The sequence below is a fragment of the Aulonocara sp. 'chitande type north' Nkhata Bay genome, linkage group LG3, assembly GCF_057382095.1.
Source record: "Aulonocara sp. 'chitande type north' Nkhata Bay isolate Kocher_YH1m ecotype deep benthic linkage group LG3, A_spYH_male_GT1.1, whole genome shotgun sequence".
In the NCBI taxonomy this organism is placed as follows: domain Eukaryota; kingdom Metazoa; phylum Chordata; class Actinopteri; order Cichliformes; family Cichlidae; genus Aulonocara; species Aulonocara sp. 'chitande type north' Nkhata Bay.
In genome coordinates this window covers 8,337,373-8,605,506 of record NC_141346.1, presented here as the reverse complement: position 1 = coordinate 8,605,506, position 268,134 = coordinate 8,337,373, and the positions used below count along the sequence as shown (strand labels likewise).

The window sequence follows — 268,134 nt, the reverse complement described above, 5'->3', positions numbered from 1 at the left end:
GAGCAAATAATAGAAGCAATAGTGTTATATAGTAGTGTAACAATATTATTGTTGTTGTTGTTGTAAGTGTGACAAAAAGTACTAAATCTGGATTAAAGAAATTTTCTTCAAGAAAAAAATATGGGGGAAACAATCCACAGTTCATGTTGTATTGGTGCAGTTCTTGTTAAATCTTGTTTTTGGTGTAGTCTGTGCAAGTCTGATGATTTCTTCTTATGGACTTTTTTTCTCTCTCCTTGTGACTGTCACTGTCACTTTGTAAATAATATGAAAACATTTTAATCCAGAAACTCAATTTTCTTCCTCCTTTTATAGCATCCAACATCCACCCAGAATATTTGAGAGTATGTGCACTGATAAAACTTGTGACAGGTGGGTAAAGACCAACAGCACAGTCTTCTGCATGAGCTGTTATCGTGACCTGAAAGCCACTGACTTCATCTTAATGCACTTAGACCTACTACTCCTCAGTCACCGGATGTGAATCAAGCTAAAAGCCATTTGAGAACTTTGACCATAAAGTTCTTAATTCAAAAAGGTTGTTTTGTTTCCCTGCAGTGTGACAGAGGTGGGAGTGTGTCTTTAGACATCTTGAAAATAATAGATATTAGGTCTAGACCAGTATTTTTTCCTTCAGCAACATACAGCTGACTGATCGTTTCTCAGACGATGCTCCACACATCCCTGAGTCACCTGGACACTGGCAGAGGGAATTATGCTTGGATGCTGTCCATGGACTACAGTTCAGCATTTAACACAATAATTCCCTCAAAGCTTTTCACCAGGTTGAAGGTTTTAGGTCTCATTGACTCATTCACTGTGTCAGTGGATCCTCAACTTCCTCACAGACAGACTCCAGTCAGGGAGGGTGAAAAAAAAACATGTCTCCTTACATCTCACTCAGCACTGGAGTGCCTCAGGGCTGTGTTTAAAGCCCCCTGCTGCACTCACTGTACACTTATGACTGTGTAACCAATCAGATACCACCTCCATTGTCAAGTTTGCTGACGACACTGTTATTGTGGCCTGATCTCTAACAACATCAGAAGAGATTAGAAACCTGGAGAAATGGTGCCAGAAAAACAACCTCCTCCTAAACATCAGCAAGACTAAGGAGGCTGATTATAGACTTCAGTACAAAGCAGGCATAGAATTATGAGACCCTGATCATCAGGGGCATATAAACTCCACCACCCTAAGTGGGTGAATCTTTCAAATCATCCTGTTCGTCTTGATTGTGATGGGAAATTAAAACTTACTATTACGAACGTGATGTCTGTCTGTCTGTTTGGGTGCAAAGCACTCCCCCACCCCCAAAAAAGTCTTGATTTCAGGATTGATTTTTTGTGGAAAAGCAAAAATAAAAAGGCTTTACCTTTCTCTTTCAGGATAACTCTAGTATCCCTCACTCTGAACCTCTCACCATGGGCATTCTGGATAAAGACACAATCCAGACCAGACCCAGGAGATTGGTTCTGAAACCAATATGCTGGGTGATATTACAAGGGTCAATTGCTCTGCTTAGTCCAGCTCCCAGACAACAAACTCTACCACCTTAAGTGGTAGTAGACCATCAGCTTCCTGGACCATCAGCAGCCAGTGTGTGTCGTCTGCTGTGGCTCAGAAAAACACACCAATCACAGATTCAGACCCATCGATGAAGCTGCACAACAACACAAGAAGAAACTTCAGGAAACTCTGGAGCCCTTAAAGAAGAAGTTAAAGGTTTGTGAAGAAGTTCAAGTGAAGTTTGATCAAACAGCAGAACACATTAAGGTCCAGGCCCGACACACAGAGAGGCAGATTAAGGAGCAGTTTAAGAAGCTTCACCAGTTTCTAGCAGAGGAAGAGGAGGCCAGGCTGGCTGCACTGAGGGAGGAAGAGGAGCAGAAGAGTGGGATGATGAAGGAGAAGATGGAGGCTCTGAGCAGAGAGATAGCAGCTCTTTCAGACACAGTCAGAGCCACAGAGGAGGAGCTGAGAGCTGAAGACGTCTCATTCCTGCACAACTACAAGGCTGCAGTGGAAAGAGTCCAGCGCTGCCCCCTGCTGGATGATCCACAGCTGCCCTCAGGAGCTCTGATAGACCAGGCCAAACACCTGGGCAACCTGACCTTCAACATCTGGAACAACATGAAGGACATGGTCTCCTACACTCCTCTCATTCTGGACCCAAACACTGCTCATCCAAACCTCATCCTGTCTGAAGATCTGACCAGTGTGAGAGAAGGAGGAGAGAGGCAGCAGCTTCCTGATAATCCAGAGAGGATTGAGTGTTCCTGCTCTGTCCTGGGCTCTGAGGGCTTTAAGTTTTGGTAAATACTCAGCATGTTTATCATCAGCTCCAGACGCTCTCCTAATAAAGAAGAAGCTCCAGAGGATCAGAGTGAATCTGGACTGGAACAGAGGAAAGCTGTCGTTCTCTGATCCTGATACTAACACACACATACACACCTTCACACACACTTTCACTCACAGGATGTTTCCATACATTAACACTATGAATAAAGTGAAGATACTACTAGTGAAGGTGTCAGTATTGTCTTAGCAGTGCCATTTAGGATAATTATATTTATAATGCCTTCAGTCATTAAATGTGGTTCATGTTTATGTACATATATCAAATGTTTTATTTAATCTATGATATTCTGTATTTGCTAAATTTCTGTTCATTCTAATGAAGCTGAAATGATTGAATGATTCTGTCTCTTTCATTTACAACTATTTCCCAGACCGGTCGCAGCAGATGGCCCCTCCCTGAGCCTGGTTCTGCTGGAGGTTTCTTCCTGTTAAAAGGGAGTTTTTCCTTCCCACTGTCGCCAAAGTACTTGCTCACAGGGAATCCTATGATGGTTGGGTTTCTCTCTGTATTAGGATCTACTTTACAACATAAAGTGCCTTGGGGCAACTGTTGTTGTGATTTGGCACTATATGAATAAAATTGAATTGAAATCTTAACTGTTATGAAAAACCTAAAAAAAAAAAACCAAACAAACCCAAACCACTAAAAACTGGAGAAAAAAAAAACTAAAGCATTTTCTGATGACATTGTTTATTGATCAGTATCATCAGTGTAGATAATAGAAGGATAAATTCAACAACCGCAGATACCACAATGGACCAGCTCCACAGTGAAACATGGCAGAGGAAACATTGAGGTCCACTCCACCAATGATGACTTTAGACTTTTTGTTAATCATAATATTTTATTACAGAGATTAGATCATGGAAGCAGACCCCACAGAGTGTAACAAAAAAACAGATCAAAACAAGTTTACAATCGGGACAGACTATCAGCTAAAACATTTTCAGAACCATTTTTATGATGAATACTTAAATTGTATTCCTGCAATAACACAGCCCAGCGCACGAGATGCTGGTTGTGATTAAACATGCGAGCAAGGAATATGAGTGGGTTGTGATGAGTGTACAGAACAAGTGACATGCTGCACCCCAAGAACAAAGGCAGGGTCTCCTTTTTGTGGAGTAGTTTACCTGTTTTTTATTAAACTTGCAGGAATAATAACAAACGGGGCGGTCTAAACCCTGCAAGTCTTGCAACAGCACTGCCCCAACCCCGACAGCACCGGCATCAACTTCATGTTTGAAGGGTCGCGTCAACCTATCCACATGCCACCTGAAAGGTTCTTTTAACAAAACCCTTATTATACTGGCATTTCATTTTTTCCTGGGAAACAGCAAGGTGCTGCTTAGCCAGAGCTTTGGCTTAACTCAAATGCTCAAGGAAGTTTTTCACATACCTCCTTACTTTTGTTTTGGAACTCCCCTCCTGAATCAAAAGTGTCTCATTCAGAACTTTGAGGGGTCGGCGTGGTCCCTCATCCCAACTTCTCTCAGCTTTTAGGCAGTACTCACGTACCACGGCGTGGCGTATGGCCAAATACTGTTTCAGAAGGACTAAACCCCAGTGATTCCTGAACAACATCACGGGCAGCAAATAACACAAATGGGACTCCCTTATCCCAACTTCTTTCAACTTTTAGGCAGTACTTACGTGGCATCTTTAAAGTCTGATGCCGCCGCTCTATTGGACCTTGCAATTCAGGATGATAAGCAGAGGACACAACATGTTTAACACCTAGGTTTCACTTCTGCAAAGGGCACACTCTGCAAACCTGCAATTTCCTGTCAGCCTGCAACTTAGTCTTTCTGAAAGACACACACTGTTTAAACATCTGAATGCAATATCAATGCTGTAGATTATATTATTAATCTGGACAATAGCAGAAAAATAATTTCCCTGATCTCCACAAGTGCTAGCAACTTGTTTAGATAACATAGACTGAAAGTTTGAACCCTGGTCAGTCTATATGACCTTGGGCAAGTGATTTTCTTATGTAATGGGACAGCCTCAGGGAAACGGGTAGCTGCACACATGATTGTGAGATGACATTGCTTTCCTGATTTTGTTCTTGATAGTGGACCCACACAGTCTACTATGACACGGTCAAATGGGTGATCCACTACAGGAATGGGACACAAGGCGGCATGGGGTATGATCTGGTTAGGCTTACCCGCAATCTGGCACACATGACGACTACGACAAAATTGTGAAACATCACACTTCATACTAAGATATCAACAAAGAATCAGAGAGGGTAATGTCAGCACCTTTATTTGCTTGTGCATGGGTAACCGCCAGTATTGGGCAAGTTACTTTGAAAAAGTAATTAATTATAGTTACTAGTTACTTCTTCAAAAAAAGTAACTGAGTTAGTAACTGAGTTACAATATTCTAAAAGTAATTAATTACTCGAAAAGCAACTATTGCGTTACTTTAAAAAACGTTTAACCCTCTGGGGTCCAGGGTATAATTGGCCATTTTAACTACTTTTGATTTTCCCTCCACATTTTACCTTTAAAAAATATTTATTTTGCCTTGTTCGGTGTCATCCTTTTCAGCACAACCTCACGTGTCTGAAGTTACAGTTATGTTTTCATTTTGACATACTGTATAAACACAATTGATCTAAAATCAGACAAAAAACATAAAATCAGAGCAGAAAAAGTTATATATATAAACAGGGGTCTGGCACCTTACCACCACAACCATGGACCTCATTACGGGCTTCAGCTTTTACAAAACCAACCCCTTTGGCTTGCTGAGAATCTGACATTTTCCAGCAATACATTCAAATGCTGCAAAGTATGTATCAACCTCAGCTTCTCTAAAAGCAGGTAATTAGTGATAGTGAAAGCAGAAGCAGACGATGAGGTGGAACCGGGATTTTCAGCAGAGGCAGATAAGGCTGCGACTCCAGCTCAAGCTTTGTCTGCCTCTATCTCCAGCCTTCTGGTTTCGAGGAGTACAAGTATATCATTTTATGTATTTAAGTTTTTCAAGGTCTTAACTGTTCATTAATAGCATGTATTTGTAATATAACGTTACTTTTTATTAACTATTTTATCAGTTACATATTTTATTATATTCTTGAAAAACTTTACTTGATGAGTTCTTTATTTTATTGTATTCACTTTTTACATTTTATTTATTTATTTTTCACATAACGACCAAAAAAACGCCTTTATTTGATTTCTTCTATCACTTTGTGGTTCTGGAAACACCAGAGTTTTTACTGCCATCCCCTCTTAATTTAACTGTGATTATTATGTTATGAAGCTTAACTTTAATCTGGCCCAAACCAATTTACTCAGGAACACATAAAACACTAAAATAAACCAAACATTAACATTTGGAAGTGATCTAAGTGACTTATATATCGTGTTTAACCTGAGTAGCGAAAGATTGTGGGGGGGTTGAAAACAGTGTGCTGGGAGTTTGCTGTTCTCGCCGGCTCTAGTGAGCGTTGAAACCCTGGCTAGCTATCGAGCTGGTGGGTAACAGAGGCCTCCGAAAACGTGGGAGCATTTTTAGAAATATGTGATGTCTTGTTAAATTGAGCAGACATTTGAAGTTTACACAGCTACATTCTCGCCTGAAAAAAAGTAAACGTTTATTTTGTGACCCAGAAAGAGTCATTTTTTAGCTGCGCTTCTCCGCTACTGTATTGCCGCGTTTGAGTTGTGGAAGAAAGGCATTCTGGGATATTTAGCTGTACCAAGTCCACACAAGTCACCACCGATGCATGCTCGATAAAACACGTCCAGGAATGTTTTGCGTTCTTGTCTTGATGCGTACTTTGAATTGAAACAGTAGTTGGTCTCCGACTGATGACGTATGAGGAGTACACGAGAACGCAACTACGCACAAGTACGCATATTTAGACTCGCTAGGTCACTGCAATACGCAAGCAATATGTTCACATGCTGCAAAGTATGTATCAACTTCAGCTTCACTAAAAGCAGGCACTAAAGAAATGCAATTATTGTTATCGAAAGCAGAAGCAGACGATGAGGTGGAACTGAGATTTTCAGCAGAGGCAGATGAGGCTTGTGGCTGAGACTCCAGCTCAAGCCTTCACAGCCTTACAGCTTTGTCTGCCTCTATCTCCAGCCTTCTGGTTTCGAGCTCTAGCTCAGCCGCCTGTTCTGGGCCTTCTCTTCAGCCTTCAAATGGAGACGTGCCAGCCGCACCTTTAACAGAGATCCATCCCTGCTTTCTGAACTCCCAGAGGAGAGCGGATCGTAGCGAGGAAGCGTGTGCGGCGTTTTCAGAATTTTGAGAAAAAAAGTCAGAATTCTGGAAAAGAAGAAAACAGACGTGTCCACTTTTCTTTTCTTTTTTTTTACGGTGGCCCTAATCCCCTTCCGTATGGGAGGAAGGAGTACAAGTATATAATTTTATGTATTCAAGTTGAAGTTTTTCAAGGTCTTAACTGTTCATAAATAGCATGTATTCTTAATATTATTTTACTTTTTGTTAATTATTTTATTAGTTACATATTTTATTATATTCTTGAAAATCTTTACTTAACGAGTTCTTTATTTTATTATATTCACTTTTACATTTTATTTATTTATTTTTTACATAACGACCAATAAAACTTCTTTATTTGATTTCTTCTATCACTTTGTGGTTCTGGAAACATATATATACGTACAATGTATTATTGTTGTTAAATATCAACACTTCACCGAGTTCTTTTGATTCCTCAATCTGATAGAAGACAAAACACTGCTCAGTGGACCATTTCACACTTTATTCTCTTACACAATTACTTCTAGGAGGGAGATGCGTCCTGCATGACCCGTTGCAGTGCATCTCAAAATGGTGGTGGACCCCCAACAGTTTTATTACAGAAGCTCTCTCCAGTCTAAACAACAGTGTCTCAGTAACTTTCTACTAGAAGATGCTCCCCTGTTATCTACTTTTTCCCGGGCAAGCATGGGCAAGAGCCTACAGCATTCTGCCCCCCAAGGACACGTAGTCTAATACCTTTATTTTTCAGGGCCGTGTCCACTTAATACTACACTATATGGTTATATGGCATTTTAGTTAATATAAAGCATAGAACTGAGGCACTTCAAATAATTTCCTCTCAACACTGTATAAATATCTATTATATATTCTTAAATGCTCAACAAACAAATTCTATTTAAAAATTTTGGTCCCTATAATTAGAAAGAGCTAAAAAAAAAAAAAAAAAGAAGGAAAAGAAAAACAGTATGAAGATGAATTTGATTTTATTATTTGATTTTATTATTTATCTGGTATTACTCTTCAACAGGTTGTTCTTACTTTGTGTCCATAATGTTATAATGTGTAATATTTTTGTGTAGCTTATGCATAAAATGACAAAAGCATAACATTATTATTAATATTAGTATTATTATTTTTTTATTAACTGTTGCAAAAGTACCAAATCTGGTTCCTCTTTTTTCTGCTTTTATAGCTCTCAACATTCACCAAGTATGTATCAGTGTATGTACACCAACAAAACACATTACAGACATTACAGGGCATCATAGTCCTTGCTTTTAAGGCAATGCACCACTTATCAAAGAGGGTCCCCTTTTTCCAGCAATACGTTCACATGCTGCAAAGTATGTATCAACTTCAGCTTCACTAAAAGCAGGCACTAAAGAAATGCAATTATTGTTATCGAAAGCAGAAGCAGACGATGAGGTGGAACTGAGATTTTCAGCAGAGGCAGATGAGGCTTGTGGCTGAGACTCCAGCTCAAGCCTTCACAGCCTTACAGCTTTGTCTGCCTCTATCCCCAGCCTTCTGGTTTCGAACTCTAGCTCAGCCGCCTGTTCTGGGCCTTCTCTTCAGCCTTCAAATGGAGACGTGCCAGCCGCACCTTTAACAGAGATCCATCCCTGCTTTCTGAACTCCCAGAGGAGAGCGGATCGTAGCGAGGAAGCGTGTGCGGCGTTTTCAGAATTCTTAGATTAAAGTTGGAATTCTGAGAAAAACGAAAGAAAATTGTGACCTTAATCTAAGAATTCTTACTTTTATCTCTGAATTCTGTAAAAGAAGAGGAAAAAGATGTGCCCACTTTTTTCTCCCGGTGGCCCTAATCCTACAAGTACATGATTTTATGTATTCAAGTTACATATTTTATTTATTTATTTATTTTACATAACGACCAATCAAAAGCCTTTATTCGATTTCAACTATCTCTTTGTGATTTGGGAAATATAAATATACGTACAATGTATTACTGTATAAATATCTATTATGTATTCTTAAATGTTCAACAAAGAAATTCTATTTAAAAGTTTTAATTAGAAGGAGCTAAAAAAGAAAGAAAGAAAGGAAAAACACTATGAAGTTGAATTTGACTTTATTATTTATCTGGTATTACTCTTCAACAGGTTGCTCTTAATATTGTAATATTTTGTGTAGCTAATAGCAGAAAATGATAAAAGCATTACATTATTATTATTTTGTCTTGATGTTTGCTCAATCATCCAGGTAAGTAAATCTCCAAAAGTTGATTCTTCTGGACGTCACAGCTCACCTGGCAATCCTCCTGGCACTTAACAGCGTCATAATTATGATGAAGGAGCTGACCTCCCAGCCCATTGTTCATTCAGTGCTGCTAGTTTTAGTGCAAATATACTGTTTATAAGACTGGGGAAACCTGCAGTCAGCTGAGGCTGAAGAAGTCACTTGGATGAGCGACAAAACGTTTCTCCCACTGAAAATTTCCAGATGAACAGAATCAACTTTTAGAAATTATTATTATTATTATTATTATTATTAACTGTAGAAAAAGTACCAAATCTTGTTCCACTTTTTTTCTTCTTTTATAGCACTCAACATTCACCAAGCATCAGTGTATGTCCACCAATAAAACACATTACAGATGGGTAAAGGGCAACAGCACAGGTAATCTAGGTATTTGCTGTTATCATGACTTTGGAGCCATTAACTTCCTGTTACTCTCATTCTGTTTAAATTGTCAAACCGCACACTTGCAACATTAGTCCTAATTCAGTGGCCATGTGTGAATGGACCTAAACAGCTTCTTGACAAAAAGACAGATTTTCTGCTTCCCTTGTTGTCAGTCAGTCTGGTAAATGGTATTTTTCTTCCTCTGACTCAGGATATGTTTTATTCCAAAGTTCAGACGATGAACTGCCAAAAGCTGTAAATGTTAATGATAAACAGATCTTATGTGTCCGGAGATCCGTGATGCAGTCCTTGGACAACTTTCGCCATACTATACCTTCTGAATTCATGCCAGCATGTTAATAGCTCGGCCTTTGTCAGCTTCAGCCCCACAGTGCTGTGCATACACTTGTGTTCTGAGACAGCTTGCTTGAGAATGCAAAAAACTGAGCCAGTTCTAAGGTATACAACAGGGTTCATTTGTGTTGAATAAACAAAGTTTTGTCCCACCACTGGCACTAAAACTATTGAACTATAACCGAAGACTACTCTCAGAACATGTCTGAGAGTAGTTACACTTACAATTACTTAAACTTATATAAAAATCTTTTTAAAAGTAGCAAATATAAAGCGTCTTGAGGCAAATGTTGCTGTAAACTAACAATATCTAAATCATCACAACCCCAGGTATTTAAGCTGATCCACCTTCTATCTCCCTCTCATTCAAATATATGTAATCTTTCTTGCTTCCACTGATTCTAATTCCTCTTCTCTTCAGTACTTCCATCTCTTTGGGCTTTTTTATCATTACTCCTCTCCTCGTCTGCGACGCTCGCACAGAGAACATATGCACTTTAAATACTCGCCCAGACGCTGAGGGCTAATCAGGGGAATGAGACACAACTAGGAAACAAGACCGGTGAAATGAATGAATACAATCACAGACAGGAACTAAACTAAATTAAAGAGACAAAAACTAATCAATGAAAAGAGGAAGTAATGAACAGAGAAACTTGACACAGGAGAACACAGGGGAAAGCTGGAAAAAAAACCCATGGTGGACTAATTGAATTCAGGGAACTCAGAAACTACAAAACTGTATTACAGGGGTCCTGGGTCCAAGACCCAGTACAATTACACATCTCTTTGTTGACATACTTTTGCTCATTAACTTTTACCTTTATTCTCACGGCTAAATTCACAGTTTTGGAAAAATTATTAACTTTCAGAAATACATCTACTATAATGAAATGTATTCCCAATTGCTGTGTAAGCCATTATTATAAATGTGAAATATTTATACATTTATTAAACACAGACACATCTAGTTCATTTTATTACCAACATTCTACTAATAGCAATTTAAAATACAGGAGCAAGTAGTACACTAACAAAATAATTTTTAGAGCACATTTTAAGATCTGGGTACAATGACCTATGTTTTAATCAGGATGTTGAATCAGGAAGGTCATCCGGGTCTTTATATGTTTAAGATATTCCAGCAGTTCAGGATCACAGACCATGGATAGATAACGTTGGGTATTATCTGTACAGCATTGAAAATATATGCTGTGCCTTCTATTGATACTCCCAAAGGGAAGGATGTGCAAACCTCATGTCATGGCTGTGTGAAGGTAGGCAGGAATGGTGGACCCAAGAGCTGGAAGCGCAGAGGCAAAGTGAACTCAAAACATACGGCTTTATTGTGGGATTGCAGACAGAACAGAAAACTAGCTAAACTGGGAAAGCAAAACTAACAGGCAGGCAAGTTGGCAAACAGAACACACAGTGAAGAATGAGGGATGACGCAATAACGAGCAGGGAAAGACGCTGACACTAAAAAGCAAAAGGACAATGAAAAGGTTAGAATATTTTCTCCAACGAACTTAATTTCATTTCCTAAACATAAATACATTTAAACATTGACGACAGCAACACACTCTAAAAATAAAAAAATGAGACAGAGGCAGATAAGCCTGTAAATGTAGCAACAAGTAACCAGAGGTAGTAAAAGTGCTGATTTTCTTTACTTAAGTAGAAGTACAGATAACTTTGTTTAAAAATACTCCAGTGAAAGTACTGAAGCAACTTTTTTACTCAAGTAAAATTAAAAAGGTACCTGCTCTGAAATATACTCAAAGTGAAAAAGTAGCTCTTTGAAGAATAATTCTACTAACAAGGAAACAGAACCTTGTGCTATATTAACAGGATAATAATGATAAAAATAATGTGATATTAGTAAATCCTTAACTTTAAATTCTAATTCCAATGAATGTCCTTACTTTGAATCTGTTATGTATGAATCTGCAGTTCAAGTACTATTTCCTGTTGCCTATCGGGTGTAGGCAACCTTTTTGATGACGAGTGCCATCTAAAATTTCCTCAGAAGTCAATGTGCCATATAATTGCATTAGCAATAAATTTAATAACGCTCTATATTACTGAAGCATTTGAAGTGTCAGAACGTGGAAATGTCAACATCGCTTGAAAAAACTGACAGCTAGCAACGTCCCTCTCACCAGTAGGTTAAGTGATTTTTAGCCAGTTACAAGTTGAATCTGGTAGTTGGGGTTGTTAGCTGAGAGACCGTCATTAAGAAGAGGCACAACTAATGTGTCTATGTGAGCTAATTTGCGATGTGCACCGCTGGCCATTTACTTTTTAATGCACCCTCTCAGATTAATTCACTGCGTGTCGTGCCCAGGGCTGAACTGGGACAAAAAATTGGTCCGGGCTAGAGACGTGGCCCACCAGGTATTACAGGAAAATCCATAAAGCCTTTGAATGAAAAGAAACGCTGCTGTGACAGTGATGTACAGTCTTGTTGGTATATGTATGATTTCTATACATTTTACATCAGATAAAAACTTTGGTTGTAAGATTTGGAGAGTATTTATTAAAAGCTAGACATTTTAAATGAGAATAAGAAAGTATTTCTTTGTGCCCACCTTTCCCTGTTAATGCCCTACCTGGCCCCCTGGCAAAACTTTGCTAGACCCGCCCCTGCACAGTTAGCAGCTGTCAGTGTAAAAAAGGATGCTGGTGTTATTTGTCTCTCAGAAACAGTTCATAACTTCACTTCAACTCATTCATGTCACCTAAAAGGTAAACCTGTTTCTCCATCACCTGTTCAGCTCTGATGATTCAGTAAGGACATCTCCTGGTTTCATCTTCATGTTTCCCTCTCACCAGATATACAAACCGATATCATGACCAGCAGCTTTACAGCTGTGGCTCCAGCAAACATCAACTGATACTAGAAATTAATATTAAATAAATTCTAACAACAGCTAATCAAGCTTAAATGCGCAGCTGTTGTTTAGTGCGACATCTGCTGGTTTCTTCTTTCTGGCGCAAAGTGGGTGATAAACAAATGAGAGACAGGGCTTGCGCCAGAAATACCGATCAGCTGATCATTGATCAGTTTCATGATTGAATGAGAGAAGAAGAGGCAGCTGACAGCGTAAAGATGCAGAATAACTCCAGCTTTGTGTCTTTTTTCATCCTAGCTGAAGTCCAGGACAAACTGCGTTCCTTTTCAGCTCAATACCAAACGTGTAATATTTTCTCTGAATGAGGGACGATTCCGTTTTTTACGGGACGGTTGACAACTCTACTAACTAACCTTATGAATTAAATAAAGTTTAACATCAGTAACATCCTAGCACCCACCCAGCTGTATAGAAACTCCGTCATGCTAGCTAGCACGCAGTACGAGTTATTGTAACTGACTGTAAAAACTCAGCATAACGAAAATAAACTGCACCTAAACTTGGTTTATATCTGACCCAGAGAGACTGCAGGTCATAACTTCTTACCTGATGTTCAGTTCACCTGACACTCGGACCGGCGGCCGCCTTGGGTCTCTCCTCCTCCTGCCTCCCCTTTCCCTCATCCACCTGGCCTCTTGTGGCAGCTCCGCCAAAGCCACCACCAAACAACTGAGTTATTTTTACACATCTGCCACCATCTTTCATTGTTTATAGTTCACAGTGGAGAACAGCTGCTGACATAATGTGGATCCGAAGATCCATAATTGGCCTATCTGGGGTTGAAAGTCTTGATAAATGCACGGCGTTTTGGCGGGTATAACGGCTTCCGCGAGTGTGACGCTTATTTTGAGCGATGAAAAAATAATAGAATATAATTTTATTTTTATATTTCAATATCACAATAATCTTCCAATTTAGAACTACAAGTTAAAAAAAACTAACATAAATAAAATACACTTCAGCTAAATACTTCTAATTTATTTTCCCAAACCACGCGGAGCCGCACTATAAGGACTAAAGAGCAACATGCGGCTCCGGACCCCTAAACAGTAAAATGAGAACATTCAGGGTTTAAAGTGAGATTCAGCAAGTGGGGGAACCCTAAGATCTGTGTAGAGTCTCAGCACAGGGAAATGAATCACAGCTCACAATAATTTATAATGTGAGCTTCAGTAGATTTTCTGTTTAGACTGTGATCAGCTGACCTGCTGCTCCTTGTGGAATTACACAACTGAATTCAACAAGACATCAGCAGTTTCACAAGCTATCATGGCTGCTATCTATCCCCTACACTGAAACAATATACTATATACTTGTCTTTATACCAGTATATATGAAAAATTCAGTTAATTAATCCAAACATCATTATCTTAAATGCAAATTAATCTCTGTTATACTTGATGTAAACCTTAATCTGACCATGAGCACCACAGACACTCTGAATTCACCACATTAATGCAGACTAACCTGTTTATCCTTCACAAAACTACACAAAGTCAGTCTACTCAGTTTATTTGGTATAAATCAAAATACATAATTTATCAAATCACATCATATACAAATCCAATATGTGAGTAAAATGATGACGTCACGTGTAAGCTTTAAATTTGCAGTTTATCAAGTGTTACTGAGCAGTCCTTCCCTTTAAATCTAAGCTCTCTTTTTCCTCTTCTGCCCTTTCTTTCTTATATTTCTGAAGTACCACAAACACAACAGGACACCTGCACTCCCTCCGTCCCACTTTAACACCCCCAAGTATAAATGCTACAGATGATACCACTGAACCTAAAGTAAGGAGTCTTTTTGAAAGTGCAGATTGTACAGATTGTATAGATATTTGTTTAAAAATGTAGGGAGCAAAAATATAAATACTCAAGTAAAGTACAGATATCTGACAATTCTACTTAAGAACAGTAACAAAGTAATTGTACTTATTCCCAATTTTGCATCTACTAATCGTCTCAATTAGCAGGTTAAGAGATAACTCGTGTGCATGTCAAGCTTTGGTATAAAGGAAGCATCCACCAAAGGTTCAGTCTTTGCCAGCAGAGAGGAAAGAGGAAGCAAATATCAATTTCGTGCAGAAATGCGAACGAGTTTTTTCAGCTTAAGATCATCTGACATGGAACGCATGACTATGGAAATGAGTTCTGTGGTAAGACGAGTGCACATTTCAGCTTGTTTTGGGGGATAACTGGACCTCATATACATTGCAAAGACGAGAAAAAACCCCTGCTCCAGATTGTTACCAAAGAAAGGTGCAAAAACAAACCTTTGTGATAAATGGGCGTGCATCAGTGTCCATGTAATGGGGGATTTGTGAAGGCACTATTGATGCGAAGGCTTACACAGGAACTTTGGAGCGACATATGCTCTTTTCCTAGCAACTCCATGTGTATTTCAACAGGCCTCATTCTGCATAAATTACAACAGGCTGGCTTCACAGACATAAAGTCTGTAAAAAAAACAGGGGATGTGACCCAATGGTAAACTTGCATGTCCCAACTTTTTTTGGAATGTGTTGCAGGCATCAATGTTTAAATGTGTTTCTTGAAATATTTTGTTTACCCCTTTGCCCGCTAACTAAATGTTTAAATGCCGTACCAAATCATAGATTTTAGTGTTTATTGCAGTTTTAGAAATAGTGCCAAGTTTTCTGGAAATGGGTTTTGTATAATATAAATAGAATCAGTGTCACATACAGGACCCTTGGCCATGTTGCTTTAACGACCACACAAACATTAGGTTTGTAATTGACTGTACTGGAAAATGACCAAAACCCAGTCAAGTAGAGACGAGCTGTGAGTCAAGCCAAGTAAGTACCAATGAAAAAGGGACATTAGTGTTAAAAAACAAAAAAAACCCCAAAAGATCTCAGAATATGACTTTAATATGCATATTCAATAATGTGCAAGACTGCTTTTCTTGCATTTACGCAATCTCTAAGATGAGAAATATTCTATCTCAAAGCGATGCTGATAAAACCCCAACGAACTGGCGCCAGGCCGTGGGCATACAAGATTACCCATGCCTGACCACTGCCTCTTACTGAGTGCAGCTCCAGACTGAAACAATCCAGTTCCTCTCTAGGAGACTGGTTCCAGAGCCCAAGCCATGCTTAGAATTGGACACCTCATGAAATAGCTCAGGCTCCTTCCACATCAGAGAGGTAACATTCCATCTCAATTCCATCTTAATATTTTCTGAGCTGCAGGCAGAGTTCAGAAGTCTGAACCTTAGAATGAAACAGACCTATGCTGTGGGCAAAGCTACAGGATTTACAAGAGGAAGGTGAATAAAGCTCTGACTCTTACATCACCCAACTGCGCCAAAGCAGGAAACAGGAAGTTCTTCATCCTCAGTACAGAGAGACGCACAGACGATCAGACTGAGCTCAGACCAAACTAGCAGCTTCCTCTGAGTGAGTCCAGCTACAGGAGAGAAAAGTGGAAAACTCCAACACTGCTGCTTCAAGCTGCTGACGCTCCACACACTGAATGTGAGTTTGAGCAAAAACACGACTCAAAGGAAGTTTCAGTGAAGGTGGTAGAGGAGGGAGGGGAGCCAGGACTGACTGTACTTCCTGTCTGCTGTTTTCAGTTTCACTCACAGACTCAATGGCTTCCAGATCAGAGGAGGATCTCTGCTGTCAGGTAAGTCACGGGGTCTTCAGTATTCACTGTCATAGTCCTGGGTCAGTGACCCAGTGTTTTGAGTTTTTGTATCATTATTGAACTTTGATTTTGTCATTGTTTATTTTTTCTAGTCTTTTGGTTTCTGTTTCTGTGTTCCATGGTTGCTGGTCAATTCTGTGTTTTCTCTCCGTGTCTCCCTGCATTTCTGTTCTTGGTTTCAGGTTTGTTTTGTTAGTTTTTTCCAGTTGAAGTTTTATCCTGGCCTTGCTGTTTCTGTTTGTTTCCACCCATCTTACAAAATAAAGCTCACTCGCATCAAAAGTTGCATCCTATTCTCTTTATCTCTCTTTATCACCCTAATTTACGAATAAATTCTTTACAAATCCTACCATGTGAATTCATGGATTTTTTTTTCACATTCTGTCTCTCACAGTTGAAGTGTACCTCTGGTGCAAATTACTGACCTCTGTCATCATTTTAAGTGGGGGAACTTGCACAATCGGTGGCTGACTAAATACTTTTTCGCCCCACTGTAAGAGGTGACGCTTTTCTCTTTAAGCTCCTTAGACTACGATGACCTGGATGACTTAAAATCTTCAAAGACACTAGGCTTGCACTTATTTTCTTCAATCAGTGATGAGTAGTAAGATGTTTTGGCTTTGCGGAGGGCTTCCTTATAAATTAGCAAACTATTTCTCCAGGCTAAATGATGATCCTCTAAATTTGTGACACGCCATTCCCTCTCCAGCTTACAAGTTATCTGCTTTAGGGTACGTGTTTGAGAATTATACCACGGAGTCAGGTACTTCTTATTTGAGTCTCTATTTTCACAGGAGCTACAGTATCCAGTGTTGTACATAGTGAGGAGGTAAAACCATTAACAAAAGAATCGACCTCTGTTGGAGTAGAGTTCAGGTAGCTGCTCTGCTCATTGTTGGTACAGGGGATTGAAGATGATAACAGCGCTTGGATTATATTCTTAAACTTAGTTACAGCACTTTCAGAAAGACATCTACTTTGATAAAGTCTACTCTCCACTGCTGTGTAATCAATTATTGTAAAAGTAAATGTTATCAGGAAATGATCAGACACGAGAGGGGTTTCAGGAAATACTGTTAAATGTTCAGTTTCTATGCCATATGCAGTGTTGGGAAGGTTACTTTTAAAATGTATTCCATTACAGATTACAGAATACATGCCCCAAAATGTATTCTGTAACGTATTCCGTTACATTACTCAATGACAGTAACGTATTCTGAATACTTTGGATTACTTAATATATTATCATGCTTTTTACAACAACGTGAATGTACTATTGCTGTGTGATTTATTACTATTACTGAAGGTCCGCGACTCCAAACTGTAGTAAAGGGACCTCTGACTAATACGGCGGGGTCCCTGTCAGCTCGTAGCCGAAAAATAGCTTTACTTTGTTGTGTGGGTCAACTTTTCTTGCGAAAGACAGAGAGAGGCATTGAAAGGCTGCTCCAACGGAACTTATTGTTTTCAGAGTAAAACACGAACACGGTGTACAGTCGAGTCTTAATAGCTTACTTACAGCTGGGCTCGTCAGGCACTCTTCTTGGCTGAAGTGGTTATTATTATATTTACATGGTTCCAGCTCCCCTTTTTGCTCGATGACAACTCCTTCCCATTTAAACGGTAACTGTAACGGAATACAGTTACTCATGTTTTGTATTTTAAATACGTAACGGCGGTACATGTATTCCGTTACTCCCCAACACTGGCCATATGTTAACTGTGATGGACCGAGCAGTGAAGGAAACTTAGGCACAGGTTAAAGTCCAAAAAAATGATTTTTTATTTAACCCAAAAAACATAATTGGTTAACTCATACAAAAAGAATTAAAATCTTGGGCCCATAAAAGAGGTCAAAATAACAAAACTCTACTCAAAGTTGACAACACAACTGATAACTCAAACAAACTGACCTAACTTAATGAGACAAAGGGGAAACTTAAATAATGGCTGATCAGCCCACAAAAAGGGGTAAAACACACAAAACCTAACTGAACCAAACATAATGAACTCCAATTCCCCCCATGGTCCTGAGTTATGGCGTGAACCAATTTGTAGTCTTCCTTTAAAGCTCGCTCCGCCCCTTTTCCACCTCTTGGCTCCTTAATCAAGGGACTGGAACAGCTGCAACTAAGGTAACTCAGAAAACAAAAAATTAATCATACATAACAGTGTAAACTAAAATGTGTGCACTTATTTTAGAATGCAGTGTTATGTGGATATGTGAATTAACTCTAAACCAAAACCAGTTATTTATTGTCCTGTAAATAAATTCCTATATTTAAAGAAAGAAATGTGAATGCAATGTTACTTATAAGCCTCTACACTAACATGGTGATATTACCACTGTGTGGCTGTAAGTGCAGCCATCACACACTCCCCCTCTTCAGAGCTCTCCCTGGGACAGCGAGAGAGACAGTCTGCAGTACAGTTATCTTTGCCGGGGATGTGGTTGATAGTGAACCAGAATGGCTGGATTGCAAGATACCATCGCGTGATCCTTCCATTTGTGTCCTTCATTCTCTCTATCCATTGAAGAGCCTTGTGGTCTGTTTCCAATATGAACTCCCGTCCGAGAAGATAATACCTAAAGGAGTCCAGGGCCCATTTGATGGCAAGTCCCTCCTTCTCGATGGTTGAGTATCGCACTTCCCTCGGAAACAGCTTGCGGCTGATGAAGGCCACTGGATGACGCTCTCCAGGCGGTCCCTGTAACAGAACAGCTCCCAATCCTCTCTCTGAGGCATCAGTCTGAAGAATGAAATTTCTCTCAAAATCAGGGCTGTGCAAGACTGGGCTCTTACTCAGAGATTGTCGTAGGTCCTGAAAAGCCATCTTAGCCTCCTCTGTCCAGGTGATCTTATTGGGACTTCGGGCACCAGTCAGATCCATCAGAAGAGCTGCTCTGGCAGAGAAATGAGGAATAAACCGATGATAGAATCCTGCCATACCTAAAAATGATCTCAGCGGTTTTCTGGTCTCTGGCAAGGGATAGGATTCTATGGCGGTGACCTTATTGACTTGAGGTTTTATTACTCCATTTCCAATCACAAACCCAAGGTACTCAGTTTCAGCCTTGGCAATGGCACACTTAGCTGGATTAACAGTCAACCCTGCAGACTGAAGACGCCCCAATACCTTCTCCAGGTGTTTCAGGTGTTCTTCCCAGGTAGAACTGAAAATCACTATGTCATCAAGGTAGGCTGCAGCAAAATCAGACATGTCAGACAGTATCTGGTCCATCAGTCTCTGGAATGTTGCTGGGGCACCATGCAGTCCAAAGGGCATGACTTTAAACTGGAACAAGCCCCACGGGGTCCGGAAAGCAGTCAGCTCTTTTGAGCGCTTAGTCAGTGGTACCTGCCAATAACCCTTGCAGAGGTCTATTGTTGTCAGGTATCTGGCCTTCCCAAGGCGCTCAACCATGTCATCAATGCGGGGAGTTGGATATGAATCAAATTGTGATATTGCATTCAGGTACCTGAAGTCTATGCAGAAACGGATACTGCCATCCTTCTTTGGCACCAGGACCACCGGGTGGCACCACTCGCTCTTCGAGGCTTCAATGATTCCTAGTGACAACATCAGGTCGATCTCCTCTTTCAACAGGATCAGTAGACGCTGAGGTATCCTGTAACTCATTCTCCTCACAGAAGCTCCATCTTTCAACACAATGTCATGTTCCACAATGTCAGTTCTACCAGGATTTTCACTGACCACCTGAGCCCGTCTTTCCTCAGGAAGATGGTTGAGATCCGAGGAGTGGGTTTTGGCAGATACTGATCATCTACTTCCTCCTCCTCCGAAACCTCCCGGATCAGAAAGACATCTGCCTTTGGCCTCTCCACCCATTCCTTAAGCAGGTTAATGTGCAGTACTCTGCTGGAGCGGGGCTGATCTGGAATAGCGACCTTATAGGTTTTTTGTCCAAGTTTCTTTTGGATCTCATATGGCCCTTGCCACTTTGCTAACAGCTTACTGTCATCACTTGGAAGAAGCACTAGCACCTTCTCACCAGGACTGAAGGATCTTTGCCGAGCTGACTGGTCGTACCAGGCCTTCTGGTGCTGCTGTGCTTCTGCTTTGTGGGCTTGGACCAGCTCCGTCATCTTCCCCAACCGTTCCCGCATCTGGACAACATAAGAGACAACATTGACAGCCTGTGATCTTTCTTGGTCACCCTCCCAAGTCTCCCTTAGAAGAGACAAGGGGCCTCGTACCTCATGGCCATACAATAGTTCGAAAGGTGAAAAACCTGTAGAAGCCTGGGGTACTTCTCTATATGTAAAGAGTAGGTAGGGCAGCCACTGATCCCAGTCTGTACCAGTTTCATTGACAAATTTGCGTAACATTTGTTTCAGGGTCTGATTGAAGCGCTCTGTTAGGCCATCTGTCTGAGGGTGGTATGGCGTTGTCCTCAGGCTCTTAATCCCAAGGAGCTGTTACACCTGCTTCAACAAAGTGGACATAAAGTTAGTGCCACGGTCAGTAAGAATCTCACGAGGAAAACCAACCCTTGAGAAGAACTGTATGAGACAGAGAGCGACTGCTTTGGCTTTTATTGATCTCAAAGGAAAGACCTCTGGATACTTTGTAGCGTAATCTGTCACAACCAGCATGTAACGGTTGCCTGCCTTGCTTCTTTCTAGAGGACCAACAATGTCCATTCCTAGCAGTTCAAATGGAGTGCTGATAATTGGTAGAGACTGGAGAGGAGCTCTGGAGGGGATTTTAAGAGAAGACTTCTGGCACTGAGGGCAGCTTTTACAGAACAGTGTCACATCCGAGCGCACTCCAGGCCAATGAAAATATTTTCTAATGCGGGCCATGGTTTTGTGCTTTCCCAAGTGGCCAGCCCATGGAATGGAGTGTCCCAAGGAGAGCACCACCTTCTGGACTGCTCTAGGAACCACCAACTGCAATGCTGATTCGTTCTTCTCATACTCTGGATGTTGATCTTGCAGCTTTGACTTCCCAACTAAAGAGTTCGATCACAAATCTCGGAGTTAAAATTGATTCTGCACTCACCTTTGATGACCACATAAACGGGGTGATAAAATCAGCATTTTATCACCTCAGACGTTTATCAAAAGTTAAGCCCTTTCTTTCCAAGCGTGACTTGGAAAGTGTTATTCATGCCTTTATTACCTCACGTTTAGATTATTGTAATTCTCTTTTAACAGGGGTTGGGCAGGGCACTTTGTCACGCTTGCAATTAGTGCAAAATGCTGCGGCACGATTTTTAACTAGCAGAAGAAAATTTGATCACATCACTCCGATTTTGGCCTCTTTACACTGGCTTCCAATTGAATTCAGGATCCGTTTTAAAGTCCTTTTATTGGCTTTTAAATCTCTAAATGGTCTGGCACCTGTTTATTTGTCTGACTTGTTGAAGCCCCACGTCCCCACTCGTTCCCTTCGGTCAGCTGAGCAGTTGCTGCTTTCGGTCCCAAAGTCACGGTTGAAACTTAGAGGAGACCGAGCGTTCTCTGTTGCCGCGCCGATGCTTTGGAATAACCTTCCTCTCCATATTAGACAGGCTACATCAGTGCCCGTTTTTAAGTCTTTATTAAAAACCTATTTTTATTCCCTGGCTTTTAACTCTGTGGGTAACTGACATTTTTTATTGTTTTTTAACTTGATTGCTATGTCTGGTTTTATTACTATGTGCATATTAGTATTGTACAGCACTTTGGTCTACCAGGTGTGTTTTTAAAGTGCTATATAAATAAATAAATGATGATGATGATGATGCTGAACCCTGCTGACGATACAGAATGCCATCTTTCAGCAGAAACTCCCCCCTGCTGTTCAAATCTTGCTTAGTTCCTTGGTTCCTCTCTGCAGCTTTCTTCTCTGTCCACGTGACTTACGAGACTTCCCGGGTGCAGTCTCTATGTCCGCATCATAGAAGGGCAAGGCATGGAGTGGGTGTAGGGACTCCTCTTTCTTCTTAGCTTGAGCTCTTGTTACCCTGCTTTCTGGTAGTGAGGGACAGATTTTGAACTATCTCTCATTTTCCATGCTGTGTGGCTCCATGGCTGTCCTTTTCTCCATGCCGCCACAAACACATCAGCCAGCTCTGCAGCTGCCACTGCAGAGTTTGGATTGTGTTCTTTAATCCATATATAACTCAGGAGACAGCATTCTCAAGTATTGTTCTAAAATTAATATTTCACTAACCTCATGCACCGTTTTTCCTTTTGGCTTTACCCACTTCTCATATAACTCTTTCAATCTTGCATATAGTTCTTTTGGATTCTCATCAGGTTTTACCTCCAGTGAATGGAATCTCAGTCTATATGTCTCAGGATTAATGTCATATTTTTGAAGAATAGCTGCTTTAACTTTGTCATAGTCAGAGTCAGAGTCATCCATATCCATATGGACATACGCACCTCTTGCTTTGCCAGTGAGTAAAGGAATCAGATGAAAAACCCAGTCCATGTTTTGCCACTGGCAAACTACAGCCATGCGTTCAAATGTTGTTAAAAAATGTTCAATATCATCCTCCTCTGTCAATTTTTCCAGCCTGGGTTCATAAAAGCGAGACTGACCTGATTGAGGATGTATTTGCTCATTACTGGAGCCAGCACAGGGAGGATCCTCCTCTTCAAAGGACTCTACCTCTGGTTGTTTAGGTTCCTCCATTTGCGGCTCAGGGACCGGGGAGGTACGAGCTTGCACTTCTACCTGCAACAGCTGAAACTGATGTTGTAGTGCTCTAAAGAGCTGTTCCTGGCGGGTAAACTCCTCCCTTCTTCTTGCTTCCTGGGCCTCCTGCTGACCCATATGAGAATGAAGGATGGAAATCAGTTCTGACATTGTCGGCTCCTTACCTTGGCTCTCAGTAATATCCACCCCTCCAGTGGCTCCATTTTCCTCTCCTCCTTCTACTTGCTCTACCACTCCAACTGGCTGGTTTTGACAATCTCCTTTTGCTCCTCTGCCACTCCTTCCCAGTCTGTGCATGGCTTGATAAGTGAAGAGGGGAAAAAAATAGAAAAAAAATCCTGTGCCTTCAACTGCTGATCCCACTTCTGACACCACTTGTGATGGACCGAGCAGTGAAGGAAACTTAGGCACAGGTTAAAGTCCAAAAAAATGATTTTTTATTTAACCCAAAAAACATAATTGGTTAACTCATACAAAAAGAGTCAAAATCTTGGGCCCATAAAAGAGGTCAAAATAACAAAACTCTACTCAAAGTTGACAACACAACTGATAACTCAAACAAACTGACCTAACTTAATGAGACAAAGAGGAAACTTAAATAGTGGCTGATCAGCCCACAAAAAGGGGTAAAACACACAAAACCTAACTAAACCAAGAATAATGAAGCCTACCAGCCATTTGGCTGCTCTCCGGGTTTTAAAGGTAGAAAGGTAGAAGCCTGGGACTCCTAGTGTTAAAACCCGCCTTCCAGCCAAATGGCTGGTAGGCTTTTAGCTAAGCTTTAGCTTCAGCCAAGTGGAAGCTAAATTGGCTAGTCATTCATATGTAAATTAGGTTGTTACCTGGGAATTCTGGAGGGAGGGGAGTGGGGGTGTGTGATTGAGGGGGTGGGGGAGCTGCTAAAAGCTGTGAACTTCCTTTTGTGTTCGTCTTGATGCATTCTCAATCATCCAGGGAAATAAATCTCCAAAAGTCACCAACTTGGAGTGTTTCAGTTTGCCATCTTAGGGAGAAATCAACACACATGGGTGTATGTCCTTTGTTGCTGAAATTTATTGATAAAAACAGTACAAAAAACCAACCATTTGTACACATATTTACAAATAATAATAAAAAGTGAGTGAGTACATTTCAACATTTTCAACATTATACCAGTGGTCTGATTGATGCCACAATGGAGCAAATCGAGCAAAGACTGATAAGTTCGCTGCAATTTCCAGTGTGTGGGGATCATTTGTCACCAACTGCATCACGTGCTACAACCCTGGTCTACATATCACCGTTGATGAACAGCTTTTCCCATCAAAGACTCGGTGCTGTTTCCTGCAGAATATTGCAAGTAAACCTGACAAGTTTGGGATCAAGTTTTGGGTGGCTTGCGACCTAAAATCCAAGTACATTTGCAATGTCTTCCTATATCTTGGCAAGGACCCCAATCGTCCCACTGGGGAGAGACTTTCTGAAAATGTAGTAATGAGGCTGATGGAACCATTCCTAGACAAGGGCAGAAATGTTACCACGGATAATTTTTTCACATCGCTTTCACTTGCGCAAAAACTTCTTAGACGGAAAACCACCATCCTCGGCACAGTCAACAAGATTCGCAGGAAAATTCGTCAATCCACTAGACAGACAGATCGCAATGAATTCACCACTCAGGTATGTTGCAGGTCTTTTGTGGTTCTATGTTTATGTGTTTCATTGTGTGTAAAAGGGCTATGGAAATAACAATTTATCTTATTTCTTAGGTGTTTTCAACCTCTGCTGCCACGCTGACGGCGTATGCGGCCAAACGGAAGAAGACAGTCTATATTCTTAGCAGCATGCACAGCGTGGTTCAGACTGATAACACTACCAAAAGGAAGCCAAACACTGTCACCCTTTACAACAAAACAAAGTGTGGCGTGGATGTGATGGACCAGATGGTTCGGGAGTACACTGTCCGCAGAGGAACACGGCGCTGGCCAGTTGCCGTGTTCCTGAACACAGCATGCCTTTTATCCTGTCTTCCTCCCTTCACCCCAACCGGTCGTCGCAGACGGCCGCCCTTCCCTGAGCCTCTTTTTGCTGGAGCTTTCTTCCTGTTAAAAGGGAGTCAAAGTGCATTTGCTCATATGTGGTCATATGACTGTTGAGTTTTTCTCTGTTGTTTTATTGCAGGATCTACCTTGTAATGTAAGGTACACCCTACAATGTATATGAATAAAGCAATTCAGCAAAAAAAAGAAAGAAAAAGTGGAAAAAGATTATGTACTCATATTACTATGTGTTCCTTGTTCTTACAGGAGAGAGATCAGAGAGCTTCAGAGGCTCTCTGCAGTCTGCACTCTGAGAAACTCAAACTCTTCTGTCTGGACCATCAGCAGCCAGTGTGTCTCGTCTGCTGTGTCTCAGAAAGACACACCAATCACAGATTCAGACCCATCGATGAAGCTGCACAACAACACAAGAAGGAACTTCAGGAAACTCTGGAGCCCTTAAAGGAGAAGTTAAAGGTTTGTGAAGAAGTTCAAGTGAAGTTTGATCAAACAGCAGAACACATTAAGGTCCAGGCCCGACACACAGAGAGGCAGATTAAGGAGCAGTTTAAGAAGCTTCAGCAGTTTCTAGCAGAGGAAGAGGAGGCCAGGCTGGCTGCACTGAGGGAGGAAGAGGAGCAGAAGAGTGGGATGATGAAGGAGAAGATGGAGGCTCTGAGCAGAGAGATAGCAGCTCTTTCAGACACAGTCAGAGCCACAGAGGAGGAGCTGAGAGCTGAAGACGTCTCATTCCTGCACAACTACAAGGCTGCAGTGGAAAGAGTCCAGCGCTGCCCCCTGCTGGATGATCCACAGCTGCCCTCAGGAGCTCTGATAGACCAGGCCAAACACCTGGGCAACCTGACCTTCAACATCTGGAACAACATGAAGTACATGGTCTCCTACACTCCTCTCATTCTGGACCCAAACACTGCTCATCCAAACCTCATCCTGTCTGAAGATCTGACCAGTGTGAGAGGAGGAGAGAGGCAGCAGCTTCCTGATAATCCAGGGAGAACTAATTGGTTCTACTCTGTCCTGGGCTCTGAGGGCTTTAACTCAGGGACTCACAGCTGGGATGTTGAAGTTGGAGACAGTACATATTGGGACCTGGGTGTGTTGGCAGAGTCTGTGCAGAGGAAGGGAGAGTTATGGTGTAGATTATGGAGAATAGAGTTATTTGAAGGTAAATACTCAGCATGTTCACCATCAGCTCCTCTCACTGTTCTCTCAGTAAAGAAGAAGCTCCAGAGGATCAGAGTGAATCTGAACTGGAACAGAAGAAAGCTGTCGTTCTCTGATCCTGATACTAACACACACATACACACCTTCAGAAACACTTTTACTGAGAAGATGTTTCCATACATTCGCAGTCGTGAAGAAGTGAATGTGTTGCCATTGACAGTGTCAGTGTCAGTAGAGTAGATGAGCTGAGGATGATGGTATTTCTAACGTTGTTTCCTGTCAGTGAATTCCCCATGTACTTATACTCTCACTGACAAAATGCAATAATACACCCAGTCTAAAAGAACGTTCAGATTTGAATGTATTTATGAATGATTTAGAAAGTGAAAACTCAGCACATGGTTAGAAACCAGCTTGTGTTGTAACTCAGACAGTGAGTACAAACCTCAGACTAACAAATTAAAACTGGTTAATGTAAACGAATGGAACTCCTACCACATTAAATGATTTGAAAAAAATATATAGCAGGCATATGTAACAAACAACAAGAATTTTATGACATTATATATCTGGTAGTAAGATTAAATTTCAATTTTCAATTTCAAATTTGTTGATACATAATAAAAGTGTTTGGTGGACCCATTTTGAACCCTTTGTAACACATTTGGCTTGAACAGAAAACCAATCCGAACAATTTATTGTATTTGTATATGTATATATGTATATGTAATTAATTATTCCGATTAGTTTTTTTATCATTTGGAAAAAAGAGACATTTTATTATAAATGTAAATATTCAATTTGAGGTTATATGGATATGAACAAACAAATTACTCTATTTGTATTATAAGTTAGTATTTTTAAGTGGTCAGCAACTTTAGAGTATTTTTTACCAAAAAAGGGACATAATGTTGTGTAGGTAATTTTAAGAAGTGATTTCATGATATTTTCCCTTCTTACCATAATCTTACCTTATAAATATACATCAGTTTTGATTATTCACTGTTCATTTGTCCTTGTACTTTACTAAAAAAAAAAAAGGAATTACAGGAAAAACATGATTCTTTTTGTAATTGTATGTGGAAAAATAATCAGTATGAAACATTACATGTATAGACATATGCGACTTTATAATACTGTAATCAAAACAGTCTGCTTTTTGTTACCAATAATTAAATTGTTAATTTTATGTGTTTATTGTGCTGTGTTATGTTGTGTTGGATGGTATACATGCATGCATTTGAGAGAGAGTGTATAAATCTATCAACATGCACTGATCATTTAGGAGGTGAACAAAGACCATCTTGGAGGGATGTGTTTGATGTACCTTTGACGAGGCCCTCAAGCAGGGGCGGATCTAGAGAAATTTTCTTAGGGTGGTATGAGGGTGGCAAAAAAATCAAATGGGGTGGCAAATCAAAGCCTTTTTTTCAAACACATATGCAGGTGGTTACATATGGTTAAAATGAATCAAATGCAGTACGTACATGTTTTTCATATAAATATAGTCTATAACTTAATTATTTTCTGTAGCCCACATAATTAAACACTTTAGTTACATAAAACGTGAGTTTTGATCTTATGTACTGTATAATAAATAAATATGTAGCCCAATAAATATAAAATCCAGAAAGGTACACAACATGGGGCGGTTCATTTACAAACACAAGTCTAACTTAAGTTTCACTGTTTCTTGTTAGAAAAAACAGTAAAATTGTTACATGCTTAAATCACACGAAATGTCAGAAATCTGCACTGACATGAACACAAATTTAAACCTAATCTTTCGTGATTTGTTGGATTAACCCTCCAAAATATAACCGGTCATTTTTGACTCCTTTTGAGTTAACGTTTGTATTTCATCCTCAGGTTGTTTCATTTTATTTTTTCCCCTTGCCTTGTTTGGTATCATTTTTTTCAGCTCAACCTCACGTGTCTGAATTTAGTTGTTTTTTCATTGACACACACATAAAACTTAAAATCCTAGTAGTAGTAGTTTTTTTTACTGTAAAAAAACCCCCCACAGACATGTTGAGTAAAGTATTTTTATAACTTGAAATGCAAATATAAATTGTACATGTTGTAAACATATACAACTATTTGTCTAAAAATGCAGCCAATACACCTGCCGTTTTTTTTTTCATTTTCTACAACCATTTAAAATATTACTAAAACTAAAATGAGAGAACAATCAGGTGTCACAATAAGACGCCCCACAAATGATGTGTGCCAGTAAAAAAAAAATTGTCAGACAGAGGAGAACAGCACAGGGATAAACCTGCAGGCATGACAACAGGTGGTGTATCACTCCGCTGGTTTTCCACCTGGTGACAACATTCATTTGTGCCCTCACTGACACACAAAACAACGACTACACAACAGACTAACTACACTCTCCATGCTAAACGTCACAAATCACCCACATCTAAAAACTCTCTCTCTCTCACTCTCATCTCGCAGTCGTTGCCGTCACCCCCAAAACTTTCGGCTCTTTTAAAACAACCAAATCTCACGTGTTGACTTTTTTTTTTTTTAAACTGGTCGACATGGTACATTTTTCCACCGATAGGAAAGAGGTGGCTTTTTTTCTTTCTTTACTGTCTTTAGAAAACGCTATAAAAAACACACACAAAAACACTGTGACGACAGTATTTAGAAAAAAGCATGGCTTATATATAATTAGATTTTTATCATAACTCTGGATCTACTGGCCTGTAATTAAAAGTTAAAGATCGGTGTATTCTTTGAAGTCCGAACTTTCAACACGGGCTGAAATAGACACTCAGCCTGGCTGCAGCTTGTTGCTATGTCAGCTTAAATTCGGCATGTGATTTTGAAGTGCAGCATGTCCGTGGATCACAGAGGGTTAGTAACACTCACCTTCATTCCATTTTCAGAGTGTAACAACCTGTGTGAAATCCGAAATTCCCATGGTGTTGTTCAAAATGTGCTTTGGCACAATCATAAGCATCGCTTGCTACTGAAAACAAGAAAATGGTGGAGGGGGGTAACACTATGCAATATATTCAGTTTTAGCATTTATATTCACTGTTAACTGTAACTACACTCAAAGTGTTAATGCTATCTTATTTTAAAAAGCAGGGGGTGTCCAGGGTACACACTCTGCAGAGCAACATCAATAATTAGGGGTGGGTTTTTATAATCGATTCATCGATTAAAATCGATTCTGGCTTGGATAACGTAAAATCGATTCATTAAAATCCTGAATCGATTTTTTAATATAAATTTATTTTGCCCGAAATGCCAGAATCTCTGGTGACATCTCACAAAATTTCAAGAACCACCAAACAGTAAATGAGAGCAGGTACAGGGATTCTGCACATAGACTTAAACACACAGCGTGACCCGCGGATCAGAATCAGTTAGATGTCGCCTTTCTCACAGTCGGGGCTGAAAGCTGACAGCTCGCTGATTCTGATCTGTCGGCGGGTCCGCGCTTTGTGTTCACGCCCTTTATGAGCCGATTCTAAAGCTGTTAGTTTGATCTCTCTCCAAACAATATTGACCGAACCAGCAGCAAAAGAAGATCCAAACGCTTCACATAAACATCGTCATGAATTCACTCTGACTTTTACTGTTTTGCTTCCACCGCGATGCACAGCTCTCTCTCTCTCTCTGTACTTTAAGAACAGTTTCCCTTTCTTCATTATTCGCTTGCTTGTTACGCACAAGTCTACTGTTGTTTACAGCGCTGTCGGCCGCTGTTTTTTTCCCTTTTACATTCTTCCGAAAAGAAAACCTCATTTCTGCTGTTCAATACTGAACAAATTTAAACTTTTTAAAATTAGTCAAAATGCAAAACGCTTAGCCGTGTCTCTAATAAAACCGCTGTAACGTCAGAGGTAATGTTCATATGTTGATTAATGGTTTTCTTTCGTTTTTGATGTACTGCAGAATATTTTTATAAAATCCCAGGCCAGGAAAATCACCTTCATGTTTTTCTGTTTTATCCTCAGCTACTTTGACACAAAGGCATCTGCTGTGACGCTCACACCTGTGATAAAGTCTTGCGTGTGTCAGTTTCCTTTTTATTGATACAAAAATATGTAAATGTACTGATCTGAATCATAATATTTCTGACTGTCAAAATTTCCCAGATTTAAATCGAATCGAATCTAATTAAATCGAATCGTGGATCGAATCGATTCGGGACCTTGTGAATTGGAATTGAATCGATTCTAGAAATCAGTGACGATACCCAGCCCTATCAATAATGTACTGTGGCCATAAGATGGCAGTAAACTGCAGTATGGCAGCAACTTTTCAAAATTGTTAACATGCTTGAAGAAAATGTTAAAGATGTTCAAAATTATAGAGTTGTCATAGCTGTAGTGTTTCATCATGTTCACTAGCTTAAGTATCTTATTTATTGTCACCATCAACTTTGATCTTCAAAGTGTGAGGCTTTGCATGGACCAATAATAATAATATTCTTATGATTTTGTTATAATTTATTAAGCAATTAATACATTAATATTCACTTAAAATTGAAATTATTAAATTGCAATAAAAACATAATTATGTAAGACATTGACAGTATTTACAAAAGTGCTCTGACATTTTTGCACATGTCTGAGCTTGACATGACCCGGTGAGAAACCCCCTCTGGGCTTCACCACTCAGTGGAAGTGAAACATGACATAATTCACCTAGATGATTTCTAACTTGTTTTTATTTTTCTTTCATTCAGTCTTTTACTTGTTCCTGAGTAAATCCTTTTGGCTGAGACTGAAGTTAATCTTCATAACTGGACCGTTTTATTTAACTATGACGTCTCACTGCTGTCAGTAAGAAAGACTCTTTCAGCCACCATTATTCTCGATGTTAAATTGTAATATACGTATTGTAACACTTTTTCTAAACTGAAGTGTGTTTTCACTTGGAGCAGACATATCTGGACCAGCATATTCATCCTGATGACTACTGCAGAAATGATCAGATTTCTGGGGGGTTAATTTTGGTTATTTATTCAACTCTGTTCTAAACACCAGCTGACCATTGAAAGTCTTGGGTTTCTGCTAAAATAGAAATAAAATTCTAACATATGATCTGTCTGGAGAACACCTGTCCTCTATGCATTTTACACTTCAGAGTTGTGCTCTTGTCCTTTTGTCGAATAAAAACAAGAACCTTTGTACCTTTGTTTCGACGTAATTGTAACTAACTACTGAATTTAGTACAATCACATGTTACATTAAAGCAACGCTGAAAAAAGTAATGTACTTTGTGTAATCTGTTATTTTGTGACACCCAACACCAGTGATGGGAATAATGGTGTTGCTAACGGCATTACTTTTTTCAGTGACTAGTAATCTAACAAATTACTATTTCTATTGTTGCCATGCCATTACTAACAAGTGCAGACGCGTTACTATTTTTCAACACATAGACAGCTGAACCTGTCTTCAGCATACCGGGAGCTACGCAGGCAGTGCTGCTCATTGGCTGAGGAAGAATAAAGTAGTTAGGGTAAACCAATCACATGACCGATTTAAGATGGCATAGCATCAAGATACTATGGCAATCTCTGTGAGGAAACTGTTGAATGTCACAGGTGCTGCTAAGAAGCCACCAAAGCCAGAAAACAGGAGGAGCGATACACCTGATGTCAGGTCTGCAGGTATCAGGCACAAATAATTTTTGTGGGATCTTATTTGATGAAGAACACCTGATCGTTCTGTAAATAGTTTGGAATGGTTCTTAAAAAAAAAGTTTTTTAGGTAAATAGTTGCATATAACTTTGCAAAAGTTTTGTAAACCACAAGTTTTAAACTTGTAGATTTTTTTAAATGTACAATTTATATTTGCATTTGAACTTTTGGAAATGATTCGTTAAACATGTTTGTGAAATTTTGTCTGAACATAGATGGATTAATCAGTTGTGTTAATAGAGTATATTAAAATGAAAAAAATAACTATAAAACTAGATGTGAGGTTGTGCTGAAAAGAATGATACCAAACAAGACATGATAAACAGCTTTTAAACCTGAAATGTAGAGGTCAATGTAGTCAGAAAACGGCCAATTATACCCTGGACCCCAGAGGGTTAAACTTTTTTATAAAGTAATGCAATTGTTACTTTCCCTAGTAAATGTTTACTTTCATAATATTGTAACTTAGTTACTAACTCAGTTACCCCCCTCCCGCTTCACTCACCATCCGTCTCTTTCTTCTGCTCTTAATCAGTACTGTAGTGCAGAACAAAAACGAGTCCAGACAGATGCCTGCACCCACACACACACACAGACACATAAAAATGAGACAGCTTCTAGAGGCAGTTGTCAGGCCTATGGCTGACTCAGAGAAAAAGGACTCAAATGTAGGATTCAGACGGAGGCACTGGTAAACGTTTAGTAACCAAATTTATTTAGAGAAACAAGTGAATGTACAAGACAAGTAAACCGTGAACTGTGGGAATGAACATAAACTATGAATAATGCAAAACTGTGAAGTACATATGCAACCTGAGCTATGAAAGCAATCAGAGAAACTTGGACAGTGAAAATGACACTTCTATGACTTTGTGGCCAAAAAGGGTGTAGACATACTGGATGGCTGGTTCATGGGGATTCCCTGATATGGAAATAACATAAGTTCAGGTATTGTTCCAGGAAAATGCTGGCTGACTGTGGTGTAGAGTGTTCCTTTGATGCTTACTTGCTGCAGGTGGAGGAGTAGCATGGAGGGGAGAATTGTCCGAGTGAGTGGGGAGGAATCCAGAACTCCAGAAGCTGAGGCAGGGAGGCAGGCAGGTGCATAGGGCGAGCAAAGCCATGGCTGAGAAAACTGTCTAGAAGTCCTGCCTCTGAATGAAGCTTTTCTGGGGAAGGTTTGCATCAGGAGAGTTATTATAAATGAGTATCACAAGGAAAGATAATGCAATTCACTTAAGCGGTTCACAAATACTATTGTGGCCTACATTAACTTTGGTTAGCTGAGACTCTGTTGAAGAGGAGTGGAGAGTGTTGGTGTTATATGTCAACAGATGAAATGAATGGCCCCTCCCAGAGGTGGAACTGCTGACTCTGTGGAAAACACCGAAACTCACCCGGATCATGACGGTAACAAGACAACAAGCATCAGCGCCATGTTACGCTAACTGTTAGCAGTTCAACGATCCAGTGAAGATCCACCACTCTGGTTAGTAGTGGCTTCATTAAAGCATAAGGAACAAGTAAGTGATCATCAGCTGGTGCATAGAGACAAAAAAAGGTGGGGAAACAAAAATATCTTAGAGAAAAGAAAAGGTTTGCCTGTTTTAAACTTTGTTCTGTTATTAAAAGGATTCACAGCATCATGATTAAATATTTTTGATTAAATTAGCAAAAAAGAAAATCATCAAGGGTCCTAAAGGCTGAACGACAGCTTGAGATACAAAGAGAGTCCACCTTTGTGTGTTAATGCGTGACAGATCCCAATAGAACAAACTCATAGTTGTGCCTGTGGCTGCTGTGGAATATACACTACACCACTGAAGGGCACTCTGTCTTCTTAGCTTCTTAAAAGTTTACATGTTTTGACCTGTCTTAAGAAGACAAACAGCTACGCTCTGGAATGAAACACACACGTGGGTGTAGTTGAATGAGTCTCTACCCTGTTTTTCGTCCTCATTAAAGAGAGACGCACAGACGATCAGACTGAGCTCAGACCAAACTAGCAGCTTCCTCTGAGTGAGTCCAGCTACAGGAGAGAAAAGTGGAAAACTCCAACACTGCTGCTTCAAGCTGCTGACGCTCCACACACTGAATGTGAGTTTGAGCAAAAACATGACTCAAAGGAAGTTTCAGTGAAGGTGGTAGAGGAGGGAGGGGAGCCAGGACTGACTGTACTTCCTGTCTGCTGTTTTCAGCTTCACTCACAGACTCAATGGCTTCCAGATCAGAGGAGGATCTCTGCTGTCAGGTAAGTCAGGAGATCTTCAGTATTCCCATTGTTCTTTTATGTAGCTACAGCTTCTATAAAGACTGTCTGAAGGGATAGTGGAAAGAGAAAAGTTAGTACATAAATGAGCCACTTGTAAACCTGGCTTTAAAGAACTACTCATATTTTAATATTAGATAAAATTAACTTGAGAAAATGCACATTGCAGTTTTTTAATCAATGCATTTATTAAGGTTTTTTTTAAAAAAAAAAAGCTATTCAAACCTGCCTGGCCCTATTTTAAAAGGTATTTTATAAAGTAAGTGACTCCCTTCACCCGGTTAGGCAAAAGTCAACAATCTTCGGTCGACGTGGGTGGCCTTGAATGAGGAGAGAGAGAGTCACAACAAATAGTCTGATTATCTAGGGGAGAATTTTGTCATTCCCGTCAGCTTTTACCTTGAGCATCCAGCTGGTGCCGGGGGGGCGCATGAGACGAAGATGGTAGTTGTTTTGGTTAGTGTGAACAAACTGCATCCAATTTTACAGTAGGTCTAATGTCTGTCACTGGTCACCAGGTCTCATCGTTCAATGTCCTCCATCGAGTGTTGCCAGACACACGACACAACCGACCATAGAGTATCCGGCAGGGAATGCCTCCACAGGACAATCGGGATAATTCTTCTTTTGTCTTTTAGCGAACAAGTCTGGGAGAGTCTCTAAGGGTTAGAGAATAAGCAAGACTATACAAGACATGAGAAGCTAAGCAGGAAAGATAAGGAAGAGGGAGAAAGTGTGACAGCCAAGAGAAGAGAAGTGTTTCGGGACCTGGATAACTTGTCATGATTAATGGAACCTTGAATTCTGATTACTGCTGGCAACCTTTACTGAGGTTCTTTAGCATGATCTTGAACTACCCGTAAATGGCAGGTTAGCCATGCATGTCACCTATTAATAGAGATAGATTGATAATATTTAAACTATTTAAATTTTAATATTTTAAATTGAAATTAATTAATGGTGGGACTTCTTTGACCAGTCTTGTTGGAACGGGGTCTAAAATACATATTGATGGTTTGGAAGAAGTAATTACTAGAGAGTTGAAGAAAAAGAATAAATAAATATCAATGTATTTGAAAACAGCTACACAACAGACAGTCGGTGTCATACACCACCGCCTCTGTTCAAACATGGTCATTAACAGTGGACATAGAAGGCTTCTTTCACTAGTCTTTTAAACCATCTGTCTTCTCTGTCCAAAATGATTCCAGCATTCAGCTGTCTGCCATCTATAATCCAGTTTTGAGATCCCTTCCCAGACACCTTAATGCCATTCACATCCTTGGCCATTTGACTAAAGTATCACATGATAGGGTGGGGCTAGCTTTCACAATGGATTCACCCAAAACCTTGGCTGATTGTGACCTACACCTGTTTTAACACATTGACTCATGTGATTATGTAGAGAATCAGTAGCGGAGTGTGGGAGTATCCCTTTGGGGAAAATCCCAAAGGGCTTAAAATCTGGGACTGCACACCAAGAAACTTTGATGAGAGATTAAATGCCCTAAATCGTCCATTAGTTATGGTGCAATAGGTGTAGGCTGCTGGGGGATTCCCATCATGTACGGAGTATTACTGTCAGAGGGGCCCGGAGGCAAGAAACTTGAAAGGAACCTAAGAGCAGTAACCCAGATTGAAGGCGGAAGGAATGTTTTAACAAGGTTTATATAACTAATACAATGGTAACATTTGGCAGCCTGTGCTTTGTGCTGGGCAGAGGGGGGAGGGGCGGTAGTTACACTCTCAGTAACACAGGAAGAGAGCCAGAGGGAGAGAGAGAGAAAGAGAGCCAGGGACAACAACATCACATTAGAAAGGTATCCGGTTGTTCAGTGATGACGCGACGAATCCTACTTCCGGGTCTAAAGTAGTCTGCGTTTAATATGGCTTTTGTGTTGTTAACTTGTTTAATGTTATGTATTTTCTTCTATTTGATCTCAAAAAGCTCCTAAAACAGTCAGTGATCCCTGTTGACCTCCCTCGGCTTTTATTAAATAATCATTTATTTAAGCTCAGTTTTTAAAACCTTAGGATGTAACTACAGCCCAGCCCATGCAGCAGTATATGAATGACTAACCTCGTATTGTGGATGGATTATCTCAGTTGTTCTCCTGGCTGAAGTTTGGTCCTTTTACAGCATCCTGCCATGCGATTACATTTGTTCCTGACCACCGAGAACACTCACGTTAACTTTTATCGAGTGGAAAAAAAGTTAGCTTGTTTATATTATGCTAACATAGCTGTATATATATGAGTGCTTGTGTATTAATACACAAACAATACACATGTGCTTTCAGTTGTGTAATTTAAGTGATCTAGGTAGCTCTGTTTTCAGTTAACGCTAGAAATGTGTTTTGGAGTTTGTACGTGTTTTGTCTCTAGGGGCCACCGTATATATTTATATATAAACAAATATAAATAAAACCACCTTTTTTACATTAGTAATTCTTTTTTTTGCATAATTTTGTATTATTGTTAATAATAAATTAATTAAAACAACAAAACAACCTGAAGAGCCGGTTCGGAGCCGAAAGAGGCTCTTTTTAGTGAGGGGGTTTGAAGAGCCGTTTCTCAAAAAGAGACGGAAATCCCATCACTAGCAACATCATCAAGCAAGTAACAAAAGGGTCTGCTAGTTGGGGTGCACTGAGGATAAATCTACTTGGTCATCCGTGGCAGTGTCAAATACGTCTTCTCCAGGGGATGTACCAAGCCGCATGTGCCGTCCTCTAGATCCACCAGTGACAAAAAGGCACCTGCACACTTAGATTTACGTATTAATGCATGCTCAGTCATCCAGGTAAGTAAATCCTCAAAAGTTGACGCTTCACCTCTCATTTGATAAGCTTCTTCACTTCTAAGAGCGACTGGTAGAGAGTCCTGGATTTTTAGCCCTATCGTAGTGTTCTCCCAAGAGGGTCACAAACCCCCTATTGATCTTCTACCTGATCACACAAGCCAAGGGTGAAAAAAGGTGGGGTCACAATCAGCCAAAGTTTTGGGTGAACCCATTGTGAAACCTAGCCCCCTTGTATTAGGTGATTTACTGTAGTCAAATGGCCCAGGGTGCGTTCACTATGTGTTTATACACTTGAATACTGAGTATTGAATTATTACTTGTGATTATTCTCTGGGTGTCTTACACAGCATGCCTTTAACCCTGTCTTAACCCTCCCCTCAGACCAATCAGTCACATCATATAAACACCCTTCCCTGAGCCTGGTTCTGCTGGAGGTTTCTTCCTGTTAAAATAGATTTTTAACTTCCCACTTTTGCCAAAGCGCTTGCTCATAAGGGGTCTATGACTGTTGTTTTTTTTCTCTGTTGTTTTATTGCAGGGTCTACCTTATAATAAAAGGTAGACCCTGCAATGTGTCTGAACAAAACAATTTAGCAAACAATTAAAAATAATTCTACAAAAAAATTAGCAAAAATTAAGAATGTACATTACTATGTTCTTACAGGAGAGAGATCAGAAAACTTCAGGGACTCTCTGCAGTCTGCACTCTGAGGAGCTCAAAATCTTCTGTCTGGACCATCAGCAGACTCTATGTCTCGTTTGCTGTGTTTTAGCACAACACACCAAGCACAGATTCACACCCATCAATGAAGCTGCACAACAACACAAGAAGGAACTTCAGGAAACTCTGGAGCCCTTAAAGGAGAAGTTAAATGTTTGTGAAGAAGCTAAAGTGAAGTTTGATCAAACAGCAGAACACATTAAGGTCCAGGCCCGACACACAGAGAGGCAAATTAAGGAGCAGTTTAAGAAGCTTTACCAGTTTCTAGCAGAGGAAGAGGAGGCCAGGCTGGCTGCACTGAGGGAGGAAGAGGAGCAGAAGAGTGGGATGATGAAGGAGAAGATGGAGGCTCTGAGCAGAGAGATAGCAGCTCTTTCAGACACAGTCAGAGCCACAGAGGAGGAGCTGAGAGCTGAAGACGTCTCATTCCTGCACAACTACAAGGCTGCAGTGGAAAGAGTCCAGCGCTGCCCCCTGCTGGATGATCCACAGCTGCCCTCAGGAGCTCTGATAGACCAGGCCAAACACCTGGGCAACCTGACCTTCAACATCTGGAACAACATGAAGGACATGGTCTCCTACAGTCCTGTCATTCTGGACCCAAACACTGCTGATCCAAACCTCATCCTGTCTGAAGATCTGACCAGTGTGAGAGGAGGAGAGAGGCAGCAGCTTCCTGATAATCCAGAGAGGATTCATTGGTTCTACTCTGTCCTGGGCTCTGAGGGCTTTAACTCAGGGACTCACAGCTGGGATGTTGAAGTTGGAAACAGTACATATTGGGACCTAGGTGTGTTGACAAAGTCTATGGGGAGGAAGAAAGAGTTATGGTCTGAATTATGGAGAATAGAGTTATTTGAAGGTAAATACTCAGCATGGTCACCATCAGCTGCTCTCACTGCTCTCTCAGTAGAGAAGAAGCTCCAGAGGATCAGAGTGAATCTGAACTGGAACAGAGGAAAGCTGTCGTTCTCTGATCCTAATACTAACACACACATACACACCTTCAGAAACACTTTCACTGAGAAAATGTTTCCATATATTCGCACTCGTGAAGAAGTGAAAGTGTTGCCGTTAAAAGTGTCAGTGTCATGGAGCAGATGAGTTAGGGATGATTATATTTCTAATGTCGTTTCCTGTCAGTGAAATGTACATTGGGTCCAGATGTAATAATACACCCAGTCTAACAGAAGGTTCACATTTGAATGTATTTAAGAATGATTTAAAAAGTTAAAAATCAGCTTGAGTTGTTACTCAGAGTGAATACAAACGTCAGATGAAAAAATTATAACTGGTTATAATATATCATGCTAATGAATGGAACTCCTGCCACATTAAATGATATTAACCCTTTAGAACCGGTAGGAGCGGACACGCTCCATTTTGCGTAACTATTTTTATATCCCGGTAGCACTGCAACCACGTGAGCTAGCGCAATAATTTTTTTTGCATATGAAACCGGAGGAATTGTACTTATATCTTATGCCATCAGCTTGTCCTAGGTCAGTTTCCTTCCACATATAGCTTTGCAAAAACTGCATAAAAAGTGCTTGTAGCAACAAAAACATAATATTCCAGAAACACGCTTTGCCGATCCGATCAGCTGTTTGTAACACTTCCTACGTCCATCAGCGCGAACTATCACATGACCGCATGACCTGCCCGAAACTGTAAGTGACGTCATTTTACGGAAATGTAGTTTTTTTTTTTTACCATCGTGGCCTCATGAGCTTATACTTGTGTTTTTAAAAGTTATGTTTTAACTTCATGACTTTCTGTGTCGTTTCTGGGATGCTTAGGACTCATATTGCACTGCTGGAAATAGTTTATTTTGATGCATATGCTGTTATTTTGCAAATTTGCACTATAATATATTTTTTCGTTTTTCCTGTAGTATATGAAAATTGGTGTATCTCAAAAATAAAACTATGAAAACACTCAAAATAAATTTCCTTTGGTGGGAAACTAGTTTGTGGAACTTTTTTGTATTTACAGTTTTGAGGGATAAGCCTCTTAAATTTCTCTAACTAGAAATATATGTTAAAAAAACAAAAACGATTTTCAATTTTTTTGTAGTTTATTGCACTTTCTTGCAATTTATGTAATTACTATGCACTTAATGCAGACATATTATTAAAATTTGGGCTATAATGGTTGTATTGATGTATAGCAACTTGAAATGCTCCAAAAAATGGCTCCACAGCATGTAAAAATATAATATAAGCTCTGGTGGACTTGGTTCTATGGTAGGTCTTAAAGGGTTAATAAAATATATAGCAAGGATAAGTAGTAGACAATCAGGATTCAATTAAACTTTATATTTATTGTTTTATAATGTGAAAGAAAAAGGCTTTTTAATCAAAATATAAATATTCAGTTTATTTCTCTTGTGGTTTTAAAAAAAAAAGGTAATGGAAAACATGTGCCGCCATTACGTATTTAAAATACAAAATCTGAGTAACTGTATTCCGTTACAGTTACCATTTAAAAAGGTTGTATTTAGAATAGAGTTACTTTGTTGAAATAAATGGATTACTCGATTATTTTCCTGTTTCATATTGTGGTGTTACGGTTGCCATGATTACAGGGTGCCGCTCTCTCTCTGTGCGACTGTGTGTTTCCTGGGTGAGAGCGCCTTTTTGTTGTTGTTGTTCTAAGCTAATAGGCAGAATGCTACAGGCATAGCCCTAAAGAATGTAGCCTCATGGGCAGTGTAGTCGGTGCTGCAGGCAGAATAGAGTGCCATACATGTTATCTGTCTGTGAGCGAGGGAGGGAGAAAAAGGATAGTCGAAAAGTACGAGCTGTCATCGAGCAGAAACGGGAGCTGGAAGCATGTAAATATAATAACAACCACTGCAGCCAAGAAGAGTGCCTGACGAGCCCAGTTGTAAGTAAGCTAGCCCAGTTGTAAGTAAGCTATTAAGACTCGACTGTACACCGTGTTCGTGTTTTCCTCCGAAACAATAAGTTCCGTTGGAGCAGCCTTTCAACGCCTCTCTCTGTCTCTCACTAGCAAAGTTAACCCACACAACAAAGTAAAGGTAGTTTTTGGCTATGAGCCCGACACAAACCCGACGTATTAGCCAGACGTCCCTTTACTACGGTTCGCAGCCGCGGACCTTCAGTAACAGTAATAAATCACACAGCAATAGTATATTCACGTAGATGTAGTTGTAAAAAGCATGATAATATACTAAGTAATCCAAAGTATTCAGAATACGTTACAAAATACATTTTGGGGCATGTAATCTGTAATCTGTATTGGAATATGTTTTAAAAGTAACCTTCCCAACACTGCATATAAGGATTACAGTATATTTAAAAAAGTGTTTTTCTTTTTGTTTAATTGTAAATAATTTTTTAATAAAAATATGTATTTACATAATGTAAAATGAAAGACAATGAAAATATTTTGCTAACAGATCAACTGAAAAATGCCTCTCCTCTCCCCGGGACCTGTACATGCCAGCGAGCACGAGCAGCCCCACGTAGGCTCGGAACTCGACGCGGCCCATGGGCTTCCATCCGTCGATGGCGGGCCTGCGCCTGTCCGCTTCCAGGTTGGTCATGGCGATCACCGAGTCCTCTATCTCCGGCGGGAAGTAGGCCATGAACGCGGAGGCCTCGTCTCGCGCCGCCGCCACGGCCTCTTCGGTGGGGCCTCGTCCTGGCGGGTCGAGGTCGTCGTTGTCGTCTTCTTCTTCTAATTCTTCTTCTTCTTCATAGTCTTTGTCTTCTTCTTCATCGTCATCGTTATAATCATCGGCGAGGACGTCTTCTTCTTTTTCTTCTTCTTCATCATCATCATCGGCGAGGACGTCTTCTTCTTCTTCATAGTCTTTGTCTTCTTCGTCATCGTCATCGTAGTCATAATCGTCGGCTACATCTGCGTCGCAAGTTTCACTGACAGCGCCGCGGCCGCGATCGCGTCCAAGATCATGAACGCCAACTGCAGCACGGCCGGCGTCGTCCTCTCGCCAAACCTCCCGAGTCCGCCGCCTGCTTCTTCCTCTCCCCCTCGGCGGTTCGACTCGCCTTGCGAGCCGCCGTCCTGGCAGAGTTGCGATGCCATTTCGTAACCGTGATCCTCTTCCGCGAAATACCTATGGTCCGCCACCCCATCGTTTTCGTCCTCCTGATCCTCCGAGTAGCGCTCCTCCTCGTCTGCGAGCGTTCGGGCCGTCGGGTCGTCGTTGTCGTCCCCCTCGGCCTCTTGCTCCTCTTCCTCGCTCTCGTCCTCCTCCAAGTTCTCCTGTAGCTGCTGCCGATCTCCGACTCATCCCAGAGATCTCCAGAACACCGGAGGCTGCCCACTCTCCCCGGCCGGGCGGAAGTGCACGCAGACGGCGCCGAGATCGTAAACAAAGGCGAGGTAGGCGCGGAGGGCTACGGGCTAAGCTAAAGCTAACACCACACCGGCTGCCTTTACCCAGTATTTTCCTCGCCAATGTCCGTTCTCTGGCAAACAAAATGGATGAGATACGGCTCTCCATCACTAACAACAGACGGATTATGGACTCAAATGTCATGTTTTTCACCGAAACATGGTTGAACAACAGCTGCCCGGACAATGCTATCGAGTTAGCAGGACGCCACACACACCGAGCCGACAGGCTAGCAGATGACTCCGGCAAGACCAGAGGTGGAGGTTTGTGCATTTATATTAACAATGCTTGGTGCATGAACTCCACTACTACTGAGAGTCACTGCTCACCTAATGCGGAGTTTTTAATGGTCAAATGCAGACCTTATTATCTCCCCAGAGAACTCACTTCGATCATACTCACTGCCGTGTATATCCCCCCAGACGCTAATGCTAGGTTGGCCATGAAAGAACTTTCTGCAGCCATTAACAAACACCAGAATAAACACCCCGAGGCTGCTTTTATTGTTGCTGGCGACTTCAACCACACCAACTTAAAGACAGTCCTCCCCAGATTCCACCAACATGTCTCCTGCCACACCAGAGGAGACAAGACTTTAGACCATGTGTATTCCAACCTGGCTGGAGCCTACAAAGCCACACCCCTCCCATTGGACAATCGGACCATCTCTCCCTGTTCCTCACACCTAGGTATTCACCACTCATCCCAACGTGTGAAACCTGCTGTGAGGACAATTAAAGTGTGGCCAGAGGGGACAGAGGCAGTGCTCCAGGACAGATTTAAAAACACAGACTGGAATATGTTCACCCACACAGACCTGGACCAGTACGCCTCATCTGTACTGGATTACATCTCCGAAACCACAGACAGTGTCACCACCCAGAAACGGATCACCATGTACCCCAACCAGAAGCCTTGGATGAACCGGGATGTTCGTCTCCTCCTGAAGGCCCGCAACACCGCCTTTAGGTCAGGAGATGCACACGCCTACAGCACAGCCAGGGCTAATCTAAAGAAGGGCATCAAAAAAGCCAAACACCATTACAAAAAGAAGGTAGAAGAACACTTCTCCAACTCCAACCCCCGACGCATGTGGCAAGGACTCCAGACCATTACAGACTACAGGACCACCAAACCCTCCCCCGCATCCTCTGATGTCTCCTTCCTAAACGAGCTCAACAACTTTTATGCTCGTTTTGAGCGAGGGAACCCCACAACCACAACCAAAGCAGACGTGACGCCAGACCACCAACCTCTGACTCTCTCCCCCACCGATGTAGGAGCGGTGCTGAGCAGGATCAATGTCCACAAGGCTGCAGGTCCCGATGGCATCCCCGGGCGTGTTCTCAGAGCGTGTTCTGGGGAGCTTGCAGGAGTGCTCACAGACATATTCAATCTGTCCTTGGCCCACGCTGTGGTACCGGCCTGCTTCAAATCCACCTCCATCGTCCCGATACCCAAAAACTCCAACCCATCTTGCCTCAATGACTACCGCCCAGTAGCACTCACCCCCATCATCACTAAGTGCTTAGAGCAGCTGGTCCTAGCACACTTCAAATCCTGTCTCCCCCCCACCCTGGACCCCCACCAATTCGCATACCGCCAGAACAGGAGCACAGAGGATGCAGTCTCCATCGCACTGCACTCTGTCCTCTCACACCTGGACAACAACAACACCTACGCCAGAATGCTGTTTATAGACTTCAGTTCAGCATTCAATACAATCCACCCCTCACAACTCATCAGGAAACTGACAGACCTGGGCATCAGTTCCCTCATCTGCAAATGGTTACTGGACTTCCTGACCAACCGCTCCCAACATGTCTGGCTGGATAACCACTGCTCATCTACCATCACAATGAACACCGGTGTACCACAAGGCTGTGTGATGAGCCCTTTCCTCTACTCCCTCTTCACCCACGACTGCAGACCTGCTGATGGTTCCAACACCATCATTAAGTTTGCAGATGACACCACGGTGATTGGCCTCATCAGTGACAACGATGAGGCCGCCTACAGGGAGGAGGTGGATCGTCTGGCTGAGTGGTGCGACACAAACAACCTGCTGCTTAACACCGAGAAGACCAAGGAGCTCATCGTGGACTACAGGAGGAATGCTGACCCACATCCACCCATCCACATTAAGGGGACGGCTGTGGAGCGTGTGAGCAGCTTCAAGTTCCTGGGAGTCCACATCTCCGAGGATCTCACCTGGACGACCAACTGCTCCAAGCTGGTCAAGAAGGCTCACCAGCGCCTCTTCTTCTTGAGGACTCTGAGGAAGAACCACCTGTCCTCAGACATCCTGGTGAACTTCTATCGTTGCACCATCGAGAGCATCCTGACCAACTGTATAACAGTCTGGTACGGGAACTGCTCTGCCTCGGACCGGAAGGCGTTGCAGAGGGTTGTGAAAACTGCCCAGCGCATCGCCGGAGCACCACTTCCTGCCATAAAAGACATCTACAGGAAGCGGTGTCTGAAAAGGGCTGGGAAAATCATCAAAGACCCCAGTCACCCATCACATGGACTCTTCACCCTCCTGCCCTCTGGGAGGCGCCACAGGAGCCTCCGGACTAAGACCACCAGGTACCAGAACAGCTTCTTCCCCACAGCTGTCAGACTCCTGAACTCTGCCTCCTGACATCTGACCCAAGTTAAACTCATGGACTGAACATACACACCCCCACAATGGACAACTGTACCCTCAAACACACAATAATAACATGGAGTGAACCATCACTCAAAACCACTAGCACTTTATATAGCCTCTGTAGAAACTATCTACACCCTCACTTATCTTAACTGCACTACTGTATAGCTCTGTGTAAATAATCATTCTGTACATTCGATAATCTTTAATCCTACAACTGTTTACAACTTGCATAGTTCCCATTTCTGTATAGCTGTATATCTCAGATTTCTGTAAAGTTATTTATTTCATATTCTGTATAGTTTTTCATATTTATATCCTGTTCATAGCCTGTACATAGCTTGTACTCACATACTGTACATACTTAGTTATAGAATATTCACAACATACTTCATACCGTGTACATTATAACATACCATAATAGACCCATTTCTGTAATATACTTACATATCTATACTATTGCTAATATATATTGTAATATACCTATATCACTAAAGCACTTCTGGATGGATGCAAACTGCATTTCGTTGCCCTGTACCTGTGCATGTGCAATGACAATAAAGTTGAATTCTATTCTATTCTATTCTATTGTTGTTGTACGGCACGCGCCCGGACACCGCCTCTGTAACCTGTAACCCCGACGCGCTTAGTACCCGCCATCCGCGCTCTTATCATCTCGCCGCGCGACGCGCTGTGCTTTCTCCGGGGTGTTTCTCGGCCACCTTTTACAAGACTTTATCGTCCGCGCGTGCACGTGTGCTCTCTGTCAAACTCACGTCTCTCTCTCTCTCTCTCTGTCTCTCTCTCTCTTATCCCGTCCCATCCCCTCGGGGGGATCTCGCGACCCCGACCTCCTACCTCCCTCCCTCGGCGGGGGACCCGCATCCCCCGGCCCCGCCCTCCCATCCCATCCCATCCCCTCGGGGGGGGGGGGGGGGGGGATCTCGTGCCAATGATGGACAGTTTCCAATTTTGTTGTAGTATTTAGAATACTTTATTAATCCCGAAGGAAATTACGGTTTCAGCAGGCAGCACGCTAATGGCGCATGTGCACTTACAAAGGAACCTTCTGACCAACTTTACGCAAACATCACATTGGGGAGACATGTCAGAAAGGTAGGCTGGTAGGAAAAAAAACGCCACCTCTCTGGGGACATCTCAGGCCCTCCAAGGTTTGGAGGCCTATCTCCCCCCACCACCACTTCCCCTGCCAGTGGCAGACACTCTCAGACATCGGTGCGTTGGTGGTTCTTTGTGTCTGGGGATGGGCGTCCAGGTACACACCGGCTCACTCCTTGGCGGCCGCTAATCGGAGCCTGGGGCTCGCTCGGGCCACTTCGGAGGTGGGGTGCCCCCGGCCTCGGGCTTGGTCACTCAGGCACAGCTGGCTGCCGGCGGAGCTCACGGGCGTGTCACTGCAACCCCCCCTGGCTTCTGCTCCGCGGCTGCTGAGTGAGCCCTCATCTGGGACTCTCCTCAGCTCTTTCTGGGACAGTGGCGCGGCTGCCCCTCTGTTGGTCTTCCTTGGTCTCTTGTGTTCTCTTCTGCTTGTTTTCTTTTTTCTTTCTCAACAGGTGATCCAGGTGATCGATAGATGCATTTTTCTTTCTTTTTCCCATTCTGTTGGTTTTTGTTTTTTGCCCTTCTCCCCTGTCCCTCTTCTCAGCTCTTTCTCTTTCTTTCTCCCCTTCTTTCCCCCAGTCAAGTCTGTCCCGTATTCAGCAAGTGAAAATAAAATAAACAATAAAAGGTGAATCAAATGGACCATTATGGCAAGGCTGGGATGGTCAATTTGGTAAAGTAAATCATCTTGGCCATCTTTCTTCGCCTTTAGACAATAATTCTGATGGCAAAAGAGCCAAACGGGACAGGCAAAAAAAAAAAAAAGTTTTTCCAGGTTAAGACAACTCAAATAAATTGAGTTTATCAGCATTTTGCATAAAAAGTACTGGTAACTTATTTAAATCGAGTTCTAATAACAAATTGATAAAAAATTGAGTTCAGCCTATTTAATATTTTTAATTAAACACAATATTACATTTTACAGTGCATTAGAACCCGTGAGAAATGCAAGAAATGCATTATTGCTCAGTCTCCAATATCTTTCCCAGAACAAACACCAATTGCAAGTAACATACTAAAAATAAACCTGAAAAAATCCGTTTAGAACAGTGTACTATGTTGCAAAGAGTGAACTACCACTGGCACAATTTAGCAGTCTTTGCAAACTTCAAAAAGCAAATGGCCTAGATCCTGGTTCCACTTGCCTCTTACCCGTGACTTCAGCGGAAATTTCAAATTCAGGATCTGACACAGACTGATTCATGTCCTAGACAGTTCTTACAAGTTCATAGAAATTTCTGTTCAATTAGAACCAAATATTTGAGTTGATGATTGTAATTTTTATACAAAGTTGTAATTTGTGTTTCAAAAATTTTTTGATTAATGTTTTGTTCTATTGTAACGGAAACAAAACAGGAAACAAAACAAAATTGCTCTTTTTTATTCGGGCTACTTAAATTTATTTTGGGCTACCAAAAACTGAAGAGTCCCTGCCCAAAGGACTACCAGGGATTTTGAAATTTTGCGAGCCCTGTAGCATATAGTTTTATTGTTATATTTCAAGATCACAATAGTCTTAGAATTTAGAACTACAAGTTTTAAAAGAACTAACACAAATACACTTCAGTTAAATACTTATAATTTTTTTCCCCAAACCACGTGGCGCCGCAGTATAAGGACTAAAGAACCGCATGGAGCTCCGGAGCTGCAGGTAGCCAGTCCCTGATATCCGGTTGTTCAGTCTGACGTCACTAGCCGTGTCTGGGTCTAAACTCCGCTGCAGGTCCATATATCAAACAATCACTATGGCATTACTGAGAGTTGAAAAACTGTCTAAAGTCTTTCATCTTCAATTTTGCCACACACGCTGAGAAAACGAACTTCAAAACGTTTAACTATGCAGAGCACAACATGCATGACCCTTAAAGTAACATTGACCCAGATACCCACTTCTACAATAACACCAATAATACTTGTGAGTACTATACAGATGACCAATTCAATGTGAATATTAAAATGGCAAATGCATTGTCGGTCATACATTTCAATAGTAGGAGCCTGTATAAAAAAATTTCTAAAATTACAGAATGTTTAAGTAAGTTAAAAAAGTTTAATATAATTGCAATATCAGAAACATGGCTCGATAATGAGAAAGTTAGTGAAATAGGACTGGAAGGATACGAATTGTTTACAATGAACAGGGTGAATAAAAAAGGAGGCGGTGTTGCTTTATATGTAGATAAAGTTTTGAAATGTAGTCTGATTGAATGTATGTCATGCACCATAGATAATGTATTGGAATGTGTCACTATTGAAATTAATGTTGAAAAAGCTAACAATATAATTATAAGTTGCATCTATAGGACACCAGGTTCATGCCTTGAGATATTCAATGAAAAACTTGCTGCTATGTTTAGCAACCTAAGTGATAAAAAAGTGCAAATAATTTGTGGTGATTTTAATATAGATTTGCTAAACCCAAATGGACATCAGAAAACAACAGATTTCGTAAATACAATGTATAGTAACTCCCTTTTCCCTGTAATTATAAAACCAAGTAGAATAACAATTGATACAGCTACATTGATAGATAATATTTTCACAAATAAAATTGACCATGAAATAGTAGGTGGACTTCTTATAACTGATATAAGCGATCATCTTCCTGTTTTTGCAATTTTTCAAAATTATTTTGGGATTAAAACTAAAGAATCAAATATTTGATATGATACGACATAGAACAACAAGAGCCATTGCTGCCCTCCAGGTGGACTTAAAGGAACACAGTTGGAATGAGGTTTTTGCAAATGAAGATTCAAATAGTGCATATGATGCATTCTTATCAACTGTAATTTCACTATATGAAAAACATTGTCCTTTAATGAAGATCACTAGAAAGCATCACAGATCAAATAAGCCATGGATCACAAAGGGGATAGAAGATGCATGTAAAAAGAAAAATAATCTATATAAGAGATTCATAAAACAGAGGACAAAAGATGCTGAAATAAAGTACAAGTTATATAAAAATAGATTAGTAAATATTACAAGAACAAGTAAGAAAGAATATTACCACAAATTATTGGAGCAAAGTAGAAGTAACACACAAGAAACATGGAGGATATTAAACAGTATAATCAAAAAGGGCTCAAAAAATAAGAATTATCCAGATTATTTTAAAAAAGATAAATATATTGTGCTTGATAAAACTAAAGACATTGCAAATGAATTTAATGATTTCTTTGTAAATGTTGGCTTTAATTTAGCAAAAGAAGTTCCAGAGTCAAGAAATAATAACGACCTAAATAAACATATTACTCAGAATGTGTCCTCCATGTTTATTGGTGCTGTAACTCATAGAGAAATAATTAACATTGTGAAGACATTTAAAAATAAAAAGTCCACTGACTGTTTTGGTATTGACATGATATTAGTTAAAAGTATTATAGAATATATAGTGCAACCTTTCGCTTACATTTGTAATCTGTCCTTTCAAACTGGTGTGTTTCCCTCACAAATGAAAATAGCAAAAGTTATTCCAATCCATAAAAACGGAGAGAGATGTCAGTTTACCAATTATAGGCCAATATCACTACTCCCACAGTTCTCAAAAATTTTAGAAAAGTTATTTGTTAATAGACTTGATAAATATATTGAGAAGCATAATCTCCTAAGTGATAAACAATATGGCTTTAGAGTGAAAAGGTCCACTTCGATGGCAGTGATGGAACTTGTTGAAGCGATATCTAATGCAATAGATAATAAGGAATATACTGTTGGTGTTTTTATAGACTTAAAAAAGGCGTTTGATACAATTGATCATTCTATATTAATGAATAAACTAGAGAGATATGGCATAAGAGGGTTAGCATACAAGTGGATGAAAAGTTACCTGGATGAAAGATATCAATATGTCGAATTCAATAATGTAAAATCTAAGCAGTTGAAGGTAACTTGTGGTGTTCCTCAGGGCTCTGTGCTGGGCCCTAAATTATTTATATTATATATAAATGACATATGTAGCATTTCCAAACTGTTAAAATCTGTATTGTTTGCTGATGATACCACTCTGTACTGCTCAGGTAAAAACCTAGAACAGCTTCTGACTACAGCGGAAAATGAGTTAAATATATTAAAAAACTGGTTTGATGTAAATAAGTTATCATTAAATATAAAGAAAACAAAATTTATTATTTTTGGCACTAGACAAATGAAAAATGTATCTAAAATAAGGGTTAATGGAATTGAAATTGAAAGAGTGTACGAAAATAAATTTCTTGGAGTGATAATTGATGAGAAGCTGAGTTGGAAGTCTCATATAAACCATGTGAAAACAAAAATGTCAAAAACCATTGCTATTCTCTATAAAACAAAGCATGTCCTGAACAAAAAATCATTATACACACTTTATTGTACTCTGTTGCTTCCATATATGACTTACTGTCTGGAGATATGGGGTAATGCATATAAAACGAACACTTTTCCTATTTTCAAGTTACAAAAAAGAGCTATAAGAATTATAAACCAATCAAACTATATAGAACCAACTAACATTTTGTTTATTAATCTGAATACCCTGAAATTTTATGATTTAGTTGAATATAAAATGGCACAGATAATGTATAAAGCACAAAATAACATGCTTTGCCCCAGTACTCAGAAGCTGTTCAAAGTCAGAGAGAGTCAATATGACTTAAGGGGAACAGATTTCTTTAAAAAAAAACAATATAAGGACAAATATAAAGCAGAGATGTGTTTCTGTTAGAGGAGTTAACCTGTGGAATAGTTATGACAGTGATTTAAAAAGGTGTAGTTCATTTTCCTTGTTTAAAAACATGTTTAAAAATAAAGTATTAGAAAAATATATAAATCAAGAATGAAAAGAGCAAAAGAAAAAAAAAAGAAAAAAAACCCCCTCTTGATTCTTTTGCTTTGATGTAGTTACTTATCTAAGGTGGAAAGTTTTTTTTTTTGTTTGTTTGTTTGTTTGGTTTTTGCTTTGTTTTATTATTTCCTTCAAGCCCTGTGTACAGGAGCTGCATGCAAAAAGATATTTTGTGAAAAGGGTTGGCATAATAAGCAAATGCTTCAGCCAATACCTTTTGATTAGCCTTGTCTCATGCTTTCTTGCTTTGTGGTAGATCTTTGTTCTGTTTTCACTGAGATATTTGAATGCTAATCAATAAAAAAAAAAATCAAATCAAAAATCAAATTAATAAAATGATCAGCATTCTGCTCTACCAGGTGTAACAATTGAGTTTAACATCCAGGCATCCATGAAAACGGAATTTATGACATTTAATGGAGTTAGAAGTTAGCAGGGAGTTAGCTCGCTAGCTTCTATCTAAATACAATATAGCATGTCCTGACTGCGGGGTTTTGGAAACAAATTAAAACGTACAGCTCTGCTATCACTTCCAGCATAAATGAAGACAGAAAACTAAACAGCAGTGACGTTTGTTGGGTTACTGAAGTTGGACTAGCTGGTATATCATGATGTGCTACGTGACCGCTAGCGACACAGCTATGTTAGCATAATATAAACAAGCTAACTTTTTTTCCACTCGCTAAAAGTTAATGTGAGTGTTCTCGGTGGTCAGGAACAAATGTAATCGCATGGCAGGATGCTGTAAAAGGACCAAACTTCAGCCAGGAGAACAACTGAGATAATCCATCCACAATACGAGGTTAGTCGTTCATATACTGCTGCATGGGCTGGGCTGTAGTTACATCCTAAGGTTTTAAAAACTGAGCTTAAATAAATGATTAGCGGTAATAAAAGCCGAGGGAGGTCAACAGTGATCAAAGAGAAGGAAATAAAATATTTTAGTGCTGACAGGGGATTTCTTTAAATCACCCCATAGTTCTTCAGCTAAGACACCTGAGTTAGAAAAACACAAACACTGCAGTTGTCTTTTACTCGCGAGGGCAGTCATAGACACACGAACTGCGTCTTATCACTGTCTGCGTTCTTTATTTATACTTTATTTATACTTGTCTGTATGTGTGTGTGTGTACAAATAGCTTCTTATTCTAAGAACTCTGAGCTTTTTCTAAATCTGTATGTTCTTACAGAAAGAGAAAGCTATTAGTTGTTTATCACACAAAAGTACATGTCAAAAGTAACGTAGACATTTGCTTAGTGTTCAATAAAAGAATACATTTCATGAAGCTGATCACATTATATAAAAACAATATTCCTTTGACATTCCCCCCTGTTGAACAGAAAAATGAAATGTACAAGTCATCAGTAACTACTTGTCTTTCACATTTTCAGTTACTACATCATTAGTTGCACTTCATCTTCATCTTACAAATAGGAAAAGAAGTCTTCATGATCTTCATCGGTTTGTGGTACATCTGCATATGCTGTGAGTAATAAACTTATCATCTGTGGGATTACAGCCTTTAAACAAGGTATAACACAAGTAAAGAAGAGCAAAATAAAATAAAACCAGGAAAACTCCAATGCCGATCAACAGTCTCTATAGCATCTGAAGTTTAAAGAATGTACATTATCTGGTATATAGGGTGCAGCACGTGGTGTTGAATAAGACACACAATCCTCCTTTCTCAGCCAGGATCATATCCAGTGCTACACGATGTTGCATTACAGCAATTCTGAGAGCGTCTATTTCTTGGTTTTGTCCCTCGTTGACCTTGCAGGATGCATTGAAGAGCAAGCCGAATCTATAGTCCAGTGTCTCACTTCCGAGAGCATGTTTTCCGACTCCTGTCCACGGGGAAGAGAGAGTTGAGTACCTATTGTCCAGTTGTCCAGAGTTTGAATTCTTCAGGTACATTGGTTCCCCAGATTGAGTCATGTGGTCTGACTGTTGAAGTTGAGCGTTTCTTCCTGGATGAGGATGTTGATGTGCAGTTTACACAAGTCACTCTGTAGGTGTGATCAGGGTTCAGAATTGGTGCACATGTTCCAGTGTGTTTCCCATATATGGTTGGGTGTACTGATGTGCTCGGCATGTGCGAGCAGATGTAGCAGTCTTTCTCTGTGGTCCTGTTAAGCATGTATCTGTATCAGGCATTTTTCATCCAAGGATAGATGTGGTCTTGTGTCATGTCCATTAGGTGGAAGTTGTTGTGCGTTCATCTTCTCAGTCTGCCTCGTAGCTCAGCTGCTGTTGGCATCAGCTGGGGTCCTGTAAGGGTGAGCTTTGCAGTTAAGGTAACCAGGAGGGTTCCCCCTTCCCATGGTTGCACATAGGTCCACCACACCCACACCTGGCCGCCCTAAAGTTGATCGGATGGAAGGTGGAAGTGCGAGCTTATCCTACGGGGGCCCAATCTTCACTTCCCCCCTCACCCCCGGAGCAACCAAAACGCGGGTGAGACTTCCCTAATGTGCTTCGTCCTTGGTGTCAGGGCTTCCCGGGACCTCAACCTTTTTGCAGTGGCTCTGATGTATCCAGGAGGGTCTCTCTGCTATTTTACAGGCTGTCAGTGTGGTCAATTACACTTGATAGGGACCCTCCCAGCGAGGCAAGCTCCAATTTCTCCTCTGGAGCACCCGTATTAGGACCCAATCGCCTGGTTTCAACCTGCAAGAGACTGGAGAAGAGTCGTACGGCAGTTTATTGTTCAAAACAATATCCTTATTTTCTAGTAGTTTTGCCATCCATTCTGCCAGAGTTGTTTCTCTGACAGATTTGTCTAGAGGTTCACTTGTCACTGGTAGTGGAAAAGGCCTACCATGAACAACCTCAAATGGTGTAGGTTTTTGAGAGCCTTGTGTTAAGCTCATCCACATTTTTACTAGGCCTATGCATTCAGGCCAAGGTCTTCCTGTTTCTTCCATGCATTTTCTGAGTCTCTGTTTTATGGTGCCGTTAGTTCTCTCCACTAACCCTGCACTTTGTGGGTGTTAAGCAGAATGGTTTCTTATGCTGAATCCTAGTGCTTCAGAAACTTTGCTGATCACATCATTGACAAAATGTATCTGATCTTATCAGAGAAGGGATGCCATATGTTGGGATGAAATGATTACATAGACATTTTGCAACTGAGATTGCATCTGCTTTTTTCACTGTGTGACAAAGTGGGTGAGAAGACCATTTGTCTATATTCTTAGCTAACATTCTTGTTTTGATTTAACCATATTTCACATGTAATCTGCAATAGGCAAACATCTACTATCCCGAGTTTGTTTATGTTTTGCACTTTTACAGATTATATAATATAACATCTTGATTTAAATCAATTCCTACAAGTTTGTTAAGTTAACATGTTATTTATTTCAACTGTTAATTTGCATTGTTTAGAACTTACCTTACCTACCTGTCTTCCAGAAACAAAAGGAGGAAATATAGTTTTACTTGTTGCTTTATAGCTTCTGGGTTCATCTGAGGTCACAGGAAGAGACCAAGTGCAGAAGGGGAAGAACTCTTATAATTTAAAAAAGTCGATTTTAGAGTTGATTTTAGCTTGTGGGGATAGGTTAATTGGATAATCCAAATTGTCACAAGGTGTGAATGTGCGAATGAATGTGAGTGCGAATGGTTGTCTGTCCTTGTGTGTTGGCCCTGCGACAGACTGGCGACCTGTCCAGGGTATACCCTGCCACTCGCCCTATGACAGCTGGGATAGGCTCCAGCGCCCCCCACGACCCTGAAAAGGATAAGCGGAAGCGAATGGATGGATGGATGGATGATTTTAGAGGGTTTATGAAGAAATAGATTTATTGTTGTAATATGTATTTATTACACCACAGAGTTTATGTTGCCAGTAAAGAGGAGTAGTAGAGGTTTGAATATAATCATGTTCATCTTACCTACCTACTGAATGGAATAGTCCAGAGGAGAAATTATTTGGTTAAGTGGACTATTTAGGCAGAAGAACTAAGGTGTTTCGAGAGAAAAAGGTTCAGGTCAGTGTAGCTGTGCGCAGTTTGACCTTAATTTCCGTTGATTTAAGTTCAGTTATGTTTATTTGAACTGAGTTAATATGGAGTTGAGCTTCTTATTTGTTTCCTTGAAAATATTGTTTGGGTCACAAAATGGTGAATAAATCACTTGCTACACTGGACAGCATCAGTCTCCTGCACTTCTTTGACCGCTTAAGTCAAGTCCTACCACACACTGGATATATCTCTGGCCATTTTGAGAATACGTCTATAATCACTAGAGCATATTTTGAGCCTTGACTTTCACTTAATTCAATGAAGTCCATATGAATGGTGTGAAATGGATGAGGTGGTGTGGGGAAATGTCCTCTTTTTGGCGTTAGATTTCCCTGTGAGTTGTGTTTTTGACAGATCATACACGTCCTCACAAATTCTTTTTCTGAAGTTTCAAAATTTAGAGTGTAAAAGTGTGTATTAATGATCTGTATCATCCCTGCCGATGACACATGGGTAACCCTATGTGTCACTAATGCTGCTGTTCTGTGTAGGGATTTGGGAAGTATTGGTTTTGCTTCACAAGTCATCAGATCATCTTTTAGTTGTGCTCCACACTTTAACTATTTCTTCTGTTCTGCGATTGGTGCTGCTTTTTGTTCGTCTTTAAGGACGTCAAGTGGTATTTGCATGGTGGATGCACACATTAATGTGCCTACAATTTGTTGTGCAGCTAACTTAGCTGCTTGATCTGCAAAGTTATTGCTTTTCGTTATTTCTGATTTATCTTTCTGATGTGCAGCACATTTGCATAATGTGAACTGTTTTGGCAATATGATTACATCTAATAGTGTCTTCAGAAGACTTCCATTTTGTACTGGGTGTCCAGTGGATGTAATCACTCCTCTGTTCTGCCAAATTTTTGCAAAGTGGTGCACTGCTGAAGAAACATACTGGCTGTCAGTGTATATATTTATATCTTGGCCTGCGTGCAATTCACATGCACGTATGACTGCTTTGAGTTCTGCACTCTGAGCGGAGTGTGAGGATGTTAGCGGTTTTGCTTCTATCACTCTGTCTGCTGTAGTCACTGCATAGCCTACACAGTTTTGTCCTAGGCTATTCTAAGACGCTGAGCCGTCTACAAAAATGTCACTAAAACCGGGTTGTGGTGTGCTGTGAATGTCAGCACGCGGCTTTGTCTCTTCATCTAATTTTTTCATACAGCAGTGTGGATCACCTTCTTCGGGTGAGGCCAAAAGTGTGCTCGGGTTCAAGAACTATATGTGTGGGTCAGTACTGTGTGGTGGTGTGATTGTGATTGAGAGACTGTATCGCCTGCGGGAAGAAGCTCCTCCTCAGTCTCTCTGTGTTGGTCTTCAGGGAGCGGAATCGCTTTCCTGACCTCAACAGAGAGAACAGTCTGTTGTTGGGATGGCTGAGGTCCTTCACGATCTTCCTGGCCTTGGTCCAGCACCGCCTGCTGTAGATTGAGTGCAGGTCAGGGAGCTCGGAGCGGATGGTGCGCTCAGCTGACCGCACAACCCTCTGTAGAGCTCGTCTGTCCTGCATGGTTCTGTTCCCGAACCAGGTTAAGATGTTTCCCGTCAGGATGCTCTCTATGGTGCACGAGTAAAAGTTCCTGAGCACCTTGGAGGGCAGTTGGAAGTCTCTCAAGCGTCTGAGGTGGTAGAGACACTGACGGGCCTTTTTCACCACGGTGTTGATGTGACAGGACCATGACAGGTCCTGCGTGATGTGAACTCCGAGGTATTTGAAGCTGTCCACTCTCTCCACTGGGCACTCATTGATGACGGGGGTATGGTAGTTCCTCTCCTGCTTAGTGCTGAAGTCCACTATCAGCTCCTTTGTCTTACTGGCGTTTAGAAGGAGGTTGTTCCTCTGGCACCAGTTCTCCAGATTCCTAATCTCCTTCAGGTAGGCCGTCTCGTTGTTATCAGAGATCAGGCCCACCACAACGGTGTCGTCAGCAAACTTGATGATGGTGGTGGAGCTGGTAGTGGCCACACAGTCATATGTGTACAGAGAGTACAGCAGGGGACTCAGAACACACCCCTGGGGGGCTCCAGTGCTGAGAGTGGAGGAGGCTGAGACATGTTCGCCCATCCTTACTGCCTGTGGTCTGCCAGTTAGGAAGTTGGAGATCCACTGACATCTGAGTCCCAGATGCTCCAGCTTGGTGGTGAGTGTGGAGGGAATTATGGTATTAAATGCAGAGCTGTAGTCTATGAAGAGCATTTTAACATAATTCCCCCTTCTAGTGTCCAAGTGAGTAAGTGATGTGTGGAGGAGATGAGAGATGGCAACGTCTGTGGAACGATTTGGACGGTAAGCGAACTGTAGTGGGTCCAGTGTGTCTGGTAGTGAAGAAATGATGAAGTCTCTGACCAGGCGTTCAAAGCACTTCATCACTACTGAGGTGAGGGCTACAGGGCGATAGTCATTGAGAGAAGCAGGGTGGGGTTTCTTCGGGACAGGAACAATGATGGACTCTTTGAAGCATGTGGGGATCACCGACTGAGATAAAGAGATGTTGAATATCTCAGTGAACACAGGAGCTAGCTGGTACGCACAGTCTCTGAGGATACGACCTGGGATGCCGTCTGGTCCTGCTGCTTTCCTGGTGTTCATTCTCTTGAAGGCTCTCCTTACTTCATGCTCGGAGATGACGAGCACGTTTCCGGTGCTGGCAGTATCTTCCTGTCTGCAGCTGTTAGCGCCGCTAGCACTAGCATCGTTGGAGTCATTAGCTGCAGCCTGAAAGCGAGCATAGAAAGTGTTCAGCTCGTCTGCCAGAGTCATGGCCGCGTTCATCATACCGGTTGTTGGTGCTTTATAGTCCGTTATTGTCCTTAGTCCCCGCCACAGGCTCCTAGAGTCACTCTGTGAGTTGTGACTCTAGTTTCCTCCCGTAGCGCTGCTTCGCCTCTTTCACCGCCCTCCGCATGTTATATGACGCGGCTTTGTACGGGTCCATGTCCACCGTCGTGAGTCCTGTGTTGTAGGCAGCGGTGCGGGATCTCAGAGCGTTGCGGATGGTTTTATCCACCCACGGCTTCTGGTTGGGAAACGTTGTGATAGTCTTTGTCTCCACGGTATCATCCGCTAGTTTCCCGATGAATCCCACAACCGCTTCCGTAAACACGTTGACACCATCATCGGAGCTGTTTCTGAACATGTCCCAGTCTGCGTCATCGAGTGCGTCCTGTAATGCGGCCACCAATTGATCCGTCCAGCGCGCGACCTTCCTCTGAACCGGAACTTCCTGTTTCAGCCTTTGTTTGTATTTTGGCATGAGGAAGATGGCGGCGTGATCGGATTTGCCAAACGGAGGGCGAGATTGTGCCTTGTAGCCATCCTTGACCGTAGTGCAGCAGTGGTCCAGTGTCCTTTCACCTTTGGTGGGGCAGGTGATGTGTTGATAAAAGTTCGGCGCTGCGCGTTTGAGGTTGGCACTATTAAAGTCCCCCGTCACAATAAGCGCAGCGTCCCGGTGTTGTGTCTGGTGCTGTGTGAGTGCCTCATGCAGCTCGCATAAGGCGGTGACCGTGTCCGCTTGTGGTGGAATATAAACGGCACTTATAATGACCGATGTAAATTCCCGAGGTAGATAAAAAGGACGACACATGATGGACAGTAGTTCCAGATTTGGTGTGCAGGAGCGTGTGAGAGGAATAACGTTCGCACTGTTGCACCAATTGTTGTTCACCACCATTTATTGTATTTTATTCTATTATATATAGCATCTTATTCTTATTATTGTTATCCTATTCCACTGTTGTTGTTTTTTGTTTGTTTGTTTGTTCTATACATTTTGCTACTGTAACTTTGCACTGTCAGCTTTCTGCTGTGACACAAATTTCCCACGTGTGGGACTAATAAAGGTGATCTTATCTTTTTTTTTATCTCTCTTAACCACAGGATGTTTCTCAATAAGTGTACTTGTGTTTACTTCTCTCAAAGATTTATTTATTGCTTTTCCAACAACATTTTAACCAACAGGAAGAGAGAGTTCAAATAAAATAGAGGAGGAAATTAAAAAAAAAAATTGAGTGTATAATAGTAATATATGTACATCGTGTATGAACAGTGTTGGGGAAACACAGATATAGTTATACATACTCTCACATGTAGATCATTCAGATATTATTACAGAAAAAAAATTATATACAGATAAGTAAAATACCCCCCCCCCCCCACACACACACAAAAAAAAACAAAAAACAAAAACAGAAAAAAAACAAGGGGAACAGACAGTGCTCCAAAAAAAACAAACAGGTATAACACAGCGAGTCAATAGGTTGAAGTGCATTATTCCAGGCCTTCGGGCTGAAGTTTAGTCCAAGGGTGTCAAGTTAGTTAGAGAGGCATCTGACCTAACGGCTGCAACAATAAGCTGTGTCTTCTTCAGTTCCAGTCCATTTAATTTCACATCTCATCTCCTGTACTTCGATTGAACAGTCCAGCACTCGCAGGCCCCCCAGGTTCTCTTTGACAGCTGCAACACTACTTCTCCCATACAGGTTAAATGGATATAGTCATTTCTGTTCACTATCGATCATCTCCTCACTTTCCAAAAATAACAAAAAATTTCCCCACATTTTTTTAAAGGAAGCATGTTTACCCTTTATCATAGACGTAAGTTTCTCCAAAGCGAGGGATTTTGACAGTGTCGACAACCAAGTTCTCAAGTGTGGTCTACTAATGGATCTCCATGATTTGGCTATGCTATATTTCGCCTGTAACAGGCAGAAGATTGTGGTTTTTTGGAGAACTTTGCTCAGCTGGATTTCAGCGGGGAAAATTCCTAGGATGCATAGTTTCAGACATAGATTCAGCTTGACACTTGTAATATGCGCAAATACATCTAAAACTTCTTTCCAAAACTTTCTGATTTCTGAGCATCCCCACAGGCAATGCATCAGTGTGCCTTTTTCCACACATTTAACACATATGTCCGGAGTTTTGGGGTCAAATTTGTTTAATAATGTTGGGGTTATATGTGTTCTCATTAGCCATTTATACTGGATTAGTTTAAATTGAGTGTTTATAGATTGTGTTTGGGCTTTCAAGCTGTTTTTTTGCCATTCCTCTGTAGTTATTCTACACTCTAAGTCTTGACACCAGGCGAGTCTTTCTTTTTCTGAGGATGTTTGAGAGCCATCTCTGAGGTTGCTATAAAAACGGGATATTAAACCCTTCTTCAGCTGATGGTTTATTGCTATGTCCTCTAATGAGTTTAGAGTGGGCAATGTTAGGGATTTTTGAGTTTTTGAAATGAAGCTTCTGATTTGAAGAAATTTGAAGAAATGTTTAGTTGGAATGCCAAATTTCTGTGTCAAGCCATTAAAACATAGTAGGGTGTCCTTGTCAAATAGGTCTGCAACTTTGCACAGGCCTCTGACGGCCCACATTTTAAAACCCAAATCTTTCAAACCGGGTTTAAAGGCCCTATTGCCCCAGATAGGTGAGAATTGGGATAGTGCTGGCGTTTCATTTTTAAACTTGAGTGCATCGAACCAGACACGGATGGTATTTTTAACAAAGAGGTTCGATGTATCTTTCATCGGATCTTTATACTTTGCGGAGTACAGGTAAGTGCTGAGCGGTAAGGGGGTATGCTTGTCCTTTCTAAATTTACCCAGGGTAAGGTTGTCGTTGAAAACCACCAAGAGGCCGCAGAAAACTGGGCAGCCCAGTAGTACCATATGAGGTTTGGAACACACAGACCTCCCCTGTCATACGGGAGATATAGTAGTGAAAGGCGCAGTCTGGCTCGTCTATTATTCCAAATGAATTTAATGAATATTGTTTTTGCCTTTGTGAAGAAGTCATCTGGAGGGCTGAGAGGAATGACTTGGAAGAGATATAGAAATTTTGGGAGAACGTTCATCTTGAGAATATTTACATGTCCAATCAGAGAGATTGGCAGCATAGACCATCTATTGATTAAGTCAATAACAGAGTTGATTGTAGGAGAGTAATTTGCATGTACCAAATTGTTAATTTTTGGAGTGATTTTTATACCTAGATAGGTAAGACTGTCTCTGGCAACTTGAAACATTGTTTGAATAGGTGGTTTAATTCTTTCAGAATGGTTAAAGAAGAGGATGGCCGACTTGGATTCATTAATTTTTTAACTGGAGATATTGCCAAAGGAGTTAATTGTCTTGAGTAGCTGGGGAATTGAGCTCTTTAATTTGGACAGCATTAAGATAATGTCGTCCGCGAATAATCCAATTTTGGACTCAATATTATTTGTTCTAATGCCAGAGATATTTTGATTGTTCCTTATCGCAATAGCCAATGGTTCAATTGCTAGGACAAAGAGAAGAGGCGAAAGGGGGCAGCCTTGGCATGTACCTCTACCCTAGATAGAATGGTCTAGATATGATGTTGTTAGTTCTAACTGAGGCTATAGGTTTATTATATAATATTTTTGACCCTTGTGTTTACTTCTGAAACGTCAGTCACTTGTACTGTTACAATTGAAAGTATGCATTGTATATTAAAGTATGCCCAGAATGCCTACATGTTTTGTTCTTCCCATTCAATCAAGCAAGGATTGGTCATGACTTGTGTGTATAGTATTTGTATTCTGCTGTAAGTAGTATTTTATTCACTTCTACTGTTGCAACTGAAACTATGTATTGTATATCAAAGCATGCTCAGAATGCCTACATGTGTTTTTGTTCGACCCATTCAATCAAGCAAGCATTGACCATCATGACTTCTGGGTGTGCTTGGTTCAGCAAACCACATCAGTTTCGATCAAAACTAATTTTTCTATATCTCTGAGCCTGACATTAGAAACCCCCTCTAGGCTTTGTCACTCAGTGGAAGTGAAACATCAGATATATTTCACTGATATGTATGTATGTATAAATAATGTATAAATAATGCACACAGTACAATACTACTACACCCTTGAAAACGGTGAATAACAGCTTGAGATAGAAAAAGAGTCCACCTTTGTGTGTTAATATGCGACAATCCCACTAGAGCAAACTCCACATTGTAGCTGGTGCAGAATAAACACTACACCAAACAATGGCATGCTATTTTTGAGCTTTCTACAAGTTTGCATGTTCTAACTTGTCTTACAGCAGATATCAGTTAAACGTCTAAGCTCTGGAATTAAGCACACCCACATTGTGGGTGAAGCAACCGCAGCTGTGAGAGACAGTCGAGTGAAACTCCACCCTGTTGTTGTTCCACAGTAAAGAGAGATGCACAGACGATCAGACTGAGCTCAGACCAAACTAGCAGCTTCCTCTGAGTGAGTCCAGCTACAGGAGAGAAAAGTGGAAAACTCCAACACTGCTGCTTCAAGCTGCTGACGCTCCACACACTGAATGTGAGTTTGAGCAAAAACACGACTCAAAGGAAGTTTCAGTGAAGGTGGTAGAGGAGGGAGGGGAGCCAGGACTGACTGTACTGCCTCTCTCCTGTTTTCAGCTTCACTCACAGACTCAATGGCTTCCAGATCAGAGGAGGATCTCTGCTGTCAGGTAAGTCAGGAGATCTTCAGTATTCCCATTGTTGTTTCATGTAATGAAAGATGTTCAGAGAAATGAGTACTGTTAATAAATCAAAAGCACCACGACTGCAGTTTTTGTGTTGGATGTAAAAAGCGCACATGACGCTGTAAAGTAGGCTAGAATCATGGCGGCGGTCAACGACGGTCCAGACGTGGGATTTCTCTCATGGAAATATGCATATTATTTTTTCCTTTGGTAGGTGGCATAGTGCACTTGTGGCAAGTAAGCAAGCTAGAAGACTGGCACTCTTGCTGGGTATCCATTTAGCAACACATTAACAAGAAAAGTCTGAGTAAAACCAAAGTTACTTTCCCTAGTAACTAGTTACTTTGAAAGTAACAAGTAACTTGAAGTAACTGAGTTACTTTTGATGGAAGTAACTAGTAATGTAACTAAGTTACTAATTTAAACTAACTTACCCAACACTGACTACCACACACCAAATCAGGTTGTTGGTACTTGCTGGCTTGTGTAGCCTCAAAAGCTCAACACTGCGCCCAGCATCCTGGAGCAGTTCTGTTGTCTTTTGTACGTGTTTTGAGTTTTTATGTGCTTCGGCGTTTTTACGTGTTTTGGAGTTTTTACGTGTTTTGGAGTTTGTACATGTTTTTACGTGTTTTGGAGTTTGTACATGCTTCAGAGTTCGTACGTGATTTGAAGTTTGTACGTGCTTTGTCTCTAGGGGCCACCGTAAATATACTTTTATTTATTCACTCCACATAAAATGTAATAATGAAATCATAAAATACAAAAATCAACTATTCACATTTCAACTTTTAACTATTTAAATTTTCAGCTTTTTCCTTTTAAACAAATTTAAAGTGAAAACAACACAAAACACTGCAAACCACTATTTATACTATACCTTTCTAATGTGACGTTGTTGCCCCTGGCTCTCTTTCTCTCTCTCTCTCCCTCTGGCTCTGTTCCTGTGCTACTGAGTATAACTACCGCCCCTCCCCCCTCTGCCCAGCGTAAAGCACAAGGCTCACGTGCAGAGTGAAGCGGAAAAAAAGTGCGAGAAAGAGAGAGAGAGAGAGAGAGGGTGAGAGAAAGGAAAAAAAAAAACACGTGATAAGGATAAGGAGCCAGCTCGCGTCGTTCACATCAAAGAGCCGGCAGAACGACTCATCACTACTGCCTCTTGCTCGCGAGGCAGCAGGGAGACAGTACAATAGCAGGGCAGCAATCTAAATACAATGAACAAAGAACACCAGACTCTTTCAAAGTAAAACAGGAAACATGGAGAAATAGACATGACACGAACTTGACAACAAGTACAACACAGACATGACAGGTAGACAGTACAGGGCGAGATGACAGAAACAACTAAGAAACAAAGGACTAAACTGCAACCTAGAAATTAACTAGATGAGCTAAACTAGAACACAAATGAATACAAAAGACACATAAAAACTCAAACACTGGGTCACACGACCCAGTATCATGACAATTGTGCTGCAATAGGTGTAGGCTGCTGGGGCATTCTCATGATGTTGTGAGTCTCTCATCTTTGAGGTGTATACACACCTCACACTGTGTAAATACACCTTTCTTCCTTTATATATTTCTCTGCACTGAATTATGATTATTCATCTCTGGCTCTCTTCCACAGCATGTCTTTTGTCCTGTTTATGAGGGTTCATATAATTGTTTTTATCTGTATTATATGATTTAAATTACAATATAAAGTGCCCTGTGACAACTTCTGTTGTGATTTCGTGCTATATGAATAAAATTGAATTGGACCCTTCCCTGAGCCTGGTTTTGCTGACTTTTTTTTTTTTTCAATTAAAAGGGAGTTTTCCCATCCCAATGTTGCACATGAGCACTTGCACATAAGGGGTCATATGACTGTTGGATTTTTCTCTGTTGTTTTATTGCAGGATCTACCTTGTAATATATGGTAGACCCTGCAATGTCTTTGAATATAACAATTCAATAAACAATTAAAAGAAATTCTACATGTGCACAAAGTTAAGAACTTACATTACTATGTGTTCCTCATTCTTCCAGGAGAGAGATCAGAGAGCTTCAGAGGCTCACTGCAGTCTGCACTCTGAGAAACTCAAACTCTTCTGTCTGGACCATCAGCAGACAGTGTGTCACATCTGCTGCGCCTCAGAAAAACACACCAATCACAGATTCAGACCCATCGATGAACCTGCACGACAATACAAGAAGAAACTTCAGGAAACTCTGGAGCCCTTAAAGGAGAAGTTAAAGGTTTATGAAGAAGCTAAAATGAAGTTTGATCAAACAGCAGAACACATTAAGGTCCAGGCCCGACACACAGAGAGGCAGATTAAGGAGCAGTTTAAGAAACTTCACCAGTTTCTTGCAGAGGAAGAGGAGGACAGGCTGGCTGCAGTAAGGGAGGAAGAGGAGCAGAAGAGTGGGATGATGAAGGAGAAGATGGAGGCTCTGAGCAGAGAGATAGCAGCTCTTTCAGACACAGTCAGAGCCACAGAGGAGGAGCTGAGAGCTGAAGACGTCTCATTCCTGCACAACTACAAGGCTGCAGTGGAAAGAGTCCAGCGCTGCCCCCTGCTGGATGATCCACAGCTGCCCTCAGGAGCTCTGATAGACCAGGCCAAACACCTGGGCAACCTAACCTTCAACATCTGGAAGAACATGAAATACATGGTCTCCTACACTCCTCTCATCCTGGACCCAAACACTGTTCATCCAAACCTCATCCTGTCTGAAGATCTGACCAGTGTGAGAGGAGGAGAGAGGCAGCAGCTTCCTGATAATCCAGAGAGGATTCATTTGTTCTACTCTGTCCTGGGCTCTGAGGGCTTTAACTCAGGGACTCACAGCTGGGATGTCGAAGTTGGAGACAGTACAGGGTGGGAACTGGGTGTGTTGGCAAAGTCTGTGGAGAAGAAGAAAGAGTTATGTGCTGGATTATGGAAGATAAAATTATGTGAAGATAAATACTACGCACACTCACCATCAGCTCCTCTCACTGCTCTCGTAGTACAAAAGAAGCTCCAGAGGATCAGAGTGAATCTGAACTGGAACAGTGGAAAATTGTCGTTCTCTGGTCCTGATATTAACAAACACATTCACACCTTCAGAGACACTTTTACTGAGAAGTTGTTTCCATACATTCGCAGTCGTGAAGAAGTGAAGGTGTTGCCATTGACGGTGTCAGTGTCAGTGGAGCAGGTGAAATGAGGATGATTACATTTCTAATGTTGTTTCCTCTTATTAAGTTGTATTTGTACTCTCAATGACAAATTGTAATAATACAATTGTGATGAATTGTAAGACTGCACAGCTTTCGAGCGGGATTGCTTTTAAGATCCAATTAAAATCAATGCACTCAGAAAGATTCTCTGGAGAAGATTAGAATTCTTGAAACAGAGTTTATTCACTGCATCATATGAACAGCAAGAACATACATACAGCAGAAAGCGAACAAAGCAAAACCACCTGGGGCGTACAGCCTTTAGCACAAGCAGCAAAGGAACACAGAGACAGACAGAAACCCTTTGCTTTGGCTTATCATAATAGGTCAAGACACGGTCAAACATCGCACATAAATACTAAATATTAAATCTTACAACAGGCAGTCAGCATAATCTTTTATTATACATATATTATGGTGATCCTCATATAGAGCTGGGCGATATAAGATTTTTTCTTATCACGATATGTTTTTTTTTCATTTCAGGTGATAACGATATATATCACGATATAAGCCAAATAACTATATTTGTAAGATTTAAATGTGCCGTTGCTCACAAGTAAAATGTGAAATAATCAGCAGCTTGTTTTTCTTTAAATATTTATTTCCCATAATAAGTTCAACAGGGTAGATGTACTTAAGGAACATGAGACTTTTTCAGATAAAGGCAAATATTGCAAACTACACAAAAGGCAGCCGCTAAAGCGTTTAAGTTTCAAAATAGAACAAACGAAACAGACTACTAAATTGTCAATTCCACTTAGAAACAAAATATTAATTCTAAAAATAAATCTTAGTTTGTTTTACAGAAGAACAGACAAAACTGACTAACTTTTGTCAATATCAAATAAACTGAGAACTAAAAGGAAATTCTCAATCTCTCCTTGTTGTATAGCTGAGCTTTTCAAACAGTTTTAACAGTTACTTTAGTCTGACAAAAGCCGAATGACGAATTAGCGCTTCCAGTCAGAGACTATTTCCAGACTTGCTTTCGGCACAATTTACAGTGAACGCTACTCTTTTTTTTTTTGTCAGACTTGAAATAGCCGAAATACCTTCACACTACGGAACTTCTGTGGCTCTTCCGTTCGACAATCTCTCCGGCATTGGAACCATCATCTGTTTTCTCTTCGGTAACCTTCGGTCACGCTCGGTTGATTTTTCTAGTCGGCACACTCATTTCCTCCTTACCCGGGCGGTATGGTGGCTGGCTGCTTCCCAAACAAATACACATGTGCGGCTTGGCACTTGTGCTGTACGTAACAAGTCACGTGACGTGACGCTGCGGCTGTGATTGGTTCGGCTCTGCGCTACTTAATTTGGATTGGCTGTGTAGTATCAGGTAAATGTTAAGTGGTAGGAACGTTTCTGCTGGGTTGTTGTTGTAGGGGGGGATGGAAAATAATAAAGGACACTCATGGAGTAATGGCGCGTCTCGTGTGTCTGTGAGTTATGCCTCCAGTCAAATAACATCCATAACCTCAAATAACGGAACATGGTGTCAGAAGTGGGATTGGAAACGTTAGTTGGGCATAAGTGAAAGGTTTCGGCGTCGGTGCCAGGTTAAAGGTCGGCCATAGAGGAGCTGCGCGAAAAGAGACGTGGCGTCATGAGTCAGTTTCAAGTCACCCCGCCGGAGAAGTTCACTTTTAGGTCCGACGACTGGACCAAATGGATAAAGCGTTTTGACAGATTTCGCATCGCGTCTGGATTGGAGACGCAAGCGGACGAAAATCAAGTGAACGCCCTTATCTACACTATGGGCGAGGAGGCAGAGGACATATTGGTATCCCTGCACCTGACTCCCGAAGAGGCGAGCGATTATGAGACCGTTAAAAGGAGGTTGGATGCTCACTTCGTAGCCCGAAGAAACATCATATTTGAGCGAGCGAAGTTTAACCAGCGCCAACAAGAGACGGGTGAGTCAGTTGACAACTTCCATACTGCACTGCATTGTCTGGCAGAACATTGTGGATACGGGACTTTGCATGACGAAATGGTGCGAGACAGATTTGTCGTGGGTCTGAAAGACAAACGATTGTCAGAACAGCTACAAATGGATCCAGAACTAACGCTAGAGAAAGCGCTTAACAGAGCCCGACAAAGTGAGCTTGTAAAGAAGCAACAAGAGATGCTAAGCACTAACTTTAAAATGGATATTACCAACTCACAACTGAACCGCGTCCATGCTAAACGGCAAGAAGGGGCACGTCCCAAGCAGCTGACACCGCTACATAAACAAACCGCCAAAACACAGAAAGAAAAAAAGACACAATGCAGAAGATGTGGAGACATAAAAGGTCACAATCTTCAACAATGCCCTGCGAGGGAAGCCGCATGTAATTACTGTAAGAAAAAAGGACATTTTGCCAGGATGTGCAGAAACAAAAAACTGTGTGAAGTCAATGCTGCAACAGTTTCAGAGAACAGCGATACAGATGATGAGGTCGCTTTCTTGGGTTCCCTCTCTGCGGACACCAAAGAGAGTCCATGGGTAACAGAGATACATGTGGACAAATGCAACACATTCTTTAAAATCGACACCGGAGCGGATGTCACAGCAGTCCCAGAGACTTTCTACACACAGCATCAGTTGGGGAGATTGGATAAGCCCAAAAGGGTTCTGCAGGGCCCAGGAGGAACACGTCTGAAGGTAAAAGGCATGTTCACAGCCACTCTCAGCAAGAACAACCACAAAACCAAGGAAGACATTTATGTCGTAAAGGGTTTATGCACACCGCTGCTGAGCGGGCATGCTGCAGTGGCACTACAGCTGGTTGCTAGAGTTAATCATATTAGCTTAGACTCTATTGACGCTGTCAAACAAGAATTCTCCAAGCTTTTCAACGGCTTAGGCAAAATGGAGGGGGAGTACAATATTGTTCTGAAACCAGAGGCACAGCCGTTTTCCCTCTCGACCCCTAGGCGAATCTCTCTTCCACTCTTACCAAAGGTTAAAGAAGAGCTGAACAGGATGGAGCAGCAGGGTGTCATTTCCAAGGTGGAGGAGCCCACTGATTGGTGCGCGCCTATGGTGGTGGTTCCTAAGCGCACAGGCAAAGTGAGAATATGCAGCGATCTCACTGAACTAAACAAATATGTCATGAGAGAGAAGCATCCACTCCCTTCAGTAGAACACACACTAGGACAGCTTGCAGGAGCAAAAGTGTTTTCAAAGCTGGATGCCAATGCAGGATTTTGGCAGATTCCCTTATCCAGGGACTCTTCTTTGCTCACGACCTTTATTACACCTTTTGGTCGGTATTGTTACAATCGTCTGTGCTTTGGAATCTCATCAGCCCCAGAACACTTCCAGAAACGGATGGCACGCATTCTTGAGGGTTTAGAAGGAGTCCTCTGCCAGATGGATGATGTGCTCATCTGGGGGACGTCACAAGCAGAGCATGATGAGAGACTTCGAAAAGCACTGGTTCGACTGCAGGAGGCTGGAGTAACATTGAACGACAAGTGTGAGTTCTCCAAGAACAGGATAAAGTTCCTGGGGCAGGTCATTGAGGCATCGGGGGTTAGCGCAGATCCTGACAAGACGCATGCCGTGAGTTCCATGGATGAGCCCAGCAACATAAGTGAGGTGAGACGCTTCCTGGGCATGGTGAATCACCTAGGAAAGTTTCTTCCTCACCTGGCGGAAAAAACGCGCCCCCTAAGAGATCTACTGAAGAAGTCCAACCTGTGGTCATGGGGGCCACAGCAGCAGCAGGCTTTCGACGGCATCAAAAAAGAACTGACAACACCCCCAGGGCTTGCTCTGTATGATCCAAATGCTGAAACGTGCGTATCAGCTGATTCATCTTCGTATGGCTTGGGAGCAGTGCTTCTCCAGCGGCACGCCGATCTAGGGTGGAAACCAGTAGCATACGCTTCAAAAGCTCTCAGCGCGACAGAGCAGCGATATGCTCAAATTGAGAAGGAGGCCCTCGCTTCAACATGGGCCTGTGAGAGGTTTGCAGAGTTCCTAATTGGGAAAACATTCCACATTGAAACAGACCACAAACCTCTGGTCTCGTTGCTTGGCTCCAAGGGCCTGGACGAGCTTCCACCTCGTATACAACGTCTACGCATGCGATTGATGAGGTTCTCTTATACCATATCTCATGTTCCTGGTAGAGACATTGCAACAGCAGATGTACTGTCCAGAGCTCCTGTATGTGACACAACTGAGGGTTTGCCGGAGGAAGAAATCAACTTGTATGTGGAGTCCGTCATAGCAAGCCTGCCAGCCACAGAGCCACGACTCAGAGAAATCCAGACACATCAGGACAATGACAGCATTCTAAGCCAGCTGAAGAAGTTCTGTGTGGAAGGATGGCCAGATAAGTACTCCATCGGAAGGGTTTTCCAGCCTTATCTGCCATTTTCAGGTGACCTCACAGTCCACAATGGTTTGCTTCTTTATGGGAGCAGAATAGTGATTCCCACATCGCTCAGAGCAGACATTCTGTCTAAACTACATGAGGGACACCTAGGAATAACGAAATGCAGAGAGAGAGCTAAACAATCTGTTTGGTGGCCAGGCCTGAGCAGTGAGCTGATAAAAGTGATTGGGACCTGTGACACTTGCTGCCGTGAGCGGACTAACCACAAAGAAACCATGCTACCTACCGAGTTCCCACAAAGACCGTGGGCCATGGTGGGAACTGATCTGTTCCAGATAGAGAATAAACAGTACCTGGTCATTGTGGATTACTTTTCCAGATTCTTCGAAGTTGCCAAACTGACATCTACAACATCAGAGGCAGTGATCGTGCACTGTAAATCAATCTTTGCACGTCATGGCATACCAGAGCGGGTTCGCTCTGATAATGGACCTCAGTTTTCGTCTGATTCCTTCAAAAGATTTGCACAAGAATGGGGTTTTAGCCATGAGACATCCAGTCCCCACTTCCCTCAGAGCAATGGGGAGGCCGAGAGGGCAGTCAGGACCATCAAAAGTCTTCTTAAAAAGTCTGGCGATCCCTATCTCGCCCTTATGGCATACCGGGCCACTCCATTGGCAAATGGCTACAGCCCAACGGAGCTTCTCATGGGTAGACGGATAAGGACAACTATTCCTGTCATCCCATCACAGCTACATCCAAGAGGTACGGACACAGACAAGCTCAAAGCTATAGAACAATCGTACAGACAAAAGCAAAGACAAAACTACAACCGCAGACACAGAGCACATGATATGCTACAGCTCAATCCTGGAGACAAAGTGTGGGTCTCAGACATGGATACTAGAGGGACAGTCGTGTCCATGGCAGGCTCACCGAGGTCCTACATCATCGAGACAGCAAAGGGCACGCTGAGAAGAAACCGTTACCATCTTACATGGACACCTGGGGCACCAGAGATTTCTGGCGATCCACCAGAGGCTTCACCTGAGAACTCTGTTCCAGCTGCACAGATTGTGTCGGTTCCAGACACTATCTCACAGGAGGCCAGCCAGCAGACTCCTGAAGCTGGGAGCCAAATCCAACCCAGGTCTAGGAGGCCTCCAGCATACCTAAAAGACTATGTTTGCTCATAGGGCTTGGAACTGAGTGAGCACTGGGGCAGAATAATCCCCACACTCAGGCTGAGGGCTGGGTAGTCTACCCCATCCCTCATAGAGACAATGAGAAATAAAGCAAATGGTTGCACTGTTTAAACATGTTGTTTGTAGCTGCACTGAATAGTTCAGAAATGTGCACTTATGCTTAGTGTTCAGAGTTGTATACTTTGAGAGTTTATTTTTGGACATTCTGAGTAGTCTGGTTTGAAACCAAGCGAGTTCAGTAAACAAGCTGTTACCAGATAAAGCACAAGGACATAGTAATAGTATACTTTAAAGCGTGCGGGTCTAATCTGTTTTCTTGGTTATATTCCAGCATCACATCCTATTTAGTAGGGGGGATGTAGTATCAGGTAAATGTTAAGTGGTAGGAACGTTTCTGCTGGGTTGTTGTTGTAGGGGGGGATGGAAAATAATAAAGGACACTCATGGAGTAATGGCGCGTCTCGTGTGTCTGTGAGTTATGCCTCCAGTCAAATAACATCCATAACCTCAAATAACGGAACAGGCTGTTCTTTTTTTTTTTTTTTTTTTAAGAGGACAAGAGCGGCGAGGTCTATCGCAATAGTTTAATTTTTCTATTGAGAAAAAGTTATATCGCAATACATATCGTTATTGTTCTATCGCCCAGCTCTATCCTCATATATAAAATACCCCAGTGTGGGTTTATAGTGTTTTTGTGTATGATTGTAAAGCATTAAAATTATCCTTAAGGTGATTTTATCGTGATGGGTTCAGTATTTCTGTTATAATGTTACTGTTTTGGTTGTGGTGCATGAAAGAGACTGAGTGAGTATTGAGAGATGGAGAGCGAGTTATTCAGGAGAACTTTCAGTGGCATTAACGGCCCTGTTACTGTACCACCTAAATAAACAATGGTGAAGAAGGGTCTACGAGTAAGTTACAGTATATATTTTCAATGCAGATAAATATGTAGTGTATATAGTTATATGGGTATACATATTATCCAATAATCCTCCATGCCTGAACAGATAACCAATAAGAATAATTCATTTTTGTTAATTATTCAGATTAATTTGTTTTACCATCTGAAAAAGGGACATTTTGTTTTTGTAAATGTAAATATTCAGTTTGCTTCTGTTGCGCTTTTTAAAAACATGTAAGGATTACGATATATAGATAAAAAGTGTTTTTTCTTTTAATTGTGGTATATATTTCATTTTACAAATTTTTAAATAAAAAAATACTTATATATTATGAACAGAAAGACTTTCTTTTGTTGTTGGTCCGGTGTGGTTCTGTAACCATTACAATTGCTGTCTGAAGGCACCCACTGGATTTGCTCTACCAAGTGGATTATTATGGCCTTGCCATATTGACACACAGCTCAGGATCAGCTGTTGAGAGAGGAAAAAACAATAAGAGAAAACAAGCAAAAGAAAACAACATAATTACAATAGTCTAGCTAAGTGTAAATAACAGTAAATACTAAATATTAAATGTTATTGTGCATCACACAAGATCGACAGCACACAATGTGCCTTGAGGTAGCATCCATGAAAGGTGTAGTTTGTGTCTGTGAACACCCGTTTGTACACCTGTGTGCATACTTGAACGCTCACCACCAAGAACCACCAACACACCGACGTCTCACGGCATCACCGGGAGTGTGGTGGGGGGAGATAGGCATCCATACTTTGGACTTTTCAAAGATTCTTGAAAAGCTATTTACAAACAAACTAGATTCTTTTATTGATAAATATGATTTATTGAATGATCATTCATTCATCGTTCAGAAGAAATCGCTCAACATCTCTAGCTGTGATGGAATCTATTGAAAATATTGCAACGGCTGTGGATGAAACCAAAAACAAGGGGCACAAGAGTCCAAAAACACAAGAAAACAGTCCATGAACACAGGAAAACAGATCAAAAACAAAACTAGAGCTCAACAAGAGTCCAAGAAAAGTTCAGGGGGTCGACCCGGGGGTCGACAACACAAGGACCAAGACAGTTCTGGGGGCCGGCCGTGCACACAGCAACGGCGGCGACGGGCAAACAGTTCTGGGGGCTGACCGTGCACACGGCGGCGGCGCAGGCAAAACCAATCAGGAGGCCGACCACTCGGAAGGCAGTGGCGGCCACTAAGCAAGTCCGGAGGTCGGCCGCGATGCCAGCGGTGGCGTCGAACTCTTTCCGGAGGCCGTCCCCTAAGGCCATGATGCCAACTTAGAGGCCTGGAAAACGGCCGGCAGAGGCGAAGCGGAACAGGTCGAGCTGGCTCTGACGGCGGTGTGGCAACCACAGGACCAGACGAGGCAGGACCAGACGAAGGCACGGAGGCTGGACCCGACGAGGCAGGACCAGACGAAGGCACGGAGGCTGGACCAGGCGTGGATGAAGGCACAGGTGTAGAAATCACAGGGGCTGATTCAGCAGGTGGTGGCTGAACAAACTTCCCCGGACCGTCAGCAGATGTGAGGATGTGCTTGCTGGGTCCTTCAGGACCCCCAGCAGACGAGGCGTGGTGCTGGGTGGGCTCCTCGGACCCACCAGCTGACTTGGCTTGAAGCTGGACGGGCGGCTCGGGCCCACCAGCAGACGACACTTGAGGCTGGACGGGCGGCTCGGGCCCTCCAGCAGACGTGGCTTGAAGCTTGACGGGCGGCTCGGACCTTCCAGCAGACGTGGCTTGAAGCTGGACGGGCGGCTCGGGCCCTCCAGCAGACGTGGCTTGAAGCTGGACGGGCGACTCAGGCCCTCCAGCAGACGTGGCTTGAAGCTGGACGGGCTCCTCAGGCCCTCCAGCCGATGAGGCAGGATGCTGGCTGGGTTCACCTGAACCCCCAGCTAACGTGGCTTGAGACTGGACGGGCTCCTCGGGCCCTCCAGTGGAGATAGACACTGAAGCAGCAGGTACGGAGACCCCTGGCAGTGTGGACACTGGCTGGGGCTGAGCAGCACAGTGGCTTGACTCAGGCAGCAACAGTGGGATGCAGTCCTCAGAGGGCTGCAAGTGTTCCCCAATACACTCAGCAGAGGACGGAGGCGGACGGGTGAACTCACTTGATCTCTCAGGGGGTGCTGAGAGCCGAGACCGTTCTGGTGAGTTCTCCGGGTGAGCTGCTGGCGCTGGCGTCTTGACCTCTAGGGGTCCAGAGTTGGCTGGTGACTGACTGCCTCTGGGGAGGCAACTGTCTCTGAGATGGCCAGCTTAAAATAACCAGCAGATATTGTGTTGAAGTGTGTTTCCTGCTTTGAATGAGAAGGTGAGGATGGTGGCTGGGCAAATGAGTGGGCAGACAGCTGAACTGGTGGCAACAGAGCTATAGGCAGCGAAGTGGCTACAGACTGACCTACCAGTAGCGGAGACTGTTGTAGTGGAGGTGTAATAAATTGTGGAGTGTCTGACTGAACTGAGGGCAGCTGGGCTGCTGACTGAACTGAGGGCAGCTGGGCTGCTGACTGAACTGAGGGCGACTGGGGTGAAAGTGAGGATGGGACAATATGGCCAGAAAAAACAGTTTCAGAAAGGTTTATTGCTTTCCCTGAAGGGACTGACGGAGACAAGAAAGCTTCCCTGACACTTAAATTCCCTATGTTCGTAGTGCTAGGCTCAGCTACTCCGGGCATGGGAACAACAGCGTGAACATAGTCATTAACACGAAAAGTCGGCTCAACAAAGGCAGTCTTAGGAGCAATGGTCATAGGTGAGACAGAGAAATCCTTATTATTTTTAGAGGAGACACAAAAAATAGCTCCAGAAGAAATAGACCTAGTATCTGGGTCAGAAGGAACAGAAAGAGTGTCTGTTTCACCCACCACAGCCGGCTGTTTTGACATCCTGAAGTCCGGCTGTGGTGTGCCGCGCCGGTGCCGCGCACGTCGCTTCTTCCTTGGAGTCGGCATTCAAAAATAAACTAATCAATCAAAACTCAAGATACTGGGTCGAAACTGACCCAGAACCGTGCCACATACAAAACATATTTGGATTCAATATTTAAACTGCAAAAAAGAGCTATTAGAATAATAAATTCTTCTTCCTGTACCATTGCTTGAAGAAGGTGTCTTCCAGAAACTGGCAGTAGGACTGGGAGCTGAGCTTGACTCCATCCTCAACCCGAAAAGGCCCCACAAGCTCATCTTTGATGATACCAGCCCAATCCAGTACTCCACCTCCACCTTGCTGGTGTCTGAGTCGGACTGGAGCTCTCTGCCCTTTACCATCTGGCCCATCAAGACTCACTCTCATTTCATCAGTCCATAAAACCTTAGAAAAACCAGTCTTGAGATATTTCTTGGCCCAGTCTTGACGTTTCAGCTTGTGTGTCTTGTTCAGTGGTGGTCGTCTTTCAGCCTTTCTTACCTTGGCCATGTCTCTGAGTATTGCACACCTTCTGTTTTTGGGCACTCCAGTGATGTTGCAGCTCTGAAATATGGCCAAACTGGTGGCAAGTGGCATCTTGGCAGCTGCATGCTTGACTTTTCTCAGTTCATGGGCAGTTATTTTGCGCTTCTTGCGACCCTGTTGACTATTTTGAATGAAACACTTGATTGTTCGATGATCACACTTCAGAAGCTTTGCAATTTTGAGACTGCTGCATCCCTCTGCAAGATATCTAACTATTTTTGACTTTTCTGAGCCTGTCAAGTCCTTCTTTTGACCCATTTTGCCAAAGGAAAGTACGTTGCCTAATAATTATGCACACCTGATATAGGGTGTTAATGTCATTAGACCACACCCCTTCTCATTACAGAGAGGCACATCACCTAATATGCTTAATTGGTAGTAGGCTTTCGAGCCTATACAGCTTGGAGTAAGACAACATGCATGAAGAGGATGGTGTGGACAAAATACTCATTTGCCTAATAATTCTGCACTCCCTGTAATCTTCTAGACAAAAAAGTCTAAATATTGAACATTCCTTTTTTAACCTTTTATGAAACATCATATATATGAATATGAATATTAATCTATATTAATCCAAATAGGTTGCTTTAGTGTTTCCAAGTAATATCTATCTTTGGGGCCTGCTGTCCAGCCTCTGAAACCAAGTCAGATAAAAAACCAAGTGCCATGATCAACAGGGGAGCTGCCATAGTAGGTGTGACTGATACGATTTGACCCGCGAGACTACTCAGATTTCTTCGTATCAGGGTGAGCAGGGAAGACACCTGGACAACTTGCCTAATTCACCCATTCACACACGCACTTTTTCTAAGCTTTTATTTCTATATAAATGCTGGTTATCTAACATTCACTCGCATTCATATTCCAATAGCTACAAGACTGCCCCCTGCTGGATGATCCACAGCTGCCCTCAGGAGCTCTGATAGACCAGGCCAAACACCTGGGCAACCTGACCTCTGTTAGTGTTCTTTGTTTTTTCTTTCTCTTGGGAAGTACAGGACAATGACTACCTTTTAAAAGATTTAATTCATTTCAGCAGTTGAAATTAGAAGTTCCAGCATGCGAGAGGTCCCGGGTTCAAATCCCGGACGAGCCCCCCACTTATGTTACAACCCAGCTCAAAAGCCGCAACATAGAAACAGAGATGAATAACAGAGTGTGGGTGAGAACTTACCCTCTGTGAACTTTGGTTTTTCTTTCTTTTATTGTGAGCGAAGGTGTGCCCTTATTGTGATAATTAGTTTGTCATTGTGGAAGCAGGTAGGGGTTCTCTGCCATTTTTGTTTCACCTGTTTTCTCCTGGTTTGGTTAGACAGGGAGCTCAGCCATTGTATTTTGTTTTTGGTTAGTGAGTACTTGGTTTTGATTTCTAGCTAAAAGGGGGTGTTTTGTTTATTGTTTTGGCCTTGGAGACCCTGAAGAAAAGAGCTTCCCTGTGTTTTTGTACTGTAGTAGTTTTAGGCAATAAATCTTGTATACTGACATCTCTTTCTCCAGTAGTTCATGTGTTCCCTTTCACTTTGTGTTACCCCTCACTCCAGTCGACACTCCGTTCATTAAGTGGGGCGTAACATAAGTGGTGGCACGTCCGGGATATTTGGACATTTTAGTGGAGACTGAATGTCAGTTTGTTTTGCTTTTAAGTGGGTGAGTGATGGTGTTCAGTGTAATTGTGCAAACTCCCTTTAGTAAGTGTGTTTCAGCTGGGTGGCTGTGCTGCCCTTCCATCGAAGCACTTGTTTGTTGTTTTGCTTTATTGTTTTAGTTTATTGTGTTTGGTGGCTATCCTGGGTGGGGGTACGCTTCAGAGTTTGGTAGGAGACTATATCTCTGGTCTGCTGCCTGCTCTCGAGTTCGCGTTTAAAGTTGCCTCGAGCCTGGTACACCACTGAAGACTAGGGTAGGAAAAGTAAGGGTTTTGTTGTTTTTAGTGTTTTAGGCTGGGAGTTGCACATAGTAAATCAGTGGCACCAAACTTGGTAGGAGGTTTGAGACCATTCATGATTATGGTCTGTAGCTGAGGCAGGTAGGCTGTTTTTAAGTTGGCATTGTGTGCACACCCTGTGTGTGCATATGTCAGTGTGGATGGATGCTAATGAGATCCTTGTGAGGTGAGTGTTTTGTGCTGTGACCTTTAGTGTTGTGGGGAATATGGCTATTTTGTTGGATCACTTGTGAGTGTTGTTGGCCAGGTGATGGCAATAACACTGTGGGGTGCTGAGCCACCCTTGATGTGATCATTGTGTGGCCATAGCTCTCCATTTTGTGGTTGGTCACTAGTACGCTTGATTTACTGAACTTTTTGGATTAAAGTAACTTGTTGTGGTATAGGGCCACTTGTATGTGACTGTTTGTGTGGTGGAGACAACAGGGCCCTGTTTCAGGAAGCCGGTTTGGAAAACTCAGAGTGAAAAACGACACTCACGGTTGAGTAACCCCGAACTGTCCAACTCGGAATATTCCGTTTCAGAAAGGCTGATAACAATTAGTTCAGTCAACGCGGAGTTGCTTTAACCCCAAGTGAAGCGCGCGGACGAGGATACATAAAGCCCTGATAAGCGGAGCACAGATTAAGCGAGTCACCATGGAGACGGAGGGAAAGAAGGCGCGGTCAATGTATTTCACAGCGCTTGAGGCCGAAATTCTGATGGCAGCATATGCCGATAACATGCAAATTCCGCGGAAAAAAGTAACACAGCCACAGCTGCAAAAGCATGCATGGCAAAACATAGCCGACAGAGTCAATGCGTGAGTGTTAATTTAAACATTGATCGAGGGATTTCCACCCATTTAACACGTTATTTTATCATATGTTATTTTATTTGTTATTTTATACATTTTATTTTGTGATGTGATGTGAGCGCAGGTGCAACCCAACAGGCCCCAAACGTGCCTGGCAGCAAGTAAAAATGAAATATAAAAATATAGTCCAAACAGGTGAGGTGTAATTGTATTATGAGCCATAGTGCTTGGTCTGTTTGTCCGATGTACATCAATTGCAGTTAGAGGCTACATTAATTTTCCTTCTGTAAGCACTTATTGAAATTATCTGAGCACATTACAAGTACATATTTGCTTACTCTGTATGCTCAAATGTGGCCCGTTATAGCCGACAGAAAAAAAGCGGAGGCCCGAAAAACAGGTGGGGGTCCTCCACCACCACCACTCACAGAGGCTGAGCAGTTGGCCCTCAGCCAAAACAGTGGGCGCCCTGTGGCCGAAGGCATCTCTGCGGGGACATCCTCTGAGTCAATAACCCCGCAAGACACAAGTGCCTACATAAGAGGTAAATTCAAAATAATACATGATGTGCATACATCCTTTCTTCACAGTCACCTTTGCAGTGCGACACATTCATTTGATAAACTCTTTACCATAATGAATTATTTTGTAGTGAAGTTATTTTCCTACTGATTTTGCCTTCCCTCAGTCTTGGTTGTCTTTGAGAGCATAATGACAATGAAGTGTAAGGTGATTGGTATGTTTGTTAATTGCCATTTGGTCCCTTGTAAGTTATAAGTGACCTGTATAAACCTCATATTCTATCAGTTGATGGTGTACTGCATCTGGTGCAGCCTCCTGTTGAGCCAGACCAACATGCAGTTGTGAGTACTCTTAATACTCCACAGATTATATGAGTTTACAGTAGAACAGCAATGTTGTTTATTTCTTTACTACAGGAAAATAATGAAGAAACATTGACAGCTGTTACAGAGGAGGAAGCAACAGAGACACTTTATGAGGTTTACATCTTTTAATACTTTGTGTACAGGAAATACAGGCGACCAATAAAGCCAGTTGAACAAAAAATCTGTTTATTCTTCTTTCAACATGTTGAGGTGATGGGTCAAAAGAAATGATTGTGACATATGGTGTCTCTGACTGCTCTTCCATCTTGTATGTCCGTGGGAGGGTCAGGATGTTCATGGTTTGGATCACTGCTGATGTTTGGTTCAGAAGGACAGTGTTCTCCTCTAATTGTGGCAATGTTGTGAAGAATCACACATGCCACAATAATGTCACATGCCCTTTCTGGGGTGACCCTGAGTCTTTGCAGGCACTGGAACCGGGCCTTAAGCATTCCGATAGTCATTTCAATTCTGGCTCTTGTCCTGCAATTAGCCAGATTATATCACTGCTGTGGGCCCGGTTCAGGGTCAGGGTAAGGGGTAAGCAAATAGGGTAAACATGGATACCCCCTATCACCAAGCAAGTAGCCAGTGAACTCTCCTAAGACAGAAGGGTACACTTCAGTTCAAATGTCCCTGAAGCAATTGGTCTTTATATATTTTAAAGTATTCTCAACTCACCATGTCCAAATTTTGTGCTCAGTGTACATTCACGGAATATTTGTGAGTCATGGACAGAGCCTGGCCACTTGGCTTCCACATTTGTGATAATGTTGGCAGCATCACATATGATCTTCACAGTGCAGAGAACACAAATTAGCATCCATTACTATAATGAAATAATTTGTTAGTTTGACATGCTACAGGGAACTATGTACCTGTACATTAATGCTGTGGAAAGACTTCCTGTTCACATAGTCTCCTTCATTTACTGAAGGAGCAATGATTGGAATGTGAGTGCCATCTGTACAGCCAATCACGCCTGGGAACCCTGAAAATAAATGTGCAATTTAAGTAGTAGTTCAAGTATCACCACATCATAAATTAAGTTTTGGTCATCCTGATACCTGCAATTTTGTGGCATCCCTCTTTGATAAATCTTGTGGGTCTGTGACCGGGGAACACCACAAACGAGTACAGGAGACGTTTCAGTGCAACTGTAACATTCCTGACTGCCCGACAGACGGTAGCCTTGGAAACGTGCTCAGCGTCACCAATATTATACAGAAAGCTCCCGTTTGCAAGAAACCGAAGTGCAATACAAATAATATGTACAGAACTGAGAGAATGTCCGCGATGTGTCACATGCGTAATATATGGCCTGAGGATGTTATTCAAATAACTTATAGATTGTGCTGAGACACGGTAACGTTCGCACAGAAAATCATCAGGAAATGATAAAATGTCCAAACGCGCTCTGATCACTCTCTCCCGGCGGAGAGCTCTGCGGAGAATTTGGGCTTCACGATCTACTGGCTCTTCAAGGAAGTGGCACGCCATGTCCGACACTTCCTACTGTCAGGTTTCCGACAAAGGGGCGGAGACAGTCAGGGTTAGTTGTAGTAAACCTGCTAGGGGGCAGGTTAGCTTCACGGAGTGTGTCGTCATAGTGACTCACTCAGGCTGCAGCTGAACTCGCTTTGTGAAACCGAAAACCCAGAGTTTTCGTTAACTCAGGGTATACTTACTCAGTTTTTCCACTAAACCGGCTTCCTGAAACAGGGCCCTGATCACTTGGTTGTGATTATTTGTTGCTACTTTTGGTTTTGTGTTGTAGCAGATCAGGTAATCATTTTGGATTTGTGACTGTTGTGCTCCTTTGTGTTGGTCACATGTTACTTTTTGTCTGTTCAGTGTGGCAACTTCAAATCCTCATGCCCATCCATGCTTAGAGATGCCAACTATAACGTGAACACTGTGCTTCTGTTAGCTTTAACTTTTATTCCAGGTTTGTGGGTCAAGGAACTGAAGGCTTCAGAGGGGCTTTTAATAAATTTAAGGGTCCTAGAGGAACCCTTTTAAGGGAGGAGGTGTTACGTCCCTCTGCAGCTTTTAATCGTCTCAGTGTTTTCAGCTGGTGCTAATTGGCCACACCTAGTCAGGTGTGGATAAAAGCATACCTGAGGCAAGCTTTCCGGCAGTGCACTAGTCTTTGCCTTGGTGGTACCAGCCATTTTAGCCAACCTGGTTTTCCATTTTCGGATGAAACCTCTCCTCACCCACACTCTGTTGTTCGTCTCCTTTTTTTGTGTTGCGGCTTTTGAGCCGGGTCGTAACACACACCTTCTGCTTTTGGGCACTCCAGTGATGTTGCAGCTCTGAAATATGGCCAAACTGGTGGCAAGTGGTATCTTGGCAGCTGCATGCTTGACTTTTCTCAGTTCATGGGCAGTTATTTTGCGCTTCTTGCGACCCTGTTGACTATTTTGAATGAAACACTTGATTGTTCGATGATCACACTTCAGAAGCTTTGCAATTTTGAGACTGCTGCATCCCTCTGCAAGATATCTAACTATTTTTGACTTTTCTGAGCCTGTCAAGTCCTTCTTTTGACCCATTTTGCCAAAGGAAAGTACGTTGCCTAATAATTATGCACACCTGATATAGGGTGTTAATGTCATTAGACCACACCCCTTCTCATTACAGAGAGGCACATCACCTAATATGCTTAATTGGTAGTAGGCTTTCGAGCCTATACAGCTTGGAGTAAGACAACATGCATGAAGAGGATGGTGTGGACAAAATACTCATTTGCCTAATAATTCTGCACTCCCTGTAATCTTCTAGACAAAAAAGTCTAAATATTGAACATTCCTTTTTTAACCTTTTATGAAACATCATATATATGAATATGAATATTAATCTATATTAATCCAAATAGGTTGCTTTAGTGTTTCCAAGTAATATCTATCTTTGGGGCCTGCTGTCCAGCCTCTGAAACCAAGTCAGATAAAAAACCAAGTGCCATGATCAACAGGGGAGCTGCCATAGTAGGTGTGACTGATACGATTTGACCCGCGAGACTACTCAGATTTCTTCGTATCAGGGTGAGCAGGGAAGACACCTGGACAACTTGCCTAATTCACCCATTCACACACGCACTTTTTCTAAGCTTTTATTTCTATATAAATGCTGGTTATCTAACATTCACTCGCATTCATATTCCAATAGCTACAAGACTGCCCCCTGCTGGATGATCCACAGCTGCCCTCAGGAGCTCTGATAGACCAGGCCAAACACCTGGGCAACCTGACCTCTGTTAGTGTTCTTTGTTTTTTCTTTCTCTTGGGAAGTACAGGACAATGACTACCTTTTAAAAGATTTAATTCATTTCAGCAGTTGAAATTAGAAGTTCCAGCATGCGAGAGGTCCCGGGTTCAAATCCCGGACGAGCCCCCCACTTATGTTACAACCCAGCTCAAAAGCCGCAACATAGAAACAGAGATGAATAACAGAGTGTGGGTGAGAACTTACCCTCTGTGAACTTTGGTTTTTCTTTCTTTTATTGTGAGCGAAGGTGTGCCCTTATTGTGATAATTAGTTTGTCATTGTGGAAGCAGGTAGGGGTTCTCTGCCATTTTTGTTTCACCTGTTTTCTCCTGGTTTGGTTAGACAGGGAGCTCAGCCATTGTATTTTGTTTTTGGTTAGTGAGTACTTGGTTTTGATTTCTAGCTAAAAGGGGGTGTTTTGTTTATTGTTTTGGCCTTGGAGACCCTGAAGAAAAGAGCTTCCCTGTGTTTTTGTACTGTAGTAGTTTTAGGCAATAAATCTTGTATACTGACATCTCTTTCTCCAGTAGTTCATGTGTTCCCTTTCACTTTGTGTTACCCCTCACTCCAGTCGACACTCCGTTCATTAAGTGGGGCGTAACATAAGTGGTGGCACGTCCGGGATATTTGGACATTTTAGTGGAGACTGAATGTCAGTTTGTTTTGCTTTTAAGTGGGTGAGTGATGGTGTTCAGTGTAATTGTGCAAACTCCCTTTAGTAAGTGTGTTTCAGCTGGGTGGCTGTGCTGCCCTTCCATCGAAGCACTTGTTTGTTGTTTTGCTTTATTGTTTTAGTTTATTGTGTTTGGTGGCTATCCTGGGTGGGGGTACGCTTCAGAGTTTGGTAGGAGACTATATCTCTGGTCTGCTGCCTGCTCTCGAGTTCGCGTTTAAAGTTGCCTCGAGCCTGGTACACCACTGAAGACTAGGGTAGGAAAAGTAAGGGTTTTGTTGTTTTTAGTGTTTTAGGCTGGGAGTTGCACATAGTAAATCAGTGGCACCAAACTTGGTAGGAGGTTTGAGACCATTCATGATTATGGTCTGTAGCTGAGGCAGGTAGGCTGTTTTTAAGTTGGCATTGTGTGCACACCCTGTGTGTGCATATGTCAGTGTGGATGGATGCTAATGAGATCCTTGTGAGGTGAGTGTTTTGTGCTGTGACCTTTAGTGTTGTGGGGAATATGGCTATTTTGTTGGATCACTTGTGAGTGTTGTTGGCCAGGTGATGGCAATAACACTGTGGGGTGCTGAGCCACCCTTGATGTGATCATTGTGTGGCCATAGCTCTCCATTTTGTGGTTGGTCACTAGTACGCTTGATTTACTGAACTTTTTGGATTAAAGTAACTTGTTGTGGTATAGGGCCACTTGTATGTGACTGTTTGTGTGGTGGAGACAACAGGGCCCTGTTTCAGGAAGCCGGTTTGGAAAACTCAGAGTGAAAAACGACACTCACGGTTGAGTAACCCCGAACTGTCCAACTCGGAATATTCCGTTTCAGAAAGGCTGATAACAATTAGTTCAGTCAACGCGGAGTTGCTTTAACCCCAAGTGAAGCGCGCGGACGAGGATACATAAAGCCCTGATAAGCGGAGCACAGATTAAGCGAGTCACCATGGAGACGGAGGGAAAGAAGGCGCGGTCAATGTATTTCACAGCGCTTGAGGCCGAAATTCTGATGGCAGCATATGCCGATAACATGCAAATTCCGCGGAAAAAAGTAACACAGCCACAGCTGCAAAAGCATGCATGGCAAAACATAGCCGACAGAGTCAATGCGTGAGTGTTAATTTAAACATTGATCGAGGGATTTCCACCCATTTAACACGTTATTTTATCATATGTTATTTTATTTGTTATTTTATACATTTTATTTTGTGATGTGATGTGAGCGCAGGTGCAACCCAACAGGCCCCAAACGTGCCTGGCAGCAAGTAAAAATGAAATATAAAAATATAGTCCAAACAGGTGAGGTGTAATTGTATTATGAGCCATAGTGCTTGGTCTGTTTGTCCGATGTACATCAATTGCAGTTAGAGGCTACATTAATTTTCCTTCTGTAAGCACTTATTGAAATTATCTGAGCACATTACAAGTACATATTTGCTTACTCTGTATGCTCAAATGTGGCCCGTTATAGCCGACAGAAAAAAAGCGGAGGCCCGAAAAACAGGTGGGGGTCCTCCACCACCACCACTCACAGAGGCTGAGCAGTTGGCCCTCAGCCAAAACAGTGGGCGCCCTGTGGCCGAAGGCATCTCTGCGGGGACATCCTCTGAGTCAATAACCCCGCAAGACACAAGTGCCTACATAAGAGGTAAATTCAAAATAATACATGATGTGCATACATCCTTTCTTCACAGTCACCTTTGCAGTGCGACACATTCATTTGATAAACTCTTTACCATAATGAATTATTTTGTAGTGAAGTTATTTTCCTACTGATTTTGCCTTCCCTCAGTCTTGGTTGTCTTTGAGAGCATAATGACAATGAAGTGTAAGGTGATTGGTATGTTTGTTAATTGCCATTTGGTCCCTTGTAAGTTATAAGTGACCTGTATAAACCTCATATTCTATCAGTTGATGGTGTACTGCATCTGGTGCAGCCTCCTGTTGAGCCAGACCAACATGCAGTTGTGAGTACTCTTAATACTCCACAGATTATATGAGTTTACAGTAGAACAGCAATGTTGTTTATTTCTTTACTACAGGAAAATAATGAAGAAACATTGACAGCTGTTACAGAGGAGGAAGCAACAGAGACACTTTATGAGGTTTACATCTTTTAATACTTTGTGTACAGGAAATACAGGCGACCAATAAAGCCAGTTGAACAAAAAATCTGTTTATTCTTCTTTCAACATGTTGAGGTGATGGGTCAAAAGAAATGATTGTGACATATGGTGTCTCTGACTGCTCTTCCATCTTGTATGTCCGTGGGAGGGTCAGGATGTTCATGGTTTGGATCACTGCTGATGTTTGGTTCAGAAGGACAGTGTTCTCCTCTAATTGTGGCAATGTTGTGAAGAATCACACATGCCACAATAATGTCACATGCCCTTTCTGGGGTGACCCTGAGTCTTTGCAGGCACTGGAACCGGGCCTTAAGCATTCCGATAGTCATTTCAATTCTGGCTCTTGTCCTGCAATTAGCCAGATTATATCACTGCTGTGGGCCCGGTTCAGGGTCAGGGTAAGGGGTAAGCAAATAGGGTAAACATGGATACCCCCTATCACCAAGCAAGTAGCCAGTGAACTCTCCTAAGACAGAAGGGTACACTTCAGTTCAAATGTCCCTGAAGCAATTGGTCTTTATATATTTTAAAGTATTCTCAACTCACCATGTCCAAATTTTGTGCTCAGTGTACATTCACGGAATATTTGTGAGTCATGGACAGAGCCTGGCCACTTGGCTTCCACATTTGTGATAATGTTGGCAGCATCACATATGATCTTCACAGTGCAGAGAACACAAATTAGCATCCATTACTATAATGAAATAATTTGTTAGTTTGACATGCTACAGGGAACTATGTACCTGTACATTAATGCTGTGGAAAGACTTCCTGTTCACATAGTCTCCTTCATTTACTGAAGGAGCAATGATTGGAATGTGAGTGCCATCTGTACAGCCAATCACGCCTGGGAACCCTGAAAATAAATGTGCAATTTAAGTAGTAGTTCAAGTATCACCACATCATAAATTAAGTTTTGGTCATCCTGATACCTGCAATTTTGTGGCATCCCTCTTTGATAAATCTTGTGGGTCTGTGACCGGGGAACACCACAAACGAGTACAGGAGACGTTTCAGTGCAACTGTAACATTCCTGACTGCCCGACAGACGGTAGCCTTGGAAACGTGCTCAGCGTCACCAATATTATACAGAAAGCTCCCGTTTGCAAGAAACCGAAGTGCAATACAAATAATATGTACAGAACTGAGAGAATGTCCGCGATGTGTCACATGCGTAATATATGGCCTGAGGATGTTATTCAAATAACTTATAGATTGTGCTGAGACACGGTAACGTTCGCACAGAAAATCATCAGGAAATGATAAAATGTCCAAACGCGCTCTGATCACTCTCTCCCGGCGGAGAGCTCTGCGGAGAATTTGGGCTTCACGATCTACTGGCTCTTCAAGGAAGTGGCACGCCATGTCCGACACTTCCTACTGTCAGGTTTCCGACAAAGGGGCGGAGACAGTCAGGGTTAGTTGTAGTAAACCTGCTAGGGGGCAGGTTAGCTTCACGGAGTGTGTCGTCATAGTGACTCACTCAGGCTGCAGCTGAACTCGCTTTGTGAAACCGAAAACCCAGAGTTTTCGTTAACTCAGGGTATACTTACTCAGTTTTTCCACTAAACCGGCTTCCTGAAACAGGGCCCTGATCACTTGGTTGTGATTATTTGTTGCTACTTTTGGTTTTGTGTTGTAGCAGATCAGGTAATCATTTTGGATTTGTGACTGTTGTGCTCCTTTGTGTTGGTCACATGTTACTTTTTGTCTGTTCAGTGTGGCAACTTCAAATCCTCATGCCCATCCATGCTTAGAGATGCCAACTATAACGTGAACACTGTGCTTCTGTTAGCTTTAACTTTTATTCCAGGTTTGTGGGTCAAGGAACTGAAGGCTTCAGAGGGGCTTTTAATAAATTTAAGGGTCCTAGAGGAACCCTTTTAAGGGAGGAGGTGTTACGTCCCTCTGCAGCTTTTAATCGTCTCAGTGTTTTCAGCTGGTGCTAATTGGCCACACCTAGTCAGGTGTGGATAAAAGCATACCTGAGGCAAGCTTTCCGGCAGTGCACTAGTCTTTGCCTTGGTGGTACCAGCCATTTTAGCCAACCTGGTTTTCCATTTTCGGATGAAACCTCTCCTCACCCACACTCTGTTGTTCGTCTCCTTTTTTTGTGTTGCGGCTTTTGAGCCGGGTCGTAACACACACCTTCTGCTTTTGGGCACTCCAGTGATGTTGCAGCTCTGAAATATGGCCAAACTGGTGGCAAGTGGCATCTTGGCAGCTGCATGCTTGACTTTTCTCAGTTCATGGGCAGTTATTTTGCGCTTCTTGCGACCCTGTTGACTATTTTGAATGAAACACTTGATTGTTCGATGATCACACTTCAGAAGCTTTGCAATTTTGAGACTGCTGCATCCCTCTGCAAGATATCTAACTATTTTTGACTTTTCTGAGCCTGTCAAGTCCTTCTTTTGACCCATTTTGCCAAAGGAAAGTACGTTGCCTAATAATTATGCACACCTGATATAGGGTGTTAATGTCATTAGACCACACCCCTTCTCATTACAGAGAGGCACATCACCTAATATGCTTAATTGGTAGTAGGCTTTCGAGCCTATACAGCTTGGAGTAAGACAACATGCATGAAGAGGATGGTGTGGACAAAATACTCATTTGCCTAATAATTCTGCACTCCCTGTAATCTTCTAGACAAAAAAGTCTAAATATTGAACATTCCTTTTTTAACCTTTTATGAAACATCATATATATGAATATGAATATTAATCTATATTAATCCAAATAGGTTGCTTTAGTGTTTCCAAGTAATATCTATCTTTGGGGCCTGCTGTCCAGCCTCTGAAACCAAGTCAGATAAAAAACCAAGTGCCATGATCAACAGGGGAGCTGCCATAGTAGGTGTGACTGATACGATTTGACCCGCGAGACTACTCAGATTTCTTCGTATCAGGGTGAGCAGGGAAGACACCTGGACAACTTGCCTAATTCACCCATTCACACACGCACTTTTTCTAAGCTTTTATTTCTATATAAATGCTGGTTATCTAACATTCACTCGCATTCATATTCCAATAGCTACAAGACTGCCCCCTGCTGGATGATCCACAGCTGCCCTCAGGAGCTCTGATAGACCAGGCCAAACACCTGGGCAACCTGACCTCTGTTAGTGTTCTTTGTTTTTTCTTTCTCTTGGGAAGTACAGGACAATGACTACCTTTTAAAAGATTTAATTCATTTCAGCAGTTGAAATTAGAAGTTCCAGCATGCTGGACCTCAATGTGAATCAGCGATCTGCTTCACAAACAGGATGACCCTGTAAGTGGGCAATACAGTATAATACCACAACAAAAACAAATACTATTATGACTCTTTTCTGGGAAACATGCAACCGGTCCTGCCATCTCCTGACTGGATCTTCTTCTGCACTTCATCCATGTCTGACCTCGTCTGCATCTTCTCCTTCCCCTTGAAAGAGATTTTCTTTTCTAACCTTGCTACATTAATATTATCTAGCAATTCTCAGTCTGTTGTTTTCTACTTATTATACAAGTTTTTGTAACCATCTGCTTCACCCTGCTGTAACAGTTCGTCCCAAACAGGCTCCTTTGCGCTGCATTGTGTTGTGTTTTTAAGAAGACTAGGAGACTCAGGTTGATTGTTGCTAATTCATTTCCTGAATCAAATCAAATCACTTTTATTGTCACATCTCATGTGCAGGTACATTGGTACAGTACATGTGAGTGAAATTCTTGTGTGTGAGCTTCACAAGCAACAGAGTTGTGCAAAACACAATAACGTAAAAAAAGCAAAATATAAGAATGGCTAAATCTGAGACAAATAAATATATGTACAATATATAATAGTATATGCATTTCATATACTATTTGGAAACATAATGGTGTTCGATCAGTGCAAATGGCTCATGACACACAATTTCACACAGCACAATACGGCAACATATCCCATTCTGCTTCAGCATACAGTTTTACACGATATTAAACAAATGAAAAATATATAAAACTGGTGTTGGACGTGTCCACTGAGCACTTATTACAATCTGTGCCCGTCAGTTGCTCAAACAAGTTTTATGTATCTATAATGCTTAACTATGTTATGTGTGGAACAACACAACTAACCTCTGGTATGGCTACAGGAGACTGGCAGCGATTACTGCAGCCAGCCTCACCTAATCGGCCACACCAAGAGGAAGCCGCTGTTTCCCAATTACACTGAGATTTGTTGGAAAGTGGAATAATACCATATAAACACTGTTACATCCGCGACAAATATCTCTGTAGCTCAGCATGTTAGTCTCAATAATTCAATCCAATCATAGCACTGTATTGATGCTTTTGAACTTTGTTAACCCTTTAAAGCCGGTGATAGCGGGCAGTCACAAGCTTTTGCAAACTATTATTTGAACTCTTACCTAAACATGAATCTAACTACTGTTTGTGTGTGTGTGTGTCTCAACCTCCAACGCACTCAGCCTCACTCCGCCCGTCGGCGCTTCTAACCTTTTACCAGACAGAAGCTCTCTGTGATAGGTGTAACAATCTTAACTAAGAACATGTGTGATCTATTAAATAAATGCTTTGATGAAATGATATTTAATGTAATGGTAATGATGATGTTATTAATAGTAGCAGTAAAATATTTCCCTGATCTCCACAGTTCACATGTAAAGCATCATTATCGCACTGACTAACAGTAGTGGTGAAACGCTGCAGTGAATGTGTCCTAATGTCAATATTATCTTATGTGGAGAGTTGTAGTTACTGACAGTGACCACTCTCTTAGTTACTCAGCGACATAACTTCAGGTATAACTGTGTGGGTTTCTTTTTCGTTGTTATGATGGTGCTTCGTCACCATGGAAATGTTATAGTCACATTTAGTAAATCATCCTTATACAAGTTAGACACTCGTTATAGTTACACATACTTATTTTAATACTAGACACATTGAGACATTTTCCCCAATACAATCAAATGTTTTTACAGTTTTTCTGTTTCTTATCGAGGCTTTTATTGTGAAACATTAGCAGCAGGAAGTGTGTTTTTCTTTGTGAAGACAAACCAAGTGTAAATGTGTGTGTTGGTGAGCTCACAGTGTTTGTGCTCCTCTTTTCTCTCTGTGGCCTCAGAAATGCTCACTCTGTTTGTACATCACTTATTTTCAAATGATAATGCTTTTAAACAACTTTTGTTAAAAATATTAATTCAACTGTAAATTGTAAATTCAGAACTGTTATTGATCCTTTTTACCTTAAAGTGTATATTTATTTACTCCCTTTACCTTACCCTAGTCTTAAAGTGCATATTTATTTCTTACTCTTCTTATATTATATATTATATTTATTGATTTTTGGGGTTTTTTTTGCACTGAATGGAACTGGTGCCTTGTTGTCTCATCTCTCTATATACTGTAATACACATAGCAGAGATGGCAATAAAGTTGACTTTGACTTTGAAATGGAGATAAAATTACATCATGAGGGAATTTTTCCGACCCTGTCCATCAAAAAGACGATAAGGAGAAAGTGTGAGGCGACCTCTGGGTTGAAGTGAGTGCAGAAGTGAAAACAAGAAAAGATGAAGTGAAAGCAGCTGAAATATTACAGACTGCTCCCAACAGCTTCACATGTAGGATCACACAGAGATCATCACCTGGGACACCAAGATCAAAAGAGAGGAACTTTGAGAAGGAAGGAAACACGAGAAAGGGATGGGACGCTGTTTCACGGTGTGGAACTTATGAGGCGCACATGTAACCATGGATAAAACTGTTACAATAATACAACAGGAAATGATACAATACAAAAAATAAGAATAAATATGATTAAACAGAAAGTCATCGTGAGTCACATTCATGCTGTAAACAATTGAACAAACGTGTGTAAAAATTCTTGTTAAAACTAGAAAACAGGTTCTGATTGAACGAGTGTTTTGTGTTTGCTATGTTTGCTCCTTTAATGGAACCTTTTCCACTTCTTCCTGTAAGAGAGAGTTAGCTTTGTGAAAAAATAAATAAATAAATAAATCTAGTGACTCCAGAGAGAAAAATCCGGGATTTGGAAAACACAAAGGTCTTCTTACTCAAAGAAAAACTGTGGATTTGATCTGATCACGGTGACAAAGAACTAAACTGTGTAAAAGTGTGATAATTTGGACTGTTGACTCATGTTATATGATGACGATATTTTCTTGTTTTGAGCTGAAATAGATTTTTCTATAGGAACTCTGTGTTTAAGCACCAATGCACCAAACTGGGATTGAGAACAATTTAGAGCTCATGCAAAGAAAGACAGAACCTGCTCATCGTGACTAGTAGTGGGCATAAATTCCATGAACTCATAGCACCAAGTGGCTTTATTAGCCCTACAGAACAGACTGGTCTGAGACCCTCATATTGTCTTAAATAAGTTCATTGTGAAGCTAAAGTTTTAGTTTAAATCTTATTCGTGAATCAAGAAATAAAGCTTAAAGAACAACCTCGGTGTGTCATTTAGAACAAAGCTGGAATAACTAAAATGATCTTATCTATGGAAGGTTAAGTGTGACTTACTCAACTGTCACTGATTTGTTTTGTTTCTCTGTTTGTGTTTTATTAAAGATGCCGGCTTTTCATTTAAAGTTTTCCAGTTCCGATCTTTTCACTGTGCTTTGCTCCAAAACTCCTGCCAACCTAGAACTGGTCCAGTAGCTTTCATATTTGTCTTACAGTACAGCAGTTCCAGGAAACACACAGACAAACACAGACACACACATTACAGTGTTGCCTTCAGTTCAATTTTATTCATATAGCACAGCTGTCAGCTAAAGGTGCTTTATATTTACATCTTATATTATAAGTTAAGACAATAATACAGTAACTCATAATTAAAGGCAGAGAGTTGTATACAAACATGGTGAATGAAGAAGAAACACTCAGTCACCAGCAGTGATATGGTACTACAAGGTCATTAAGATAAGATGGGGCCTGATTATTTAAGACCTTGTATGTGAGGAGCAGGATTTTGAATCATGGGTTTAACATTAAACCCAATTGCCCCTGGTGAGAGGCGGCGGGCTGGGGTGGGTATTCTAATATCCCCTCGGCTTGCTGCCTGTACGTTGGGGTTTTTCCCGGTGGACGAGAGGGTTTGTTCCCTGCGCCTTAGGGTCGGGGAACGGGTCCTGACTGTCATCTGCGCTTATGTGCCGAGTGGCAGTTCAGAGTACCCAGCCTTCTTAGAGTCCCTGGGGGGGGGGGGGGGGGGGGGTGCTGGAAGGTGCTCCACCTGGAGACTCTGTTGTCCTGCTGGGAGACTTCAATGCTCACGTGGGTAACGACAGCGAGACCTGGAGGGGCGTGATTGGGAGGAACGGCCTCCCTGATCTGAACCCGAGCGGTGCTTTGTTATTGGACTTCTGTGCTAATCACAGTTTGGCCATAACGAACACCCTGTTCGAACATAAGAGTGTCCATAAGTGCACATGGCACCAGGACGCTCTAGGCCGTAGGTCGATGATCGATTTTGTAATCGTATCAGCAGACCTGCGACCATATGTTCTGGACACTCGGGTAAAGAGAGGGGCTGAGCTGTCAACTGATCACCACCTGGTGGTGAGTTGGATCAGGTGGCGGGGGAGGACACTGGACAGACCTGGTACGCCTAAACGCGTAGTGAGGGTGTGCTGGGAACGTCTAGCAGAGGCCCCAGTCCGCGAGATCTTCAACGCACACCTCCGGCAGAGCTTCAACAGCATTCCGAGGGAGACTGGGGACATTGAGTCCGAATGGACCATGTTCAGCGTCTCCATTGCCGAAGCTGCTGCATTGAGCTGCGGCCGCAGGGTGGTTGGTGCCTGCCGTGGTGGTAATCCCCGAACCAAATGGTGGACACCAGAGGTGAAGGGAGCCACCAGGCTGAAGAAGGAGTCCTATCTGGCTTGGTTAGCCTGTGGGACTCCGGAGGCAGCTGACAGGTATCGACAGGCCAAGCGGAATGCGGCTCGGGCAGTGGCTGAAGCAAAAACTCGGGTGTGGGAGGAGTTCAGAGAGGCCATGGAAAAAGACTTTCGGACTGCCTCGAAGAGATTCTGGCAAACCGTCAGGCGTCTCAGGAGGGGAAAGCGGTGCTCTACCTGCACTGTGTATAGTGCTGGTGGAGCGCTGTTGACGTCGACTGAGAAAATTGTCAGGCGGTGGAAGGAATACTTCAAGGACCTCCTTAATCCCACTGACACGTCTTCCGAGGAGGAAGCAGAGTCTGGGGATGAGGGGAATGACCCGCCAATTTCCGGGGGCGAGGTCACTGAGGCAGTTAAACAACTCCTTGGTGGCAGAGCCCCTGGTGTTGATGAGGTCCGCCCCGAGTTCCTGAAGGCTCTGGACGTTGTAGGGCTGTCCTGGTTGACACGCCTTTGCAATGTTGCGTGGAGATCAGGGGCAGTACCTGTGGACTGGCAGACCGGGGTGGTGGTCCCCATCTTTAAGAAGGGGGACCGGAGGGTGTGTTCCAACTACAGGGGGATCACACTCCTCAGCCTCCCTGGGAAAGTCTATGCCAGGGTGCTGGAAAGGAGAGTTCGTCCGCTAGTCGAACCTCGGATACAGGAGGAACAATGCGGTTTTCGTCCTGGTCGCGGAACACTGGACCAGCTCTTTATCCTCTTGAGGGTACTTGAGGGTGCATGGGAGTTTGCCCAACCAGTCTACATGTGTTTTGTGGACTTGGAGAAGGCATTCGACCGTGTCCCTCGGGGTGTCCTGTGGGAGGTGCTGCGGGAGTATGGGGTGTCTGGCCCATTGCTACGGGCCATTCGATCCCTATACAACCGTTGCAGGAGCTTGGTTCGCATTGCCGGCAATAAGTCGGACTCGTTCCCGGTGGGTGATGGGCTCCGCCAGGGCTGCCCTTTGTCTCCGGTTCTGTTCATAATTTTTATGGACAGGATTTCTAGGCGCAGCCAAGTGGCGGAGGACTTTCGCTTTGGTGGCCTCAGAATCTCATCTCTGATTTTTGCGGATGATGTGGTTCTGTTGGCTTCATCAGGTGAGGGCCTCCAGCTCGCACTGGAACGGTTCGCAGCCGAGTGTGAAGCAGCGGGAATGAGGATCAGCACCTCCAAATCTGAGGCCATGGTTCTCAGCCGGAAAAGGGTGGAGTGCCCTCTCCGGGTCGGGGATGAGTTCCTGCCCCAAGTGGAGGAGTTCAAGTATCTCGGGGTCTTGTTCGCGAGTGATGGGAGAAGGGAACCGGAGATCGACAGACGGATTGGGGCTGCAGCTGCAGTAATGCGGACGCTGCACCGGTCCGTCATGGTGAAGAGGGAGCTGAGTGTAAAAGCGAAGCTCTCAATTTATCGGTCGATCTACGTCCCTACCCTCACCTATGGCCACGAGCTGTGGGTAGTGACCGAAAGAACGAGATCGCGGATACAAGCGGCGGAAATGAGCTTCCTCCGAAGGGTGGCTGGCCTCTCCCTTAGAGATAGGGTGAGAAGTTCGGCCATCCGGGAGGGGCTCAGAGTAGAGCCGCTGCTGCTCCACATCGAAAGGAGTCAGCTGAGGTGGTTCGGGCATCTGACAAGTATGACCCCTGGGCGCCTCCTGGGTGAGGTGTTCCAGGCATGTCCCACCGGGAGGAGGTCCCGGGGCAGACCCAGGACACGCTGGAGAGATTATATCTCTCGGCTGGCCTGGGAACGCCTTGGTATTCCCCCGGCTGCTGCCCCCGCGACCCGGCCTCGGATAAGCGGTTGAAGATGGATGGATGGATGGATGGGTTTAACATTAATATTAAAGTACATATAGAGCTTAATGCACTCCACTCAGTTTTCCTGAAATGCACATCTTACAGTTGACTTTTTACAACCTGGAACAAAGATTTCAAGAATTTCATTGTAGAATACACCAGGCACAGACACACGCACACATAGGTAGGTACAGCCAACTTCCACATTTATTCAAGTGTTTGTTGTTTTGACAGCTGACTCAGTCACACAGTCTGACAGCTCACGAGCCCAGCTGATCTCTCTCCTGGCCGCTCCTCCTCGTCTCACTATAAACACAGCGGAGGGAGACCATCATCAGTCCATAAACAACATCAGCTGTTCTTACCGGCCTCGCAGCGCCGCCCTGTTGAGCCTTCCGCTCCACTCCTCCCCTGCAGCTGCGCCCAGGGCCACGCCTCCGCCACACACCCCCACCGCCCGTTCGAGGCCGGGGAGCCGTCCGGCCGAGCCAACTCCCCCCCCCCCCGCGAGCGAGAGAGGAAATCGGCCACTGCCATCTGCGCCCCCGGCCTATGGATCACCTTGAACTTAAAGGGCTGCAACGCCAGATACCACCGGGTGATCCGGGCGTTGGCATCCTTCATGCGGTGGAGCCACTGCAGCGGGGCGTGGTCCGAACAGAGGGTGAATGAGCGTCCCAGGAGGTAATAGCGCAGGGAGCCGACCGCCCACCGGATGGCCAGGCACTCCTTCTCCACGGTGCTGTACCGGCGCTCGCGCTCTGCTAGCTTCCGGCTGATGTATAGGACAGGGCGGTCGGCCCCCCTCACCTGCTGGGACAAAACGGCTCCCAGCCCTCTGTCCGAGGCGTCAGTCTGCAGAACAAAAGGGAGGGAAAAGTTAGGAGTGTGAAGCAGCGGCTCCCCACAGAGAGCCTTTTTCACCTGCACAAACGCCGCCTGGCACGGCCCCGTCCACTGGACCAGATCCGGGGCACCCTTTCGAGTGAGATCGGTCAGGGGGCTGGTTAGCTGCGCAAACCCCGGCACAAAGCGACGATAGTAACCCGCCAACCCCAAGAACCGTCTCACCTCCTTTTTCGTCCTGGGGCGCGGGCAGGATGCGATAGCCGCCGTCTTCTCCACCTGTGGACGCACCTGCCCGCCCCCTAGGTGGTACCCCAGATACTGCACCTCCCTCCGTCCAACCGCGCACTTCTTCGGATTGGCCGTGAGCCCCGCCCCCCTCAGGGACTCCAGGACCGCGGCCACCCGCAGCACATGCTCCGCCCAGGTGTCTCTGTGGATGATCACGTCATCCAGGTAGGCGGCAGCATACGCTGCGTGCGGACGCAGTACCCGGTCCATGAGACGCTGGAAAGTGGCCGGGGCCCCGAACAGGCCAAACGGAAGTGTCACGAACTGGTACAAACCGTACGGAGTGGAGAAGGCCGTTTTCTCCCTGACCTCGGCAGACAAGGGAATCTGCCAATAGCCCTTGGTTAAGTCCAGTGTCGTGAAAAAGCGGGCCGTGCCTAACCGGTCCAGGAGCTCGTCGACCCGAGGCATGGGGTAGGCATCAAAGCGTGGCACTTCGTTCACCCTGCGATAGTCGACACAGAACCGTATAGACCCATCCTTCTTCGCCACCAGAACGATGGGGCTACACCAGGCGCTGTGCGACTCTTCTATTACTCCCATCCTCAGCATTTCCGCCAATTCCCTCTGCACGATTTTTCGCTTATGCTCCGGGAGCCTGTAGGGCCGTGAACGCACCGTCACGCCGGGCTGCGTCACGAAATGGTGCTCGATGAGGGACGTCCGGCCGGGCAGGGGGGAGAACACGTCCGCAAAACGCTGTTGCAACGCGACAACATCCGCTCTCTGGGCCTGTGTGAGATGGTCATCACAAGGGAGGGAGGTGGGAATGATAGAATTTGGCACCTCAGGCCCCAACTCATCTCTCTCCTTCACCAAGCTCACCAGAGAAGCAGTTTCAACCTCTCGCCACAGTTTGAGGAGATTGAGGTGATAAATCTGCGTGGCTCCTCCCCTGTCCGACCGAGCGACCTCATAGTCCACGTCCCCGACTCGCCGTGTGACCACAAAGGGTCCTTGCCACTTGGCGAGCAACTTTGAGCTGGAAGAAGGGAGTAACACAAGCACTTTATCTCCCGGTGAAAATTGCCTGAGCCTAGCCCCTCTGTCATACAGGCGTTGCTGACGCTGCTGAGCCTGGAGCAAATTCTCCCGTGACAACCTCCCCAAAGTGTGGAGTTTTGCTCTCAGGTCCAACACGTACTGAATCTCATTTTTGGCGGGGCTCGGACCGTCCTCCCAGCTTTCTTTAATCAGGTCGAGCACCCCACGTGGCCTCCTGCCGAACAGCAGCTCAAAGGGAGAAAATCCCGTGGAGGCCTGCGGCACCTCCCGCACTGCGAATAACAGAGGGTCTAGCCAGTGATCCCAATTGCGTTCATCCTCGTTAATGAACTTCCGAATCATGGACTTTAAAGTCTTATTCAGCCGCTCCACCAGCCCGTCAGTCTGAGGGTGGTAGACGCTGGTCCGAATAGATTTAATGCCCAGTAATTCTTACAGTTCCCGCAGTGTACGAGACATAAACGACGTGCCCTGGTCAGTCAGTATCTCTTTCGGGATTCCGACTCGGGAGATGACCTGAAACAGTGCCTGCGCCACACTCTTTGCAGAGATGGTGCGCAGCGGAACTGCTTCCGGGTACCGCGTTGCGTAATCCACCAGGACTAACACAAAGCGGTAGCCGCGTGCACTCCGGTGAAACGGCCCGATGAGGTCCATGCCGATGCGCTCAAACGGGACCTCAATGAGGGGGAGAGGGCGCAGCGGCGCCTTCGGTATGGCCGGCTGGTTAACAAGTTGGCAGTCCGGGCAGGACGCGCACCAGCGGCGCACATCCGCTCGGATGCCCGGCCAATAAAATCGGGCCGTTATTCGCTCCAGAGTTTTCTCATAGCCCATATGCCCTGCCATGGGGTTATAGTGGGCCGCCTGGAAAAGCGTTTCCCGGCGGCCCTGCGGCACCAACAACTGGGTGTGTGTTTCCTCTGTCTGAGTGTCACGACTCACTCGATATAATCGGTCGTTTAATACGACGAAACGCGGGTAGGTCTGCGCGGCCTCAGGGCGCACCACGTGACCATCAATAGCCATCACTTGGTCAAAGGCTGAGCGTAGGGTGCCGTCACGAGACTGCTCCAGTGGGAAATCGCCCATGGGGGACACTTCCGGGGCCGGCGGGACGTCCCGTGAGGGACCCGCCGGCTCCTCCCCCCCGGAGTCAGTGTCGGACGACCCCGCGTCACCGCTGAACGCCGCGCACACGCTACACCCCGCTTCCGGTCGTGATCGCACCCCCGCGTACTGCCCCAGTAGCTGATGAAACCCCGGCCAATTGGTACCCAGAATCAGGGGGTGCGACAGGCGCGGGCTAACCGCCGCCGTTACTCTATGCGTTTTGCCCTTATACTTTAATAACAGCGGCACTATGGGATACCTGTGAACGTCACCATGCACACACCTCACCTCCACCCATTCTGCCTCCAGCAATGCCCTGGGGCGAACCAAGCTTTGGTGTACGAGGGTCTGCGTGCAGCCCGTGTCCACCAACGCCTGGCGTATACCCCCTCGAGTCCTTACCGGAATACTGCATGTCCCTCCTGGACCGGGGGAGGGTGCTGGGGCGCCAGCAACACGAAACACCTGCCCCACTTCCATAAGCGGACAATCCCTCCTCAGGTGCCCCGGCTGCCCGCACTTCCAACACTCCGGCCCCGGCGTTTGTGCTGCTCTCCGTGGCTTGGGGGCGGCTCCACTTGGCTCGGCTCCCCTGGACGGCACCAACGCCGCGAAAGGGTTAGTGGGGCTCAGCGCCGGCAGCCGCTCTGCCTGCCCTGGTGCCGGCACACGGCGCCTCGGGGCCGGCACTGGGGCCTGTTTGTTCGGCCTCCGTCCGGCGTCCCCGGGTTCCCCTGCTCCAGCGGCAAGGTGGTCCTCCGCCAGCGTCACCGCTACCTCCAAGCTTGCGGGCCGGTGGCACCGGACCCATCTCGCCGTCTCCGCTGGCAATCCCTCCGTGAACTGCTCCAGCATCACCTTGTCCACCAGCTTCGTCTCCCCCTCCGATGTTCCCGGTTGCAGCCAGCGTACCGCCGCGTCGCGCAGCTGCCGGGCCCAGGCGAATGGTCGGTCCGTTGTAGCCAGCCGACAGGCCCGGAACCGCCGGCGGTGGTCTTCGGCGGTGAGCCCTAGCCTGTCCACCACCGCCCGGCTCACGTCCGCGAAGCTGCTCCTCGACGCCGGAGGCAGACTCGGGGCCGCTGTTTGTGCCTCCCCGGACAGCAGGGGGAGCAGCCTCGGAGCCCACTCCTCCCGCAGCCATTGGCAAGCCTCCGCCGTGGCACGGAAGGTCTCCAAAAAAACCTGTGGGTCGTCCCCGTCCCCCATCCGGGGCACCGCCACCGACAGTGGCGAGGGCTTCGGCGTGGCAGCGGCCCCGACCAGCCGCTCCAGAACTTGCGTCTGCCGGTCCGTCTGCTCCCGCAGCGCGGCCAGGTGGGCCCGCTGGTCGGCCGCCTGATCCCGGCTCATCGTCGCCATCTCCGCCAGCATCTGCGCCAAGAATTGCAGAGGCTGGGCGGGCGGCGCGGCCTGTGGGTCGGACATTTCCCCACCGGCACTTTCCTGGGTTTCGGCACCACTTGTAGAATACACCAGGCACAGACACACGCACACACAGGTAGGTACAGCCAACTTCCACATTTATTCAAGTGTTTGTTGTTTTGACAGCTGACTCAGTCACACAGTCTGACAGCTCACGAGCCCAGCTGATCTCTCTCCTGGCCGCTCCTCCTCGTCTCACTATAAACACAGCGGAGGGAGACCATCATCAGTCCATAAACAACATCAGCTGTTCTTACCGGCCTCGCAGCGCCTCCCTGTTGAGCCTTCCGCTCCACTCCTCCCCTGCAGCTGCGCCCGGGGCCACGCCTCCGCCACATTCATTTTATATCTGACATTTCAATTACACTTGATTGATTTGAAATATTCAAATTTTGTAAAATGACGGTTGGAAAAAAGTTCATTTCCTAAAAATCTATGTTCACATTCACTGAATTCAGATGGAATGATTCATCTTAGTACCTACATGTTAACATTTGTTTGCTAAAGGACTGAAGAGGAAGAAGTTCACAAGGAATCATTTAGAACAGTTTAAAACATCAACTGATTGAATCCATGAATCTGAAAACCTGTTTCTGAGTGAAACAGACAGACATGTACAGACTGAACTGTTCAACAGTCAGAGTGTTTCTCTAACAGAAGGACACTCTTTACACCCAACTCAGCACAGACGCACCGAGCAACCAGGATTGAACCCAAACCCAGGATAAAGAGTTTCAGTGAATGTTGTGTTGAAGGTGTGGAGGTGAATCAGAGTGTCAGAGGAGACTCTGTAGAAGGACAGAGTGCTAGCAGGACAGTCCACATACACTGCTACTCTGTTAGAGACAGAGGAGGAGGAGGAGATGGGTGTCACTTTGTTATTGTACATGACATAATGAGGATCATCTTCAGAGCAGATCAGACTCCAGGAATGATCGTTCCATCCATACACGCAGTCATAACTGTCTCCTTTTCTTCTGATTCTTCTGTAACTCACTGATATCTCAACCGTTTCTTTCCACTCGACCTCCCAGTAACAGCAACCAGTCAGACCAGTACTACACATCAGCTGATAAAAATAATCAAATCTGTCTGGATGATCAGGATATGACTGAACCTCCTCCACATGTGTCATCTTCCTGTTGTTGTCAGACAGTTTAATGTGTCTGTTTACTGTGTTTGTGTCGATTATGAGTTGACAGGAATCTGATGGAGAGAACAAACACAATCCAGCTGCAGTTATTGATCCATCATCTGTTCATTGATTGACACTTTGATGATAACTCCTGACATCAGAGATGTGACTGAGTGATGTGACCGTGTTAAGATGGTTGAATGAGTGCTGCTTTGTTTTCATGAATCACATTAAAAACACACTTACACTTCCTCAGACCTGGTCTCAACCATCAGACTGCAGCAGGCTCCACCCTGAAAGGAGGAGGAGGGTCAGACCAGCACAGTAAGCATGCACACATGGACATTACATGGCTCTCACACACATACTGTTAGACACTGATAAAGGAACAGTCCAACATTTTTACAAATACACTTCAATCCATACGTGGATCAAACTGATGATGATTTCTACTGATCTTGGATCTGTCAGTACACCACTGTGTTGAATGAAATATGAAAACTATTCATGTTCTGATCCTATTTCTCTCACAGAAAAATGTCTGCCTGTGTCACACAAACAGTGAGCCATGTATTTGTTTGTGAATAGTTTATGTCCTGCCATATTCAATTGTAGAAGAGCAGCAGAATATTCAGTACCTCACCCTCAAAACGCTTCATCATGATGTAGCATCATGATCGTTCCCACAGGAAATAATTGTCATGGATTTAAGAGCTGCTTTGAACCATCTTCTTCTCCAGGATATTTCAGATTTAACATTTCAATGTGATGATCTTTGTTATATTGTACTTCCTTTAAGATCTCTTAATACTGTCTCTGTCCTTTACTGCTGTGTTACATTCTTGATCCCACCATGCTTCACTTTTTCACTTCCTTCCTGCCTCTATAGCTTTCACTGGGCTCTTCTCCAAATTAGCTTTTCTACTGGGTTGTTTTCATGAGGATGTACACATCCTGGACAAGCAGGAACGCTGGTTTGAGCACAGAGTCAAGGAGGCCATTTACGTGAAAAGGGAAGGACCATCTCTGAATCAAGGAGGGGGCCTAATCTGTCACCATCTTACAATGCTGTGATTGCAGCCATCCCAACTCTTTGTGAATGCTACTCATGGCCATTGATCAGTGGAATCATATTTTGGAGATTTACTTACCTGGACGATTCACTTTGTGTCAAGACATTGGACTGTTTCCAGTTCCATTATTGTATATCGTGTATTGGCTTTTAAAATCCCATTGTGACCTTTGTCCATCTCCCTGTAGTTGTCAGTTTCTACCACAGCTCAAAAATAGAAGAATGATTTCAATCTAACAGTTCCAGTAGTTGTTTTGTTCTGGGATAAATATTTCTGTAATCTGAACTGTTAATAATACTGAATACATGTAGGTCTCCTACATTTCTATCCTTTATGGATCGTTTCATGTGATCCGTGTATGAAACAAACAGGAAGTGATTGAAGGACACAGGAAATGTTTCCAGCTGTTCCTCCTCTATCAGACATTCCCTCCATACCTGAGATTTTCCAGTGTCCAGCCTGGATCCTTCAATCAAGCCATTCCTGAGTCACCCGGATGATTGTAGCTCAGGTCCAGCTCTCTCAGATGGGAGGGGTTGGAGCTCAGAGCTGAGGCCAGAGAAGTACAGTCTTCCTCTGTGATCAGACAGCCTGACATACTGCAGACACACAAAACAACCATCCATCTGTGAACAACAAATTTCTGTTTTTCAGACACAATAACATTATTCAGTATTTACTTCTTTGTGTAGTATTTAATTTTTCTTTATTTATACACAAATATATTTCCAATGAAAACAGTCTTCAAAAGGACCATCTCCCATGACTGGTGGCAGAGTGAGGGCAAAAAGAAGAGATGAGAGAGAGAGAAAACCCAAAAAAACAAAACACAAACTAAAGAAAGAGATAAGCACATGCACCAGTGGCACATAAAAGCATCAGGGGTGAAAATAAGGGAATGGAGAAGAAAAGAGAGCACCATGGGAACTCTACTAAAAGCCTGACACTAAAGCAGCATAACTAAGGGATGATTCAGTGTCAACGAATCCATTCACGCTCACATTTTTTAAATCCACGTTCAAGGGCATTGTGAATCTTATCTGCTGAAAAAAAGATGACAATCTACATCCAAATTAAAACAAATTCATAACCAACATTCTCCAATGTTTTTTTTAAAGCCATATTTAAGAGTTTATGCTGCTCATCAGATTTCTGTTAGAATTCTGTTAGAATTTTATTATAATCATGGGGAATAAAGCGTTAAGATGTCTAGTTTCTTAATGTTTTACATCTAAATGTGCAGATGTGGCATTAATAAATAAATTTTTCCGCATTAAGAAAAAATAATAGACCCCTAAACATCCGGTTTGGATATTTTCTTAATAAAAATATAATATGGACAAATGACCCTAAATGTCTAACTTTACCAGTGTTAAGTAATTTTCTTTGAATACATCACTAAAGAAATGTGACTCTGAAAAATCTCAAACAATAATTCAAAGTCTAATAAAATTCTTTACGTGTTCACTTTTTTATAGAACAATTGAATATAGATTTTAAATGATAATCAGTGGAAAAGTTTGAAACCTGACCTGAGAGTTTCCAGTTTAAAGTTTGCACTCTTTAATCCAACAGACAGAAGCTTCACCCCTGAGTCCTGCAGGTCAGAGTTACTCAGGTCCAGCTCTTTCAGACTGCAGAACTGGGAGCTGAGAACTGAGGAGAAGAACTTCACAATCTTATTAATTACCTCCTCTTTGACTCCCATCACCCTCTGGAACACAAACTTGGAGTAATTAGGACCCTACACCACCGGGCAGAACATGTTCCCTCTAAGCCTGAAGGAAAAAAGAAGGAACACACACATGTAAAGGAAGCACTCAAAACGTGCGGCTATCCTAAATGGGCGTTTTTAAAGTCAGCAAAGAGGCACAGAAAAGAAGACCAGACACCAGCGAGGGAGGATAAGAAGGACAGACGCAACAACATTGTCATCCCCTATGTAGCCGGTGTATCAGAGAAACTCAGGAGAGTTTTCTCCAAGCATGACATCCCGGTGCATTTCAGACCCAGCAACACACTCAGACAGAAACTGGTTCACCCGAAAGACAAAACGCCAAAACACAGACTTAACAATGTGGTGTATGCTGTACAGTGCAGTGAGGAATGCTCAGACCTCTACATTGGAGAGACCAAACAGCCACTTCACAAGCGCATGTCACAACACAGAAGAGCCACCTCCACAGGACAAGACTCAGCAGTCCATCTGCATCTTAAGGATAAAGGACACTCTTTCGAGGATGCCAATGTTCACATTTTGGACAGAGAGGACAGATGGTTTGGAAGAGGAGTGAAAGAAGCCATCTATGTCCACTGTGAGCGACCATCTTTGAACAGAGGCGGGGTTTACGACACCAACTGTCTGCCATCTATAATCCAGTTTTGAGATCCCTTCCCAGACGCCTTAACGCCCACTCACATCCTGGGCCATCTGATCTCAGGAATTCGCATGATAAGGTGGGGCCAGGTTTCACACAATGAACTCACCCGAAACTCTGGCTGATTGGAGCCCACACCCAGTTTCACACCTTGGCTCAGGCGATTAGAGGATCATCAGGGGGTCCTTTTGTCCCTCTTTGGGGGTTACTCCCACTAGGCTTATATCTGGGACTCTCCACCATTTGACCTTAGAACTGAAGAAGCTTCTCGGATGAGAGGTGAAACGTCTTCAAGTAACTTAAAGAAGTCCAGACGCTTTTCTTTGCAAGCTCCTTTGACTACGATGACCTGGATGACTGAGAACCTTCACAGACGTAGTTCAGATTAGAGATTGTAGTTAAGGAAACGCTGTAAACTTTTAACTAGTATTACAAGTATTATACTTGTATTGTATGTTCTGAGGTTTGATCAAAGGCAAAATCAGTTTAATGATTATTCACCTTACCTTCTGTAATTTAAGATTAAGATCTCTTATTCGAGATCTCCCAAAATTAAATGTAGCGCCATTTTTCTCTCATGTAACCATACCTATGCTACTTTAAACCCATAAATTCTGTAAGTGACGTGTCTTGATGCTTTAAGAAGCATAAGCAAGGTTACATAAAGGTGAATCTACTTCACCAGCATTCAAATCACTAGGAATATCAAGCTGTTAAAGTAGGTTTTAAAAGAAAGGCAAATGAGGTTAGATGTGGTTCTAGGAACAAACAACATGTTTAGTAGGAAGATGTCGGGAAGGATTATAGAGTGTGTGCTCATAAATTGTCTTCATGATTCAGGGAATTGAAGTTTTTATTAGCAAGCAATTTGTTTTTACATACTACTTTCTGTTGTCAGGTAAAGAAATATCATTATTAAAGCAGAGGGACTGATTGAATGGAATTAGATATTGTACAAGTATTGTCTAAATTTTAGGAATACTACTGTGTCAACATTGTGGAAAAAGCACAATGTACAAAGCACAATAGAGATTGACAGATGTAGGAATGTTTAGCTGTTTTAGAGTTGAGAAATGTGTTAATGTGTGTATTTAGTATTATTGTAGAGACACTGACACTGCCCTCAATGTAATAAAGGCCTGATTGTGTCATGAACTTAGGAGTAGATTTTAGGAGACCCTCCCCAGTTGGACTGTGAAACTAAGACAAAGATGGCCCAGGATGTGAATGAGCGACCATCTTTGAACAGAGGATCATCAGGGGGTCCTTTTTGTCCCTCTGTGGGGGTCACTCCCACTAGGCTTATATCTGGGACTCTCCACCATTTGACCTTAGAACTGAAGAAGCTTCTCGGATGAGAGGTGAAACGTCTTCAAGTAACTTAAAGAAGTCCAGACGCTTTTCTTTGCAAACTCCTTCGACTAATCTGAACTACCATTAACTTCACATGTCTCGATTTTCTAGAGGATATTCACTCTGTTTTTGTGTCCTCATTTGACAGTAAAATCTGTTAGAAGATTAAATAAAAACCTTGTTTAAAGCTTCAGGCATGTTAGAATTTATTCTTTTATAGGACATAAGTAGACAGAGACTAGACTAGAGATGGCACCAGAAGTATGGCTGACTCTCTGAGAGAAAAAAACAGAGCAACCAATCAGTTATTAGGGAATGGCCACCGCTCGCATTACAGGCCTGACAAGAGATGGTTGCCATGGTGATGTTAGAAGCAATGTCTCCTTATAGGGAGATGTCTGAAAGGTGCAGGAGATGAAACATGAACTTTTGAGCTTTTTGACCAATCACGTTAACATTCTGTTTTTATGACATGTAATAAAAGTGTTTACTGTCTGGGTGAGGCAGCACTCTGTGTCAGAGCCAGAGAGACGCAGGTCCATGGTACCGCTCAAAACTAATTTAAAATTCTAAATCTTTGATAATAAATTATAAAAAAGTATAATTTAAAACATATTTGTCTTCTTCTCTGAGAGAAGAGTCAACAGATGAAAAAATAAACTGCCAGGTAAGTTATACATCATTACTTTATTAATGATAAAACTTATAAATGATTATTTAAAAATTTTTAAGACATGATAGATACATGTAAACATTGAAAAACTATTGCATATGATTATTTTGCAAATATACATATTAAACACATACCAAGCAGCTATTAGAATGGAGATAAGAAATTTTAAATGATAAAAATCTTATATCATAAATAAATATGGCACAGTAATCGTAATGACTGTATCTATTATATAGATGCAAAGAATGGAAGAAACCTGTTTACTGCTCATCCTACTGCTCTCAGGTCAGTAATAATTATCTTAAGCATTCAAATTATAGCATATGAACACACAGTGACAGACTGAAACCATTTGGGTAATTTCATTACATGTAAGGGTTTTAAAATGTAATTTATTAAAACATCCGCCACAAGTACAAAGACAAAACCTTTTTCTCCTTTTACCAAAATACCTGCATTCACTTTTTTGAAACATTATATAAACATTCTAAAAGGAATTTATGACAAAAAATCCCTCCTAAGACCTGAACTCTTCCACGGCATGCATTTTTAATTTCTCTTTGATATCTGGGCATATTGGGGCCTGATGAATGCAAAAACAAAGAATTACCAAATCTTTTTTTTTTTTACCTGATTTTTGTTTCTAAGAAAAATGAGAGCCACATATCAGGATATTCGTTTAAAAGATCGATAGAACAGTAGCAGTATGATGTCCTCGTAAGTGGATATTAGGCCATTGTTGAGCAAAATTTATTATTTTGGTCTAAATAACCCAATATTCAATTCAATTTTATTTATATAGCGCCAAATCACAACAAAAGTCACCTCAAGGTGCTTCATAGATACAGAGAAAAACCCAAAAATCATATGACCCCCTATGAGCAAGCACTTTGGCGACAGTGGGAAGGAAAAACTCCCTTTTAACAGGAAGAAACCTCCGGCAGAACCAGGCTCAGGGAGGGGCGGGGCCATCTGCTGCGACCGGTTGGGGTGAGAGAAGGAAAACAGGATAAAGACATGCTGTGGAAGAGAGACAGAGATTAATAACAGATATGATTCAATGCAGAGAGGTCTGTTAATACATAGTGAGTGAGAAAGGTGACTGGAAAGGAAAAACTCAATGCATCATGGGAATCCCCTGGCAGCCTACGTCTATTGCAGCATAACTAAGGGAGGATTCAGGGTCACCTGGTCCAGCCCTAACTATATGCTTTAGCAAAAAGGAAAGTTTTAAGCCTAATCTTGAAAGTAGAGATAGTGTCTGTCTCCCGAATCCAAACTGGAAGCTGGTTCCACAGAAGAGGGGCCTGAAAACTGAAGGCTCTCCCTCCCATTCTACTTTTAAATACTCTAGGAACAACAAGTAGGACTGCAGAGCGAGAGCGAAGTGCTCTAATAGGGTGATATGGTACTACAAGGTCATTAAGATAAGATGGGGCCTGATTATTTAAGACCTTGTATGTGAGGAGCAGGATTTTGAATTCAATTCTGGACTTAACAGGAAGCCAATGAAGGGAACCCAAAACAGGAGAAATATGCTCTCTCTTTCTAGTCCCTGTCAGGACTCTTGCTGCAGCATTTTGGATAAGCTGAAGGCTTTTCAGCAAGTTTTTTGGACATCCTGAATGCAGCTTCTCCGTGTCTGGTTCTGACTCTGGGAACTGATAAAAGACCGGATCCAGATGACCTGAGGGATCTGGAAGGTTCATACTGGGTCAGGAGGTCACTGATGTATTTTGGTCCTAAACCATTCAGAGCTTTATAGACCAGCATCAGAACTTTAAAGTCTATCCTCTGACAGACAGGCAGCCAGTGTAAAGACCTCAGAGCTGGACTGATGTGGTCCACTTTTTTGGTCTTAGTGAGGACTCGAGCAGCAGAGTTCTGAATGAGCTGTAGTTGTCTGACTGATTTATTTAGGTAGACCTGCAAAGATGCTGTTACAGTAATCAAGCCTACTAAAGATGAATGCATGGACTAGTTTTTCCAGGTCCTGTTGAGACATCAGATCTTTTATCCTTGAAATATTCTTGAGGTGATAGTAAGCTGACTTTGTTATTGTCTTAATGTGTTTTTCTAAGTTTAGGTCTGCATCCATCACTACACCCAAATTTCTCGCCTGGTTTGTGGTTTTTAGATGTATAGATTGAAGTTCTCTGGTGACCTGTAATTGTTTTTCTTTGGCACCAAAGACTATTCCTTTAGTTTTGTTTTTGTTTAGCTTGTTTTTGTTTTGTTTTAGAAAATTGTGGCACAACCAGTCATTAATTTCCTCAATGCATTTACCAAGAGCCTGTACAGGGCCTCGGTCTCCTGGTGACATTGTGATATATATTTGTGTGTCATCTGCATAGCTATGATAGTTTATTTTGTTGTTCTTTATAATCTGTGCCAGTGGGAGCATGTAAATGTTAAACAGAAGGGGTCCCAAGATGGAACCTTGGGGAACTCCACATGTGATACATGTCTGCTCAGATGTGAAGTTACCTATTGATACAAAGTATTTCCTGTTTTCTAAGTATGTTTTGAACCAGTTTAGTACAGTTCCTGAAAGACCTGTCCAGTTCTCCAGTCATTTGAGTAATATGTTGTGGTCAACTGTATCAAATGCTGCACTGAGATCCAGTAAAACTAAGACTGACATTTTTCCACTGTCTGTATTCAGACATATTTCTCATTAAACACTTTGGTCAGAGCGGTTTCAGTGCTGTGGTTCTGTCTAAAACCTGACTGGAAGGCATCATAGCAGTTATTCTGTTTTAAGAAGTAACTGAGCTGTTGAGAAACTGCTTTTTCAATGCTCTTACTTAAAAATGGGAGATTTGAGATCGGCCTGTAGTTGTTCATTTGTGTCTTGTCAAGATTGTCCTTTTTCAGTATAGGTTTTATTACAGCAGTTTTTAGTGATTCTGGAAACACACCTGATAATAAAGAAAAGTTGACGATCTGTAACAGGTCTGACTCTAAAGTCTTTGAGACCTTTTTGAAAAAACTGGCTGCAGACCCTGAATTGGGATACAGCCTATAAATACACAGAAGGGAACGCGGAAACTACACACAGGAGGGAGGCACAGCTGATTGTGATCGACAAGAGGAGACAGGGGAAACGCAAACTGAACACACTGGCATAAGACACAGACAGACCTTCACAATAAAACAGGAAACTCAAAACACACGCAAAGACACAGACTTAGAGATGCGGGCTTTATGTGGAGACTTGACTACACTAGAGGGGATACAAAGGTAGGGATGACACAGAACAGAGGGAGCACAGAATTAACAAAACCTACGAATCAGGACTCAGGAAGTACCACGAAACTTGAGAGCTAGAAACACTATCACAGAAACCCAAAACACAAACAGTCACAAACCATGATGAAATCAAAAGTAAAAGTACAAAAACCAAAAACTCTGGGTCACCGACCCAGGACCATAACATTTTATCAATCCCTCGGGTGGGTTCCTCCTTGGTTTTCACACCACTGAATAAACGTCAAACAAAAAACTGATTTAGAAGCGTGAGATGGTTGAGAATTTACACCAGTGTCGTTTTATATTTGATATACGAGCAGATGGCTGAGTTTATTAAACTCCACCGAGACGGCGGTGAAAGCTAGACCGTCCAGTTTCACAGTTGTTTACTTCCGGCTTACCCAACCTTCTGAGGACCCGGCCCACGTAGACCGCAAAGACCGGGTCCTCAGGAGGATGCAGCCTACGAATTTGGACCTTGTGGGTTGGAACGGGAACAGCAAGTGATACTCTACCACAGCGAGAGTGAACACCAAGTGACAGTGCCACCCGAAGGTACCAACAGGAACCATCACTTGCCCTGGCTTCAGAGGGTTGAAAACTAGTTGTACATTGTTGCATTACATGTAGTTGTTGCAGTTTAACAACAGAGAAGAGAAAAATAAATAGCATAAAAACTATAGTTCTATTTTCTGTTGTCTTAAACATATGCAACATGTGTTTAAACAAAAAAACTGTATGTTTTTGCCTCTTTCATCTCATTGCATGGTTAAAAGTCCAGGTGGTGGAATCTCTAGCTGGACATTCTTTTCTGTTTTTGTTCCATTCATTTAGATTAAATATGTTTGTGTTTGACAACACACAGTGATGTGAAATACAGACTTTCCAAAATGTGTTAAAACACAAATGACACAAACACAAATAACACAAATGTAAAAAAAAAGAAAAAAAGAAAACAAACAGAAATCTGTATCTGTAAATATGTAAAAGTAAAAGTAAAACACCTGGAAATTCTATTTCTACATCATTCTACATTCTACAAACTTCAAATATCACATATTTGCAAAAGTGCTCCGATGTTTAAATTAGTTTAAATTGGTTTAATTTTTAAAACCTTTTTAGTGATTCGTCTGACAGTCCAGTTTCACCAATAAAAACTTTGGCCCTTTCTCAATTGTCAAGTACGCAAGTACATACTCGCCGAGAACACCAGCATACTTGATGATGTCACAGGTCCGGAATTTTTACTGCCGTCCACTCTTAATTTAACTGTGAGTAATATGTTATGAAGCTTAACTTTAATCACAGCCAAATCGGTTTACTCAGGAACAAATAAAACACTGAAATAAACCAAACATTAACATTTAGAAGTGATCTAAGTGACTTATATATCATGTTTAACCTCAGTAGTGAAATCTCTCTTAATAAAAATAGTGTACATGTACATACCTTAATAAAAACAAGCAGGTGAGATGTTAGAGCACTTTTATTTTTATTTTAGTGGACATTCAATACAATAGACAGCTACTGGGGTTTAGGGTTTGTTTATGCTGGGTAGCGAAAAGACCGCGGGGTGGGGGTGGGGCGGGGTTGAAAACAACGTGAGGGAGTTCGCTGTTCTTGCCGGCTCTAATAACCCTCGACCTCGCTGTCTGCTATGGAGCTGGCGGGTCACAGACGTCTCCGAAAACGTCGGAGCATGTTTGGAAATATATGATATCTTGATAAATCGAGCAGATATTTGAAGTTTACACAGCTGCATTCTCGCTTGAAAATAACTTAAAAGTTTATTTTGTGACCCAGAAAGAGTAATATTTAAAAGTTTTTAGCCCCGCTCGTCCGCCATTGCCGCATTTGAGTTTTGGACGAAATGCATTCTGGGATATTTACCACCACCGATGCATACTTGATATAACAGACGGAGCGAGAACACATCCGGGACTTTTTCGCGTTCTCGGCTTGGTGCCTACTTTGAATTGGAACAGTACTTTGTCTCCGACTGATGACGTATCACGAGTACACGAGAACGCAACTACACACAAGTATGCATATTGAGAAAGGCCCTTTATATTTTTATATTTATATTTTTCTCAGGAGGACTTTCCACTCTTCCTCCCCACTCCAGAGAATACCACTTTGTGAACCAGCTGATGACCTGGACTGAAGCTCAGAGTTACTGCAGAGAACACTTCACTGACTTGGTCACCATCTACAACAGCAACATCAACCAACTGCTTTTCTCAATGGCACCAAGGATCAATGCTTGGGCTTGGATAGGGCTCTATGATGATCGTTACAGCTGGAAGTGGTCCATGGAGGGAAAACTTTTCTATGTTGGCAGTACACATGAATTTCTGATCTGGGCTAACGGCCAACCAGACTGTGTAAATGCAAATGAATACTGTGTGGCTCTTCAGGGACAAACACAGATGGATGATAGACCCTGTGGAGCTTCTTACCCTTTCCTGTGTTACAATGGTAGGAAAAAAACATTTGTTGCCCTACTTATGCTACAATTTTATGAGATTCAGTGTTTGAAAATTCATCCTTTTTATTTGTTCACAGCCAAAAATACAAGTTACATCTTAGTGATGGAGAACCAAACCTGGTCAGAGGCTCAGTCGTACTGCAGGACATACCACACAGACCTGACCAGTATAAGAAGCAAAGAGGAGAAATCCAACATCACGCTCACTTTGAATGGATCAGGGGTTCAGTATGTGTGGATTGGCCTCTACAGGGATCCCTGGGCCTTCTGGTCTGACAACACAACCTCCACATTCACTAACTGGAAGCCTTCTGAGCCTAATAACTACAATTCAATTCAGTACTGTGCAATAATAAGTTTTATCAAAGGGACATGGTCTGATTCCGCCTGTTTCGACACAGCCTATGTTTTCTGTTTCAAAGGTGAGGTCCAGAATGCAAACACTGTAAGATCCTGTCATCATGTAAAACACTAATGTTTGTGTTGTTATATGTGGTTCATTTTTAGCAGTGACAAAGCAAACAGTGGTGAAAATGAAGCTTCAGTCAGAGGCAGACATGCACAGCACAGAGATCCAGCAGCAGGTTTCACAGCAGGTCAGCAGTTCGTCACCAACACAAACTTGACACAAGTTCAAACTATGCTTCATGTTTTTCATCATCTGCACATTTTGTCCAGCTGTCAGGCCTCATGCTGTCAGAAGGACTGACAGACTTCAGGATTCGTTGGAGGAAAGTCCAGAGTTACCGTGACGACCAGTCAAAGAAGCAGGATGTGGACGGTGGCTGCAAAACTGAAGTCTGACTGGACTGAACCACTTCATGTGTGAAGTTAATAACATGCTGTGCTGAGCTGTCTCATCCTTTAAATCTTTCAATATTTCAGAGTGTAAAGTTCCACCAACAGCTCATTTGTTCAGCTGCAGTTGTAGTTTGGTAGAAATTCTTGAATCAGAGGTCCACTCACTAGTTTTCCTGATAGGCTCTAGTCTCTTGTTTTGTTTTGCAGTATCTCTTTTTGACCACTTTGACACTGTCTTTCTGCTTCTGCTTTCACTGTTTGATAACTATAAAAATATCAGCCATAAATGGGACCATGAGAGCCTCAAACTTTACCTGATTTCAAATTTGATCAGGATACCGGCTGTAATGCATGCTGGATGTCCTCGTATCTCTAAGTTTAACTTCAATTTAACTTTAGTGGCTGGGAGCCAAATCTAGCATGGTCATAGTTATTGTTATGATATTAGTTTTAGCCTTTTACTTTTTCCTATGTGTAGTGGAAACAGGAAGGTTGATCACCACACATGATACGAAACCTGACTATTTGGAAGTAAGTCATTCATTAGTGATGTGAATATTCTATAATTATAATCAATGATAGTAAAATGTCCAATCCCAATGTTCCCAAGAAGTACCTACAGTTTATCATACTATGATTTTAACCACAGGTTAACCGAGACACCAATTCCAGCACAAGAAAAAAATAATAATAATAGGCATGTAGGTAAGCAGATTTGGGATTAGGCTGTAGGAAAATAATCTGTAAACATTATATAAAAATGTATTACTGTACCTCAAAGATAATCAATAAAATTAGAGTATCTACTGTTTTCTGTTTTGTTTTGTTGTTTTGTCTTCAAAGTAAATGTTTTCATCTTATACTGTAGTTAACATGACAGAAAAGCTTTTATTGTTGCACTTTGAGAGTGAAAATGCACAATACTAACTTACTCACATGCAGCTGTTCACATGTCCAGCTGTGAGGTGTTTGAGGGACGGTTCATTTAAAGACAAAATATATGTGAGAAATTCCTGATCTGTCCACAACCTCTCCAACAAACAGGAACGAGTAGATAGAGATGATACAAACACATCTTTTTAAAATCATGTAATGCTCTAAATCAACTTACCTCAAAATGTATAAAGCATATAAACATCTACAGCAATATTATGCCACAAACACAGCAGTACTATCAATCCAAAATACTCCATGTCTCATACAACTGAAGAAAAAAATGGCATTTACTTCCAGGTACATTCTGGTGCTGATACTTCAGGTTTTTGTCCTTTATACCTCTTCCTTGAAGGGCATGAGTCGTAATACACGGTCCAGCTGTGTGCTTCATTTGTATAGTTTACACACTCAGCCAGCGGTGGAACTGTTGCTGCAGCTGTTGGTGCTGATGTCAGAAGGAAGAGGATCTATCTATTTAACATTCATGGTGTGAGTAAGACTAAAAACACACCCTCACATAATAAAAGTATTTCTGCTGCTTGTCATATTTTTGTTAGTATATTGCCAGGGAAGCGTGACTGAAAAGTAATGAGTAAATAAGTGCTAGCAGGATATTGTATGGAATGAGAGGGACTAAATGTAAGGCAGAATTCAGTTTAAAAAAAAAAAGCGAGCTATTTATTTCAGGCTGGGGAAAGTCATTAACAACAAAGTCCAAAAAGGTGAGCAAAGAGAAGACCAATAAAGCATGAGGGAAAAGAGAAACACTTGGAATAAACCAAGAATACTTCTAAGAAGCTTAAGCCAAATGCATCATTTGCACAGTGTACTGCCAGCTACACTTCCTCATTTTAACCCTCAGCTCCAGGTTCTCTATATATAAAAGAAGTTCAGACGTTGTGGAGCTTTAACCTCAGCTGACGAAAACTAAGAATGCACTTTAAACTGTCGAAGAAAAGGCAACAGTTCAATCAGACTAAATTAGAACTTGTGATTTTTGATTACGTTGAACCCTAAAATGTATCTTCTTTGTCATGTCGTATTATGTTGTAATTTCATTGGCTGTCAGAAACTGCTACACGTACATGATCCTCTGTTGGTTGAGTCTAAGGCTACGTTCACACTGCAGGCGAAAGCGCATCAAATCGCATTTTGTGTTCTGGCTGTTTGCTTTTGTTTTGTGCATGTTTATTTTATCTGAAAACGGGAAAAACTTAAAATGTCACAAACCTGCTTTTCATAATATAAATATCATTAAATAACTTTAGAAGGGGGACCGGAGGGTGTGTTCCAACTACAGGGGGATCACACTCCTCAGCCTCCCTGGGAAAGTCTATGCCAGGGTGCTGGAAAGGAGAGTTCGTCCGCTAGTCGAACCTCGGATACAGGAGGAACAATGCGGTTTTCGTCCTTGTCGCGGAACACTGGACCAGCTCTTTATCCTCTCGAGGATACTTGAGGGTGCATGGGAGTTTGCCCAACCAGTCTACATGTGTTTTGTGGACTTGGAGAAGGCATTCAACCATGTTCCTTGGGGTGTCCTGTGGGAGGTGTTGCGGGAGTATGGGGTGTCTGGCCCATTGTTACGGGCCATTCAATCCCTATACAACCGTTGTAAGAGCTTGGTTCGCATTGCCGGCAATAAGTCGAACTCGTTCCCGGTGGGTGATGGGCTCCGCCAGGGCTGCCCTTTGTCTCCGGTTCTGTTCATAATTTTTATGGACAGGATTTCTAGGCGCAGCCAAGTGGAGGAGGGCTTTCACTTTGGTGGCCTTAGAATCTCATCTCTGATTTTTGCGGATGATGTGGTTCTGTTGGCTTCATCGGGTGAGGGCCTCCAGCTCGCACTGGAACGGTTCGCAGCCGAGTGTGAAGCAGCGGGAATGAGGATCAGCACCTCCAAATCTGAGGCCATGGTTCTCAGCCGGAAAAGGGTGGAGTGCCCACTCCGGGTCGGGGATGAGTTCCTGCCCCAAGTAGAGGAGTTCAAGTATCTCGGGGTCTTGTTCGCGAGTGATGGGAGAAGGGAGCCGGAGATCGACAGACGGATTGGGGCTGCAGCTGCAGTAATGCGGACGCTGCACCGGTCAGTCGTGGTGAAGAGGGAGCTGAGTGTAAAAGCGAAGCTCTCAATTTACCGGTCGATCTATGTCCCTGCCCTCACCTATGGCCACGAGCTGTGGGTAGTGACCGAAAGAACGAGATCGCGGATACAAGCGGCAGAAATTAGCTTCCTCCGAAGGGTGGCTGGCCTCTCCCTTAGAGATAGGGTGAGAAGTTCGGCCATCCGGGAGGGGCTCAGAGTAGAGCAGCTGCTGGTCCACATTGAAAGGAGCCAGCTGAGGTGGTTCAGGCATCTGACAAGGATGCCTCCTGGGCGCCTCCTGGGTGAGGTGTTCCAGGCATGTCCCACCGGGAGGAGGCCCCGGGGCAGACCCAGGACACGCTGGAGAGATTATATCTCTTGGCTGGCCTGGGAACGCCTTGGTGTTCCCCCCGATAAGCTGGAGGAGGTGGCTGGGGAGAGGGAGGTCTGGGCCTCTTTGCTTAGGCTGCTGCCCCCGCGACCCGGCCTCGGATAAAGCGGATGAAGATGGATGGATGGATGGAACTTTAGAAAGACTTCTGTTTGACTCATAACATTTAATGTTATAAAAAGATATATTATATTTTTTAAATAATCTTAAAATGTTAGTCTACAAAATGTGCAGCAATTTAATGTATTTATTCTCTTTAGCTGATAGTTGGTGGGGCCCAGGTAGACTGTGAAACTGCATCTCTACCAGTTTCTGTGCGCTCCAGCCTCTTCTGTGCCATGTGAAGGGATTTTCCATAAGGCAGGAGAAATTATCTCCACGAAAAGGAACAGGTTCGGCCATCGCACAGAGGAACAAATTCTCTTCTTAAATAAAAATGAAAAAGGGTTACCTTAAATGCATCATGTTTTTAAATTGCAAGTTCATAAGCATTTTCCCTTTCCATTTCACAATCAATTCTACCCCCAGGTCAAAATGTGTATAGGAAAATTTCCCTAATATAATATTATTTATAAATACACCCGTCTAGCGATTAATTGCACAAGTACATGGAGGCGGGACCTCACAGTATGTTATATGTAACGTGGTATTTTTCAATTAATGTATTTACCAACATCAAGAAGTCAAGAAGTCACAAGCAAAGAAAGACCACACCATGGTGCATGTTTAAACAAGGAAATTTTACTGGTCAAAATTATTTATTAAACAAATAAACCACATTGTTTAACACCAAAAAATACACGTTCAAAGCAACACAACAGCGGCCCAATATCAGACAGAATTCCACTCTGCAATCATTATGAAGCAGTTGGTTTCATTTTGTGGATTCAAGCTGCTCGCCATATTCTTGGCCACAAGATGTCACCAGAGAGGAGTGTGTTGAAAAGCGAGTAATGAACCGTTTTTCAATACAAGCTTCAGTGCTTCAGAAAGCTTCATTTGGCCATCACTAACTGGCAGGGAAAAAGCATACGAAAGCCAACTAAACTCACAGGGCACTCCACACAGCATGAGGGACAACACGACACTGACTCAGAGAAACACAGGTTTTAAATACACTGGGAAGTAACGAGGGGAATGAGATGCAGAAGGAGGGTACAGCTGGGAGAAATCAGAACTGACGAGACAAGGAAGCAAAGCAGAACACATTCACATAAGACACAGACCTTCAAAATAAAACAGTATAACGCAGAGACGTGAACTTGACACGGTGGAGACAGCAACTAAGAAACACAGAGACAAAAACCATAAAGCAGAGGACTCTAAGAACCAAAATACACAGAGGGAAATACTCAGCATGGAACACAAGAAACTAGACTCGAGGGAGCAACAAAAGACCAACCATGAGAACATAATCCACAATCCAGAGTGACAGAAAACACAAGAAACTCAAAACATGCAAAGACACAGACCAAGAAACACAGACTTACACAGAACAGAGGGGGCACAGAGAAACAAGGGAAGGGCAAGGGATCAAAACAAGAAACTATAGAATAAATCACATGAGTACAAAATACAAAAATCACAAGGAACTAAAAACGCTGGGTCAGGAGACCCAGGATCCTGATAGAGATGGTTTGGACATGTGCACAAGAGGGGGAGTAGAGATGCTTGACAGAGGACGATGAAGATGGAGCTGCCAGGCAGGAGGAAATGTCAGATGCGTCGCAGTTTTCTTTTGTGTGTGAGACTCATTATTTGCAGCTGCTCCTTTGGTGTCAAGTTTCTTTTTTTCCAAAGCAGTTGTAATACATGTGTTAGTATTAATAAATGCACATTTGATAAGATGTTATTGGACAATGAAGTATTCACTGACATCTGTATATGTTGACTATATTAGTTGTACATAGTTGCACTACACACAGTTGTTGTACTTTTACAAATGTTGTGTGTTAGCCTCAGTAATACAGACATTGTGTACTTATGTAGAAGTACAGATACCTGTCAGTGAGTTGAAGCTGTTAAACTGCAGCTGTCCTCCTGCTGCCTTGTTGTTCCAAAGCTCTTTGTTTCTCTTTTAGTTCTCACTGTTTCTTTCTGTTTCTGCTGTCCACCTTTTCACATGGAAAATCATTTCACTGTTTCTCACTGAATGACTCCCCAAACTAGCTTTGAAATTCTATCAAGTTTCTAATCATTACAAGTGATTCATGTTTCTATTTGATGTGTAAATGGAGATGATTTAGTTTGCTGGGATATGGACTGACATGTGTTGAATGGGAGGAGCAGTTTGTCGTTGGTTTTGATAATGAAATAACAGATATGTTGTGTAATTATGGAAGTTTTCCCAACAAAACAGGTGGGAAAAAGTAGTATAAATTGATCCATACTGGATAAAAAGCTGACCACTGTTCCACAACAAGGATGAAATCCACACTTTTCCCTCTGAATCACACTTCGACTAACAAGGTACAAACTCTCCTTTCCACCACACTGACATAGACCCTCCTGGGGATCCTGTGGGGTGTGATCCCCATGTAACTGAAGGACACACTCCAGTCCCTCAACACCACAGTCTGCCTATCCAAAGTTATGGTCTCCGATGACCACAGTGTTCCAGAGACGTGTCAACCAGTACAACCCTGCAACATCCCAAGCCTTTAGGAACTCAGGGCAAACCAAAACCAACCCAGGGGTCCAAACACCAATCACTACCTCATTAACACATATCTGCACAGTGTGCCACGTTGGCTGGTGTGGGACTAAAAAAAAAAAGCACTCTGAACTGTGCAGTCAAATCAAGTTGGTTTAATTACAACACCAGTGATATGTACATATATACAGTGGGGCAGAGAGAAGAGGGGTCCAGGGATTCCAAGGGTTGGTCCAGGGCAGGGAAAAAGGGAACTCTTGCTTACAATCCACTATGTACAGTCAAGATCACCAAGGCCACACACACCGTGCTCTCTCTCTCACTCACGCTCAACAGTGAAGGGTCCAGGGAAGACAGGTTTAGGGCCAAGCAAGTCTGTACAAGGGAGACGGAGACAGACGTAAGAAAATACGCCCAGGAACACAGGGAGGTCAACAAGAGACTAGGCCATGCAGCACTAACACTAATATGTACATTGCTCCAGCAAGGAACACCATTCCAACCATGCTTTAAATATGGTTGGTGTATTCAGCCATGATGAGAGTGGGCATGAAGATCAGGTGACCACAGACAGGCAGGCACCGCGCCCCAGGGCCGCCACAGATGCATCATGACAAAGTGCTGTGATTGCAGCCTGAATGGAGTGAATATTTTTCCAGCTGCTTATTTTACATTAAACATTTTTAATTTATACATATTATCTTCTAAATCTCTGCTTTTACTTTGACATGAAATAAGCTTTTTTTGTTAATATGTCTATTTAAAAAAATCTAATTTATAACGACCATGATTTCATTTAATAAAGCAATAAACATTAAACATTCAAGGGGGTGAATACTTTTTATAGGCATTGTATGTTGTCTGGTCCTGGAACCCTATAGAAGCCTATTTACATTTATTTTCTATTTTAATAACTTGATTTTCCTAATCATATGCATGTTGGTGAAGTGAGTCACCTTCTGGTAACCTTACCTATGTTTCTTTAAGCCCTGAGAAATATTATTCACAGAATTTTATTTTTTTAAGAAACATAGGTATGGTCACATGAACAAAAATCCAACTTTAATCAGTTCTGGGAGAGGCCCCACTTTTGTGTTGGTTTATTTGTCAACGTCTTTTAATCATAAACATTATGAAATGCTATTTTACCTGTTCCCAGAACCTCGAATGATCTTAGCTGCATTTGTTTCTTATTTTAATAACTTGATTTTACTAATGATATGCATTTTGGTGAGGGAGAGTCACCTTTTAGTAACCGTACTTATTTTTCTTTAAGTCTTGGGACATAACATTTATAGCATTTTAGTTTTCAAAGAAACATGCATAAACATTTGAATGGTATAAACTTGACAATGAATGAGTCGGCTTTCCTCTGGACATAATGTTTAGCACACCTTCTGGTCCCCCTTCTTAATGATGGGGATCAACACCCCTTCTGCCTTTCCAAAGGTACTGCCCCTGATCACCAAGCAATATTGCAGAGGACAGCCAGGACAATCATACACCATCCTGAGCCTTTAGAAACTTAAGACAAACCTCGTGTATTCCAGGCGTCTGGCTACAAAGGAGTTGTTTAACTACCTTCGTGGCCTCTCCCCTAGTGATGGGCAAGTCATCCCTCTCATCCCTATTGGTGAGAGTGAGTAGCTAACTGTGCTCACAAACTGAGGGTCTGGGCAGGAGGTAAATTATCGAGGCCACCAAGATATCTGTGACCTTTAAGAAGGAGTCAAAAGTTTCAGTGGCTCAGATTTCAGAGACTGTACATACAACACAGGGACTATTGCCTAGTTTCTTCACCAGTCAAAGCGGTATGGGAGTGGCAAAAGCGAAAGTCATGAATTTCCAGAGAGTGATGCCTAACACACAACAAAAGTTGCCTCAGGCTGTTTTATCTTGCGAGGTAAAAACCATACAATAATACAGAAGAGTCTCGACAATCATATGACCAATCATATGACCCCTGGCGATGGTGAAAAGGAACCAACAAGAAGAAGCCAAGAACAAGGTTTAGGGAGGGGCAGCCACATGTGACCAGTTAGGATAAGAGGAGGAAGACAGAACAAAAGATATGCTGTGAAATCAAGCCAGAGATTAATAATAATTCATGATTAAATCCAGACCTCATTATTGAAGACCTTGTATATGAGGGGGAGGATTTTAAAGGGAGCCAATAAAGGGAAGCCAATACATGAAGAATGAAGAGATGTCTCTGTCAGTACATTTTCTTTCCCCTCATAAATGGTCAGAGGGCCCGGTGGCGCCAGTGTCCGGCAGTCTCGCCTCTGTCAGTGCGCCCCAGGGCAGCTGTGGCTACAATGTAGCTTGCCATTGCCAGTGTGTGAATGGGTGAATGACTGAATGTGGTGTAAAATTTGACAGTAAAATTTATGAAAAGTGCAAACAAAGACCTCTTTAAAAGTCAGTTTCACTCAACAAATGAAAATACGGGTTGTCAGGTATGTTATCTACCATTAATCTTTCTATTAATCCAAGAATGGAAGAAACCAGTTTGCTGCTCATCCTGCTGCTATCAGGTCAGTAATATTAGTATCTTAATCTTTGGAGCTATAGCATAAAAATATACTGAGAGACATTTGGGTCATCAGGTTACATCTTTATGTTGTTTTGTTTTTGTCAAACAATTTGATAACCCATCAAGGACAGAAACTCATTTACCTCCTCATTGTGCAATAGCTCCATTCATTTTGAAATGTAAGTTTCTCATTGTATCGCAATAAGACTGATTTATTTAAAGGCTTTTTGTACTATTTCTATAATATTGTATTTATCTAATTAAATCGTTAATTTTTTTTTTTTACTGTTCTATTAGAACACTACGATTCCACTAGCCAGTATGATTCTAGTCCCATGAAATCTTTGCGGAAATGTAATTGTATATACTAATGAAATTTAAAAACTGTATTGTTAGTAGTCCAGGTTAACACTGCTGACTAGCAGGGTGCCAGGTGCAGTTTTGCACACATACGGCTTGTGAAGCTTGATTAAAGCACCTTGGCTCATGACCTTTCTGTACTGGGTCAGTGTCTGCTGAGTGCATGTTCTGGATGTGTTTTTCTGTCACTGTTCAGTAAACAGGTAAGTCATTCCATGTTGCACAGGGCCAAAAAGTAGGTGATAGTTATTATTCTTTATTTGTCTAGGGTGAATGTGTCATTGAGAATTAAATTGAGATTTAAAAAGACAGAAAAAGGGCAAAACACACACAACACACAAGGACATATGAAGTAAAATCCAAATACCATATTTCAAGCAAACAAGTACAAACATGTGAAAAATATATGATAGCATCAGGGAAGAGGTAGTAATAGAATAATTAACCCTCCACACAGACCCAACACAAAGGGAGCGAGACAGAGACAAAAAGGTGTGGAATCAGAGGGAAGAGGGAGCCTTGACAGTGTTCTGTTTTGGGTTTTTGTTGTTGTTGTTTTGGGGTTGTTGGGTTTTTTTGCCTGTCCTGTTCATTAATTTAGCATCAGAATTATTGTCTGAAAGCCAAGAAAGGTGACTAACTGATGTATTTTTCCAAGTGGATCATTACAGCTTTGCCATGTCGTTTCACCTGTTGATCTTTATTATTATTATTATTAATTTAATTTAATTTAATTTAATTTAATTTAATTTAATTTAATTTAATTTAATTTAATTTAATTTCATTTCATTTCATTTATCATCCTCATCCGCTTTGTCCGGGGCCGGGTCGCGGGGGCAGCAGCCTAAGCAAAGAGGCCCAGACCTCCCTCTCCCCAGCCACCTCCTCCAGCTTATCCGGGGGAATACCAAGGCGTTCCCAGGCCAGCCGAGAGATATAATCTCTCCAGCGTGTCCTCCTCCCGGTGGGACATGCCTGGAACACCTCACCCAGGAGGTGCCCAGGGGGCATCCTTGTCAGATGCCTGAACCACCTCAGCTGGCTCCTTTCGATGTGGAGCAGCAGCTGCTCTACTCTGAGCCCCTCCCGGATGGCCGAACTTCTCACCCTATCTCTAAGGGAGAGGCCAGCCACCCTTCGGAGGAAGCTAATTTCTTCCGCTTGTATCCGCGATCTCGTTCTTTCGGTCACTACCCACAGCTTGTGGCCATAGGTGAGGGTAGGGACGTAGATCGACCGGTAAATTGAGAGCTTCGCTTTTACACTCAGCTCCCTCTTCACCACGACGGACCGGTGCAGCGTCCGCATTACTGCAGCTGCAGCCCCAATCCGTCTGTCGATCTCCGGCTCCCTTCTCCCATCACTCGCGAACAAGACCCCGAGATACTTGAACTCCTCCACTTGGGGCAGGAACTCATCCCCGACCCGGAGTGGGCACTCCACCCTTTTCCGGCTGAGAACCATGGCCTCAGATTTGGAGGTGCTGATCCTCATTCCCGCTGCTTCACACTCGGCTGCGAACCATTCCAGTGCGAGCTGGAGGCCCTCACCCGATGAAGCCAACAGAACCACATCATCTGCAAAAATCAGAGATGAGATTCTGAGGCCACCAAAGCGAAAGCCCTCCGCCACTTGGCTGCGCCTAGAAATCCTGTCCATAAAAATTATGAACAGAACCGGAGACAAAGGGCAGCCCTGGCGGAGCCCATCACCCACCGGGAACGAGTCCGACTTATTGCCGGCAATGCGAACCAAGCTCTTGCAACGGTTGTATAGGGATCGAATGGCCCGTAGCAATGGGCCAGACACCCCATATTCCCGCAACACCTCCCACAGGACACCCCGAGGGACACGGTCGAATGCCTTCTCCAAGTCCACAAAACACATGTAGACTGGTTGGGCAAACTCCCATGCACCCTCAAGTATCCTGGAGAGGATAAAGAGCTGGTCCAGTGTTCCGCGACCAGGACGAAAACCGCATTGTTCCTCCTGTATCCGAGGTTCGACTAACAGAAGGAACTCTCCTTTCCAGCACCCTGGCATAGACTTTCCCAGGGAGGCCGAGGAGTGTGATCCCCCTGTAGTTGGAACACACCCTCCGGTCCCCTTTCTTAAAGATGGGGACCACCACCCCGGTCTGCCAGTCCACAGGTACTGCCCCTGATCTCCACGCAACATTGCAGAGGCGTGTCAACCAGGACAGCCCTACAACGTCCAGAGCCTTCAGGAACTCGGGGCGGATCTCATCAACACCAGGGGCTCTGCCACCAAGGAGTTGTTTAACTGCCTCAGTGACCTCGCCCCCGGAAATTGGCGGGTCATTCCCCTCATCCCCAGACTCTGCTTCCTCCTCGGAAGACATGTCAGTGGGATTAAGGAGGTCCTCAAAGTATTCCTTCCACCGCCTGACAATTTTCTCAGTCGACGTCAACAGCGCTCCACCAGCACTATACACAGTGCAGGTAGAGCACCGCTTTCCCCTCCTGAGACGCCTGACGGTTTGCCAGAATCTCTTCGAGGCAGTCCGAAAGTCTTTTTCCATGGCCTCTCCGAACTCCTCCCACACCCGAGTTTTTGCTTCAGCCACTGCCCGAGCCGCATTCCGCTTGGCCTGTCGATACCTGTCAGCTGCCTCCGGAGTCCCACAGGCTAACCAAGCCAGATAGGACTCCTTCTTCAGCCTGGTGGCTCCCTTCACCTCTGGTGTCCACCATTTGGTTCGGGGTTACTACCACGGCAGGCACCAACCACCTTGCGGCCGCAGCTCAATGCAGCAGCTTCGGCAATGGAGACGCTGAACATGGTCCATTCGGACTCAATGTCCCCAGTCTCCCTCGGAATGCTGTTGAAGCTCTGCCGGAGGTGTGCGTTGAAGATCTCGCGGACTGGGGCCTCTGCTAGACGTTCCCAGCACACCCTCACTACGCGTTTAGGTGCACCAGGTCTGTCCAGCGTCTTCCCCCGCCACCTGATCCAACTCACCACCAGGTGGTGATCAGTTGACAGCTCAGCCCCTCTCTTTACCCGAGTGTCCAGAACATTTGGTCGCAGGTCTGGTGATACGATTACAAAATCGATCATCGACCTACGGCCTAGAGCGTCCTGGTGCCACGTGCACTTATGGACACTCTTATGTTCGAACAGGGTGTTCGTTATGCACATGGGGGGGGGGGGGGGGTTATGACACATGCACCCTCCCTTAATTTAATTTAATTTAAGTTATTACAAACAGGACAGACATGACTTGTCATGGTCCTGGGTCGGTTCGACCCAGCATTTTGAGTTTCTTATGTTCTGGTTTATTTTTGCATTATGGATTAGTTCTTATTCTCTGGTGATACTGTTTTGATTATAATTATATTCAGATTCTTTAGCTATCTGTTGATGATGATGACGATGATTATTTCTGGTTTAGGTTTTGTTATCTTGCCCTCATGTTTGGTTTAGGTCGCCTGTGCTTAGTCTTCTCTGCCCGTATGTCCCTCTGTCTGTCCATGACGTCATTATGCCTGTTTACGAGTCTGTGTCTCTGTCTGGCACGTGCTTCCTGTTTTATTTTGTAGGTCTGTGTCCTATGTCAGTGCGTTCAGCTTTGTGCTCCCCCTGTCCCGTCAGCCTTGATTCCTCCCAGCTGATTTGCCCTCCTGTCTCTCATCCCCTGATTACTAGTGTGTGTATTTAAGCCCTGTGTGTTCTCCTGCCTGTTGCTGGTTCCTTTGCGTTCTGCTCCTCATATCCTCCCAGGGCCGTTATTTTAGTTCTCCCAGTTTAGGTGTCTTGAGTTATTTTGTCATGCCCCACTGCTCGTAAATCACCTTGTAAATAAACTTCACTAGCATTTTCATCCACTGCTTGCATCTTGGGTCCTCCTTCCTCCACACCACACGGCTCGCCTCCTCAGCCGTGACATGACTGGGGGATAGGAAAGGTAGATGTCATGGCTCAGAGGCCCGTGAAGTGGAATGGACTCATGCACAGAACCAAAAGACCGGGGGCTTGACGTGATTTGCAAAAACAAAATTTTTATTTACAAGAATTCCTAACTTAGATAATCAAGACAAACAAGATTTAATTTTGTGCACAAACGTGGTGCCTATGAAGTGCTGGGCTTAGGCTAGGCATGAAACTGTCGGGTCACAAAAACTGCTGAGGGCTGGAGTGGGTGGGGCAGGTGGAAACTATGGCAGACCAGGGGCACTGAAACGAAGGAGAGGATAATCAGAACGGTCCAAGGAGTTGGGAGAGTTTCCCAGTTTTATAAGCTGAGATGGATTACGTGTTCACAGGCAGGGATAAGCTGGAGGTGGAGGTGAGGCGAGGTCCGGGCGAGTACTGAGTCCTTTACGGGTGCGCAGGGAGGCAGGCAGGTGTGAATGGCAGTTTGCATGAAAAGGATTAAGCTGACCAGAATCCGGAAGCGTGGCTATGGCAGGGTTTGGATGATGAGTCCAGGTGCCGACTAGGAGACAGGAAGAGAGAGGTTAGTAATGCACACTGAGAGATACACAGAAACATGAGGCTGTGAACTAACAGAGGTTAGCAGACAATCTGGCAAAGACTCATTGTGTGCGCTGCCAGATATATATAGATATAGGAGAGCTGACGCTGTGGAAAGTTACTCAGACTCGGCCGGACAATGAAAGTAGAAAGAAAGACAGGAAAAGAAAGAAAAGCAGAGGGGAAAAGTCTAGTGTGAAAAGACCACAAAACTCCACAGCAACAGTCTAGATAAGTATAAGTAACAGTAAATGATAAATACTGAATGTTACTGAGCAGCACGCAAGACCAACAGCACACAGTATGCTATAAAGCAGCAGCAGCAAAGGAAGATATAGTGTGTCTGTGAGCACCCATGTGACATATAGAGGCCTCTCAGAGCAAGAGAGGACCACTAGAGGGGCAGCCGCGCCACCCTCCTGAGAAAAGAGCTGAGGAGAGCCCCAGATGAGGAGTCACCCAGCAGCCACAGAGTGCAGAAACCACAGGGGGCTACAGCGACGTGCCTGCGGGCTCTGCCAGCTGCCAGCTGCACCAGAGTGGACCAATGTGGAGACAAACAGAAATTAACAAACACAATCACACTCCCCAAATATACTCTATACCCCATGTCCAGAACTATTGTCCCCAGAGGGGACCCAAGACTCAGGAGATGTTGCCCTCTTCCCTGGGGTGGAGACAAGCAGTCCGCCCCCGGTCCTGCAGCAGCAGGGAGGTCTAGCATCCCAGACCCAGATCTGATCGCCAACTCCTCCTCCAGAGAACAGGGGTGTGAAGACCCCATGCCTCTCTCTGCCTGCTCATATGTGGTGTTGCTACATGCTGTTCTAAAGTGCATTTAAAACATGGGAGGGGCATGGTGCTTTCTGCCAGAAAGCAGCAAATGTCAGCATGGACCCTCCTGAGACCTCTCAATGTCTACATGCATTTAAAATTGACAGACCGTCCTCTAGCCCCCCAAAAGCGTGCCTACCCCCATGGCCCTATGTGTTCTGAGAGTGTAAGTAATGTGGATGTCTAGGTTGTAGAATAAAATTGAGGCACAGGTGGCCAGAAGGGGACAGAGAAGGAATAGCTCCCATACACCTCAGTGATACACCTGTACCCCATTGCTGTTTATTTGTATTATTGTATTATTTTATACACACAACACTCATCTTCCACTAACCTAGACTTCTTAGATGTGTAGATGTGTTTCTATCGGTTTACAAGATAGTAGTGAGATCCGCGATGATGTATGGTTTAGAGACAGCTGCACTAACAAAATGGCAAAAGGCAGCGCTGAAGGTGTTCGGATGTTCATTAGGAGTGACCAGGATTGACAAGACTAAAATGGGAATAAAGAGTTTGAAAACAAAGTTATAGAGGTGATGCCGAGGTGGTTTAGACATGTGGTGAGATGATGAAGATGGAGCTGCCAGGCAGGTCAAGGTAGAGCACCTACCTTGACCTGGATGGAGCTCTTCAAGGCATATACCACAAGGTGGAGTCCCCTGGCAAGACCTGGAACACGCCAGAGAGATTATGCCTCTCAACTGGCCAGGGAGTACTTCGGTGTATTCCAAGATATACTGAAAGAGGTAGCTGGGTAGAGTGAGGTCTGGGCTTCTCTGCTTAGGCTGCTTCTTCCAAAACCTGGCTTCTTACTGTATGACTACTGAGATTGTTGTAATTTTTACTTTTGTAAATTGACCTTTTTCCATTGTTACATCCCCCAGGAGGATGTCTCTTCTCCCTACTAACTCTTTGTTTTGTCTAGGCTCCACCTCCTCTGTCCTGATTGGATGCTGCTCAGAGTCCAGCTAATTGTTAATCAGCGGAGCACTGGGGCGATCGTGGCTCAAGAGTTGGGTGTTCGTCTTGTAATTGGAAGGTTGCCGGTTCAAGCCCCGGCTCCGACAGTCTCGGTCGTTGTGTCCTTGGGCAAGACACTTCACCCGTTGCTTACTGGTGGCGGTCAGAGGGCCCGGTGGCGCCAGTGTCCGGCAGCCTCGCCTCTGTCAGTGCGCCCCAGGGCGGCTGTGGCTACACTGTAGCTTGCTATCACCAGTGTGTGAATGTGTGTGTGAATGGGTGGATGATTGTGTATAATGTTAAGCGCTTTGGGGTACTTAGGACCAAGTAAAGCGCTATACAAATACAGACCATTTACTTAAGGCCTGTGGAGCTGTGTTTCTGTGCCCTCTGGCCATTTTGGTTGGCATACCTTACAGGCTTGCATGCCTTTGTGACTTGTATATGCATTTTTGTTTTCATGTTCAGACTGCCTCTAGGGGAGAGATGCCTTTTGTTTTGACACCCTGTTTTCTCCTGTTTATGTGTTGTTAGGTAGGTTATGGTTATAGGTTGTATATTTTGTTTTCTTTGGAGTTAGGTAAGTTTACTTTATTTTTACATCAGGGATGTTTTGTTTGTTATGTTGGCCTTGGCTCTCCCTGAAGTTAACTCTCAGTCTGTACCAAAAGTTCATAACTAGCTTTAAATAAACCTTTTAAAGTTACCATCTTGGCTCTTTCTTCACTATTTACCTTTATGTTCGTCCTTTCACCCCCCCCCCCCCCCCCCCTTCCCCCCTAGACTAGCCAGGGGACTTAACATCCATGAATTGTCTACAAATCCAATTTCACCAATTAAAATATATGATATCTTGATAAATCGAGCAGATATTTGAAGTTTACACAGCTGCATTCTCGCTTGAAAATAACTTAAAAGTTTATTTTGTGACCCAGAAAGAGTAATATTTAAAAGTTTTTAGCCCCGCTCGTCCGCCATTGCCGCATTTGAGTTTTGGACGAAATGCATTCTGGGATATTTACCACCACCGATGCATACTTGATATAACAGACGGAGCGAGAACACATCCGGGACTTTTTCGCGTTCTCGGCTTGGTGCCTACTTTGAATTGGAACAGTACTTTGTCTCCGACTGATGACGTATCACGAGTACACGAGAACGCAACTACACACAAGTATGCATATTGAGAAAGGCCCTTTATATTTTTATATTTATATTTTTCTCAGGAGGACTTTCCACTCTTCCTCCCCACTCCAGAGAATACCACTTTGTGAACCAGCTGATGACCTGGACTGAAGCTCAGAGTTACTGCAGAGAACACTTCACTGACTTGGTCACCATCTACAACAGCGACATCAACCAACTGCTTTTCTCAATGTCACCAAGGATCAATGCTTTTGCTTGGATAGGACTCTATGATGATCGTTACAGCTGGAAGTGGTCCATGGAGGGAAAACTTTTTTATGTTGGCAGTACACATGAATTTCTGATCTGGGCTAACGGCCAACCAAACTGTGGATATGCAAATCAATACTGTGTGGCTCTTCAGGGACAAACACAGATGAACGATAAACCCTGTGGAGATTCTTACCCTTTCCTGTGTTACAATGGTAGGAAAATAGATTGTTACCCTAGTTATGTCTGCAATTTTACAAGATTCATAGTTCACCTATTTTAAATATAATTCCTCTATTAAACATTCACAGCCAGTAGTACAAGTTACATCTTCGTGATGGAGAATTACACCTGGTCAGCGGCTCAGTCGTACTGCAGGACATACCACACAGACCTGACCAGTATAAGAAGCAAAGAGGAGAAATCCATCATCACGCTCACTTTGAATGGATCAGGGGTTCAGTATGTGTGGATTGGTCTCTACAGGGATCCCTGGGCCTTCTGGTCTGACAACACCACCTCCACATTAGCTAACTGGGCGTCTTCTCAACCTAATAACTACAACTCACAGTACTGTGGAGCACTGAATTTAATGTCAGGGAAATGGGCTGATGACCACTGCAGCAGCAGTAACTATGTTTTCTGTTTCACAGGTGAGGTCCAGAATGCAAACACTGTAAGATCCTGTCATCATGTAAAACACTAATGTTTGTGTTGTTATATGTGGTTCATTTTTAGCAGTGACAAAGCAAACAGTGGTGAAAATGAAGCTTCAGTCAGAGGCAGACATGCACAGCACAGAGATCCAGCAGCAGGTTTCACAGCAGGTCAGCAGTTCAGTCACCAACACAAACTTGACACAAGTTCAAACTATGCTTCATGTTTTTCATCATCTGCACATTTTGTCCAGCTGTCAGGCCTCATGCTGTCAGAAGGACTGACAGACTTCAGGATTCGTTGGAGGAAAGTCCAGAGTTACCGTGACGACCAGTCAAAGAAGCAGGATGTGGACGGTGGCTGCAAAACTGAAGTCTGACTGGACTGAACCACTTCATGTGTGAAGTTAATAACATGCTGTGCTGAGTTGTCTTATCATTTAAATCTTTTATTTCAGAGTATATTGATTGCAGAAGTGCCACCAATAACTTGTTTGTTCAGGTGCGGTTGTAGTTTTTCAGAAAATCTTTTAATTAGAGGTCCCTGCACTAATTTTGTTGTTCATCTAGAAGTTTTTATAGGCTGTAGTTTCTTGAATTCACCTGTCTCAGCACTACAGACACTGTTCTGGCTTTTTGTGCAAGCAGTTTATTAGGATCCATATTTCTGTTTGATTGTGACAGTAACCTCTGCTGACTTAAAGAAATGGTAAACATGAAAGTGAGGAGATGCGAAGCAAAAAAAAAAAAAACTCCCCTGAACAAAACGTTGTACTGTTTATTTCCTGTTTTTGCTCAGACTGTTTGATAACCACAAAAATGTAACCATAAGAGTATCAGACCTTACCCGATTTAAATTTGGACGCTCACTTTCAACTGTGTGCAGTTTTAATGCAGGCTGGACGTCATCTTGACAGACACTTTAATTGAATTAGATTTTTCTCTGCTTATGAAAGTGGCTGTGATGCATTATTTCAGAAGGGATTTATTGTTTTCTTAATGGATTATTTTCATTAGAACACTGAGATAACAGATCTTCAGGGCTGATGTGCCCGTCTCCTCTCCAACCTCTCACCTCTTAAAGATAAGAACAGAGTCAGCATTAGATCAGAGTAGATTAGTTAGACAATTGTAATTGATGTGATTTGATTATTATTCGATTTTTATTATCATTTCATTCTTCTTTTGTTTTTGTCCTGCTACAATTCTTTAAAAAAATTGCTGCAATTAAAATTTCATTTGTGAAAAAAAAATTCTCATTTTCTCTCAACCATTTATGAAACAGTAAGGGTAAAAATCTGAACATTAATTTGTCACAATCCAGAGGGGATATTTTGAAGGTTTTCCCTGTGGAAAAGCAAAAGTATAAGTTTAAGAAGATGTGCTCTTATTTCCACAGAGCACTGAGGTGGAAAACATTTTCTTCCATATCACCACCAATCTCTCTCCCTCCAAAGAGTGGAGATTAAATAGTGGATTAAATTAATAAGTCGAATTGATGTGATTCTATCATCCTTTTCTAAAATCAGTTTTGCTTTTGTTTTGCTCTAAGTTGCTTTAATACAATCTTCTAGACAAAAAGTCTAAATAATGAACATTCCTTTTTTAACTTTTATGAAACATTATATATATGAATATGACTATTAATCTATATTAATCCAAATAAGTTGCTTTAGCCTTTCCAAGTAATATCTATCTTTGATGGCCTGCTGTCCAGCCTCTGAAACCAAGTCAGATAAAAAACAAAGTGCCATGATCAATAGGGGAGCTGCCATAGTAGGTGTGACTGATACGATTTGACCCAAATCAAATCAAATCAAATCACTTTTATTGTCACATCACATGTGCAGTAAAAGTGAGACTACTCAGGTTTCTTCGTATCAGGGTGAGCAGGGAAGACACCTGGACAACTTGCCTCATTCACCCATTCACACACGCACTTTTTCTAAGCTTTTATTTCTATATAAATGCTGGTTATCTAACATTCACTCACATTCATATTCCGATAGCTACAAGGCTGGCCCCTGCTGGATGATCCACAGCTGCCCTCAGGAGCTCTGATAGACCAGGCCAAACACCTGGGCAACCTGACCTCTGTTAGTGTTCTTTGTTTTTTCTTTCTCTTGGGAAGTACAGGACAATGACTACCTTTTAAAAGATTTAATTCATTTCAGCAGTTGAAATTAGAAGTTCCAGCATGCTGGACCTCAATGTGAATCAGCGGTCTGCTTCACAAACATGATGACCCTGTAAGTGGGCAATACAGTATAATACCACAACAAAAACAAATACTATTATGACTCTTTTCTGGGAAACAAGCAACCGGTCCTGCCATCTCCCGACTGGATCTTCTTCTGCACTTCATCCATGTCTGACCTCGTCTGCATCTGCTCCTTCCCCTTGAAAGAGATTTTCTTTTCTAACCTTGCTACATTAATATTATCTAGCAATTCTCAGTCTGTTGTTTTCTACTTATTCTCCAAGTTTTTGTAACCATCTGCTTCACCCTGCTGTAACAGTTCGTCCCAAACAGGCTCCTTTGCTCTGCATTGTGTTGTGTTTTTAAGAAGACTAGGAGACTCAGGTTGATTGTTGCTAATTCATTTCCTGAATGGAAATGTAACGGTGTTTGATCAGTGCAAATGGCTCATGACACACAATTTCACACAGCACAATATGGCAACATATCCCATTCTGCTTTAGCATACAGTTTTACACGATATTAAACAAATGAAAAATATATAAAACTGGTGTTGGACGTGTCCACTAAGCACTTATTACAATCTGTGCCCGTCAGTTGCTCAAACAAGTTTTATGTATCTATAATGCTTAACTATGTTATGTGTGGAACAACACAACTAACCTCTGGTATGGCTACAGGAGACTGGCAGCGATTACTGCAGCCAGCCTCACCTAATCGGCCACACCAAGAGGAAGCCGCTGTTTCCCAATTACACTGAGATTTGTTGGCAAGTGGAATAATACCATATAAACACTGTTACATCCGGGACAAATATCTCTGTAGCTCAGCGTGTTCGTCTCAATAATTCAATCCAATTATAGCACTGTATTGATGCTTTTGAACTTTGTTAAACAGAGTGTTTAATGAGCACAATTGCAATGTGTATATAAAAATTGCAAAAAGAGCTTTAGCTAATTATTTTATTCCTGACACCTTCAAAATCTGGAACAACATCAAAGACACGGTCTCCTACACTCCTCTCATTCTGGACCCAAACACTCATCCTGTCTGGAGATCTGACTAGTGTGAGTGGAGGTATTAAGCAGCTTCCTGATAATCCCTGCTCTGAGGGCTTTAACTCTGGTACTTAAAGCTGGGATGTCAAGGTTGGAGACAGTACATGGTGGAGACTGGGTGTGTTACCAGAGACTGTGCAGAGGAAGGGAGACATACAGTCTGGATTATGGAAAATATGGTTTGATGAAGGTAAATATTTATCATGGTCACCATCAGCTGTCACAGCTCTGTCATTAGAGAAGAAAAGAAGAAAGCTGTCGTTCTCATGATACTAACACACACATACACAACTTCACACAAACTTTCACTCGCAGTATATTTTCATTCATTGGCCTTGTGAGTAAACTGGACGTGTTTCCATTGAAGATGTCGGTGTGAGCGGAGCTGATGAGTTCAAGATGGTTAGTAGTGTGAATGCTGATTAAGCATTCACAGGATTGTTATCCAAATCTCTAATATTATTCCAGTTAATTCTGTATACGTTTTCTCCTTTAACACCATTCAACTCAAACCATTCAACCACCATTAGATTCCTCTTCAAACATCTCAGTGAATATTCACTGAGATGTTTGAATGCTAATCAATAGATCAATATTCAATATTCAATTAGATTCCTCTTCTTTTGGCCTTTTGTGCTTGTCTCTTTCTAACTTTTAAATATTCACTATATTCAATTTGATTGAATTTGATTGGTTTGAAATTCACAGAGATCCAACTGTTCCAATATTCCTGGCACATACGGGATCACTGCAGGGTTTCACTTGGGCTGCGGTTGTCGTTCTCTCCTGGATCGGCTGGAGCTTTCTTTAGGTGTCTTCACATCTTTTACAAATGTCCAGCAGGGATAACCACATTTACTCAGGGCCTTCTTAATATGATGTTCTTCTGCATTCCTGGCAGCTCTGTCTGCGGGGATGGCGTTAATTCTGTGTTGTAGCTAGATGGATCCATGCCAGCGCTTGCTGTTGCCAATAAACTGGAGCTTGCCCTATGATCGGAAGGTCTGTGGTTCAAATCCACCGAATGTCTATTCTGCTTCTCTGGTTAAATGCAGAGGACTAAGCAATTTCCTACAGGATAAATAAAGTATACATTGTTGTTATTATGATGAAAACATGAATGGGGAGGATTATGTTGAGCTTGATTTAATGGAAATTGACAGTTGTGAGAAAATGCACCGTGTGAACCACGAAATAAAAAGAACGGGACTTGTTATCCTGTATTGGTGAACAACCACAAGAGCAGATGAGAGATTTTCAGAACACCTAAACAGGAGGATATGACCCTTCCTGTGCAGTTTCTTACAGGCCAAAACACACGAGATAAAAAAAAGGCAGATCAAAGTATCCCCCAGTAGCTTTTTCAACTCAAGACTCTTCTGCATCAATGATCCTTTTGCCAAAGACACAAACAATTTTTTCTTTGCATAATTTGTGACCCAAATACACTTGCCTAGCTACTTTCAGCATGACAATACACTTAAGGAAGGCAAGTCCCGGGGAATTCCCAGGACATTTTCAGCTGCAAAAATGCAGTGGCCTGAAGGGATCGAAGCAATAACAAGGCATCAAAACTCGACTGGTCGAAAAAGTGCAACAATGCACATGTTTAACTAGAGAACTGAATCAGAGATTTACTCTCCTGCACAGCCAAGTTATTGACTACTTTTACAGTGTAAAGTATGCTGAGGGTAGAAGGTACTCCTGTGTCTGAGGAGAATGATAATCACACTGTGTTGGATTCAATAAACAAAAACATTAAGGCTCCACATAAACAACCTGAACTGTACAAGAAAGTAACACAAGTGCAAGAACCACTAACAGACGTGCTTTAATGTTTTTAGTCTGTATATTTTATCAGTAACATTACAATTTGTTCAAACACAGCAAACACCTGTCCAAAACAAACTTTCCCCAAATGGTAAACAGAAGTACTTACAGACCACTGACTACAGTTTGAGACCATTCCTGAAAAACCTGTTAAGCCTTTAAGACTCATTAGAGATAATGGGCTGTCATCCCATTATACATTCAATTTATAATAACTGTAGGAAGCATTCATTTAATATTTTTATAAACAGAATATTTCTTTATCGTCAGCTATCAGCAGACGAAAGCGGACAGCTCCACCGCGACCCCGACATCACTCCGTGGCTGTATTAACCTCACACCAGATAAGAATCAGCTACACCATTTCCCTATCCACTCACACTAACTTGCATTAACATCTGTTTAACTTACCGGTATCAAATCGCGTCTTAAAGTGTGATTTCATAGCAGAATTAACACCGTCACTCTCCATCAGTGATTTAATTGGAATGTTTACGTTTTGGGTTTTTTTCTTCTCGATTTTTTTTCTTCTCTTTTCCCCCTCTTGGTTTTATGCTGCTCACCCCTGTCCTTGGTTTCTTTCTTTATTTCTTCCACTGCCTCGATCACCTGCTTCGACACTCATCCACAAACAACATCCTTTATTTCGACACATACGCACCATGCGCTCAACGGCAGCACATTTACATCAGTCAGACAGCGCACACAGTCGTATAGGATACACACACTTAAGCCAAGCCTACTCATATTAGTAAATATGCACACACATAGTCAGACTCAGGGAGCATCTCGCCACACATTTTTTCTCTCTCTCCTTCTCTTTATTTATGAACAAGTGACGTATTCTCTCCACCTGTCTAAGCGACGCACATAGCATACATCCCTAGTTATTAGTTATACACAAACATCTATGGGTACCAGGCACGTGCGGGGGGGGGGGGGGGGGGGGCTTGAGCACCCGCCCCTTTCCTGATGGGTGCCCAAAGTGCCCTTTTGTTGAGGCAACTTTTTTAAAAAATTATTTATTTATTTCTTTATGTGTGTGTGCGTGCAGAGTCCTGTCTGTGCCCCTCAACAATAATATTTAACTATTAATCACAATTTTGCTAAATAAAAGGATTTGGCTTGCATCAGTCACATGATCACATTTAACCAATGGTCGCCCTCGACGGCAGAACGCGCTGGTTACGAGCCGGGAACGAGCTCACAAAGAGCACGCGCATTTTTAGCGGTCCGGAGCTGTAGGAGAAACACAAGTTAACTCAGAGACACAGACTGATGCGACACAACCAGTAAGTAGGTGTACAGCGTACACTGTAGTGTATAGCACACAGGAGTATTAGCTTATTACGTACACGTTGGTAAGCTGTCTTGTGGCAACTGACGAACTGAAACAAACGAGCGTGCTGTGTGTGTAATAAAAGGACATTACCTGTCCTTTTATTAACTGCACAAGTAGTGCTGGTCACAGCTGCTGGCTACCTGTGTAAGGCTGTCATGGGTCTGTAGCTCTGTCACCGTTTTAGGGAACATATTTAGTTTTAAAGTAAGTTTCCGGGCTATTTCACTAAAAAACGATCTAATATGCATGTCCACATAATAATAATTATAATTGTAATATATTTAAAAACACAAGCTGTATTTTAAAGAACATACATTAAGAAGCAGATTATATCAGATTTATATTTTAAATAAGACAAAATTTGGATTTTACAGCAGTAAAATGATTGTATCTCTACAGTTTAAACATGTAATAAGCTTTGCCCCTGCACAGAGTGGATAGTGAAACAAATGGAATCATCATAAATACATTATTTCATATTTATTACTTCCCCCTCCTCATTGCTTTATTATTGTAGCTCTTGTAATAAATAATAATGTAAGGATTCTGGATCAGCTCCATGATGCCCACAGTATATACAGTATTCTGAAGAAGGTCTAAAGTGTCATTGTGTGTGCGTGCATGTGCGTGTTTTATTTAGATGGATTTTAAAAAAAATATTACTCATGATATAACATTGTCCAGACATGGCTGGTAAGGACATGAGGAGGAAACAGTAGGAGCTGTGTGAGGCTACTAAAGGCAGGGCTATAACATTTTTCTGTCATCATTTTATTATAGATTAAGTGTAAGAGTTGTTAGGTGTGGATAATTAGATTATAGTTTATTGCAATAGCAAGTTGTGCCTTGTTCTCACATAGCAAGTGGAGAGTGATATATGAAATTATGGGATGGAAGGAAGAAGAGAAGCAAAGAGTGATTCACAGGCAGAGCCTAAATTATTTTTCACAGTTTTTTGTTGCCTTATGGTTCCAAGCGCTGTCACCAATCTTTGCATTTTGTTATTATCTCATGACACTTGTTTAATCAGCTACCATCTCTCCTATGGACTTTTTAATGTCTACAGTCTAAGATCAACACAGCCCTGCCCTTCCCATATTAGATTCTTGATGAATGTGTGTTGTTGTTATTCAGCCTGGTTCAATGTGCCCCTTTTTAACTTTGAGCACCCGCCCCTTTAAACCTCTCTGCACGGCCCTGATGGGTACACTGAGGTTCGTTACATGGAATATAAATGGAGCTGGCTCCAGAGAAAAGAGGTTAAAAACATTTAACCAACTCAAAAAACTACAGGCAGATATTATCCTTTTACAAGAGACCCACAGACCTCTTAGAGGTTCGAATGAACTTAAACCACCTGAGTTTCCTAATGTGTTCTCAGCTTGTTATAATTCTAGACAAAGGGGAGCAGCAATTTTAATACGTAAAAATATTAATTTCACAGTACTCGATACAGTTATAGATCCAGAGGGCAGATTCTTAATCATTAAACTATCTATACTTGATAAAAAGCTATGTATTGTAAGTGTATATGGTCCAAATGAGGGATCAAATGTTGATGATCCCTCATTCTTTCACGGTTTTTTCAGTGCACTCTCATAACATACTGTGAGGTCCCGCCTCCATGTACTTGTGCAATTAATCGCTAGACGGGTATATTTATAAATAATATTACATTAGGGAAATTTTCCTATACATATTTTGACCTGGGGGTAGAATTGATTGTGAAATGGAAAGGGAAAATGCTTATGAACTTGCAATTTAAAAACATGATGCATTTAAGGTAACCCTTTTTCATTTTTATTTAAGAAGAGAATTTGTTCCTCTGTGCGATGGCTGAACCTGTTCCTTTTCGTGGAGATAATTTCTCCTGCCTTATGGAAAATCCCTTCACATGGCACAGAAGAGGCTGGAGCGCACAGAAACTGGTAGAGATGCAGTTACACAGTCTACCTGGGCCCCACCAACTATCAGCTAAAGAGAATAAATACATTAAATTGCTGCACATTTTGTAGACTAACATTTTAAGATTATTTAAAAAATATAATATATCTTTTTATAACATTAAATGTTATGAGTCAAACAGAAGTCTTTCTAAAGTTCCATCCATCCATCCATCTTCATCCGCTTTATCCGAGGCCGGGTCGCGGGGGCAGCAGCCTAAGCAAAGAGGCCCAGACCTCCCTCTCCCCAGCCACCTCCTCCAGCTTATCCGGGGGAATACCAAGGCGTTCCCAGGCCAGCCGAGAGATATAATCTCTCCAGCGTGTCCTGGGTCTGCCCCGGGGCCTCCTCCCGGTGGGACATGCCTGGAACACCTCACCCAGGAGGCGCCCAGGGGGCATCCTTGTCAGATGCCCGAACCACCTCAGCTGGCTCCTTTCGATGTGGAGCAGCAGCTGCTCTACTCTGAGCCCCTCCCAGATGGCCGAACTTCTCACCCTATCTCTAAGGGAGAGGCCAGCCACCCTTCGGAGGAAGCTCATTTCTGCCGCTTGTATCCGCGATCTCGTTCTTTCGGTCACTACCCACAGCTTGTGGCCATAGGTGAGGGTAGGGATGTAGATCGACCGGTAAATTGAGAGCTTCGCTTTTACACTCAGCTCCCTCTTCACCACGACTGACCGGTGCAGCGTCCGCATTACTGCAGCTGCAGCCCCAATCCGTCTGTCGATCTCCGGCTCCCTTCTCCCATCACTCGCGAACAAGACCCCGAGATACTTGAACTCCTCCACTTGGGGCAGGAACTCATCCCCGACCCGGAGTGGGCACTCCACCCTTTTCCGGCTGAGAACCATGGCCTCAGATTTGGAGGTGCTGATCCTCATTCCCGCTGCTTCACACTCGGCTGCGAACCGTTCCAGTGCGAGCTGGAGGCCCTCACCCGATGAAGCCAACAGAACCACATCATCTGCAAAAATCAGAGATGAGATTCTGAGGACACCAAAGCGAAAGCCCTCCGCCACTTGGCTGCGCCTAGAAATCCTGTCCATAAAAATTATGAACAGAACCGGAGACAAAGGGCAGCCCTGGCGGAGCCCATCACCCACCGGGAACGAGTCCGACTTATTGCCGGCAATGCGAACCAAGCTCTTGCAACGGTTGTATAGGGATCGAATGGCCCGTAGCAATGGGCCAGACACCCCATATTCCCGCAACACCTCCCACAGGACACCCCGAGGGACACGGTCGAATGCCTTCTCCAAGTCCACAAAACACATGTAGACTGGTTGGGCAAACTCCCATGCACCCTCAAGTATCCTGGAGAGGATAAAGAGCTGGTCCAGTGTTCCGCGACCAGGACGAAAACCGCATTGTTCCTCCTGTATCCGAGGTTCGACTAACGGACGAACTCTCCTTTCCAGCACCCTGGCATAGACTTTCCCAGGGAGGCCGAGGAGTGTGATCCCCCTGTAGTTGGAACACACCCTCCGGTCCCCTTTCTTAAAGATGGGGACCACCACCCCGGTCTGCCAGTCCACAGGTACTGCCCCTGATCTCCACGCAACATTGCAGAGGCGTGTCAACCAGGACAGCCCTACAACGTCCAGAGCCTTCAGGAACTCGGGGCGGATCTCATCAACACCAGGGGCTCTGCCACCAAGGAGTTGTTTAACTGCCTCAGTGACCTCGCCCCCGGAAATTGGCGGGTCATTCCCCTCATCCCCAGACTCTGCTTCCTCCTCGGAAGACATGTCAGTGGGATTAAGGAGGTCCTCAAAGTATTCCTTCCACCGCCTGACAATTTTCTCAGTCGACGTCAACAGCGCTCCACCAGCACTATACACAGTGCAGGTAGAGCACCGCTTTCCCCTCCTGAGACGCCTGACGGTTTGCCAGAATCTCTTCGAGGCAGTCCGAAAGTCTTTTTCCATGGCCTCTCCGAACTCCTCCCACACCCGAGTTTTTGCTTCAGCCACTGCCCGAGCCGCATTCCGCTTGGCCTGTCGATACCTGTCAGCTGCCTCCGGAGTCCCACAGGCTAACCAAGCCAGATAGGACTCCTTCTTCAGCCTGGTGGCTCCCTTCACCTCTGGTGTCCACCATTTGGTTCGGGGTTACTACCACGGCAGGCACCAACCACCTTGCGGCCGCAGCTCAATGCAGCAGCTTCGGCAATGGAGACGCTGAACATGGTCCATTCGGACTCAATGTCCCCAGTCTCCCTCGGAATGCTGTTGAAGCTCTGCCGGAGGTGTGCGTTGAAGATCTCGCGGACTGGGGCCTCTGCTAGACGTTCCCAGCACACCCTCACTACGCGTTTAGGTGCACCAGGTCTGTCCAGCGTCTTCCCCCGCCACCTGATCCAACTCACCACCAGGTGGTGATCAGTTGACAGCTCAGCCCCTCTCTTTACCCGAGTGTCCAGAACATTTGGTCGCAGGTCTGGTGATACGATTACAAAATCGATCATCGACCTACGGCCTAGAGCGTCCTGGTGCCACGTGCACTTATGGACACTCTTATGTTCGAACAGGGTCTTCGTTATGCACATGGGGGGGGGGGGGGGGGGGGGTTATGACACATGCACCCTCCCTTAATTTAATTTAATTTAAGTTATTACAAACAGGACAGACATGACTTGTCATGGTCCTGGGTCGGTTCGACCCAGCATTTTGAGTTTCTTATGTTCTGGTTTATTTTTGCATTATGGATTAGTTCTTATTCTCTGGTGATACTGTTTTGATTATAATTATATTCAGATTCTTTAGCTATCTGTTGATGATGATGACGATGATTATTTCTGGTTTAGGTTTTGTTATCTTGCCCTCATGTTTGGTTTAGGTCGCCTGTGCTTAGTCTTCTCTGCCCGTATGTCCCTCTGTCTGTCCATGACGTCATTATGCCTGTTTACGAGTCTGTGTCTCTGTCTGGCACGTGCTTCCTGTTTTATTTTGTAGGTCTGTGTCCTATGTCAGTGCGTTCAGCTTTGTGCTCCCCCTGTCCCGTCAGCCTTGATTCCTCCCAGCTGATTTGCCCTCCTGTCTCTCATCCCCTGATTACTAGTGTGTGTATTTAAGCCCTGTGTGTTCTCCTGCCTGTTGCTGGTTCCTTTGCGTTCTGCTCCTCATATCCTCCCAGGGCCGTTATTTTAGTTCTCCCAGTTTAGGTGTCTTGAGTTATTTTGTCATGCCCCACTGCTCGTAAATCACCTTGTAAATAAACTTCACTAGCATTTTCATCCACTGCTTGCATCTTGGGTCCTCCTTCCTCCACACCACACGGCTCGCCTCCTCAGCCGTGACATGACTGGGGGATAGGAAAGGTAGATGTCATGGCTCAGAGGCCCGTGAAGTGGAATGGACTCATGCACAGAACCAAAAGACCGGGGGCTTGACGTGATTTGCAAAAACAAAATTTTTATTTACAAGAATTCCTAACTTAGATAATCAAGACAAACAAGATTTAATTTTGTGCACAAACGTGGTGCCTATGAAGTGCTGGGCTTAGGCTAGGCATGAAACTGTCGGGTCACAAAAACTGCTGAGGGCTGGAGTGGGTGGGGCAGGTGGAAACTATGGCAGACCAGGGGCACTGAAACGAAGGAGAGGATAATCAGAACGGTCCAAGGAGTTGGGAGAGTTTCCCAGTTTTATAAGCTGAGATGGATTACGTGTTCACAGGCAGGGATAAGCTGGAGGTGGAGGTGAGGCGAGGTCCGGGCGAGTACTGAGTCCTTTACGGGTGCGCAGGGAGGCAGGCAGGTGTGAATGGCAGTTTGCATGAAAAGGATTAAGCTGACCAGAATCCGGAAGCGTGGCTATGGCAGGGTTTGGATGATGAGTCCAGGTGCCGACTAGGAGACAGGAAGAGAGAGGTTAGTAATGCACACTGAGAGATACACAGAAACATGAGGCTGTGAACTAACAGAGGTTAGCAGACAATCTGGCAAAGACTCATTGTGTGCGCTGCCAGATATATATAGATATAGGAGAGCTGACGCTGTGGAAAGTTACTCAGACTCGGCCGGACAATGAAAGTAGAAAGAAAGACAGGAAAAGAAAGAAAAGCAGAGGGGAAAAGTCTAGTGTGAAAAGACCACAAAACTCCACAGCAACAGTCTAGATAAGTATAAGTAACAGTAAATGATAAATACTGAATGTTACTGAGCAGCACGCAAGACCAACAGCACACAGTATGCTATAAAGCAGCAGCAGCAAAGGAAGATATAGTGTGTCTGTGAGCACCCATGTGACATATAGAGGCCTCTCAGAGCAAGAGAGGACCACTAGAGGGGCAGCCGCGCCACCCTCCTGAGAAAAGAGCTGAGGAGAGCCCCAGATGAGGAGTCACCCAGCAGCCACAGAGTGCAGAAACCACAGGGGGCTACAGCGACGTGCCTGCGGGCTCTGCCAGCTGCCAGCTGCACCAGAGTGGACCAATGTGGAGACAAACAGAAATTAACAAACACAATCACACTCCCCAAATATACTCTATACCCCATGTCCAGAACTATTGTCCCCAGAGGGGACCCAAGACTCAGGAGATGTTGCCCTCTTCCCTGGGGTGGAGACAAGCAGTCCGCCCCCGGTCCTGCAGCAGCAGGGAGGTCTAGCATCCCAGACCCAGATCTGATCGCCAACTCCTCCTCCAGAGAACAGGGGTGTGAAGACCCCATGCCTCTCTCTGCCTGCTCATATGTGGTGTTGCTACATGCTGTTCTAAAGTGCATTTAAAACATGGGAGGGGCATGGTGCTTTCTGCCAGAAAGCAGCAAATGTCAGCATGGACCCTCCTGAGACCTCTCAATGTCTACATGCATTTAAAATTGACAGACCGTCCTCTAGCCCCCCAAAAGCGTGCCTACCCCCATGGCCCTATGTGTTCTGAGAGTGTAAGTAATGTGGATGTCTAGGTTGTAGAATAAAATTGAGGCACAGGTGGCCAGAAGGGGACAGAGAAGGAATAGCTCCCATACACCTCAGTGATACACCTGTACCCCATTGCTGTTTATTTGTATTATTGTATTATTTTATACACACAACACTCATCTTCCACTAACCTAGACTTCTTAGATGTGTAGACGTGTTTCTATCGGTTTACAAGATAGTAGTGAGATCCGCGATGATGTATGGTTTAGAGACAGCTGCACTAACAAAATGGCAAAAGGCAGCGCTGAAGGTGTTCGGATGTTCATTAGGAGTGACCAGGATTGACAAGACTAAAATGGGAATAAAGAGTTTGAAAACAAAGTTATAGAGGTGATGCCGAGGTGGTTTAGACATGTGGTGAGATGATGAAGATGGAGCTGCCAGGCAGGTCAAGGTAGAGCACCTACCTTGACCTGGATGGAGCTCTTCAAGGCATATACCACAAGGTGGAGTCCCCTGGCAAGACCTGGAACACGCCAGAGAGATTATGCCTCTCAACTGGCCAGGGAGTACTTCGGTGTATTCCAAGATATACTGAAAGAGGTAGCTGGGTAGAGTGAGGTCTGGGCTTCTCTGCTTAGGCTGCTTCTTCCAAAACCTGGCTTCTTACTGTATGACTACTGAGATTGTTGTAATTTTTACTTTTGTAAATTGACCTTTTTCCATTGTTACATCCCCCAGGAGGATGTCTCTTCTCCCTACTAACTCTTTGTTTTGTCTAGGCTCCACCTCCTCTGTCCTGATTGGATGCTGCTCAGAGTCCAGCTAATTGTTAATCAGCGGAGCACTGGGGCGATCGTGGCTCAAGAGTTGGGTGTTCGTCTTGTAATTGGAAGGTTGCCGGTTCAAGCCCCGGCTCCGACAGTCTCGGTCGTTGTGTCCTTGGGCAAGACACTTCACCCGTTGCTTACTGGTGGCGGTCAGAGGGCCCGGTGGCGCCAGTGTCCGGCAGCCTCGCCTCTGTCAGTGCGCCCCAGGGCGGCTGTGGCTACACTGTAGCTTGCTATCACCAGTGTGTGAATGTGTGTGTGAATGGGTGGATGATTGTGTATAATGTTAAGCGCTTTGGGGTACTTAGGACCAAGTAAAGCGCTATACAAATACAGACCATTTACTTAAGGCCTGTGGAGCTGTGTTTCTGTGCCCTCTGGCCATTTTGGTTGGCATACCTTACAGGCTTGCATGCCTTTGTGACTTGTATATGCATTTTTGTTTTCATGTTCAGACTGCCTCTAGGGGAGAGATGCCTTTTGTTTTGACACCCTGTTTTCTCCTGTTTATGTGTTGTTAGGTAGGTTATGGTTATAGGTTGTATATTTTGTTTTCTTTGGAGTTAGGTAAGTTTACTTTATTTTTACATCAGGGATGTTTTGTTTGTTATGTTGGCCTTGGCTCTCCCTGAAGTTAACTCTCAGTCTGTACCAAAAGTTCATAACTAGCTTTAAATAAACCTTTTAAAGTTACCATCTTGGCTCTTTCTTCACTATTTACCTTTATGTTCGTCCTTTCACCCCCCCCCCCCCCTTCCCCCCTAGACTAGCCAGGGGACTTAACATCCATGAATTGTCTACAAATCCAATTTCACCAATTAAAATAATGCCTCCTTTCTCTCAGGAGGACTTTCCACTCTTCCTCCCCACTCCAGAGAATACCACTTTGTGAACCAGCTGATGACCTGGACTGAAGCTCAGAGTTACTGCAGAGAACACTTCACTGACTTGGTCACCATCTACAACAGCGACATCAACCAACTGCTTTTCTCAATGTCACCAAGGATCAATGCTTTTGCTTGGATAGGACTCTATGATGATCGTTACAGCTGGAAGTGGTCCATGGAGGGAAAACTTTTTTATGTTGGCAGTACACATGAATTTCTGATCTGGGCTAACGGCCAACCAAACTGTGGATATGCAAATCAATACTGTGTGGCTCTTCAGGGACAAACACAGATGAACGATAAACCCTGTGGAGATTCTTACCCTTTCCTGTGTTACAATGGTAGGAAAATAGATTGTTACCCTAGTTATGTCTGCAATTTTACAAGATTCATAGTTCACCTATTTTAAATATAATTCCTCTATTAAACATTCACAGCCAGTAGTACAAGTTACATCTTCGTGATGGAGAATTACACCTGGTCAGCGGCTCAGTCGTACTGCAGGACATACCACACAGACCTGACCAGTATAAGAAGCAAAGAGGAGAAATCCATCATCACGCTCACTTTGAATGGATCAGGGGTTCAGTATGTGTGGATTGGTCTCTACAGGGATCCCTGGGCCTTCTGGTCTGACAACACCACCTCCACATTAGCTAACTGGGCGTCTTCTCAACCTAATAACTACAACTCACAGTACTGTGGAGCACTGAATTTAATGTCAGGGAAATGGGCTGATGACCACTGCAGCAGCAGTAACTATGTTTTCTGTTTCACAGGTGAGGTCCAGAATGCAAACACTGTAAGATCCTGTCATCATGTAAAACACTAATGTTTGTGTTGTTATATGTGGTTCATTTTTAGCAGTGACAAAGCAAACAGTGGTGAAAATGAAGCTTCAGTCAGAGGCAGACATGCACAGCACAGAGATCCAGCAGCAGGTTTCACAGCAGGTCAGCAGTTCAGTCACCAACACAAACTTGACACAAGTTCAAACTATGCTTCATGTTTTTCATCATCTGCACATTTTGTCCAGCTGTCAGGCCTCATGCTGTCAGAAGGACTGACAGACTTCAGGATTCGTTGGAGGAAAGTCCAGAGTTACCGTGACGACCAGTCAAAGAAGCAGGATGTGGACGGTGGCTGCAAAACTGAAGTCTGACTGGACTGAACCACTTCATGTGTGAAGTTAATAACATGCTGTGCTGAGTTGTCTTATCATTTAAATCTTTTATTTCAGAGTATATTGATTGCAGAAGTGCCACCAATAACTTGTTTGTTCAGGTGCGGTTGTAGTTTTTCAGAAAATCTTTTAATTAGAGGTCCCTGCACTAATTTTGTTGTTCATCTAGAAGTTTTTATAGGCTGTAGTTTCTTGAATTCACCTGTCTCAGCACTACAGACACTGTTCTGGCTTTTTGTGCAAGCAGTTTATTAGGATCCATATTTCTGTTTGATTGTGACAGTAACCTCTGCTGACTTAAAGAAATGGTAAACATGAAAGTGAGGAGATGCGAAGCAAAAAAAAAAAAAACTCCCCTGAACAAAACGTTGTACTGTTTATTTCCTGTTTTTGCTCAGACTGTTTGATAACCACAAAAATGTAACCATAAGAGTATCAGACCTTACCCGATTTAAATTTGGACGCTCACTTTCAACTGTGTGCAGTTTTAATGCAGGCTGGACGTCATCTTGACAGACACTTTAATTGAATTAGATTTTTCTCTGCTTATGAAAGTGGCTGTGATGCATTATTTCAGAAGGGATTTATTGTTTTCTTAATGGATTATTTTCATTAGAACACTGAGATAACAGATCTTCAGGGCTGATGTGCCCGTCTCCTCTCCAACCTCTCACCTCTTAAAGATAAGAACAGAGTCAGCATTAGATCAGAGTAGATTAGTTAGACAATTGTAATTGATGTGATTTGATTATTATTCGATTTTTATTATCATTTCATTCTTCTTTTGTTTTTGTCCTGCTACAATTCTTTAAAAAAATTGCTGCAATTAAAATTTCATTTGTGAAAAAAAAATTCTCATTTTCTCTCAACCATTTATGAAACAGTAAGGGTAAAAATCTGAACATTAATTTGTCACAATCCAGAGGGGATATTTTGAAGGTTTTCCCTGTGGAAAAGCAAAAGTATAAGTTTAAGAAGATGTGCTCTTATTTCCACAGAGCACTGAGGTGGAAAACATTTTCTTCCATATCACCACCAATCTCTCTCCCTCCAAAGAGTGGAGATTAAATAGTGGATTAAATTAATAAGTCGAATTGATGTGATTCTATCATCCTTTTCTAAAATCAGTTTTGCTTTTGTTTTGCTCTAAGTTGCTTTAATACAATCTTCTAGACAAAAAGTCTAAATAATGAACATTCCTTTTTTAACTTTTATGAAACATTATATATATGAATATGACTATTAATCTATATTAATCCAAATAAGTTGCTTTAGCCTTTCCAAGTAATATCTATCTTTGATGGCCTGCTGTCCAGCCTCTGAAACCAAGTCAGATAAAAAACAAAGTGCCATGATCAATAGGGGAGCTGCCATAGTAGGTGTGACTGATACGATTTGACCCAAATCAAATCAAATCAAATCACTTTTATTGTCACATCACATGTGCAGTAAAAGTGAGACTACTCAGGTTTCTTCGTATCAGGGTGAGCAGGGAAGACACCTGGACAACTTGCCTCATTCACCCATTCACACACGCACTTTTTCTAAGCTTTTATTTCTATATAAATGCTGGTTATCTAACATTCACTCACATTCATATTCCGATAGCTACAAGGCTGGCCCCTGCTGGATGATCCACAGCTGCCCTCAGGAGCTCTGATAGACCAGGCCAAACACCTGGGCAACCTGACCTCTGTTAGTGTTCTTTGTTTTTTCTTTCTCTTGGGAAGTACAGGACAATGACTACCTTTTAAAAGATTTAATTCATTTCAGCAGTTGAAATTAGAAGTTCCAGCATGCTGGACCTCAATGTGAATCAGTGATCTGCTTCACAAACATGATGACCCTGTAAGTGGGCAATACAGTATAATACCACAACAAAAACAAATACTATTATGACTCTTTTCTGGGAAACAAGCAACCGGTCCTGCCATCTCCCGACTGGATCTTCTTCTGCACTTCATCCATGTCTGACCTCGTCTGCATCTGCTCCTTCCCCTTGAAAGAGATTTTCTTTTCTAACCTTGCTACATTAATATTATCTAGCAATTCTCAGTCTGTTGTTTTCTACTTATTCTCCAAGTTTTTGTAACCATCTGCTTCACCCTGCTGTAACAGTTCGTCCCAAACAGGCTCCTTTGCTCTGCATTGTGTTGTGTTTTTAAGAAGACTAGGAGACTCAGGTTGATTGTTGCTAATTCATTTCCTGAATGGAAATGTAACGGTGTTTGATCAGTGCAAATGGCTCATGACACACAATTTCACACAGCACAATATGGCAACATATCCCATTCTGCTTTAGCATACAGTTTTACACGATATTAAACAAATGAAAAATATATAAAACTGGTGTTGGACGTGTCCACTAAGCACTTATTACAATCTGTGCCCGTCAGTTGCTCAAACAAGTTTTATGTATCTATAATGCTTAACTATGTTATGTGTGGAACAACACAACTAACCTCTGGTATGGCTACAGGAGACTGGCAGCGATTACTGCAGCCAGCCTCACCTAATCGGCCACACCAAGAGGAAGCCGCTGTTTCCCAATTACACTGAGATTTGTTGGCAAGTGGAATAATACCATATAAACACTGTTACATCCGGGACAAATATCTCTGTAGCTCAGCGTGTTCGTCTCAATAATTCAATCCAATTATAGCACTGTATTGATGCTTTTGAACTTTGTTAAACAGAGTGTTTAATGAGCACAATTGCAATGTGTATATAAAAATTGCAAAAAGAGCTTTAGCTAATTATTTTATTCCTGACACCTTCAAAATCTGGAACAACATCAAAGACACGGTCTCCTACACTCCTCTCATTCTGGACCCAAACACTCATCCTGTCTGGAGATCTGACTAGTGTGAGTGGAGGTATTGAGCAGCTTCCTGATAATCCCTGCTCTGAGGGCTTTAACTCTGGTACTTAAAGCTGGGATGTCAAGGTTGGAGACAGTACATGGTGGAGACTGGGTGTGTTACCAGAGACTGTGCAGAGGAAGGGAGACATACAGTCTGGATTATGGAAAATATGGTTTGATGAAGGTAAATATTTATCATGGTCACCATCAGCTGTCACAGCTCTGTCATTAGAGAAGAAAAGAAGAAAGCTGTCGTTCTCATGATACTAACACACACATACACAACTTCACACAAACTTTCACTCGCAGTATATTTTCATTCATTGGCCTTGTGAGTAAACTGGACGTGTTTCCATTGAAGATGTCGGTGTGAGCGGAGCTGATGAGTTCAAGATGGTTAGTAGTGTGAATGCTGATTAAGCATTCACAGGATTGTTATCCAAATCTCTAATATTATTCCAGTTAATTCTGTATACGTTTTCTCCTTTAACACCATTCAACTCAAACCATTCAACCACCATTAGATTCCTCTTCAAACATCTCAGTGAATATTCACTGAGATGTTTGAATGCTAATCAATAGATCAATATTCAATATTCAATTAGATTCCTCTTCTTTTGGCCTTTTGTGCTTGTCTCTTTCTAACTTTTAAATATTCACTATATTCAATTTGATTGAATTTGATTGGTTTGAAATTCACAGAGATCCAACTGTTCCAATATTCCTGGCACATACGGGATCACTGCAGGGTTTCACTTGGGCTGCGGTTGTCGTTCTCTCCTGGATCGGCTGGAGCTTTCTTTAGGTGTCTTCACATCTTTTACAAATGTCCAGCAGGGATAACCACATTTACTCAGGGCCTTCTTAATATGATGTTCTTCTGCATTCCTGGCAGCTCTGTCTGCGGGGATGGCGTTAATTCTGTGTTGTAGCTAGATGGATCCATGCCAGCGCTTGCTGTTGCCAATAAACTGGAGCTTGCCCTATGATCGGAAGGTCTGTGGTTCAAATCCACCGAATGTCTATTCTGCTTCTCTGGTTAAATGCAGAGGACTAAGCAATTTCCTACAGGATAAATAAAGTATACATTGTTGTTATTATGATGAAAACATGAATGGGGAGGATTATGTTGAGCTTGATTTAATGGAAATTGACAGTTGTGAGAAAATGCACCGTGTGAACCACGAAATAAAAAGAACGGGACTTGTTATCCTGTATTGGTGAACAACCACAAGAGCAGATGAGAGATTTTCAGAACACCTAAACAGGAGGATATGACCCTTCCTGTGCAGTTTCTTACAGGCCAAAACACACGAGATAAAAAAAAGGCAGATCAAAGTATCCCCCAGTAGCTTTTTCAACTCAAGACTCTTCTGCATCAATGATCCTTTTGCCAAAGACACAAACAATTTTTTCTTTGCATAATTTGTGACCCAAATACACTTGCCTAGCTACTTTCAGCATGACAATACACTTAAGGAAGGCAAGTCCCGGGGAATTCCCAGGACATTTTCAGCTGCAAAAATGCAGTGGCCTGAAGGGATCGAAGCAATAACAAGGCATCAAAACTCGACTGGTCGAAAAAGTGCAACAATGCACATGTTTAACTAGAGAACTGAATCAGAGATTTACTCTCCTGCACAGCCAAGTTATTGACTACTTTTACAGTGTAAAGTATGCTGAGGGTAGAAGGTACTCCTGTGTCTGAGGAGAATGATAATCACACTGTGTTGGATTCAATAAACAAAAACATTAAGGCTCCACATAAACAACCTGAACTGTACAAGAAAGTAACACAAGTGCAAGAACCACTAACAGACGTGCTTTAATGTTTTTAGTCTGTATATTTTATCAGTAACATTACAATTTGTTCAAACACAGCAAACACCTGTCCAAAACAAACTTTCCCCAAATGGTAAACAGAAGTACTTACAGACCACTGACTACAGTTTGAGACCATTCCTGAAAAACCTGTTAAGCCTTTAAGACTCATTAGAGATAATGGGCTGTCATCCCATTATACATTCAATTTATAATAACTGTAGGAAGCATTCATTTAATATTTTTATAAACAGAATATTTCTTTATCGTCAGCTATCAGCAGACGAAAGCGGACAGCTCCACCGCGACCCCGACATCACTCCGTGGCTGTATTAACCTCACACCAGATAAGAATCAGCTACACCATTTCCCTATCCACTCACACTAACTTGCATTAACATCTGTTTAACTTACCGGTATCAAATCGCGTCTTAAAGTGTGATTTCATAGCAGAATTAACACCGTCACTCTCCATCAGTGATTTAATTGGAATGTTTACGTTTTGGGTTTTTTTCTTCTCGATTTTTTTTCTTCTCTTTTCCCCCTCTTGGTTTTATGCTGCTCACCCCTGTCCTTGGTTTCTTTCTTTATTTCTTCCACTGCCTCGATCACCTGCTTCGACACTCATCCACAAACAACATCCTTTATTTCGACACATACGCACCATGCGCTCAACGGCAGCACATTTACATCAGTCAGACAGCGCACACAGTCGTATAGGATACACACACTTAAGCCAAGCCTACTCATATTAGTAAATATGCACACACATAGTCAGACTCAGGGAGCATCTCGCCACACATTTTTTCTCTCTCTCCTTCTCTTTATTTATGAACAAGTGACGTATTCTCTCCACCTGTCTAAGCGACGCACATAGCATACATCCCTAGTTATTAGTTATACACAAACATCTATGGGTACCAGGCACGTGCGGGGGGGGGGGGGGGGGGCTTGAGCACCCGCCCCTTTCCTGATGGGTGCCCAAAGTGCCCTTTTGTTGAGGCAACTTTTTTAAAAAATTATTTATTTATTTCTTTATGTGTGTGTGCGTGCAGAGTCCTGTCTGTGCCCCTCAACAATAATATTTAACTATTAATCACAATTTTGCTAAATAAAAGGATTTGGCTTGCATCAGTCACATGATCACATTTAACCAATGGTCGCCCTCGACGGCAGAACGCGCTGGTTACGAGCCGGGAACGAGCTCACAAAGAGCACGCGCATTTTTAGCGGTCCGGAGCTGTAGGAGAAACACAAGTTAACTCAGAGACACAGACTGATGCGACACAACCAGTAAGTAGGTGTACAGCGTACACTGTAGTGTATAGCACACAGGAGTATTAGCTTATTACGTACACGTTGGTAAGCTGTCTTGTGGCAACTGACGAACTGAAACAAACGAGCGTGCTGTGTGTGTAATAAAAGGACATTACCTGTCCTTTTATTAACTGCACAAGTAGTGCTGGTCACAGCTGCTGGCTACCTGTGTAAGGCTGTCATGGGTCTGTAGCTCTGTCACCGTTTTAGGGAACATATTTAGTTTTAAAGTAAGTTTCCGGGCTATTTCACTAAAAAACGATCTAATATGCATGTCCACATAATAATAATTATAATTGTAATATATTTAAAAACACAAGCTGTATTTTAAAGAACATACATTAAGAAGCAGATTATATCAGATTTATATTTTAAATAAGACAAAATTTGGATTTTACAGCAGTAAAATGATTGTATCTCTACAGTTTAAACATGTAATAAGCTTTGCCCCTGCACAGAGTGGATAGTGAAACAAATGGAATCATCATAAATACATTATTTCATATTTATTACTTCCCCCTCCTCATTGCTTTATTATTGTAGCTCTTGTAATAAATAATAATGTAAGGATTCTGGATCAGCTCCATGATGCCCACAGTATATACAGTATTCTGAAGAAGGTCTAAAGTGTCATTGTGTGTGCGTGCATGTGCGTGTTTTATTTAGATGGATTTTAAAAAAAATATTACTCATGATATAACATTGTCCAGACATGGCTGGTAAGGACATGAGGAGGAAACAGTAGGAGCTGTGTGAGGCTACTAAAGGCAGGGCTATAACATTTTTCTGTCATCATTTTATTATAGATTAAGTGTAAGAGTTGTTAGGTGTGGATAATTAGATTATAGTTTATTGCAATAGCAAGTTGTGCCTTGTTCTCACATAGCAAGTGGAGAGTGATATATGAAATTATGGGATGGAAGGAAGAAGAGAAGCAAAGAGTGATTCACAGGCAGAGCCTAAATTATTTTTCACAGTTTTTTGTTGCCTTATGGTTCCAAGCGCTGTCACCAATCTTTGCATTTTGTTATTATCTCATGACACTTGTTTAATCAGCTACCATCTCTCCTATGGACTTTTTAATGTCTACAGTCTAAGATCAACACAGCCCTGCCCTTCCCATATTAGATTCTTGATGAATGTGTGTTGTTGTTATTCAGCCTGGTTCAATGTGCCCCTTTTTAACTTTGAGCACCCGCCCCTTTAAACCTCTCTGCACGGCCCTGATGGGTACACTGAGGTTCGTTACATGGAATATAAATGGAGCTGGCTCCAGAGAAAAGAGGTTAAAAACATTTAACCAACTCAAAAAACTACAGGCAGATATTATCCTTTTACAAGAGACCCACAGACCTCTTAGAGGTTCGAATGAACTTAAACCACCTGAGTTTCCTAATGTGTTCTCAGCTTGTTATAATTCTAGACAAAGGGGAGCAGCAATTTTAATACGTAAAAATATTAATTTCACAGTACTCGATACAGTTATAGATCCAGAGGGCAGATTCTTAATCATTAAACTATCTATACTTGATAAAAAGCTATGTATTGTAAGTGTATATGGTCCAAATGAGGGATCAAATGTTAATGATCCCTCATTCTTTCACGGTTTTTTCAGTGCACTCTCATAACATACTGTGAGGTCCCGCCTCCATGTACTTGTGCAATTAATCGCTAGACGGGTATATTTATAAATAATATTACATTAGGGAAATTTTCCTATACATATTTTGACCTGGGGGTAGAATTGATTGTGAAATGGAAAGGGAAAATGCTTATGAACTTGCAATTTAAAAACATGATGCATTTAAGGTAACCCTTTTTCATTTTTATTTAAGAAGAGAATTTGTTCCTCTGTGCGATGGCTGAACCTGTTCCTTTTCGTGGAGATAATTTCTCCTGCCTTATGGAAAATCCCTTCACATGGCACAGAAGAGGCTGGAGCGCACAGAAACTGGTAGAGATGCAGTTACACAGTCTACCTGGGCCCCACCAACTATCAGCTAAAGAGAATAAATACATTAAATTGCTGCACATTTTGTAGACTAACATTTTAAGATTATTTAAAAAATATAATATATCTTTTTATAACATTAAATGTTATGAGTCAAACAGAAGTCTTTCTAAAGTTCCATCCATCCATCCATCTTCATCCGCTTTATCCGAGGCCGGGTCGCGGGGGCAGCAGCCTAAGCAAAGAGGCCCAGACCTCCCTCTCCCCAGCCACCTCCTCCAGCTTATCCGGGGGAACACCAAGGCGTTCCCAGGCCAGCCGAGAGATATAATCTCTCCAGCGTGTCCTGGGTCTGCCCCGGGGCCTCCTCCCGGTGGGACATGCCTGGAACACCTCACCCAGGAGGCGCCCAGGGGGCATCCTTGTCAGATGCCCGAACCACCTCAGCTGGCTCCTTTCGATGTGGAGCAGCAGCTGCTCTACTCTGAGCCCCTCCCAGATGGCCGAACTTCTCACCCTATCTCTAAGGGAGAGGCCAGCCACCCTTCGGAGGAAGCTCATTTCTGCCGCTTGTATCCGCGATCTCGTTCTTTCGGTCACTACCCACAGCTTGTGGCCATAGGTGAGGGTAGGGATGTAGATCGACCGGTAAATTGAGAGCTTCGCTTTTACACTCAGCTCCCTCTTCACCACGACTGACCGGTGCAGCGTCCGCATTACTGCAGCTGCAGCCCCAATCCGTCTGTCGATCTCCGGCTCCCTTCTCCCATCACTCGCGAACAAGACCCCGAGATACTTGAACTCCTCCACTTGGGGCAGGAACTCATCCCCGACCCGGAGTGGGCACTCCACCCTTTTCCGGCTGAGAACCATGGCCTCAGATTTGGAGGTGCTGATCCTCATTCCCACTGCTTCACACTCGGCTGCGAACCGTTCCAGTGCGAGCTGGAGGCCCTCACCCGATGAAGCCAACAGAACCACATCATCTGCAAAAATCAGAGATGAGATTCTGAGGACACCAAAGCGAAAGCCCTCCGCCACTTGGCTGCGCCTAGAAATCCTGTCCATAAAAATTATGAACAGAACCGGAGACAAAGGGCAGCCCTGGCGGAGCCCATCACCCACCGGGAACGAGTCCGACTTATTGCCGGCAATGCGAACCAAGGTCTTGCAACGGTTGTATAGGGATCGAATGGCCCGTAGCAATGGGCCAGACACCCCATATTCCCGCAACACCTCCCACAGGACACCCCGAGGGACACGGTCGAATGCCTTCTCCAAGTCCACAAAACACATGTAGACTGGTTGGGCAAACTCCCATGCACCCTCAAGTATCCTGGAGAGGATAAAGAGCTGGTCCAGTGTTCCGCGACCAGGACGAAAATTGGGCAGTCCACAAATATAATCAAACAGTATATGAGCGACTTTGGTCTTTGCGATGCATGGCGCTCCCTTCACCCCAACAGTAAGGAATATACTTTTTTCTCACATGTCCATCACTCCTACTCTCGTCTGGATTATTTTTTGGTCAGCAGCTCACTGCTGAACGACATTTCAGACACTGAGATTCACTTCATATTTGGACTATAATGACACTCCCGAAACATCAGCTTCTGTTCTATGGGAAGCAGGGAAAGCTGTGATGAGAGGTAAAATGATTTCTTTCTCATCACACAAAAAGAAAAAAGAAAAAAAAAATATTCAGGAATTAGAAAAAAACATCAAATCACTAGAAGAAGCCTACGCGTCCCACCAAGATCAGGAAACATTAAACAAAATACGCAAAACAAAACTAGAATTAAATGAGATAATTGATAAAAAAACAAAATTCTTAGTACAAAGACTACGCCTACAAAATTATGAACATGGTAATAAATCCGGTCAATTTCTAGCAAACCAGCTAAAAATAAATAAAGAAAAAACAACTATATGTGCTGTTCAAGATTTATCTGGGAACACAATATATGAACCGATACAAATAAACAACATTTTCAGGGATTTCTATAAAACATTGTATTCACCACAAATAAACCCATCTAAAAAGGAAATTGATCAGTTTTTGGACAACATAACTCTTCCAAAATTATTAGACACTCAAGCAATGGCACTGGATTCACCACTGACACCATGTGAACTCCAGGAAGCCCTGATAAGTATGCACAATAATAAGGCTCCAGGTCCAGATGGCTTTCCTGCAGAATTCTACAAAGAATTCTGGTCGATTCTAGCACCAGTTTTCTACAGAACGTTGTTGGAAATTAAAGAAAAGGGCAGACTTCCATCAAATATGAATTCTGCAAACATTAATCTCCTGCTAAAACCAGGAAAAGACCCTGTATATCCCTCAAGCTATCGTCCAATATCCCTTATAAATGTAGACCTTAAAATAATCTGCAAAGCTCTCTCAAAGAGACTGGAGAAAATAACCCCCCTCTTAATTCATCCTGAACAAACTGGTTTCGTAAAAGGTAGGCACTCATCAACAAATACACGTAGATTACTTAATTTGATAGACTACTCATACAGTAAAAACCTAGAAACTACAATATTTTCTTTAGACGCAGAAAAAGCATTTGACAGAGTTAACTGGAAATTTCTATTTGCAACTTTACACAAATTTGGTTTTGGATCCTCTTTCATTAACTGGTTAAAAATATTATATAATTCCCCAACAGCTTGTGTTAGAACAAATGACCAGACATCCTCCAGCTTCTGTCTCTTGAGGGGCACCAGGCAGGGATGCCCACTCTCCCCTTCACTGTTTGCAATTTTTATTGAACCACTAGCAGCAGCAATTAGACAGAATTCAGTAATTAAGGGCATAAAATGCAAGAACGTGGAACATAAAATCAGCCTTTATGCGGATGATGTGTTACTCCATCCATCCATTCGCTTATCCTTTTCAGGGTCGCGGGGGGCGCTGGAGCCTATCCCAGCTGTCATAGGGCGAAAGGCGGGGTACACCCTGGACAGGTCGCCAGTCTGTCGCAGGGCTAACACACAAGGACAGACAACCATTCACACTCACATTCACACCTAGTGACAATTTGGATTAATCAATTAACCTATCCCCACAAGCTGCATGTCTTTGGACGGTGGGAGGAAGCCGGAGTACCCGGAGAGAACCCACGCAAACACGGGGAGAACATGCAAACTCCACACAGAAAGACCCCGGCCTGATGGTGGAATTGAACTCAGGACCTTCTTGCTGTGCGGCAGCAGTGCTAACCACCGTGCCACCGTGCTGCCCATGATGTGTTACTCTTTCTCCAAAATTCACAAACCAATATCTCTGGGGTGATTGAATTGATAAACTCTTTTGCAAGAATATCAGATTACTCAATTAACTGGTCAAAATCTACAGTTCTACCGATTAATTGCTCCCTCCATAATTCCTCTTCTACACCACTGCAATCGGGAAATATAAAATATTTAGGTATTAATGTTTCTCCCAAGCTTGCAGATCTAACTAAATTAAACCATATCCCACTTTTAAAGAAAGTAGAAGGAGATCTGGCTAGATGGAAATGTCTACCCATATCACTCATGGGAAGGGTTGCCGCTATAAAAATGATGGTCTTACCAAAAATAAATTATTTATTCTCAATGATCCCAACTAAACCGCCACAAGATTGGTTCAGATCTCTAGATTCATGTATGTCCAAATTCCTTTGGAAAAATAAACCCCCACGTATAAGCTTAAAAACACTACAAAAGACCAAGGATAGAGGAGGACTAGAACTACCTAACTTTCAGCACTACTTCTTAGCCAACAGGCTTCAGTTTATCTCAGGATGGCTAAAACATACCCTCTTAGATGAACCTTGGCTAGATGTAGAACAAGCACTTTGCAATAATCTAGAGATCTCAGACCTACCATTTATCAGCTCAAACATCCAACGACATGAATGCTTTAAAAGCATTAACATCAGCTCTTCTCTGACAGCATGGTGGGAGTTTCTAAAATTGACGGCGTCTTCATTAATCCCATGCAAACGTACACCTATCTGGAACAACCCTGACATATTACAAAACAATAATATGATAAACTTTTCAGATTGGAGTGGTAAAGGAATCAAATATTTAGAACATATACTAGAAGGAACAGAATTTATTTCATTTGATGGACTAGTTACACAATATGGGATCAACAAGAAAAGATTTTTAGAATATCAACAAATTAAATCCATAGTAAAAAGGAAATTTAAACCGGGTCAAGTTGAACTACAAACACCACCAAGTGTGGTTCAATTTCTTACTCTTAAACCCCCCAAATTACTATCCAAAATATACAGAATGCTTTCTAAAACAGATGAATCAATATCACTTCCTATTGCAAAATGGGAAGTGGATTTATCAGTTAACTTAGACCTAAACTTCTGGTCTCAGATTTGCTTAAAAACCTTTCAGCTAATTAGAAATCCCAGTCTTCAATTAATTTAATACAAAATATTACATAGAGTGCACTATACAGGTCATCGGATGTTCAAGATGGGCTTTACGTCTACCAACAACTGCTCACACTGCCAAACCAATTCACCGGACAATTATATCCACGCTCTTTGGTTCTGTCCACCAGTTCAGAAATTTTGGCGCGAGATATGTGAAGACTTATCAATGTGTCTGAAATGTAACATTCCAACTTCCCCCTTAGTGTGTTTGTTGGGCAGCTTAGATAATGTCACTTCAGAAAAGAATATAGCCCATATGGTTTTCACTGCCCTATGCATAGCCATGAACTGGAAAAATAAAAATAATCTTAATTCTAACCAATATAGAAATTATCTATTAGATTACATTAGTCTTGATACAGCCTCTGCCACCACATCAGATCAATTGCTCTGGGCTCCTTTGATCAGCTCCATCACCTAGTGGGGGTGGGGGGTCATAGTTTGGTCCCGCCTTCACTGTTGTGATTGGTGTGGGGGTAGGGACAGGCTTAGGGCGTCGGGGGGTTCCTTGGGGGCATCTTCCTTGGGGAGATGGCCAATTAGGGGCTCTGTTGGCTCTTAGGTGACGGTTTCCTCGTGGATTGTCAGCCGGTGATCAGCTGTGATCAGCTGATCACGGGGCCGGGGTTAAAAGAGAGACGCCACCCACCTGTTCGCCGCTCAGACATCATTCTCTTCGTGTCAGGAGCTCCGAAACTCTGCCGACGTCAGTCTCCGCCTGATTCAGCAACCGTGAGTGTTTTTCCCTTCAATCCTTTTTCTCTTCCTGGCTCGCACTGCTAACCTCTCTCTTGTCTGGCCAGGCTCAGGAATGGGCCGCGGCTCTCTACTACAATAAATCGGCAGCTTGCAATGACTATGCCCTGTTTGTGGAGGAATTTAAAAAGACGTTTGTTCCCCCGAGCAGCGAAGTGGAAGTGGAGTCACAGCTGCTTCATCTACGCCAGGGCAGCCGACCCGTCTGTCACTTTGCCTCACAATTCCGCACCCTGGCCGCCAAGCTACAGTGGGGAGACGCTTCTCTGCGCTCTATTTTTCTGGAGGGACTGGCTGACTACATCCGAGACGAGATGACCGGCCGTGAGGCCCCTAAAACCCTGGATGAGGCCGTGGACCTCGCGCTGAAGACCGACCAACGTGTGATGTCGCGGCCTCGCCATACCCCTCGGGCCTTCAAACCCTTCCAGCCTCAGAGGACCACGTCTTCGCGACCTCCTCCCCCCTCTGATGGAGCCACGGCTAGCCCAAGCAGCACATCCAGCGAGTAGCCCATGCAGCTGGGTGGACTCCCCAAAGAGGAGAAAGAGAGACGCTGGCGTGAGGGCCTCTGCGCCTACTGTGGATCAGCTCGACACCGTCGTCCCCAGTGCCCGCTACGGCCGGGAAACGACGACGCCAGGTAGACTGCGGGGGTGTCCCACCTGGCCCTTCCCACTCCTCTGACCCCTCTCGTTTTCTGTTACCGGTAACATTTCACCTGAAACACCAACGGCTCTCATCTGAAGCCCTCCTGGACACCGGAGCCGCTGAGAACTTCATCGATCAAAAACTGGCCTCTCTGCTTCGCATTCTGTTGACTTCCGTCGACCGATTCCTCCCTGTGACCTCAGTAGACGGGCGACCACTCCAACCCTACCCGATCCAGTTCCAGACCCAGCCAGTCCGCATGTCTGTCGGGGATCATCAGGAGGAGATCCGATTTTTAGTAGTCTCGGCCACTTCCTCTCCTCTCATCCTCCGATACCCCTGGTTCCGTCAACATGACCCCCATGTCTCCTGGTCTTCCTGCCAGATCCTGGACTGGGGTCCCCAGTTTTCACGCCGCTGCCTTCTCTTCCAGACTGGAAAGGACTCAAAGTCAGAAGAGGCGTCACCCATTGATCTTTTTTTTTTTTTTTTTTTTGCCTGTCACATTTGGTTCTTTAGCCATCAGAATTGTTGTCTGAAGACCCATTGATCTGGATAAGATCCCTCCGGCTTACCATGACCTATCTGAGGTCTTCAGTAAGAAGCGAGCCTCTGCTCTCCCTCCTCATTGCTCCTACGACATGGCCATCGAGCTCCTCCCGGGAGCGGTCCCTCCTCGTGGTCGCCTGTTCTCGCTGTCACCCGCAGAGAACAAAGCCATGGTGGAGTATGTCGCTTAGGCTCTCCAACAGGGCTTCATTCGCCCTTCTACCTCCCCTGCAGCTGCGGGATTCTTCTTTGTCAAGAAGAAAGACGGCGGGCTTTGCCCCTGTATAGACTACCGGGGCTTGAATAAAATCACTGTTAAGAACCGCCATCCTCTTCCTCTGCTATCCACCGCACTCGATTCCCTCTCCCAGGCCTGCATCTTCACCAAACTAGACCTACGCAGCGCCTACAATTTGGTGCGGATTAGGGAAGGGGACGAATGGAAGACGGCCTTCATCACCCCTAACGGGCACTGGGAGTATCTGGTGATGCCCTTCGGCCTCTGCAACAGCCCTGCTGTCTTCCAACATCTGATCAACGATGTCTTGCGGGACATGCTGGGCCGGTGGGTGTTTGCTTATCTGGATGACATCTTGATCTACTCCCGCACCGAAGTGGACCATATTCGCCATGTGCGGGCCGTGCTGAGCAGGCTGCTCGAGTACCAGCTGTTCTGCAAACTGGAAAAGTGTGCCTTCCATCAGCGGTCCACCACCTTCCTGGGCTTCACCATCTCCTCCAATGGCCTGACCATGGACTCACAAAAGGTCCAAGCCGTGACCCAGTGGCCTCAGCCCTCCAGCCTTAAGCAGCTACAGAGCTTCCTGGGTTTTGCCAATTTCTATCGGCGCTTTATCCGCAATTTCAGCACCATTGTCACCCCACTGACATCCCTCACCAAACCAGCTAACCTGCCCAAGCCCTTCTGCCTACCGCCCTGGCTCCAAGAACACCAAGGCAGACGCTCTCTCCAGGCAGTTCGCCCAGGACGGCCTCACGTCAGACCCTGGCCCTATCCTACCGTCTCATTGTTTCGCTGCCCCCCTTCGGTGGCCCTTGGAGGACTCTATCCGGGATGCCCTGACCGCCTGACACCCCGGCTGGGAGGCTCTATGTACCTGTGTGTGTGTCAGTGTGTGAATGTGTGTGTGACTGGGTGGATGACTGGATATGTAAAGCGCTTTGGGGTCCTTAGGGACTAGTAAAAGCGCTATATAAATACAGGCCATTTACCATTTATCATTTACCATCCCGGTGCCGTCAGGAGGCCTTGCTCTGGGCTCACTCCTCCCCGCTCTCTGGTCACCCAGGGCCCGACAGGACCCTCCAGCTCCTCCGTCATGCCTTCTGGTGGCCCTCCATGACTCGGGACATCCATGACTTCGTTTCCACCTGTGACACCTGTGCTCGGGCCAAGTCCTCCACCCAGCCGCCCGCTGGCGACCTTCGCCCTCTCCCTGTGCCGAGACGTCCTTGGTCCCATGTCGGTCTTGACTTTGTTACCGGCCTCGCATCTGTGGACGGTCTTGACACCATCCTCACCTTTGTGGACCGGTTTTCTAAGGCGGTGCACCTGGTCGCCCTGGCCGGCCTCCCCTCCGCCAAACGGACAGCCGAGCTCCTCCTGGACCATGTCGTCCGGCTTCACGGATTCCCCAAGGACATAGTCTCCGATCGGGGGCCCCAGTTCACCGCCAGGTTCTGGAAAGCCTTTTGCCGCCTGATTGGAGCGTCTCCCAGCCTCTCGTCCGGCTATCACCCTCAGACCAATGGGCAGGTTGAACGGACCAATCAACAGTTGGGGCGCTTCTTACGGTGCTTCGTCTCCGCCCAACCGTCGCTTTGGCCTCGTTACCTGGTGTGGGCTGAGTTGTCTCATAACCTTCACGTCTCTTCCGCCACCGGTCTCTCGCCCTTTTGAGGTCTGTCATGGTTTTCATCCTCCTATCTTCAGCCATCAGGAAGCGGGGGTCGACGTGCCTGCTGCTGAACGGATGGTCCGCCGCTGTCGTCAGGCCTGGATCAAGGCGCGGGCTGCCATTACCCGGGCCAACGCTCTGTACACCCGGCAGCATCGTTGCCGCCACCGCCCGGGTCACCCCTTCCAGCCCGGGGACCGCGTCTGGCTCTCCACAAAGCACCTGCGGCTGCGCGGTGAGTCCAAAAAGCTCACTCCCCGGTTCGGTACGAAGTCACTGCCCGGCTCAACCCCGTGGCTTACCGTCTCCGGCTTCCGCCCGCCATGAAGGTCCATCCGGTTTTCCACGTCTCGCAGCTTAAGCGGTAGGTCACTTCCTCGCTGGCGCCCCCCTCCCGGGCCCCGCCCCCGCCCAGGATCGTCGATGGGGGTCCTGTCTACACTGTCCGACGGATCTTGGACTCCCGTCCCCGGGGCCGGGGGGTCCAGTATTTGGTGGACTGGGCTGGCTACGGCCCTGATGAGCGCTTCTGGGTGCCGTCCCGCTTCATCTTGGATCCTTCCCTCATGTCGGATTTCCGTTGCCGCCGTCCTGGCCCGTCGGGTGCCGGTCCTCGGGGGGGGGGGGGGGGGGGTTCCTGTCAGCCGGTGATCAGCTGTGATCAGCTGATCACGGGGCCGGGGTTAAAAGAGAGACGCCACCCACCTGTTCGCCGCTCAGACATCATTCTCTTCGTGTCAGGAGCTCCGAAACTCTGCCGACGTCAGTCTCCGCCTGATTCAGCAACCGTGAGTGTTTTTCCCTTCAATCCTTTTTCTCTTCCCGGCTCCGCTCGCTCTCTGTCTGTAACGACAGTTCCGAAGCCACGCTTCGTGCACTGATCGTTACTAGAATAACTGCGTGTCTGCTGCAAACCCACCGCTAACCGTAGCCGCGCTTGGGTCTAGTCAGCACGCTACACAGGCACGCCGAGCTACTGTGCGTAGCTCGCCCCGCCGTGACATGGATGCGTGCAGCGGTGCTAGGGGAGGGTCTATGCTGACTTACATGGGTTACTGACCTGGTAGCCTGGCTGCCCCGGGGTGGGTCCGGGATGGGCGTGAGGTTCTGGGGCGCTCCGGCTCTGGGCTGGGGCCCTGGCCGGGCCTCGGGGCCTTGGGTTCTGGTTGGTGGTTGCCGGGGTTGTGGGCGGGTGGGTGTATGGGGGCCCATCCCTGGCGCAGGGTGCTGCCGGTGCGTCGAGCCACCTGGGGGGCTCTTCAACTGGTAAGGGAGGTTGTCACATCTTGCAGGAGGGTAACACCACCTGGGTCTGGGTGCAGTTCCCCCCTCCAGGGGCAAGGGTACCTAGACCCGGTTCTTAGAGTATGCTTGGGTAGTGTGATTGTGTGTACAGCGTCTCTTTATGTCTGTCTCCACGTTGGTTGAGTGTGGAGTAAGTGCATATGAGAGCATGAGGGTGGGAATGGATGCTTGTATCTGTGTGTGCTTGTATGTCTGTGTCTATATGTAAGGTTGGGTATCACACGCCACCTCTCTGGGGACATCTCAGGCCCTCCAAGGTTTGGAGGCCTTTCTCCCCCCACCACCACTTCTCCTGCCGGTGGTGGATTCCCTCGGACATCGGTGCATTGGTGGCTCTTTGTGTCCGGGGATGGGCGTCCAGGTACACACCGGCTCACTCCTTGGCGGCCGCTTATCGGGGCCTGGAGCCTGGGGCTCGCTCGGGCCACTCCGGAGGTGGGGTGCCCCCGGCCCCTCGGCCTGGGGCTCGGTCACTCAGGTGCAGCTGGCTGCCGGCGGATCTCACGGGCGCGTCACTGCAACCCCCCCTGGCTTCTGCTCCGCGGCTGCTGAGCGACCCCTCATCTGGGACTCTCCTCAGCTCTTTCTGGGACAGTGGCGTGGCTGCCCCTCTGTTGGTCTTCCTTGGTCTCTTGTGTTCTGGGGGCCTCTGGATGTCTGGAGTTTTGATCTCCTCCATACCTGCTTCATGCCCTGGAGGACGGGGCTGTGGCCCCCCCACACCCTCTAGCAGATCATTACATGAAGGAACCTTTTAAAAAAACAAGCGCGTCCATGCTCACAGGTGTACACACGGGTGATCACACCCACAAACTACAGCCCCTTTGGCTCCTACCTCAAAGCACACTGTGTTCTGTTGATCTTATGTGCTGCACAATAATGTTTAATATTTAGTATTTACTGTCATATTCCCATATATCATTGTGATGTTGTTTATTCTATTACTCTCGTTCTCTTCTGCTTGTTTTCTTTTTTCTTTCTCAACAGGTGATCCAGGTGATTGATAGATGCATTTTTTTTCTTTCCTTTTTTTTTTCTGCCCGTTTCTGTTTTTTTGCCCTTCTCCCCCGTCCCTCTTCTCAGCTGTTTCTCTTTACCTCTTTCTTTCTCCCCTTCTTTCCCCCAGTCAAGTCTGTCCTGCATTCAGCAAATGAAAATAAAATAAACAATAAAAGGTGAATCAAATGGACCATCACGGCAAGGCTGGGATGGTCAATTTGGTAAAGTAAATCCGTTGGGCATTTTTCCTCGCCTTTAGACAATATTTCTGATGGCAAAAGAGCCAAACGGGACAGGAAAAAAACAAAAAAAACAAACAAAAGCAGACTAAGGCTTGATTGAACATTTTCTCATGTTTAAGTGTGTCAGACTATTGAGCAAGTTATTAAAACTGTATTCTACTGTATTCCTTCTGTTTTTAAAGCTATTCTTCTGTTTCTGAGACCTTGTTAAATAAAAGCACGAATAGTGTGGATCACACTACCTTCTGTTGTGCAGGTCCTCACCTCTGCAGCACCACAAGGTCTCAGACAGAGTCAGACCTGATTTTCTGGACACAACCATCTGATCCCTGTTAAAGTGGTTTAGATCTTTACACCTGGACCATCAGCACCGGCTCCCCTCAGGGCTGTGTTCTTTCTCCTCTGCTCTTCTCCCTGTACACCAACTGCTGCACCTCCACCCACCAGTCTGTCAAGCTAATCAAGTTCGCAGATGACACCACCGTCATTGGGCTCATCTCTGACGGGGATGAGTCTGCCTACAGGAGGGAGGTTGAACGTCTGGTGTCCTGGTGCAGCCACAACAACCTGGTGCTGAATGCCCAGAAGACAGTGGAGATTATTGTGGACTTCAGGAAGCACACAGCCCCACTCCCCCCCATCATCCTGACTGACACCCCCATCACCTCTGTGGACTCATTCCGCTTCCTGGGTACCACCATCACCCAGGACCTGAAGTGGGAGCCCACCATCACCTCCGTCATCAAGAAAGCCCAGCAGAGGATGTACTTCCTGAGGCAGCTGAAGAAATTCAACCTGCCAACACGGACGATGATGCAATTCTACACTGCAATCATCGAGTCCATCCTCACCTCCTCCATCACCGTGTGGTACGCTGGAGCCACTATCAGGGACAAACAGAGACTGCAGCGTGTTGTGCGCTCTGCTGAGAAGGTGATTGGCTGCAGACTCCCATCTCTGCAGGACCTGTACACCTCCAGGACACTGCGGCGTGCAGCCCGGATCTCAGCTGACCCTTCTCACCCTGGACACAGTCTGTTTGACCTGCTCCCCTCAGGCAGGAGGCTCCGGTCCATTCGCACCAGAACCTCTCGCCACAAGAACAGTTTCTTCCCCTCTGCTGTTGGACACATGAACAATAACCACATGACTGTCCCCGCCACTAACACATGACACTACGCTGTGTCACTGCATCATTTCATGTCTGGCACTGATCACCACCTGCACTCATGTATATATCTTTCTACGTAGCACTCTTAATTCTTATTCTCATGTATATATCTCATGTATATCTCATGCACATATCTTTCTTTCTACATAGCACTTTAATTCTTATTGTTTGCACTGAAGCACCGCAGCAAATTCCTAATGTTGTAAACCTCAACATCTGGCAATAAACCCATTCTGATTCTGATTCTGGACATCTCCAGGTGACTTAAAACAGACTGAGTTTACTCGGTGTCTGATACATAAGGACTCCGGTATCAGATAACCAGTATATAGTATATATAGTAGTATGCCTGTGAATGTTCTCAGTCATCCAGGTCATCATAGTCTATGGATCCTAGCGTCTGGATGCTTTTTTCTTCCAAGCTCAGAACACAGACACTCAGGTGAGCTGCTTCCTGGAAGGAGGCAGGACTCCACCTGAAGAGTGTGAGAGGGCCACACCTTAATGTGCTGATTTCAGAATACGTTGTCTGACTGCTCAGACTGAGTCTATCTCAGACTAAAGTTCACAAGTTGAAGTGTGAAGATACGAAATCTCGTTTTAGCTGCCAGTGTGAGCACATTGCTGACAAACTGTTTGCTTTATTTGTAATATGAACATTTCTACTGCAAAGCTTAAATGTTCAGCATGTTTCTCTGTTTCCAGTCTATAGATCCAGTCACACTTTCTACCTTCCACTGTGCAGTAAAGACTGAGAGGAGAGCTGAAACCAACCATTCAATCAGCAAGCAGCATCATCACCTGACCTTCATTCAGACTCTGTTATTGAAGATGTTGTTGTGTGAAATAAATACAAACATGGAAGGATGATTTTCTACCACGACAAACGTTTTTCTATGTAAATGGAGGCAACAGACTGGAAACGAGCCGGCTGAAGCTCAGAGGTGTTTCTCCACCTTAAAGAGAAGCAGATGTTCCTGTGAGATGCAGGACAAGAACGTCTGAATGCCCTCGCCATGGTGTCATGGAGACGACCCACCTCCTTCCTTACTCCTTACACCTATACTTTGTCCTCTTTACTTTAGTCCTTCAATGTCTTCTCTGTCCTTCCTATTATCTCCATCAAGCTTCCATCTCTTTATCCCTCTTTCTCACCTCCTCTTTTTTCCTTTGTTGTCTCCTTCCTTTACTTATTTCCTTGTATCCTTGCTTTATTTTCCACCCATCTCCTCCTTCAATCCTGCTTCCTTTCATCAGTACCTTGTCTCATCCTCCTTACGCTTCTCTCCTTCCTCGGAGTCTTCCTCAATGAGATGAGCCCATTTTAAAATTGTATAGTGAACATAAAAGAATCCATTTACACTAGTTAGTTCATTGATCTAACTGGACAAACTCTGGTGACGATGTTTAAATACAGAGCTCTAATATAACAAACATGTATATTTTTATGTATTTTATTTATTGTTGACTCCATTTAATTTGTAAAATATGTGTATACACACACACACACGTAGAAAAACATTTAGTATACACATCCAGAATTTTTTTTTTTGCATATACTATTATATATTGTACATATATGTATTAGTTTCAGATTTAGCCATTCGTATAGTTTGCCTGTTTATGTTATTGTATTTTGCACAACTCTGTTGCTTGTGAAGCTCGCACACAAGAATTTCACTCGCATGTGCTGTACCAATGTACCTGCACATGTGATGTGATAATAAAAGTGATTTGATTTGATTTGATGTAGTGAACGTTAACTGTGAAGGAGGTTGGTGCTCCATTGAGGCTAATTTGTTGCCATCTGGTGGTGAGAAGATAAACTGTGACTGTCTGTCTCCATGGAGATGCTGCCCAGCATTGTTGCTTCCATGGTTTCTTTGCGTCACGCTGAAAGCACATGAACAGTACCACATGTTTGATCTCAGGTTCAAAGAACGAGCAGCATCCTGTCTCCAACCTGTTTCTCCATCTTCTACAACAGCTGATTAATCTTCTCAGTCATGTGACCTGCCTCCATCGTGAGGCCTGGGTCCTCCAGGCTCAGGGATGGACTGGAAGGAGACAGCATAGAGTGCTTGGGAGAAGTCCTCACACAAGCAGCAGTGTAATGCTGTGATATTTACTATTGGTTCTTAGAGATGCTTTATTCAACATGGAGTTTCGTCTCAGTGCGTCATGTTTTTATTGGACTTGAAACTCATTCTGAATATTTGGCCTCATGATTGTCGTCTTGCTCTCTACATAATTTGGACTGTTTGAAACTCGAGTAGCTCATTAAATTGAAGTGTTTTTAATTTGATGAAGGGTGAGTCAGACGCTTGATTGAAGCCAGTGTTACTGATGATTCTTATTGCCCTCTGTTGGGATATATGTATTGGTTTTAAATGCTCTTCATTAAGGACGGCACCTATCACTGCACTTCCTCACGGTGACCACCTGAGGGCAGAAGGCCGTCTTCAGACAGTATGTCTCTGCTGACAGTGTCAGTGTTTCTATCAGTTTAATAATTTTTGTGTTCTGTTACGAGTTCAAATATTGAGGGTGAGCACAGAAACAACAACTGGTCCAGGAGAGTTGGTCAAACAATGATTTTAATTAACGCACGCGTGGCAGATGAACACTGTACGCAGACAGCATCGATCTCCGCCCAATGATACACAAGCAGTTTTTTTTATAACATCAGGATATTATTTATGACGCCCCCTCATGCGTCAAAGCAGATACAATACATGCATAAGTTTCAAAACCACAAATGTTCTGTTGACGACTTTTGACACATTTAAAAGGACATCTTCTCCGTCTCGAGGCCAGGTGCTTCCTATTAATCTTCTAACTCTCGCTTATCTCCTGGAACAAACTGTCCCTTAGGCAGACACAATTTTGCAGTCACAAGCGTTTGCCAACTATTATTTGAACTCTTACCCAAATATGAGTCTAACTACTGTTTGTGTGTGTGTGTCTCTCAACCTCCAACGCACTCAGCCTCACTCCGCCCGTCGGCGCTTCTAACCTTTTACCAGACAGAAGCTCTCTGTGATAGGTGTAACAATCTTAACTAAGAACATGTGTGATCTATTAAATAAATGCTTTGATGAAATGATATTTAATGTAATGGTAATGATGATGTTATGAATAGTAGCAGTAAAATATTTCCCTGATCTCCACAGTTCACATGTAAAGCATCATTATCACACTGACTAACAGTAGTGGTGAAACGCTGCAGTGAATGTGTCCTAATGTCAGTATTATCTTATGTGGAGAGTTGTAGTTACTGACAGTGACCACTCTCTTAGTTACTCAGCGACATAACTTCAGGTATAACTGTGTGGGTTTCTTTTTCGTTGTTATGATGGTGCTTCGTCACCATGGAAATGTTATATTCACATTTAGTAAATCATCCTTATACAAGTTAGACACTCGTTATAGTTATACATACTTATTTTAATACTAGACACATTGAGACATTTTCCCCAATAGAATCAAATGTTTTTACAGTTTTTCTGTTTCTTATCGAGGCTTTTATTGTGAAACATCAGCAGCAGGAAGTGTATTTTTCTTTGTGAAGACAAACCAAGTGTAAATGTGTGTGTTGGTGAGCTCACAGTGTTTGTGCTCCTCTTTTCTCTCTGTGGCCTCATAAATGCTCACTCTGTTTGTACATCACTTATTTTCAAATGATAATGCTTTTAAACAACTTTTGTTAAAAATATTAATTCAACTGTAAATTGTAAATTCAGAACTGTTATTGATCCTTTTTAAAGTGTATATTTATTTATTCCCTTTACCTTACCCTAGTCTTAAAGTGCATATTTATTTCTTACTCTTCTTATATTATATATTATATTTATTGTTTTTTGGGGTTTTTTGCACTGAATGGAACTGGTGCCTTGTTGTCTCATCTCTCTATATACTGTAATACACATAGCAGAGATGGCAATAAAGTTGACTTTGACTTTGAAATGGAGATAAAATTACATCATGAGGGAATTTTTCCCACCCTGTCCATCAAAAAGACGATAAGGAGAAAGTGTGAGGCGACCTCTGAGTTGAAGTGAGTGCAGAAGTGAAATCAAGAAAAGATGAAGAGAAAGCAGCTGAAACTGCTCCCAACAGCTTCACATGTAGGATCACACAGAGATCATCACCTGGGAGACCAAGTTCAGAAGAGAGGAACTTTGAGAAGGAAGGAAACACGAGAAAGGGATGGGACGCTGTTTCACAGTGTGGAACTTATGAGGCGCACATGTAACCATGGATAAAACTGTTACAATAATACAACAGGAAATGATACAATACAAAAAATAAGAATAAATATGATTAAACAGAAAGTCATCGTGAGTCACATTCATGCTGTAAACAATTGAACAAACGTGTGTAAAAATTCTTGTTAAAACTAGAAAACAGGTTCTGATTGAACGAGTGTTTTGTGTTTGCTATGTTTGCTCCTTTAATGGAACCTTTTCCACTTCTTCCTGTAAGAGAGAGTTAGCTTTGTGAAAAAATAAATAAATAAATAAATCTAGTGACTCCAGAGAGAAAAATCCGGGATTTGGAAATCACAAAGGTCTTCTTACTCAAAGAAAAACTGTGGATTTGATCTGATCACAGTGACAAAGAACTAAACTGTGTAAAAGTGTGATTATTTGGACTGTTGACTCATGTTATATGATGATGATATTTTCTTGTTTTGAGCTGAAATATTTTTTCTATAGGAACTCTGTGTTTAAGCACCAATGCACCAAACTGGGTTTGAGAACAATTTAGAGCTCATGCAAGGAAAGACAGAACCTGCTCATCGGAATAACTAAAATGATCTTTATCCATGGAAGGTTAAGTGTGACTTACTCAACTGTCACTGATTTGTCTTGTTTCTGTCACAGATTAGTAGGCAGAGGACTCACTCGCAGGACTCTGAAGTTTAGAGAGAGGGTGAGGGTTTATTTGAAATGTGACACCAAGTGAGAATATATACATATATACAGTGGAACAGATAACACGGGGCTCCAGGGAGTAGGGCGGGGTCCGAAGGGAAGGTCCAAGACGGGGGTACACACACGCTCTTCTTCCACTCGATCCGTAACTCAAAAATGTCCACACTAAGAAGCTCACGCTCACTCACACACATCCACAGAAATCCAGACGGCAGGGAAGACGGGCAGGGAGTCTAGAAGGCCTGTACACAGAGGAAAAAACAAAGTCAGGAGGAAACTCTAGGGGATCAAAGGAACATTTTCATAGGTTACACTACACTGACACTTGGTAATGTGACGATCCAGCGAGGAAGCAGCCTCTCTTGCCATCTTAAGTAGTCTGCCAGGATCAGTGTGAATGAGCCACAGGTGTGTGTTCAGGGTGGGTTCAGAGGCGGGGAACCAAGGTCCAGTTCCGCCCTGGTGGGAGAGGTTAAGACAAACAATACACACACCACGACCTCTCCAGATCTTGAGAACCATGACAGTTTCTCTCTTTGTGTTTTATTAAATATGCCGGCTTTTCGTTTAAAGGTTTCCAGTTCTGGTCTTTTCACGGTGCTTTGCTCCACCACTCCTGCCAACCTAGAACTGGTCCAGTAGCTTTCATATTTGTCTTACAGTACAGCAGGTGGTTCCAGGACACACACAGACACACACATTACAGTGTTGCCTTCAGTTCAATTTTATTCATATAGCACAGCAATTAACTAAAGGTGTTTTATATTTATATCTTATATTATAAGGTAAAGACAATAATACAGTAACTCATAATTAAAGGCAGAGAGTTGTATACAAACATGGTGAATGAAGAAGAAACACTCAGTCACCAGCAGCCTACACCTATTGCAGCATAACGAAGGGAGGATTCAGGGTCACCTGGTCCAGCCCTAACTATATGCTTTAGCAAAAAGGAAAGTTTTAAGCCTAATCTTAAAAGTAGCCCTCTGAATCTGTTCAAAATCACCACCCTTTCAGCTTGTTCGTGGCCACAAGTGGCCACCTACAGATTAGGTCTGTAATTTTTTATTATTTTTGTTTTTTTGCCATTTTTTTTTTGCATAAAGCTTTTAAGTAACTTCAGTTCTTTCCATAAATATAAAATAATTATTACTTTTTTATATTTTAACCCTTTAAACACCAGTTTGTTTGTCCACTGCACCAGCTGGACGACAACCTCAAATCTCGCAATTTTATATAATTGCATTGCTACTGAAATTTCTTGTATTATTAATAGTAGTCTGGGGCATGTAATTGATTCACATCAACATTGATTATAATGCATTGTTATTTTAGTGCAGAGAGAGCAAAAACATAAAAAAACCCTTTCAGACTGTTCGTGGCCATAAATGGCCACCCCTTGTTTACATTTACAAAATGCTATAAAATTATTATATATTAAGAAAAATGTCCAGTTTTTTTTACATGATTTTTTAGATTAGCATCAGGGCTGTTCATCAAAATCAAAATTTCATTAAAATTCTGAAATTTAACCCTTTAAATACCAGTTAGAGCACATAATCATAACAACTCATAAATAGAGAAAATCATAAAATCCCAGTTTTTTTTTTCTAAATAATACATGCCATCTGATTTATTTGCTAACCATGATGAAGGTTAGATGCATAGCAATAATTAACACCATCAATGACATTTATGCAACATTGTTTTTTTCTGCAGTGGCAGAAAAACATAAAAAAACCCTTTCAGACTGTTCGTGGCCAAAAGTGGCCACCCCTTGTTTACATTTACAAAATGCTATAAATGTCCAGTTTTTTTTACATGATTTTTTAGATTAGCATCAGGGCTGTTCATGAAAATCAAAATTTCAATCAAATTCATAATTTTAACCCTTTAAATACCAGTTAAATCACATAATTGTAATGATTTACATAGGGATAAAAGCATAAAATCCCCATTTTTTTCTAAATAATACATGCAAACTGATTTATTTTCTAACCATGATGAAGGTTAGATGCATAGCAATAATTAAAAGTATCAATGAGTTTTATGCATCTTTGTTTTTTTGTGCAGTGAGAGAAAAACAAAAAAAAAATCCTTCTCAGCTTGTTCGTGGCCAAAAATGGCCACCCCCTGTTTACATTTACAAAATGCTATAAAATTCATATATATTAAAACATTTTTCTACTTTCATTGACTTGATTTTTTAAATTAGCACCGCTTCTAGTCATAAAAACCAAAATATAATTCAAATTCTGATATTATACCCTTTGAATACCAGTCAGGTTATGTATTATTATAGTAAAAATAGTAATAAAGTTCACATCTTTTAGCATATAAATGGTGAAACCTAATATGTTTTTTTTTTTATCATCATTGCAGGTCAGTAACAGTAACTGTTACAATGATTTATTTTTACTTTATTTATTTATTCTTTCTTTTTTTGGGGGGGGGGGGGAGAGATGAATGGCCAAAAGCAATGTCACACATTGTGTGTTAGTGGCCAGTGAGGCAATTTAATGACCAAATAAAGGAGCTCAATATTGAGCCGGAGAATACGATCCGCGTCCTCAGCCAGGGAGCGATAATCCTTCGTGCCCGGAAGCGGAGAGTTGGTGAGGCCGGCTCTCACGGCCGCCGGCAGCTGTCTGAAGAAAATGTGGGCGAAGAGGAATCCCCCGTCGTCCGGTCCGAGAAAGGATAGCATGTGCTCCATCAGTTCGAGAGCTGTACGACCACCCAGGCCTGAGAGGGAGAGGAGCTTCTCGGCTCGCTCTGCGTCGGTGAGGGCATAGCGCCGAAGAAGCAGCTCCTTAGGGGCGGCGTACTCGGGTGGGTGGGTCCCGGAGGAGCGTCAATGCACGACGGGTTGCTAGCGGGTCGAGAGAAGCCACCACATGGTGATATTTCGTGTCGTCAGCCGAGATGCCACGAAGGGCGAACTGGGCCTCCACGTGCACGAACCACAACGGGGGATCGTGAAGCCAAAAGTCCGGCAGCTCCACAGCAAACGTAGCTGCAGCCGGAGGCAGAGGGCTGGCGGCTGCTGATGCATCCAGAGCGGAGTCGGCGCCACCAGCGGACCGCAGCATGTTCGAGTCAGGGGTCACCAATGTGGAGGTAAACACAGACGACACGAGAGCTCTCGATAAACACTGCTCGTTTATTGCTCATCACCACAGAACTCAACACTTTCACTCCAAAACACAACAACAACACTTCCTGAGAACTGGGTGTGAGTGGAGCCCTCCAGTGGTCTTGAGTGGAGTGGAGTGAGCGGAGCCCTCCAATCATTGGGGGGGGGGGGGGGGGGGGGGGCTCCACCTCCATGCCCCCCAACCCCAATCCTCCCCCAAAGAAGAGGATTCGGGCACTGGCTAGAACTCAACATCAGTGGTGATGCAGTCAGCCTCTTTGAAGATTGTCCCCTCATCTTCTGGAGAGGAGGTTTCTTCATCTTGGGCAGATGTATTTTCATCAAGGACAGATGACTGCTGCTGTCCTTGCTCTCTGACCAGATCATATAGGCAGTGCTTGAAGCAGTGATGACCTTCTTGCCATATTGCCAGAATAAATGATCTGGAAGCTGTTAGGCTTACTTACAGCAGTAGCTCTGTCTGCACCTGCATAAACTCCAGGACACGTTTACAAACAGTGTTTGTTGTTTGCGCTCCAGCTGCAGCTGCAGGTTTGAACTCTGCAAAATGTCCTGTGATTGGGGTTTTTTTTGTTTTTGTTTTTATTTCTAGAGTTGATATTTTGGGTATGGTATCTTTTGATGAAAAATACAAGAGTAAAAGTGCTTTTAGCATGTGCTTCAAAGCTAAGTTTGACTGGGAACCTCAAAGCTCAATATCCTGCATCCACAGAAATTCACTGCAGCCTATGTAATGTTTGAATTTATTCCAGTCTATCTTGCAAATACATGTTTGTACTGCAATGTCATGCATAAACACAAACTATTAGATCCTTAAGATCAAACCTATGTCAAAATTGTTTCATTATTTTGGTCCATTGGAGTGTGGTAGGCCATCAAAGGCTGCTACTAGAAACTCAGAATATTACATGAAATTGCTTGCTTGGCCAAAAATGGGTAAATGATGTAATTTGGTAAAAAACATTAAAAACTACAATTTTCATGTGTTGACTTTAGAATGAAAGCAATTTTACCTAAATTGCATGATATAGTACTGTCAGTAACAAGGAATCAAAAAAGGTGGTTATAATGGGTTTCAATTGGCCACAAATGGCCACGATAGAACCCAGAGGAACTATTTAGTGTATAGTGAATATTATTGACATTATTAAGGAGCTGATGTTGAAAATTAAAAAATCTGACAAAAATACACACCTTTGGGAAGTTTCATTCCACTTGCATTAACAGAACAAAAATGGTTGAAAAGCGAAAAGCAAAGTGGCCACAAATGGCCAGGATAGTACTCAGAGGGGTAGAGATAGTGTCTGTCTCCTGAATCCAAACTGGAAGCTGGTTCCACAGAAGAGGGGCCTGAAAACTGAAGGCTCTCCCTCCCATTCTACTTTTAAATACTCTAGGAACAACAAGTAGGCCTGCAGTGCGAGAGTGAAGTGCTCTAATAGGGTGATATGGTACTACAAGGTCATTAAGATAAGATGGGGCCTGATTATTTAAGACCTTGTATGTGAGGAGCAGGATTTTGAATCATGGGTTTAACATTAATATTAAAGTACATATAGAGCTTAATGCACTCCACTCAGTTTTCCTGAAATGCACATCTTACATTAGACTTTTTACAACCTGGAACAAACATTTCAAGAATTTCATTTTATATCTGACATTTCAATTACACTTGATTGATTTGAAATATTCAAATTTTGTAAAATGACGATTGGAAAAAAGTTAATTTCCTAAAACTCTAAGTTCACATTCACTGAATTCAGATGAAATGATTCATCTTAGTCTAGTATCTACATATTAACATTTGTTTGCTAAAGGACTGAAGAGGAAGAAGTTTACAAGCAATCATTTAGAACAGTTTAAAACATCCACTGATTGAATCCATGAATCTGAAAACATGTTTCTGAGTGAAACAGACAGACATGTACAGACTGAACTGTTCAACAGTCAGAGTGTCTCTCTAACAAAAGGACACTCTTTACACTCAACTCAGCACAGATGCACCGAGCAACCAGGATTGAACCCAAACCCAGGATAAAGAGTTTCAGTGAATGTGGTGTTGAAGGTGTGGAGGTGGATCAGAGTCTCAGAGGAGACTCTGTAGAAAGACAGAGTGCCAGCAGGACAGTCCACATACACTGCTACTCTGTTAGAGACAGAGGAGGGGGAGGAGGAGGAGGAGATGAATGTCACTTTGTTATTGTACATGACATAATGAGGATCATCTTCAGAGCAGATCAGACTCCAGGAATGATTGTTCCATCCATACACGCAGTCATAACTATCTCCTTTTCTTCTGATTCTTCTGTAACTCACTGATATCTCAACCGTTTCTTTCCACTCAACCTCCCAGTAACAGCGACCAGTCAGACCATTACTACACATCAGCTGATAAAAATAATCAAATCTGTCTGGATGATCAGGATATGACTGAACCTCTTCCACATGTGTCATCTTCCTGTTGTTGTCAGACAGTTTAATGTGTCTGTTTACTGTGTTTGTGTCGATTGTGAGTTGACAGGAATCTGATGGAGAGAACAAACACAATCCAGCTGCAGTTATTGATCCATCATCTGTTCATTGATTGACACTTTGATGACGACTCCTGACATCAGAGATGTGAATGAGTGCTGCTTTGTTTTCATGCATCACATTAAAAACACACTTACACTTCCTCAGACCTGGTCTCAACCATCGGGCTCCAGCAGGCTCCACCCTGAAAGGAGGAGGAGGGTCAGACCAGCACAGTAAGCATGCACACATGGACATTACACGGCTCTCACACACATACTGTTAGACACTGATAAAGGAACAGTCCAACATTTTTAAAAATTCACTTCAATCCATACGTGGATCAAACTGATGATGATTTCTACTGATCCTGGATCTGTCAGTACACCACTGTGTTGAATGAAATATGAAAACTATTTATGTTCTGATCCTATTTCTCTCACAGAAAAATGTCTGCCTGTGTCACACAAACAGTGAGCCATGTATTTGTTTGTGAATAGTTTATGTCCTGCCATATTCAATTGTAGAAGAGCAGCAGAATATTCAGTACCTCACTCTCAAAACGCTTCATCATGATGTAGCATCATGATCCTTCCCACAGGAAATAATTGTCATAGATTTAAGAGCTGCTTTGAACCATCTTCTTCTCCAGGATATTTCAGATTTAACATTTCAATGTGATGACCTTTGTTATATTGTGTTTCCTGTAAGATCTCTGAATACTGTTTCTGTCCTTTACTGCTGTGTTACATTCTTGATCCCACCATGCTTCACTTTTTCACTTCCTTCCTGCCTCTACAGCTTTCACTGGGCTCTTCTCCAAATGAGCATTTCTACTGGGTTGTTTTCATGAGGATGTACACATCCTGGACAGGCAGGAACGCTGGTTTGAGCACAGAGTCATGCAGGCCATTTACGTGAAAAGGGAAAGACCATCTCTGAATCAAGGAGGGGGCATAATCTGTCACCATCTTACAATGCTGTGATTGCAGCCATTCCCCAACTCTTTGTGAATGCTACTCATGGCCATTGATCAGTGGAATCATATTTTGGAGATTTACTTACCTGGATGATTTGCTTTGTGTCAAGATATTGGACTGTTTCCAGTTCAATTATTGTATATTGTGTATTGGCTTTTAAAATCCCATTGTGACCTTTGTCCATCTCCCTGTAGTTGTCAGTTTCTACCACAGCTCAAAAATAGAAGAATGATTTTATTCTAACAGTTCCAGCAGTTGTTTTGTTCAGGGATAAATATTTCTGTAATCTGAACTGTTAATAATACTGAAACATGTAGGTCTCCTACATCTCTAACCTTTATGGATCGTTTCATGTGATGTGTGTATGAAACAAACAGGAAGTGAGTGAAGGACACATGAAATGTTTCCAGCTGTTCCTCCTCTATCAGACATTCCCTCCATACCTGAGAGTGTCCAGTCTCCAGGGTGGATCCTTCAATCCAGCCATTCCTGAGTCACCCGGATGATTGTAGCTCAGGTCCAGCTCTCTCAGATGGGAGGGGTTGGAGCTCAGAGCTGAGGCCAGAGAAGTACAGCCTTCCTCTGTGATCAGACAGCCTGACAGACTGCAGACACACAAAACAACAATCCATCTGTGAACAACAAATTTCTGTTTTTCAGACACAATAACATTATTCAGTATTTACTTCTTTGTGTAGTATTTAATTTTGCTTTATTTATACACAAATATATTCCCAATAAAAACATTCTCCAAAAGGACCATCTCCCATGACTGGTGGCAGAGTGAGGGCAAAAAGAAGAGATGAGAGAGAGAAAAAACCCCAATAAACAAAATACAAATTAAGGAAAGAGATAAGCACATGCACCAGTGGCACATAAAAGCATCAGGGGTGAAAATGGGGGAATGGAGAAGAAAGCAGAGCACCATGGGAACTCTACTAAAAGCCTGACACTAAAGCAGCATAACTAAGGGGTGATTCAGTGTCAATGAATCCATCCACGCTCACATTTTTTAAATCCACGTTCAAGGACATTGTGAAACACAGCGAACACCATGAGACCGGACAGTGTGCGCGCCGCGGATGACATCAGAGTGCACACTGTGTCTGAGGAGGATGTGCGGAAGTGCTTCAGGAAGGTGAACGCGCGCAAAGCTACTGGTCTGGACGGGATTCCCGGCCGTTTCCTCAAGTCATGCACGGCTCAGCTGGCTGGAGTGTTTACACACATCTTCAACCTTTCCTCTCTCTGTCTGTAGTCCCAGCCTGCTTCAAAATGGCCACCATCATCCCTGTACCCAAAACCTCCACCATGTCTTCATTGAATGACTGGTGACCTGTAGCCCTGACCCCCATCGTGACCAAATGCTTCGAGAAGCTGGTCAGGGACTTTGTTTGCTCTGCACTACCCGACTCACTGGACCCTCTACAATTTGCATACCGCCACAACAGGTCTACTGATGATGCCATAGCCCTGACACTACATACTGCCCTGTCACAGCTAGAGAAGAGAGACACGTACAGTGGGGCAAAAAAGTATTTAGTCAGCCACCGATTGTGCAAGTTCCCCCACCTAAAATGATGACAGAGGTCAGTAATTTACACCAGAGGTACACTTCAACTGTGAGAGACAGAATGTGAAAAAAAAATCCACGAATTCACATGGTAGGATTTGTAAAGAATTTATTCGTAAATCAGGGTGGAAAATAAGTATTTGGTCAATAACAAAAATACAACTCAATACTTTGTAACATAACCTTTGTTGGCCAAAGGAGCTTGCAAAGAAAAGCGTCTGGACTTCTTTAAGTTGCTTGAAGACGTTTCACCTCTCATCCGAGAAGCTTCTTCAGTTCTAAGGTCAAATGGTGGAGAGTCACACCCGATCAGATCTGTACACTGTTAGACCTCTGCCTCACCACTACATATTTCAAGTACAACGAAGGCTTTACAGACAAAAACATGGCTGTGCCATGGGCTCCCCCGTGTCACCTATTGTAGCCAACCTTTACATGGAGGAAGTGGAAAGGAAGGCTCTTGGCTTTTCCAAGGAAGAGTACCCAGCCACTGGTACAGATATGTAGACGACACCTGGGTCAAAATCAAGACACAAGAAGTGGAATCCTTCACTGCGCACATTAACGCTGTGGATAAAAACATCAAGTTCACCAGGGAAGACACAAAGGACGACTGTTTGCCTTTCCTGGACTGCGCCGTGCACATTGAAGAGAACGGCAAACTCAACATCGAAGTTTACCGGAAGCCCACACACACGGACCAGTACCTCCTCTTTGACTCCCATCACCCTCTGGAACACAAACTTGGAGTAATCAGGACCCTACACCACCGGGCAGAACATGTTCCCTCTAAGCCTGAAGGAAAAAAGAAGGAACACACACATGTAAAGAAAGCACTCAAAACGTGCGGCTATCCTAAATGGGCGTTCTTAAAGTCAGCAAAGAGGCACAGAAAAGAAGATCAGACACCAGCGAGGGAGGATAAGAAGGACAGACGCAACAACATTGTCATCCCCTATGTAGCCGGTGTATCAGAGAAACTCAGGAGAGTTTTCTCCAAGCATGACATCCCGGTGCATTTCAGACCCAACAACACGCTCAGACAGAAACTGGTTCACCCGAAAGATGAAACGCCAAAACACAGACTTAACAATGTGGTGTATGCTGTACAGTGCAGTGAGGAATGCTCAGACCTCTACATTGGAGAGACCAAACAGCCACTTCACAAGCGCATGGCACAACACAGAAGAGCCACCTCCACAGGACAAGACTCAGCAGTCCATCTGCATCTTAAGGCTAAAGGACACTCTTTCGAGGATGCCAATGTTCACATTTTGGACAGAGAGGACAGATGGTTTGAAAGAGGAGTGAAAGAAGCCATCTATGTCCACTGTGAGCGACCATCTTTGAACAGAGGCGGGGGTTTACGACACCAACTCTCTGCCATCTATAATCCAGTTTTTAGATCCCTTCCCAGATGCCTTAACGCCCACTCACATCCTGGGCCATCTGACCTCAGGAATTCGCATGATAAGGTGGGGCCAGGTTTCACAATGAACACACCCGAAACTCTGGCTGATTGGGACCCACGCCCAGTTTCACACCTTGGCTCAGGCGATTAGAGGATCATCAGGGGGTCCTTTTGTCCCTCTGTGGGGGGTTTCTCCCACTAGGTTTATATCTGGGACTCTCCACCATTTGACCTTAGAACTGAAGAAGCTTCTCAGATGAGAGGTGAAACGTCTTCAAGCAACTTAAAGAAGTCCAGACGCTTTTCTTTGCAAGCTCCTTTGACTACGATGACCTGGATGACTGAGAACCTTCACAGACACAGACTTTGTTGGCAATAACAGAGGTCAAACGTTTACTATAGGTCTTTACCAGGTTTGCACACAGTAGCTGGTATTTTGGCCCATTCCTCCATGCAGATCTTCTCGAGAGCAGTGATGTTTTGGGGCTGTCGCCGAGCAACACGGACTTTCAACTCCTGCCACAGATTTTCTATTGGGTTGAGGTCTGGAGACTGGCTAGGCCACTCCAGGACTTTCAAATGCTCCTTTGATGCCCGGCCGGTGTGTTTTGGATCATTGTCATGTTGGAAGACCCAGCCTCGTTTCATCTTCAAAGTTCTCACTGATGGAAGGAGGTTTTGGCTCAAAATCTCACGATACATGGCCCCATTCATTCTGTCCTTAACACGGATCAGTCGTCCTGTCCCCTTGGCAGAAAAACAGCCCCATAGCATGATGTTTCCACCCCCATGCTTCACAGTAGGTATGGTGTTCTTGGGATGCAACTCAGTATTCTTCTACTTCCAAACACGACGAGTTGAGTTTATACCAAAAAGTTCTACTTTGGTTTCATCTGACCACATGACATTCTCCCAATCCTCTGCTGTATCATCCATGTGCTCTCTGGCAAACTTCAGACGGGCCTGGACATGCACTGGCTTCAGCAGCGGAACACTTCTGGCACTGCGGGATTTGATTCCCTGCCGTTGTAGTGTGTTACTGATGGTGACCTTTGTTACTTTGGTCCCAGCTCTCTGCAGGTCATTCACCAGGTCCCCCCGTGTGGTTCTGGGATCTTTGCTCACCGTTCTCATGATCATTTTGACCCCACGGGATGAGATCTTGCGTGGAGCCCCAGATCGAGGGAGATTATCAGTGGTCTTTTATGTCTTCCATTTTCTGATGATTGCTCCCACAGTTGATTTTTTCACACCAAGCTGCTTGCCTATTGTAGATTCACTCTTCCCAGTCTGGTGCAGGTCTACAATACTTTTCCTGGTGTCCTTCGAAAGCTCTTCGGTCTTGGCCATGGCGGAGTTTGGAGTCTGACTGTTTGAGGCTGTGGACAGGTGTCTTTTATACAGATGATGAGTTCAAACAGGTGCCATTCATACAGGTAACGCGTGGGGGACAGAAAAGCTTCTTACAGAAGACGTTACAGGTCTGTGAGAGCCAGAGATTTTCCTTGTTTTATGTGACCAAATACTAATTTTCCACCCTAATTTACGAATAAATTCTTTACAAATCCTACCATGTGAATTCATGGATTTTTTTTCACATTCTGTCTCTCACAGTTGAAGTGTACCTCTGGTGCAAATTACTGACCTCTGTCATCATTTTAAGTGGGGGAACTTGCACAATTGGTGGCTGACTAAATACTTTTTCGCCCCACTGTATGTGAGAATGCTGTTTGTAGATTACAGCTCAGCATTCAATACCATCGTTCCCTCGAAGCTGGACAGGAAACTGCAGGATCTAGGACTGAGCAGCTCCCTCTGCAGCTGGATCCTTAGCTTCCTGTCTGACAGACGCCAAGTGGTCAGACTGGGCAGCATCACCTCATCCCCCATCACACTGAACACTGGTGCACCACAGGGGTGTGTACTCAGCTCTCTCCTGTACTCACTCTACACCTACGACTGCACGGCCACTAACAGCTCCAACATCATTGTAAAGTTTGCGGACGACACTACAGTGGTGGTCTTATCACCAACGGTGATGAGATGGCGTACAGGGAGGAGGTCAGCTCCCTGACCCACTGGTGTCAAGACAACCATCTCACCCTCAACGTCGCAAAGACAAAGGAGTTGATAGTGGACTTCCGGAGGTGCAAAGAAGTACACACCCCCATCACCATCAATGGCGCTGCTGTGGAGAGAGTGAGCAGCTTCTGCTTCCTTGGTGTACATCTGTCTGAGGATCTTACGTGGTCTGTACACACAAACAAAACAGTGAAGAAGGCGCAACAGCGCCTCTTTCTCAGGAGACTGAAAAGATTTGGCATGAGCCCCCGCATCCTCAGGACCTTCTATCACTGTGCCATTGAGAGCATCCTCACTGGATGCATCACCACCTGGTACAACAGCACCGCTTACAACCGCAAAGCTCTCCAGAGAGTAGTGCGGTGCTCTGAATGGATAATTGGACGTGAGCTTCCCTCCCTCCAGGACATCTACAGGAAGCGGTGCCTGAGGAAAGCGGGGAGGATCATCAAGGACTCCAGTCACGCCAGACATAATCTGTTGAGACTACTTCCATCAGGAAGGAGGTTCTGCAGCATCCGGTCCCGTACCAGCAGACTGAGAGACAGCTTCTTCCATCAGGCCACGAACACGTCATAGACACCTCACCTCCACTACTGGAACTTCAACATTATGCACTACATACTGTATATGAATGCCACTTGTTTTGCACAATATCCAACTACCAACCTCTGTATATTTTATACATGTATTTTATTTTTACTCTATTTAATTTGTAAAATATGTATACACACACACACACACACACACACACACACACACACACACACACACACACGTAGACATACATATTTAGTATACACATTCAGTAATATGCATACACTCTTATATTGTACATATATTTATTCATATAATTCTCAGATTTAGCCATTATATTTGCTTGTTCTTATGTTATTGTACTTTGCACAACTCTGTTGCTTGTGAAGCTCGCACACAAGAATTTCACTCACATGTACTGTACCAGTGTACCTACACATGTGATGGGACAATAAAAGTGATTAGATTTGATTTGAATCTTATCTGCTGAAAAAAGATGACAATTTACATCCAATCTAAAACAAACTCATAACCAACATTCTCCAGTGTTTTTTAAAAGCTATATTTAAGAGTTTATGCTGCTCAGATTTCTGTTAGAATTTTATTATAATGATGATTGATTTTTGAGAACTTTATGGGGAATAGAGCGTTAAGATGTCTAGTTTCTTAATGTTTTACATCTAAATGTGCAGATGTGGCATTAATAAATAGATTTTTCCGCATTAAGGAAACTAATAGACCCCTAAACATCTGATTTGGATATTTTCTTAATAAAAATATAATATGGACAAATGACCCTAAATGTCTAACTTTACCAGTGTTTTTTTTTTTTTTTTTTTTTTTTTTTTTTTTTTTTAAATGACATCAGAAACAGCAGTATGCGACATTACGTGATGGCAGAGCTTCAGTTCATCCTTTGTCATTTTTTTTTTTTTTTTTTTTTTTTTTTATAATAAATAGGACAGGGGGAATGAATGAGAGAGAGAGGGGGAGAGAAAGAAAGAAAACCCAAGGGGAGAAGAGACGGTGAGAAGGGGGGGGAAGAGAGACAAAAAAAAAAAAAAAAAACTCCTGGGTCACCTGTATGGAGAAAAAACAAACAAACAAACAAACAAACAAACAAACAGAGGAGACAGCAAACAACAAAGAGCAACATAATAATAGAGAAAACAAAGCACCATCACAATAAACTAGCTAGTCATAGATATCAGTATTTACTAAGTAATAAACGATATTGTGCAGCACGCAAAGGAACCGTTTCTTGGTGTCTCGGCAAGAAAGAGGAACAAGACAAGAACTGAAAGGTAGACAGGAAGGGCTAGCCATGAAAATAGAAGATGATTTTCTAGGTGAAAAGTCATGATGATGTTGATCTGATCTATGTATAAAATGTGTCTGTGACGTATGAAGGGGCGTCAGTAAATAAACCCTGATGCTATAAAATATCTGTTCATGCTTTGATTAAGTCGAGGACTACTGGCTGTCTGCGTACAGAGTTGTCTTCCCACGCGTGTATTCATTAAAATCATCGTTTGACTTCACCCGGCCGGATCGGTGTGGTTATTCTTCGATCACCTCTTGTACCCTTCCTCAATATTGAATCTTAAGTAATTTTCTTTGAATACATCACTAAAGAAATGTGACTCTGAAAAATCTCAAACAATAATTGAAAGTCTAATAAAATTCTTTAAAAGTTCACTTTTTTTATAGAACAATAGAATATAGATTCTAAATGATAATCGGTGGAAAAGTTTAAAACCTGACCTGAGAGTTTCCAGTTTAAAGTTTCCACTCTTTACTCCAACAGACAAAAGCTTCACCCCTGAATCCTGCAGGTCAGAGTTACTCAGGTCCAGCTCTTTCAGACTGCAGGACTGGGAGCTGAGAACTGAGGACAGAGCTTCACAATCTCCATCTGAGAGGCTACAGTGACTCAGTCTGAAAGATAACAGATTAACAAACATGATAAAATAACATTTTTGTTAAAGTGAAATGCTGTATTATTATTTTAGAAATATCTAATCCTGCTTCTTCTCTTTACCTTGTAATTCCTTTAGCTAAAACATTTAACTTATTAATTCTGTCATCAGATTGAAAAAAAAAAAACATATAGCTCGGTCTGACCTAAGAGTATTTAGTTTACAGTTTGGACTCTTTAGTCCATCACAAAGACACTTCACTCCTGAATCCGGCAGGTTGGAGTTACTCAGGTCCAGCTCTCCTAAACTAGAGGACTGAGATTTAAGAACCAAGGACAAAGCTTCACAGCTTCTTTCTGAGAGGTTCCAGCCCATCACTCTGAAAAACAAACAAACAAAACTGCTTAAGAGTCATCAGGACTAAAGAACTACGACATTTGGCAATGTAAATTTTATTATTTTTCTTTGATCTCAAAGTCATTTTGACAATTCATAATATTTTTTTTTTCACTTGATCTGACCTGAGAGTTTTACACTGTGGACTCTTCAGTCCATCAGACAGAGGCTCCACTCCTGAATCCTTGCTGTTACTCAGGCCCAGCTCTCTGAGACTGGAGGTCTGGGAGCTGAGGACTGAGGACAGAGCTTCACAGTTTGTCTCTGACAGGTTACAGAGACTCAGTCTGAAAAAGTAATGCAGTTTGTGATTTTGATATATGAGCTACTGTGTAGAGGTCTGGGGAAACACATACAAAAGTAACACACAAACAATAACTATAATACAGAAAAGGGCCATTAGATTAATAAATAATGTAGGGTACAGGGACCATACAAATGCACTCTTTGTCAAAATGCAAGCTATCAAATTCCAAGACTTGGCGAAGCTTAAAACAGCGCAGATAATGTATAAAGTAAGAAATAAACTGCTTCCCAAAGAAATCTGTAAATTGTTCATAGAAAGAGAAGGTGGGTATAACTTAAGAGGGAGATGGAATTTAAAAATACAAAGTGCTAGAACAACTTTAAGAACTATGTCTATCTCAATTGCAGGAGTTAAATTATGGAACAGTCTAACAGAAGAAATAAAAGACAGTCAAAACATAAAACAGTTTAAAGTAAAATATAAAAACCTAATTTTAAATAAGTATAAGAATGAAGAAAACGGGGTTAACCCAGGACGGTAATGTTGCTGGAAATGGTGTTGCGGTTCTTTTTTGGTTTTTTTGTTTTGTTTTGGTTTGTTGTTTTTCCATAACTTGTGTATCTGCAAATATACATATTCTGTATTTTTCATATGAAAGAAAATATACTGTGGTGGGGCTTGCTAATTTCTTGTTTTGATTTATGTATGTTATGTTTTGTTTTACTTCATATGTTTCATATGTTGTTTGTTTAATTTAAGACAAAAAAATTAAATGAATGAGAGGTAAAACTTGTGGGGGTAGGGACAAATAAGTAAATACTTCAGCCTACTCCTTTTCAAACAAATAATGGAATGATATTTTGTAATGATTGTGAAGGCACATGTTTGAAATGTTTGAAATAAAAATGAACTGAACTGAACTGAACTGATTAAACTAAATCACTTCATATAAACAGTGTACCGATTAAAATGTTTACATCAAGAAAATTAGCAAAAATATCAACTTAAGAGGGAAATTATTGTTCTCAGGCAAAACCAAAAGTAAAGCAGCAAGTAAAATGTATTTGTATGAGAATTAGTTTTTTTTAGCCTTACAATAAGGCATCCTTTGTAGTGCTCTGCCACAGTTTCTGAAACCTGCTGGCCGAGTTGTTGACAGGAGTGGACAAAATGGCACATTAGTACCAATTTAAGGCTACGTCACGCTAACAACTGCTGTGTACTTTTTCAAAGTTTTTCAAACGAAAATGCATTGTTTTCTCTCCGTTTTGGCCTCCTGTCCACACTGAGATGGCGCTTTTGTCAAGGAAAACCGCAGCATTTTAAAAACGCTCTAGAAAACGCATGCATTACAAAATGCAGCTGTCCCGTCGCAGTGTGGACACTCGGAAAACACATACATTTCAAAACTGAGCTGTCATGTTGCAGTGAGACACACGGAAATGCAGACTTTCTAAAACAATGACGTATTTTAGTCATTTGATGCAGTCATGTGACCAAATAAACAAAGATAGTGGAGGGCATTTGTTACAGCGGTTGTTTTGATTGCTCTCAAGTTTGACAACCCTAAAAAAGATTAATATCAGATTAATATCGGTTTGTACATGCTCCAGATTCTTCAAATTCTTTAATTCTCACTCAATTTTTTGCATGCGCAGGACTGGAACCTACGTGTTTTTATTCGGGCTAGTGTGGACAAAGCCAGAGAGTGTGACCTCCACTCAAGGCTCCAAGGTTAGGAGTAGTAAAGACTTCTTGGCAATTATTCCTGCAGAAGCAGATAGAGCAATGACCAAAATGCTTACATGAGGGTCATCCACAGAGGAGCTAGATAAATTCAGCAGTCTAGTGCCTTATTATCCAAAGTGTTAATGGTACCTTTTCACAGGTCCATACTGGTCATGGCATTCTGTCCCAATCTGTCAAGAATCGCACAGTTTGTGGAACCAGGACTGACCCAAAGTGCAGGATGCAGAGGACATACAGGCTAAACAAGCAAGCAATTCACTGACTGATAGAAGTCAGTAAGAAATTAAATATCAAACTGAATACAAAACCACAACAAAGACTGAAAGGGAGGACAGGACTAGTCAGCGTAGAGGAATCAAGGCTGAGGGAAATGAGACAAAGTTGTAGAAAATAAAGACAGTGAGATTTTATTCTTAGAACTGGAACCAGGAACCACAAGCAACATGAGGAAAATGATTCAGTTCATCAGCAGCTGGTGAAATTTGGGTGATTGTACAAGCAAGGCCGATTGTAGCAGAGCAGTATTTTGGAAATGAGGTAGAACTGATGAGTGAACAATGCAGTAACAGAACACTGTTTTAGTCTATGTGGTTTTGGTATGAAAAAAATGTGTGATTATTTTTTTCTTTTTTTGTATTTGTTTTTGAAGAGTTTATGTTTAGCACTTGTGTATTCAGTACAGGGTGGGTCTGCACATTACTTTAATAACAACTGCACCTAGTTTTTTGTCAGAAATGCTGACAATTGTTGCTGCTTCATATGCATTAACAGTTGGTTTGAATACTGATGACAATGTAAATGTTTTATATATTTTTCAAACCCCTGAACCATTAGTTTTTTTAAAACTGCTTTATGCTAACCAGTGTTGGGACTAACGCATTATTAAGTAACGCGTTACAGTAACTACGTTATTATTGTGGTAACGAGCACGGTAACTAGTTATTATGCCAAAACCGGGAACGCGTTACTCGTTACTGGGATTTAGATAGGCTCGTTATTCGTTACTTCGTGTGGTGGCTATCGCGGAGCTTCCACAGATTCAATAACATTAGCAAGTGGTGGAAGCCAGCAGGTGGATGAAGGAAAAGGGAGGCAAGAGGAGAGACCCGAAGCGGCCGCCTGTTATGAGTGGCTGTGTGCAGACAGGAATAGGACCCAAGGTGCAGACTCCGGAGACAGTCGTGAACTCAAAACAGCTTTAATGTAAAACTCAAAATATAAAATAACTGTAAAAAATCAAAATAAACTTAAACCGGAGGATTGACAGAACACACAGCTAGGTAAACGGTAGATCGCGACCCAGACACAAAGAAACACAGGGCTCAAATACACAGAGGGAGCAATCAGGGAATGTGTAACAGGAGGGAAACACAGCTGGGGCAAATCAGGCCTAACGAGACAAGGGGAAGCAAAACCAGACACATTAACATCAGACATGGACTTTCAAAGTAAAACAGGCAACCCATAACACAGACTGAACAAAAGACACAGACTCACATGCAGGCCCTACAACAGAGGGAACAGAGACGTGGGACCAGGGCAAACACAGACACTGACTGGACACGGGGATATAGCAACTAAGGATACACAGAGACGCGAACTAGACAAGGGGATACAGCTGACAGGGGAGACAAAGCAACTAGAGAAGACAGAGACATAAACCATAAGACAGAACTCAAAGAAACCAAAGACTAGAAATTATAAATAATATAATAAACTCAAAAACCCTGGGTCAACGACCCAGACATCCTAACACCGCCGGTCCGAGAGTGTCAGGTGAACTGAACTTCAGGTAAGAAGTTCTAACCTGCAGTCCATCTGGGTCAGATATAAACCAAGTTTAGGTGGTATCCAGTTACGGAAGCAACACATTAACAAGAGAATTATGAGTAAAACCAAAGTTACTTTCCCTAGTAACTAGTTACTCTGAAGGTAACGAGTAACTTGAAGTAACTGAGTTACTTTTGATAGAAGTAACTAGTAATGTAACTAAGTTACTAATTTAAAGTAACTTACCCAACACTGATGTTAACTAGAATAACCATTTACTAAATAAAGGCATCAGCACATATTTACTTACAGAGATTTATTAGAGGCATTGACCTCTGGCAGCAGCTCCAGAAGAGCGTCCTCTGAAGAAAATGTCTTTGGGTCTGCATCTTTTTTTGATGAGACTAAGATTAAGAGCAGAGCTGACCACTGAGCAGGGGAAAGATTACGTATTGAGGGACTTCCTAAACTCATGTACCGCTGGACCTCCTCCACTAGAGAACGATCATTCAGTTCATTCAGACAGTGGAACAGATTGATACTTTTCTCTCCAGACTGATTCTCACTGAGCTTCTTCTTGATGTACTGGATGGTTTCCTGAATGGTCAGTGAACTACCTTCTGTACGTGTCTGTGTCTGCAAACCTTGTAGGAGACTCTGACTGGTCTGCAGTGAAAGACCCAGGAGGAAGCGGAGGAACAGGTCCAGGTGTCCGTTTGGACTCTGTAAGGCCTTGTCCACAGCACTCTGGTAGAAGTGAGTCGATTCTGTTGTTTCAGACTTCTGGGGGGTGGTTTGTTGCTCTTCCAGCAGATTGACTCCAGAGTTGATGAAGGTCAGATGGACATGAAGAGCAGCCAGAAACTCCTGAACACTCAGATGGATGAAGCAGAACACCTTGTCCTGGTACAGTCCTCTCTCCTCTTTAAAGATCTGTGTGAACACTCCTGCAAACACTGTGGCTGCTTTGATATCGATGCCGCACTCTGTCAGGTCTGATTCATAGAAGATCAGGTTTCCTTTCTGCAGATGATCAAAAGCTAGTTTTCCCAGAGACTCAATCATCTCCCTGCTCTCTGGACTCCAGTGTGAATCTGTTTGGGCTCCTTCATCAAACTTGACCTTCTTCACTTTGGCCTGAACCACCAGGAAGTGGATGTACATCTCAGTCAGGTTCTTCGGCAGACGTCCCTCTCTGGTTTTCAGCACATTCTCCAAAACTGTAGCAGTCATCCAGCAGAAGACTGGGATGTGGCACATGATGTGGAGGCTTCGTGATGTCTTGACGTGAGAAAGGATTCTGCTGGCCTGCTCCTCATCTCCGAATCTCTTCCTGAAATACTCTTCTTTCTGTGGGTCAGTGAACCCTCTGACCTCTGTCACCATGTCAACACACTGTGGAGGGATCTGATTTGCTGCTGCAGGTCGTGTGGTTATCCAGAGGTGAGCAGAAGGAAGCAGTTTCCCCCTGATGAGGTTTATCAGCAGCACATCCACTGAGGTGGACTTTCTAGGGTCAGTTAGGATTGTAGTTTTGTGGAAGTCCAGAGGAAGTCGACACTCATCCAGACCATCAAAGATGAACACAACCTGGAACTCTTCAAAGCTGCAGATTCCTGCTTCTTTGGTTTCAGTAAAGAAGTGATGAACAAGTTCCACCAAGCTGAACGTTTTCTCTTTCATCACATTCAGCTCTCTGAAAGTGAATGGAAATATGAACTGGATGTCCTGGTTGGCTTTGTCTTCTGCCCAGTCAAGAATGTATTTCTGAGTTAAGACTGTTTTTCCAATACCAGTCACTCCTTTTGTCAGCACTGTTCTGATTGGTTCAAGTCGTCCAGGTGAGGCTTTAAAGATGTCTTCTTCTCTGATTGATGTTTCTGGTCTGTCTCGTTTCCTGCATACCTTTTCAATCTGTCTGACCTCATGTTCATCATTGACCTCTGCAGTCCCTCCCTCTGTGATGTAGAGATCTGTGTAGATCTGATTCAGAAGGGTTGGGTTTCCGGCTTTAGCGATCCCCTCAAACACACACTGGAACCTCTCCTTTAGTGTAGATTTAAGTTTGTGAGGACAAATGGCATCTAGAAGTTTTCAGAGAAAAAACAAAAAAAATGTACAACATAAGGTACTGTTTAAAAAAAAATGTATAGACAATTTAAATTCCATATATCATCATTATTATGTGTTGTTCTATGTATTTTGAAATTAGTAAATTCTTTACACCAGCAACTTAAATCTTTAGTGAAATCCACTTACTTCTCTGCAGACGGTCAGCCAGCTCATCAAGCTTCATTGTTCTCATGAAGTCCAGGGTGATTTTCACAAATGCCTCTCTGCTGCTCCTCCTCTGCTCTTCCTCTTCCTCCTCCCTCTGACTCTCTAAGCATTCTGGGTAGCCTGGACTCAGAACCTTCTGGATCTTCTTCAGCTCTTTCTTCACAAAGCTGATGATGTTGTCCTCCAGCAGCTGGAACAGAATACTTCATGAATGACCCAATTATACTGAAATCATGGAGCCAAATACGGATTATCCACTGTTGCATAAAGAGCAGCATGAAGATGTAAAAGAAAGTGTTCAAAGGAGCTTGCAAAGAAAAGCGTCTGGACTTCTTTAAGTTGCTTGAAGACGTTTCACCTCTCATCCGAGAAGCTTCTTCAGTTTTAAGGTCAAATGGTGGGGAGTCCCAGATTTAAACCTAGTGGGAGTATCGCCCCAAAGAGGGACAAAAGGACCCCTTGATGATCCTCTAATCGCCTGAGCCAAGGTGTGAAAACGGGCGTGGGTCCCAATCAGCCAGGGTTTTGGGTGAGCGTATTGAGAAACCTGGCCCCACCTTATCGTGCGAATTCCTGAGGTCAGATGACCCAGGATGTGAGTGGGCGTTAAGGCGTCTGGGGAGGGATCTAAAAACTGGATTATAGATGGCAGACAGTTGGTGTCGTAAACCACCGCCTCTGTTCAAAGATGGTCACTCACAGTGGACATAGATGGCTTCTTTCACTCCTCTTTCAAACAATCTGTCCTCTCTGTCCAAAATGTGAACATTGGTATCCTCGAAAGAGTGTCCTTTATCCTTAAGATGCAGATGGACTGCTGAGTCTTGTCCTGTGGAGGTGGCTCCTCTATGTTGTGCCATGCACTTGTGAAGTGGCTGTTTTGTCTCTCCAATGTAGAGGTCTGGGCTACAATAGGTGACACGGGGGAGCCCATGGTGCAGCCATGTTTTTGTCTGTAGAAGCCTTCGTTGTATTTGAAGTATCTTGTGGTAAGGCAGAGGTCTAACAGTGTGCAGATCTGATCGGGTGTGAAGTTGGTCCTGTCTTCCAAGGAGCTGTCATCTTGTGGTCGTTTTCTGACAGTCTCCACGGCCTCTGTGGTGGGTATGCAAGTGAAGAGAGACTGCATCAAAGGACACCATGGTTTCATCTGAATCAAGGGTAAGTTTCTGGACCTTTTCGGTGAAGTCGGTGGAGTTCTTGATGTGGTGTGGGGCGTTCCCCACGAGAGGTGCAAGGATGGTAGCAAGGTGTTTTGTGTGGTAATCTGTAGTGTTTAGGACCACGGTGCATCTTCCCTTATCAGCTGGTAAAACAGTGATGCTGTAGTCTTGGCTCAGGGAAGCGACGGCCTTCTTTTCTTGTAAAGGGAGTGCAGAATTATTAGGCAAGTTGTATTTTTGAGGAATAATTTTATTATTGAACAACAACCATGTTCTCAATGAACCCAAAAAACTCATTAATATCAAAGCTGAATGTTTTTGGAAGTAGTTTTTAGTTTGTTTTTAGTTTTAGCTATTTTAGGGGGGTATCTGTGTGTGCAGGTGACTATTACTGTGCATAATTATTAGGCAACTTAACAAAAAACAAATATATACCCATTTCAATTATTTATTTTTACCAGTGAAACCAATATAACATCTCCACATTCACAAATATACATTTCTGACATTCAAAAACAAAACAAAAACAAATCAGCGACCAATATAGCCACCTTTCTTTGCAAGGACACTCAAAAGCCTGCCATCCATGGATTCTGTCAGTGTTTTGATCTGTTCACCATCAACATTGCGTGCAGCAGCAACCACAGCCCCCCAGACACTGTTCAGAGAGGTGTACTGTTTTCCCTCCTTGTAAATCTCACATTTGATGATGGACCACAGGTTCTCAATGGGGTTCCGATCAGGTGAACAAGGTGGCCATGTCATTAGTTTTTCTTCTTTTATACCCTTTCTTGCCAGCCATGCTGTGGAGTACTTGGACGCGTGTGATGGAGCATTGTCCTGCATGAAAATCATGTTTTTCTTGAAGGATGCAGACTTCTTCCTGTACCACTGCTTGAAGAAGGTGTCTTCCAGAAACTGGCAGTAGGACTGGGAGTTGAGCTTGACTCCATCCTCAACCCGAAAAGGCCCCACAAGCTCATCTTTGATGATACCAGCCCAAACCAGTACTCCAGCTCCACCTTGCTGGCGTCTGAGTCAGACTGGAGCTCTCTGCCCTTTACCAATCCAGCCACGGGCCCATCCATCTGGCCCATCAAGACTCACTCTCATTTCATCAGTCCATAAAACCTTAGAAAAATCAGTCTTGAGATATTTCTTGGCCCAGTCTTGACGTTTCAGCTTGTGTGTCTTGTTCAGTGGTGGTCGTCTTTCAGCCTTTCTTACTCTGTCTCTGAGTATTGCACACCTTGTGCTTTTGGGCACTCCAGTGATGTTGCAGCTCTGAAATATGGCCAAACTGGTGGCAAGTGGCATCTTGGCAGCTGCACGCTTGACTTTTCTCAGTTCATGGGCAGTTATTTTGTGCCTTGGTTTTTCCACACACTTCTTGCGACCCTGTGGACTATTTTGAATGAAACGCTTGATTGTTCGATGATCACGCTTCAGAAGCTTTGCAATTTTGAGACTGCTGCATATCTCACTATTTTTGACTTTTCTGAGCCTGTCAAGTCCTTCTTTTGACCCATTTTGCCAAAGGAAAGGACGTTGCCTAATAATTATGCACACCTGATATAGGGTGTTGATGTCATTAGACCACACCCCTTCTCATTACAGAGATGCACATCACCTAATATGCTTAATTGGCAGTAGGCTTTCGAGCCTATACAGCTTGGAGTAAGACAACATGCATGAAGAGGATGATGTGGACAAAATGCTCATTTGCCTAATAATTCTGCACTCCCTGTATTGTGAGGTTGGATGGAGGGACTTTGGCACTGGAGAGGGTGGATGAGACTTTAAAGGAAGCACTCAAAACATGCGGTTATCCTAATTGGGCGTTCATAATATCAGCAAAGAGGCACAGAAAAGAAGATCAGACACCAGCGAGGGAGGATAAGAAGGACAGACGCAACAACATTGTCATCCCCTATGTAAACTCAGTAGAGTTTTCTCCAAGCATGACATCCCGGTGCATATCAGACCCAGCAACACACTCAGACAAAAATTGGTTCACCCGAAAGACAAAACTCCTAAACACAAACTTAACAATGTGGTGTATGCTGTACAGTGCAGCGAGGAATGCCCAGACCTTTATATTGGAGAGACCAAACAGCCAATTCACAAGCGCATGGCACAACATAGAAGAGCCCCCTCCACAGGACATGACTCTCTTCTTTGGCTCTCGGAGAAGGCGGACGCACTTTTTCTCCTCTCCCTTATCTTCCCTGCTTATGTCCTTGTCTAGTCTCGTGTTTTTTTTGTATTTTCCCTGGAAGATTCTCTCACAGTCTGTTCTCTAAAACCTAAAAGAGGAATTATGGATTGGATCAACTGGTCCCTAAATGCAATTGACACCCCTTTCTCAACGAGAACTTTTGGCTTGGGTGAGCCTGAGTGCTGAGGATATCTACCTATTCGGAACCATGGTAACAGGGTTCTGGCTGATCGGAGCTGGCTTGGGCCTGACTTATCAAAGAATTAAGAAAGCGGAACCGGCTGTTCAAACCCCCACAAGGCTGCCCGCTGGGATTGGAAAGATGGGAGAGGCGTGAGTTTCTCAAAATGGGCCCATTGAGTCAGCACGGATAAGATCTTCGAGAGGCTACGGCTGCTGTGAATACTCAGAATAAGATCTCTGACTGCAGACTGGATACATCTCTGAAGGGCTAGCCCGGAATAACATCTCTGGGTGCAAAATTGGATGACATCTCGGGGAGGCACACTGCCGTGAGTTCTCAGAAATTGGCTCCTTGAGCACAAGAAATGACAACATCACAGAACGCAAGTATGGCGAAAACCAATATAGCCACCTTTCTTTGCAAGGACACTCAAAAGCCTGCCATCCATGGATTCTGTCAGTGTTTTGATCTGTTCACCATCAACATTGCGTGCAGCAGCAACCACAGCCCCCCAGACACTGTTCAGAGAGGTGTACTGTTTTCCCTCCTTGTAAATCTCACATTTGATGATGGACCACAGGTTCTCAATGGGGTTCAGATCAGGTGAACAAGGTGGCCATGTCATTAGTTTTTCTTCTTTTATACCCTTTCTTGCCAGCCACGCTGTGGAGTTCTCAGAAATTGGCTCCTTGAGCACAAGAAATGACAACATCACAGAACGCAAGTATGGCGAAACTCGCGGCTCTCCAACAGGAGATTGAGAGACCAGTGTTGGACTGTAGAACTGCTTTGAAATTCATATGAGCTGTTCGCACTAAAGTAAAAAATAACATCACTTATGCAGATACCCCTTCAGCGCCAGCTGCAAGGCCGGAGCTGAACAAAACACCCTGATAACGACTGTGTTTAGTCTGTTCCTTCCCATTCCATGCAAGGCCACCTGGGTTGGCTGGAAGACTGTTTACTTTGCCTGGCAGGGCGAAGGACACTGTCTCAGCTGAACTATGGACATGCACACACATACATATACTGATACTGATAAGGACTCACCGACGCATCACCCTCCCTACCCCGGATCCAACGCCACCTCCAACGCTTACCTCCCCTCTGATGTGGACATCGGGTCAGTTGGAGGCGCAGTCAAAAGATTGCAGTGGTCCCAGATCAGATGTACACACTGGAACTCTTTCCCATGTTGCTTGTCTGTGTTTATTGTGCTATGGTGTGTTGATATCTGTGCATTCCTGTATTATCCTTTTGTGTTACACATTTTGATGTTTTTTTTCCTTGCTACCTAACCTGACCTGTCTCCCCAATGTGATGTTTGTGTATTGTATGTATGGTCGGCAAGGTCTGTCATCTTGGTTGTGGGCAAAAGACCTGCAACTGACAAATAAAGGCTATCTCATCATCTCATCTCAGCAGTCCATCTGCATCTAAAGGTCAAAGGTCACTCTTTCGAGGATACCAATGTTCACATTTTGGACAGAGAGGACAGATGGTTTGAAAGAGGAGTGAAAGAAGTCATCTATGTCCACTGTGAGCGACCATCTTTGAACAGAGGCGGGGGTTTACGACACCAACTCTCTGCCATCTATAATCCAGTTTTGAGTGCCCTCCCCAGACGCCTTAACGCCCACTCACATCCTGGGCCAGGTTTCACAATGAGCTTACCCGAAACTCTGGCTGATTGGGACCCACACCCATTTTCACACCTTGGCTCAGGCGATTGGAGGATCATCAGGGGCTCCTTTTGTCCCTCTTTGGGGGGATATTCTCCCACTAGGTTTAAATCTGGGACTCCCCACCATTTGACCTTAAAACTGAAGAAGCTTCTCGGATGAGAGGTGAAACGTCTTCAAGCAACTTAAAGAAGTCCAGACGCTTTTCTTTGCAAGCTCCTTTGACTACGATGACCTGGATGACTGAGAACCTTCACAGACAAAAGTAAGTGTTGTACATGTACGGACCATAAATATGGAGTCCAGCTGTGTTTGATGCTGCTGGGCAGAGTGACCCCTCGGAACCTCTGAGCTCTCCTGATCCACTCTGTGGAGGAATCATGAAGAGTTAGTCCCCATGAAATCTGTCTCCAGAGAGACAAGGAAAGGAAAAGACACAGATACTTCTAGTGACGTTTATCTCATCAATATAATTTAACTCTTAAACAATATTTAGCTGTTCATCCAGTCCAGGAAAAAAGTAGCCAATCTGCTGGCTTATATTCCAAGAGCAAAGTAAATTAGAGCTTGTAGTGTATCCAGCTGCTATTTTGAATATAAGCTCCTGTGTGATTCCTGTGTGCCTGTTGAGTTTGTTTTGCCCATGATTAAGCTTATTTTTCTGTGGAGTTAATTTCTTTCATGTTTAGTTCCTCAGGGCTTTTCGTCTCTACTTTTTTTTTGTCAGAGCCCTGCTCTAAATACTGTCCTAGATTTAAATACTGTTTGAAACACTAGATTTAGAAGTATTTAGTGCCATCTTTTGCTGTTACAGAAGATGTCACCATGTAGGTTGCTGCCAATAGATTTACAAAACATAATGTTAGCTAACTACTGGCAAAACTGATATCGCAGTGAAAAACAAGTGAAAGTGGAGAGTATATCCTTGTTATGAACATAAATTCATTGTTTCAGCAACTCAGCATTGAACTTGATATTTAGTTTTATTGTTGTTGATTCTGTAACTAGTCAGGAAATAATGTAATGTAAGTCTATTGGCAGCAGGCTCAAATGTTCAAAGATGGCACTAAACATGTTCTAAAACTTTGAACATTTATTTTTTGTTTACATCCAGCTTAAGAGACATAGTTAAATGTATTACTGTTTTTTTTTTAGAACTCTCACATTTGTGTAAATTTACACCCAGTTACAGTCTTCTTTTCAACAACATCAGGTAGTTATTTACCTCTCAAAGATCCCAAAAAGTTGATTTTGTTCATCTGGATGTAGCATTTTCAATGGGAGAAACATTTCGTCACTCATACTTCATTCTCAGCTGACTGCAGGTTTCCTAAGCCTTATAAACAATACCTTTGTACAATGACTGAAATCTCCACAGAATGAACAATGGGCTGTGAGGTCAGTTACTTGATCATTTATATGCAAAATGTCATGACCATTGACCAAGAACCATTGATCAGGAAGTCTCTCAATACTCAATTTGTTGTGGTTTCTGGTAAACAACAATTAAGTAAAACTTTCTTTGTTAGTCTTGGACTTTTCATGCTGTGCTAGTTGGATTGTCTTACTGAATTCAAACACCCTTTGAGGAGTATTCTCATCTAGAAGCATTGTAAGTCTCTGTGGCATCCACTCCTCTTCAGATTTTAGCACATTAATGATAAAATTTGTTTCTTTGAAACATTCATTGAGGAGCTAGTTCTGCGTCTTCCTAAAGATTTCTTGTTGCTCCAAGGCCCTTAACTGAAGAGCTCATCTGCAGACTTCTAGGAGTAATCCTGTTTTGTCTGCATCTGAGGCTGAACAACAGGTGGTTCAGGCAATCAACTATCTTATGTGCTGTTTGCTCATAGTCATATTAGCTTAAGCCAGTACTTGACAAAGTGGGTTAAAATGTCTTGATGCACAGTCAATAATCCAAGAAAGTAAAGAAAGTAAATCCAAAAAGTGTCACTTGGATGAGTGACAACATGTTTCTACCACTGAAAACACAACGTCCAAATGAACAGAATCATCTTTTTGGGATTAACTTAAATGGATGACTAAGTATGCATCAGGATACCTCTCAAAGACTTCATGTTACTAACAGCTCACCTGTATGCTGCAGACCCATGATGTTTAAATTCAATGGGGTCACGTTTTGACTGTTTACTCCTTAAGGACATACATCTGGTTCCAGGTTCATTTATACGTTTAGTTCCTCGTTTTCTCCTGGATGTTGTTTGAGTCAATGGTCTCCTACAGAGATACATTTTTGAAACCATGAAGGATTTATAAAAATAAAAAATAAAATAAGCATCATCATTTAAATCAGACACTGTACTGACATGAAAGAGTGTTACTAACAGCTCACCTCTCTCCAGCAGGCGACTGTTGAAATTCAATGGGGTCACGTTTTGACTGTTTACTCCTTAAGGACATACAGCTGGGTTCAGGCTCATGTTTACATTTAGTTCCTCGTTTTTTTGTGTATGTCCTTTTAGCCAGTGGTCTCCTACAGAGATGCATTTATGAAACCATGAAAGATTAATAAAAAAATAAAACAAAATACAACGAGCATCACCATTTAAATCAGACACCTGGCTGACATTCAAATAGTTCATGTTAATAACTGCTCACCTCTCTGGAGCAGACACGTGCTGGTGTTTAAATTCAATGGGGTCTCGTTTTGAGTGGTCACTCATTAAGGACACAGAGCTGGGTGGAGGTCCAGGTTGGTTCCTGTGAATAATGATGGAGCAGTGATGCGAGTGCTGAGCTGCGACATGGAAAAGAGTCATGGACAGTTAGAGATGGTCATCTCACCTCTGCGCTTTGGTCTGGCTCTCATGTTCCCCACACAGAGTGGTTTTAGAGGGAGGGGCTCCCTCCTCTCTGTCTTCACACTGATCCATGCTGCTCAATTCACATCAGCTCACACACACTTTCTACCTTCACCTGCAGAGGAAACACAAATCATTCATGTGCACATAACAACATTTTGAAAAACATTTTCAAACATTTCTGCCGATCCATGAAAAAAACCTTTAGGGTCATTAGAGCTAAAAGCTTCAGACTAACTATTCCTGCTGAGTTTGCAGAGAGCTGTAGACACACTGATTCACTGGTAATACGAATCTTCAGTTCAGGGTTAATGTGAACAGCCAGTCAGAGAGAGGAGGAGCCAGAGCTTCAAAGTAAGAGAACTGGTCTTGAATTCAGTTTATGCCAGACTGGTGTTTTCTGACTGTGTAGCTTTAATTTAGACTGAAGGAAACATTTAGTGACAGCTCACTGTACTAGGATTTTCACTGAGAGAGGCCGAGTGAGTAAATTAGAAATGAGTACATCAGGGCACTCACAAATTCACATGAACACTTTTTCTATGCCAAAATCTACCCAGATGTGATCTGGTTCTGGATCTCAGAGCAGAGCCTCACACATTTCTGGTTCTGGGATTTTAACAGAGAAAAGCAAAACTGTCCCAATCTGCAGAGTTCACAAACTCTAGTTTAAAGAGTAGGAATCACATGCAGACATTAAAGCTGATTATCGATGTTTGCATCTAGGGAAACATTCCTCACATGTTTAAACTAGAAAAACTAGAAACTGCATGCAGCATAGTTTCAGTTTGCAGCACGCACAATCTTTTTGAAGCATTAACAGCAACAAAAGGTTATTAAAAGAGCTGTAGACAGACACACACAGACACACAGGTGAGCTGTTTCATGGAAGGAGGAGGGACTCTACCTGAAGTAGGACAGGTTGGAGGAGGCAGATTTTCAGATTTTCAGAAGAGTTACTGAAAATATGCCTTTATGTGGTCAGATTTAAAGTAGAATTCAACTTGTATCATTTAATTCAATTATTCACCAAGCAGTTTTGGTTATTATTAAAATAACATAATGAGTTTGTATCTTTCAATAAACTGATAATTACTAACCCTGAAAAATAATCGATTTATTATGTTGTTGTAAGCCCATGAACACCAGACAGAACTGCATGAAGCTGGTGATCAGGATGAGAATTCAGAAAACTGTTGAAAAAAAAAAAGCTCCAAGAGCTGCTCAACTAATATACTTTTTTCAACATTTACAGTTAATACATGAGCGAGGCACAAAAATAGAATTGTAGGATTACCAGAGGAACAAAACACCAGCTCCTGGTAGACAGAGCCGTTGCCCGAAACTGCAAGGCCAGACTGACCAACCTGTGCACTGCCTGGATTTATTACAAGGCCTGACTCGATGCCCCACACTTGGAGCTTGGAATGCCTAAAACTGTACAACAGGAACCCAAGACTCTTCACCAGGAACTCAATGTGAATGTGGTGAACAACAGTAGAGGTCAACTTCAAGCTAATGGCACAAGTCCCCATCAAGTGCGGGACCCACCAAGAAGAGGCTCTGTCCACACTGCTGTTCAACAGCAATGAATAATAAATAAAAGACCTCATAGTCTATCAGCCCAGAATAAAGTGTGTGTGTGTGTGTGTGTGTGTGTGTGTGTGTGTGCGCGCGTGCGTGCGTGTGTGTGTGTGTGTGTGTGTGTGTGCGTGTGTGTGTGTGTTCACTCCAGAAAAATGCTGTCTGACTACTCAGACTTAAGTCAGAGTAAAGTTCACATGCTTTGTTAGGGTGGTCACTCAAAAAGTTAAATAAAATATTACACATTACTGGTTTCTTTTCTTAAAAGTAATGCAGAACATTACTTAGTTACTCACTGGAGTAAGTACATATTTGGGCTTAAAAGAAAAGATGTTTCTGTTATTATGCAGCCTTTTATGTAAGAGCTGCATAATATTGCAATATCTTTTTTCCTGTTCTCACTTGCTCTACCTGAGCAAAAAAGCTTTGCTTTTTTTTGTGAAAATACGGACTTCTGTTATTGTTTGATTTTTCTTTTGTAACTGGGGTTTATATTTTAGTGTATACTTTTTGTGAATTTAGTGATTAGAATAAATTTATGTGATTATAAGTTCAAAATAATAATTTATTTTCTGTCTTTATTCTAATCCAGTTCACCAGTTGTCTGGATGCCAGTTCAGTTCCCCTCCTTGTCTCTAATCCAACGTTCTTCTGATTGTTGGTTTAAAATAGAATCTGGTGCTTGAAGACGCCATCTCGTCCACCCACTTTGGTGGATATTCAGTCAAATGAACAAAAGTTTTTCTCTATTGTTAAATCTATGTTGTTGTTTTTTTGTTTTGTTTTGTTTTTTGTTTTTTTAAAGGCACAGAAGAATTACAGATGATTGACGAGCACCTTTGAACACATCAGAGAGGAGGAGACCGAGTTTTGGCTGTGTTCTATTCCACCATCCTTGATTGGAAATATTGCCTTTAGCAACATTAACTGGTTGAGGGTGGTGGTAGCTAAATATAAAGCTGACAGAAAGATTGACGAAGAGTAGCTATAATATCATCAGAATTAATAGTCTTTACTGATAGAAAAATAATCCATGTGCAGACATCAGTTCTTTCACAGACACAGGCATAAAGAGATGTTTCAAAAACCTTTAAGGTATAAAACATTAGAAAGATCCTTACAATATTTACATACAATCCCCATAATATTGTTTACAATAGAAAAGAAGAGTAGAAGTGGATCCTGAGCTGTTCATTTAAGTCAGCATTAGTTCCCTCACTGGCTTCCATGATATACATGAGGAATTAAAATGTTTTGTGTGATGTTACCGAGTTCACCAAGTGTCTGATGTATAATGACTCTGATATCAGATAATCAGTACTGAGTGATGCTTATTTTTCATTACTTGAGCTTCTGATTGCATCCTGTGTGACGATGTTAACCTTTACATGACTACTTGCTCTAAAACAACAACAGTCTTTTACAGAATAATGAACTGACTACTGAGACCAGACTAGAGGTGCAAAGAGTCAGTGGGCCTCTGGTCTTATCTAAGAAATAAAATTCACAAAGGGACACAAAACCACCAAAAATCATCTATCAACAATTATTTGTGTTTATTTTAATACAACTGACATAATTTTAACATGTATCTGTTCAGTTATTTATTTCATGAAAACGTACCACTGAGTGACTCTATAAATGTAACAAAATACTATTTTCATTAGCCGGCAGAGTTTTGAAGCCAAATCCAGGACAACTGGCTCAAATAACTTACAGCACACGTTCATTCAGACTTAAAACTGTTCACGAGGAACAAAATTCAAAATGTTTATCAAAAAATCCAACGACTATAAAAGAGGGCAACAAACAGGAAAACACAAGAGACCACACTCTGACCAACGATTAATGACTAAAAACTTCAAACACTAGAAGACGAAAACTCAAATCCACTGATTAAAACACAAAGTACAAAGTGAACATGACAGCGACACAACGCAAAAACAAATCCAAATACTTTCCTGCACAATATCCCAGCCTCCACATGCAGATATTATAAAGTTCATTAAAAAAAAATGCAGTAATTGTTCATGTTGTTTGTAAACTTCTAGATTTCATTTTCATTAACTTTGTTTGCAGTAAACCTGACCTGAGCTGGAGATGATTCACTTTCTGTTTTTCAATGTCACTTCAGTAAAACCTGAAAGTCGACTTCTAAGAACAGAATGATTATATCTGATTGTTTCCAGTTAAAGAAGGAAAAACGTCCCATGAGTGATGATCAGTGTCAAACAGATTCATTTAAACTCTTTATCACAGTAACAAATGTTTCAGTGCAGAGTTAACCAGTATGGATTCCACTCAATCAATAATCTATAATCATGTGGATTTATCTTCAAGTACAAGAGTGATCCAAAGTTTGTCCTGAAATAAGAGCTAAACATCTGGTCCTAATATTACAGAGCAGAAACAAACAGTAAAGTTCCTAAAGACAAACTGTTAAAGGACGACACAAAGCAAACTTACAGTTTCTTCAAACAGATACTCGAACAACAAGCTCCAATCCACACTTGGACACTAAACACAGACACACAGGTGAGCTGCTTCCTGGAAGGAGGCGGAACTAAACCTGAAGAGTGTGAGAGGGCCACACCTCCATGTGCTGATTTACAAATATGTTGCCTGACTGCTCAGAGTGAGTCTAAGTCAGAGTAAAGTTCACAAGCTGGGCCCTGTTTCAGGAAGCCGGTTTAGTGCAAACTCTGAGTAAGTATACCCTGAGTTAACGAAAACTCTGGGTTTTCGGTTTCACAAAGCGAGTTTAGATTAATTCTGAGTGAGTTACTATGACGACACACTCCGTGAAGCTAACCTGCCCCCTAGCAGGTTTACTTCAACTAACCCTGACTTTCTCCGCCGCTTTGTCGGAAACCTGACAGTAGGAAGTGTCGGACATGGCGTGCCCCTTCCTTGAAGAGCCAGTAGATGTTGAAGCCCAAATTCTCCGCAGAGCTCTCCGCCGGGAGAGAGTGATTAGAGCGCGTTTGGACATTTTATCATTTCCTGATGATTTCCTGTGTGAACGTTACCGTTTCTCAGCACAATCTATAATTTATTTGAATAACATCCTCAGGCCTAATATTGCTCATGTGACACATCGCGGACATTCTCTCAGTTCTGTACATATTATTTGTATTGCACTTCAGTTTTTTGCAAACGGGAGCTTCCTGTATAATATTGGTGACGCTGAGCACGTTTCCGAGGCTACCGTCTGTCGGGCAGTCAGGAATGTTACAGTTGCACTGAAACGTCTCCTGTACTCGTCTGTGGTGTTCCCCGGTCATAGACCCACAAGATTTATCAAAGAGGGATTCCACAAAATTGCAGGTAGCAGGATGAACAAAACTTAATTCATGTGGTGATACTTGAACTATTACTTAAATTTTACATTTATTTTCAGGGTTCCCAGGCGTGATTGGCTGTACAGATGGCACTCACATTCCAATCATTGCTCCTTCAGTAAATGAAGGAGACTATGTGAACAGGAAGTCTTTCCACAGCATTAATGTACAGGTACATAGTTCCCTGTAGCATTTCAAACTAACAAATTATTTCATTATAGTAATGGATGCTAATTTGTGTTCTCTGCACTGTGAAGATCATATGTGATGCTGCCAACATTATCACAAATGTGGAAGCCAAGTGGCCAGGCTCTGTTCATGACTCACAAATATTCCGTGAATGTACACTGAGCACAAAATTTGGACATGGTGAGTTGAAAATACTTTAAAATATATAAAGACCAATTGCTACAGGGACATTTGAACTGAAGTGTATCCTTCTGTCTTAGGAGAGTTCACTGGCTACTTGCTTGGTGATAGGGGGTATCCATGTTTACCCTATTTGCTTACCCCTTACCCTGACCCTGAACCGGGCCCACAGCAGCGATATAATCTGGCTCATTGCAGGACAAGAGCCAGAGTTGAAATGACTATCGGATTGCTTAAGGCCCGGTTCCAGTGCCTTCAAAGACTCAGGGTCACCCCAGAAAGGGCATGTGACATTATTGTGGCATGTGTGATTCTTCACAACATTGCCACAATTAGAGGAGAACACTGTCCTTCTGAACCAAACAGCAGTGATCCAAACCATGAACATCCTGACCCTCCCACGGACATACAAGATGGAAGAGCAGTCAGAGACACCATGTGTCACAATCATTTCCTTTGACCCATCACCTCAACATGTTGAAAGAAGAATAAACAGATTTTTTGTTCAACTGGCTTTATTGGTCGCCTGTATTTCCTGTACACAAAGTATTAATAAGTATATTATTATGTTGTTCAAACACTGAAATAATTCGTCCATCTCTGACCACTTCACCCACCCTTAACTGATGTTCCAGCAGTAAAATCTCAATCTTGGTCTTTTGGATCTGCTGCTTGAAGTGTTCCAAATCCAAGTCGCATTTTTTTTTATTTTCTTGATCAAATAGGTCTTGTACAGCTGCTTTACAGGGAGTTATTGAAACACAGAAAATAGTACTGGCATTCATAGTACATGCCTACTTAGGTTGGTTGTAAATCAGTGCTGAACATCTTACTGAGGAAAGGTTTGTTGGAGAAGTGGCTGGACCCTCTTCCTCTTCATTTCCATCATCACTCTGTTAGAGACATAGAAAGTCCATGGTTTTATTATAGTACCACATTTTATTCAATTGTTATATTTTCCATTGTAAGATGTAAACCTCATAAAGTGTCTCTGTTGCTTCCTCCTCTGTAACAGCTGTCAATGTTTCTTCATTATTTTCCTGCAGTAAAGAAATTAACAACATTGCTGTTCTACTGTAAACTCATATAATCTGTGGAGTATTAAGAGTTCTCACAACTGCATGTTGGTCTGGCTCAACAGGAGGCTGCACCAGATGCAGTACACCACCACCATCAACTGATAGAATATGAGGTTTATACAGGTCACTTATAACTTACAAGGGACCAAATGGCAATTAACAAACATATACCAATCACCTTACACTTCATTGTCATTATGCTCTCAAAGACAACCAAGACTGAGGGAAGGCAAAATCAGTAGGAAAATAACTTCACTACAAAATAATCCATTATGGTAAAGAGTTTATCAAATGAATGAGTAGCACTGCAAAGGTGACTGTGAAGAAAGGATGTATGCACATCATGTATTATTTTGAATTTACCTCTTATGTAGGCACTTGTGTCTTGTGGGGTTATTGACTCAGAGGATGTCCCCGCAGAGATGCCTTCAGCCACAGGGCGCCCACTGTTTTGGCTGAGGGCCAACTGCTCAGCCTCTGTGAGTGGTGGTGGTGGAGGACCCCCACCTGTTTTTCAGGCCTCTGCTTTTTTTCTGTTGGCTATAACGGGTCACATTTGAGCATACAGAGTAAGCAAATATGTACTTGTAATGTGCTCAGATAATTTCAATAAGTGCTTACAGAAAGAAAATGAATGTAGCCTCTAACTGTAATTGATTTACATCGGACAAACAGACCAAGCACTATGGCTCATAATACAATTACACCTTACCTGTTTGGACTATATTTTTATATTTCATTTTTACTTGCTGCCAGGCACGTTTGGGGCCTGTTGGGTTGCACCTGCGCTCACATCACATCACAAAATAAAATGTATAAAATAACAAATAAAATAAAATAAAATGTAATAAAATAATGTGTTAAATGGGTGGAAATCCCTAGATCAATGTTTAAATTAACACTCACGCATTGACTCTGTCGGCTATGTTGCCATGCATGCTCCCTTTCTTTTGCAGCTGAGGCTGTGTTATTTTTTTCTGCAAAATTTGCATGTTATCGGCATATGCTGCCATCAGAATTTCGGCCTCAAGCGCTGTAAGATACATTGACCGCGCCTTCTTTCCCTCCATCTCCATGGTGACTCGCTTAATCTGTGCTCCACTAATCAGGGCTTTATGTATCCTCGTGCGCGCGCTTAACTTGGGGTTAAAGCAACTCCGCGTTGATTGAACTAATTGTTATCAGCCTTTCTGAAACCGAATATTCCGAGTTGGACAGTTCGGGGTTACTCAACCCTGAGTATCGTTTTTCACTCTGAGTTTTCTAAACCCGCTTTCTGAAACAGACCCCTGATGTGTGAAAACATCAATCTCTGTTGTAGCTGAACACACTGATCACAGCTCTGACACAACCACACTATTCACTTTATTTGGAACATAAATCTTTATACTGCAAATATTCACAGTGATTCACAGTGAAGATACGAAATCTCGTTTTAGCTGCCAGTGTGAGCACATTGCTGACAAACTGTTTGCTTTATTTGTAATATGAACATTTCTACTGCAAAGCTTAAATGTTCAGCATGTTTCTCTGTTTCCAGTCAGAGACAGTCAAACTTTCTACCTTCACCTGTGCAGTAAAGACTGAGAGGAGAGCTGAAACCAACCATTCAATCAGCAAACAGCATCAACACCTGACCTTCATTCAGACTCTGTTATTGAAGATGTTGTTGTGTGAATGAAATGATGTAAATATCCAAATATGGATCTGGTTGTGTCGGGTTACATTAAAGGTTCCTGGGCAGGTCGGCCAATGAGGATGCAGCCTTTTGTTTGCCTTGAGCAAAATATTTTAAACATATCACTGACATCAAAATTCAAAAAAGAACTTTTTCAAAATATGAGAAATTTACAATTTGAACAATTTGATCTCCTGACTTTGAACTGTTTTCATTAAATATCCGATTGAGATCATTTCATTCAGTTTTATGGAGTAGTGATGAAGGGACGCTCCGGTGCGTGTCCAAAAAAAACATCACACTGCTTCAGAAGCACTGTGCCGAGGCTTCATTTGTTTGGCCAGAGTTACATGATCAGTGACATCCAAAGCTTCATGTAGAACATAACTGCATCTGTAACCTGTTGAATGGTTTATAAGGAAGTTGGTTATTCATGGTATTTGATCTTTATTGAGAGATATGGAGCCAGCGAGGAAGAGAGGAGGCTCTTACATGTGGGAGCATTTTGAGTTGATTTTGTTCTGCAAGAACAGACAGCTTTCTGTTCAGAAGCATTCTCCATAATGTATTTTCATCTATTGTATTTACCAATATCAAGAAGTCAGAAGCAAAGAAAGACCACACAATGGCACGTTTATTCATCAAATGTATTTATTTAACAAATAGACATTATTTTTTCACCCAAAAAAATACATGTTCAAAGCAACACCAAGGTGACCCAGTATCAGACAGAATTGTGAACTCTACTCTGTAGAGTGGGCAGGCATAATGAAGCAGTACACTTTTATTTGAAGATTCAAGCTGTTATTCATGTGTTGGTCACCAGATGTCACCAGAGAGGACTGTATTAAAACGCCTCGGGTAATGAACCGTTTTTAACACAAGTTTCAATGCTTCAGAAAGCTACATTTGGCCATCACTACCACAGAGTGTTTAGATTTCCTGTACATGCAGGAGGAGGAGCAGGGAACAGGTGTGCTGATGGAGGAGGGATCAGGTGACTGGAAACAGTGGGAACATAATGAGGCCACCTACAGGGTAGGCGGGGAACTGAAATCATACGAGATGTTAGTGATCCGTGACTTTAAGAAGATGTCGGAGATGAAACAAGTCTTTGTGTGTTCTCCAAAGAAACAAGTCCAACCAGTCCCATCATCGAAAATAAGTCATGTGACCTCAGTAAGGACCACCTCCAGGAGACTTCCTCTAAGACAGGGACTGTTTAACATCCTCATCTTCACTCTAATGACACCTGCTGAAGCTCATTTTAATAGTTTTGCAATTTTCATTAGTTTTTATTTTTATTTAGTTTTGACTTCAGATTTTCAATTTTATATCAGTCTTAATTAGTATTTACCAATTGTTTGCTAGTTTAGTTTAGTTTTTATTTTTTTGAAAATCCTTTGTTTCAGTTCAGTTTTGATTAGTTTCAGTTATAGTTTTAGTTGTGTTTTTTTATTATTAACCTTTATTTAACCAGGAAAACTCCCATTGAGATTAAAAACCTCTTTTTCAAGGGAGTCCTGGCCAAGAGGCGACAACATGTTGAAATTACAAAGTTATATACATATTATAAGTAACAATTACATTTTAAAAACATTTTTCTCTGGCTCTCTCAATCTGGACTTAAAAGTATTTAATGAAATACGATCTGCTATCTTCCAGAGTTTTTGCATCATGTTCCATGTGAAAGGGGAAGCATAAGTAAAAGCCCTCTTTCCCAGTTCAGTTCTGACAAATGGAACATTGAGCAAAAAAAGATCGCTTGAACGCAGGCTGTAAGAAACAGTACTTCTCCGTGTGAGCAGATCGCAAATGTAGGTGGGCATTTGTCCAAGCAGGGCCTTATAAATAAAGATGCACCAGTGAAAAAACCTCCTGGAGGACAACGAAGGCCATCCCACTCGAGCGTACAGATCACAACAATGGGTCAAGGCCCTACAGTTTGTAATAAACCGTAAAGAGGCATGATATACTGAGTCAATCTTATGAAGACACTGGGCGGAAGCATTCATGTACAGCAGATCACCATAATCTAAAACAGATAAAAATGTGGCATTTACAAGAGGCTTTTTTGTCTCAAAAGAAAAGCAAAATTTGTTTCGAAAGAAAAATCCCAATTTTAGTTTGAGTTTTTTCACAAGATTGTCTATGTGAGATTTAAAGGTCAGAGACTCATCAATTAAAAAGCCAAGATATTTATACATATGCACCACTTCTATGAGGTTTCCCTCAAGAGTGGACACCAAAGGGACAGTTTGAGGAAATCTCTTCATGTTTGAAAACAGCATTAGCTTTGTCTTTTCTGCAATGAGAACCAATTTCAGCTCCAGAAGTGTGTGCTGAACCACGTCAAAAGCTTTCTGCTTTTGCAATAATTGCTGTGTTTGCAATAATTAAGTGTAACAAAATCCCAGTTTCATCATATCAGTCATTCTCTTCTGCTTATCCTTGGGTATTTTGCTATTCCAGCTACCATACCCTGCACCCTGGACAGGTCGCCTGTCTGTCGCAGGGCTAACACGCAGAGACAGACAACTCACATTCCCACTGTTACATCCCCAGGAGGATGTCTCTTCTCCCTATTAACCCTTTGTTTTGTCCAGGCTCCACCTCCTCTGTCCTGATTGGATGCTGCGCAGAGTCCGGCTAATTGGTAATCAGCAGAGCACTATTTAAGGCCTGTGGAGCTATGCTTCTGGGCCCTCTGGCCATTTTGGTTGCCATACTTGTGTAGGCCTTTGTATCTTGTATGAGCATTGTTGTTTTCTTCATGTTCAGACTGCTTGTAGGGGAGAGCTGCCTTTTGTTTTGACACCCTGTTTTCTCCTGTTTATGTGTTGTTAGGTAGGTTATGGTTATAGGTTGTATATTTTTGTTTCTTTGGAGTTAGGTAAGTTTCTTTTATTTCTACGTCAGGGATGTTTTGTTTGTTATGTTGGCCTTGGCTCTCCCTGACGTTATACCTCGGTCTGAACCCAAATCCCATCACCAGTATTAAATAAACCTTCTAAAATTACCATCTTGGCTCCTCCTTCTCTATCCACATTTATGTTCATCCCTTCAACCCCCTAGACTAGCCAGGGGACGTAACACCCACCTATGGGTTCTTTAAATAAATAAATAAAGGCAGATGAACAACCATTGATACCAGGCAACTATAAAATGTATATCTTGGCCCCAATGAGACTATTAACTCTCGCAGCACCGGGTGTTCGTAATTTTGGTTCAAGTGAATTGATAAACTTTTTGAAGGCAATTGACTCATACAGTTATGTCGATATCCCAGTCCTGTTGTCTCGGGATGCATCACGCTGCCTTGCCTGGGGTTAGCTTCTGTTTTCTGGGGATGAGGGTTGAGTGTTGTTGGGAGAAAACCCTGCAAAATAAACCCAGGAGGAATAAAGACACAATGAGACAAAGTTACTTTTTTATGCTTAACGTGTACACGGGTGAGCTGCTGAAAACAACCCACACCCATGGACAGTGGCTTGGCATTTTTATAGGCACAAATCACAGAGACAGTGAGAACAGGATAAGAAAATAATAAACAGATAAAATAAACAACTCCATATATGGTGCTAGTCTCGTCAGCAGAGAGCTGGGATAGATAAAACAATCTGAAACAATATGTCCTTGCTGGGAAAGTAAACTAATCTAAACACAGACAAAGGGCATCTTTTGTACATTTAAAAGAAGGTAAAGAAACATAGAATCATTTTTCCTCTAACAAGTGTGCTCCCTTACCTTCTCAAGGTAAGCTAGGTTAGCCTTCTTGTGTGAGCTTTTAAAGTGCACTTTAAGGTTTGTGGGATTTTTTTCCCTTTAGAAATGTCTCTCATAATTTGTCTCTTTCCACTACAAGACACTTGCTTTATCCAAAACACAGTCATATTCAAAGTAATCCCAAATTGGCCATGGCACTTTCTCCTGACTTTTCCTGACATGACAACTCGACTAACGTACTGCCACCTGCTGGCATAATTAGACAGCAACAAAAAACTCTGGAAACTAAACTTCATTTTCACCCTTGACTATTGTATGACACGCACACATCAATGAAAACTAAACACATTTTTGCTATAAATTCAGTTAATTTTAGTTAGTTTTGTGAACACTCATTACAGTTTTAGTTAGTTTTCCTTTTTTTGTTTTTATTTTTATTTCCGTTAACGAAAATGTTTTTTCACTTCTAGTTTTCGTTAACGATAATAACCTTGGTCTTAACGCCCTCGCCATGCTTTCATAGAGAGCCACCTCCTTCCTACCTCCTTACACCTTACTCAATTAAACACAGGCTGCAACAACACACATGCAAAAAATAAATGAAATAAATAAATAAAATAAAAATACAATTCAATAAAACTCAGTAAAATTCAAATAAACATTAAAAAGCAGTTAAAATGACAATCAATCTAATTGAAACGGTTGCATGTTATGGACTTGGCTCAAGGATTCATAGTTTAGATTTAAAAGCACTTAATAAAATGAATTCAGTCATTTTCCATTCATGCAGGTTGTTCCAAGCAAAGGGTGCTAAATGAACAAAAGGTCTTTTACCAAATTCAGTTCAGGCAAATTAAACAGAAAGCAAGAAGTAACCATGTGGATGAAGAGAATACCGACCAGCATGTTTCATTACAAGAAGGGAACATATATAAGAAGGTAGCAACCCAAGTATTGCCATATATACATATATATACATATGTATATATATATACATATATATATATATATATATATATATATATATATATGTGCTGGACTTCGGGGGTAAGGAGCTTTCTTGTCTTTATGTCAGTGGCTTCTTTCTCCTCCTTTGGCCAGCCTATTACCCCAGCAGGGTACCTGATCACGGGCAGGGCGTACGTGTTGATGGCCCGGATCTTGTTCTTACCATTCAGCTGACTCCTCAGGACTTGCCTGACCCTCTGCAGGTACTTGGTGGTTGCAGCCTTTCTAGCGGCCTCTTCATGGTTCCCATTTGCCTGCGGGATCCTCAGGTACTTGTAACTGTCCTCTATGTCTGCAATGTTGCCTTCTGGTAGTTCAATCCCCTCAGTTCTGACTACCTTCCCTCTCTTTGTTACCATCCGACTACACTTCTCCAGTCCGAACGACATTCCAATGTCATTGCTGTATAGCCTGGTAGTGTCGATCAGTGAATCGATGTCTCGTTCACTCTTGGCATACAGCTTGATGTCATCCATGTACTGGAGGTGGCTGACAACTGCTCAGGTATCCGTAGCCAGTCTTGTTAATGATCTCACTGAGGGGGTTCAGGCCTATGCAGAACAGCAGTGGGGACAGAGCATCTCCTTGGTAGATCCCGCACTTGATGGTGACTTGTGCTATGGGCTTGGAGTTGGCCTCTAGTGTTGTACGCCACATCCCCATTGAGTTCCTGATGAAGGCTCTTAGGGTCCCATTGATCTTGTACAATTCTAGGCATTCCAGTATCCAGCTGTGGGGCATTGAGTCATAGGCCTTCTTGTAATCAATCCAGGCAGTGCACAGGTTGGTCAGTCTGGTCTTGCAGTCTCGGCTGACTGTTCTGTCTACCAGTAGCTGGTGTTTTGCGCCTCTGGTATTTTTGCCAATTCCTTTCTGTGTCCCGCTCATGTATTGACCCACGTGCCTGTTCATCTTAGCCGATATGATGCCTGACAGGAGCTTCCATGTGGTACTGAGGCAGGTTATTGGTCGGTAGTTGGAGGGGACCGGTCCCTTCTTGGGATCGGGACCGTCCGACCTTCGGTTAGCCATTCCGGGTGTCTCTCGTTAACTAGCAGCTGGTTCATTTGTGCTGCCAGACGCTCGTGGAGTGCAGTCAGCTTCTTTAGCCAGTAGGCGTGAACCATGTCGGGCCCTGGTGCTGTCCAACTCTTCATACTGGAGACCCTTTCTTGGACATCTGCCACTGTGATGGTTACTGGACCCTGTTCAGGGAGGTCGCTGTGGTCTGCCCTCAGATCCACTAGCCACTGAGCATTGCCGTTATGGGTTGCGTCCTTCTCCCATATTCTTCCAGTATTGCTCCGTCTCCAGCCTTGGTGGTGCTGTTCTCTTATTATTGTTCCCTTGCCACTGAGAGTACTTTGTAACATAACCTTTGTTGGCAATAACAGAGGTCAAACGTTTAATATAGGTCTTTACCAGGTTGGCACACACAGTAGCTGGTATTTTGGCCCATTCCTCCATGCAGATCTTCTCGAGAGCAGTGATGTTTTGGGGCTGTCGCCGAGCAACACGGACTTTCAACTCCCGCCACAGATTGTCTATGGGGTTGAGGTCTGGAGACTGGCTAGGCCACTCCAGGACTTTCAAATGCTTCTTACGGAGCCACTCCTTTGTTGCCCGGGCGGTGTGTTTTGGATCATTGTCATGTTGGAAGACCCAGCCTCGTTTCATCTTCAAAGTTCTCAATGATGGAAGGAGGTTTTGGCTCAAAATCTCACGATACATGGCCCCATTCATTCTGTCCTTAACACGGATCAGTCGTCCTGTCCCCTTGGCAGAAAAACAGCCCCATAGCATGATGTTTCCACCCCCATGCTTCACAGTAGGTATGGTGTTCTTGTGATGCAAATCAGTATTCTTCGTCCTCCAAACACGACGAGTTGAGTTTATACCAAAAAGTTCTACTTTGAACATGTCTGGCACTGCGGGATTTGATTCCCTGCTGTTGTAGTGTGTTACTGATGGTGACCTTTGTTACTTTGGTCCCAGCTCTCTGCAGGTCATTCACCAGATCCCCCCGTGTGGTTCTGGGATCTTTGCTAACCGTTCTCATGATCATTTTGACCCCACGGGATGAGATCTTGCGTGGAGCCCCAGATCGTGGGAGATTATCAGTGGTCTTGTATGTCTTCCATTTTCTGATGATTGCTCCCACAGTTGATTTTTTCACACCAAGCTGCTTGCCTATTGTAGATTCACTCTTCCCAGTCTGGTGCAGGTCTACAATACTTGTCCTGGTGTCCTTCGAAAGCTCTTTGGTCTTGGCCATGGCGGAGTTTGGAGTCTGACTGTTTGAGGCTGTGGACAGGTGTCTTTTATACAGATGATGAGTTCAAACAGGTGCCATTCATACAGGTAACGAGTGGGGGACAGAAAAGCGTCTTACAGAAGACGTCACAGGTCTGTGAGAGCCAGAGATTTTCCATGTTTGAGGTGACCAAATACTTATTTTCCACCCTGATTTACGAATAAATTCTTTACAAATCCTACCATGTGAATTCATGGATTTTTTTTTCACATTCTGTCTCTCACAGTTGAAGTGTACCTCTGGTGCAAATTACTGACCTCTGTCATCATTTTAGGTGGGGGAACTTGCACAATCGGTGGCTGACTAAATACTTTTTTGCCCCACTGTATATATATTTTAGGGGTGCAACGATATTCGTATCGATATTGAACCGTTCGATACAGTGCTGTCTGTGTTGAGCGCTCAGTGGATCTGTGCTCGACAGTGCAGCCTAGGCGGAGTAGTCGAACGCAGATTCACTGAGCACAGGGCAAGCTAGCGAGAATGAAGTTAAGCTCTCATTGCAACATGGCAAATTGAACCTCCCCCACCCTCATTCATTCACCCTGTTTTCCAAAGATGAGTGATTCCTCGATCAGATAGATTTATTTATTTTATTACTTTGTTGTTTTAGCAACATTAAATCTAAAAACTGTACTTTTGAGTTAAAATATATATTTATAATTTCAATAAATGACAAATTTATTAAAAATATCTAACCGTGACACCAAAGTGTCGAACCGATCCGAAATGTGAATTTTGTGTATTGTTGCACCCCTAATACAGGGAGTGCAGAATTCTTAGGCAAGTTGTATTTTTGAGGAATAATTTTATTATTGAACAACAACCATGTTTTCAATGAACCCAAAAAACCCATTAATATCAAAGCTGAATGTTTGTGGAAGTAGTTCTTAGTTTGTTTTTAGTTTTAGCTATTTTAGGGGGATATCTGTGTGTGCAGGTGACTATTACTGTGCATAATTATTAGGCAACTCAACAAAAAATATATATATACCCATTTCAATTATTTATTTTTACCAGTGACACCAATATAACATCTCCACATTCACAAATATACATTTCTGACATTCAAAAACAAAACAAAAACAAATCAGCGACCAATATAGCCACCTTTCTTTGCAAGGACACTCAAAAGCCTGCCATCCATGGATTCTGTCAGTGTTTTGATCTGTTCACCATCAACATTGCGTGCAACAGCAACCACAGCCTCCCAGACACTGTTCAGAGAGGTGTACTGTTTTCCCTCCTTGTAAATCTCACATTTGATGATGGACCACAAGTTCTCAATGGGGTTCAGATCAGGTGAACAAGGAGGCCATGTCATTAGTTTTTCTTCTTTTATACCCTTTCTTGCCAGCCACGCTGTGGAGTACTTGGACGCGTATGATGGAGCATTGTCCTGCATAAAAATCATGTTTTCCTTGAAGGATGCAGACTTCTTCCTGTACCACTGCTTGAAGAAGGTGTCTTCCAGAAACTGGAAGTAGGACTGGGAGTTGAGCTTGACTCCATCCTCAACCCGAAAAGGCCCCACAAGCTCATCTTTGATGATACCAGCCCAAACCAGTACTCCACCTTGCTGGCGTCTGAGTCGGACTGGAGCTCTCTGCCCTTTACCAATCCAGCCACGGGCCCATCCATCTGGCCCATCAAGACTCACTCTCATTTCATCAGTCCATAAAACCTTAGAAAAATCAGTCTTTTTTTTTTTTTTTTTTTTTGCCTGTCCCATTTGGTTCTTTAGCCATCAGAATTGTTGTCTGAAGACCAACAAGGATACCCAATGGATTTACTTTGCCAAATGATCAGAAAAATCAGTCTTGAGATATTTCTTGGCCCAGTCTTGACGTTTCAGCTTGTGTGTCTTGTTCAGTGGTGGTCGTCTTTCAGCCTTTCTTACCTTGGCCATGTCTCTGAGTATTGCACACCTTGTGCTTTTGGGCACTCCAGTGATGTTGCAGCTCTGAAATATGGCCAAACTGGTGACTTTTCTCAGTTCATGGGCAGTTATTTTGCGCCTTGGTTTTTCCACACGCTTCTTGCGACCCTGTTGACTATTTTGAATGAAACGCTTGATTGTTCGATGATCACGCTTCAGAAGCTTTGCAATTTTGAGACTGCTGCATCCCTCTGCAAGATATCTCACTATTTTTGACTTTTCTGAGCCTGTCAAGTCCTTCTTTTGACCCATTTTGCCAAAGGAAAGGAAGTTGCCTAATAATTATGCACACCTGATATAGGGTGTTGATGTCATTAGACCACACCCCTTCTCATTACAGAGATGCACATCACCTAATATGCTTAATTGGTAGTAGGCTTTCGGGCCTATACAGCTTGGAGTAAGACAACATGCATGAAGAGGATGATGTGGACAAAATACTCATTTGCCGAATAATTCTGCACTCCCTGTACATTGGGAAGATGGCCCCAACTGACCGCGTGCTCAGTGAATACCTCAGGCAGCAGAAACCCAAGAAAGAGGAGGGAGACTAGGAACCATCATGGAAGGACAGGCCCCTGCACGGTATGTACCACCAGCAGATAGAGGAGGTGGCTGATATCCAGAAATCCTACCAGTGGCTGGACTAAGCTGGACTGAAAGACAGCACAGAGGCACTAATCATGGCAGCACAAGAACAAGCTCTGAGCACAAGATCCATAGAGGCTGGGGTCTATCACACCAGGCAAGACCCCAGGTGCAGGCTGTGTAAAGATGCCCCAGAGACAATCCAGCACATAACAGCAGGGTGCAAGATGCTAGCAGGCAAGGCATACATGGAACGCCATAACCAAGTGGCCGGCATAGTGTACAGGAACATCTGTGCCGAGTATAACCTGGAAGTCCCGAGGTCAAAATGGGAGATGCCCCGAAGGGTGGTTGAGAATGACCGAGCTAAGATCCTGTGGGACTTCCAGATACAGACGGACAAAATGGTGGTGGTAGACAAACAGAAGAAGACGGCCATAGTGATCGATGTAGCGGTTCCGAATGACAGCAATATCAGGAAGAAGGAACATGAGAAGCTGGAGAAATACCAAGGGCTCAGAGAAGAGCTTGAGAGGATGTGGAGGGTGAAGGTAACGGTGGTCCCCGTGGTAATCGGAGCACTAGGTGTGGTGACTCCCAAGCTAGGCAGATCCCGGGAATAACATCGGAGATCTCTGTCCAGAAGAGCGCAGTCCTGGGAACAGCTAAGATACTGCGCAGGACCCTCAAGATCCCAGGCCTCTGGTAGAGGACCCGAACTTGAAGGATAAACCGTCCGCAGGGGTGTGCTGGGTGTTGTTTATATATATATAAAAACAACACCCAGCATGCCCCTGCGGGCGGTTTATCCTTCAAGTACCATGACTCATAAAGACAAATGACAAGTACAGACTCCATAATCCTTCCCCACTTCTTGCTACTCACACCCATGTTGTCTGTTCCTAGAAACACGTCTACCTTATTTGCTTTTAGGATTTTACCTGCTTTAACAGCTTGATTTCCCTAATGATTTGCATGTTGGTGAAGTAGGTTCACCTTTGATAACCTTGCTTGTGTTTCTTTAAGCCCAGAGGTGCGTCATTTCCAGATATGTTTTCTTTTGGAGAAGCACAGGTATGAAACATGCGCAATAATACCACTATATTTAGTTTTCAGAGCAGCACAACTACATGTAGTTGTTTTATTGTCAATAAAACTCTTTGAAACATGAGCATTATAGAATGCTTTATTGGTCAATATACCATAGAAACGCGTTAAATAAAAGCTTAAAGTTTGCTTTGGTGCCACTGCGAAAACATTTAATGACATAAAAAACCTGTTGGCTTTATAGAACATCTGCAAGTCCACTTATTACCTTTTTAAAAATTACAGATAGGCCATAATTAGAAAAGGTAAGGTGATAATCAATAAACTGGTTTTGCCTTTGATCAAAGTTCAGAAAATGCACTAAACATAATACTGTAATAGTTTAGATAAAAGTGTTTATAGCATTTGCTTATCTACACGAATACAATAATATTATTAATTAACATTCATTAAAACATTTTTATTACCATACCATTTTCATAACTCCACACGTCTTCACTTTCTACAGAAAGTTCACTCCCTCCTGATGTCCTCATTTGACAGTAAAATATATTAAGAGATCAAATAAACACCTTGTTAAAAGTCAGCCCCAGTCAGCAGATGATCAGATGAGCTGCTTTACTGTGAGCTTAACTAAAAAACTTAATAGACTGGAGATAAGAAACCTTAATGTTAAAAATGTGTGATAAAAATGTTGGTACAATAATAATTATGACTATATCTGTTATACAGATTCCAAGAATGGATGGAAGGTGTTCACTGTTCATCCTGCTGCTCTCAGGTCAGTAATATTAATATCTTCAACATTTGAAATATAGCTTTTAAACACACTAAGGAACACTGATGTGATTTAGGTAATCAGATTACATGTAGAGTTAAAAAAAACCCGTCTATTCATTAACACATCAACCACAAGAACAGAGAGAAAGTCTTTGCCTCACCATAACATGATTCTTATATTCAATTTAAATTATGTTACATATAAAAAAAATAAATATTGGATTTATTGATTTATTTATTTGGGTGTATTTTATTTATTTATTTACTTTTTTACAGCTATTTCTATGATAGCTATTGAACCAAATAGTTACTGTGAATTACTGTCATGAACAACAGCTAGTTTATCCCTCTTGCCAGTCCTAAGCCCAGATAGAATAATTACATTTCCATACTGGATTGTTAGCACCCCGAGTTAACACTTGCCAACACCAGTGCTGTTGATGAGCTTGGTGCTGGCACAGGAGGAGGATAGGTGAATGTGTGTAAAGGAAAGGCAGTATGATGGTTGAGAGTAGGGATTTTAAATATAGTGACTATGACTGTAAATGGAAAGAACTGGCTGGTGTGTTGCAGACAATAAAGGTACAAACATTGGTACTGGCATTAAATAAATTAACGATGTAAACTTAATTTAAAAAACAATGCTCCTGAATAAAATTGTTTTAATTAATTAAAATGTTGTAATTATATTCAAGTTGATCTAGCATTTTCCTTCATTTGAGATAAGTTCAACTTATTATTTTTGATCAACTTCAACTATTTTGCCCCCAATATCTTCTAGTTTTTGTTTTTATTGGTTTTCTTTTTTGAAATATTACATAAACATTGTAAAAAAAAAGCTCTTCGCTTGTTTACTTTTGTTTGAGTTTTGATGTTCATTTTAACAGCCACAATAAAGGCTCACTTTTTGTTTAATGATAGGTTTTGTATTGTTGATTGTCATTTATGCTTAGAAACATTTACTCATATATGCTTAGAAGTATATAATCATTTGTAGATTGAAAGAATGTTTCATCCTAAGAGGTCTGTAACAACTCTGTGTAGCATGAAGAGGGGGTGAGTTCACTCCCCTACAGAGGAGAGATCGTATCTTCCTTTGCTGATTTATGGTATAGCAAGCACACGTATATCTGTTTAAGTATAAGAGCCTTTTGTTAGATGGACTCAGACACCTGGCACCAGCTTTAGGGAGTCTTCACAGGGTCACATCTTGACCTCACACAGATCCCACAGATCCCACAGATCCCACACACACACACACACACACACACACACACACACACACACACACACACACACACACACACACATACACAGGCAAGGTACTCTTTGTGTGAATGTAGACGTCATATGTTAATGAACTTATGTATATTCATGTAACCTCAATAAAAGGACAGTGGTACGGGAGAACGGACGAGAGCAACCGGGTCAGGCGAGGGAACGGCGCCTCTTCGGTCTCTCCCGTGCACGAGTAACATGAAGAGCTTGCCTACTTCGTGTCTTGCTTTGCGGTGTAATTATATTGTCTTAACGTTCCAGCGAATAGGTTTATGCTACAAACCTATCATTAATTGGTCCTTCGATGCCGGATCCCTGGAATCGCATTCACCGAGGGGAGGAGGACACGCTGAAAGACTGACGTCAGCCAGGAAGTTCCTGTGGATTCGCTGTCTGTCCTTCTCCTCGATGAATGGCGATCGGCGGGATTCGAGGCCGATATTACACGCTAAGCAACACCGAGTAAGTTTAGAGTCCAACTCTATAACTGTACGTCTTCGCCGCTCAGTGGGGTGTTGTCCGTGGCCGCTCAGTGGGGATAAAATTACGTCTTCGCCGCTCAGTGGGATGTTGTCCGTGGCCGCTCAGTGGGGATAAAATTCGCCGTCTTAGTGGGGCGATGTACAAAGCCGCTCAGTGGGGTTTTTTTGTACAGAAGCATTAAGTCGCGGAGTTGCGCAGTTCGAACTTTTTTGGTTCTCCGCCGCTTTGTGGGATGTTGAGAGGTTCCGCGGGGTCCAGATTGTGCTGGACAGTAGGCCTATTTTGTGTTATTGTTATTTTCGTCCTCGTTGTTGTTGTGTGTGCGGAGCAGACCGCGTGGTGTGTGACGTCAGCAGCTGTTGTTGTTATCATGGGTTTCTAAGCAACCAAGAGTGAGTCGGAGGGAGAAACACGTTTGTGCTGGACTTTGCTCCTGGCAGCACAAAGTATCTATGTAAAAAAGAGAGAGAGCGAAGGCTCCACAGCTGCGCGGGTGCACGCGAATGCGGTCGCGCGGGTTTCATGCGGACCTGAGCCGTGCGGTTAATCGCAGGCGTATAAATGGAAGAGATTCAAATGTTAGAAGTTTTCAGAAAACACACCAGCCTTGAAGAGCGTGTGGAGAAGGCCAGCCCACATCAGCAGCTATGCTCTGGTGGGTGGCTTTCCCCCCACCCCTTCCTGACACAAAATGTTAACAGCCTGTGTGCCAAACCATAGACGTAATTGAGGTGGATAGTTGTTAAAAGTAATCTACATTAAGCTTGTGGTTGCTTAAATTCAGTACAATGACATGTGAGGTGAAGTGATATAGGTAAATATTTAAACTAATGAAGTGCATAGAGGCACTTGTCCTGTGTGAAAGACTGTCGTCTTATTATGAGCCATTGTTGAGATATAGAGCACACCTGTGAAAATAACTAATATGCTGAACCCTGTATGACACATCTAGAAGTACATGATGGAGAGCCCAGGCAGTGGTTGAGGTCAAAGATCAAGCTGGTTGGGGCCCATCATGAAATCAGACCTTGGAGCCACAGCAAGGACCATGAAACTGCCGGCAAAATAGAGGAGAGGATTGTCCACAAGATGGGAGCTGAGGCCAGGAGAGAGACTTCAGGAGGATCAGAGATCATCTTCAGCACAGCAGACATGACACAGAGAGCTGTGCTACTGAGCTTCCAGGAGATTTTAAATAAAATGAAAGATTCAATATTGACGCTGAGGAAGACAACTAAGGTGTACGACGTGCTCTGCCTTAAACCTTCAGCAGCGTTGGAACATGAAAACTCGAGGGATGAGGAGCGTGCCAAGCTCCATCGACAGCGCAGAAGGAGTTCGAGGATGACATCATGATTCTGTGAAAGCACAGGAACCAGAAGCTATGGTGGTGATGACAGCAGTTTCCTATGTGCATACGATGACACTCTGAAGGCTGCTGGGATCATAACAGCAGTAAGATAACTGAACCCTGCACCCTTTTCACAGAGGTGTTTCTCTGCAGAGCGTGGACAATTAAGGAGTCATAAATATCCCCCTCACAGGACGAAGGCTTGAATGGGGTAATGGGAGGCCATAAAACTAGAGTGCTGAGAGGTCTGCAGCTTTGGAAATAGCTGAGACCCATGTTGACAAATAACAAAACCAACTGGTATGTTTGAATGTTTATTCTACATACATTTGGACTCTGGTCCTATGGACAATGAAACAACTGGAAGAGACATTCATGACGCCCTGCAGAACTCAAACCACCCTGCAGAGACATGTGATTTGCACACCCGGAGAAAACACCACCAAGCTGAGATGTTTTTGAAAATGTTACTTTCTTATTTTCACTATTAAATTAACAATTTCTTTGTTTGTTTGTAGGATGCAGTTTGCCATGAGATGAGATCAATGAATGGGATAACTGCTAATACATTTGTTAAACTGTGTATTTTTTCAGTAATTTAGGGTGATTTGACACATGCTGAATATAACAATGTTTGCATTGAAACTGTCAGACATGAGGTATTCATAACTGGGAACTTTTCTAGCATAAAGGTCAAAAGGGGGGAATGATAGGTTTTGTATTGTTGATTGTCATTTATGCTTAGAAACATTTACTCATATATGTTTAGAAGTATATAATCATTTGTAGATTGAAAGAATGTCTCATCCTAAGAGGTCTGTAACAACTCTGTGTAGCATGAAGAGGGGGTGAGTTCACTCCCCTACAGAGGAGAGATCGTATCTTCCTTTGCTGATTTATGGTATAGCAAACACACGTATATCTGTTTAAGTATAAGAGCCTTTTGTTTAGATAAATCTGCTAGACTTCTAGGCGCCAGCCTTGGGGAGTCTTCACAGGGTCACATCTTGACCTCACACAGATCCCACAGATCCCACAGATCCCACACACACACACACACACACACACACACACACACACACACACACACACACACATACACACACACACACACATACACACACACACACACACACACGGGAATGCTGATTCACTGAGAAGTGATGCACACACATACACATGCACACGCTTGTGCAATGAAGAGTGATCCACACGCACACACACATACACGCTGATGCAATGAAGAATGCTTTGCTTATGCTGATATGCAAAATGCTGCACACAAACATCCCAATGCATAATTTTTATGAGGAGCCATTGATTACCATTAAATACTTAGAATGTGTTATATGTCACCCAGAGGGCATTTATGTAGATTTTAGGAATAAGGTCTAAAAAAGTTTGGTTATGAAAACAATGTCTGTGCGTGATGTCTGTTTATGGCTCAAGGCCTTGACTGAATTCTTTGCTGTGCTTCACACAGCCCTGATGAGGAACAGTGGCACAGAGTGAAAATGATGAATTAATAGTGTAAGTTTAGGTTGGAGTACGGCATTTTCTGTGATTGAGTTTTAATTCAAGGAGGAACAAAAGGTGTTACGGCACCTGAGCTTCTCATTCCCACACAATATTGTCCCGGCAGGAAGCAAAATGTTCCTGTGAATTTCTGGTTGATTGTTTGGTTTTGTTTAGCGCTAGCTTGATTTTATCAGTGAGCTTTGGCTTGTGTTATTTCTCGTAAGCGAGAGAGGGATAGTTTTATGCTTGGACATGTCTGCAACGGGCCCTAGTTTGTGTTATTTTAGTAGTATTTTGTTGGTTATGTCTGTTTTCGTTTTTGTTACAGTGCACTGGAGAAAAAACATCTGAGAGGTGTGATCCACCGGTGGTGATATGTTGATATTTTGTGAGTTCATGATTTAACAATCAGCTCTTTAAACAAGGCCTGAAAGATTGAAATTTAAAGCGCTATAAAATATTATTACTGTAAACAGTTGCAAAGTGTGCTTCTCCATGATTGTAATTGGCTTGGGAGAAATTCACTTATAGGGAACACTGATCTAAAAGGATTGCACCGAGTCAATCCGGCCCAAAAAACAACAAGGAATTGTTTTCCTTTAAAATGATGACGTCATCTTGCTGGTGATGGATGCTCGAATAGGTTGCGCGTGAGACTCCATTATCAGCAACATCTGGTATGAATGTGTGTGGAGGTATGCATGTGAATGGACTGTGATGGACTGACGACTAAAAGTTTTGACTGACTTGATACTGAGACAATGACTGCACCCACTTTAGGATTAGTAAATGCCAATAAACAATTCATAAACAATTCACCCAGCCGACAAGAGAAGGGTGGATGCTTCGCTTTGTTTTGTTTTGTTTTTTCAGGAGCAGGAGGATAAGAGAGACTGGAGGAGGAGACTCTAGCTTCACATAAGTATGAACTGCAGACTTAACACTGTGGTTGCTGATTTTGAGTTACTGATGTTTGCATTAAGAAAACTGTGCTATATTAGCTGTGTTTTGATTAAGGTACCATGTTATATTATTGGGAATGCCAAATGCTACAGTGGAGATAACTATTGATATCACTCATGACTGGAATATGTTATTATTAACCATAGCAGGCCACTGTAAAAAAGTCAATTAAATTTTATAGAGGAAAATCGCCAAAATTGAACAATACCTATGAATGACTGGCCACATTCAGAATAGAGATATGCAATAATAAACATTGGTCCACGTGATTTAGGTTCTCACTTGAAATAGTAAGTTATTAAATGTAGAATATAATCGACAGGGACATTTGATAGGATGTGGTACTGCAAAAGAACAAGAGCAAAGTAAATAAAGAAAATATTGTGTTTAGTTTGGATAAATTCAAATTAAAATGTACCATTACACTCAGAGGATCAATATGAAATAAAACATATGCAAAATTTGTAGGAAGTACATGACTGATAAACTGTTCTGTCCTGAGCGTTTGTTTCTAGAGCACCCACTTGACCACACCAACAGTTTCTCGCCACCGAGGAGGGGTACTTGCAAAAAGAATAAAATAAAAATCTGAGTTTAACAAAACATTTTAAATGTAAATATCAAGCTTACCTTTCTTTTTCCATGAAATGTGCTTGCGGGCACGCCAGCCATTTTGAAAAGGTGGGCAAAACAATTGGCAAGGCCACACCCCCACACATGTGATATAATTTTAAAGGTACTGTTGCCCTCTCTAAGAAACATCAGGAATTAGAGGAGTGGCAAGTAGAGTATGCGAGCTACAGGCAAAAACTAAAATGTGTACTACAGTGTGCAAAAATGAAATACTGGGTCATCAGGGGGTCATGAGGGACATTTATAAAACTAAAAGTCCCACTAACCTTAAAGTGCACTTGAAAAGCCCACACAAGAAGGCTAACCTAGCTTACCTAGAAGACCTCATCAGGGGGAGCACACTCCCCCTCCTTGAAGAGCTCACCCACTCAACCCGCATCCCCAGAAAACAGCTAACCCCAGATAAGGCAGCGTGATGTATCCCGAGACAACAGGACTGGGACATCTAAATAAAGGTGTGAAACAATCGCCTTCAAAAGGTTATCAATTCACTTCAACCAAAATTAGGACCACTCTGTGCGGCAAGAGTTAATAGTTATTAGTCTCAACACCCAAGGATAACCAGAAGAGCTTGACTGATATGATGGAACTGGGATTTTGTTACACTTAATTTTTGCAAAACACAAATAAAACTAAATTGAAACTAAGGATTTTCAGAAAATAAAAACTACACTAAACTAGCAAAGAATTGGTAAAAACTAATTACAACTGGTAAAAATTGAAAATCTGGAGTCGAAACTAAATAAAAATAACAACTAATGGAAATGGCGAAAAGTTTAAAACCCTGGTGCAGAGATTGGCAAATCTGACCAGGAAACGTTATAAAATGGATTGTCAGGACAGTCAGCGTTAAAGCCACTTTTGACAGTCCATACTAGGATGGCATTGGACATCTTCGGGGCGGAAGAGGGTTGGTGTGACCAAGGTGTGGTTTGGCTTGTTGTATGTACATTTCAAAATGTTACAGCTCTGGATGGACCAGTTACCAGGGCATGGAAGGATGACAGACTTTATTACATGAGGAGAAGGGACATTTTCGGGATCGAAGATCCTCTGAGATGACAAGGCTGGAGCAACGGTACTCGAGAGAAGAATTTCTGATACCTTCTGAGATATGATGTCACCAACCTTCTCTTTTAAGTGTCTAGCTCCGGTGAATTGACACATGGGAGTGTGTCAAAAAAGGGGGAAGTGGAAGTTGAGTTTGAACATCAAACAATGGTTTTATGAAAATTTCTATGAGTTTATTTTTGTGTTTAATAAATTAGCTATGGTAAAACTTAAGCTTATAATGTGTTAGACTTAGAAAGGGTTCACTAATTTTTGATTTCTTTCACACACACATAGATTATGATTAGAATGAGTCCTGAACATAATATTTTAAACCAAATTTGAATCATTAGAAGAACAATGGATAACAATATTAGATTATCAAGGCTAGGGAGAGAGGTGTTTTGGTTTTCTGTCTCTTGCAGAGAAAGGAACAGACACCAGACGGGGACCCGGAGATGTGAGGACCCTTCACAGCAGGGACAGATGTAGGGACTGCCGAGACAGCAACTGGGGTCAAGTGTCATGACGTTTGGGCTCCTGGAGAAGATGGATCCCACAAACACAGCAATAACCATGAAGGGGTTGGCGAAAACCAGGAACACCAGACCAACGAGGTTCAAGAGGCTCTTGGCAAAAAGGGGGACACGCCGGTGACCCCAAAATACACAGATCTTTGTTTGAAATCGGGGCATAATAATCCCCAGAACTGTGCAATGACTAAAGGGTGGTCTAACCCCGGAGGTCGAAGAAAGAAGCTGAGAATCACCCAACTGGAAGACACTGGTAGCTGCAGCAATAAAAATAAAGGTTAAAAGCTCCTTAGACAGAGGTTCTAGTCTAAGTACATTTGAAAGGTATAAGGGGGCATTAAAAAGGGGGTGGAAAACTGGAGCACCAAAATAAAGCTGTGGGAGAATTGGGGAGTGATGGGAGAGTCATCTGTAACTGCTGTTATGGTTGTAAATCTAACTTTGCTTGCATCTGAACTGCGTGAACACAGAGGTCATCCCACATATGGTCCACCCGTTAAAGGGGGACAGAGGGCCTCAGGATCAAGAAAACCTGGACCTTGCGACCCTGGAGTGCATGTTGTAAGTGATCTCTTTCAGAGATCAAAAGGGGGAATTATTAGATTATTCTGTTATTATATGTTACCTTATATATGTAATCAAAGTAGTTGAATTAGAATACTGCTGTAGATCACATTATACCCTTTAATATAGAGTGTGTGAGCTGTATGTAGTTTAGTTCTCATTATACTTTTGAGTTAACAGAACATATTCACATATTAGTTCATTAGATAAATGTGCATCACTCTGTATCCTTGATCTGCTGGGAATGTGTTACACTGTTTTCTTGACATGCTTAATTGTTGAATCATGAAGAGAAGGTTGTAAGCAGGAGACTCTGTGTCTAAAGACAGGGGAGATAGACAGACCACATTCCACACCCCCACCTTACAGAAAGCAGAGAAACAACTGCCGAGGTCATAACTTAGGCGCTGTAACAGAGAAAAAATGTGATGTTTTGGCTTTTACGACTAGCTGGGGGCCACTAGAGACTATAAAAAGCTGAGCAACCCGTCACCATTTTGAGACATGTGCCTGACCCTCTGGTAGCATCTCTCCCGTCCGGACGTTGTAATGCTCTGACTGTTGAATTGTATGGAAATAAATGATTGTTGATTGAGCATTGATACACCGAGTATTGTCCCTCCTTCAGCCCAAAGATTCAAAGAATTGGGAGAATTCAACAATATCCAGGTGAAAAGGGATTCTGAGCTGGTCAACTGATCAGGATGCACTCAAAGCAGCGAGAAGCCATTAAGCTGAAAACGGAGTGATAATATCAAGCTTAGTTAGCCTTTAGGTCTTTGGAGGCAGCTGATCCCGAGCAATATCTCCGGTGTGGGAAGAGTTTGAGGCCATAAAGAACCACTTTCAGATTTCCTCAAAACAATCTTACCTTCAACATATGTTACATATATTTAAACATAATTACATGTTTTTGCCTCTTTTTGCTCTTTTTATTGTATAAGTCCCACTAATGGATTAACCAGTAGGTCTGTCTTTTTGGTGTTATTGTTGTCTCTGTTTAGCCTAAATAAGTTTGATGTTCAAAGGCGCACAGTGAGGTGAAATAAAAAGTACAGAAATCTGTGTAAGAAAGAATAAAACTAAATAACATGTAAATAAATACATGTCTTTATCTGATGTATTAATACCATATGTCCCACCTCATACTTGCACCACATAGTAAATATTTGTAATTGTTATTTCTGTAAGTTTGTCTTTTTCAGCCCAAGAGCCCAGTTTCAACAATAATTAGTGATACTTTTTTCAGGAGGACTTTCCACTCTTCCTCCCGACTCCAGAGAATACCACTTTGTGAGCCAGCTGAAGACCTGGACTGAAGCTCAGAGTTACTGCAGAGAACACTTCACTGACTTGGTCACCATCTACAACAGCGACATCAACCAACTGCTTTTCTCAATGGCACCAAACGTTGATGACTACGACACCCACTAAATATACACACACACACACAAGGTAATCAGGTAATCACACACAGGAGGGAAGAACAGCTGAACTTAATACACATGAGGACCGGAGGAGACAAGCTGAACACAATGGCAACAGACACAGACTTTCAAAACAAAACAGGAAATCTAGGACCCGAACCGGACACAAGGGGGGAGGACACAGAACAACCAGAACAGAGGAAAATAATCACAAAACGCTGGGTCAACGACCCAGGACCATGACAGTTTTGACTTTAAAGTAAAAGTCAGAGGTCAAATGTGATATTAAATATTTGAATCTTTAAACCTGGGCTAATCCACTAAAATTTAAACAAGTGTACTTGGAATTTTATTGATCATAATGTCAACTGTTAGATTACATACACATGCACTTAACAACAACATTAGATAAGTAATTTGACAAATAGTTAAAAAACTATTTTTCATCACCCAACATATAAGTGAACAAATTTCAAATTGTGGATGTTCAAATGAAGTGCGTAACTTCAGAAAAATTAAACAAAAAGGGAGGAAAAGCTTGAATTTCCCTCTTTTCCACTTTCTGATTAAACAATCTCAACCAACGTTGCAAATCTCAACAAAGCTTAAGAATTTGAAACGTGCCAGAGTTTCCCCTTCTTCTCTCCCTATTACTACTATTACTACTGTGGGCAATTGTGGCTCAAGACGCTCAAGAGTTGGGAGTTCGCCTTGTAATCGGAAGGCTGCCGGTTCGAGCCCCGGCTTGGACAGTCTCAGTCGTTGCGTCCTTGGGCAAGACACTTCACCCATTGAGAGAAATGACCACACGTAAACACTATCTTACAAATCATATGCTCAAACCTGAATACTGATATTTTATGCAAAATTTATTAAGTTCAGCTTCATGAATTTGCTCATTTTCTCTTCTAAAACACTTTCTTTATATAAAGGATCTACGCACCTGTGTCCAGTTCATTTTATGAGAGAGAAGAAAAATATGCTGAAATTACACATTTTCACAATTTCTTGTTAAACTGTTAGAATTTCAATTTAGTTTTACATGGCGCCATTGACCTCCACCTCCCCAAACTGCTCAGAGTGACACACACACCCAAGCTGTAAACACTTTAATTGCGTGTGGTAAATAATAAAATAATTGCGTGATAAAAGCAGAATTTTTATTATCATTACTATTATTTATTATGTTTGTTTTATTGGTCACAAAGTTGGGGGAAAACCCTAGTTCCCCTTATTTGCTTTGAATCCAGTGTCCAGCTCACGTTTCATGTCTTGCGCCTTTCATATCAGGATGACGCCTCTCACATCACCATGGCAACCATAGTACAAACCACACTACATTGGTTTACAACCACCATCCACATTCCTGAGAGGCAGTCGTAGTTTTGTGTCTGTTAGTATCAGAGTGTAACAATCTTAATCCAAAGCTATTCTACAATACACGTGTGAAAGTAAATGATAAAACAAATGTGTTGTATGAGTTATGAGGTAATTGTGAAATTTTAAAATAATGGGTTATGTAAATGTCAAAGATAAAAAGTAAATTCAAACATGTGATCAGATTGCTTCGTGATTATGTGTGGATTGAAGCACGCAGTTGTAAGTTACACAAATCATTTTACACATTTGTAAGTCTTAGTTTATGCTTGTGGAGCGTATCAAACATTTTTGCAATACGTTTGAGTCAAATTTCCCCCATTTTTCTGCTCAGTGGGGGGATTTAGCTCTAGCTTATACAGCCAGGATTTTAAACCTTGGCGTGAATGGAGTCCTCATACACATGTGGAGTAGCTCATTGATGAGCTGGGAATGATACTATCTTCACTGTGGAGAAAACTGTTGTCTCTTTTGTGTGGAGCTAAACATAGTCAAGATTCACAGATCCTTTTTTTTTCACCTCATACCTGAGAAACTTTTCTCTCTAGAACGGAACAGGTCAGTTCTTACAAACTGCACTTTTGTCTCATTGTCTTAGAGAAAAACAAATTGCATCTGAAGAGGCCCACCACTGACCCACGGAGGTTTCTTCCTGTTAAAAGGGAGTTTTTCCTTCCCACTGTCGCCAAGGTGCTTGCTCATAGGGGGTCATGTGATTGTTGGGTTTTTCTCTGTATCTATTACTGTACAATCTACTGTACAATATAAAGCACCTTGAGGTGACTGTTGTTGTGATTTGGCGCTATATAAATAAAATTGAATTGAAAATTGAAATTGAGTTTCTACGGCATCATGCAGTATATCACCATAACCACCTACAACAACCCAGACACACAGTTATGCAGAAGTCTGTGACCCCAGCAAGATAAAGACCTGGCAATCTGGATTGCACTTGATTTCCAACCATTTTTACTTGTGGGTGATAAAGGATTCAGAAAGTTTATTCATGCATTGAATCCTATGTATGCACAGAAAGTTCCACAGAGTGGAATATAACGCTGTTCCCTCTGAAAACACCATTCTTGATCCAAGATTTAAGAAGCTGGTCTTTAATGACAACAGAGCGGTGGATGAAGCTCTTCAGAGAATAACTGCAGCAGCAAGATCCAGCAAACCAACTCCACTGCCAGGGGACCAAGAGGGAGAAGAGGGTAAACAGAAGGAGCAACAAGCATCTGCTCTTTGGAGGTTCTTTGAAGAACAAGCAACTACAGACAAAGGAGCTTGCAAAGAAAAGCGTCTGGACTTCTTTAAGTTGCTTGAAGACGTTTCACCTCTCATCCGAGAAGCTTCTTCAGTTCTAAGGTCAAATGGTGGAGAGTCCCAGATATAAACCTAGTGGGAGTGACCGTTAAGGCGTCTGGGAAGGGATCTCAAGACGCCTCCAGACGCCTTAACGCCCACTCACATCCTGGGCCATCTGACCTCAGGAATTCGCATGACAAGGTGGGGCCAGGTTTCACAATGAACACACCCGAAACTCTGGCTGATTGGGTCCCACACCCAATTTCACACCTTGGCTCAGGTGATTAGAGGATCATCAGGGGGTCCTTTTGTCCCTCTGTGGGGGTCACTCCCACTAGGTTTATATCTGGGACTCTCCACCATTTGACCTTAGAACTGAAGAAGCTTCTCGGATGAGAGGTGAAACGTCTTCAAGCAACTTAAAGAAGTCCAGACGCTTTTCTTTGCAAGCTCCTTTGACTACGATGACCTGGATGACTGAGAACCTTCACAGACAAGCAAGTACAGACACTACCAGAAGGAATCCCTCAGCAAATGCAATACTGGAAGTGAGATCCTACATTGATGGGGCCCTTTGCCAGAGAAGTGCAGACCCACTGAGCTGGTGGGATACCAAGGCTTCAATTTATCCAAGTTTTGCCAAAGTGACGACACCGACACTGTGCATTGTGGCAACATCGATACCCTCTGAGAGAATCTTCTCCAAAACAGCATTTTATCTATTTATACTTGTATTTTTTGTCAGTGCACTTAGGACTATTGGGATGCTGATTGAAAGAAGGTCAGTAAGTCTAATGCAGATTAAAACCTAACATTCATTAAGTGATACCACAACTCACTGTTGCTGTAACACAGGACACTTTACTAAAGTGGATGAAACAGCAAATCATAAAAAACAGAGGTTTTGCACCCATGACACTTTGGCTTCTACGTCTGAGTGCAACCACTAAAGCAGAGTTTGCAACAGCATGTTCACACTTAAACCCCCGGAGAGCAGCCATTTGGCTTTTCTACCTTTAAAACCCGGAGAGCAGCCAAATGGCTTTTAGCTAGGCTTTAGCTTCAGCCAAGTGGAAGCTAAATTGGCTAGTCATTCATATGTATATTAGGTTGTTACCTGGGAATTCTGGAAGGAGGGGAGTGGGGGTGTGTGAATGAGGGGGTGGGGGAGCTGCTAAAAGCTGTGAACTTCCTTTTGTGTTTCATCGTCCTTTGTTGCTGAGATTTATTGATAAAAACAGTACAAAAAACCAACCATTTGTACACATATTTACAAATAATAATAAAAAGTGAGTGAGTACATTTCAACATTTTCAGCAATCACTCACAATCCTGGCACTGCCATGGTATCTGTAGTCTGCATTTACCACATGTGTATCTGTTGCAGTGAACACATCGCACAGTGGCATGATTGTTCTTGCATTTGTGTTTGACCTGACACATGGCTCTTTTTCCAGGGCTAGGTGTGGAGGGTTGTGTCCAAAGCAACTGTTCTTTTCTTGCCTTCTTCGCAGCTACATGAGAGTGAGCCAACTCTCTTGCAAGCTCCACCAGGAAGTCCACCTGTCTTTCCTTCATCCCGGTGCATGCTTGATACAGCACATGTGCATTCAGTGCTGCCATGTCAATCATGTTATAAAACACGGCAACTGGCCAGCGCCGTGTTCCTCTGCGGACAGTGTACTCCCGAACCATCTGGTCCATCACATCCACGCCACACTTTGTTTTGTTGTAAAGGGTGACAGTGTTTGGCTTCCTTTTGGTAGTGTTATCAGTCTGAACCACGCTGTGCATGCTGCTAAGAATATAGACTGTCTTCTTCCGTTTGGCCGCATACGCCGTCAGCGTGGCAGCAGAGGTTGAAAACACCTAAGAAATAAGATAAATTGTTATTTCCATAGCCCTTTTACACACAATGAAACACATAAACATAGAACCACAAAAGACCTGCAACATACCTGAGTGGTGAATTCATTGCGATCTGTCTGTCTAGTGGATTGAGGAATTTCCCTGCAAATCTTGTTGACTGTGCCGAGGATGGTGGTTTTCCGTCTAAGAAGTTTTTGCGCAAGTGAAAGCGATGTGAAAAAATTGTCCGTGGTAACATTTCTGCCCTTGTCTAGGAATGGTTCCATCAGCCTCATTACTACATTTTCAGAAAGTCTCTCCCCAGTGGGACGATTGGGGTCCTTGCCAAGATATGGGAAGACATTGCAAATGTACTTGGATTTTAGGTCGCAAGCCACCCAAAACTTGATCCCAAACTTGTCAGGTTTACTTGCAATATACTGCAGGAAACAGCACCAGGTCTTTGATGGGAAAAGCTGTTCATCAACGGTGATATGTAGACCAGGGTTGTAGCACCTGATGCAGTTGGTGACAAATGATCCCCACACACTGGAAATTTATATATATTATTATATATATTATTATATATATTATCATAACTAAAGCTTTTTGCGCTATTGGGGGTCTGGGGACCCAGAACCGGTCAGTATCTGGTGTGACCACCATTTGCCTCATGCAGTGCAACACATCGTCGCATGGAGTCTATCAGATTGTCAATTGTGGCCTGTGGAATGTTGGTCCACTCCACTTCAATGGCTGTGCGAGGTTGTTGGATATTCGTGGGAACTGGTACACGCTGTCATATACGCCGGTCAAGCACATCCCGAACATGCTCAATGGGTGACATGTCCGGTGAGTATGCTGGCCATGCAAGAACTGGGACATTCTCAGCTGCCATCTGCCCTGAACAATGTGAACCATGATTCATCCGTGAAGCGCACACCTCTCCAACGTGCCAGACGCCATCGAATGTGAGCATTTGCCCACACAAGTCTGTTACGGCGACGAGCTGGAGTCAGGTCAAGACCCCGATGAGGACGACGGGCATGCAGTTGAGCGTCCCTGAGACGGTTTCTGACAGTTTGTGCAAAAATTGTTTGGTTGTGCAAACCAATTGTTCCAGCAGCTGTCTGGGTGGCTGGTCTCAGACGATCTTGGAGGTGAACCTGCTGGATGTGGAGGTCCTGGGCTGGTGGGGTTACACGAGGTCTGCGGTTGTGAGGCCGGTTGGATGTGCTGCCATATTCTCTGAAATGCCTGTGGAGACGGCTTATGGTTGAGAAATGAACATTCAATGCACGGGCGACAGATCTGGTTGACATTCCTGCTGTCAGCATGCCAATTGCACGCTCCCTCATTGCTTGTGGCATCTGTGGCATTTTGCTGTGAGACAAAACTGCACATTCCAGGGTGGCCTTTTGTTGTGGGCAGTCTGAGGTACACCTGTGCACTACTCATGATGTCAGATCAGCATCCTGATGTGGCACACCTGTGAGGTGGGATGGATTATCTCAATATAGCAGATGTGCCCACTACCACACATTTGGACTGATTTGTGACCACTGTTTGGGAGGGATGGTTATATTGTGTATCTGGAATGAATTTTAGGTCTCTACGTCCATCCCATGGGGAATGGGAGCAGTAACAAAGGTGTTGCGTTTATATTTTTGTTCAGTGTATATTACTTCGTTAGAGTTATTAATACTATGTTTTGCACTATCCTACTGCTGAATATTAATTCAATTCAATTCAATTTTATTTATACAGCGCCAAATCACAACAAACAGTCGCCTCAAGGCGCTTCATATTGTACAGTAGATAGCACAATAATAAATACAGAGAAAAACCCAACAATCATATGACCCCCTATGAGCAAGCACTTTGGCGACAGTGGGAAGGAAAAACTCCCTTTTAACAGGAAGAAACCTCGTGTGTACAACGTCTCTTTATGTATGTCTCCACGTTGGTTGAGTGTGGAGTAAGTGCATATGAGAGCATGAGGGTGGGAATGGATGTTTGTATCTGTGTGTGCCTGTATGTCTGTGTCTATATGTCAGGTTGGGTGTCAGGCGCCACCTCTCTGGGGACATCTCAGGCCCTCCAAGGTTTGGAGGCCTATCTCCCCCTACCACCACTTCCCCTGCCAGTGGCGGACCCCCTCAGACATCGGTGCGTTGGTGGTTCTTTGTGTCCGGGGATGGGCGTCCAGGTACACACCGGCTCACTCCTTGGTGGCCGCTTATCGGGGCCTGGAGCCTGGGGCTCGCTCGGGCCACTTCGGAGGTGGGGTGCCCCCGGCCTCTCGGCCTGGGGCTCGGTCACTCAGGCGCAGCTGGCTGCCGGCGGAGCTCACGGGCGCGTCACTGCAACTCCCCCTGGCTTCTGCTCCGCGGCTGCTGAGTGAGCCCTCATCTGGGACTCTCCTCAGCTCTTTCCGGGACAGTGGCGCAGCTGCCCCTCTGTTGGTCTTCCTTGGTCTCTTGTGTTCTGGGGGCCTCTGGATGTCTGGAGTTTTGATCTCCTCCACACCTGCTTCACGCCCTGGAGGACGGGGCTGTGGCCCCCCCACACCCTCTAGCAGATTATTACATGAAGGAACCTTTTAAAAAAACAAAAAACAAGCGCGTCCATGCTCACAGGTGTACACACGGGTGATCACACCCACAAACTACACCCTTTTTGGCTCCTACCTCAAAGCACACTGTGTTCTGTTGATCTTATGTGCTGCACAATAATGTTTAACATTTAGTATTTACTGTCATATTCCCATATATCATTGTGATGTTGTTTATTCTATTACTCTTGTTCTCTTCTGCTTGCTTTCTTTTTTCTTTCTCAGCAGGTGATCCAGGTGATTGATATATGCATTTTTTTTTCTCTGCCCGTTCTGTTGGTTTTTGTCTTTTGCCCTTCTCCCCCGTCCCTCTTCTCAACTGTTTCTCTTTCCCTCTTTCTTTCTCCCAGTCAAGTCTGTCCCGTATTCAGTAAGTGAAAATAAAATAAACAATAAAAGGTGAATCAAATGGACCATTACGGCAAGGCTGGGATGGTCAGTTTGGTAAAGTAAATCCGTTGGGCATCTTTCTTTGCCTTTAGACAACAATTCTGATGGCAAAAGAGCCAAACGGGACAGGCCAAAAAAAAAAAAAAAAAAAAAAAAAAAAACAGGAAGAAACCTCCGGCAGAACCAGGCTCAGGGAGGGGCGGGGCCATCTGCTGCGACCGGTTGGGGTGAGAGAAGGAAGACAGGATAAAGACATGCTGTGGAAGAGAGACATAATGCATAGTGCAGGTGATATTAAACACTTCCTGCCCATCCACAAGCCGGGCGGGCAGAGGGGGCCTGAAAGTAGGGCACAACAGGCTGGACAGCACGCGTTTGACCTGGGAGACATGAAATACATTATGTATACACATGTTGCGAGGAGCAGGGACCTGGCGGCGGTCAGCATCTTGTTGCACTCCGCTGTTTGTAGCAGAGCGGCTTCGGTGGCACGCCATGCCCAGTGGTACCTGCAGAAATGGTGTTGCACTGAAGGGATGGCATGCTCACCCTCCACGGCTGGGAACAGTGGTGGTTGGTAGCCCAGAGAGGCTTCGAACGGCGACAGTCCAGTGGCCGATGAGGTCAGGCAGTTATGCGCACGCGAGAAAGAGAGAGAGAGAGAGAGAGAGAGAGAGAGAGAGAGAGAGAGAGAGACAGCACAACAGGAAACACTTCTAGCCTTACAGAGTCAGCTAAGAAGGCACAGGGACCATGACAAGCAAACAAAAACTGTTGTGAGCCGCCTCCCTTATTTCGCCTTTGGACTTTTGGAGACTTGACCTGGCTTTCAAAAGATATTGCAAAAAAAAACCATCATGCAAACATCGTCGGGTCTGCCGTGGTATGTTTACAATGGGACTTCTGCTCCAGAACCTCTACGCACAGCGTCTGCAAATCGGGGCTTTACTTTCATCTTTACGCAGGACTGTAAGCTGCCATCTGTGAGGCGCGAGCGGTGTTTGTTTTTAACATAATTCACGGTGGAGAATAGCTGCTGACATAATGTGGATCTGAAGATCCATAATAGACCCTGTGCACAAGAAAATGCTAACTTCCTGGTTTGAGACCGGATGTGTCACGGTCCTGGGTCTCCTGACCCAGCGTTTTTAGTTCTTTGTGATTTTTGTATTATTGTACTTGTGTGTGATTTATTCTATGGCTTCTAGTTTTGATCCCTTGCCCTTCATGTCTCTCTGTGTCCCCTCTGTTCTGTGTAATTGTGTGTCTTTGCATGTTTGAGTTTCTTGTTTTCTGTCACTCTGCATTGTGCATTATGTTCTCATGGTTGGTTTTTTGTTACTCTCTCTAGTCTAGTCTCTTGTGTTCCCAGCTGAGTATTTCCCTGTGTATTTTGGTTCTTAGACCTCTGCCTTATGGTTTATGTCTCTGTATTTCTTAGTTGCTGTCTCCACTGTGTCAAGTTCGCGTCTCTGTGTGATACTTCCTGTTTTACTTTGATGGTCCGTGTCTCATGTGAATGCGTCCTGCTTTGCTTGTCTCGTCAGTCCTGATTTCTCCCAGCTGTGCCCTCCTTCTGTGTCTCATTCCCCTCGTTACTTCCCAGTGTATTTAAACCCTGTGTTTCTCTGAGTCAGTGTCGCGTCGTCCCTCATGCTGTGTGTGGATCTCCCTGTGTCTCCCTGTGAGTTCTTAGTTTATGGTTTCCCAGTTTAGTCTAGTTTTGTATGTTTGTTCTACCAGCAAATAAAGCTGTGTTTTGAGTTCACCTCCCCGAGTCTGTGAGTCCTGCATTTTGGGTCCAACTCCTGCCTGCCGCACAGCGATTCATGACAGGATGTGGGGTTATACATTTCCTGTAGCTTTACTTTGCGGTCAATCGCTACTGCGAAGATATCCTCCAAAATCATGTCCAAAACTCAAAAACTGAAAGATTGCATTACGTTACAAAGAGCATAAGGTGGGAACACTCACCACTGTTGTGTCATAAAAAATCTAATGATCAACTTTGACCTTTAAAGAGTTTAGATCGATCAGTTGTTTACATCACTCAACACAAGCAGAACGGCATCACTGCAGCAGAAGACACATCGTCCACATTCAGAAGCACATCTCTGTATAGTGACTGGTCTCATGATTTAAACAGGCAAATGTTCAGCATTCAAACTACAGGTGAACAATAGTCAAACCAGATGTTTCCCCATTATGTCGATATCAGCTAGTCAAGTACACAACTACACAGCATGTTAACAAACTGTGAAAAAAAAAAGCCACACAAAAAATGAACGATTGCTGGTAAGGGTTTCTATACATTAGTATTTACGAAGGGTATGTTGTGACTTACCTTCAAAATTACAGAGGTCCCTCGCTATAACGCAGTTCACCTTTCACCTCGCTGTTTCACAGATTTTTTTAGTGCAAGTTTGCATTTTTTTTTACATCACATTGTGTCCTGATCGCTGCAAACGATCTCCTCCGTGCCGTCTCCTGTACAGTACAGAATCGCTGCATCGATCGCTAGCAGTGTGACTCTGAAGTGCAGTGCTGTATGTCGACGATGTTGACGAAACATTTTGCACCGTCAAAAAAATAAAATTGGCAGCGGGATACATCAAAGAGAGGCCTGCTCAAAATGAGACCCTTGAGCGAAAGTTGGATCACATCGCAGAACGGATCACCGCAGTTGTGGGGTCTCACCAACACCACGGAACAGAAGTTTGATACCATCGTGGGGAGGCTCGCGGCTATCCAACGGGAGATTGAGAGACCAGTGTCGGACTGTTAAAGAACAGCTTTGAAATTCTCCTGAGCTGCTCGCAGAGAAGAAAAATCAACGACATCAACATATGGACACCACGGCGCCAGCTGCGGGTCCAAGGCTGGTGCTGAACAAAAACAATTCCCTGATAACGACTGTGTGATGACTATCCTTCCCATTCTGTGTAAGGCCACCCGGGTTGGCTTGCAGACTGTTTACTTAGCCTGATAGGGCGAAGGACACTGTCCCCGCTGAACTCTGGACACGCACACACATACATTTACACTGAAAAGCAAACACTTGTCCCCCTCCCTTTCCAAACGCCTTCGATCCTTTTTTCCTGTGGGGGAAGATGGCGGGTCTGTGTGCCGCGCTGGAATGGTAGCGCTGTGCAGGATGACTGCTGTGTTTTCCTTCGCACTACTCCTCACCGCCTACCCAACCCCGTGGCTTGTCACGTGCTCCAATGTTGTACTGTGGACATTTATGTGCTCTCTGTGCAGAGGAGTTTTTTAGTTTCCTGTTCTCATGCTGTCCTCCCATAGGTGCCCAGCATGAGCAGAGGTCTCTTTTTTTCCTCTTGTACTTTCCCCATTGTTGTGTACTTTTTCAGTGTAACTGTACTAATAACTGTACAACAAAATACACAATACACAGTATAGAACTATATAAGAATGTATGAAGAAATATAAATAAATATATATATATATATATACAAAATAACAGCAGCTGTACAAGTATTAGCTGGAAATGAGGAGTATAATGTCCAGTGTTGTGCAATCCACATTATGTCTTGTGCAGTGCAAATATGCTTAAAGTGATTTAAGTGATGAAGTGAAAACAATGTCCAGAATGTCCAGTGTGTGTGTAAGAACTGTATGTGTGGGTCAGTACTGTGTGGTGGTGTGATTGTGATTGAGAGACCGTATCGCCTGCGGGAAGAAGCTCCTCCTCAGTCTCTCTGTGTTGGTCTTCAGGGAGCGGAATCGCTTTCCTGACCTCAACAGAGAGAACAGATGGCTGAGGTCCTTCACGATCTTCCTGGCCTTGGCTGTGGTGTCATATCAATGTATGCTCTCGGTGTTTTCTGATATCAAACTGTGGTATGAGTACCACTGTTGGTAATCTTTGTAGTGATAGTCAAAAGATCTATCTTATAAAGTCCTTTTTTAAAATTTAGACTTGGTTTAAATCTGGCATAGAACCAGTTGAATATTTGTATATAATCCCTGCAGCTGTCAGACTCAATAGCAGGGGTCACCAGCCTTTCTTAAAATTGAGAACTAGATTAAAATTGTCAACAGTTTGATTCGTCTTTAGTTTTATAGTAACAATTCTATCTTGATATGGTATGTCTTATTACAGGTTAATTTTTCAAAAAAGGCCTTCCACTTTTAGCGAAATGGGCTAAAATCACCCCTGATTATCTCTTTAATAAAGTTCATGCGTTTATACAAAGGATACGCTGATTATTGAACAAAACCCCAACGATCGGATGTTAATCTGATTTATTTGCTCTCTGTCTTCCATAAACAGTGATTTTAAATCTAAACTACGAATCCTTTAGGCCAAGTCCATAACATGTAACTGTTTCAATTAGATTGATTGTCATTTTAACTGACTTTTTATTTTATTTGAATTTTATTGAATTTTATTTTTATTTTATTTTATTCTTTCACTTATTGTTGCATGTGTGTTGTTGCTGCCTGTGTTTGAGTAATTTCTGTAACTGTGAGACATCTGCTGCTGCCTATCTTGGCCAGGTCTCCCTTGAAAAAGAGGTTTTTAATTTCAATGGGATCTTCCTGGTTAAAATAAAGGTTAATAAATAAATAAATAAATAAAACATGTTTTTAATGTTAGTTATAATTCAGAATTGGTGACTGAAACATGTAGGACATATGGGCAGACATCTCCAAAATCATCGAAGCACTTATGCAAAGAGGCTCTCTCTTGACAAACCAGCCAGATATGTGAAGATTAAACGAGTGAGAGGAGCCAAAAACACACATTTACAATCCATTTCACTTTTAAAAGTCTGTCACAAAGTACATCCACCCTGTTTGTGAGCCTGCATTACACTCCCAATGCTGTGGAACCTGAACAATAACCAGAACAAAGTCTGAAATAAAAAACTGCCAAACAGCTGCACCACTGAGTCACACTTTGTTTTCTGAGTTTCAGAAAAGGTTTCATTTCTGACCTGCAATATAACTCTGCGCTCTGATGTCACACTCACACATTTATAAGAGGAAGTTGAATGAAGCTCCGCCCCCCACATTACTCAAATGCAACAGACCAGGAAACAGGCTGTTTTTCTTCCCCCGTAAAGAGAGACGCACAGATGATCAGACTGAGCTCAGACCAAACTAGCAGCTTCCTCTGAGTGAGTCCAGCTACAGGAGAGAAAAGTGGAAAACTCCAACACTGCTGCTTCAAGCTGCTGACGCTCCACACACTGAATGTGAGTTTGAGCAAAAACACGACTCAAAGGAAGTTTCAGTGAAGGTGGTAGAGGAGGGAGGGGAGCCAGGACTGACTGTACTGCCTCTCTCCTGTTTTCAGCTTCACTCACAGACTCAATGGCTTCCAGATCAGAGGAGGATCTCTGCTGTCCGGTCTGTCAGGAGGTCTTCAGATATCCTGTTCTTCTGTCATGTAGCCACAGCTTCTGTGAACACTGTCTGAAGAGACGGTGGAGAGAGAGACCAACACACGAGTGTCCAGTTTGTAAGGAAATATCAGTGGATGATCCACCTTCAAACCTGGCTTTAAAGAACCTGTGTGAGTCGTTCTTACAGGAGAGAGATCAGAGAGCTTCAGAGGCTCTCTGCAGTCTGCACTCTGAGAAACTCAAACTCTTCTGTCTGGACCATCAGCAGCCAGTGTGTGTCATCTGCAGAGACTCAGAAAAACACACCAATCACAGATTCAGACCCATCGATGAAGCTGCACAACAACACAAGAAGGAACTTCAGGAAACTCTGGAGCCCTTAAAGAAGAAGTTAAAGGTTTGTGAAGAAGTTCAAGTGAAGTTTGATCAAACAGCAGAACACATTAAGGTCCAGGCCCGACACACAGAGAGGCAGATTAAGGAGCAGTTTAAGAAGCTTCAGCAGTTTCTAGCAGAGGAAGAGGAGGCCAGGCTGGCTGCACTGAGGGAGGAAGAGGAGCAGAAGAGTGGGATGATGAAGGAGAAGATGGAGGCTCTGAGCAGAGAGATAGCAGCTCTTTCAGACACAGTCAGAGCCACAGAGGAGGAGCTGAGAGCTGAAGACGTCTCATTCCTGCACAACTACAAGGCTGCAGTGGAAAGAGTCCAGCGCTGCCCCCTGCTGGATGATCCACAGCTGCCCTCAGGAGCTCTGATAGACCAGGCCAAACACCTGGGCAACCTGACCTTCAACATCTGGAACAACATGAAGGACATGGTCTCCTACACTCCTCTCATTCTGGACCCAAACACTGCTCATCCAAACCTCATCCTGTCTGAAGATCTGACCAGTGTGACTGAAGGAGAGAGGCAGCAGCTTCCTGATAATCCAGAGAGGTTTGAATTATTCAGCTCTGTCCTGGGCTCTGAGGGCTTTAACTCAGGGACTCACAACTGGGATGTTGATGTTGGAGACAGTAAATGGTGGGGACTGGGTGTATTTGCAGAGTCTGTGCAGAGGAAGGGAATCATGCTGTCTGGATTATGGAGAATAGGTTTCTTTTTAGGTAAATATTCAGCGCGTTCACCATCAGCAGATTCTGCTCTCTCAGTCCAGAAGAAGTTCCAGAGGATCAGAGTGAATCTGGACTGGAACAGAGGAAAGCTGTCGTTCTCTGATCCTGATACTAACACACACATACACACCTTCACACACACTTTCACTCACAGGATGTTCCCATGTATTAGCACTGTTGGTAAAGTGAAGGTGTGTCCGTTGAAGGTGTCAGTGCAGCACATGAGTTGAGGATGATGATGTTTCTCATGTTGTTTTCTGTCAGTGAGTTGAAGCTGTTAAACTGCAGCTGTCCTCCTGCTGCCTCGTTGTTCCAAAGCTCTTTGTTTCTCTTTTAGTTCTCACTGTTTCTTTCTTTCTGATTTAGTTTGCTGGGATATGGACTGACATGTGTTGAATGGGAGGAGCAGTTTGTTGTTGTCTTCTTGTCTGTTTATGACAACAATAAATATATTATTGAAACAATGATTCATGTTTAACTCCATACATGAAATGTTTCTGATATTTAAATTGTGGTTGTTTGTATTTAATTTACTTTGTCTGATTACAATGAAAATTAGATCCTTCTATTGTGGAAGTAATGAGTCAGTAAACTGGAAAATGTAAAGGAAATCATGTTTAGGCAAAACCTGTTAAAAAACAATTTTAAAAAATCAAGTGCTTTCTTTGAACTTTCAGGTGTTTTCTTTTGTGTCCTCTATATTAAAAGTAGAGATGGCACGATACCACTTTTTTATGTCCGATACCGATACCGATATCATAAATTTGGATATCTGCCGATACCGATATGAATCCGATATAGTGTTTTTTAATCAACAAAACTGTTTTTTAAAATATCTTGCTGCATTTTGCAAGTCTGCAAGTTCATACTCAAGTTTAAAACAACAACTACACTAAAGCTATTCTGTTATACCTGTATACAAAAAAAATATTTCATAGTTCAGCAATACTGATCAATCTAATAAACTTAGACCTACACCATCCTCCCTATTCTGGTATTTTAAAGAGTACTTAGCGTAAATATTAAGCAACCTAACTAATAGGGTTCCAACTCCCAGCAACAACAAACATAAATAAATAAAAAATAAGGAACCACCCCTCACGCGCCACCTCATGATGCTTAATCGACGTAATCAACCTTAATTTGATGCAGTGTGAAAAAAAATGCACAGAAATCAATTATTTTTCAAGAAATATTAAATAGATTCAACATCTTTCTTCAACAAAATTGCAGACTGCACAGATGGTACCTTCCCAAAGTAAAAAGTACTATAGCTTACTAGGGTATATATTAGACTTAATAGTCACTATATACAGTAATTGACTTCTATTCATTTTACATCAAATTAAAACTTTGGGTGTCAGATAATTATTTATTAAAAGCTCGACATTTTAAATGAGAATAAGAAAGAAAAGTATGTCTTTGTGCCCCCTTTTCCCTGTTCATGCCCTATCGGCCCCCCTGGCTAAACTTTGCTAGATCCGCCCCTGCACAGTTACCAGCGTCAGCTACGTAGAAAAAGATCCTGGTGTAGAAAGAAATATTAAATAAATTCTAACAACAGCTTATCAAGCTTAAACGTTCTGCTGTTGTTCAGCCGCTGGTTTCCTCTTTCTGGTGCAAAGTGGGCCAAAAACAAACAAGACAGACGGACTCGCGACAGAAAAGCCGATCAGCTGATCATTTAAGCAGTTTCATGATTGAAGTAGCAGCAGGAGAGGCAGTCAGCTTGTTAAGCTTAACGTGGGAATGCTTTACAAACATTCAGAGATGGACTTACACACTTGCTTTACTTCTCTCGGGGATAACTTTGTCGGAGATGAAATGCCAGGTTGCTAGCGAAGCTCCACATGCTATCCAGACCACCGACAGGTCCGGCATGCCACAGCTGCTCTATCACGTGATGCATACTGCTCCGACTGCTAACGTTCTGAGGTGAGTTACGGCGTGTTGCAAGTTTTGCAAGGTGCTTTCGTGATATTTAATGGATCGGATTACATTTTTTATTTTTCTCCGATATCCGATCCAGTAATTTAGGTCAGTATCGGACCGATACCGATACGTAATATCGGATCGGTCCATCTCTAATTAAAAGTGCCAACATTACAACAATATGTCAGACGTTATTAGCCATGTATGGGCCCAAACTCCACTGCAAAAGTGCAATAATATGATCACTGCAGCATTACCGAGAGTTGAAAAACTGTCTAAATTTGTTCATCTGTAATAATATGATCAGTGTGGCTGCTTTGCCAGGTGTAACAATTAAGTTTAACATCCAGGCATCCATGAAAACTGAATTTATGAAATTTAACGGAGTTAGAAGTTAGCAGGGAGTTAGCTCGCTAGCTTCCATCTAAATATAATATACCATGTTCTGACTGGGAGATTTACTAAACAAATTAAAACGTACAACTCTGCTATCACTTCCAACATAAATGACAAAAGGAATGTAAACAGCAGCGACGTTTGTAGGGTTACTGAAGTTGGGCTAGCTGGTATATAATGATGTGCTATTTGATCGCTAGCGCGACAAGCTATGTTAGCATAAGATAAACAGTAAAGCTGGAGGACGAACGCTAACAAACGGTGGACTTTTTTCCACTCGATAAAGGTTAATATGAGGGTTCCTAATGGCTAGGAGCAATGCTCCTTCTAAGCTGCGCGCGTGCGCTAGTGAAAAGGCTCTTAGAGCCGGATCTTTGACGTGAACGACGAGAGCTGGCTCCTTATCCGGTTGTTCAGTGATGACGCGACGAATCCTACTTCCGGGTCTAAAGTAGTCTGCGTTTAATATGGCTTTTGTGTTGTTAACATGTTTAATGTTATGTATTTTCTTCTATTTGACCTCAAAAAGCTCCTAAAACAGTCAGTGATCACTGTTGACCTCCCTCGGCTTTTATTACAGCTAATCATTTATTTAAGCTCAGTTTTTAAAACCTTAGGATGTAACTACAGCCCAGCCCATGCAGCAGTATATGAATGACTAACCTCGTATTGTGGATGGATTATCTCAGTTGTTCTCCTGGCTGAAGTTTTACAGCATCCTGCCATGCGATTACATTTGTTCCTGACCACCGAGAACACTCACGTTAACTTTTATCGAGTGGAAAAAAGTTAGCTTGTTTATATTATGCTAACATAACTGTGTCGCTAGCGGTCACGTAGCACATCATTATATACCAGCTAGCCCAACTTCAGTAACCTTACAAACGTCACTGCTGTTTAGTTTTCTGTCTTCATTTATGCTGCAAGTGATAGCAGAGCTGTACGTTTGAATTTGTTTCCAAAACCCCGCAGTCAGGACATGCTATATTGTATTTAGATAGAAGCTAGCGAGCTAACTCCCTGCTAACTTCTAACTCCGTTAAATGTCATAAATTCAGTTTTCATGGATGCCTGGATGTTAAACTCAATTGTTACACCTGGTAGAGCAGAACGCTGATCATTTTATTAAAGATGAAAGACTTTAGACAGTTTTTCAACTCTCAGTAATGCCATAGTGATCGTTTGATATATGGACCTGCAGCAGAGTTTAGACCCAGACACGGCTAGTGATGTCAGACTAGTGTTTTTTTTTTCTTTCTCTCACCCTCTCTCTCTCTCTCTCACTTTTTTTCGCCTTCACTCCGCATGCGAGCCTTGTGTTTTGCACTGGGCAAAGGGGGGAGGGGCAGTAGTTACACTTGCAGTAGCACAGGAACAGAGTGGGAGGGAGAGAGAGAGAGCCAGGGACAAGAACGTCACATTAGAAAGCTATATTAATCATCCACAACTATTTTCAGTTGCAGATGATAAAGGATTCAGAAAGTTTATTCATGCAGGCCCATATGACTCAGGCCCTCAGAGTCCGCGAGGGCTCATATGGTAAAAGCAGATCTGAGAGATAAGAAGGCCCAAGACCATTAAGACATTTAAAAACCAATAAAAGAACTTTAAAATCAATCCTGAAACATACGGGGAGCCAATGCAGCGATTCTAAAACCGGTGTAATGTGGGCCCGCCCTCTGGTCTTCGTCAGCACACGAGCTGCAGAGTTTTGTAAAAGTTGTAAAGGTGAAATATTCTTCTTCTTCTTCTTAGGAAGACCAGAGAGCAGGGCATTACAATAATCAATGCGACTGGTAATAAAAGCATGCATCAGCATCTCCGTGTTGGCCCGAGAGAGAATAGGGCGGACTCTGGCTATATTTTTTAGATAATAAAATCCCATTTTGGTTACATGTTTAATATGTGGGATAAAACCAAGCTCAGAGTCAAAAATAACACCCAGGTTTTTCACTTGTAGCGATGGACAGTGAAAATGCCTCTAATTTAGACAAGAGTTTCTCTCTCTGAGCCTCGGGACCGATGATTAAAACTTCAGTTTTGTCCTGGTTAAGCTGTAAAAAATTTTCTGCTATCCAAGATTTAATATCTAGAATACAGTTAAAAAGAGCATCCATTGGTCTGGTGTCATCAGGAGACACAGAGATGTACAGCTGCGTGTCAACAGCGTAACTGTGGGAGTTCACTCCATGCCTCCTGATGACACCGCCAAGAGGGAGCGTATACAAATTAAAAAGTACAGGGCCTAGAATCGACCCTTGGGGCACACCACATGTAATTTTATGGATCTTAGAGGAGCATGTATCCATATTCACATAAGTTCTGTCTGAGAGATAGGAAGTGAACCAGTTCTGTGCGCCACCAGAGAAGCCCACCATGTGTTTCAGTCTGTTTAAAAGAATAGCGTGGTCTACTGTATCAAAGGCTGCCCCAGTAGCACCAGGACTGAGAGCTTTTGGGAGTCCCAGTTACATCTAAGATCATTTAAAACCTTTAGGAGAGCCGTCTCTGTGCTGTGGTTCACCCTAAATCCAGACTGGAATATCTCCAGGATCTGTCTATCATTCAAAAAGTCATTAATCTGAGTAAAAACAAGTTTTTCTAAGATTTTACCTAAAAATGGTAAGTTGGATACAGGTCTGTAATTATTAAAATCATTACAATCCAAATTGCTCTTCTTCAGAAGGGGCCTCGCCGCCGCCGTTTTAAAGGCAGCAGGGAAGACATCCAACTGAAGAGAGCAATTCATCATGTATAAAAGCTCAGCCTCAAAAAATCCATAAAGTGTTTTAAAAAGTGAAGAAGGGATTGGATCTAAAAGACATGTGGTGGGTCTCACTGTGGAGAAAACTTTCTGAAGGTTCTCAGCATTAACCAGGACAAAGCTGTCCAGTGTCTCCTCAGGTACAATCGAGCCCTCAGATGTGTTTAAAATCATATCACAATTAAATAAAATATCAGATCTGATGGCGCTGATCTTTCCCCTGACGTGGTCTGCAAACTGCTCACAGAGCGAGTCTGTGGGGGTTTTTTGGGAGCTGTTAAAATCAGGGTTAAATAAATGATCTATGGTGGAAAAGAGGACCTTGGGATTATTTTTGTTATTACTGATTATTTTGGCAAAGTATGAATTTCTTGAATTCCTTAGTGTATTATTGTACATTTTAAGTTGTTCTCAGAGTATTTGATGGTTAATTACATTTTTATTTTTCCTCCATCTCCTTTCTGCTGCCCTGCAATTTCTTTTGAGTGTTTTGACTTCTTCGTTTCTCCAGGGTGATGCACGTTTTACATTAATCTTTTTGGTGGTGAGTGGAGCAACGGAGTCAAGGCTTTTCTTCAGTTTGCTGTTAAAATGATTAAGAATCAAATCACAGGGTGCAGGTAGAATCACAGGGGGGCATTTGTCTAAAACCCTGGTAAAATTTGCAGCCACTTCAGAGGTTAGATAGCGCCTCCTCACAATTCGCACCGAGATCTCTTGCTGACTAAAACAGGTGATGTTAAAAACACACAGTAGTGGTCAGAGACAGCCAAGTCAACAACAGAGGACACACTGGTGAACAGCCCATGGGTCACGAGGTCCAGAGTGTGTCCTCTGTTGTGAGTCGCTGCGTGACGTGCTGGTAAAATCCATACAGTGAAGAATGTTTAAGAATGCTTCTGATGCAGGGTGTTAAAATCTCCCAATTCTTTGAATCTTTGGGCTGAAGGAAGGACAATACTCGGTGTATAAATGCTCAATCAACAATCCTTTATTTCCATACAATTCAACACTTATGAGCATAAGCCATCCGGATGGGGAGACATGCGTGAAGAGGGTCACAGCAAATCTCAAAATGGTGACGGGCTACTCTAGTGGCCCCCACCTAGTCGTAAAAGCCTAAACATTACATTCTTTCTCTCTTACGGCGCCTAAGTTATGATCTCGGCTCCTTGTTTCTCTGCTCTCTGTAAAGGTGGGGGTATGGAATGTGGTCAGTCTCTTCTATTATCGGCACAAGGTCCTCTGCACACAACATTCTCTTCATGATTCAGCAGTATGAAATGTCAAGAAACAGTGTAACACATTCACAGCAGATCAAGGGTACAGGGTAATGCACGCCTGTCTAACAAATCCAAAAATGGTCACATTCTTTTAACCCAAGAATATAATGGAAACTAAGCTACATACACAGCACACAATCTAGACTAAAGGATATTATATGACCTACAGCAGTATCCTAATTCAACTACTTTAAATACAAATATAAGATAACATATGATTACAGAATAATCTCACAAGGGTCGGAAGGATTATCTATGTGCAGGTTAAAATCACCGGTTAGAATTATCATGTTATATTTTGAGTGTATGTTTTTTAAAAATTCGGAGAATTCCTTGATAAAAGCAGCGCTGTCTTTAGGTGGTCTATAAATTGTGACAGATAAAACTGGAGGGCTGCAAAAAACAATAGCATGGAATTCGAAAGTGGTAAAATGATCAAATAAAATTAAATTTGGATATCAGCTCGTCTCACAGCTGCTAATAGGGCTTTGGAGCGTGATGTCACGGGGGTGGGCGTGGAAAGGATTTTGGCCCGATCCGCCATTTTGGGGGTCTAGCGCAAGTGAAAAGGGAGAGAAGGCACACACAACAGCCATGGTTCATATTTGCTGTGTGGTCGGCTGCAATGTTCGATCGCACGACCAGCAAGAAAATAAGCTTGAAAATGGTTTATCTTTTTGTTGCACACTTGAATTAAAATGAATTGAAACCAGTGTGGCTTTGTGAGTTTGCCTTTACTGCATCTGCAAATATATACATGGACATAGCACAGCGTTACACACTTTTGCAGTCTCACATAACGCTTATAGGCGCACTGCCTTATGGGTAGTGTTTAAACTCAAACCACTAATATTTCTTACAGTGGAACAATGAAATAAACATAAACACAAGGTAGTGTGATCCACCAGTCTACATCTGCTGTGATTAGAGCCCGGTACAGGTATAAATCCACAAAAGTGCCACGAGGTTTCCGCACAAACTAATGAATCAGATCTAGCTGCTAATCGTTAGCATCACAGCTAATTCACATCGCTACCAATAACTTATACACTAATGACACATAGTGGGGATTAACGGCCAACTTTCCCACATTCTCTGCAACCCCGTGGACTCATCTGTAGACACATTTTAAGTTATTTACCATCTTGTATCTGCTTACCTGCAAATATATACATGGACATAGCACAGCGTTACACACTTTTGCAGTCTCACATAACGCTTATAGGCGCACTGCCTTATGGGTAGTGGCTGGCTTCTTTACTCCCGCTAGAGCTGCTCATTTTAGGGGATACTCCCTCTTGTGGTGTAACGGAGGAATAACTACGCTTCCTGCACTATGTCATTTTTGGAGACTGGGGCACACATTATTTTACCACAATCAAAGAAAATACAGATTTGAACAATCAGACCATTTAACTAACTACAATATTGTCACTAAAGATTATGGGGGGTGTCTTGTTTTGTCCACAATGTCTTTCTTGTCCTTACATTTTCATTCTTTCCCAACCTGGAAGCAACATGAGGCAGCTCGTGTATCGATGTTAGCAAACGAAGGCGTCCAGCCTGGATAGCAGCTGTGAGACGAGCTGACGTGCAGTTCTCTTCCATCTCCAAATATCTGTTGGTGCTCCAGACATTTTCATTCCGGTAAGTTCTAAATATGTTCATATCACTCTTTATAGCCTATTAGTTTTATTTTCTATGCGCTCTGAGCTCATAGCAAATTAGAACAAACATCCTACTGAGTGATTTTGCAGAACTACCTTCTATTTATAGAGTTGCTAATTATTTGGCATTATTGCAGCAAACCAGCCGATGAAATGGATGAAACACATCGTTACTGAGTTCCAGCGCTACACAAGGGACCTGCTTCAAACATACCACCATGCCAATCAGATTACTTCTTCCATGTGAGGGTGAAGAGGTGACCCTTCAGGATAAGATGGTGAAGGTTTGCTGCGTTTGGTGAACAGTGTGATAATAAAACCAGGGAAGAATGAAACCTGCTCCTGTTAAATATTCTTAAGTCTTGTGCTGTTATTTTTTCAAAAGATACAGTAAATAAAGTAATGTTAGTAGTGGGTGATATCATGTAAACACTCATGATTTGGTGTAAACATTTTGTCATTTGTAAACTATAAATGACATGGATTCTACACTGTAACTGATGTGATGTTCTATAAGGTGGTTTTAATAAAAAAAATTAGTTTGTTTCTTTATTCAACTTTTGAACAGTGGTACTCAGTCAGTACATATTCAGTTAATGCAAATTATTTACATGGCAGTGCACTTCAGGCATAAATCTAGACTCCTCCACAGTAGCAGGTGGGATTTTTCTGTTTTGAGGACGGCTCCTTTTACCTTTCACTACAGATGGTCTGTTTATGTTTTGAACAAGAGCCTTTTTTTGGGCAGCTAAAGAGAAGTCCATCTTATGGCCAACCTCTGGCTGTATCTTGGTCATATTACCCAGCAAAACCCAGTATGCAGGTTCATCTGTAACAGTCCTTGTGCCACGGATCAACACTGCTGCTTCTACATTAAACAGAAGAGCAGTGACATGGCTGCAGGTCTCTGCGACTCTGGCCATACAGCTGCAGTGGGCGGCTTCAACCTTCCCTGTGATGCTCACAGTGACCCATGGCTGCAATGCTGGTTCATTCAGTCTTTGAGAGAGCAGCACCTGAAACACACACAGACAAAGTTCATTTAAAGACAAGAACTATGAGCCAAGGCCGACACAAATGTGTTTAATCTACTTTATCATAAATGTAACAAAGTGTTTAGAAAGTTAGCACATACATGTAATTTTTCATTTCTTTATGTGTCCATCTATAGAACGCTGCATGTTATATTCTAAATCTGTCTGCTCTCTGTCAGAAACCTGCCTGCAGAAAATGAACCTAAAGTATGTAATGCAAGGATGTCATCACTTTAGAGATGGAGAAAGCATAAAGTGACAATTATGAATCACTTAATATGATAAGGAGATTCTGCAGGTCATTGATCAATGTATAAAACTAAAATAAAATGTATTTTTAGTGACACAGGATACAAACATGGAAGCAAGATGGATAATTAGAATTATTTATAATAAATGTGAATAAATTAGTGCAATTTCTTTAACCATAAAGAATAACTAAATCCTTCAGGACAATGTCACATCAATGCACTGAACTCACTATGTTATCCATCTAACAGCCTCCACATGTTCTCACTGTAATTTCCCCTCATCAATGAATTTATGCTGCACTAATCTGAATGTTTGCAGGGAAATCAAACGCATTTCACACGCAGTAGTCGAGCTGACTTACCTTTGTTTGAATGACGACTTGTACACACTGACTCCACAGACAAGGTACGAAAATATGTCAGGCTACGTGAGTAGCGCTAGGTGTTGGGGTTTCTACTCCACGGCCGTATTTCATACGGGTCCATATTTCCAATGCACGCTATTTTCTGCAAGTACCGCTGCTTCGCCTCTGGACGCAATCGGTCTCTACACAGTCCATTCTCTTTTGAGCTGCTTTTAAGCATCTTTCTTGTAGTCGTGGTTCCAACACAGTGTGTTTGTTTTAATTCGTAGACCCCGAAAATGGCGCTGCACTCCCACAATGCATTGCGGCGTGACGTCAACTCCAAAGCCCTATAGGGCAAAAGCCCTATTAGGCTAATTGTTGTGTCACTTCCGGTATTTCAGACAATCCTTTTCCGTCAAGGATTTTTAATTTGTTACAGTTTTTTAATTTGCTGTGGTTTTTTAATTTTATGCGGCTACCAGCTGCGGTCTCAAGACTGGAACTGAACATAACAAATAATCTCTCTTGATAACAAACTGTGTTTACACTCTCCGTTCCATGCAATGCGATACTTTTTAAGGTGCAATACTATGTTTTTCTGCCCAGCCGCTCGCAGGCGGGCACCGGCCTCTGGTGGAGGTGAGGCCTCTCTGCTCAGCCCGCTAACCTCGGGCTATGGTGGTGCGGACTCCCCTAGCACGGGCACCTCCGACTTATCCCGCGGCTTTTTATATTGTCACTTAAAAACATAGTTGTAAATGATATAATATATTCTGACATCTCCCCCAAGTTAAGGCAATTATATATAGATGGTATTCGATTTTGTGATGTTAAATGCAACAATAAGTTTCTTAGATCTTCATTAAGGAGTCTTTATTCTCCAAATTTACTTAGACGTAATTACATATTAAAAGATTTCCAAAGGGAAGAAATTGAAAAAATAAGAACTGATTATATCACCTTCCCTATCCCTCCTAAAGGGAAAGAAGTCCAATTTAAAATCTTGAATAAAATTTACCCGACAAATAGACTCCTTAGTGATAGATTCAAAATAGAAACGGGTAATTGTGTATTTTGTGAAACAGAAGAGGAGGATTTGGACCATCTATTCTTTTTGTGCAATTTTATACAAATATTTTGGTTGGATTTTCATACCTGGCTTTATTCCAGTGGGATTCAAATTACCCCATTTACCTTAAATATGATAATGTTTGGAGTGTTTTTGAAAGAAAAGAAAGCTAATTATGGTGTTAATGTGTTATTAATCTTGTGTAAGTATTTTATACATAAATGTCGCTTTTTTAAGATTAAACCAACACTGGCTCACTGGAAAAACAACCTAAACCTGTTGGTTAAATCTTTGACTTTAGTTAAAAAGAAAAAGGCTGCTTTTTTTGTTTCCTTTGTAGAAGATTTTGATTTAGTGAGTTAATAATCTGTTAATTTATGTGACCCCATCTTTATATTTTATTTTCACTATATATGAAAGTTGCTAATATGTAAGAAATGTTTATTCTCTGAATCTGTAATATATGGTGCATTTTGTTTGTATGTTTATATTACTAATAAAAAAAAAAAAAAAAACTTATCCCGCGGCTTCTCCACCCCTCCCGGCTGGAGCAGCTCCCTGCACTGCGCCTCCACTGCTGCCTGCTCCTGCTGCGTGGCTGCCAGCTCGGCCACCATTCTCGAAAGCTCCTCCCTCTGCTGGCCCACTCCTGGATCTGCCGTGCCTCCCGTCCTGGGTTTCGGCACCACTGTAAACGACCACGGCAGACCTGGTGACATCAACATGCTTTGCAATCCTTTGATTGACACACGGTTGCTGTTTACAAGGCACACAGAGCTGCAGCTCTCCCGCTGCCAGCTCAACATAACGACCACAACAACAACGCCAACCATAAGACCCAGTACAATATTTAATTCGGCGGATCATGATCGCGGATGCCGTGCTGCTGCGTCCGCCTCCTCTGCACGGCACCGCAGGCCACGCCCACCACAGACACCCCTGATTTACACCAGCGGTCCCCAACCTTTTTCGCGCCACGGACCGGTTCATGCCCGACAATATTTTCACAGACCAGCCTCTGAGGTGTCGTGGATAAATACAACAAAATAAAACTAGTACCGAAAAAAAGAAGATTTATTCATGACACACGTGAAGTCACCAAGGAAAACCGGGTTAACGATAAAAACGATAACAAAATAACGATAAAAAACGATAAAAATCCTGAAAACCATACATTTCACACCTGAGCCTCAACTCTCGCGGCCCGGTACCAAATGACTCACGGACCGGTACCGGTCCGAGGCCCAGGGGTGGGGGACTGCTGATTTACACTATAATAACCTGCCTGGAACGTCAGCATCTGTCCTCTGGGAAGCAGGGAAAGCTATGATGAGGTAAAATAATTTCATTTTATTTTACAAAGAAAAAAGAAAACAAAAATATTCAAGCATTGGAAAAAAAAACATAAAATCCTTTAAAGAAGCCTATGTGTCCCACCAGGAACAGGAAATACTGAACAAAATACATAAAACAAAACTAAAATTAAATGAAATGAAATCACTAATATGAGAAAAACACAATTCTTTGCACAAAGGCTTTGCTTGCAAAATTTTGAACATGGTAACAAATCTGGTCAATTTCTAGCGAACCAGTTAAAAATAAATACTAAAAAACAACTATAAGCAGGGTTTCACATAAGTGGTCCGCAGGTGCGCATGCACTGTCAAAATAAAAAATGTGCAACGCGCGTTGTGTACATAAGATTTTCTGGAGGAGGACAGAGATTTGTTTAGAACTCTTAAAGATGTCGAAGAACCAAGCTCCTTTAAGCAATTACTGTGATGTTCCTCCACCTCCAAAGAAATGTCAGAAGGAGTCTGAACCGCAAAAGAAGCGCCTATTCTCAGAAAATACGCCAAAGTAATTGCCGGTAATCTGGTGTGCGTTTTTTTGTTTTGACAGTGCATGCGCACCTGTGTACCACTTATGTGCACCCCTGACTAAAAGTTCTGTTAAAGATTTATCTGGGAACACAGTGTGTGTGTGACCCTGAAAGAATGAACAACACTGTTAGGGATTTTTACAACTTCATATTCAATACAAAGTAAACAGACATTGAGCAATAACACTGGATTCACCGCTGATATCAGGCGAACTTCAGCAGGAATTAGACAACCTATAGTGAATGAGGGCTTAAGATGCAAGAATGTGGAACATAAAATCAGTCTTCAGGCAGATGATGTGTTACTTTTTCTCCCAAACTCCCAAACCTTTCTCTGGGGTAATTGTTTTTTTGGGTTTGTTTTTCAGATCATTCGATGAACTGCAGTGATGGGTCGATCACGATCTTTGAAGTGAACGACAGGAGCCGGTTCCTTAATTGGAGCCATGTTTGTATGTTCTTTCTCTTACTCTCTCACGCTGAGCCTTGTGTTTGCACTGAGCAGAGGGGGGAGGGGCAGTAGTTACACAGCAGCAGTAGCTGAGGAACAGACCAGGAGAGAAAGAGAGGCAGGGGGTAACAACAGCAGACAACATCGACACATTAGAAAGGTATAGCAAAGAAAATAAGCGACACCAAGAAAAGATGCAAAATCTGGCACCATTTCAATTTTATTGACAAAACAAATGGCAGAGTGTAGAGTCTGCAAGAAAAGGAGCTGACATAGAGTAACTCCACAAACAACCTGCACTGACACCTGAGAACAGTCCACCCATCAGTGCACTGGAAAGATAAAACACAGTCAGTTATGTGTGATATGACAGAGAACGTGCATCACTGCGAGAGGGTTAAAAGAGCTACAGCAGTCTGTCCAACAACTGACAGCTGGACATCCCAAACCACCACATCCTTCTTGTCAGTTATGTGTCACCGACACAAATTATAAAACAGAGTTCTGTCTTCTAGATTGTTTTGAGATCAGCAACAGACACACTTCTGAGAACTTAGCAGAACAGCTCAAAGTGGCAAAAGAGTGGGATGTGGAAAACAAAGTGGTTTTGCTGGTGGTTATAATATACTGCTGAATTTTGAAAAAACAAACATAAATAACTTTGAGACTTATTATTTACCCTTTTTCAGTCATGTCACGGCCTCCAAATTGTTGTGCAAGGGTCTGCAGACAGTGAAGCTGAGCGTCAAACCAGAGTAACTACAGGAAAAGTGAAGTAGTTGGTGGATGCTCTCTGTGCACCATGGACAGAAAGTTCCACAGAATGGAATATAACGCTGTTCTCTCTGAAACCACCATTCTTGATCCAGGATTCAAGAAGCTGGTCTTTAATGACAACGGAGCGGTGGATGAAGCTCTTCAGAGAATAACTGCAGCAGAAAGATCCAGCAAACCAACTCCACTGCCAGGGGACCAAGAGGGAGAAGAGGGTAAACAGAAGGCGCAACAAGCATCTGCTCTTTAGAGGTTCTTTGAAGAACAAGCAAGTACAGACACTACCAGAAGGAATCCCTCAGCAGATGCAATACTGGAAGTGAGATCCTACATTGATGGGGCCCTTTGCCAGAGAAGTGCAGACCCACTGAGCTGGTGGGATACCAAGGCTTCAATTTATCCAGGTTTTACCAAAGTGACGACACAGACACTGTGCATTGTGGCAACATCGATACCCTCTGAGAGATTCTTCTCCAAAACAGCATTTTATCTATTTATACTTGTATGTTTTGACAGTGCACTTAGGACTATTGGGATGCTGATTGAAAGAAGGTCAGTAAGTCGAATGCAGATTAAAGCCCAACTTAGGCATTCATTAAGTGGTTCCACAACTCACTGTTGCTGTATCACAGAACACTTTATTAAAGTGGATGAAACAACAAAGCACAAAAAACAGCACTGCAATCAGTGAACTTGATTCTGAATGTAATGTGAGGTATTTTAAAAGCCAACTGTATAAAAAAAAGTGAAAATTAGAATGTTTTGATCATTGGATTGTAAAAGACAAGATGCCTCTAAAACCAACATCACACAATAAGAATGATTATACATGTGGTACGGGTTACCATACTGGGTCCTGCACTGGAATGGAAAATCCTTTTTATGTCCTTGGGTTGGCTGGTTGCACATTCTGCAAATGGGGAGGTTTTGCACCCATGACACTTCGGCTCCTACATCTGAGGGGTGAGCCCTCAGCTTACGCTTATACTGGGTTGCCCTTGTCCAGACTGAAGCCCTGCCTGCAGTGTCTAGATTGCTAATTGTGGGTGTTATGGCCACTGTGGAAGAGAGTGATGTAGGAGGGCCACAATCACCAGGGTTGGTCTGACTGCAGGATTTTTTTGGCAGTATGGAGGGTCCAACAGTCTCAGAGGTTGATGTACAAGCAGCCAGTGAAGACAAAGGTCGGGTGATTGTAGAGGTTGTGGGGCTTTTACCAAGTGGTGGTGGTGGGGGCGGTAGTGACACAGGTGGAAGAGGTGGCTGAGGCTATGAGACTGGCATCAGCAAGTCTTTCCTTCCCCTCAAAACCTTGGTCCCTGCAGTGCTGGGTGTGGGCACATAATTCAACAGGGGGTAGTCTGAAGGACTGAGAACTGCTGGACCAATGTTGGGCAATTAATTATATAGTTATTTCTTCAAAAAAGTAACTCAGTTTGGCAAACAACAAAGTTTTTTGCAGCTATTTTTTTTTTAAATGCAGCCAAGGCGTTTTAAAATAAACATTTCAAACTATTTACTGAACAATCAGCTGTTCTGCATCAAATCTGATGCCACACAAATTATTTGTGCCACTGAAAAAAATAATTTCTGTCCACTATGAGATAAAGGAGAACAACAGCCTGATACCTGCAGGCCTGACAACAGCAGATGTATCACTGCTGTAACTCCTGTAACATTCAGCAGTCGCCTCATTGTTCTGACACACACAACAAAACTATTGACACAATAACTACACAAGATTTGTGCTAAACGTCGCAAATCTCTCACATCTCAAAACACCGCAGTAACTCCTAACACTTCCCCACGTTTTCTTAACAACTTGCCATATCATTTTTTGATTGGTCGACATGGTACTTTTTTCGACCAATAGGAAAGGGTGGGGGTGTTTCTGTTTTTTGCTCACAGGCGGAGAGTGCTTTCGAGCCTTTCTTCTTGTAAAACGTTTCGTCCCGCAGGAAATATAAACAACGACAGTATTCAGGAAGAAAACCAAACATTGCAGATATTTTTATCATAACTCTGGTTTTACGTGGCCGATCAACACAATTTAAAAACTGGTATAAAGTCCAAACTGTTTCCGTCAATTGTTCCGTCTGTCCTGCTCACATCTCCAATGTTTGTACACGTTGTCATTATCGTGGCTTCACTCCACATCAGCCACGCCGCTTTGCTAAAACACCGGTGTCGGCACATAAGTACGGGCTGATCCGCAGGGCCAGCTCTGTTCTAGGATGCCCTCTGGACCCAGTGGAGGTGGTGAGTGACAGGAGAATGGTGGCTAAGCTGTCATCCCTGATGGACAACATCTCCCACCCCATGCAGCAGACTGTGACAGCACTGAGCAGCTCCTTCAGTGGGAGACTGCGGCACCCACGGTGTGGGACAGAGAGATTTCGCAGGTCTTTCCTCCCCACTGCTGTCAGACTCCACAACAAAGACTTTAACTGAACAAACACACACATCCACACATGTGCAATAACACTAAGTGCAATAATCTTTTCTGGCATCGTTGTATTTTTACTCAGTTGTATATAGCATTCGTATTCTATTTTTATCTTATTGTATATTTTTATTCTATTTTATTCTACTGTATATAGTATTTTATTCTATTCTGTACAGTTGTGTACTGTATTTATTCTTATTTTATTTTACTCCAATTTTTGCTTCATAACTTTTGCACTGTCCACTTCCTGCTGTGACAAAACAAATTTCCCACGTGTGGGACTAATAAAGGTTATCTTATCTTATCTTAGTATGTCTGCAGCCATTTCTTCTGATGGACAGTGTTCAATGCGGATTTTCCCTTCATTTACCGCTTCACGAAGTGATATTTCACATCAATATGCTTTGACCTCTCTGTTCACTGGATTTTTACTTAAAGCAATGGCCCCTTGGTTGTCCCCAAGCAGTTTAGTACATGTGTACCTTTTACAGAGGATGAACAGTCAGAGCCACTGTAAGCAATTAGATCTAGATCCTCACTGCTTTTCTTAAAGATCAGTTCAAAGTCATTTGTGCCTTTTAGGTATCTGAGGACTTGTTTTGCTGTTACTAAGTCCTCTCTCGTGGGTTGAGCTAGTGTTTGAGATAGTCTCCTAACAACACAGCTTATATCTGGTCTCGTACACGTCATGGCATATATCAGACTGTCCACTATTTCTCTGTACTCCCTTGAGTTAACAGTCTCATTTGCATCACTTCCTCCACATGTAGTAGTGTCCGTTTTTAGTTCACATAGTGTGGATCTGGGTTTGCATTCAGACATCCCAAAGCGTTCCAACATTCTTTGAATGTACCTCTTCTGATTCATCCTGATTTCACTCTCTTTATGTATAAACTGTATCCCAAGAAAACTGGATATTTTTTCCAGGTCTTTCATGTTAAACTTTGACCTCATTGTTTCTTTGAATGTGTTTAACAAGTTAGTATTGCTAGCCGCAATGATCAAGTCATCTACCCAGATGATAACCAGTAGTTTCATGTTCAATGTCCTTCCTGTATACACAGTGATCAGAAAGGGTTTTTTTGTTCAAGGTAGTCATTCAAGAGTTTGAACCAGTTTCTACCTGATTGTTTAACCCGTAAAGGGATTTCTTTAATTTGTACACCAAACTTTCTCCTGACTCTTGTGTTGATAGGACTTATGTGGGTTAGTTCAGCTTCACCACTAGGGGGCTGTCTAAACCAAATTGTGATATATACTGTGTCGGCAGGTTATGTTTACATGCATGGATGTGAGCCACGTTAAAATAAAGAAGCTTGCTCACTACTACTGATGTTTTATTAAAACACAACAACTCCGTTTGCTCAAAACCTTCTGGTTGGTCCATGTATATTTCTTCCTCAATGGGAGCATGCAAATATGCAGTTTTAACATCCATTTGGTGGGTAATAAGATCATTCTGGACTGCTATTTGCATTAGGGTTCGCACAGATGTCATGTTTGCTGTTGGTGCAAATGTCTCTTGGTAGTCTATTCCTTGTGTCTGGTTGTAACCTTTTGCTACAAACCTGGCTTTGAATATTTGTCCTTGTTCATTTTCCTTGAGGGCGTAGACCCATTTTCCTCCAATGGTATTTCTACCAGTAGGTAAAGTAGCCAATATGAATGTGTCATTCTCTTTCAGAGAGTTGATTTCTTCTGCTATTGCCTGTTTCCACCTTGGTGCCTCTGGTGACATCAGCGCCTCTTTATAGGTTTGGGGGATTCCACAGGTTGCTCTGTAACAATTATCAACACTTACAGAGGTTACATTAGCTAACTCTTTGCAGTTAGATGTGTAATCCGCTAAATATTTAGGAGGTTTCCTTTCTCTGTTAGGATAGCATTCAGTTTGGTTTTGCTCATCACCCTCATTTCTTTCTATGTCAGGGTTTGGTTCATTTGTGTTGGTTTCCTCATCTCTAGGAGGTCTGTTCTCTGCTGCATTTTCATTTTGTTGTTCTGTACTTTCTTTTGAAGGCACTACATGCTCATCAGTCTGAATTTCTGTGTCATATTCATCAGTCTGTGTTGTTTAACAGTGTTCTTCTTGATAAATCTCAGGAGTCTGTGTTTTGACACTTTTCCTGTGTGGGGGTTATAAACCAGGTATGCTGGGCAATTTTTACTATAATCCACAAATATTCCCTTTTCACATCTGGGATCAAGTTTCTTGTGATCATGTATGTATGCATAACAGTCTGACCCAAATATCCACAGTTTTGAGAGATCTGGTCTTTTCCCTGTTAACATCTGATAGGGTGTACTTTTAGTCCTGTTACTGTAGCATTTCTTGTGGGTGTGTGCTGCATTTTGAATGGCATAAGGCCATAATCCTTTTGGCAGACATTTTTCTAGTAAGACACCTCCCCATTTCAAAGACAGTTCTCCATTGCCTCTCAGCTGTGCCATTCTGATGAGGAGAATATGATGCAGATGTCTCATGCTTTATGCCCTTTTCCCTTAAAAGAGACTGGAATGAACTGCTTGTGAACTCGGTGCCATTGTCCGATCTAATGCACTTAACACTGCCGTATGGTGCACAGTCGGCTAGAAACTTTGCTGTGGCCTCTGTGGTGTCACTTTTCTGTTTTAGAAAGTAAACTGACACTGCCCCTGAAAAATCATCTGTGAATAATATAGCATATTTATAACCACTTTGGCCACTTGGTCAAAGGGGGCTGGCTAGATCAGTGCGCACCAACTGTAATGGCTCACTCGCTTTTGGGTTGCTTTGTCTGTTTCTGTTGTTAGTGAATTTCTCTTCTGTGCACACATTACAATCTAACATGCCACTGCCTGTGATTTTCATGCCCTCTACAACATCAGGTAGCTTTAACACATCGCTAACATTAAAATGTTACAATGTACATTACAATGAATGTAAAATTTTGTGCCATGTTTTCACATCACAAGTCAGGCTGACAAACAGTCAGAGCTCTACTGAGCCAACAATCCCTTTAACGTTAACTAGTAATGACTTCATGAATTTCTTCACAAATAAAATTTTTATCATTAGAGAAAAAATTACCAATAATCATCCCACAGATGTAATCAGAATCAGAATCAGAATCAGAAAGGGGTTTATTGCCAAATGTTGAGCAGGTTTACAACATTAGGAAATTGCTGCGGTGCTTCAGTGCAAACATAGTGTCATAAATAGCACTTAAATAGACATGGAAAAAATAAAAGTAGGAATAAGAATTAAAAGTGCTACGTAGAAAGATATGTGCATAAGATATACATGAGATATATACATGAGAATAAGAATTAAGAGTGCTACGTAGAAAGATATATACATGAGTGCAGGTGGTGATCAGTGCCAAACATGGAATGATGCAGTGACACAGCGTAGGGTCATGTGTTAGTGGCGGGGACAGTCATATGGTTATTGTTCATGTGTCCAACAGCAGAGGGGAAGAAACTGTTCTTATGGCGAGAGGTTCTGGTGCGAATGGACCGGAGCCTCCTGCCTGAGGGGAGCAGGTCAAACAGACTGTGTCCAGGGTGAGAAGGGTCAGCTGAGATCCGAGCTGCACGCCGCAATGTCCTGGAGGTGTACAGGTCCTGCAGAGATGGGAGTCTGCAGCCAATCACCTTCTCAGCAGAGCGCACAACACGCTGCAGTCTCTGTTTTGTCCCTGATAGTGGCTCCAGCGTACCACACGGTGATGGAGGAGGTGATGGTGGGCTCCCACTTCAGGTCCTGGGTGATGGTGGTACCCAGGAAGCGGAATGAGTCCACAGAGGTGATGGGGGTGTCAGTCAGGATGATGGGGGGGAGTGGAGCTGTGTGCTTCCTGAAGTCCACAATAATCTCCACTGTCTTCTGGGCATTCAGCACCAGGTTGTTGTGGCTGCACCAGGACACCAGACGTTCAACCTCCCTCCTGTAGGCAGACTCATCCCCGTCCGAAATGAGCCCAATAACAGTGGTGTCATCTGCAAACTTGATTAGCTTGACAGACTGGTGGGTGGAGGTGCAGCAGTTGGTGTACAGGGAGAAGAGCAGAGGAGAAAGAACACAGCCCTGAGGGGAGCCGGTGCTGATGGTCCGGGAGTCCGAGACATTCTTTCCCAGCCTCACATGCTGCTTCCTGTCCGTCAGGAAGTCAGTGATCCACCGGCAGATGGGATCAGGCACATTCATCTGGGAAAGCTTGCCTCGGAGATGGTCTGGAAGGATGGTGTTGAAGGCAGAGCTGAAGTCCACAAACAGGATCCTGGCGTAGGTTCCTGGGGAGTCCAGATGCTGCAGGATGAAGTGTAGGGCCATGTTGATGGCGTCGTCTACAGACCTGTTGGCTCTATATGCAAACTGCAGGGGGTCCAGGAGGGGGGCCGTGAGGGTCTTGAGATAGGAGAGAACCAGGCGCTCAAATGACTTCATGACCACAGATGTCAGAGCCACGGGTCTGTAGTCATTTAGTCCAGTGATCCTAGGTTTCTTGGGGACAGGGATTATGGTAGAGGACTTGAAGCAGGCAGGCACATGACATGCCTGCAGTGAGGAGTTGAAAATGCCAGAAAACACTGGGGCCAGCTCGTTTGCACAGTGTCTGAGGGTGGCAGGAGACACGCCGTCTGGGCCGGGAGCTTTCCGAGCATTCAGATTCTTAAACTGCTTCCTCACATCTGCTTCATGAATATGAAGAGTTGTGGTGGGAGGAGGTGGTGTGAAATCCTCTTTTGTGTGGGGTGTTGTAGGTGAACAGTTTGAAGGTGGTGATGGCTCTATGGAGGGGGGAGAGGTGGGGGGAATTAGTGTCCAAAGTGTCTCTATTGTTGGGGCCGTTGGAGGTGTGAAGGCTGCCTGATGGCTCGTCAAAACGGCAGTAAAAGTCGTTGAGGGTGTTGGCTAAGAGCAAGTCGTCAGTGGAGTGGGGGGTTTTAGGCTTGTAGTTGGTGATATTCCTAAAACCTTTCCACACAGAGGCCGAGTCATTCTCTGAGATCTGCTGCTGCATCTTCTCAGAGTGCTGATGTTTAGCAATGTCCACTTCTTTAGTGAACCTGTACTTGGCCTCTCTGTAGCAGTCCCTGTCTCCGCTTCTGAACGCCTTTCTCTTTTCCAGCCACAGCTTTTTGAGTTTAGGAGTAAACCAGGGTTTGTCATTGTTATAACTCACCCTGGTGCGTGATGGCACAATGCTGTCCTCACAGAAGTGGATATAGGAGGTGACAGTGTCCGTAAACTCGTCCAAGCTGTTAGAAGCAGCCTTCAATGTGTCCCAGTCTGTGGTCTCCAAACACGTGCGAAGCTCCTCCACAGCCTCGTTGCTCCACAGTTTTTTGGTCCTCACGACAGGTTTGGAGAGCTTCAGCCTCTGTCTGTACGCGGGGATTGGGTGGATCATGACATGGTCAGAAAGTCCGAGTGAAGCGCGGGGCACCGCGCGATAGGCCCCGCTGATTGTGCTGTAGCAGTGGTCTAATGTCCTCTCCTCTCTGGTCGGGCATTTAATATACTGCTTATATTTCGGAAGCTCATGGCTCAGATTGGCTTTGTTAAAGTCCCCAAGAGCAATGATGAGAGAGTCCGGGAATGTCCGCTCCATGTGGAGAATCTGCTCCGCGAGTGCGCACTGAGCTGCCTGCGCATCTGCGTCTGGCGGGATGTAAACAGCGGCCAGGATGAATGAAGCAAACTCCCGCGGAGAATAAAACGGTTTGCAGTGAATAAAAAGATATTCCAGAGAGGAAGAGCAGTGCTGAGCAATCACTGTCACATCTGTGCACCAGCCACTATTGATGTAGAAGCAGACACCTCCACCTTTGGACTTACCGGAGAGAGCGGCCTGCCGGTCCGCGCGCAGCAGATGGAAGCCCTCCAGCTTGAGCGTGCAGTCTGGGATGTCCTCACTGAGCCACGACTCCGTAAAACATAAGACACAGGAGGAGGCAAAGTCTCTGTTCATGCTTCTCATCAGGGCCAGTTCGTCAATCTTATTCCCGAGTGAGCGTACATTAGAAAGGAAGATCCCAGGAAGAGCAGTTCGCAGTCCGCGTCTCCTCAAACGCACGAGTGCGCCGGCTCGCTTCCCTCTCTTTCGGCGTCTCGCTTTCCTGGTCAGAGTCAGCAGTAAATCTGCCGCAGATGCGACAAATATTGGAAATAAATCCACAGGCGTTGTAGTCCTGTAGTTAAGGAGCTATTAAGGAGATAATATTATCTACAGCTACTCTCAGTACCATTGATGTTAAGTTAGACTCTTTTTCTCCAATTGATCTTTCTGAGTTAACTTCAATAATTACTTCCTCCAAACCATCAACGTGTCTTTTAGACCCCATTCCTACAAAACTGCTCAAAGAAGTCCTGCCATTAATTAATTCTTCGATCTTAAATATGATCAACCTATCTCTAATAATCGGCTATGTACCACAGGTCTTCAAGCTGGCTGTAGTTAAACCTTTACTCAAAAAGCATCTCTAGACCCAGCAGTCTTAGCTAATTATAGGCCAATCTCCAACCTTCCTTTCATATCAAAAATCCTTGAAAGAGTAGTTGTCAAACAGCTAACAGATCATCTGCAGAGGAATGGCTTATTTGAAGAGTTTCAGTCAGGTTTCAGAGCTCATCACAGCACAGAAAAAGCTTTAGTGAAGGTTACAAATGATCTTCTTATGGCCTCTGACAGTGGACTCATCTCTGTGCTTGTCCTGCTAGACCTTAGCGCAGCCTTCGATACTGTTGACCATAATATCCTATTAGAGCGATTAGAACATGCTGTAGGTATTACAGGTACTGCGCTGCAGTGGTTTGTATCATATCTATCTAATAGACTCCAATTTGTGCATGTAAATGGAGAGTCCTCTTCACACACTGAGGTTAATTATGGAGTTCCACAGGGTTCAGTGCTAGGACCAATTCTGTTTACATTATACATGCTTCCCTTAGGCAGCATCATTAGAAGACATAGCATACATTTTCACTGCTATGCTGATGACACCCAGCTCTATCTGTCCATGAAGCCAGATAACACAAACCAATTAATTAAACTGCAGGAATGTCTTAAAGACATAAAGACCTGGATGGCCGCTAACTTTCTGCTTCTTAATTCAGATAAAACTGAGGTTATTGTACTCGGCCCTGAAAAGCTTAGAAATATGGTATCTAACCAGATTCTTACTCTGGATGGCATTACCTTGGCCTCCAGTAACGCTGTGAGGAACCTTGGAGTCATTTTTGACCAGGACATGTCCTTCAGCGCACATATTAAACAAATATGTAAGACTGCTTTCTTCCATTTGCGCAACATCTCTAAAGTTAGAAATATCCTGTCTCAGAGTGACGCTGAAAAACTAGTTCATGCATTTATTACTTCCAGGCTGGACGACTGTAATTCATTATTAACAGGATGTCCTAAAAACTCACTGAAAATCCTTCAGCTAATCCAAAATGCTGCAGCAAGAGTCCTGACAGGGACTAGAAAGAGAGAGCATACTTCTCGTTTTGGCTTCCCTTCATTGGCTTCCTGTTAAATCCCAAATTGAATTCAAAATCCTGCTCCTCACATACAAGGTCTTAAATAATCAGGCCCCATCTTATCTTAATGACCTTGTAGTACCACATCACCCTATTAGAGCACTTCGCTCTCGCACTGCAGGCTAAAGCACAATATAACATATACAATGTTTTCCTATCCAGAAATTGTTTTGCTTTCCCCAAGACAGCAATGCCCCGAGCGAACTTTCCCCTCACATAAGTCAAATGTCATTTCCAACAGGCCTTATGATCAATGATCACACCAAGAGATTTTATGGTATTAACCCTTTCTAGATATACATTATCAATACAAATTTCTATTTTAATGTTTTTACTTATAATTCCCAAATAACATGAATTTTGTTTTATTTAAATTTAATGACAATTTGTTTTTATCAAACTATTTCTTTAATATCTTTAACTCCTGTGCCATCACGTCCAAAATCTGTTGGAATTTCACACCTGAACAAAGTATATTGGTATCATCTGCAAAAATTACAAACTTTAGTATCGTAGATACTTTACAAATATCATTTATATACATAATAAAAATTTCTGGACTAGAGGTACTCCACATTCAATATCCATCAATTTAGATTTAAAGTCATTTATTTGTACATACTGCTGTCGATTCATCACATAGCTTTTTATACAATCCAATACCACACCCCTAAACTCATATTTTTCCAGTTTGATTTTTAGAATTTCATGGTCAACAGTATCAAATGCTTTTTTTTAGATCTAGAAAGACTCCAAGTGCATACTGTACATCTTGTTATCCATACATTCTGTTATTTCTTCCATTAAATCCATTAATGGCAAAACTGTTGATCTGTTATTTCAAAACTCATATTGCCGATTTGTCAACAAATCATGTTTATCCACAAAGTTATCAAATCTTTTTCATAAATTGTTTTTCCAGTATCTTAGAAAGCTGGGAGAGTACACTGGTCTATAATTTGTAAAACAATGCTTTTCAACTGATTTGTAAATGGGAATAACTTTCGCAACTTTCATTTCTTGTGGAAAAACCCCTTCCTGGAAAGACAAATTAAAAATATATTGTAGCGGTTTTACAATAACACCAATTACTCTCTTTACCGTTACCATATCAATATGATGACAGTCAGTACCCATTTTGTTCTTAAGTCCACTGCAATATCATATATCTCCTTCTCTTCCACTGCTCTTAAAACATGGAACTTGCATCCCTTTCAATATTTCCACCCGTCTCCCTTTCTATCATATCAACCTTTATTTCCACTGCCAGATTTGGCCCTATGTTTACAAATAATTAATTAAATCCATCTACTACTTCATTCATTTTACTAATAGTGTTTGTCCCTTCCATAAAATACCCAGGGTAGTCATTGTTCCTTGGTCCATTTTTTATTCAACTATTTAATACCTTCCATATCCCTTTCATGTTATCTTTCTTATCTTCCAACTTTTTGATGAAGTATTCTCTTTTATAAGTTCTCATTATGTTAGTTAATTTATTGTTATACTTTTTATATTTCTTTTCAGATTCTATACTTCTGTTTTTTGTTTTGTTTGTTTG

General features: G+C 42.8%; 8 protein-coding genes and 2 long non-coding RNA genes across 11 annotated transcripts; 7 read left to right on the top strand and 3 right to left on the bottom strand.

The window, feature by feature from the left end:
• Nucleotides 1–25,132: 25,132 nt before the first annotated feature.
• LOC147333799 (nuclear factor 7, brain-like) lies at nucleotides 25,133–27,047 on the top strand. Its single transcript, XM_086287296.1, has one exon. The coding sequence runs from the start codon at nucleotides 25,148–25,150 to the stop codon at nucleotides 26,324–26,326; it is 1,179 nt and encodes a 392-aa protein (XP_086143422.1). The 5' UTR covers nucleotides 25,133–25,147; the 3' UTR covers nucleotides 26,327–27,047.
• A 6,089-nt stretch (nucleotides 27,048–33,136) lies between these two features.
• Nucleotides 33,137–40,499, top strand: LOC147333798 (nuclear factor 7, ovary-like). The gene is made up of 4 exons (XM_086270041.1): nucleotides 33,137–33,281; nucleotides 33,724–33,855; nucleotides 33,957–34,009; nucleotides 37,495–40,499. The coding sequence occupies exons 3-4, from the start codon at nucleotides 33,974–33,976 to the stop codon at nucleotides 38,653–38,655; spliced, it is 1,197 nt and encodes a 398-aa protein (XP_086126167.1). The 5' UTR covers nucleotides 33,137–33,281; nucleotides 33,724–33,855; nucleotides 33,957–33,973; the 3' UTR covers nucleotides 38,656–40,499.
• Nucleotides 40,500–58,719: 18,220 nt separating this feature from the next.
• Nucleotides 58,720–66,588, top strand: LOC147333797 (E3 ubiquitin-protein ligase TRIM39-like). Its single transcript, XM_086270029.1, has 3 exons — nucleotides 58,720–61,882; nucleotides 61,984–62,036; nucleotides 64,083–66,588. The coding sequence occupies exons 2-3, from the start codon at nucleotides 62,001–62,003 to the stop codon at nucleotides 65,247–65,249; spliced, it is 1,203 nt and encodes a 400-aa protein (XP_086126155.1). The 5' UTR covers nucleotides 58,720–61,882; nucleotides 61,984–62,000; the 3' UTR covers nucleotides 65,250–66,588.
• A 12,397-nt stretch (nucleotides 66,589–78,985) lies between these two features.
• Nucleotides 78,986–79,876, bottom strand: LOC147333796 (uncharacterized). The gene is made up of 2 exons (XR_015128575.1): nucleotides 79,502–79,876; nucleotides 78,986–79,421 (listed from the first exon to the last, which is right to left on the bottom strand). It is a non-coding gene; the product is annotated as an uncharacterized LOC147333796 (long non-coding RNA).
• A 5,038-nt stretch (nucleotides 79,877–84,914) lies between these two features.
• LOC147333790 (uncharacterized) lies at nucleotides 84,915–250,605 on the bottom strand. The gene is made up of 4 exons (XR_015125856.1): nucleotides 250,287–250,605; nucleotides 85,628–85,740; nucleotides 85,431–85,542; nucleotides 84,915–85,350 (listed from the first exon to the last, which is right to left on the bottom strand). It is a non-coding gene; the product is annotated as an uncharacterized LOC147333790 (long non-coding RNA).
• On the top strand, nucleotides 106,115–112,512 carry LOC147333795 (C-type mannose receptor 2-like). Its single transcript, XM_086287295.1, has 5 exons — nucleotides 106,115–106,163; nucleotides 111,225–111,608; nucleotides 111,696–112,040; nucleotides 112,126–112,214; nucleotides 112,297–112,512. Exons 1-5 carry the CDS (start codon nucleotides 106,115–106,117, stop codon nucleotides 112,420–112,422), a joined length of 993 nt encoding a protein of 330 aa, XP_086143421.1. The 3' UTR covers nucleotides 112,423–112,512.
• LOC147333794 (putative C-type lectin domain family 20 member A) lies at nucleotides 120,947–130,114 on the top strand. 2 transcript variants are annotated; one of them, XM_086287293.1, is made up of 5 exons: nucleotides 120,947–121,022; nucleotides 128,899–129,282; nucleotides 129,379–129,720; nucleotides 129,806–129,894; nucleotides 129,978–130,114. In XM_086287293.1, the coding sequence occupies exons 1-5, from the start codon at nucleotides 120,947–120,949 to the stop codon at nucleotides 130,101–130,103; spliced, it is 1,017 nt and encodes a 338-aa protein (XP_086143419.1). In that variant the 3' UTR covers nucleotides 130,104–130,114. The 2 variants fall into 2 exon arrangements, with proteins under 2 accessions (XP_086143419.1, XP_086143420.1); XM_086287294.1 differs by lacking the exon at nucleotides 120,947–121,022 and adding an exon at nucleotides 128,479–128,525 and having other exon boundaries at nucleotides 128,888–129,282.
• On the top strand, nucleotides 145,146–145,855 carry LOC147333793 (lectin BRA-3-like). Its single transcript, XM_086287292.1, has 3 exons — nucleotides 145,146–145,461; nucleotides 145,547–145,635; nucleotides 145,719–145,855. The coding sequence occupies exons 1-3, from the start codon at nucleotides 145,146–145,148 to the stop codon at nucleotides 145,842–145,844; spliced, it is 531 nt and encodes a 176-aa protein (XP_086143418.1). The 3' UTR covers nucleotides 145,845–145,855.
• On the bottom strand, nucleotides 174,126–203,614 carry LOC147333792 (NACHT, LRR and PYD domains-containing protein 3-like). The gene is made up of 14 exons (XM_086270015.1): nucleotides 203,529–203,614; nucleotides 199,462–199,593; nucleotides 199,276–199,377; nucleotides 199,010–199,150; nucleotides 198,751–198,894; nucleotides 196,945–197,023; nucleotides 191,389–191,599; nucleotides 189,440–191,213; nucleotides 185,489–185,650; nucleotides 185,173–185,346; nucleotides 184,813–184,986; nucleotides 177,889–178,050; nucleotides 176,624–176,670; nucleotides 174,126–176,479 (listed from the first exon to the last, which is right to left on the bottom strand). The coding sequence occupies exons 2-14, from the start codon at nucleotides 199,548–199,550 to the stop codon at nucleotides 175,944–175,946; spliced, it is 3,795 nt and encodes a 1,264-aa protein (XP_086126141.1). The 5' UTR covers nucleotides 199,551–199,593; nucleotides 203,529–203,614; the 3' UTR covers nucleotides 174,126–175,943.
• On the top strand, nucleotides 241,371–243,211 carry LOC147333791 (nuclear factor 7, ovary-like). Its single transcript, XM_086287291.1, has 2 exons — nucleotides 241,371–241,487; nucleotides 241,589–243,211. The coding sequence occupies exon 2, from the start codon at nucleotides 241,606–241,608 to the stop codon at nucleotides 242,980–242,982; it is 1,377 nt and encodes a 458-aa protein (XP_086143417.1). The 5' UTR covers nucleotides 241,371–241,487; nucleotides 241,589–241,605; the 3' UTR covers nucleotides 242,983–243,211.
• Nucleotides 250,606–268,134: the final 17,529 nt, after the last annotated feature.

Excerpts from the sequence above, each read along its gene's own strand:
- LOC147333799 (XM_086287296.1), top strand. The coding sequence starts at position 25,148 with ATGTGTTCCTTGTTCTTACAGGAGAGAGATCAGAGAGCTTCAGAGGCT.
- LOC147333798 (XM_086270041.1), top strand. The coding sequence starts at position 33,974 with ATGGCTTCCAGATCAGAGGAGGATCTCTGCTGTCAG. Across the intron at positions 34,010-37,494 it reads AGGAGGATCTCTGCTGTCAG|GAGAGAGATCAGAAAACTTC; the intron begins GTAAGTCAGGAG and ends ATGTTCTTACAG.
- LOC147333797 (XM_086270029.1), top strand. The coding sequence starts at position 62,001 with ATGGCTTCCAGATCAGAGGAGGATCTCTGCTGTCAG. Across the intron at positions 62,037-64,082 it reads AGGAGGATCTCTGCTGTCAG|GAGAGAGATCAGAGAGCTTC; the intron begins GTAAGTCAGGAG and ends TCATTCTTCCAG.
- LOC147333795 (XM_086287295.1), top strand. The coding sequence starts at position 106,115 with ATGCAAAGAATGGAAGAAACCTGTTTACTGCTCATCCTACTGCTCTCA. Across the intron at positions 111,609-111,695 it reads CCCTTTCCTGTGTTACAATG|CCAAAAATACAAGTTACATC; the intron begins GTAGGAAAAAAA and ends ATTTGTTCACAG. Across the intron at positions 112,041-112,125 it reads CTATGTTTTCTGTTTCAAAG|CAGTGACAAAGCAAACAGTG; the intron begins GTGAGGTCCAGA and ends GTTCATTTTTAG.
- LOC147333794 (XM_086287293.1), top strand. The coding sequence starts at position 120,947 with ATGTTATCTACCATTAATCTTTCTATTAATCCAAGAATGGAAGAAACC. Across the intron at positions 129,283-129,378 it reads CCCTTTCCTGTGTTACAATG|CCAGTAGTACAAGTTACATC; the intron begins GTAGGAAAATAG and ends AAACATTCACAG. Across the intron at positions 129,895-129,977 it reads AGCAGCAGGTTTCACAGCAG|CTGTCAGGCCTCATGCTGTC; the intron begins GTCAGCAGTTCA and ends CATTTTGTCCAG.
- LOC147333793 (XM_086287292.1), top strand. The coding sequence starts at position 145,146 with ATGGAGAATTACACCTGGTCAGCGGCTCAGTCGTACTGCAGGACATAC. Across the intron at positions 145,462-145,546 it reads CTATGTTTTCTGTTTCACAG|CAGTGACAAAGCAAACAGTG; the intron begins GTGAGGTCCAGA and ends GTTCATTTTTAG. Across the intron at positions 145,636-145,718 it reads AGCAGCAGGTTTCACAGCAG|CTGTCAGGCCTCATGCTGTC; the intron begins GTCAGCAGTTCA and ends CATTTTGTCCAG.
- LOC147333792 (XM_086270015.1), bottom strand. The coding sequence starts at position 199,550 with ATGGATCAGTGTGAAGACAGAGAGGAGGGAGCCCCTCCCTCTAAAACC. Across the intron at positions 199,151-199,275 it reads CACGTGTCTGCTCCAGAGAG|GAGACCACTGGCTAAAAGGA; the intron begins GTGAGCAGTTAT and ends GCATCTCTGTAG. Across the intron at positions 191,600-196,944 it reads AGCTGGACTCCATATTTATG|CTGCTGGAGGACAACATCAT; the intron begins GTCCGTACATGT and ends ATTCTGTTCCAG.
- LOC147333791 (XM_086287291.1), top strand. The coding sequence starts at position 241,606 with ATGGCTTCCAGATCAGAGGAGGATCTCTGCTGTCCGGTCTGTCAGGAG.